Source organism: Scleropages formosus, chromosome 17 (genome assembly GCF_900964775.1).
Source record: "Scleropages formosus chromosome 17, fSclFor1.1, whole genome shotgun sequence".
Classification (NCBI taxonomy): domain Eukaryota; kingdom Metazoa; phylum Chordata; class Actinopteri; order Osteoglossiformes; family Osteoglossidae; genus Scleropages; species Scleropages formosus.
The window spans coordinates 7,374,060-7,662,417 of record NC_041822.1 but is presented as its reverse complement, the minus strand read 5'-3'; the positions used below and the strand labels follow the sequence as shown (position 1 = coordinate 7,662,417).

Here is a 288,358-nt window from a genome sequence, read left to right as displayed (position 1 = left end):
TGTTTCTATTATCATTCTGATACGAACAGCTCTAATCCTCAGTGCAGCTAAGGTCTGAATTATTGTAAGCCCTTACATTGACAGTATGTAGCTAAATAAATTAAACGAGCTTCATATACCGACGAAACTGTGTGTGCGTGTGTGTTTCTGTACGCATCTATTTAAATACAATAAAAATAACACTTTTCTTCTTGTTTCTCAGTCCAGCATCAAAGCTTTTTTAATCAAGTGGACTAATAAGACCCTAGAAAATAATCTTGCCGCAATTTCCGTCCAAAACAAGATCATATATTGGTGGGTCACCTGTCATAACCCTTTGTCAAATTACAGCTTTGTGATCCACTCTGATTGTTTCAATCAAAGCAGCAGATTTGAATATCCACTAGATTTTCCAGTAAACCCCTTACAATGTGATTTATTCCCACATTGAGGAAATTACATTCTCTCCCTGTCCTCACTGTTTGGCATCTATTATAGTTCATTATTATCTGCTCAAGCCATTCAGCTCAATAATAAAAAAGAAAAGCAGAAGTTTGTGCCTAGATTGAGACATAAATTGTCTCATCCCTGCTGTTGCAAAACACTGGGCCGTATCTGATTATCTCTCTCTCTCGCACTCTGTCACACACTCACTGTTTCTCTGTTTTATGTATTCATATGACTGAGACAAAGTCAAAGAAAGATTCTTCTTGTGCATTACTAGGGTGTACCATTCTAACATTGTTTACTTGCAGTGGTGCGGGTTTTTCAGTTAGACGAATGACAATCATGTTTTACATACTATGAATTATAATACATGTCATTTGCGGCGAAGGAATCAGAAAGAATTAGAGAAACGTGGCAGTTAATAGTACGTTAATTTGCTTAATGTGACAGTGATTTGAATTTTCTTTCTTAATGTGCCATTGTTAAGGTTTTTTTTTTTTTAACATAAAAAGAATCTAAGAATCTACGATACCCTTGCTGTCGTTATACCCTCAACACTTATTACCGATTCTGAATGCAAACTCACACGTGTTGTTCACCGATCCTGCAGGCCTTGATTAAGTGGATTACGAAGATGTTCCAGGAGTGGAACGCTGACAAACAGTGCACACAGACAGCCACATTCTTCACAGAGAGTGACAGCATATCGTCCACCCCGGAGAACCTGTGCGCCTCGGGCAGCAGGGGCCTGCCCTCCCAGCATCCCCTGATGCCAAGACAGCACAGGCCTGCTCCCTGAGCTGCCCCACATACAAACAAGGTTGCATGAGGCAGATGTCAACAGATGTCAGGCATTTCTCAGAATCACTAAACTACTTTTCTCTTGTAAGCAGGTGGCATAACTAGCTTTGCCGAACAAGGAGAGTAAAAAGCGGTAAGCTATGTTTTCGTTTCTGCATTAATACCATAAGCTGCATGCTATGTTCTAAACAGAGAACAATTGCAAGATCGAGGCTTGAAATAATTATGGGCTTTTCCGGGGGGGGGGGGTTCTGAGTATGGCCTCTGAGGGAGGAAGGACAATAAACAAATGGCCGAACTTTGCAAAAAGGACTAAGCAGCTGAAAAGAGTCAGCAGGTGATGACAGCACCATGAAGGAGACCTGACATTCGCCCCACATTAGCGCTAAAGACGAGAAGAAAGCCCCATAAATAATCTTTAAACACTCTACCTCCATCCACTATGTTATTAATTACTTTCATGGGCAAAATCTGTCACACTTTGGTGTACAAATTAATTATGCAGCTCCTCCAGTCCTGAACAATATTATGAAGCTAGGCTCCTGCTTTGTAAACAAAAGGTAGTGAAATACAAGTTGAAGCGTTGTATATGTAAGGGTAAGTCTACAGCATCCATCCATCCGTCCATCCGTCCATCCATCCATCCATCCATCCATCCATCCATCCATCCATCCATCCATCCATCCACCCATTGCCAACAACCATTTGTCCCGAGAGGGGTCGCGGCAAGTCGGAGCCTCACCCGGCAACACAGGGTGCCAGGCCAAAGGGGGAGGAGACACACTCAGGACGGGACGCAAAACGTCTCTCAAATCTAATATCTAATGCTTTAAAAATATGTTGCAGATACTTTTTTTGACCTACACTCATAAGTTTAATCAAGATCTTGATAGATCTACAAAAGAATGGGGCTTTTGTATAATTTTACGGATATATACTATTAAATGTTGAGGCTATCACGGTTATATGAAAACATTTAAATTCAGTATTCACAATGTTAATATCTGTAATTTATGCATTATTTACAGCTACGATTACTAAATTTCTCATTCAGCAACTATGAAAGCATTCATCCATTGCCAACAACCGCTTGTCCAGAACGGAGTCGCAGCCTCACCCGGCAACACAAGGTGCAAAAGGCCGAAGGGGGATTGGGCACCAGTCCGTCTCAAGGCACCCCAAGCAGGGTTCAAACCCCAGACCCACCACGCAGCAGGCACCGGCCAAACTCGCTGTGCCACCACACCTCTATGCAGGCATCAAGTAAAATATCTTGAAAAATTTTCCTTGTGAAGAACTTTCTGAAACAGGTGAAAGACCTGCCACTGTGTTTCCAGGACAAGGTACTTGGTACTCTTCAGCGAAAGTGGTGACAGAACACAGCTGTCAGCCTGTCCTCTGGACCACGGGTTCGCTGCCCTGGGGTGTGGCCTGTTCATAGGCTAACCCCTTAGAGAGAGACAGCATTTGGTACCAGTTACCAAGCAGCAGGGGCTCCATGGTACCCGCTTCCCCTGTATTTCAGGAAGAGAAGAAACTGGTGGTCTCAATGAACTCTCACTGGCTGGCAGATGCCCATGCCCCATCATCCCTCAGAGCTGAAGGGCTGGTTGACCTTCGAAAGATGTCCACTTCTCATCGTTGGTGTGTATAGAAAACCTGAACGAGGAAAGAACTGCAGGGATAAATGAGACACGGGTTTATATCAACTGTTTCATATGGTTGAAATACCATGGTGTTTTTTATCCAGCCGAGTTTTATTTCTCTAAAGTTTACATTTGCATGTGGAATTTTAAATTCATATTTACATGTACCTTTACCTTTCTTTTTTTATCATACACTTGGAGCAGATAAGAGAGAAGTGGGCCAGAAAGACAGGTATTCTGAAACACTTCTAGAAGGTTGAGATGGATTCAGCAGTTCTGAGTGAGAGGGAAGTCATTTCCACCACAATGGAGCTGGGACCAAGAATCTTCAGGCTTTTGATTTTGGGCGTTTAGATTTTAGATTATAAAAATGTAATGTTTTTCTTGTTTAGGCGTGAAATAAAGAACAGAAAGCATCTGTAAACTGAATAGCAAACAATAAACTGATTTTCTTCCGAGGTACCTTTTAAGAAAATAATTTGTTTTTGCCATCTAATAAGTATAACTATGTGACATGAGAATCAGGGATTTAGTGAGTACAAGCGGACTGAGTTAATGACGTTAAATAAAATACAGCACTTAATGAGTTTTGGCTTCCTTATTTAAGTTTTTACAGGCAAAAACACTTTTGAATTCCATCACTGACATTTTGTTATGTATTTAGAAACACAGTCTAAAATAATATAAAAATGAAATAAATTATATATCTAGTAAAACTTTTTTAAAAGCCACTGCAGTGCATAATAAATGGGTAGTATGCATGGCAGCATATATTATGACAAACAACACATGCTCCATTATGCCAGCTGTTATAATGATGTGATAATGTTGGACTCATTAACTTCAGCACACAGTTTACGGTGGACTTTTATGACAGAATGAATTGCTTTATACATACATTAAAATAAAAATAACTACAATGAAATCTAGTTTTAAGTCAAGTCTCTAATCTGGAATTAATGCTTTTTGGAGGTGGTAAAATACATTCTTAATTTAAATAAAGGAGTGTAATAGAGTACTAAACTTTTTTTTTTTCTTTTCTAAAATTGTGTATAACATTCTGAATATTTCTGTTCTTTTTGATTTTACAAATATGGAGAGAAAGTATAGCAAATGCGAAGGACTTTACTTACGTGAGCATGTATATGTTTGTGTATGTACATATAAATTTTTTCCCTTAATGGTTTTAATTTATTTATTAGTCCCAAAAGGATTTGAATCGGGAAGGGTGTTGCATAAAGAATACAATCATTTGGTTTGCTCTTTGTTCAATTCAATTAAATTCAATTCAATTCAATTTATTTTTATAGAGCGCTCTTCTCACACAGTGACACAGAACGCTTGAACAAAGGCATAAGGCAAAGAAAAACAACAAAGACAGTCGACTACAGACTAGAGTAATAAATTATCTGTGCATTTATCAAAACTATAAGTATTCCTACTGGTCATGGAGGAAAGGAACAAAAAACTCCCAATTGAAAGTTAAGGTAGGAAAAAACCTCTTGGGGTCCAAGTGCCAGTGGCTTCCCCCCCCCACCCCTTCTGGGCATCCTAGATTAAATAAGACTTCTAAATCAGATTACAGGTAGAAATGGCACTGTTGCTGTATGGAAGCTTGATTTCCCACTTCAGCAAGGTATATCTCGTCCATCATAGCAGTAGGTCATCAACTTCAGTCAGCATGGGGGTCCTTCTGTAATGGCCAGCCGGCCTTCTCAGGTCTTATTGTAGGGAAACAATGTTCAACAAGAAGAAATTGTTTGTAATTTCTAACTTAAATAAGTAAGCTTACTACGTTTTGACATAGAGAAAACTGAAGCACAGCCAAGTGGAATGACATTTGTTATGGATATGCCCAAGTGAACATATAATGCATTTCTGACAGTAACTGGTAGACTATTGTACAGTTTAGGTGCTCTATAGCTAAAGGCACCCTTCTACTAAGGTTTTAGTGATCACAGGTACTTCAGGGTATCCAATGAAGATATTGTCTTAGAACGTAAGAATCAATAATACCAGAAGGTCAGAAGTGGGATTTTAAACACACACTGGCTGAAACTGCTTGTCCCAACTTACTGACCAAGTTTAAAATCAACACTGACAATTTGTGAGGAAAATAAAAAAATTAATGACAAAAAATATTTTTGTTAGTCTTAATATTGTAAACAGCTGTAAAACATCTTAAATAAATTAGTTAAATTGGTTAATTTCATTTAAGCGATGTAATCTCAAAAAGTACATTACATCAACAAATGGAGATTTGGATGCACATGATTCTTGAGTACAGTCAATTTCTCACATTCCTCCATATGAACCAAGAGACATAACATAAATTGGCTGCATATAGTGTTTTTTAATCATTTAGCAGATCACATAGCACACATGTGTCAAGCACTTAGAAGATTAGGGGGAAGCAAGTCCAAAAGAGAATTTTGAGGCCCTTCTTGAAAAATGAGACACATTTAGAATTTCTGAGTGAGGGGGAAGTCATTCCACCACATTGGATCCAGAACTGAAAACCTCTGCGCTTTTGATATTAGACTTCTTATGCATGTGACCAAAAAGCAGTTCGATATGGAGGAGCACAGAAGTCTGGCTGGGGCATAGCAGGCAGCTACAGGAAGCCAGTGCAGAGAGACGAGGAGCTCAGATACATCTGAATGCTTCAGATGGTTAAACACAACTTGTGCCGCAGCATTATGTATCAGCTGGAGAGGTTTGATGTAAGAGGCATGAATGCCAGACAGTAGAGAGTTGCAGTAGTCCAGGCCTGGACCAGGAGTTGTGTAGAGTCCTGTGAATGTTGTGCAGGATGTATCTGCAGTACCCGGTTATGGGTTCAATATGTTGACAGAAGGACAGACTTCAGTTGATCATTACTCCCAGGCTCAGAATTTAAACTATGCCTAATAATGAACCATGCCTCTGAATTTAATGATGCCTAACTCTAAGGGCCTAATAATAGGCACACCTTCTCTGATATAAAACTGTACTGTAATCATATAATATTGAAATATGTCTCTGAAAGGTACAGGTTTTGAAATTTAATTTCACTCTGAATTACCTTCTGGCTTACAAAACATGTGGCCTATCACTAATAGGCCACACCTATCACTTTTAACGTGTGATGCAGAAGAAAAAAATCAGGGGTATTTTAGTTAGTTTCCTGTATTTATTAGGTTTGCAAAACAATTTTGCATATTAGTTTGAATTCTGTTGCTGCTCTAGTACTCTTGATAAATACACTGTGACCTGCAGCGTAAACATAAAATCATTGTAAGATGTCTAGTAATAGTGTTTGCTAATATATTTTTGTAATTAAAATTGTTTTGGGGGAAACTGTGCATCTGCATAAGGCTGTATATGAGAGTAGCTAAAATAATATGCTGATGGCAGTTATCTTTGAAAATGTTTCTCGGTATAACAATCTAAAAGCATAATTTTCATTACTAAAACCAAAGCCCTTACTGGTCATTTGCTGAAACTTTCATCAGTAGAACAAGTATCAACATTTATTTATAGTTATTAACGTGTTTCTGATTGTATAGCTGTTAGTAAAAGTATTATTTCCAGTATGATTGCCAGTTTTATATTGTCTATCTACAGTACAATTTTCATGTTCTGTTTTTCTATTCTATTTGTCCTATTGGTTTGCAACAGTTGCCACAGAAGACAATAAATTCAAAATTCAACAGAAAGATTTCAAAGACGTGTTTAACATGATCTCACCACAAAAAAATCTTCAAGAGAGAAGCAGTTTCTCCTGAGCATATGACGCAGTGAAAGTCTGACATTTAATCATGCATCTACAGAATAAAAAATGTAATCTGGTGTATTGCCCTGAATGACTTATGTTACCAAACCATTACCAGCAATTTAAGGCCATATGTTTAAGAATTTTCCATAAACCTTTGAAATTAAATCAAGAAAGGATTTAGCTTACTAACAATTTCAGACCCACAAAATGAAGGTCACTTCAAAGTAGACCAGTGTTCCATATTGAGGAAATGATTTTACCTCTTAGCTTCTGCCTCACAAGGCTGTATTTAGGATAATTGTATACAAGCTGTGCGCTGTAGAAAACTAATGAATTCTTTAATCCTGATCTGCCTGTTATAAACTATGCAATTACATCCCAGAATAAATAATCCATTTTTTGAAGCTTATATGGTATGAGTTTCACTAAAGGACAAAGCTATGTGGAATCACTACATTATGTCACTGTTACTATGACTTGTTCTGCTACCTCCTCAAAACATATCTACGTGTTTTACTGTAGAACAAAGACAAATTGAGTTTAACCTGGTGTTTTCATCCTTTACGGGAAAGACGAGGAAGTTAACCAATGTCACTGACTATGTGATTGGAGTTTCTCTTCTGAGACATGGGATTTATGTTTTCAGACTCGTGTCTACAAGTTCTACAGTGAATTATAGTGCTTCACTTCTGCTTGATACAGTGTATCAAGTATTTGGGACTGAGTCCCCAAGGTAGTGAGTCCAGAGACAACGTGGTGTATTCATTTTATTTCTTCTGAATTTCTAAGTATTCTCCTGATATTGCTTCATTTCCAAAAATGTGAATTCTGGAGACAGTTTCTACAGCTTTGTTATTACCAATGGTAACATAATCAGCAGATCTTTTGGTTTTCCATAACAAAGAACATTAACAGACATTAACAGTCTCTGTGTTCTTATTTGTGAAATATCGTGGGATGCTTTGGCATGGCGTTCTGTTACATAAGAGAGTGTTATTTTCCACTGTTAGTGGTGTGTTCTTTTGTGCTGTGTAGGCCATACCAGATTGTTGCTGTTAATCTACAGTCCATTGCCAGATGAAAGTGATTGATCAGTTTCTGCACAGCCTTACTTCCTATGTATTCTAGCCAAACACAATCAAAGCCTTAACCAGTGTGGATTGATGCAATTCATTTCAATTCAATTTATTTTCTCTCTATTTTCGCTCTATAAAAATCGAGTGAGGGCTCCTCTCACGCAGTGTCACACAGCTCTGACTGATGAAGACATGTTTCCATCCCAAACAAGCAAATGTCTTCTGTTTCCTAGTATGTACCCATGGATACTCTTAACCCGTTCTAGGGAAAAAATCTTGGCACTTCCAGCTCTGCTTAAGTGTTGATTTATGTAAATGCTGAGTAAGGTGTGCTCAGATATTTCTCAGTTAATGGAAAGATACAGTTAAAATTAATGCCAGACAATCTTGCTGATATAGCCAATGTTCACATCCTATGACCTTCTTGAAATCCACACCTGTTGGAAGTATGTCTATTAACAACTCTATCGACATCATGGGCAGCTGCCAGTGTAGTGGTTGGAGTGGTGGACTTTGGATCAAAAAGCTGCCACTTCAAATCTCACCTGCTGCTGTATTACCCTTGAGTAAGGTATTTACCCTCAATTGCTCCGGTAAAATTACCCAGCTCTATAGGGTAAATGTATTACAGGTTTCTTTGGAGAAAAGTGTTCTCTTAAAAAAATTGTAGACCCTTCCAGTAGGCAGCAACCAAGGGAGTACCTTTCCATGAGCTTGTTAATGGAAACAAGCTGGGGAGTGGTCATTTTTCACCAACTCATACTCTGTTTAGAGGCATCGGTTTTAGATGGTTTCAGAAGCAAGGAGACCTTTGGAGTAGAAAGACAGATTATTTGGATTTGGGGGTTTATCTATACTTTTCTGCTCTGGTGTTCCAGTGAAATATCAATAAGGTTTAACCATCTATCAACCATCTGGTGCATTGTTTTGTAATGTTCAATATTTTCTCTATTTAGACATATTAATTAAAATGTGTAGTTAATATTCAAATGAAATACATCTTGGCATAGTATAGCATATTTCATTTGTAAGACAGATATTAAGGATATAGTTGGTTTGAAAAGACAAAGTGCAGAATATGGAATGGCAGTAGTGTGTGTACATCGACAATCTGCCACTGTCTGCAACTGACTGCTGAGCCCATGACCAGAGATGAAGCCTTTTGAAAAGGCTACTAAACCAACATAACCCTTCCAAAGACTGATTCTGGCATATGCTAAACTAAGATAGAGCCATCAAGCATTCTTGCAGATCTCAGCTTTATGAGTGTCGGCCCCATGAAAGCCCTGCGAGGCAAAAGGTTTCGAAACTATTTAATTTTTTCCTGTTTGACACTGAAAAAATGAGAGCCTTGCATATTTACACCCGCTTCAGGCTAGCAGAGCTGCTGCTAGGTCTCTTGTCTCCAGTAAGCCCTTGACAAAGGTCACAAACAATTTGCCCATTCATATTATTAGAATAGAGACAAAAAGGAATGATGATCACTCTGCCCAGGAGCTAACTTCATCTTCTGTAGCAGTTGAAACATATGCTTGCAAGATAATAAAAATGTAGCATTAAATATGGTGGCAGATTGGATTTTGTTCCAGGGTAAATATACCAAGTCAATTTTTAGCTCTGTTCCAGGAACCTGTTTTATGCTGGGCTGTTAATGCCTTCACTGATGGTGATGTTTTTTTGCACATTGTAATTTATTGCAAATTGAGGTTCATAAATGGGGGCATTGTAAAATATTTCTATTATGTGGGGAATGTCATGGGGTAATAAATGCTTTATACCACTTTTTATGTTTCTCAATCTGTTGTTGTCTCAGGCTATTTTAAAATTCACAGAATATTTGAATGTTAAGTTGTTACATATCCAGGAACCTTTTTACTCATAGAGTCACAACAAAGTGACGGTACTCTTGTCAACAGCACAAGGACTCAAAACAAGTTAGAAGGAATAATTTCAGATGGTATTTTTCACCCTTTCTTAAGATTTAAGTTAAATGTTTTGTTAATAGGTTTGTAAAATCCACGGCCATTTAAGTACCAGTTAAGCAGATTGATGTTTATTTCCGTAACAATATACATATACAGTAACAAATTCAATCCTTGTTCTTTTTTGACACAGATGTAACTGAACTTACTTTCATTTATTGACATTGAAGACAAATTTATTAGTTTCTCTCTCTCAACAAGGAATGTAGTACAAAGGTAATTGTTCACTCCATGACCTGAGATGCTATCAGATTTGTGTCCTCTGTAGGACAATGATTACAAAAGCAAATAATAACCTTAAACAATACAGACACAGAGGTGTATGAAACAAGAAGGGTGAACAACAAGTGTGAAATAACAGAATCCTGGTTCGTAAGTCAATGTGTTATATCCAAAAAACTAGTTAAAAAACCCTTCTATATTTTTTAATTGTAAAACAAGAAACAGGATTTAGAATTTTAACAACTATTTAGAGTAACGTGAAGGTATGGACATTCCTAAGCCACTAAACTCTTGTAGCAGGACTATTGAAATCTTAAATATTCAGAACTGGTAGGGACAAAGATGGGTTGTTATATCTGAAGCCACAGATGTATATTTGTTTAGATTCTACACACTTTCAGTGAGAAAGCGGTAGGACACACTGGAACTCAGAAATATCTTATCCTTTTAAGCATTACTCACAGTATTAGGATTTTTTCAGTCCACTTAGATCACTGGACATTGAGTTTTACTTTCATTGTTTTATTTCATTGTGTACACTTGCTCTAGATAATAGTGAAGGCTTTTAATGTTTAATTAATGTTTTGTTTTCTTTTTAACATTTCTTTTACCTGTCTAGCCTTCTTAACATTTACAATCCATTTTTAAAAGAAGACCTGACTGAGAAAGTAGCATCAGAAGTGTCTGATTTACTCAACAAAGCACACATACACACACACACACACACACACTTGTCCCATATGGGGTCGTGGGGAGCCAGAGCCTAACCCAGCAACACAGGGCAAAGGGCTGGAGGGGGAGGGGGCACACCCAGGACAGGATGCCAGTCCATCGCAAGGCACCCCAAGCGGGACGCGAGCCCTAGACCCCCCGGAGAGCAGGACCCAGTCCAACCCACTGCACCACTCCGCCACTGTGCCCCACACAACAAAGCATAAAATTGCAAATGTTAAGAGTGCATTTATGCTCCATGTTCCAAGAATAACTTCATGCACATTTTCAGTTGCACATTTTTATATACGTATATAATCTAAGCACAATACAATGAGGTTATCGCACACGGTAATCTTATCAGTTACTGCCTGCAGTCTGCAGAATCTCTGAATATCCAAAATTGAATATATACATATAGAATGGGTCCAGGATTCTGTGATACACAGTTGTTCTTGCTGGTAGATGGTTAAACACACTTCACACCCCAGTGCACATTATGAAGCGTTTATTACAGTAAAGATGTTGTCTATCTGATAGGCTTACTTCTTGAGATTTTGCCTTCCTATTTGTTCTTACATTGAGATGAATTTTGCATGTAATATCACAGTGTACTGTAATTTAAAAATAGAAGACAAAGCATTTCACCAGAAAGCAGACCAGATAAGCATTTTACCGGGGGGTGGGGGTGGGAGGGTTCTCCAGCCACAATAGCCGGGTGATAGCTTAAAAGTGTCAGTTTGGATGGACTAATGCACATAGTGTATTTAATACAGAGCATCCAGCAACATCTCTTGGAGCTCCTGCCACCATATGTTGCAAAGATAATGCAGCTCCAAGATACTCCCCATCTGATTATACTTAAGTTATCTTATGGAATATGCATTACAGAGGTCCACATTATTCTCTTTGATTAATATACACATAAAATTGTATAAAACCTGCCCATACCGATCAAGAGTAATCTGCTTTTCAATGATAGCCGGAGGCCCTTCAGGGAAATCCCTCCATTATCGCCAGCCATGTGTTTCTCTGTTTATTTATACTGTAAAATATTATGCTACACAAACATCTGTCTCCCTCAAGTATAATCTCACGGATGATTTTTTTTTTTATTTTTCTTGAGCTCTTTTTCAATATGTTTCTCTTTCATCAGATTATCGGATAAGAATACAACGGTTGACCTGTAAGGACTCTGAGCTGATATTATACATACCAGCTTGAGGAACATATCAAATCTTGTTTCCCAAGATTTTCAGCACAGTCCTGTGTTATGGTGTATATGAATGAGGAACTCAGGGATCTGCCTTGATCCTATGATACCAATATATTCTCTTTTAAGATGAAATATTTTTGTTTGAGACTAAAACAAGTTTAAACAAAACTCCTGCAATAATGGGTTTTCTTTCTTACCCAAAACATATTTCCACCTTTAGCCATCCACCTTTCTATGGACAAAGCAATGAGATAAAATTAATTAGCAACATGAGGAAACAGTTACAAACTATGAAAATTTCATGCACATCCAGCTTCAGTAACATCTATATTGCTGTGAACTGTGATACCAGTCAACACACAACTCACAGAAGAATGAATAAAATTCAAATAATGAAACAGCTCACTAATGAACTGGAGTAACTATGAAAAAATTAAGACTTGTAAGTGTGATTGATTTAAATACTATAAGAATTTAAATCAAACACACAAGCACTGAAAGAACTTTTTTAAATCCACGTAATTTCATATTATGCACTATGGTACATTGCTGAAGCCTGGAACAGAAATGGAACAGATTGGTACTGTAATATGAAATGATTGGGATCCAAAGAACAGTTATTGCATGCTGCATTTTTTTCTTTTTTTGCTACAATAATGGCATGCACTACCACAAAACAGCCAAAATGAGGCTTCTGAAGCTGTCATTATTTTGCAATTGTGTTCTTGTCAATTAAAACAAAAAGCTCAAATTAAATAATAAATAGGGAAAAATTAAAAATAAATAATCTTTGGCATGAACATAAAGAGACAGACTTTCACAAGTCAGTAGGATTTAATCAGGCTGGTAAAGACCTTTGAGCCTTTGACTCTGATTGAAAAATCATAGGAACCCAAAAGATTTTTCTGTCCTTCAGTGATGCAGAGAAACTCCTCAATCAAACAAGCAATATACAGTGTGGTGGGTCTGAGGTTCAAGCCCTGCTTGGGGTGCCTTGCGACGGACTGGTGTCTCATCCTGGGAGTATCCCCTCCCCCTTCGACCTCTCACCCTGTGTTGCTGGGTAGGCTCTGGCTCCCCACAACCCTGCTTGGGACAAGCGGTTGTGGATGTTGGTATTACGTACAATATATATTGTAATGTGTGTATGTGTCCACATACTGCGGTATATATAAAGTAATGTCCACTTTTCCCCCACGTGGGATGGTATGTGTGTCTCCCTCCAGCTTGGGTCCTCTTCCAGAGGCTTTGGAGTGTGAGGGTTCTGTGCAGTATCTTAGCTGTTCCTAGGACTGCACTCTTCTGGAGAGAGACTTAATTTGTTATTTCCGGAATCTACTGGAGCCACTCTCTCAGTTTGGGGGTCACAGCCATGAATGCTCCTATTACCACTGGAACCACTCTGGACTTCACCTTCCATATCCGTTCCAGTGCTTCCTTCAGCCCTTGGTACTTCTCAATCTTCTCATGCTCCTTCTTTCTGATTTTGTTATCACTTAGGATTGCCTACCATTCCTACTTTATTCTTACCATTGAGCTGGCTTCTCAGGACCTGCCTTTCTCTCTGGAGGTATTTGCTTATGGCTGACCTCCTTACTGCCTTGTTGTGGTTCCCACGTTGTGACAATGACTGGTGGTTCATGCTGTCATCTGCTCTCAGGTCCACCAGCCACTGGACATTGACATTGTGTGATGCCTCCTTCTCCCATATGTCCTTCCACTATTGTTCAGTTTCAGCCTTGAGTGCCCTTGCAGCTGGGAGTAAACTCTACATGGTTCTTTGGAAAACTGGTCATTTATTTTCCTTGCCTCTGCTTCTATGGTGTATTTCTTCAGCCTAGCAGACAGAGCTGTGAGTCTATGTTTGGCAGTTTCCAGGGCCTCACTTATGGACATCTTGCTGCACTTCTTTCTCATCCAGGTTCTGAATTTCATCACATCCTTCTGCACCTCTGTTAGCCGGCTAACGTCTCTTCGGGTTTCCTTGACCTTGGCCTCCAGCCTTCTTCTCCAAGGAGGGCACTCTCTACACCTTGATCTTATAGCCCAGCATCTCCAGGAGTACTGTTGCAGTGGCATATACAAGATCATTGGTTTCTGTGATGATGGTAGTGGGGATAGTGAGCAGAGCTGTGTCGACATCTGCAAGCATCTGTTCTGATGGGAGTTTGTCAGTGAGTCTGGTCCAGGGATTGACTGTATTCAGTCTGGCCGTAATTCTTATAGTCAAAGTAGTGTCCGCTAAAGGCCGTTTAGGTGTAACACAACCTCCATCCCAACTCAGGTCCCATTCCCATTCTGTTTACAGAGTCTTTGATTGAGCTTCATTGGTTAGACCAGGTGTTCATTGTCTCTCACAATTTTCTCTCCAGGTGTGATCAGCACAATATAAGCATTCTACAATCTAAGAGATGTGCATGAACAAACTCTTAGTTCAGTGACTGAGCAATCTACTAACCTCTACTAACTAACTCAGAACTGAAAAAAAAAAAAGATGGTTAACTTTAAGCTACTTGGCTTAGCATACAAGTATTATTTGCATACATGGAATATTTCAGTGGCTTCATCATTTCCACTTCTTCCAAGTCTCTAGTCTGAACTACAGGATTCATGTCATTGTTTAAAAGAATTGATACCTAACTGACTAACCACCTGAATGAAACATTTAGCTGCCTCAAGTGCTAGCAATTTGCTCTGATAAATTGAATTCGGCTAATACATTTACTCGGTTAAAGTTAATGGCTGGACTAAACAAATTAAACCACTAGCTGAATTTTGTAATTGAACCCAGTTTGCAGTATCTAAAAACCCCTTTGGAATGAAATATTTTGAATGGCTGGTTGCTGGCTAATTACTGAGATTTCAAATATTTTAATACTTCTAATAAAACTGTAAAACATCCTGACTAAAATCTATAACACATTCTGACACAATTGGGTGCATATTTTTGTAAATGTGCTTTACAGATCCATTTACACTGAGTTTCCCATGATGTGACCAGTTTTTTTTTTTTCCCCCCCCCACATATGGCACTAGCTGATTAAACAGTTTTGAGTGGCTCTTGGCCTTGACCTTCCTGCCCCTAAACATTTATTTTTCCAAATGGTAAACAGTCAGCTATCTCAAGTGCTGGTAGCCCATGGTATGCTGATATTCAACAGCATTGTAATCTGAGGGTGAATGGATAAGTTTGTCATGAGTAAGTGAATTCAATGCATTTGCATTGCATAGGGATGTAGATCTAAGGTAAATTATTACAGCTGAAGCAATGGAAACCCATGATGATTATTACACAAGATTATTACACGAGCAGAAACGAATAAGGCTGTTACACAAGTGTGTAATAAATCACCCGGGTGAAACATCTTAATGTCGCTGCTCTTTTGTAATGTCCTAAAGTAAGCAGTGTGCATAAACAGCTGCTTCCATAAGTAGAGTTGTGATGGGGGACATAATACCTAGTGCCTCAGCATCAGAAAGAATTCCAGTGAGAAAATTAAAATGCCATCAAGATTTATATTTAACGAAAGTTCGAGTCTAAGTTAAGAAGTTTTGTGGATCTTGTCAGCAAAGCAGGAAGAGTGATTTCTTTGTGTAGCTATAAATGATTGGGCTAAGGGCACTCTGCCTTTTCTTTAAATGATTTAGGGTACAGTTTCCTTCACTGTGGGCCAGTATTTGCAATTAAACTTGATTCTGACTATATTTATTTATTTATATTTTCGTATTTCGCAGATGCCTATGTTCAAAGTGACTTACAGTGCAGGTTCAGAGTGAACAGATACCTGTATGGTTAGTGCAGTATACTAATGAAGAAAATTAACATACTTTTTTCTATGGATCACACAGATGCAGTGAGAAGCCAAAAATGGTAAAAGTAATGGTTACATGGTCACTGCAGCACCTTTGAGCACAGAACTTACCTTGAGTTGATACAATAGAAAATGACAGATTTTAAAAAAAAAATGAACTGCTGTAAGTAGTTCAGTATACAAACCATGAACTGCACATGGTGCAGTACATCCCTGCAACCTTCAAATTCTACAATTAAATCTTTTGAAATTCAAAGATCAAGCATACAGTTGTGTAGAAAAATTTGGGCACCCCCAGACAAATTACATCTTTTTTGATTTTGTGAGTGAAAAGAAGTAAACACAACCTTTCAAGAGTATAAACATGCCCCTGAAACAGGCAACACGGTGGTACAGTGAGTAGCGCTGCTGTCTCACAGTGCCTGTGTGATGCAAGAGAATGTGGGTTTCATCTGTGCTCAGTCTGTGTGGAGTTTGCATGTTCTCCCTGTGTCTGTCTGGATTTTGTCTGGGTGCTCTGGTTTCCTTCCACAGTCCAAAGCCATGATGTTTAGGTTCCCCTATAGTGTGTGAATGACACAGAGAAAGTGTGTTTCACTGATGTATGGATAAGTGACCCATTGTAAGTAATGTATATGGCAGTGTAAGTCACCTTTGTGAACAAGGTGCGTGGGCTGATAGTACTAGTATCCATTGTAAGCTGATTTGGAGAAAAGTGTCTGCTAAGTGAATAATTGTGCTGTACAATAACTATTTACTCAGTGAATTTAGCAGATTGAAAAAAATAAATAATTAATTGTGGCATGTGGAAAAGCTGGGGCAGCCAATCAACTACTGATATTTTTTGGCAAGGTCTCAGAATTTAGTGGACTCTTATGTCTTAATCCAAGTCGGGTTAAAACAATCACAGAGTTTAACAAATTCTCCAACCCTTCAAACCTGTCAGGGTGACAAGTTTACAATCAACAGCAATGGGAACTGGAGCATGCGGAAGAAACTCATACAGAAATGAGGAGAGCATGTGAATTCCCCACAGATTGAACCAGATTCAAACCCACCTCCAAACAACCCAGGTGCTGTGAGGTGAGAATGCAACCTGCCGCACCACCGTGCCACCCTACTTTGAATATTACTAGCCAATAACCTAAAACATACCTCAAAATCTATGATGAACTACTTCAAGAATCAAAAGATTAAGGTTTTGAATGGTCTTCATAATCCCCAGGTTTAAATATTATTGAAATTTTGTATCTTATGAAACCTTAGAATATTTCTGAACTAGAAACAGTCAGCAAGGAAGAGCAAAGGGAAAATTCCTGAAGCAGGAATAGCAGAGACTGTTAGCTGGATACAAGAAACATTTGGAGACTCTGATTTCTTCCAAAGTGGGTGTTACTAAATGCTAATTCCTGTTGTGTTCAGCAGACAAATAGAAACATGTCATGTTTTAGTTTATTCTCCCTCCAGGGATTGTGTCAGCTTGAGAGCTGCATAGCAGACAGCTCTTCATATAGTGGTTAGAACTGCTCCCTTTAGACCCAAAGGTTGCTGGTTCAAATATTATCTCTAGTTGTAGCACCCTTGAGCAAGGTACTTACTCTGAATTGCTTCAATAAAGAAGAATTGCCCAGTTCTGTAGGTGTGGGTAGGTTATCTTTGTAAGCTGATTTAGGAAATAAAAGCATTAGCTGAATGAATGTAAATCTCTTATTTAGAAAGTCAACAAAACATATAAAGCTTACCAGAGGCGTCAAAACTTTTGTGCACGATATGATACCATCAGTAGGTAACATACGTCTTATGTTTACATTATCGTGACAAATTTTTGTGTTTTAAATTGAGTGCTTTCAACAATTGTTAAAATTCTATAGTATAAATTAAACTTTAGGTATAGGTTACCCTCTGTACTTACTTAAACTTATTAAATTACTAGCATATGTAGCATACAATTGTAAAACAACTGAAAATTACACAATGCTACAGAAACAGCAAGTATAAAAGAATTTTTTTGTAAAATTGGGAAGGCACCCTTGTATTGTCATCTTGATGGAAGAGGAGTGGACACTCCAGTTGTAGGAATCGCTTTGCTTAGTAGAACAGACTGCTCTTCTCCAAAGAGACAGGAACAGCAGACTTTCCACATTAAGTGGAAGCTGAACTTAGAAGATGGCAAGTTGTAAGAATGGTGTTCATTTGTTTTAATTACATGGCAAGAGCAGCTTGGCAGCTAAACCTGTGAGGCAGGCCATACCCCGAAGATGTATCTTTCCGAGGTCTGCTTTGTCATGCTTTTTTGCTTTTGGCAATAGCTATTTTTGCTGCTTGCGCAAAATGCATTTGAGCGCTGTGATCTTTAGTTTGTCAACAATGGTTCCCATCACGCTAACATAGCTTTAAACCATCTTTAGATGTTAATTAACGGTAAAAACAAAAGACGTGAACTGCTCAGTATGACACAGTAGATATGAACAGTGGCGCACATGTCTGAGTGGAGTGCTTTGTCTTAGCTGCAAATTGTGCTTTGGGATACTTGTCAAAAATGACCGTGATATACAGAATTGCAAACAGCAGTTATTAATTCCTTTGTAAAATCTATTGTAGTGTTCTAGCACAGAAGGCTTTCTAATTAAATCAGAGACAAACAGAGCTGCAATACCCAAAAGGAGTTATTTTTTGTAGTTTTTTTTTTTTTTTTTTTTTTTACTTCATGCCCTGCTTACAGACATATCCAGCATGAGAACAGACATAGGGGTTGTGAGGCATATTTCTGAATTCAGCTTGAAGAGAGGAGCATCTCCTTGCAGTCAGGGCAAATCTGAACTGTTGTTTTCTTCCTCTGCCTGATTTGCTGTGAGGAGCGTGTGGGTACATGGCGCTGGCCAGATTTAGCCTCGGCAGTGGCATGCAGCAGAGCCGTGAGACGTGCCAGCGCTCCCCAGTGTCTCAGGTGCCAGTGACCACTCTGAGGGGGCTGTGGGAACACCATCTGCCATGTGGCACATGAGGAAGGGTAAATCAGTACAACGAGCAAGTGCTCAGACTACATGTGATCTTTTTCATAGGGGAGTGTAAATGAATACCTACTTCTCTATGGTGTTCCGAGTGTAACATTCAATATATAATAACGTAAAATGTTTTTTGAAGATGTTTCCATTTTTTAGGATGTTCTTTGTGTAATTTAAAAAAAGTAAACCATAAAAGACAAATTAAAAATTTTAAATAAATCTTTATATTTGCAATGCTTTTTTGTAGACTAAATGGTGATAACTCTGGCATTTGTAGAAATCTGTATTATTTCCATGTCATTTCATGCATTTTAATTATCCATAAATGATTTAAACTGTGTAAGTCTAACTCCCAAACACTGCAAAAAAAATGTCTCATAAAGTATGTTGCAGATTTTGAAATGTTTAAACTGGTAAGCAATATAATTTCTTTGTATTAGTTACATTCAACAGTTGCACTATAATCCAGCATTCAGAGAGAATAAAACAAAATATTCTTACCTAAGATGATATTTTATTAACAGTGTTTGAGATGCAGTCCTAACATTGTATTAAACAGCTGGAATATGTTTTTATGTAATTTCAGGTTCATCAGGCATAGATCAGGAGACTACAGAAAAATTTACTGTAATTTCTTAAACAAAAGCCAGGTTTGCTTAATTAAAATCTTCACAGACAGTTTAGGATGATCCTGTAAATGTTTTTTTTTTTAAAGGCTGTTTCATCTTTTCCTAGAATTACAGTGTTAAAAATGGTGTGTTAAATCTGATTGTATTTCCTGAATATTTGGAAAAATGTGCACTGGAATAATCCTTGGTAACACAACTAAACATAAAATGTCTATCAGCAAATATGCAGTGTGCTTCTTTGTGTTAGCAGAGCATTTCAATAATTTGTGTGGCAAGAAACTTGACGTTGAAATCACATTTCAGAATTGTGTTACTTTGTACCACACACTGCAACAGGACCCCCCATTAACCTTCTGAAAATGATCATTTTCCCGCTTTTTCCACTTTGCATGCAGAAGTAACTTGATAATCTGGCATCCTGTTCAAGGCTAGTTCCTGGCTTGCACACAGTTTCTTCGGCATGAGCTTCAGACAGGTTCAGTCTCTCTATACTGGACAAGAGGGTTTAAGACATAAGTTATGGACTTGCCTGTTCCACATCTGCTCTGCTCTACCAGTGATTTTGCTCAGTTTAACTTAGAAAGGGATTCAACTGAACCTTAGCTGCGAAACTCAATTTGAATTCAATATAACTCCTAAATGTAAATAGTTGCATTATGGGGAATACTGTGAAATGTGGATGTGCAACCACTGGGGGCACTTCTGGGGAAAATGATGGGGTGACTGTGTCCATGGGGGTGTTGAGAAAGAGCCTCGGGGTCCTAAGCAGACTAGGCAGGCTGGCTTGAGACACAGGTCCTGAAGGAAATGGGATCCTTGGATTGAGAGCATTATTTCTCTGCTGTTAGTGTTCAGATAAACTTTTTGTAATGAATACTGTCTCTGTGTCCTTCTTTGCCTAATCCAAACCCACAGGGCTGCATGCCACAATATGTTTAACTTCATTAATGTTCTTATGCTTAACTGGATTTTGACCCAACACCTTTCTATTCATTATGATTGAACTAAATACCTACATGTATAAATAGCTGATAGTTTCAACGAATCAGACTGCTAACTCTTAACAAGCCTTGTGTATGGATAGGTAGGCAGCGCATGTCATCTCATGTCCATCAGATACACCTTTAAAGAAGCAAGAATGTCAGCATTGTTTCTTCACACATAGCTAGTTTTAGGGGCCCCAGCACAATATGAAAAAGCAGCGAAAATATTCATCAGATTGAGAAACCGCTGACAAAGAGATGAATGCGAGAAGGCGTGCACCCGTGCTCTTCATCGTATCCCTTAGCAAACCTATGTGGCACCAGCCACCTCGTTTTCCAGCTGTACTTGCAGCTTCCTCTGACAGGTATGCCATCCGGCATCAGTGTATTCAGCCAGTAAACAGCCCCTTCACCAGGGTCCCAGGTTTATCTGTCCTGACAGAAATTTTCTGTTTGTTGCCCCGAGGGATTACAAAATGGACGAAACAAAGGCACAAACATAATGGTTTGTGTTACAGCTGTTTTTATCTACTGCCCATAGGAAAGCAAGTACACGGAAGGAGGTAACCTCATTAAACAAAAAAAAATTGTGATGAGCACAAAGATTCGGTCATCCATCGCCTATGTCATCACCAACACTCGAAGTTTTACATCGTTATCTTTTGCAACTTTTCTTCACTTGTCCTATGATTTGGATGAATTGTTGTCATGTGATCAAACCATTTTCAGGTGCAGGTATTTTCTGTATCCATAACCTCTTTGCATTTGTGCCTCTGACCTGCTGTTGAGCTTAACTACAGCATATATTTTACATAGTGATACATCCAGCTTTCAGGAAGACACATCAGAAGATTTAAACAGCATGATGGAATTTATATAGGGTTTTTTTTTTTCTCAACACATTACTTATTTCCTCAACTGTATCTATTACCATACAAATCTCCCTGTAGCCCTGATGAAGGCATGAATGCATGTCTCACTTCCATTTATTCACTTAGCAGACACTCTTCTCCAAAGCAACTTCCAATGAACACTATGTAGTGTTACCAGCCCACACACCTTATTCACCGTGGTGACTTACACTGCTAGATACACTACTTACACTGGGTCACTCATCCATACATCAGTGGAACACACTCCTGCTGTCTCAATCACACACTATAGGGGAACCTGAACAGCATGTCTTTGGACTGCAGGAGGAAACCCACACAGACATGGAAAGAACATGCAAACTCCACACAGGCTGAGTGGGGATCAAACCCACGTTCTCTTACGCCACTCAGGTACTGTGAGACAGCACTACTCACTGTGCCACCATGATGCCCGTTTATACCATAAAAGTTTAGTTCCCTCTTAGTAATTGCTCTTTACTTTAGCTGTGGTTATACTTTACGCACAGCAGTTCAATGTCTTTGTTTAAAGTTTTACTTTGTGTGTGTGACATAAAATAAGATGTGATGTGGTACATTTTATTTATTTTACAGATAAGCTGAAGAAACTTGTCTTCATGTCTAAACTTATGGTAACTGGTGTGCTGTCCTTCACAAGCTTCAAATAAGAATATCTCGAGCCTTGTAACAACCAAGCTTTGAAAATGCATACTGTCAAAAGTACTAAGCTCGAGCCAAATACGTCCGCGTGGATAGTATGTAGGTGTTTTTCTTCACGACACAATTGTGGCAATGCTTTCTAGCTGCCATTCTCTCTGTCTTTATCATGGCTTTCAGCTAAGTTTGCTTGGGTAAATTATGCCTTTTCTATTGTAATATCTAGATTGTGGCCATAGCTAGGTTGTAATCTGAGCGCACACACACACACATTTTCTGAACCGCTTGTCCCATACGGGGTCGCGGGGAGCCGGAGCCTAACTCGGCAACACAGGGCGTAAGGCCGGAGGGGGAGGGGACACACCCAGGACGGGACGCCAGTCCGTCGCAAGGCACCCCAAGCGGGACTTGAACCCCAGGCCCACTGGAGAGCAGGACCTGGTCCAACCCACTGCACCACCGCGCCCCCTTAATCTGAGCACAGTTTGGACAAATGAAAAATAATTAATTCAATTTGTAACCATTTCTAACTTTTTCCTGATCGCATTACGTTTTGCACTTTTTGCCATGCACTTGTCATGTGTTTGTTTTCTTTGTATTTTTCTGAGCTAAGGCGTCAGAGTACATTCACTACACTCCACCATCTGCATGCAGGCAACGTGCAGTACTCCGAGAACACGGCAGTCCAAACAGTCCAGCCCAAAGACCCTTCCCCCACATTCTGGGGGCAAGCGCCAGCCTTCTGAGACCTGAGCAGATGAAAAAGCAGATGTTGTTTCAGTCAAACTGAGACAGGCGTGTCCAGGCCCAGTGAAGTGGAGAACTGCCACCGGGCCTTGAACGCTACATATAGGCTCTCTCCTCCTCCTGAGAGACTGTTGGCATTTACAGCTGATCAAGGCTCCTGGTAGGAGGTGCTGATAAACGGTGAGAGTCACAGTCATGCTTTGGCACTCGTAAATTCCATGTTCCCTATGCATAGTAGGGCCCATCACTGTGCAATGCTCACTGGGACGGAGGGGAACAAAAGGTCAGTGGCACCATACATGACACAATTAGGGGACACACACTGTGCAGAGACTGACAACAAGTCAAATAGCTAAAGGACATTGGGGGGCTGTTCTGTGGGGGTGATCTGCTACTCATACATTCCGAGTGAGAGGCTCTTATTTTTGCATCATGTGAACACGATTTTTCTTTGTGTTTAAGACACAGTCTTATTCTTCCACCCAAAGTGGGTCATTTGGACTATATTCTACCCGCTTCCTTGCTTGTTCTTCACAGATCAGTACGAGTCCAGGAGCCCTGGTGCTGTCCTGATGATGCAATTATTTCCCAGTGGCACCTGGGAACAGTATGATTCAGAAGCATCACTCACAGCCAAGTGTACAGATGTTTCTAATTGCTTTCCATTACCAAGAATAACAGCTGTTTATATCTATCAGCAAATAATTCACAAGAGTTCCAGACTGTTAGGATAACATATCCCACCTGGTCACCATCATCAGTTGTCAACTGCTGAGGATCCTGTTGCCAGGTCCCCTGTTTATAAAACCCATGATTAGCTACAGCTAGTGTCACCTTCAGCTATCATTCCTTTCTTTCCCACCCTTTCATGCAGAGCACTAATGTTCCCACGAAGCAAGAACAAAGGTTGCGCAGTTATTACTGTCATGGGAGACATTACATGTAGTCACCGCAAATAATCTCTATTTGACATTAGTTTTTGTTAAAGGCTTTTTTCCTCTGTCTCCAGAAGAACACGCAACCTTTCACTGCGCAAAGAAGCATTTGCCGGCAAGCATTTGATGCCAGTACTTTCTGTTGTGCTGCCGGGAGGTTGGCAGAAGCCCTCTGTTGCGCTGCTCCCTGACGGATGCTTTCGTTCCGGGCTAAAACACCTGTCTAGCTGAACGTAGTATGAAAAGCCCGAAGATGTGAAGCAGTACAGCTAATCTACAGATCGTTCTGTTTTTTTCCAGTTATGTTCAGGCAAAGCATACCCTTGGTATAGAAATCCTTCAGTTGGAACAGTGTGGTGTAACCATGTGGCAGCCACATGGGGATAGAACAATACACTGGGCACCCTACCACTGTATGGCAATTTCTTCACCATGTCTCTCTCTTCTACTCCAGTCTCACCTTGTGAAACATTTGCATTTATAATATTAATTTAGCCAACACTTTTCTCCAAAGTGATTGCAATGTTAAGCTACTTAAAAAGATTTACCCTTATATGAAGCTGAGTAATTTTTCTGAAGCATTCCAGGTTATTTGAACCTGGATCCAACTCAGTACATTTAAATAGCTAAGACATCTTGCACCTTACATCAGTTTATTCTATTGTTAATTCACTGCTTATCTTACTAGCTAATCCAAAGCACTGCAGAGTATTCTCCAATTAAATGGAGGTATTTTCATGGAGCAATATTGGGGTAAGTATCATGCTTGGGGGCACTATAGCTGGAGGTGGGATGTGGATATGGCTCATTCAGTGAAAGTGAACTGCTCTCAGCATTACGCTACCTGCACTTCCGCAGCTCCAGTGTTTACCTTGCACAGCTGTTTTGGTGGAAGCAAGAGAGCAACAGAGATTCTGTCAAAAATCTGTGACTTTGGCCACTTCCATCACTACTACAACTACACTGGTAAGAGGAAAAAGAATCAAACTTCAGAGAAGGAACTCAATCTGTTCAGTTTTTGGATTGTTTTCACTTCAGTTTTGATTCAGTTCAATTTACTTGTACACAATGACACGGAGCGCTGAACAAGGTTACTAAATATAATCCAAAATTACAGTTGCAGCATATATAAATAATGGAGAATGACAACTGGCAACAGTGGAGAAGAAAGCAAAACACTTTCACAAACAAAAAGATAAAAATAAGCCTTTGGTCATCCAGTTACAAGTAGCTGCTCTTCCTTAGGCATTCTACTGTGATGACAAAGGACCTTTGTGGATATGTCTAACACAAAAAAGAGCAGTATAACTGTTACGACCCCAGGCATCTAGAGGTGACTACAGCATAACATCAGGTGAGTGGTGACAAGTGGTAACAAGGGGCCAACAAAAACACACGTACAACAAGGAAGCGCTTAAGTGCAAGTTCTTTTTACTGTGTGAATAGGTGCAGAAATTCAGGTGACTATTTACAATATTTATAGAGTACAAAGACACTGTTTGGGGGGAAAATGAACTAAGAGGGTGCCAAAGCAAAGAACTTAGAAAAACCAAACTGAACTAACTCAAGTTGGTAGACTACCCTAGCTATGAAACTAAACAAAACAAAAGGGTCTTCAGCATCTAGGATGCCCTAACTAACCTACTCTACCTACCAAAAACCAAAAGTAAAGGGTGTGGCACCCGCCTCTTCCCTAATGTGTCTAGACAGGCAGTTGAAACCTACATGCTAGATATGTAGGTCATGTGACGTGCACACAAAGTAAATAGACAATAAACCATAACAACAAACCAAAGACAGAACAACTAAACAAACACACAAAGCATCAACAAACCAAACAAGCACCATGAGACATTAGTCTGAAGCTCTTGAGAAATGGTGGGGTTTTTAAGATGGCGGAGTCTGAAGGAGATTGGTCAAGTGGAAGAACTGACAACAGGACTCATGATGGACAGGGATGGCAATCAATGAAACACAACAGACCTGTATAGAGAGCAAAAATACACAAACCCAGAATGGAATAACAAAACACTGTGAAAATATGTACAGGGACTTAACAATAATTGTCAAGACTGAGGTATAGTCTATGGAGACTATTATTCATTCACCAAGATTAAGGTTGCTGGCCCTGTCAGTCGTGTTACACTGTTGATAGCTTTCAGCACACCAAGCATCCTGGGTAGGTGGGGGCTCCCATGCCTGCACAGGGTAGCAGTAAAGGACAGAAAAGAAAAATTGACAACATATAATGCAGACAAGGTAATTATGCTAGTAAATAACAAACAAAACAGCACAGTAAACAGATCAAGAACAGTTCTACAGCAAGTTCACAAAGGAAGAAACTAAGTCTTAAATCTGGATTTAAAGGGTAAGACTAAGGGGCATTGCTGGTACTATCTACCACTATCTCTGTAAATTAAGATATCCAGCATCTAAGGAAGGAAGGCAACAAATATATAGGAAGAGATCCCAAACTAACTAGGATCAACTCCGGCAAGGCTGCTGGCCCAGAGAACATACCTGGCCATGTTCTGAAGGACTGTGCAGAACAGCTTAAAGATGTCTTCACAAACATCTTCAACATTTCAGTGAGTCAGGCAGTTATCCCCACATGTTTCAAAGCAACCACCATAACACCGGTGCCAAGAAGTTATCTGCAACCTGCCTGAATGACTACCGCCTTGTCGCACTGACCCCCATTATCATGAAGTGCTTTGAAATGCTAGTCATGCAACACATAAAATCAAACCTCCCTCCCACTCTTGACCTACTCCAGTTTGGGTATTGGGCCAACTGGTCCACAGATGATGCTGTATCCACCACCCTCCACCTGGGCCTGGCACAGCTGAACATCAAGAACACACATCTTCTGAACTGCTTGTCCCATATGGGGTTGCAGGGAACCGGAGCCTACCCGGCAACACAGGGTGTAAGGCCGGAGGGGGAGGGGACGCACCCAGGACAGGACGCCAGTCCGCTGCAAGGCACCCCAAGTGGGACTTGAACCCCAGACCCACCAGAGAGGAGGACCCGGTCCAACCCACTGCGCCACTGCGCCACCGCACCCACCCCCTACAACAAGAACACCTACATCAGAATTCTGTTCATTGACTTTAGCTCAACATTTAATACCATCATCCCTCAGCAACTCATTTACATTTACATTTACATTTATTCATTTAGCAAATGCTTTTCTCCAAAGCGACATACATCTCAGAGAACATACAATTTCTGCATTACATTAGGAGAAAGAGACACGTAGTTGCAGACATGTGATTCTTTAGGAAACCTAGCTTGTTTCCGCTTTTTGCACTGATGTTCATTGTACGAGTAACTCAGGATAGAGTAATCCTCATCACCACCAACCATCATTACCAAATTGTGGACAAACTAGACTGGTTGGACCTGAACACCTGCTTTTGTAATTGGATCTTGGATTTCCTCACTGGAAGACCTCAGTCAGTTTCTACTGGCATTCGGGCTTCAAGCACCACCACACTGAGCACAGGGTCCCCCAGATGTGTATGCTCAGTCCCCTGCTCTTCACCCTACTGAGTCATGATTTTTCCACATGATGCAGCGCCAGCCACATCATTATGTTTGCTGATGACACAACTGTGGTGGGTCTCATCAGCAACAATGATGAACCACCATACAGAGAGGAGGTAGACCAACTGGCTGTGTGGTGCAGGAACAACAAACTCCTCCTAAATGTGGGGAAAACGAAGGAGATTGTCATCGACTTCAGGAAAGTTCATACCCAGCAGCTCCCACTGACCATCAGTGGTTCTGCTATAGAGAGAGTCAGCAGCACCAATTCCTGGGGGTGCACATTACCGATGATCTCTCCTGGACCACCAACACTGTGTCACTGGCCAAGAAAGCCCAGCAACACCTATACTTCCTGCAGGGGCTGAGAAGAGCGAGCGTGCCACCACACATCGTGCACACCTATTACAGGGGCACCATTGAAAGCATCCTAAGCAGCTGTATAATTACATGGTATGGGAACTGCAATGTCTCCGACCGCAAAACCATACAGCTCACAGTGACTACAGCTAGGAAGATCATTGGTACCCCATTCCCCTCCCTACAGGACATCTACCATGCCCGCTGTGCCCATAAAGCCTCCAAAATTGTGGGCGACCCCACACACCCCTCCCATTGCTTCTTCAGCTTCCTGCCGTCTGGGAAGAGATGCAGGAGCATACAAGCCGGCTCCACCAGACTGTACAACAGCTTTTTCCCTCAAGCTGTCAGGATCCTGAACTCTCGGTACCACCCATAACCACCCAATACATGGCAGAATCCTGACCTCTGACCACTGGAATCAAATCCCCCCATCCAGCCAGGACACCAGCCATTTTCATATGGTCTGCAGCGATTGTCCTCTGAGGTCCCTGGCAGTATTTGATGAAACCTTACTTCATTTGGTGTTCATCTGAAAGTAATAGCTGCTGTATTTCTTCTGTACATTCCACATCGACCACATTAGGTCATGCAAACTAATATCTGCAGGATCAGTCCTTTCCTCACAACAGACTCTGCATAACTATTTGTCATGTTGGATGGAAAGCTGTCATTTGTATCTTGTATCTTATCATCAAATGCTCTGACTAGGTCATGCTTTGTTCCATTGAGAAATATAGCTAAATTAAGGTAATTTCTATGTAAGCAGGATGCTGAGAAACTGGTTCATGGTTTTGTTTCAAGCAGGCTGGACTATTGCAAAGCTTTACTATCAGGTTGTCCAGACCAGACTGTATCTGTAATACCTCTGTTGCACAAATATCATGTACTTGTGAATGCACTACAAATCATATTGCACTATTCCTTCTTAAATACCTCTACTGCACAGTTATTATGTAAGTACTTGTATTGTATAGTTAACTGTTTATAGTATATGTATATTTGCACTAATTTCAGATTATCGACTTAGTAAATTAGTTATGTAGGTCTAAAAGCTGTCCTTAGGTCTAGTGTTGCATGTTTATATTTATGCTTATTTTACACAGCACCGTGGTCCTGCGAGACACGACATTTCGTCCCACTGTATGTCCACACATGTAGTGGAATGACAATAAAGCTTGACTTGACTTGACTTGGTATCCAGGCTACACTTGGTACAAAATGCTGCTGTGAGAATTGTCACTAGAACTAGGAAGTACGACCACATAACACTGGTACAGAAATCAATGCATTGGCTCCCAGTTACATTTAGAGTTGATTACAAAGTCCTACTTTTGACCTATAAAGTAATACATGGCATTACTCCATCTTATCTTTGTGAGATTATTGATTCTTATATCCCAGGACAAGATCTTCGTTCACTGGATGCAGGTTACCTTAAAGTACCCTTAAGCAAAAGACCTCAGTAGGAGGTTGCGGCTTTAGCTATAGAGAGCCTAAACTGTGGAATAGTCTACCAGTTACTGTCAGAATTGCCCCCTCTGTCTCAGTCTTTAAATCCAGACTAAAGACTTACCTGTTCACTCAAGTATATCACTGCAAAATTTAATTACACTTAGCTGTGTTTCAGTTAGGGGGGTGTGGTGGCACAGTGGGTTGAACCATGGTCCTGCTCTCCAGTGGGTCTGGGGTTCAAGTCCTGCTTGGGGTGCCTTGCAACGGCCTGGCGTCCCATCCTGGGTGTGTCCCCTCCCCCATGCCCTGTGTTGCCGGGTAGGCTCTGGTTCCCCGCAACCCTGTATGGGACCAGTGGTTCTGACAGTGTGTGTGTGTGTGTGTGTGTGTGTGTGTTTCAGTTTTTCCCACCTCTATGCCAAAACGTAGTATTTCTTTAAGTTATAAACTACTAACAATTTCTTCTCTTTGAGTGTTGTCTCCCTACAATAAGACCTGAGAAGGCCGTTGCAGAAGCACCCCATGCTGACAGAAGATGATGACCAACTGCCATGATGGACCAGTTGTACCTTGCTGAACTGGGAAATCATGCTACCATAAAGTAAAAATGTCATTGCTACCTGTAATCTGACTTAGAAGTCTTATTTACATTGAAATTTACATTTGTTTATTTAGTAGACACTTTTCTCCAAATTTAATCTAGAATGCCTAGGAGGGGTGGGCAGCCACTGGCACTTGGACCCCCAGAGGTTTTTTTTCTCCCTCAACTTTCAGTTGGGAGTTTTGGTTCCTTTCCTCTGTGGTCAGTAGGCATACATATAGCTTTATAAAAGCATTTGTAGTACGCTGGTATGTAGCATCTTTGTTTCCTTGTCTGATACATTTGTTTCTTTGCTCTATGCCTCTTTTCAAGCAGTCTGTGTCACTGCATGAAAAGAGCGCTCTAGAAAAATAAATTGAATTGGACTGAATTGAACTGAACTTGTCCAGGCCATGGTGACACCTCGTCTGGACTACTGCAACCCTCTCCTGTCTGGCCTTCCTGCTCCTGCCATCAAACCTCGACAGTTAATACAGAACGCTTGCTGCCTGAGTTGTTTTTGACTTGCCAAAGGATTCCCATGTATCTCCTCTACTCATTTCTCTGCATTGGCTTCCTATAGTTGCCAGGATCAGATTTTAGACCCTGGTTATTGCCTACAAATGCATTAATACAACTGCTCCCAGCTATCTACAAGACTTGATCATCCGCTACACCCCAACCAGACTGCTACGCTCATCTACTTCTGCCCGCTTGATGGTCCTGTGCACAAAAGGTAAAGCACGGAGGTTCTCAGTTCTGCCTCTGTTGTGGTGGAAAGATCTCCCCCACTCACTCAGAACTGCTGATTATCTATCCACATTTAAAAAGGGTCTGAAAACTCACCTCTTCCAGACTCATTTTGCCCATGATCTCTTATGTTCATGTAAGGTGTAAATATTGATGCACTATAACTTTAAGATTATGCCCGGATAAACCTTTACACAGCTACTCCTGCAATGTAACGTAAATGTTTATACATATCCTCCTCCCAAAAAAAAATTACTAGAAAGGTGATCAGGAATGTGGATATTCTGATAAAGTTTCATGCAGCTACTTGTGTGAAGAACATTGGTTCATATGGTGGAAAGAAAATAACTAACTGTATTTAAAAATCACACATCTGCATCTAAGTCTCTCTTCCTGCTAATGTAATGCACACATTGTGTTTTCTATGAGATGTAAGTCACTTTGGAGAAAATTTATGCTAAATAAATAAATGTAAATGTAAATTTGAGCAGCATCTACTGCAGAAAAATATGTAATGGTGGGCTGGCTGGGATTACATTTTTTTGGAAACAAGGATTTGAAAATTATACAATACAAAATTATACAATAATTTTAAAAACAAAGCAGTGAACTGCCCCTTAAATGGAAACTAACCAGAAAGAAACAACTTCAAATGAGCCTCTGGCACAGATTTCCTTTGTCTTTGTAATCCAGATGAGTGTTATGTGCTGGGGAGAGCAATAGCACAGAAAAAAAGACTAACTTGATCCAACAGCCTGTTTTATTTCGGAGGGTCAGTTCATTTTTAAACATCATTGGCCTCGGTCCCTCTCATACTTTTCTTTTCATGGGGCATCAACCTTAATTTCCTCAACAACTGACAGCCTGATGCTTATAAAGCTGTTTTTTTTTCTCTCTGGAAGGGGAACCCTGTTCTTTCATTTCCGATTTCTGATACTCTGAGCGATGTCTTTTTCTATTACAGAGATCAGCGCAGAAATGGGAGAAACAAAACAAAAACAATATCTATATAGGGATGGAGGTGGTGTGGGGGTGGGGAGATGCAAGCATGTCTCTTTTTTAACACCTCTCCTCTTTATTCCAGCTTTTTGTCTAAGAAGCACAACACAGCATTGTGTGCGACCTGTCTGGCGAGTTGACGAAACAGGGATGAACTATCTGACGGGGAGCGCTGCCAACAAGAGCAGAATGTCATTATGAGGGGAGGCTGCTACGAGGCTGCCACCATCATGGGGAATTCATCACCAGAAGTGATGATGATAATGGACTTTGCTGCAAATGACTTTGGATAAGCAGCGTTTTTGGCAAGCACTGCAAATTCAGCAGGAATATTAAAAAAAGGGATAGTCACAGCCAACCCAGCCCAGGGAGAGAACAAATTCCCTGTTTCTCCATGTGTGGTCCTGATTTGAGAAGCAGATGACGTTGCGCTTGGGTCACCTCTGGCCAATCGCACATTATGACACAGATGACACTGTACATTGCTTCTGCTGGGGGGCATTGAACACACTGGCACCTAAGCAAATCAAAACCCACTATTATATGTCTGTCCCCATTTCAAGGTATTTGATTCTGAAGGGGAGTCTGTATCATTTATATTATATATTTTTCTGAGATTTTTTTTAACAAGCCTCCTTATTTGTCTCAAAACTATTTCAATTACTTTGAAAATGTACAGATTATTCATACCAAATACAAATTAATGGGGCAAAAAATACAGTTGGTGTGTTATACTAAATGACACATAAATTCATCCATAGCATATAAACTGTGGGCTCATAATATCATTGTTGCAACATTGCACTCACCTAATTGCTGTGAGAAGCCGTGTAAGCAACTTTCATCCTGTACCAAACAAAGGGTTAAGATGACCTTGAGAAACATGTTGAGCTTTTTTTAATTGCCCTTAAATAAACCAGCACTTGACAGTCACTTCACCACATGCTCTCTAAAAAGTTTTATGCCGCTTTGAATTAACATCATTTTACGTTTGGGAAAACCAATCTGTAAAAAGGTTTATGCTCACAATTTTGAATAAAACGTACGAAAGAACTGATGTAAGTGGTAGAAAAAGGCAACAGAATTAGTGTATGTGTAAGAATAATGATATCCAAGTTATGTTAGTCCAACAAGGTAACTGTGTTGCTGAGAATTGAATACCAAGTTAAGTAATCCAAGTTAGTGTAACAATGTTCATGTAGACCTTTCTTATATAAAGATTAAAAAACTGGTCAGGTTAGTTTTATTCATTGAGGTGAGTCTAAAAGTTGCTGCTAGTATGTTGATAAAGAATATGGAATTGTAACCTGAAGGATTTTTGTTCAATTGCAGATACTTCTTTAGTACTTTTGAGCATAATACTAACCCTTAGGAAGAGCTTTAACTGCTTATTGGTTTTTGAGATGGTTGTAAAACATTGAAAGAGTTTGGTATTCATCAATATACTGTAAGATGAACAGTGGGCAAATCAAGAAAGTGTCAGACCACAGTGATTCTACTTCTAAGTGAAAGTTCTAAAATATCCAACACAGTAACAAGAAAAAGAAATAAGGTTTGAAAGTATTCCAGGACTGCTTCCAAGGACACACTGTGGCTGATATCCATGTTCTTACGTCAACTGAAAGATGCAAGCGGAATAACCTTGAGAAAACCTTTGCTCACTGAAAACACTATGATGCTCATCTTCAGTTCGCAAATGACCACCTGGATGTTTCTGGAGGTTTTCCACTTTTCTCCAGACTGTTGAGCCTAGAAAGATCTTTTAAACTGAAAGCAGAGGCTCTACATTTGAAGAAAACATTACTACACCCACCACGAAGAAACCTTCTGCCAAATTCAGGGTCATTCAAGTGTGATGGTTTGAGGCTGTTTTCACATATGGAACCTAATATACTTATCATAACGGAATTCAGAATTATACTGAACTATTGTGAGGGAGAATACCTGACCCTTTCTTTTTCATGCCAATATTGGTATTGATGATCAAAAATCTGTTTTGTTATGGTTATATAAGCATCTGAGAACAAATGAGCATTAACACTAACACTTTCAGAAATCCTCTGGGGCCTCTTTAGCACTTGCCGTCATATGTCTACATGTTTTATTTGCAGCATACAATTTGGTTCACTTATTTTTGCACATTTACCTATTTTTTGTTCTCTTAGATTAACCAGCTCCTCTAAACACAAATCATGGATATAAACTTTTCTAAACTGTCACTACTTTGAGACTACTTTCCTTTACATAAGGACATATTAGTACTAAAGTAACATTTGCAGAACTCCACCGGGGATTTATACTTTCAAGCAGCTCTTTGTATTTGTGTGCTCTTTCACTTTTTGTCAGGCAGGCAATAATATGATATTGTTGCTGTGCAAAATAAAATATGGTTGTGGGTGTTAAGGATATGTCATCCAGATTTTAAAAAATTTCTAAATAGTTAATTCTATAATATTAGCATTCATGCTCTGAATATGCCTACCCTTGTTTGGTCTCTTTTGACACATCACAGCCAATACAAATATACTGTATACGCTAAAAAATATGTGGCAATTATGTGGAATTTTGTTTAATTTTAATGAGTAATGTCCTACAATTACCATTATTTATATGTGAAGTTTTGAGCCATGACATGTATAAGTGATTATGAAACTTTCCAGCCACGCTGGAAGCAAAAACCACAGTGTAATAAAATTAACTGCTTAACGTTGCATACATGCAAACATAGCTATGGGGAAGTAAATAATAATGATTACTCAATTATGACCCTCTAAAATGGAAATATAATAAGCATTCTGCTCATTATAAAGAGCTGGCAAATAACACTAAAAGTAACGGACTGATAAGTTTGCAACAATTTATGAATGTTTTTTGACCAAACAATTACTCCAAATGTGCAATGGCTCATTAAAACAATACACTTGAAAGCACCAGTATTGACTTCACGATCAAAACGCATGTTGCCATCATGAAGGCACAGTTTCATGTGCAAATTAAATCGAAGGTACAATAGCATAATGGCAGAATGTTGACCATATAATTAGCCATTTTTTTATCTAACATTCTGCCATGCATATTAAAAATATGCATTCCGCTCTGCCATTTTAATTGGTTAAAGAGTTCAATCAGGCGACAGAAAGTGGATCAACGTCTTTCTTCTCTCTGGACTCTACAGAAAGAGCTTGCCTTTTTTGTCATGCAAAATGTCTTTCAGCTGAGTTTATTGTGCAGCACTATGAATATCCTGTAGTTCATAATGAGTCGGTTGACTCTGGCTTTCAGATGACTGAAGCTGATGTTTTGCAAGAGAGCATAAGAGTGGTTCCCAACTTATCTGATTAGCAGTGCTGTACATCACGCGTCCAGGGCGAAACTTCAGAGGAGACAGGCGGCGCACTGCAGGATCACACCAATGGAGCGCGTGGGCCTGACGGCTAGCCACAAACAAGCCGCTGACTGACAGAGGGATGCACAACTTGTGAGGTCTAGCTGAAGACACATGCCATTGGTCGGAACACAATCAGATGCAATAACAGCATCCAGAAAGCAAACAGCCTCAGACAGCAGGCCTTCACAAGACCTTGCAAAAGGTCTAGCAAAAAATGACACGCTGCAAATCAAACACTATGGCAAATTGTCTAAGGCATATAAGGCATATACATTTACAAGTGACATACACACACTTCACAGATTATATTGCTGTTTTTATTTTGGTCTTCCATATTAAGTTACTTCATTAAGGATCTATCCATAACCTACACTGCATGGTATGCCTTTTTCTTTGAACATAGTGGATTTCTGTTTGCTACTATTCATAAAAAATATGCCATGTATGCCCTGGGCTAATGTAAAACTTTGTGTATCCAACTATCAACTGCAAATTTTACGTGTAAGGTCATACTACAGAAACATATGTCTTCTGTACCTCACCTTTTTAGTTACCATTTCCCTCAGTAGCTCAGAGATCTTTCAGCATCGTGTAGCCTTAATTTTGCCATGGCCAAAGGATACTCCAGGGGTTCTTTTGGGAATTACTCATGATATATTGCAAATTTGCAATGGATGTATTTCTAGAAAAAAGCCAACAGTTCATTCACCAAAGCTTGAAGGCAGCATGACCTGTGCAGGCACACATTAATATGCATGACTTTGCTAAAAAGCTCAGAAGTGACCTGTATGACAAGATTCAGCATGGACTCTAACTGTTGTACACTTTAAAGAGTCCACCGCCTTGATTACCTTCACTAGAACCTCATTTCCATGTTTGGAAAGGCCACCAAATTTGTTCATGCATTTATCCAAATCAGCTGTAAGTCCTGTAGTCATTCCCAATAGGTTTTTTAAACGATAGACATGTCTAGGTGGCACTGGTGCACTGGGTTTTTCAGGCACAGGTTTGAATTCAGTTCAGTCTGTGTTGAGTTTGCGCTCCCTCTGTCTGAGTGTGTTTTCTCCAGGTTTTCTGGTTTCATGCTATAGCCCATGTGTTTCAGGTTAACTTGTGCTTCTAAATTGCCCGTACTGTGTTTATGTCTGAGTGATTTAGTGCATGTGGCTACCTTGTGATGGACAGGTGTTCCATCCAGGATGTACCCCACTTTTACAGTTTTCTCCAAAGAAATTTACAATGGTAGGTAAGCTATACTAAGCAACATAGTTATTCTCCTGTTTGTTCAGCAAAGCAAGGTAACATACACATTTATACATACATAAATTAAGGTCAATTCAGTTCACCTGAAACATGCTTTTGGACAGTGGGGGTAATCCAGAGCACCTGAAGGAAAGCCACACAAATGCAGAGAGAGCATGTAGAGACTAAGCGGGATTTGAACTCACATCCAAAGCCACAGCCCAGAACTCTATTCAGCGTGTCACCATTACATTCATAAAGTGTTTTAGAACATGGAACTAGTCTTATTAAATATTAACATGCTAAACATTGGCACTCTATACTCACAGTGTATGAAGAATAAATAGGAAATTAACAATGACACTGCAGAAGCTGTAGAGGTTCAGGTCATATGTCAGAGTCTCCAAAGAAAACGCAATAAATATTCTTTGTCTCTTTTAATTTGTTTATTTTCTCTTCATTTGGATGTCTTATCTATTCAAAACAATCATTATATGATCTATGTGATCTTGTTGGTGTTGTAATTATCTGAAGTTCCAGTCTTTGCTCAAAAACCATTTACCCGCAATATAAGATTCATGTTTTCACTACTATGTAGGCTACAAGGACACCCAAAGTTTCCATTTGCTTATGTGGCCTTTGTTAGTGAGAACCCCACACATCTGCTGCTAGAGGCCAGATGTTGCCAGCAGGTTGCCAGAGTACAAACTTCTCTCACTGGCAAAGGCAGTAAGGTTTGGACGAGTACTCAGGCAGGGCTGCCATCCAGGCAGGGCTTTCTGTTTTGGAACACCCAGGGAAAACATTGCTCTGGGCCGTTTGCATATCAGTTAAGCTGAACAGATGTGGAAAGCCTTCATAGGGAGACAGGAAGAGGAGTCATTGTTCAGTCTTTCAGCATTACCAATAGACCCTGTTGCATTTGGCTGCATTTGGAGAGTTGTTTGTAAAAGTAGCATAGGAGATGACTTTTTTTTTTAAATTTCCTTGAGGCACAAGAAGTCAGAGTTGAAATTCAACCAAGTCTGAACTGCTACTGACAAGCATAAATTTAATGTTCACCATCAAAACATGAAAGCCATTGGAAGCTCTAAAATGATTTTTTTTTAAAAATTCCAATATTATTTAAAAAAAATAATCTATTTTGTGTGTTTAGTCAGCTATGGCTCTTTTCTGTTATTAATGCATATAAAGTCCATCAATAAACAAGAAACAAGAGTAAGAGATAGCAGCTTGTTTTAAGTGAATCCTCGTCATTCACAAACGTGAACATTTTTACAAAATTAGAACATTTAAGCAAAATTTGACACAAAAAACAACACTTTAATTACTACTGACAAACGCATTACATAACATATCACTGATATCACTTGTCCATAGCATTAATAACTTCTATACATGTGAACAGGTGGCCTTCTGTTCACAGTTGATTGGCAGGCTGCTAGAGCACTTTGGTTCTGATTACCCGCAGTAATTATTATTACATCACAATTAATGTATAATTAGTTTACACATTAGCGAAAATTAGTGAATTCATTCACTCCAAAATAAAATGCTTCATAATATTCAACCAGAAGGTATAAGTTTATGGATTAAAATAAAAAGCGCAGTTGGTTTAAAGTTAATATATTTATCCTGCAGCAATATAGTTTTTTTCATTTATACTGTCATTTGTCATGACTAATATTCCTGAAATGAAATTTTGGTTCAAAACAACTTTTACAGAAATGTACAAAAATAGTCAGTAAGAAATTCTGAGTATGGGAGCCAGTGTTTTTACTCATGCTGGCCCTCTGCATATAGCCAGGGCTCTTCAGGAAGACTGAGTATGAGGTCAGCATAAGGTTGCTATTCAGGTAATATTTATGCTTGTCAACTCTGAAAGGAGATGCTAAGAGGTTGTTTAAAATGCGACCAAACAAAAAAAATAAATAAAAATTACTGAAAATCAAAAATGGGACTTTTTCACCATTCTATGTGAAGCCTTTTGATTTATGGAAAAGAACATAAAAAACATTACAAATGCACAGTAATTTTCTCAAGATTTGTCTGAGCATGTGAGTTGAGGCAGATAATGAATAGAGGTCAGTTTTTTTCTAGAATTTGTTGTGATGTTAAAGTAAATAAGTTTCATATACGATAAAGACAATTCCCTTCTGCTTGAAGACAAGAATTGGTTGGCAAGAAACAACTGTCTACTAACTTTGAGGGGTTCTACCCGTAACTTAAGAATATACTGGTTTCATCATTATTATTTTGCTATTTTTTACATTTCTGACAAACATTTTTTACCTGCTTTCACAGCAGGGTATTTTAATACAGCAGCTGAGGGTAAGTACCTTCCTCAAGGGTAGTACAGCAGTGGTGGGACTAAGACTTCAACCAGCAACCTTCAGGTTACAACTCCATGTCCTTAACCTGTGTGAACTGCTGCTCTAGGTTTAGTTGACTGCATTTTGATTGTTCAGATTTTGTAAGAATTTCCCCCTTTAACCATTCACTTTCTCTGACTTTTTGAATAAGCAACTCTTGCACTGCCTCACCATCTTCGTCTGCCTCATCTTGAGGGACTAGTCTGAAGGTAATGATTAAGTGGGAAATAACAGACATCGTTGAGCACAAGCTTTATTTAAGATTATGTGGTGTGACACTACACATTACGCCAAACTAAATAGCTTCTGTTTCTATTAATTACAGAACAATTAGAAAATTCAAATCTGCTATGGTCCTCATAATTGCAGTATGCGATGATGGTGCCCTTTTTCTTCATAAACCACTAAAAGTCATATAAAAATGCATCCTTAGAATGGGGAAGCAAAAAATCGTTCTCCAAATGTGTGCTTTAATGTTGCAGAATGATTTTCTAAAAAAAAATCACTGCCAGCTACCACTTTTTTCTTCATTGAATTTAATCAGCGAGTGTTTCATAGCAGAAGGAATGAGCAGCGTGTTTCAAAATGCTAGAGATAGCATACCGGAAAGCATTCGTAGCATAATGAATTACGTTACATGTGAAGTGAACATATTAGAAATACACCCTCTGTATCAATGTTGACTTTTACCCATCATGAGACATTGTTGTTATGCTCAAATGTTCAGTATCTCTCCGTGATCAGACATGCTTTGTTGCCACTATTCTTCTGAACAATGTTGCTGCACAAGTTTTCGAAGTATAGCAGTCAGACTTTCCCAGCCCACACATGATCCAATGAACTTCAGCATGGTTTCTCCATCTGCTATAGTGTGACCGTGTCCAAAGGACCATGTTTGGAGTGTCCTAACAAGCTGGGAATTGAAACGTGTGAACTGCAAACCTGTTTTGTGAGGGTGTTGATAGAGGCTAGAAAACTTGCCACACGTGTCACTGGGAAGTTGCCGGAAGGCACTCAGAAAGGGTCGGTTGAACACAAAATGCACTGCAAAGCAATCCTGAGACGTATTTGTGAAGCAGTCCATGGAACGACGTGGAGGAAGGAAGTCGTGTTCATGCTTTGTCTCTGTGCGCCAGCTATCATATGCATTATCAAATTCCTGGCTGTTTCATGCCCCCGTGAACAAGATTGTCACTTAAATCGGTTACCTTCCACTTTGTGGACATATCTTGGATGGTTAGCCTTTCTAATTCCATCCATCAGTGCTTGTTTTGCAAACTGAATGCTGTAGACGGTGGTCAGTGTGTTGTTCAGCTGTATGCAATGCGCTGAAGCACTAAATGAATCCTGTGCCAATTGTTCAAATCCTTCATATTCAACAAAGAAATCTGTAAAGTTGAGACATACTCATACGAGGGACCATTTTCATTTGGCCTCAAAGTCTATACAGGTCTGTAAATATGTATTAAGGAATACCAAGTAGATTATTGATATATAATGGCAATTACTGATTCCCGCTTCTTAAAGTTGTGGAAAAAGACATTTGAAGAGCATGTCCTTCCCCAAATCCAACCATGGACTAATGTAATGTATTAAAGTTTATTGCTGGTGCCTTGTCTTTTTTACACTTAAACCTTTGCATTAGGGATTGATTTGATGGGATTGATCTTTCAGTGTGTTAGACCTGATCTGCTTCACTGCAAACGTAAAGTTCGTACACAAAGACACAGTACGGCTGAGGAGTTCATGGCTCCTGTCCCTTTCCCTCTGCACATCTGCCATTGTCAGCAGTGAGCAAAACAATGGCGTTTAACTAATGCAAGTGCAATATGTGGAATGCCTTTTAGTCATAGTGATTTACAATATGTCTAATGAGCTTGCAGGATGAAGAGGTTTGTTGTCTCCTATAACCAGATGGATGTAGGCAGTGATTAGGAGCAATTAACTCTCTCCCAGAACTAAATATCTTTCTGTCATTAATGTACATATTTTACACCTCATTAGAGGCCTGGTGATTGGAGGAATAAAGTAAGCCATTTGCATTTCAGATTTACAATATGTTAAAGACAGCAAAACATGGGAGAATGCAAAATGAAGATGGGAAAAGGGGAAAATCTACCAAGCAGGTTAAATAATTTTAGGCCACATCTGTGTGTGTGAATTAGCTTCAGGAGACAACAGACAAGTTCTCCTAATTAACTGTAAGTTTTTTTTTTTTTTTTTTTTGAATTTTGCTGTTGTTTTTTTGTAATGTAAATGGCTTTTGCAATCAGGTCCCTGTACCGAAATGTGCATCATGGGGTGAAATGGGCAAGATGTTAACTAATTTTATTTTTAATCTTCTCTTTGCCGCAGAGCGTGTCGTTCGGGCATCACATCTTCTGAAATTTCCTCGCCTCTTTCATAGAAGCATATTGGGGCAGCATTTGCCAGCTGTCAGCTTCCTGTGCCTTCTGCTGCCGCTATCCTCAGGCACCACCCCACCTTATGGCCGGCCAGCCTGCAAGGAGGGCCAATCCAAAATCAAAGGTGTCTTTTCAATGCAGGCCATCTTTGTGGAAGTGCTTTTTCACCCAACTCTCCCTCTGCAAACGTAATGCGTGGTCTTATTAAGCAGGAAATTCATCTTGTACAGGGACCTGGTCGTTCGACCAGAACTTGTCCTGTATGTGGATTTGGAAGAGGCCATGCTGCTTGTCACTAATCAGTCTTAAGCTGACATCAAATTAAAGGCTCCCTCCCCTCTATTGTCTAAATGATAAACTGAGTTGTGAGGACTCCTAGCTTCACATACTGCCCAAGCTTTTCGTGTGCCAAGGTAGTGGTCTCCCTGCCGGGTGCTGAAAATGCTTGAGATCTTCAAAACAGGAGGGTCGATGCGTGTGAAATGATTAACCATAGTTCATCGCTGCCCCAGCACATTTTAATGCTGAGTTATTTAACGATCAACTGCAGCCTTTTGTTTTCACTCCGTGGCTACATATGGATGTCATATGGCACTTCAGAACCATGGGGAGGATGGGAGGAGGTGTCCGTTTTTTATCCGACAAACTGCGTAAGACTGTGGTTAAACACACGGTGTGCGAAATACATACTTCTAACATACAGTTATGCTTTCCTTTTTGGAAATGCTCAGTCTCATTTAACAATACTTATTAACAAAAAAATGTGTCAAATGTATTACTATGTCGTGTACATACAATTTAAAAGGCAGTTTCCTATAGGAAATATTAATAGAAGAAATGCAAGTACTTTCACGGCTATTGTTATAACACACAAATAATGCAAAACTGTTAGAGCACATATCTGAGTTCTGGGTTGCATTGAAACCTAAGTTATTAAACTGCATCTTTCTGATTTGAGACAAGCAGCAAATGAGCAGATGATGCTGTTTCTCACACACCACTGAACCCAAACACGAAGAAGGGGTTCAGGCAAACATGAACGTGGAGATGTGCCGCGAAGGTGGCAGCTGTTTCCTGCCCTGCAAAGCAGCAGAGTGTTCCTCTCGTCTCTCAGCCCGCAATCCTTCTGACTGCAGTCTGCTCGCAGTTCCGTGCTGTCACACGCAGCACTCGCTTCAGCAGCCGCAGCAGCAGCAGCAGCAGACAGAAAAAGCCGACATCCCAGGTAGCACTGCTGAAGTCATCATCCTTGTGCGTGTGCAACTGCGCGAGAGCGTGTGTGTGTGTGTGTGTGTGTGTGTGTGTGTGTGTGTGTGTGTGTAAGTGAGTGTGCAAGTGTGCGTGCACGCATGTGTGTGGCCAACCCACACAGGCACACTTTCGCTCTGCACTTGGCTCTGGCTTTCCCTGCTTGAGCCAGCAACCCGCACAGCATTTCATTCATTTCATTTTGTAGTTGGCACTCAATCCCGTAATGTCCTCTGCACCTCAAAGATTCACTCACCCGCTTGTCCTTGCCATCTCTGAGCGTTACAGCGTGGTTAACTTTAAAATTGTTTTCCTCCATGAAATCAGGTCCTGGGAACGGAACAATAATTTTTTTTAACAGGGAAAATATTATACTGACATCTAGCAATAATAAAATGAACTTTAAACCTCTACAAAAATTATGCAGACAAGCAATGACGTGTAAGGTATCCGGCTGAAGCTATTCACCCCCAGATCTGTGCTTAGCCGCTGAGCAAACGTGACCTAAATGGACTGTCTGGGCACCCTCTCTCTACTGTGCAGCTGCTCCAAACGGTGCACCAGGCCTCAGAGGCCTGGCTAATGTGCCCGAACGCGGGAGTTATTAAATAGATTATTGCGTCGGTGGAGCGGCCCACCGCACAGATCTACTCTTTCAATGCAAATCCAGCAGGATGGATGGAGCGTGCCCAGCACATCCTCATTAGGGCATTCCTTAGCCTCATTTTGCCGCTGTCAGTGGCAATATCTGTCATTGTGTTCCAAGCGGACCCATGTTAAGCCACCGGGAGAGGGAGGTCCCAGTTGCATTTCCTCCTAAATGCACTCCTCAGAATTCGACAGGTGAACTCATTAAAGACAACCTGGGAGAGAAAATGGAGGTGGCGTAGGGTTCGGAATTATACATTTAATCGGCCGTTCCACACTTTATCTTTAAAATGTTTTTTCCGCACCTATGACACCTTTGAGCTGGGAATGCCTCCAGGTGCTATCTTTCACATTTTCCCTGAAATCCATATAGCATAATGCTACCATCAGTGTTTATATGAATGTAAATAGAATACATACAAGCAAAAGAAAAAAGTATTGGGCACATGCGGCATTACAAATATATGGCATCATATATAAATGTCACTTGTTAAAGTACCTTTGGATTTTCGCTTAACAAAACCTCCTGACATATGCGAGCCTTGCTTTGTTCAACAGTGAACAAAAAAGCGTAGCCCAGAGGTCTATGCTGTATTTCCAAACAAAAAATATTCAAAAATCGATTTTGGGGTTGAGCCCAAGCTTTCCCCTACTCCCTGCTTACGTTCTGAGGAGTCCGAGGATTGGGGGTCTTCTCCGTTACTGTTAATTCAGTCTAACGAAAGTGCTCATTAGTTCCCATAAATCCTGTGGCTGTGGTTTGTTCCACTGGAGCCTGACCTTTCCCCGTGCAGTGCCCGTAAAATCTCCTGTGAGGACTTTCACTGTTTGATGCCTCAGTTAATTGGGAGGGATTTTGGTTTTTCTTTTGCTTTCTTCATTTGTTGGATTCAGCATGGAGCTAATGGCAAATGTCACTCTGAATCGAAAGCTGCATTAGCCTGGAGTGTACTTAATTTTTATGACGATGTATAACGAACTAGACGAGAGTTGGCATTTCCTCATTAGTGGCTTTCTTGAAAGCAACAGTTGTAGGCATGATGTGGGGGAGAAAAAAGATGCGGAAAACAGTATTATTTAAACCTTAGCAGTTCTGTCATTAGCCTATGCCCTAAACATATCGCTAATGAACAACAGCAATTTGGTGCAAAATTAGCCTGGAAAAATTAGAGAGCAGCATGACTATCATATCTGATTACACTTGTGCACCTCAAACAGCATGTAATTCACTTGAAAGAAACCCCAAGCCTTAATCTGTGGAACCTGCATCTCCAAGCCCTGTGTTTACTAGTACACGACAGTTAGCAAACTCATGAATGAAAATTGCACATTTTTATGTCTTCTTTAAGAAACAGAATTCCATGTGATATCGGCTGATGTCTTTATTGAATCAACAGTGGGGTTCAGATAAACGATGGAGATGATATTGCCTTTTGGTGGTCTCTTTGTTTCCTCAGGTGCTGTGGCCTGCATGACAACCCTAAGTGAAGAGAGAACCAGCATAATTTCTGCCATTTCTATCCAAAATGCCCTAAGTGGATCAGTGCCAACTCCACCTGCTGGTTCTGCAGCTTCCAGATGTCTTCACTGGCCATAATGGTCCATACATACACAAGTTTTCATTGACGTGCTTGGAAACACAGCCACGCTACAGTGTAAAGTTGCCTCATAAGATTAAATTAATTGATTTTCTGATTTATCAAATGCACAAATCTTCTTAAATTTTTCATGAACACGAGGGTTAGCAAGTGGTATAAAATTGACAGTTATAAACATATTGCAGCCCTCCAGCTGTGTCCAACAAGTAGCCCAACTCTTCGTATGTGTTACCAATTTTCTGCTCTAATAAACATGATGAAAACGCTGCTTTTGCAAGATGGCTTTTTGAAAACTCGTCTACAAAAAAAAAGGTAGGTGTAGACTATACATTTTTTTGTTGTCCACTAAAAAATGCTTTATTTTAGGTGTCCATTCTGAAGAAAATATTCAACACAGTAGTTGACAAGAAAACAGTTAACTAGAGGAGAATCACAGGGAACATAATGACATGCATGGCATGAATGAAAAAGTAAATGAAAATCCAGTGAAGCAAATATTACTTTCAGCAAATCACTTAACTTTTTTTCTTTTTTGGTTAATCCTTAATTTAAGAGTTCCATCCAGCTGTCTTTCTCCTCAATTTGGCTAGATATGCAACATTGTCTCTTTGGCATTTACAACAAATACTTTGTTTGTGTCATGAAAAGGGCCATGCCATGCCATTTCTTTCCCTTTTCTTGAAAACAAACTCAAATAGTAGTACATTTAGAAATGGTCACAAACACTGCGAACAGTAGTAACTGTGTGAACACATTGTTTATTGAATAAATAGGAGGAGCCCATGAGGCTGATTTAAGAGGACAACATTAGACACATGCATCCCTGCACGAGCTGGGCTGAGGGGGATGGATACTGATGGTCGGCACGTCTCTGCTGCTTGTCTTCTCCAGCTCACACATCTCTTCCCTTGGTGGAAGCAGCTGCAGCAGGGGCGTAAGGCCGAACGAAGGCAACCTCACCCCTCAACTCCCCCCTCGTTCACCCCGCTGTGGGGTTGACATTTCCAGAGGTGCTAAGTCACTTGAGATCTTGTAACCTCGCGACAAGTCTGGCTGCATTACAGGAAGGTGGCATAGATTGAACTCCAGTGAGAAGTAGGTTGCTTTCTTGCAAGGAGGTGATCTTTAGAGCTGGAGGTGGTGAAATCCCAAGGTGTTTAGAGTGAATTTGGTGGGCTGTCAGTCACACACTACCATGGCACTACTGAAGAGTCAATCAGGTGTGAGAGGAGTGCAAGGTTGGGAAGTAATTTGTTAACGGAGAGAAAGGCCACTGTTTTGACATCTTTGCAGTGTCATCACTCTTGCTGCCCAAAAGCAAACTTCACTTCCTATTTTACGGTGCAAACTGGAATAGCGACTAGAAAAAATGATACAGCCACAACACCTGGATGAAATATTTTATGCATTCCCAGTGTTTTCATTTAATTATGGACCTGAAAATATTTCAGAAAATCATTAATGATATTATTGACATTTTGACATTATTGACATAATGAAATGTTTTAATAATAATTTGAATGAATAAATTTTCAAATATTTGTATTTTAGTATAAGCAAAATTTCTCAGCAGTACAAGGACAACACGACACTTCATTTGGTTTTTTAGACTGATGCTATGCAGGACTGCTCATATTTTTAATACATGAAATTGAAGTCAAGTTCTGAATACTAACTGTTTTACATTGCTGTTATTGTTATGTTATTACAATAATTTGTAGTGTCTAACAGGTACATAGTGTTTTAGCCATGATGCAGTTATTTTAAATGCAGAATCTATTGACACTGATCTGAAGTCATACATTTTACTTCTGGAACAAAATCTGAAAAATTATGAAGATAGCATTTAGTTACTTAGTTAAGAACCATTTTAAATGTATTTGGTGCAAATTTAGTGGGCAGGGGGGGCATGGTGGCATGGTTGGTTTGGCCTGTGCCTCCCCTCTGGTGGGTCTGGGGTTCAAATCCTGCTTGGAGTGTCTTGCAGTGGACTGGCGTCCCATCCTGGGTGAGTCCCCTCCCCCTCCAGCCTTGCACTCTGTGTTGCTGGGTAAGGCTCCAGTTTGCTACAACCCTACTCAGAACAAGTGGTTTCAGGCTGTGTGTGTGTGGTGCAGCTTTTTCAGATGATATTGATCTTTGATTTCATATTACAGTATAATATCAGTATAATATTGATTCTTACATTCATTGGATGCAAGTTACCTTAAAGTACCTGTGATCACTAAGGCCTCAGTAGGAGGGCACCCTTACCTATAGAGCACCTAAACTCTGGAACAGTCTACCAGTTACTGTCAGAAATGCCCCGTCTGTCTCAGCCTTTAAATCCAGACTAAAGACTTGGATGTTCACTTGAGCATATCACTAATAAATTTAACTTGACTTGGCTGTGTATCACTTTTCCTTGAAGCTATAAATTATGAACAATTTCTTCTTTTGAACGTTGATTCCCTACAATAAGACCAGAGGAGGCCGGTTGGCCGTCACACAAGCACCCATGCTGAATCTGATGACCAACTGCCACGACGGACGAGACGTACCTTGGTGAACTGGAAAATAGAGTTAACATACAACAACAATCCCACTATTATTAGTTGTAAAATGACTTAAAAGTCTTGTTTAATCTAGAATGACCAGGAGGGATGGGCAACCACTGGCTATTGAACCCCTGGAGGTTTTTTTTTCCTCCCTTGGCTTTCAGCTGGGAGTTTTTTGTTCCTTTCCTCCGTGTCCAGTAGGCAAACTTATTGTCACACCCATGACCTTGTGCCAGACAGACCCACCAGCAGCGAATCAGGGAGACAGCGCATAAAGAGGCTGCTCCGACACCCCAGTTCGCGGAACCTCATTTGAGCAGCTGCAGCCTCAGCGATCAGTCACAACGAACCTTGTCTCCCAGCTTCCCTGTTTTCCCATTTCCCTGTTCCTTTCCTGTACACCCCGCTGTGCTCTCCTGGCTCCTGAACTTTGGCTTTACTGCCTGGATCCGGTCTCTGGCTTTTTCCCTTTGTATGACATTTGTGCATCGGTGACCTCCTGCCTGTTTTTGACTACGTTTTTGCCTGCCTCTTGTTTGCGTCACGGTTACAATAAAACAGCATCTGCTACCGGGTCCGCTCTGATAATGTATTACGTTAGTCTGTAGTCAGCTGTCTCCTTTGTCACTGTCCAAATTTCAAAAAACCAGATATCATGAAGAATTAACTAATCATGCATCTTCATACTGCGATGAAATGCTATCCCATCCAAGATGTACCCTGATTAACCTGGCATCCTATACTTCTGCAATAGAAACCCCGTGTGACCCAGCACTGGACAAGCCATTAATGACAATTAATGAATTTGTCAATTATGAACAGTTTTAAAGAACAGGTGAAAAATGGGCAGTAGTATATGAAATCACCGTGTTAAAGCCAGCTGATTAAAAGCATATTATATTTTCTATATTTTATATATTTACATATTTTATTCAGTTTTTACCTTTTAGTATATTGGGTATGTTGTGCACATTGTTGCAGCAATAGGTTCCAAAGCTCTTCAAGCTATTGTGACAATAGAAAAGGCGATCGAGCGATTAAGACTTTTTTTCTGAAATTAACATGTAGTAAAGAAAAATATTTCGCTATCAGCTCTAATTGTAACATGTTCTGCAAGGCTGGAAACGGCGCACGTGGCACTGCCTACTAATTCACAGGGATGGCAGGCAGTAGGAAAATTCACAGATAACAGAGGGATGTAGTCTGCTAGAAAAAATTTACAATGGTGTGCATACTTGGGCTCCCTTTTGTTTGCCTTAAAATGGGTGCATTTTGGGGTGCAATGTGCCGAACAGCTGGGGCCCATCACTTCTCATTGCGGGCTGGGGAGAGACAAGACTGACAGAGTGATGCACAGAACCCATCCCTGCTAATGACTGTGCCATTCTCCATCATTATCTCTATCATTAGGAAATTAGGGGGACAGAAGGTATTTACTGTAAACCTGCCACCTCCCAAGGAGAGATAAATAGAAACTGATAAATGTGATCTCGTGACACTGCCTGTCTATTAACCTGCTGATTCCCAGCTCTAGCATATGCAAGCTTAACAATCATTAATATTCTGTAATTGGCTTGGATTTGCACCATATATGCACATCAGGAAGCTCTCTAAAGGTGGACTAATGTAAATCTCATAGTATGGTGAATAAGGTTAACAAAAAAGAGTTTATCACCCAACAGCTGTTCAGGTTCTGAGTATTTATTTTATTTTTTTTTTTTTTGCCACAGCATGCCAGACAAGAATAGATTATGCCTCGTGGACTGTTGTCATTTTATGCTGCCTTTGTGTGAGTATGAAGCATAACCAAAACCAGAGATTGGTTCTTCAGACCAGTAGAGTTATTGTCCAGTGACACTGAATGCATCGGTGTCTGCCTGCTCAGCATCTTCCTATCTGCTGTACACGTGCCTTTTTGTGACCTTCCAATGAGGAATGACTGGAGGCAACTGAGTTGTAACCCAACTGTGACGGACATACGACCTTGCAAGCTACATCGTTTTTGTAAAATGCCAGGTGTTTAATTCAATGAACAGTACTGATCAGCACGAATAAATAAGGAACCTCTTCAGTTTTGCAAAAATCAGCTGGTCGATTTTACTGAAGTGACATCTTCTGCCCAGTCAAGAGTCTTCTAGAAAGCTATGAGTAAAGTGAGGTCATGTTGTGTTTTATTTGGTGAACAAGGCAATAAAATCACGTTTTTATGTCACTGAAATAACCTTTGACATAAATCACAAATTACAAGAAAGTTATAGTTGTTAAATACAGCTCATTGAACATGTACAGTATATTTGGTACAGAATCAGTAGCATTTTATAACTGAAGAAATTATCAGAATAGAAGCAGGGGCAAATCAAACATTCTCCATTATTCTTTTTGGGCAATGGAAACAACATAAATGAGCCTCACCAATTTTCCAGCAAAAAAGTCTGGGATGAGTTCCTCGGACAAAATTAGATAACAGAAGTATAATTTAGTAATAATAAACAAAAATACTGATGTGTGTTTGATGCAGCAATCATGAGCCTAATGATGATAATTTAAGTTTTAATTTTGATCCCACTAGTGCCTGGCAGAGTCTATCAATTACTGCATTAAAGCAGGCACCAGCTGCAGCTGCTGCCACCCAAATTGCTGTCTAAACTGCTGTCGTCTCCCTCCCTTTCTCACTGACATAATTGCAGTTCAAGCAGTTTATTATAATCGCTGTGGACCTCCCAAAACAAAAATTAATTCCTTTCAGGGAGGGACTGTGTGTTTGTGTACCATTCCCACCACAAGGCAAGGATACAGTTGGGACTACTGAAGGCCTGTGCAGTCGAACCATTTTGGTTCATCCCTCTCTTTCACTTTGCTTTTGTAACACCTGTAAGTAAGTGTGTCCACCTTACTAGAATACGCTCAACTAGGTTAAAACGACCAAACAATATGCTTTGGACGTTATGGAAAGACATTGTTGCCCAGGAATGCCGTTATGGTTTACATTGCTGGTATGATCTGCACTGCATGACAAAAGAGAGTGCATGTAATAGACTTCTAACAAAATTACAGTGCTGCCTTACTGAAATATCATCCCAGACTTGACTCTCCAGATCAGACGAATTATATATACCAATGCACAAAGTCCATTTCATAGCGCCAGTTTCCCTGCCAGACACTGAAGGGTGTGTGCTGCCAAGCTCCATTCAACCGCAGTATCATCAGTGTGTAAAGTTTCTGCTTCTAGTTTGGACATTTTATCACTGATCTGGTGTAGCAGGGTTATCAAGTAACAGATTTTCCAGCCTAGAATGACTACAGGGCATTTCTTATCCCCTCACTTGAATGCACTGGACTGGAAAGCTCTGAGAAATTCACGTGCATCCAAAAGTTTCCAGAAGAGCAGATGAAGGAAGTCAGAGATTGGATCAGCTGGGCCTGCAATCTCTGGTGCGTGCCAAGCTGTCTGATTGGCTGCAGGGTTGGAGGGCCATCTTGCCTCCCTGGCAGGCAAGAGGCTTGAACAGTTTGGGTCAGAGAAAAATTATAATAATAAAGAGGAACTAATGTGTGGGTGTGTTTGTGAGGAAGGATATGAGCTTCTGAGGTGCAGTGAGAAAGATTGTGTGTGTGTGTGTGTGTGTGTGTGTGTGTGTGTGTGTGTGCGTGTGTGTTATGTGGAAGCATGCGGGGGTGGCAATGCAAAAAAAAAAATCACTTCATCCACTCAAATTATCACTGAGCTTCAAAATAATCTCATATATGCCCTTAAATATTTATTTTGCGTTCTTACTTCAGAATAGTGATCCATAAAACTCAGCATAATGCTCTTTAATTCTGGTATTTTTATCATATAATGTGCTTTTGGGGTCAAGGAAAACCTGATTCCTGTGGGCATTCTTTTCCGGTCAGCTGCAGTGATAAGTATTAATTTTGATACAATAAACTATTTGGTCTGTCCCCAACATTTCACATGACGGGACAGCACAACCCCAGATATGTGTGTGTTTGTATAACAAATGTTCAGTGTTACACACGAGCAGGCCCCAGCGTGTGCAGGTCGGAGTCTCAGATGGTCAAACATGGCCTGAGGATGGGACAGACATGCTGGAGAGAGCAGTACCACGCCAGGAAGCCATGAGCCTGCTGAAGAACTCAAGATAGGACACTTCTCGGAGGTAAAATGTTCAGTCAATATCCTTTATGGATTTAAATTTTTTACTCTGCTTTAGCTTTTGCTTCTGAAATGTTTTAAATGCTTTTTCCCATTTTCCTTTTCTTCTTAAGAGTCCTGACAACATGCTCAATTTAACCACTGGTGATGGTTTTGCCTTCACTCGTTCTGTTCTGCCTTTTCCAGCAGTTCCTTTGTCTATTTTTCACATGAATGCCTCACTCTTCCCAAAGAAAACGCCAGAAAGAAATGAAAGCACACTTCACACATTCACAATCAGGAAATGTGGCAGACTTTATGTGGATTAGAACAGCAAAGACTCCTTCAACGTAATATACTCTACTGAAACTACACACACACACACATTTTCAGAACCGCTTGTCCCAATACGGGGTCACGGGGAACTGGAGCCTACCCGGCAACTCAGGGCGTAAGGCCGGAGGGGGAGGGGACACACCTAGGACGGGACGCCAGTCCGCCGCTAGGCACCCCAAGCGGGACTCGAACCCCAGACCCACCGGAGAGCAGGACTGTGGTCCAACCCACTGCGCCACCGCACCCCCCACTCTACTGAAACTATTCACATTTAAAACTGCTAGTGATTATTTGCGCCACACTGGTAACATGAAACATGTTACAAAGTTTAAACTGCCAACTTATAACTACAGAACAAAAGGGGGAACAATTTTCTTGTCCTCTGTGTATTCATAAGTGCTTCTACAGAGTACCAATCCAAATGCAGCCAAACTTGCGCAGACCATACTGCAAGTAAAATAGGATTTTGTAGTCTAGTTTACCACCTTGGGACTTCCAGCACTTCCACCAAGGAAATAAGTCCAGATACAGCATGGTCACAGAATTTCCCCATGTGATATTTCATCCCTTTAGTTCAACGACAAGGGAACAAAGAAGACGCATTAACAGCAGACAACCTATTATTTACTTCTCAAGTAAAACGAAGCATCCACGATGATTGATTGAAAATTACTACCTATCACTTGCGCCACTATATACAGTAGTTTTCTGCAGGTCTATAAGTAAGAAATTGCCTCTGCACCTGGTCTACATACCATCATTGTGATCAATGAATTTGAGTACATACTCCACAGGTCTGCTGGTTCCCCACAGAAAATGCCTGGGTATACTTGGAAAAAGGATCTCGTCATCATTACATGATTACAAACATTTCGGGCAGGCTCCAATGAGCAGTACTGGAACCTGGTTATGTCTAAAAGAAGTAAATCCCAAATATAAGTATGCAGCGGTGGCTAGATGGATTTCGTAAGTACACACAACTGACACTGACATCACTTCTAATATTCGCTGCTTACAGCAACCGCGATGCCTCCTCTGCACCATCAGGCATATAACTGTCTCAATTCTGCAGGCTGTTTTCCTCCACCTCACATTCCAATTAGTCGAGCAGCTCCAGCACTGGATTAATTAGCTGCCATTGTTCTTCAGGACCAGGGCGCTGTCTTTGCTACAGAAAAATGCCCAAAGGAACTACATGGAGAAACCTCCTGTACAGACACCAGGTTAGTACCTGAATAACAAGGCAACTCAAAAATTAAAAATGCGTTCATCTACACTGAAAGAAGCCAAAACGGGTGCATAAAGATGTCTTAGTCATAACATTTTCATTTAGTGAAACATGATTATACTCACTTTTTAAGTACATAGGTGGAAGAGCAACTGAGTCCTGTAAAGTATGTAATGTAGGCATAGGCATACTATATTCCCCAGTTACATCATTGTCCAATAAATGGTTAATGAGTCTTTACCTCCTGATAATCTGAAAAAGTGATTAAACAATACCTCTGTCAAACCGGTAAATAATTTAACAAAAAGATTTCATGGTAAATTAAATTGATACAGCCCAGATCTGTCATGTACACACTTGGGTAGCAGTGAGCATCAGTGTTGCCAGGGGGACAGTGTCACTGCAGTAGACCACCACAAGTAAGAGAGACAGAAGGTCTAGGCATAACGGGTGTGACTCATTCAAAGCTCTGTATAAACTATACAATGTGCACAAGACTTTGCTCAGTATTAACTTGCCTTCACATTTTCAGGCACCAAGTTCCCTGGTTATAAGGGGTCAGCATTATCCTCCTTCTGGTTTTCACTTTCCCTTGCCCCTGTTGACTAACCTTGTGTTTCTCAACACCTGCCTATTTGACCTTCATTCAAGTCTTGACATCTTGGTGTGATTCTGTGCCTGGTTCTATCGTAGTGCTCACCTTCCTGCCCATTGCCTGAAACCCAGAGATTAAAGTGAAGGAAGTAGTACCTGTTACAGATGGAACATTAGGCATCTGTGGGTTGGTCAGTATCTTCTTGAGGATAAGGCATACATCATGGTCAGCCTAACACTGAAAACATTGATCTTCATTTCTGCAACACAGCTGTCAAAACCCCCAGTCAGATTCTTAAAGAACAAATAAATGAACTGACTCTGTAACTCTTGATTCTACATGAATTATCATGGGAGCAAAGTGCAGTAGAAATGCTCAAAGTGCTACCTTTCTCTACTGTTTCAGTAATACCTGAAGGCAGACTTTGAGAACGCTGTGGGCCTGAGACAATGTATATAGAGTGTTTAACTTTTCCATTTACCAATGCACATGCATATACACTCAACAGAAGAGAAAGACTGCTAGTCAGCCAGTAGCCCTCTGCAATCATAATGAAGCTCAAACAATTCCTTGCTCACAGGTTCCAACTCAAAACTACATGCAGATATCATTGTGCCTATTGTTGACCTTAAATATCTCCACTGCCATTCATATTTTTTGAATCAGGACCTGAAGATGACATTGATTTAGGCACTTTTGTCACAACTGAGGTATTTGGAGTTGTAGGAATAGATCTTGGCACAGAGGTGCCACAAGGTTGAAAGGTCTGCTTGTTAGAAAGTGGCACCTGTTAGCATAGTGGTTAGTGCTATTGCCTTTAGCTCCAAAGGGTGGTGGTTCAGGTCTTATCCCCAGCTCTGGCACACTTGAGCAACATCCTTACCTTGAATTATATCTATGGAGTTACCTAGCTGAGTAAATGATTGTAAGTAGCTTGACATTGTACTTTGCCTTTGAGAAAAGCATAAAGTAAATTTTGACACACTCTTCATAAGAGTTAATACCACAAACTGTGTGCCCAGCACATATGGAACTCCAAATTTCTATAACACTGAGAAATGGGGTCAACCTCTTTTAGAGGTCCTTGTTATACTTTTTGTATTCTTTATATCATAAAATACGTGTTATAAGTCAAATTCTGTCATCCTGTTCATGCCACAGAACTGCTCAGACCACAATAACTTACACGAAGTGATGAGTTATCATATTGTTAAACAGGAGCCAGGACAAGCTTCGTGGAAGGGTAACGGCCATTGTGTTGAACACTTGTAGTTTCATGGTAAGGAATGGTAAAGACGGAAGTGCATAAAGTAGCTAAACACAGTAGTCAAGTGAATGTGTTGTTACTGAAAAGTCAAAGTACTCAAAAAATTTGAGTAGAATTTTAAGAAGTATAGTAAAAAGTAAAATAAATTAACAAGTACACTTCACCCCCTCTGGTAACTTGTACTATTTTGACTGGTATATAAAGTATGCGGACAGGGTCAAGTGGCCCAGTTACTGTTCCAGTACACTTTAGAACAGACAAAACGTGTAATCTCAGTGACTTTAAAAATGTTATGATTGTGCCAGATATGGTAGTTCCAGCATCTCAGAAACAGTAACACATCTAGAATTTTCACACAGTGTTGTTTAGATTTTACGGTGAATGATACAAAGAAGCAGCATTTCTGTAGGCAAAACACCCATTGTAATCAAGTAATACAGACACTACTGGTTTTAAGGAGACAACTTCAGAATATTAAATGTGAAAAACTGAAAGCATACAAAAAAGAGTTACAGAAATCTGATGGAATAAATTTATTTTTTCTTTACAAATGTTTTCAAGGAAAAGTAAAAAATATAGATGACAAAAAGTATTCTGAAAGGTAGAATTTTTTCCAGAACATTAAATACAAGTAATGCAATGAATGTAAAGTTTACAACCCACACACAAAAAAAATGGTTTACTAATGGTTTCTTCCATACATGTCTTTAGATTAGAAACATGGGGAGAAAATGCATACTTATCATACTCAGAGTTACATTTGAACCTACAACCAAACTTTGAGGCATCAGCACTGCCACTGCACCATCAAGCCATAAAATTTTTTGTGAACAGCCCCTGTATCTAGTTATCACTCTAACTTACCACTCTAAGGCTGAAATGTGTTCAGCCCGATACTTTCTTGGCCTATTAACCTATTGCGTTTAGGGAATTCTCAGTGGAATCCAGTTTGGAATTCCAATCCACAAAAAAGCCTGCTGTGGTTGGAAAAACCCCAAAACAACAATTCAGCTATTGTTTTTGGATGATTCCAATTACAAACAGCTGCACTCTAATTTGGTTTTGTAGTCTCCCTCTCTAAATTTGAAATGACATGATGAGGGGGCCTCACTTCTTTTTGAACTAGAGCGTCCCTTATTCAATGCTGCTTTTAGCTGTTGCTGTTGCAAGTCATCCAGTACAGCTTCCACATAATCTGAATAGTTTTGAACTGTAGAGGTTAAAGACATCATATTGCCAAGATTAAACAGCAAATACAACAAACTGGAGAACGTGGTACTGGGTACATTGTCCAAACCAAAAGGTATGTATCAGAACTGTAAAAGTTCCATCCATCTATATTTATCAACCATTTGTCCCGATCAGGGTCGCGGTGGTCCAGAGCCTGTCCAGGAATCTCTGACTGAGACAAAGTACACCCTGGACAAGATTCTAGTCCATTATGGGGTAGCTATAAGCACGCACACACACACACACACACACACACACACACACACACACACACACACAGTCACACACTAAGGGTAATTTAACATAACCAGTTTACCTGAAGTGCATGCTTTTCGACTGAGAGAGGAAACCAGAGCACCCAGAGGAACCCCACAAAGACATGCAAATTCAACCCAGACTCAGCTGGATTCAAACCTAGACCCCAAACAAAACAGGTTCTATGAGGCAGCAGCACTGCTTGCTGTCCCACTGTGAAAACTCACTTTAGAAACTGTCATGGGTAAATGTGTAATGAACATTTAAGTTACATATTTTTGAAAACAGACATTTTGCTGTTTATTTTTCACTATATTTTCTTCACTGCTCTATTTTCAAGAGTTTTTGTCTTTTGTGGTGCAAAAGTGACCTGCATTTCCACGTCTAGCCCACATCTACTTGGTAGCAAAACGTCCAAACAGAATAAGAGTGTGGGGCTGCCATAATTCAACTTTCTGTCATAGTGTTTACAACTCACGTTCGTTATTTCTCGCTATTGATGATCAATAACTGGATCACAAATATTGTACACATTTCTTGGATTTGTTGGTCAACATTTGGGAATGAATAGGTGTTTAAGGAAAGAAGTTATTATTTTCAGTCATTTAAAATTTGTATTAAATTTACTGTAGCTGAAAAATAATATTTAAATGAAAGTTTTAAAAATCCGTTTTGTTACAGTTATATATAGTGGGTGTACGAAATAATAGAAACACATAATCTATTAATATAAAGGACCTAATAAGGAGTTTCCACCACCCGTCTGTCAGTTTGCCGTAGTGCAGATGCTTGCGTGTCGCTATGAGCTGGAAGCTATGCCACTGGTAGTTCCACTACCAGAAGGGTCACCCATGGTGGACGAGTTTCAACGGAGCTTCCAGACAAAGAATGGACTAGGGAGAAAGGCATGACAATCTACTCCTGAAAAAAAAACGCCAATGAAAACCCTATGAATCATAACAAAACGTTTTGCGATGTAATGCTGGAAGATAAGCCCCTCAAGCCAGAAGGCACTGAACATGCTACCGAGGAAGAGGTACATTCTCAAACCAGAGTCAACTTTTATGACGTGGATGGAGTAAAGTCTCTGGGACCTTCATTTGTTGATGTAGCACAACTCAAAATGAGAAGTAGCACGTGTAAATATCCATTCAGCATTTCACTCCATTACACACAGGGTCGCCATGAGTCATAAACGATTCGACGGCCACTAACTAATAAGGAGTTGGATCACTATTCACCTCAGAATGGCTTTAGTCCTACTTGTAATGTTGTCCAGCAAGTCCTGAACTGTGCATGGTGTGCACCACTCTTTAAGAAGAAAAAACTATTGTTTTTTGAGAGATGAAGAAGGTGGAAATGAACTTGACGCTCTGCACCCTAGAACTCTTCATAAAGCTTCGGTAGTTGGTAAATATGAGCCTTTACAGCCTCCTAAAAGTATGACGGGACTCAACAATACATGTTGTGTCTTTAACAAAAGAATCTCTTCAGAAATTAAGATGGTTCAACCAAGATTACCTTTGTAAGTTAATATCAATTCTTGTTCTTGCAACAGAGGTTTTAACCTTCCTTTACTCAGATTCATAGAGAAGTGATACATCAGTTGACTCAATAGCACATTGCACTTATTCTGAATAAGTGTTTTTTTAGGTTTAATATATTATTACATCTACACAATTCATGTGAACTCTGCAAACTTTAGACCTAACAAACCACTCCTTCACCCCCTTGTGCCAATGTCATGCTTCAGTGTTATTAACCATTGTCCCTTCTAAGATCCTGGTAACCTTGTTGCAATGATTTCTGTGTTTCTGGGCTGTGCTGTATGAAACCTTGTACTAATCTCCCTGGATTTTAATAACGCACTGTCTTCGTAATGTGGTTGTTTTTTATTTCAGTTGTCAGCAATGAATCTTACATAGTTCACTTCCGACAGCACTTGTCTCACCTGTGAGCAAGGTATATAGTAGTAACATATACATATACACATATATATATAGATAGATATATATAAAAATGTATTTAGTACATCTTGCAGTTTAAACTTGTGAGTAGTCATTTTATGTCTTCTCCATGTAAACATCTCTTAGGATGTTTGAAGTATTTTGTTTTTGCTATTTATCAAAGTGATGGCAGTACAGATATATAGTTAAAACTGAATAAGGAGATATTTTCCCATTTTTACGGAAAAATAAGTGTCTAGTGAGGTTAGTCTAAATTTCAGTGTAGAAGTAGGGAAAATCAGTGAAATCGTTTCAGTGTCATGAACCAAAAGGTTGCAATTAACAATTAACATCTTAACCCCAAAACAAAGTACACTTTACAATTACTCATGTTTTATTTTTATAGCACTCCCAATGGGATTGATGTACATCATGTTGTACATTTATTTTTCTACTTTATTTTACCTATTCATTTAAAATGTATTGTCAATATATAAGAAATACTCTTCACTATTACCATGGAAAAAAAGTTAGAAAAAGAGCAGCACTGCAGGCTTTTCAGATGCAAGCAATGGTATTTGGAGTGGGGAAAATTACTTTTTACATGTTCAAGAGTCTAATTTCTTTGTGCTGGCAGGACAAAACCTCAGTTTTGGTGGCAGTCTCCCTTGATTGACTGGCCCTGACGAGGTGGAACTATTTTAAAAATTAATCGAGACATTAAAAAGCAACGGTGGGGTCTCAGTCAGGTGCTTCTCTCTGTAAATGTGCTGATTCCGATACTAATACATGAAAGGGTGACTTCAGCCATATATCAAGGTAATTGCTATATTAGGCTGCAAATTGGAGCTAAAATAACCAGATGCAAAAGAGATAGCCCTTTCCTACTTCTGTGATGGTTATTTCAAGTTCAAGGAGAGTTCAAGCAGAGAGAGGTAATCGCACAGGGTCAAGTACACGGAGACTGATCCTGTTCTGGAAAAATTATCTTTACAAATATACGATTTCCAAGGGGGGTAATTGTCTTTGCGCTTATGGCTATTCATACCTCATTTCATTTTCCATAATTCTTTATTTTCCTTTGCCCTATTACGAGGGTATTTCCATACCTAAGGCACTAAGATAATATAGCTTCCTTTTCCTCCATTTAGAATCTATTATTTGTGCAAGATCTCTATCAATGCAAAAGCAAAGAGATGTAGAGAACCTTAAACTTTATCACCTCCATAAAGACATCCACCTACATCCTTCAACCGTGAAGTGCGAAACATGACACTGACAATTAATTGGTCATTGTCCAGTAGAACTTTTCCATCGTATATTAATCTTCAGTCTTTATTGCTAGTTTCTGCCTCTTTGCAGTGTCTTTCCTAAGTAGTTAGACTACACTGCATCTGCATTTCCTTGGTGGAAAGGTTTAAACAAATTCTTTTGGTTCCTTTAATTAATCTGGAACTGACTTCAGTACCACATACAACAGGATTTTTGAGAGACCTACAGAAAAATGTGAATATTAAAAAGTAGAATACTTAAACAATGTGAAGTTAATACAATGATGAATGGAAAGAATGGAACAACCTTACATTCAGTGGAAAATTTTTAATTGGAATGAATCTCAAATGGGTTTTAACTATGGCCTCTTCTTAACTCATTGTGGAGGTTTAAGTCTTTGCTGAAGAGAGCAGAACTGATTTGTTGTGGAGCGTTTCCAGCCTCACTTTGGTTCCGTTCTTTCACCTCTCACATATTGTCTTCCTCAAGGGCCAAGGTGCACTCTCCATAATCTGCTTTGGCGTAATTACCTGATTTTTTATTTTTTCTGCAATTCATTTGGACATTATCTGAACATTTGTGGAGCAACATTTTTGATGGATGAATCATGACCTGCTGGTGGCTCAAGGGAAGCAATATAGCACCTCTTCGTTTGGGTACTATGAAAAAAACTCACAAAATGAAATAAGAAAAACTTTAAATGTCTTGCTATATTTTGCTTCAAAATACAGTTTGTAATGTAATTACAAGTGAAACGTGAAATGCCTATGGAGAGAAAGACCAGTATCATTCTGTTATTTTTTTGTAACTAAAAAATTGTCTTTCATTCATTTAAAGGTCTTTTGAATAGGAAACAGAAAAGATGCTGATTATCACCATGAGATTAATTTATTTTCATCCCAACTCTTGGAACATGCAGAAAACATTAAATCTGGCAAGAGCACCAACATGGGAAGCCTACCTTTGAGCAATGACTAAACAAGATGAGCCTCCAATCGTGTCACGTCACTGTGCCCTTCAGCCCCACACTAATTAAAATGATACAACATCTCACAGGCCACTGCACAAATGTAATGGGCTGTGTGTGCTGTCTTGTCTCCCAGTCATGTGATCCAGGGGTGTCACACAGCAGGTTTTCCTCCAGATCCCAAGGGGAGGTCCAGACGTAGCACGGCTGCACATAGACCTAAGACTAACACTCTTTCAGTCATCATGGCGAGACCTTTTCTCACTTCATGTTAACCTCCATGTGAAGGTGCTGCAAGAGTTCTTGCACTGGATGGATTTGGGTAATTACTCCTCTGCCTGGGGTTTTTAATACTTGTTGACATTGAAAAGGTCATAGTTTTTCCATTAGACAGTTCCATGAGATGCAGCAAGGTGGAATACATTCACAGTACTATAAGATGGCCCATCTGTTTAATTAATGTCTTTCAGATCATGAGCGCACATCTATCCAGTATCACACAGCATTCGATAGGCAGTTTTGCTGTGCAAGCAAGAGAATAAAAGCACTCCTGCTTTTGATAAAAATCAAATTATCAGAACATTACATTTTAAGCTTACAGGTCCAGTTAAATGTAGTGTGCAATGTGCAGTGTGCATTGTACATATGTATGTATGGATGTCTGCATGTAGACTAATAATGTGTTGCTTTTTAAGATCACACTCAAGCAAGGCTGCTTTTATTGATTTGCAAGAAAAAAATAGGATCAAAAATACTGCCCTACCCAACAATAAAAATGAACAACATCCAAATTAGTTAATTTTATTCAATGTTAAATACAGACATTAATAAAACAAATAACAACACTTTTTCAAATAAAAATAACATGAGCAACAACACATGCGCAGTACAGAGTTCCACTACAGGCCTGATTACCCACAGCCAAGACTGGATGGAGTGGGAGAACATGAGGCACCAGCACTGCAGGCATCTCACAAGGTAAGGGTCTGTTCAAAGGTACTCATGGCTGATGCTGAAAAGACAACATACACTTTTTTCCTCACACAATTCTGTCTCACAGTTCATCTGTTCCTTTCGAAACATCAGCTTTTAAGAAGCCTGTTGTCAGCCATACTGAATTACACTCATTATTCTAGTTGCAATAGTCCCTCCTTTTATATGTGACATATATTTAACTGTGGAAGTCAGTCTGTAAAATCTCTTCAGTAAGAATAGTCTTAAATTCTTCAGTGACTCATTTTAAAGTTTATTTACTGTCATGTGTATATAAAACAATAAAATTCTTACTTGAATGTCTCACACAGTCTAATAAAAAAATAAAAACTAAAAAAAACCATAAGTTCAAACATTGACAATACAGATACAATGAAGACAACATCAAGCACTATATACAAGAAACATACATTGTTCCTCTTCATGCATTTGTCAGTGTAAATGACCACTGAGTAATCTTGTGGCCTGTGAATAAAAATGGTCTCTTGTGGTGTGAGTGCTAGTCATTCTGTACCTCTTTCCAGAAGAAAGAAAAGTATCTGCTCAGAATGGGCAAATTCTTTATTCATTTTAATTCATTCAGCTGCTGCTTTTCTCCAAAGCAACTTACAATGTTAATGTCCCTACAATTATTCACCCATTTACACAGCTGGGTAATCTTTTCTGGAGTAATTTAGGGTAAGTACCTCACTTGAGGGTACTACAGCTGGAAGTCCAGATCAAACCTGCAACCTTTGTGTCCAAAGGCAACAGCTCTAACCACTATGGTAGAAGCTGCCTAATAATAGCACTATTTGAATTTTTAAGGCAACGCGTGTTACTATTTGTCTTGTACAGCAGGGTACAGAAGGACTGGCTTCCGGTAAAATTGGTAGCTGACCTCGCCATCCTCTGCAGTGCTTCATGGTTCTGGTTTGAGCAGGTTCTATAACACAAGGTAATGCAGTGAGGATGGACTCCGCTGCACACCCTGCAGAAGCTGACAGAGATGGAAACACTGGGGCTTTCCTTAGAAGTTTGAGGAAGTGAAAATGTGCAAATGAAAGTGCTGTTACTGTGCTCTGGACTTCTCCTTTCTTTGGGAGAGTATATAATTTACATTTCTGTGTACCGCGCTTCGTGTATTGCGGGAACATCTTGAAAAAGGTGAGGAAAATGGAGGAAAAGCTGTGTTTTAGAAGCAGTGACAAATTGTAGGGCAAAAGGTGTCTTTCAGGTATCTCAGACTGTTAACATGCAACTTGAGCATGACCCCTTTTACATCATTTAACAGATCAGGTGTGATTGATTTGACAGTTTTAGGTTTTTAAGGGTGTGGTATTACAGCTGTCTGCATGAACCTATTTACCAAGCGTTACTTGCAGCAGACCCGCTTTTGTTTTTTCCCTCATGTTTGGGCAATCATCTGCAGCGATGCACAACTATGACACACGCGGAGAACAGGGGATGTTTTACATCCCACATCATCCAAGGTTCCACCACAATAGCCATGGACAAAGAGCTGTGATTTATGCCCACTAAAAGGCAGTAAGGAATTATCAGCAAAGGTCATCCTCAATTTCTGTATAGAAATGATCTTTTCCCACAATGTAATAAACATTTATCTGATCCCTTTATTGGCTTTATTGGATCTGACAGTTTAGTTAAGCCATTTCCCTCTGCTGAGTGGGGTCGTGACAGTTAGCGTTGGAAAAAGTTCCATCCCTGGGGTTTGTCTTTATTGGGATTATAGAGGCAAGGACAGCAGGTCCAGCTTGGGCCTTATTAAGAATGTGAGCCGAATGTTTTCACTTGCTCAGTCAGAGACATTCATATATATATATATATATATATATATATATATCTCAATGTCCCTGACTGATATATGACTGAATATGCCTGCAAATTCAAATCTGACACATAAATGATAAATGAACGTACAGTTAGAGGTGTGAGAAAAAGGACTTGAAAGCTTTTTGAGATGTAGAAAGAAAACATCTTTTTTCCAGTTAAGATTGAAGAAAGCATTTCAATGAGTAAATAAAATCATAAAGTCCAAAAACCTGGATGCTATCCATTTTGGGGAATATAACAGCTAAGGAGCAGCGAACTGCTTTTTGTCTGAATATCATTTTAAACTCTTGTTTTGCCTATTTCAGAGAGTCATCTGACAGTCGGTTTTAAAAGTTTATCATTATAGTTGTCGTTCTTGTTCCTCTTGTTCTTGTTAGCTTTCGTCCAAGACCATTTACAATGTTAGCTAGGAAACTTTACAATGGTTGATCCATTTTTACAACAGCGAGCAACTTTGGGTTAGTACCTTTGCCTGAGGGTCCTACATGGGGAATGGGTTTCAAATCAGGGACCTTTAGATCGTAAGGGCACAGCTGTATACACTGTATGACTATGTAATAAGTATCGTTCCGATACTATATGGTCATTTGCATTGTTACAAACAAGAAAAGAGCAAAATAACTGCAAGATGTCAAAGACTAAAAAAGTCATCACTTAGAGAAAAACTTGAATCAAGCCCTGCTCTCACATTCCTGTGTTGCCATCCAATAGCAAACTCATGTTAAGATCTGAACAATTTACGTGCATTTATCTGCAACTTACTGTTCCTTCTGAATCATTTATATTTGACACGACTCTAATAAATGTGCTGTTTTCTATGTGCCAGTGTCATGTAGCTAGATAAAGAATTAATGATGTTTTGTTCAGTTTAATAAGCTATAGTAATAGCTTTGATAGCTGCAGTACAAAATTAGGATGACTTTGTATTCAGTATCTCTCTGAGTGTGATATCATTTACCAGGAAAACAGATTAAATAAATCTTTCATCTTTTTCATGGCTGTGTCTTCAAGGATTCTCTTTAGCTGTTGATTATATCCCGTCTCCTCTTCAATCTTTTCCCTGAATAAATGACAAAACATTTAAATGGAATTCTTATTTTGTCTGTTTGAATGCCGCAGTATTTATTCAGCTGTCTGCCATTGGATATATAACAGTCACACTGTGAGATATTTCTCTCACCTGGACTGATGTAGGTAGGAATTGCTTTCAGTTCATTCCCAAACAATCAAGTGCATCATTCTTTGCATTTACATTTACATTTATTCATTTAGCAGGCACTCCTATTCAGTTATGTATAGGGCCATCATGCTGTGATAGAGTCGCTGGGCATCTCATTCATATGTGAGAGAGATTCTTCGCTGACATATTTTACTGCACCCGCTTCATCCCTACTGGAAGGCCAACGTGACAAATTTAGTTATCTCATCCCAAGGTTAATTAAGTGATCATGGCTTTAAATAGCAACCTCACATTGCGCTTTGCATTCCCTTTTTTTCCTCTTGACCTATCTAGGAGCTCTGGGAAACCCACTTGGGAACCTGTCATCTTTTTAGGGCGGCGTGGCGGGCAGCACAGGGCAAACGTGGTCGTGGTGCAGGAGTAAAGATGTCACTCAGAAGCAGCGGAGGTGCAGTGTGGGACAGGGGAGATAAGGCTTCCTGTGCCGCTATGAATCCAGACCATCTGTGGCCCCAGCTGGAGCGCCAGCAATGGTCTGGCACTAGCACAGCGCCATATTTACAGATCTAAACACAAATGGCTACTGCCTGATTGTTTCACGATTCATTAGTCAGACAAGCTCCGCTCTCCCGCCAGCCCAGCTGTTACAGAGTAAACCTTTGTCACTTAATAGAGCTGATTATTGCTTTCCATCAAATGTATTGATCTGTGTCAGGCTCCTTTAAGGTGAGCTGAGAGTTCGACTGGCCCCAACAAAATGGTGAAATATTGCTCACACAGAGTCCATCCATCATGGGTAAGGGAGAGTGGGAAAGGGTATGGGGGAAGGTGTCTACGCAATGCTCTGTGGCCCCTTGGAAGGAAACAGATATGAACACTCTCCACTAACACAACCAAAAGCCAACATTCTTATCTAGAAGTGAGTCATTTAAGGTGGGATTTGCACATTTTACTAGGGTAGTGTAAAAAATATTGAATGTGCATTCATTTGCCAGTATATAATACAGTATATATTCTATACTTCTTCACTTGTGTATGAAAAAGAAAGCATGTTAAAACGCAACATGGCTCAAATGCAGAGACATGAGCTAAAATTTCAAAATGCAGGGAAATGGAAAGTCTGTAAACGCACCTTTTGATCTCCATTTATTATTCAACATCACTGTACGTATTGCTCAATTTAAAATTACTGGCATTTATCATCATTATTTATTAATAAAGCTCACATGTTTCTTCAGCTACTGTATCGAGTTTGTGTATTAAGATACTGATAGTTATTCACCTCTTATACAGTTGGGCGATTCTATCAGTTCTGGATCAGTATCTTGCTTAAGGGTACTGAAACAGGAGCTGAGATTCAAACCTGGGTCTTTCAATTATAAAGCAACAGCTAAAGAAATTATGGAACTAGGTGCCCTGTGTACCTGTGACATTACTTACATTAAAATATGCCACATTTGACAGCCACTAGTACTGACATAGCACAGAATTAATCCAGACCTTTGGTCAATAAACACCTTTCTCACGGTTTTCAATCTGTGATTGGAAGGAATTGAATATTTGAAATTACAGTTATGTTTCTCTACAAATATATAGTTATATATAAATGATTTGTATTCGAAGCTCTGTAAAACCATAAATGGATTATATTTCCTTATGAGATGAGGCCAACTAGGAAAATGTTCCAGCAAGTGGTAAGGAGATTTCAGCCATTCGTGCAGAGGAGCTGTGATTAACTCTGACCACATGTTCAGCATGTTCCTTTGCAACATTTGTAATTCCTTGAAAATAAAAGATGTCTCACAGCTTATGGAACCATAACTACAGACAGTCGGAACAAAAAAAACGAAAACTCAGGTCAACCGTTTTACACGAGCAGGGCCTATCGATTTCCCATTAAAAGACAACGATCGCTGCACATTGCCCAAGTAATTCATTGATCTGGGACCCAAGGCATGGTCTTCTATTGGCTTTCTGCCATTCTCTATCCTGCTTGAAGCTGTGTATTCACATCCCTAAAGACAGAACAGTGACCATACGGTGGTTTAAACATCTATCTTTAGTCTGATCCAGTTGCCATTTGTTACACACCTATTTCCTCTGTTGATTGGTGGTAAGTAATAATTCAAAATGAAATTTTACTTTGCTTTCTGCATACACGGGGCAATCCAGAGTCCTCACATTCCTGAGAAATTCATTATGTATTGCAAGTACAGTAAGTACATTTGCACAGCTGTCATAGAATAGTATCTTCCAAATGGCCTCTTATAGAACTGTGTCTAAATTAAACTGTATGGTAGAATAAGCTTTACATGTCTCAGAACTTTAAATACATGATTTAATTAACAGGTTATTAGCAAATTAGTGCATGTTGATTGATGCTCTATTAATTTTCTCCAAACCCAATTGAATCTTTAATGACTATTGGACATCAAAGTGGCAATTGTATAATTAGTGGCATGGGTACTGTCTTCTTTTTGCTGCTGTGCAAAGGCCTGACGGTTTTAGAATTGATTTGTCACGCAGTCCAACAGGTTTCAAATTTTGGTCAGGGAATAAACATGACAGACAGTGGTGACAAGGCATTATTTTATGGAAAGAAATTCATGTGTAAAAATTTTATCACAATTAAAGAAATGAAGCATGAATGAATTTCATTTGTCAAACAGAGTAATACCACTATTAACTGGATTATTGTAATTTATTTCAGACTATTTATAAGGCAATGATATGACTGCAATATATCGTGCAAAAATAAAAAAGATTAAGTGACACACATCCACTAATTTTGAACAGTTGGACACATTCTGGAGATACAGCTGAAATTAGTTGAAATTAAGGAAGAAATTCAAACAGAAACAAACAACAAGGAAATGTGAAAATGGGTATAGCTGTGTGGATGAGGTACTCACACACACACACACACACACACACACACACACACACACACACACACACACACACACACACCTGTATCAGGCTGTCACTATATGAGGACAAAAGGCCTAAGTAGCAGATGTTGTTTCCCCCCCTGCTGTTAGCATGAATGGGAGCTTATGTGTGAACACGTGTGTGCGTGTGTGTGCGTGTGTGTGTGTGTGCGTGTGTGTGTCTGTGTCTGTGTTGTCCCAGGTTTCCCAGTACATCTATCATGGTGCTGACAGTCCCAACCCCCTCATAGGGCTCTGAGTGATATCTTCAGTATGTCTGCTAAGCAAATAATTGATGATGTGCTTATGAGTTTTTAAAAGAGGAGCTACTCAAAATCTAGCAAAGGACTTCAATGCGATTCAGTCATTACTGATGACATAATGTAACTAAGCTATTTCAACCCAGAGTGTGTTAGTGGCGATGTTTTGAATAGGTCTTTGTGGTTATTTGTCACAATGACAATAATCATGACAATATACAAGCAGCCTATGAAGGTGTTACCAACTAAAGAAAAGACAACAAATTCCTAGCAACACATTTTTATGTTAATATTCAAAAGGTTTTTCAAACCAAGTTTAAAAATATCCATATAATAATTATCCAAAAAAAACCTGTGGAACCAGAACAGTACAACCTTGCAATGGAAATGAACCCACTTTCCAAATATTTACTGCTTGCTTTTGACCATTAAATAGTACAAGGGTTTATCAGCACCATATGTACAACTACTCTGCTCCTGTGCATAGCCAAGAAAACCTCATTTTCTACCACGATGTACCTGAAAGTGTCTTCAAAATGGACCAGCAATTAAAACAATGATGAATAGCTGAGGTCAGTTACGGTAACAATAAGCAAAGTCAGCGGACATAACTCGGTTATAAACAAACTGTTTATGTGAGTTGTAACCTGCTTTGAATACGTTACTCTAATTTTATGGTAGCGTCTTTTAAAATGTTTTCCATATGAAGAGAAGTGTCCACTGTACTGGCCATGGTTATGACCTAGATCATTGCTATGCAGCAGTCTACTGCTGGGAACAGCAATCTTGCTTGAAAGTGACCACTTGTTTGAGTGTGATAATACTACCTTCTCAGCAGATGGACAGTAAATATGTAGACAATTTATCTGCCCAGTGACTAACTGTGAGAAATAACACTGCAGCAAATGGGTTATGTATGATGGTAATGTATTCATGAAAATGTATTCATAGAATTATATTTGTGATTAAAGCCTTAGTTAACAGATGAGTCAATAAAAATCTGAAATTGACAAGTGCTTGTTTTATGGACATTTTAGCAGCAGCAGATGGAGAAGCTTTAACAATGTATATTAATTATGAACGGCAAGTTTGGTGTTTTTTGCAGCAAAATTTATATAATAGTTCCTTTATTACATGGCCAAGAGCTCTGTAAGATAGTTGAAACACAGATGGTGAGCCGTACTACCTTGACGGAGTTTTTGACTAGTTAAGCGAACTTTGTTGGCTGAGCAGAGAGGCTGAGATGGTGGTTATGAAAAAAAGGAGGATATCTGTTTCTTTGTTCAACACGCACACTAGTCCAGCAGGCTCTGTTCCTGCTCGTAGCGTCAGGGAGTTCAGTGCACTTTCTCAGCAGCGTTCCAGCGACCAGCATCACGGTGTGACGTATGCACCGGGCCATTAAACGCCGAAATGTTGCCCTGATGGAGCCCCCCCCCCAACCTCCCTGTTACCAGGCCCATGGGGGGACAAGCAGGGGAGTGGACTGCACTCAAGCCCTTCACTAAGGTCACTACATTCGCCACACTCCACATGTCCCTAGGAGAAGCCTGCCAAGCAGAATGTACATTACATCTAATGACGCCTCGCCAAGAGTTGCTGAGTGCGAGGCCCCACGTGGCGTGGGGAGATATATGGTCAGCGCACGCGCACTGCTCAGGAAGAGCGCTCATGTAATCAGCTGCGAAGGCGGTCCACCGCATGAAGGTCAGGCGCACGCTCCTGTGGTTCGGGATTCCACTGGAGGGACACTGGAATTCTGCGTTTAAAAGGCATCTGAGAGCGTCAAACTGTACGGTTATTTAGTTCGTTCAGACATGCTAATTATTGTTCAGAAGTAATGAATACCTGCTGTTACATATTATGAATATCACCATAGTTATACACTATTATTAATGTCACAGTAATTACTGAGTACCGGGTGGTACTAAGCTTACTCTTTGTCATCTCACTTCACTTTGCACTACCTCACTTGTGTCGAAATATGTTTGCCTATTTATTTACTTTTCAACTTATCTCCTTATCTCTGTTTCATACTGCATTTACATTTGTATATGTCAAATGAGTGTATGTGCTGTATATGTATGTTGGAGGCTTTGATAATCAAGTGGAATTTCCCTCTGGGATTTATAAAGTTGTGTTTATTCATTCATTCATCACAGTGCTGTGTTATAGTACACAGTATTACAATATTACAAAGTAGAGACAGCCCTCTACTTACGTAACTCCGATTTTCATAAAAAATTCCTGGCATACACAATATTTACAGGTAACGCTTAGGCAAAACGTCTGAAATATGTTAAGCGCAAATCCGGCGTAGCCAGACAAGGCAGGAGTCTGCATCTTCCCAGTCCTTGCATGTTTTGAGCTGTGAACGAATCTCCTCGCTTTAGTGTAGTGCTTTTTTCGCATATTTTTTACCCATTTCATTATTCGCAGTATCTGGTGGTAAACGTGCACTTGAAGGATTCAATTACTGCTGAATCTCTGTCCACATTTAAAAGGGTCTTAAAACTCACCTTTTCCGGACTCACTTCGACAATCATCTACTAAGTACATATAATGTGTAAATGTTCATGCGCTATAACTTTGAGATCATGCCTGTTAAACAATAGATAAACCTTCACGCAACTACTCCTGTAATGTAACTTAAATGTTTAGGGAAAAAACTAGGAAGGAATAGTCGATATTCAGATAGTTTTATACAGCTACTCGTGTGATGTACGTTGGTTCGTATGGTGAAAAGTAACAAACTAAGTGCGCTTAAGAATCATGCATCTTCATCCAGGTCTCTCTACTAATGTAATGCACCCATTGTATTTTCTGTGAGATGTACATCGCTTTGGAGAAAAGCGTCTGCTAAATGAATAATAGCAAATGTAATGAAAACGAGAACCGTCTCGCAAGCGTACAGCAACTGATTTGAAGATGAATTTTAAAATAATGAGGAAGTATGAAGGTGGACAAAGATTATGGTCTATAGCACGGGAACCAGGTTTAGCCATATCGACTGTGGATACGATAGCGAAGGAAGCTGCACTTGAAAGTAACCGCTAGCATGAAAACAACAATAACGAAAAAAAACGTCAAGGTGCGATAACAGATGGAAAAATTATTAATGTTATTATGTTGAATGGTGGGGGGAGGAGGGGGAATCTGACGTACGTAACTTTTGAATTACGTAAGGGGTTGAAGAACGGTCAACTTGCGTAAATTGAGGAGTGTCTGTATATCGTAATAATATGTTATAATACTCAGCTGGTGCCTGAAAAATAATGGTGTTGAACAAATTGTATGTCAATAGTCAAGTGTCTGCAAATAAAGCTCTTTGGATGTAGTGAAATGTTTGTTCTTTCGAGTTGCTTTTGAGAGTCACCTAAAAGAACAAATGTCATGTATATGTCAGCTGTGTACATTATATCATCAGTATTATTCTGCACTTCTTTTTCAACAAAATAAATATTACCTATAAAAAAAGAAAGATTAATATTAAATGGAATAATAACACTCGTACATATTTGGTGTTCATTTAAACATCATGACCATTTATAGCGTTGCCTTAAATAAGGTAGTTAGTTTTCATTGTCCATCAGCATTTTTCCCCAATGTCAGTGTGAACTGATGCAGTGAAAGTTTCACTAAAATAAGGCGTGAAAATGAAATAATAATATTTAAGAGACAAGGAGATATAAAGGTGTCTTATGACGTTTGGGAGTCAAAATGTCAACTCGATGCATTACACTAAGCTAAGGCTATTGTTCTGTGGAAGAGGCAGTCCTGATCAGACTGTGGATCTTCCTGAGGACAGGCTGTGTCTCGGCGCAAACCACTATTCTCTGGAAATCTGAACATCTTTGATCTTTGGGGGAGGGGGATCATAACTGGCCACTATGCCAACACATCAACTCTTTAAAATCATATTACTTTTGCTAAGCTGAATATAAATTTTCCAGAGTCTCATCAAGCCCTCACAGTATGGCCTCCTCTGACTGATATTGGCTCATCATACTTAATCTAGGGTGAAATTTCCTAGTCTGTGCTAAATGACTTGCAGCCTTCATGAGAGAAGAGATATTTATTTTTCTCAGGGCTAATGACCTGTCCCCCGGACCCACCCACTGATGGTTATTTACTAGGGCCCAGATGCTTGGGCTCAAAATGAGTGGTAATGTCAGCAGGAGCCATCCTTCATCCGGCTTCCTGATTGAATCCGAGTGATCCCATTGACATTGACTCTGTGACTTTTAAGGCCATTACCTCCTGCAAGAGATGATCACCTCATCATAGCTCCGAGCTGACAGCTGATTAGCAACAAATTACCGGCAGGGCTATGCCGTGGCGTCGCTGGGAGAGAGACGCGGGCAAGAAGAGGTGCACAAGGGCCACCTTTTTACATAAGAAGCAACTGGTTCTTCCTTTCCATACCTCCGTTCTAAAAGCAGTGGAAGAAGGAGAAAATTAAATCATTCTTCATTCGTAGCTTAAGATAAAAACAGAGAGAAGACCACCGTACTATTTTTTCTTTTATTTTTTTATTTACTTATTTCATGGCTGATGTGTTACCCCGGGATGAACATCTCACGGCCTGCTACGTCCTACAGAGACATGCGGGATGGCCTGTCGTAGCCTCCCCCTGCTTCCAGCGGCAGACTGCGAACTCTCCCCGACAGCTGTCCAATCCACTCCTCCACGGATGAACGTGATCGCTAATGAGCAGACAAAATGCTTCATTTGCTGCACCGGATTCACTGTTAATGCTTTCGGTGATTCGAAGCTCCTTTAATTACATGTAAGTCCGTCCCTCCTCTACGGCACTTGTAATAAGGGAGGACAGTTTTTGGTGTGATTTCTCCCCTCCGAAGGTGCATCCCCTGGCTGTGGGGGGATTGTTGACGGCCACAGCTGCTGGTAGTAAGTCGACAGCTGTGTGTTGTTCATGGACTTCACCCCTGGTGGGGACGCTGCACGAGTTGAGACGGGTGACCTCGTGCTATCATGTCTTGGGGGAAGGAACAGGCTGGCGGAGCCAGTTAGAAAAATACCACTCTGTAAGTGCACTGTAAGGTGTTTTTTCTGCTTGGAAGAGCAATGTACAAAACAAGCTTGTATGAGTCCCTTTAGAAGCTAATATATGTGATGTTGTCAGTTTCACAGATTCATCATTGACCATTAAATATTTATAAAGCTTGTGTTACTGTGCAACTGTCATCCAGTAAAACCATCATGTGACAGCTAATGGATTATAGGTGAGACAGAAAAAGACGTGGAAGCTTGTAGCATTCTCTGATGTTCAGAATGCTTCTGTTTTTTCTCAGTAAAAATCTGTTGTTGAGTTTAGCACTGCAAAACTGTAATATTACTGATGGTCATAATAGTGTTTTACCATCCATCAACAATACAACACTACAGTGCATTGTATTGTCCCAAAAAGCAAATAAACCTATATTTCCCATCAGGCTTTTGTTCTTCTTTTCAAATGACATTTGGCCAGAAGACAGTATCTAAACAAATAAATGACATTGCTGTTTTACCTTGGCTGTATATTGTCTCATATACCTTGAAAAACAACCAGTGTGCTGTACACAAATGTAGGAGGCAGTGATGTAGCACAGCTGCCTGCATATGGTGAGCAGATTGAACATGGGCTATTTCTATTTCTGTTCCTGCATCTATATTATTCCCACTTACTCTGCCTCGGCAAGCACATGTTGAACACTCAGACAGAGCGGCATGGTGGTGCAGCAGGTAGCACTATTGCGCAGATGACTGTGACTCCCCATTAAGTTAATGGTTGTTAATAAAGAGCGACGATGAACAGATACACAGTAGAACAAGAAATATGCAGCAAGGGAGAGACATCCAACACATGAAGAAGAAAGTTGACTGATGTTTTATTTTGAGTCAAACAAATGCATGTCCCTCTTATTGGACCGGATGTGAAGTGCATTTGCTTCCATCCAGTGCATGAAATAGAAAGATTGCTCAGGGCCCCACAGAAAGCCAGCCGTAAAGGTTTCCTCGATCGTTCAGACACATTGGGACTGCGCTTGATCACAGCCAGCCTAGAGTGGCTGGCCGACAAAGGTTAAAGCACAGGGTCTCCATTGCAGCCCTCTGAGAGCAGTGGTGTTTAAGTCAGTGATGAACTGCCCCATGGTCTGGTAGTGCATTGGCATGTCTGTCACTTGGCCCGCTGAGGCTCTCCCCTTTAACTTTCAGCGACAGTATGGCTGCTTTGGGACTGAGTCCACATGGTGAGTCTCCATTTGGTTCTCTCCGTGGGAATCGGCGTGGCGTCACAGCTATTGTAAGAGGGCCGCAGCGCATCCGCGGCCTTCCATAAAACATCAAAACTACGGAGCACTCTAAAAACCCAAGAGCCTTGTCACTCTCTGCTCTTGCTCGACCGTTCTCTTTAAAACATCGAAAGGTTTCTCCGTACTTTGCTCTCAGAGGACGACTCAATTCGTGTAACATAATCGCATCTGGCAGTTCATATATTATGTCGTGTTGTACAATATCCTTGAAAATAAGTAACTTTGAGCCTGAAGATGCGACACCCATCATTAAAACGGCATTTCCATCAATGCCGTTACCAAAGTTTTTTTTTTTTTTTTGTCTGCTGTTATTCCAGAGAAGGACTTTCTACTCCCTGAAGTGCCCCATCAGATGTGCTCGTAGGGTCCCTTCGGTGGGCGGAACTTGTAGGCCTCCTGCATGTGCTCACCAGTGGGCCGTAAGGACCCAGAGCAGTGACCAGGCTTGCGAACATTACGTCTAGACCGACACGTCAAGAGCTAGATAAACTGCACCCTCAAGTTCCTTTTATTTCCCTGTTCCGCAGCAATACTCATTTACATAAACAGATAATACCAGATAAAAAATTTCCATTAGACAAAGGTGAAATGGATCAATTTCCTTTGCCAAGATAAATCTTACATTTTAAACCGACAGGGTCATTACACAAGCCACATTTCAGGAATAATGTATTTAAAAATCAGCCGATAGCAGCCATTTCCAGGTTTCCAATTACCTTTAAGAAAAGCTTATTCTGTGGACAATAAAGCACATTACCGCACAATATGATACAGTCCATAAAGATCACAATGTTTGATGAGAGGTTAGCGAAAGCTCAGCATATTTAGGGGAATGTCACAACCCTGTGGCTATCACTGACACGTCAGTGTGCCCACCATGCAAATGTCCTATTACGCTGAGTCCAAATAGATTAACAGTGCTGTTAAGAAATAAACAGTTTTTTTTTTTTCCCCTTCCTATCTGAAGGAGAGTTGATGAGAGGCAGTGAACTGGCAGTCTGTTGAGGTGGTGCCACCAGCATGGGGTGGGCAATGGGAATCTCATTAGTCGTCCTCCACCCACCCCAGCCCGTGGGTTCCACTCTGACCTTGAGACAGCTCCTCTCTTAGGTGGATGAGAGCAGGGAGCGGGATGCTGCACGGTGCCCGGGGTCCTTGTTGAGGGGCGCACGCCAATTCTGCTGAATTAGTGCCAGTGCCGGAGACAGCTTCGCACGAGGCACTCCCAGGGCGAGGGTTCAGGGCCAATATGCCTTCAGTGAGACAGCTTCAGCACCCCCCCCACCCCCACCCAACCCACCACGTGGTTAAGCATTACTCCTTTTATTCCACAGAGCTTGTCTACTGACCAGCAGCCTCTTGAAATCCGGTTCCATCAACCCATTCAGTACAAAATACTTGATAGTTGTGAAGAAAATATTGAGGCACCTCCAAAATATCACTAAAATGTAAACTGTTATAAAGTGTGTGACCTGGGTTGCTATTCATGACATTTTGACCTTTGCAGCGAAATCCGTTCGCTTATGTCAGCGAGGAAGAGCATTGCTCAAACCTGCTGCCGAGCGTTGTGATATCAGCGCCATGTCATTGCTATGGACTCACTCGACTTTTGCGCTTTAGGTTTTTTAAAGAAAGGCTTTAACACTGAGTAAGTGAAAATTCAAGTCAAGGATTGCTATGGAATGTACTGGCAACACATCTGGAATGCGGACACTTTTAAACGAGCGCATCGGGAAGCGGTACGTTCCGATGTGCAAAATAAAGCTTAGGTAACTCAAAAGAGAGCTGGTACTTTAAAGAAGACAGACTGTCTATTAATGAAGCACGTGTCAAACCGATCGGATCCTACTCGCGAGGCCGAAGAGGCGCCGTTAATAACGTCCACAGCAATAGCGGTGCTTCTCAATCGCAACGAGCTGCAACATCTCCATCTAGTGGTCGGCCTGAATCACTGCAGCTCCGGGGCTCTTCATCTCTACTCATTCGTTATTGATATTGATTTTAGCAGAAAAAACACAGTCAAAAAACCGTTGCGCAGCCATTGTGCATATTTTTATGTAATATATACTAAGTATTTAAAGAATATATTCCATTGTTTAACATTTTACTTTTGTTGCCGTTTAGTCTTCGTAAAATTATTTTCATAATAAAAGTCAGACGTTCAGAAGAACACGTGTTTGACTGGGTGTTCTAATTTTAAATATAATAAATAGTGCGAAGCCGGTGAGGATTTCGTCTCTGCAAGATACTGAACGCACTTTAAGATTTGTATCGACGCCATCAGTGCTGCTGCTTTCACTGTTTCTCAGCGCAAACCGCTTTGAACTGAATGCAGACATGAAAGTCCAAATTTGAAATGAACAAAATAAGGGAGGTTTCAATTGGTCTCCCGTCTAGGCTGTCCCCTAAGTCGTCCCGTGTTTCCGAGACAGGCTCCGGACCACCGCGACCCTGACAAGCGGTAATGAAAAGTGAGTGAGTGAGTGAGTGAGTGACTGAGATTTGAAAGAAAACAGCGACAAGCTACGTGATCAGTGAGTTTGGCAGTGAGAACTCTGTAGATATAGAGCGACACCTGCAGGTCAGTTTTATACTAGCAGTCGACTCATAATTGTAATAGACCAGCTGCAAATAAACAGAAATACAGTATGACACAGGAGGGAGGGACTTATTATTTCCAGAACTTAATAAATCAGGTTACGGCCCAAATATTTGCAGTACACCCATAATTTGCGTTTAAGCTTATGTGTTAGCAAATGTGCCAGTTTACTAGACAATTGGCTTTTAATTAACAACAAAAATGACTGTCAAACAAATGTCAGGTAATTTCATTACAGCAATACAGCACATTTCATAGCTGACTGCACATGAATGATTACTTAATCAATTAAGTAATTCAGAGAATCACTTAGGAGCCAATATTTTCTGCATATATGGAATTTAAAATTGAAAGCCCTTGAAAGGTCAGGCCTTCTAAAATATTTTATTCGCAAGCAGGATGTGCTATGTATCAACTTGCTCAAAGAAAATTCTGAAAAATTAGCAACAGGTCACAAAAAAGACTGGAAAATTATACACAGTTATAATAATCAGCTAAATAATCGATTTCCATCTTAGTTAAACTGATCTTATGGGAAATTATGTCATACAACATCTGTTCAGAATCCCCATAATTCACATTCCTATGTGATCTCTTATGTCACAAATAAAGTGTATACAGTATTGCGCACATCATGGGAAAACTACTGACAAACTTGCATTTAAATCACATCAAATTATTGCTTGAGTCTTGAGGTTAATGGTGGCAATGTTCAAATAAACTCAGCATTCAGTATTTAAATATAATATAGTAACGAATGTCCAGTTATTGTTTTACTGTTCATGTGCTTCACTGGTTGCAGTTCACTTTGTCCCATTACTTTCCTTAAGTCCCAATATGTATTTTTTTAGTACTTCTTAAAAGCAAAATTTATGACAATTGCAGTATATCACAATTTACTTTTTAATGATTCAATGCCTTTAATATTCATTTTGCATGCCTTGACAGTCTTTGCATTTAGGACTCTGAACACAGGTCAAACCGAGCTTTGGGCTAAACTATTCTGTCAATAACGACTGTTGAACATCCAGGAGTACGATTCCGCATAATCTGCGTCTGGAAAACTGACTAGCAACATAAAAGAAAATAAATATATTAAAAAAGTGAGAAGTGGAATAGCCAGAAAAGTTTGAAGATTTAATTTGCAGCTATACGGCAAGTTCTTAAGAACTGGAATTTTTGCCAAAAATCTACAGATTGTAGTCCCAGGAGGGGTCTGCTGGTGGACCCTTCCATAAGGGACACGAAACTGTGCCTGTAAATATTCACTTCTACACATTTGGGGAAAACAAGCTGAACAGTGTGAAGGCAAAATTGTATTGACTCAAGAGTAAAATGCACTAACGGCTGAAAGTATTTGATCAGTGAAGTTCCTCTAATATAAACTTCATCTGAATGCTTCTTTAGATAAACATGAAAACAATTTCACTTATGTGGCTGCAGGTTATGTGGTTCTCTAAGTAACAAATGACTAACAGTTTTTTGTTGCTGAGGTTTTTTCTCCCCTAACTTTCAGTTTTGAGTTTTTTGTTCTTTTTTCCATGGCCAGTAGGAATATTTATAGCTCTATAAAAGCACTGATAATGCATTATGTTAGTCTGTAGTCAACTGTCTTCTTTGTTTATTTGTCTGATGTATTTGTTTCTTTGCCTTATGCCTGTGTTCAAGCGCTCTGTGTCACTGCGTGAGAAGAGCACTCTGTAAAAATAAATTGAATTGAATTGAATTATATGGCTGAGGGGAAATGAGGACAACTGAAAAAGCACAATATGTATAAATAATCTACAATCAGTTTACAATAAAGGGCTTATTTTGGCACTGTTGAAAAAATATATTGCATTCATGCAATTCAAAAGAAAGTCTTAATATATTTGGGACTGTCTTGTTAGGCTTATGATTAAAAATGTTATCCAAAATGAAGATTTACTGAACATCAGGCTAGCAGCAAAAGTGACACACAGCAAGCAATTGTTAATATTACAATGCCCTAATCTTGTTCTCGTAGACGCTAAATATCTTAAAACAATTGTCCTCTTAATCGCTTGCTTATTGTGAAAATTGTTTTCCCTTCTTTTCTTTTCAAATTGAGTGGAATTATAGGGCTTTAAGCCAGATTTACATCTTATTGAGGGACTAACTTCAAGTATGGAAAAGTAAAAGGATGCCTTAAGATTATTGTGTAATTCTCCTATTACTATAAAGATGAAACCTTTCAGTAAGGAGAGTAAGAAACCTGGGGGAAAGGCAGAAGGAAGAAAAACAGCTCCTTCTTTTTTGTATTCAGTCAAGAGGTGGGGCCGAAACTAAGCGTTTTGAATCACCATCCTACAGCAAACGGACTTTAATATCACTGAATGGGAATTTTTTTAGGTCATTTTTCTTCAAGGCAACTTACATTGCTAGGTTTCTACACTAAGCTTACAATCACTTATTTATATAGCCGGGTAATTTTTACTGTATCAGTTCAGTAAAAGTACCTTGTTCGAGCAGCAGCAGGGATTCAAAAGCAGATCTTTTGATTGCAAGACTATGACTCTAACCCAACTACACTTCATGCACACGAAAAAGAACAACACACTTTAACCAAAAAACCGAACATCACTGAGTCCAAAGGGTGGCTTTGGCTTTGATTTAATCGCATATAACATCATACATGCTATTCATCAGGTCATGCAAATTGAAACAGCTTCTGCTGAAAACACTTTACAGCAGCAACCAGTTTGTTGACAGCCCAATTCCCATTTCGAAAATTAGTACTTCATGTTTCAACACGTTTACTCGGGAGAGTGAGCAAACATGAGAGGCTGAATAAAATAAAAACGATGCTCATTAGGGATACTGTCATATGATACAATATGTAATATTAATGACTGCTGTGCTTACGGCGGAATTTAGTGTAACATCAATATTCATGATATGTGCCCTTAATTTTTTTTTTCACCTTTAGCATAGCTGCCAAGGCCGGGTACGGCGTGAAGTCGAACTGTTCGTCTTCCTCAAGACGCCTCTGTAATTTTATCTCAAAAATAACTGTGCCGTCTCTATTGCTTCAAGAGCATCGTATGCTGCAGGAGACCTCCTGAAGTGCCTTGCTTCAGGAAAGGCCGCAACGTCAGACACATGCAACGTTCACCCATGTGTCAGGCCCAAAAATAGAACCGCGGCAGACTGCAGACAGTGCAAACAACGTGTTCAAATCGAGTAAACATCGGTCTGCCACGGACAAACTGCGAAGCATCCCCTCGGTCTTCGCGTTTCCATAATCAGGCCCAGAGAGGAGAATAAAAGAGGACAGCCATCCTATTGGAACAAACAGCAGCATCTCCCGCCAGTGACCGGGCCTCCGAACACATTGCCTGCGGAAAACTGACACGCTCCCTTCGTGTGGACACCAGGGACAGAGTCACGTCTGCAGCAGATGTCTCGTGGCGGACACTATAAATAAAGCCAGCGAGGCGGCCAAGCCGCTGCCGGGTCACGGAGGGGCCGTTGACGGGCCTGCCGTTTCCTCGCACAAGATCGCTTTTCAGGATGACACCAGGCTTGTCACTTCCGTATTGGACACATCTTCTTTGTAGGACTTTGTTTTTTCTGCTTTTTTGCATGGAAACAAAGCGGAGGCACTGGCTGGAGGAGTGTAGCTCATGAACACAGGCCTCGGTGGCAGGCGCATAAAAGAGGGGAGATGGGCTGTCGACCGCACAAAGGGAGGCAGGGGTAGGACCACGGGTCTGCTGGGCTCCTACAACCACGTCTTATGCATTCAGAAAGGTCGTATACAAAGGGTGTCTTCTCACAGATTTACAGCTCACTACTATTCCAAATGATGCCTAGCTGAAGAGAACAAATGTTTGTTCGTGCATTTTTAGTGATCCTTCGAGTTAATGCCAGTATTCTTTATTTTATGAGATCAATACATTTTAGACAAATATGGAATGCTCTAAGGAATTTTAAGCTTTCATAAAGCCTTTCACAAGGAGGGCGTGGTGACGTAGCGGGTTTGGATGGGTCCTGCTCTCTGAAGGGTCTGAGGTTCGCGTCCACCTTGGGGTGCCTTGTGATGGACTGGCATCCCGTCCTGGGCGTCCCCCCTCCCCCTCCAGCCCTGTGTCCTGTGTTGCCAAGTTAGGTCCCGGTTCGCCACGACCCCCGCTTGGGATGAGCAGCTTCAGCAAGTGTGTGTGTGTGTGTGTGTGTGTGTGTAAAGCCTTTCATTTTCATTTCCCCGTCTTACGATGGTTTAACTTACGATTTTTCAGACTTTACGATAGTGAGCTGGCGATAGCCATTCAGTAGAAAGCATACTTCAGATTTTGAATTTTGATTTTTTCTGGGCAAGCAATACACGGTCCGATAGTCTCTCGCGATGCTGGAGAGCAGCAGCGATTTCACTTCTCCCATTCTGTCACACAGAGGTGTCACGCCCAAGGGCCACGCAAGAGCATGACGCCCGCACCTGCCACCGATCAGTGAGGACGGGTGTAAAGGAACCGTGCCGGCACACCTGCTCGCGGAACTTTATCTTGAGCAACTGCATCTCCAGCGTGTCTCCGTGTGTGTGTGTGTGTACATCCAAGATTGTCGCTATTATATTTTTAAAAAATTCAATTGCGAGGCATTGAAGCGCAATGTGTCCATAAGAAAAAACCATACTTACATCTTTTTTGAAAGCAGCCTTTCTCATGAAAACACAGACACACACTGTCTGAAACCACCTGTCCCAAGTGGGGTCGTAGCAAACCAGAGTCTAGCCCGGCAACACAGGACACAAGGCCGGAGGGGGAGGGGACACACCCAGGACGGGACACCGGTCCACAGCTAGGCACCGCAAAGAGGACTCGAACCCCAAACCCACCGGCGAGCAGGCCTTGGCCAAACCCGCTGCGCCGCTATGCTGCCACACCCTGGGGCTTATAACCTATCTGTTTCAGTTGCATCCAGTGGCAGATGGCAGAGTGACTATAGTTTACCCAGAGTTCATTACCATTGACGAACACTCATCTCCCATTTTTTGGTTCATTGTCAGAAACATTTCTGTTATCCTGTCTGTTGCTGTTTCCAAAGTTTACATCTATTTTCTTGCACAAAAACTTAAGTTTTCCTGTCCAGCTTTACCATTTTTCTTACAATGAATAAGGATTGTATAGGCTGGATAGTGCTAATAAGACATAAATAAAAACAGAAAATTTTGCTGTAGTAAAAGTCTTCAAAAACAAATTAGCTACCTACTGCAACCTTTATGCTAATATTTATATACACACACACACACACACATTTTCTGAACCGCTCATCCCATACGGGGTCACGGGGAACCGGAGCCTACCCGGCAACACAGGGCGTAAGGCCAGAAGGGGAGGGGGACACACCCAGGACGGGACGCCAGTCCGCCACAAGGCACCCCAAGCGGGACTCGAACCCCAGACCCACCGGAGAGCAGGACTGCAGCCCAACCCACTGCGCCACCGCACCCCCATATTTATATATTAATATAAAATTTATATTAATATTATTTATATTATCTATGTGCCGTTTAGACACTATAACTATTCCTCTTTTTCCATGGGCTACATTTAAGATTTTAAATCTGGAATAACAACAAACAATTGTATTCTGTCCCAAGACAGTGTTTTGACATTACTAGTAACAGTTCATTAAAACAAGATGTGTTAGCTGTTAATGAAGAACACTGTTTCCACGCATATGATGAAACAATTAACTTGTACAGCATGACTGGGGAAATACTAAGTGTGATTCTAACCCTGGAGGGTTACAAGATCTCAGCCTTTAAAAATCTGTGAAAAACATGTCTCAGTGAAAATACATATTGACAGCAGTCTGCTGAACACAGTCGAGAGCTGAAAACCAAACTTATGTTATCTGGGAAAACAATTCAGAAATAAAATGAAGTTGTTGCTTTATTACAAGAGTTAAAAAAAAACTGAAAGAGTTAAAAGTCTATTTGAACATTAAGACTAAATCTTTTTGAGACAAAACATAAATGTCCTCTAATAAACAAACTCACAAACACATAAATACACCAGTAAAATAAGCAAACAACTGTTTTACATACTTTATAATCAATAGAGATAATGTGGCAGGCGAACACTGATATTACATTTTCATTTGTTTATTTAGCAGATTCTTTTTGCTTATCAGGTACAGATCTCAAAAGAAACAAAATCGTAGTTCACAGCAGTATAAAAACTTTAGATGCAGAGACAACTGTCAAAACGCAGTTCATTTTGGCAATACAATACTACAGTTTTTGCTGCACACATTGCACAAGTACCCTATGAAGTAGCCTATAGAACTGAGTCTGATATGAAATGCAAAGGAAAGTAGAATCTGGTGGTTGACAGTGTCGAATGCTGCAGATAGGTCAAGGAGGATGAGGACCGAGGAGAGGGAGGCCGCTCTAGCTGACCGGAGAGCATCAGACACTGCCAGGAGCGCTGTCTCGGTGAAGTGATCAACTTCGAATCCAGACTGATATCCATCGAGAATATGGTTCCAGGTGAGGAATTCAGATAGTTGATCACAGGCCACTCGTTCTAGAGTTTTAGACAGGAAGGAAAGGAGGAAGACTGGCCTATAGTTTTGGACTAAGTTAGGATCCATAGAGAGTTTCTTTACTAGAGGTGAAATGAGAGCAGTTTTGAAGGCAGATGGGAAGCAGCCAGAGGAGAGCGAGGAGTTGATGAGCTTAGAGATGAAGGTGGAGAGTTGAGGGGAGATGGTCTGTAGGATTGACGATGGGATCGGATCAAGCGAGGCGGTAGCTCTGGCTGATATCAGGAGATCGGAGATTTCAGATTCTGAGAGTGGTTTTGGAGAGCGTAACTTGGCAGGGAAGTCCAGCTTGAACAGGGCAGGGTGATGCTGAGAACTTGTCCGTGACTGCGTTGACTTTGTCTCTGAAAAACAAAGCAAAGTCATCGGCAGTGAGAGAAGAAGGAGGGGGTGGCGGAGGACACAGTAGCGATGAGAAGGTGGCAAAGAGGGGGCTGTCTACATGCAGGTCCATGCGAGTCTTGGATTTTCGCCATCGTCACTCTGCTGCCAGTAGTTTGGTCCTGTTAGCACGTAATGTATCAGTCAACCATGGGGTGGTACTGGGGCGTACTGGTCTAGAAGACAGTGGTCAGAGAGAGTCAAGAGAGGAAGATAAGGCAGAGAGGAAAATGTTAATGTCATTGTCTGTTGATAGATCTGAGAATTGTGCAGCAGAAGGGAGAACGGACAGTGTGGCAGAGACAAGGCAGGAAGGTGACAAAGGGTACAGAAGAAGAAGAGGGATTAGTGTTGAGGCATGCTTGGAAGGAGATGAAGAAATGATTGAAGACATGCAGCGGAGTAACAGAGAGGACAGGACGGCCACAGTTACGAGAGAAGACAAGGTTAAATGCAAATTACTATATATTTTACTGCTTTCTATTTAAAAATATATATATATTTTATTTTTTATTTTACTGCTATTTACTACAGACAGTTTACTGCTATTTTACATTTATTTGCATTTTGATGTATTGGCTCTGAAGTATGGGCTTCCTTCTTTTACTAAGGTTCTCAAATTTCTAATGGTATAGATAAATTTTAAGATATTCCTTGGGATTTTCATGGTAAGGGCGCTATAATAAGATATCACAATCGTTTTAAAGACAACTGTTCTAGTAAAGTCATCCCAAACCTCAAGAAACATAATGAATAAGATAGTTGGAAAAATGGAGCACAGAATACTGTCAAGAGGTTGTGCTCTTGCCATGGTGCATGTTTGGAATGGGTGTCAGTGTTCAGTTAGTTGCCAGAATCCATTTCTGCCACTATTTCCTCACTCCATTCTTACATTGCTGTGGTTCCTCTTATGTTAATAACACTAACTTTAGATCCTATACATAGACTAGGATGTTTTACCTATTTGATTCATTACTGGAAGTGCTGAAAAGGTGTACCTCATAGACATCTTGACTTCTGCAAAAAATAGGGTCTGTATAGTACAAATATGGTCATTGAGAATATAGCTGAAAAATACTTATTCAGGATTAAAAGTGATCAAGATTTCATTTTTTATATGTTGGAAATGCTTTTATTCAACTTTTTACTTACAAATATACCTTTTAGATTGTATCAATATAGAGAACTCAAGTGTTAGGGTATTTTAGAAAAGAGTTCCTTTCCAAAAACTCGCGAATCAAAAAAAAATTTCACTTGAGAGTATTTCGTTAAGATGCTGCTAAAATTTTAGTTTGAAATTTTGCTGTTTCAATTTCTCCTGTTCCTGCATATAACATTATGACAGCTCAAATCATGTTTTAGACCAAGGATCGTTCTATTTTGAATTCAACCTTCAATCTAGGAACAAAGTCACCTAATTCAGATAAAAGAAAGAGGACTGAGCATAATGGCTGAAGTGAGATGCTTGAGCTTCCTAAAGCAGCTTCATCAAGCCCCAGCCTCTCCCATGTGGTGCTGCCATTGGTAAATGCTGAGTTGTATTACTACTCCAGGTGGCCCTTAGCACTCTTGTATGATGACAAAGTAATCTGCAGTAGATTATCATAATAGTACACAATGATGTGAGAATTTGATGTGAGCAGGACTACTGGACACACAATAAGTGTGGGATTTTTATTTTTCAAATAAAACAATGTAAACTTCCTGTGACATTTTTTGGAACTGACAAGGGAAAATCAAGTTGCTATGGAAACAGGTCATATTAGTTCACTGTTTTTTTATTTTTGGTTGGTCATGACAGTAAAGTTGAAGGTGTCATGGCTTGGCTTTGTGAACAAAGATTTTAGGAAGGGTGCTGTTCATGTTTGCTGCAGGTTTGCTGGTGGCTGGCAAGGCCAATGCGGGACAGGTAGGTCCAGCCGCAGCGGCTGCAAGGGAAAGTCTGTTGTGAGTTTGGTGTTCCAATGTCACATTTCTTCCTCCATCTCCTTTTGTCCTCAAGACCAGCCCTGCGTGCGTTCTCAATGGAAGAGACAGCCTGGTGAATGGTATGTCTCCAGGCCTCACAGTCGGAGGCTACAGCAGACCGTTGGCGGTGGTCAATGTAACAGGCACCAAGGGATTTCTTCAGAGAGTCCATGTACCTCTTCTTCAGTGCCCCTCCATTGCGGTGGCCAGTGGTGAGTTTTCCATACAGCACAATCTTGGGCAGGCAATGATCCTCCATCCTGGAGCTGTGCCCTGCCCAGAACAGCTGTATCTTCAACAACATGGCATTGATGCTGGTGACCTCCGCCTGTTCAACTTCAGTGTTGGTGATGAATTCATTCCAGAGGAGGTTGAGGATTCTGCAGAGGCAGCTCTGGTGGAAATGCTCAAGGAGTTGCAGGTGATGACGGTAGGTGACCCACGACTCCGAGCCGTACAGGAGGGTGGTCAGTACAGCAGCTCTGTACACACTAATCTTTGTACCTTTCTTCAGATACTTGCTGTTCCAGACTCTTTTGTACAGTCTGCCGAATGCACTGTTTGCCTTTGCCAGTCTGTTGTCAATCTCTTTGTCAACCTTGGCATCCGAGGAGATGATGCACCCCAGGTATCTGAACTGGTGGACTGTATTCAGTTCTGACTCACCAATGGTGGGAGGATAGTAATCTTCCTGAGGTGTGGGCTGGTGGACAACTTCTTTTTCTTCAAGCTGACTTCTGGTCCACAGAGCTCGGAAAGCTCTGCAAAGCAGGATGTCATATGCTGCAGAGCTGTCACCATGTGGGAAACAAGTGCAGCATCATTAGTGAAGAGTAGCTCTCGGATGAGATGCTACACTGTCTTGGTGTGGGCCTTTAGTCACCTCAGGTTGAATAGGCTGCCATCAGTGCTGTACTGGATGTAGACACCATCCTCGTCATCAAGGTTTACTGTGGTCCTTTGGAGCATCATGCTGAAGAAGGTCGTGAAGAGAGTCGGTGCGAGGATGCAGCCTTGCTTTACACTGTTGCCTATTGGGAAGGGCTCTGAGAGGTTGTTGCTGTGTCTGACTTGGCCACGCTGGTCTTCATGTAGCTGGATGATCATGTTGAGGAACTTTGGGGGACATCCCAGTTGTTCCATGATTTGCCATAGACCTTTTCAGCTCACAGTGTTGAATGCTTTCATAAGGTTGACAAACGTCATGTACAGCCCCTTGTTCTGTTCCCTACGTTTCTCTTGGAGCTGTCTAAGAACAAATACCATGTCAGTGGCTCGTTCTAAATTTCTTGAAACTTGCGCAAGAGTTTGCTGCATACAAGGTGGAAGGTTGCTTACTTATCAGGACAGGACGGCTGAGCAAGGTGCACTTGATGGGCAGGTATCTTCTTCGCCAGCAATTCATGGATCTCCTGATTGTTTTCATCAAACTAGCCTTTGTTCTTTGTTGTGGAAAACTCTAGGACTTCTTCAAAGGTCTGCAGAATGGTGGTTTCAGGTGTTCCCAAAGCACTTCTGAAGAGGGGTCTGTGGGGCAACCGGGATCCTCAAGCCTCAAGTGAAGGTTCACCTGGAAGTAAGCTTTCACTTCAGTTGACTGGAGGTTGCCAACCTAAAACTTCTTCCTTGGAACGTTTCTCCTCTTTGGCTTGGGTTTGAAGTGGAGAAAAAGTTTGCAGCACACAAGATGATTGTCTGCCTGACACTCTGCACTAGGCATTACTTGGGTGAGTAAGACATCTCAAAGGTCTTTCTGGTGCACCAAGATGTAGTCTATGAAGTGCCGATGCTTGGACCGAGGATACATCCAGGTTGTCTTCAGACTGTCTTTTTGCTGGAAAATGGTGTTGGTGATGGCAAGTTGCTGCACCACGCAGAACTCTTAACATGAGGTGCCTGTTGTCATTGCAGTTTCCAACACTATGTTTGCCAAGTACTACTTTCCAGGCTTCTGAATCTTTGCCTACTCCCCGCATTAAAGTCGCCAAGGATGATGACCTTGTCATCTGCAGGGATGTTCTGTATGAGGTTGCGCAGATCAGTGTAAAACTTTTCCTTTACTGCAGGATTTGCCTGAAGAATTGGGGCGTACACGTTGTACAGTGTGGCATGCTGCTTGTTTCGAAGTGGGAGGCACATGGTGATGATTGCAGTCTGAGCAACCCGTTGGCAGGTTTTCAAGTTTGGAGGCAATGGAGTTCCTGACCATAAAGCCAATGCCAGAAAGGCGTCTCTCAGTCTCTGGCTTGCATGACCAGTAGAGGAGTAGAGGGTGTAGCCAGTGCCATGTTTTTCAAGGCTGCATTCCTCTGGGAAGCACACTTCACTGAGAGCAGCAATGTCAACATTCAACCTTGACAGTTCATGGGCAACTAGAGCGGAGCGTCGTTCTGGGCGACCGCTGTCTGCTGTATCAAGCATGGTTCTGACGTTCCAGCATGTGAGCTTTAGCCCTAGAACACCTTATAAGGCAGGTGTGTACCTTTTCTTCTTTGTTGTTGTTCAACCACACTTGAAGATGCCTGTTGACCGCGGCTAGCCAACTGGGGAAAATGGAAACGAGCTTTGGTTAGGCCACCTTTTCTAGGCCCCTCTATGTGTGGAGCAAGCAGTGCTGCCCCTAGAGAAGGCTGCTTGGTCATTCAGGGCGCTGCCCAATGATGTCGTCGTCTCCGGAGTCAGTATCAGATGACCCTTACACCTGGGCTACCTGTATGCAGGATAGGAACTGCAGCTTCCAATGTCACCTTCCACCTGCTGTTTTGCCCCTTTCCCATCATTACAGGGCTTCATGATCATGTTGGTCATAGATGGGGGTGTGCCCTTTGAGCCTATACAGGGACGGTGACAGCAAAGTCCCCAGGTCGTAGGTGTTATGTTGGACTGTCTTTCTCCTAGATGGATGACTTGGCAGGGCTAACGAGCTTTATCTGCCAGCATTTGGAGTCAGAGTTGTCCTTCTTTTAGGCTGGCAGCCAACCAAGACTAATGAGTCCAGCCTACCCATCCAGTTATACTGCCTCGACGCTCGATCGCGCCATGACATAGTGAGCCCTGTGAAAACTGGGGCACTGACAAGAAAGTGTTGCTACGGACACAGTACTGTAAGCCATTTGCAGTGACCTCCTGCATGGCAAGCCAGACAGCAGCCATGCGGCGATCACTACACCGGCAAGGAGAGGTAATGTATTGCACGTGCACTTTCCTTGGGTGAACGGGACGTCCGGCCCAGACCTCACCCCCACCGAAGATGTACAATCTGCAATTAAGTTACCAAAGTATGCTAACAGCAAAGCATGCCAATCCAATGTATTTTTGTCCCTTTCCTTTTGGCATTTGCTATTAATACATGGACCAATGAATCAATTCTGATTCATCATTTAAGGAACTTGTTCACATCTTCAGAAAATACTACCTGTATATTTATTTTACATTGAGAAGAAGGAAGCTGTACACTGGACCACAGTCGTCATGGTCAGATTCCCCAGATGTTTGTTCAAGCCTGATGTGTGTCCACGTGTCCCCTCTATCTTTTGAGTAACTCCAATGAGTACTGAACCAACACGGTCCCCCCAATATCTGTGAAAATTTGTTACACCACAAACCTCAACTATGGTTTCTCTATTTTTTCTTTGGCTTTAAGAAACTTAATTAAATTGGACTGGGTGCGTGTACCTGAAACGCGCTCACTCTAAGCACTACCCGCAGAAATAACAAACTCTGCCCGCTAAAGCAACTTCAGCGGCCGGTTTACGGGTATTTTTCTGAGCAGGCATCTTGGCGGACACACCCAGGAGGGACCTTCGTCCCCGTGCGTCGCCGTCTCGCGTAGTCACGTGTTTACCGCTGTCACAGTGCGGAGGCACGGGGCGCAGTAGAGTGTTTATCCGTATTGCAATAAGATATTAAAATGTGTTTTAACCAATGCAAATTTGGCTAGTCTGCATATGGTCACTGGAAGGTAAGATAATTGCTTTTTAATTGAACCCAGAGTCAGCTGCTTAAACACGTTGCCATTTTAGTGACAACATTCATGAACATATATTGTGCAAATATTTAATATGTACGTGGTTATCTACGTCTATTTCTGCCTCAGTCCCTATTGCTATATATATATATATATATATATGTAATATATATAGAGAGAGAGAGAGCTGTATATGTGGGGTAGCTGGATACCAGCCTGGTTGCAATGCAGAGGTGTATATTTAGCCTTACTTATCTTATGTCTCTATATAGTTGGTTCCTCCTTTTTGAGGTTTTGCTTGTAATTCCTGAGTTTCTTGAGTCCAGGCGGTGTTTCTGTTAATATCACAGAGTCTCACAGAGAATGAGTTATGCTAGATCGATGCTGATGATGATGTCCAGTTACGGAAAGTGAAAAGCAAAGAAAGTGACAGAAAACATTAATATGCACACTGTGTTGTTTTTCCGACAGCCTCCCCCCCCCCCCCGGCCCATTGTGAGACCAGATGACTTCACCATGCCTCAGAAGGTGTTAAAAAGTGCTCATTATATAGAGTTGGGAAGTTACCAGTATTGGCCAGTCCTTGTTCCCAGAGGTATTCGCTTGTACACGTATGACCAGATTCCTGGTTTTCTGAAAGAGAATCCCTACATAACTGATGGGTATAGGGCCTACTTGCCATCTAGGTTATGTATAAAAAGGTGGGTGTTAAAAGAAAATGCTGTTAATGGTCATCGTTAAAATGTTTCCATCGTGAAAGTAAACGTGGCTCTTATTTATTTCTGTGAGATGTATGTCGCTTTGGAGAAAAGCGTCTACTGAGTGATTAAAATTAAATGGGAATTTAGCAGGGGCACAGTGGCGCAGTGGGTTTGACCGGGTCCCGCTCTCTGGTGGGTCTGGGGTTCGAGTCCCGCTTAGGGTGCCTTGTGATGGACTGGCATCCCCTCCTGGGTGTGTCCCCTCCCCTTCCACCCCTGCGCCCTATGTTGCCCGGTTAGGCTGCGGTTCGCCGTTATCCCGCTCGGGGCAAGCAGTTTCGTACAGTGTGTGTGCGCGCGTGTGTAAATTTAGGAGACAGTGTGAGTCTTGTCATGTTCTCTCCTAGCATCTTCGTCCTGTCCAATGAAACAGTAAACATCTGGAGCCACCTTCTTGGCTTCTTCTTGTTCTTCTCACTGGAAGTGTATGACATGACTGCGGTGCTGCCAGCTGCAGGGGCTTCCAGAGAGGACTATGTCATCTACTCTATAGGGCTCTTTTGCTTTCAGGTGTGTCACTTTTGCTTCTGTGGAATCTGTCAACAAACAGCAGTCAATGAAATGAAATAATAATGAAACAATTTTTATCCTTCATAGGAAGGGGAAACCCTGTCCTTAGTTGTCTGTTTCATGTCTAGGCATCACCCTCAATGAGAGAGTGATTAAATAATTTATAAGCACCATATGGGTGGTTTGTACCTTTTGTGTAAGAGAGGTAGAATTCCCGTATTTTTGCACTGTAACAATCAGCATATACCTTTACATAAATTTATGCAGTGGATGCCTTTTTTCCCAAAGCAGCAGACAATGTTACATGTGTGTGCTAAACTAGTTAAAATCACTCACTCACTCACCATACATTTTACTAATTTTCACTCTGCCAGTTCACGGTAAGTACCTCGATCAAGGGTACTGTACTTGAAACTGGGATACAAATTATTTGATTATAAGATGAAGCGTAACCCCTACTTTATCTGCTGCCACTGAAAACGACTACATTCTTTCCAGTTAAAATTACTGTGATTTATATATAATGCTTTAAATGTAATCTGAATTCATTCTTTACATTTATGGTTTATGCTGTGTTTCACATATTCATTACAAAATTTTATTTATGGTTTATGCATAGACAGATGGTTTGTTTATTCCTTTATGGCACAGGTATCAGCTATATCTATGTAACGTTTCCATTCACAGTACCTCAGGTCTGAATCAGTCAATAAAATGCCCTTGTCATTATTTCTGAAGATACATATTGTATTTGCAGTGGCTCAGAGCTCTTGTTCTTAGATTTCGTGGGAAATGCGGGGTATCAGGAAACTGTTACGGACTTGTAAACTGAAGGTTGAAAATTCAGTGCCGCACTACCTGCAGTTGCTGCAGTATAGTTAGAGTACTTACCCTGATTTTCTCCTGTAAAATTACTGTATAAGTTTGAGAAAAGAAATGACTTAATAAATTATGTTTGCTCTGTTCTATACTTTGCTTTGTACCTAGGTGTGCATGCTGTGCTCTGTGGGCTATCACCTATTTTGCTGCCATCGCTCAGAGAAAACCAGTCGCCGCTGGGCAGCACTGGACTACGCAGGGATCTCCACCGGCATCCTCGGTTGCTATGTTCCGGGAGTCTTCTATGCTTTTTACTGTAACAATGTAAGTTTAAAGTCTTTCACAATATGGCTTTATGCGGTTTGATTTAAAGGACATGAAGGTTTAATCACCTGAAGTTTTGTGCAATGACTTTTTTTTAATGTATTTTGTACAAATCCCAACATTTTAACCTGATTCTGCTTGTATGCATCCTGTGCAGGCCTTGTAAAACGATACAGTGACGGTAGAAAAGCTCGTGGCTCACAGCTTTTGGTTTCTGAAGACTTATCGTTCGTGGTTCTGGAACAAAGTGACTTCAGCGAATTCAGGAAACCATGACTAGTGTGTCATATTTACTAAAGAGAGCAGGATGTGTGTTGAGGGTTTGCTCCCTGAGCGGAGCTCCTAGCAGATGGTGCGTCTGTTCCAGTTTTGGGCATATGTTACCTGTGCAGCAGAAAAAAGTGAGAGACATGAGTTCATTCCTTTTTGTTCATTTTAATTTCATTCTGAACAGTCTGAAAATTTTGTTGATATATACAGGTGGTTCCCGATTTACGATGGTTTGACTTAGGATTTTTCGACTTTATGATGGTGAGAATTTTGATTCCCCCCCCCCCCCCCCCAGGCAAGCGATGTGCGGTGTTATACTCTCTCGTGGTGCTGGGCAGCAGCAGTGATTCGCATATCCCAGCCTGTCACGCAGAGTTGTGTATTAGGTGTATTTAATGCATTTTCAATTTACGATATTTTCGACTTACGATTGGTTTTGCAGAACATAACCCCATCGTAAATCGGGGACCACCTGTAATGAGAAATAAATATTTTATTAAGAATTTAATGTCTTCAAACACTGAAGAAAAGGTAAAAACAGTTGAGTCAGTGTTAGATCAGTGCTGCTAGGGCTGTTATGCAAAATATGGAGCTAGACAAACAATGCTGAGATGTTGCTAGTTGCACAGGGAGCAGTCAAAGTGCTGGGCTAGATTCTGCGTGTTCTGCCAGTTTAAAGAATTAGTAACTAGTGAGCTCTCATAGTCTCCTGTCTTACAGGCCCCACGGTTGATGCTCTGCTGTGCTTTATCGTGTTTATCTACAGTATAAAAACGCAAAAGTTCACTTGGGTTTGGGCTGTTGTCTGCATCACCGAAGGGAACAAACATTAAGTGGAAAAAAATTTCTTAAGCTTAAAGACTAGATAAACTGAATATCATTACCACCCTCAGAGTTTGGAAAGCATAAAGGAGCCATAGTCTTTTGTCCTCACCATGTTTGAAGCAGCACTGTGTTTGGCTGCTTGGTTCCCCACAGTCCCCCGCATATTGGAAATGTTTCGTTATTGTGCCCCAGAATCTGCTAAGATCCAGTAAAACCAGATGGCCATGTTCATAGTCCATTCCGACACTCCTGTTCCCCGCCATATGACATTCACAAGTAGATGAGCTATCCCTGGTCCTCCTGCCAAAAGTTCTAACATTGCATTTGGGAGACGAGACAAATCGTCCAAATTCCTAGGGGTTTTTTTTCTTTTTCTTTTTTTTTTTTTTCTTATTTTATTAAACGTGTTCCAAACTGCATGGTTACTTTCATTACATTCATTATTATTATTATTATTATTATTATTATAATTATTATAATTTCCATGTACCCGGTCTTTTCATCGAAGAACGTATCCTTATTTCAAAATACTTTCTAAACAGTGTTAGAAATTCTCTTTCCCTAAAATCTGCGAAGCTGTAATGTTGTATAGGTAATAAAAGTTTAAAGACTTGATAATGAGATACAAGACAAGAGAGGCTTTATTGTCACTTCAGCCACTTGCAGCTGCTACAGTACAGAGTGAAACGAAACAACATTCCTCCAGGACCCTGGTGCTACATAAAACACAGATAGTACTCTATATTGTCAATACAAAGGTCAAGTATAGTGCATCAGGTGTAAATATCATTACAATACACAGTAATATTTTTCTGCCTTTATCTGCCTCCTTTATTCAGGGTGAGTTCACCCATTCTTCATGTAATGTGGCAAATTTATTCTATGAAGTCACTCTGTTGGGCAGATTCCTGTGCTGAGGGTATTGAATTACTACTGTTTGTTCTGGGGGAAAAAAGAATTTGTTTTTGAAAATAATAGGTCACCTAAAAGTAATTAAAAATGCCAAAATAAAAATGGAGCAAAAGCATTTTTGAAAAAGAACCCTTTGTATGAAAAAAGTATACGTCTTTCATAAGCCATTGTAACAGTTTTTCTCTGTCTGGGACTCCATTATTATGAGGGATAAGTATACATTAATCAAGGGTATTTGAGCAAGAGATCATTCAAACCCTGGACCCTCAGACTGTAAAACAACAGACAAACACTAGACAAGGTAATAGAAGATATATGATAAAATATTCTCCCTCATAGTGAAACTGTTCATGTCCTAAGTGGCGTCTCCCTCTCTGTTGCCCTCAGTACTGGCGGCAGGTGTACCTGGTCACTGTGCTGGCCATGATCCTGGCGGTCTTCTTTGCTCAGATTCATCCGCAGTTCCTCACCCAGCAGTGGCACCGGCTGCGCTCAGCCATCTTCTGCTCCTTGGCTGCCTACGGCCTCGTTCCCACCATCCACTGGGTTTGGCTCAACGGGGGATTTAGTACCGCCATGGTTCAGGTGAGAAATGGTTCGCCCACAGTCACGACGCTGTCCCCCCCCCTCTGCCTCGCCAGGGGACACATATAGCTGTGATCCACTGAGTGGGTGTTAAGCTGCTCCCTATGATGGTAAAGCCATACAGCTGGGTCATTTTTTGGGCAATGATGGTAAAGCCATAAAGCTGGGTAATTTTTTTTTTTTTTTTTTTTTTTTTACACTGTGTCAATTTAGGTTAAGTACTTTTTCAAGTGTGAAACAGCAGGAATGGGTATTTGAACCCGAGTCCTTTCAGCACAAAGTGCTGGCTGTCACTACTACACCACCTGCTACCCCTGTGTAAAATGCACTGTACATATGGAATTGATAAGATAGTCCTTATTCAGCGATCCATTTGAATTGTTCAGTGTGTTCTGCTTATTGGATATTCTAGATTCTCACATGTTCTTACTTCTTTGACAGGCATTTTTTCCCCGTGTTTTGGTGATGTACTTCATAGCTGCCCTTGCCTTCCTTTTCTATATCTCTAAAGTTCCAGAGCGCTACTTTCCAGGTAAGCTTTTGTTTTTCAAGACAGCATTCAAGGATTATCTGTAATGTTTTAATGACGGTTTCATGGCACTAACAATAGAGCGGCACGGTGGCGCAGCGAGTAGAGCTGTTGTCTCACAGCGCCTGGGTGGTGTTAGAGGATGTGGGTTTGATCCCCACTCAGTTTGTGTGAAGTTTGTATGTTCTCCCTGTGTCTGCTCTGGTTTCCTCCCACACTCCAAAGACAAGCTGTTCAGGTTTCAGAGTGTGTGAGTGACAGAGAGAGAGTGTGCTCCACTGATGTATGGATGAGTGACCCAGTGTAAGTAGTGTATCTAGCAGTGTAAGTCACCTTGGTGAATAAGGTGTGTGGGCTGAAAACACTACATAGAGTTTGTTGGAAGTCACTTTGGAGAAAAGCGTCTGCCAAATAAATGTAAGAGTGATTTTCTCTGTTGAGTGATTTAACATAGGTTTTTCTGTCTTTTTAAAGCACTTTTCATTATTATTTCATTGTTTTATCTAAAAACTTTTATGCATTTATTTCACATATACTGTAGAGGATAGCGGGGGGCGCGGTGGCGCAGTGGGTTTGACTGGGTCCCACTGTCTGGTGGGTCTCGGGTTCGAGTCCTGCTGGGTGCCTCCAGCCTTACGCCCTGTGTTGCCGGATTAGACTGTGGTTCACCGCGACCCCGTGTGGGATGAGTGACTTCAGCCTGTGTGAGCGTGTGTGTAGGGGACAGCTGGTAGCTTAGTGGTTAGAGTTACTGCCTTTGGATCGAAAGGTTGCAGGTTTGATCCCTCCCTCCAGCTGTAGTACCCTTGAGCAAGTTATTTACACAGCTGGGTAATTTTACTGGAGCAATCTTAGGGTAAGTAATTGTAAGATTGTAATCATTGTTAAAAGCATCAGCTAAATGATTAAATGTATACTGTTTTTCTGCTGCACAGTACAATTTGGTTTTTAGATGAAGAGAATGTTTTTAAATGAACTTTGCAATTGTGTTTTTGGTGTTCTCAGGGCAGCTGAATTACCTGGGGGCCAGCCATCAGGTATGGCACATCCTCGTGGTGCTGATGTTCTACTGGTGGCACCAGTCCGCTATTTACATCATGCATTACCGGCACAGCGAGCCTTGCCCCAATTACATGCTTCAAGCGTAGAACTCCACTGTCTCTGGACCTCAAAGCCACCCTCATAGCCCCAAAGCCTTCTGATGTGTTTCTCATATCATATTTTTTTGTTACACTATTTGTATTAGTTCAGTGCTGCTTTGTCAATCTTACACTACTGTCCGGTTTCAAATATAAATGGAAAGCTGCAGTAAAAATAGGTGCAACAGGTAATGCAAACCTACAGCTGTATGCCTGCTAAATTTGTGCCGAACAGCTAATTTACTGTAAGTGCCTTAGTGCTCACATTTAACTGGACTACCTTAATATATATTTTGGTAAGTTAGGCCTAATTCTTTGGGTATGATTGAAAATAGGTATGTTAGAAAATAAGTAGGCAAGCAGGTTCTGCGGCACTTTGCATGGTAGCTTTGCTTCTCTTTCCACAACCAGTGTGATGCAACACTTCAAAATTTACATTTAATTATTATTCTTTACTTTGCCTTTGTCAGGTTGCAGTGTTAAGCTTTTTTACATCCTTTAGGCCCACGAATACACCAGTACAAACAAATAGTGCCCCAAAATCAATTAAAATAAGGATATGAACACAATGCAGTGTTTCATATGAGCAGGAACTCATCCCAGTGTATCATCTTGCCCTCAGCATATATACGTTGCAGCTTGTGTGGTTATTCAACGCAGGACTAGTTTCACTCCAGATTTGGTACGTTTGTGTGATGAAAATGCAGGTGACCAGAGACGGAATCATCGTAGCAGGATGAATGGTGCAAATCTGGAATGTTGAACTGAATGACCTTGTCCTGGGGGTCTACAAAGTGGTGAATGGCTGCATACTATTTTTGTGCTCTTTTAAGGGACAAAGCACAAAAAAAGTTTAGACTTAAGTGTAGCATACAGATTGGATTATATATTTAAAAACTTCAGGAGAGGTTGCGTGAATAAATAGCTTTTGTGTTTTTCATGGTCAGTTATCAAAAAGTGCTAATTTATAACTGATTGAGTCATTGTGATACTTTTTGCATTATGTGCAGTAGACACAAGTTCATACCTCTAACAAACACTGACACTGAGTATGTAGCATTTTAACTATTATGTGTGTACAAATGTACATACCTGTAGGTTGATTTGTATGTATAAAATTCATACTTTGCAGTTTGTCTATTTAATGAATGCACATTATATTTTACATTTCCACTGTACAAATTGTCTTTTACCTTTCCTTTTGGGATTTGTGTGCGAGATGAGTGCTGTATTGTTTTTAAAAAAAATATATTTTGTCACAGCAAGAGTCAAGGAGGCAGTTAAATGTTTTTTCCCCCCAATACAATTGAGTTCATCCTCTGAGTTGATGTGTATATTTACTATATAGCATGTTTAACTAAAACTTCATTTGAAAACCCAAGAAGACATGCTTGAACATGCTATTAGTAGTTCATTTCACATTTACTGGCTTGTAAACAGTCTGTTAAATGAATGTAGTCCACAGCATATTGTAGATTTTCCTTCTGTGTACAATATGTATATTAAACCAGTGTTATGCCAGTATTAAGATGGATTTAAAAACAGCTGTGTATTTATATTGTGTACTTTAAATATTAATGTACATTCCTGTTTTTCAAATTGTACAATAGTTTTGTCAAATTTTAAAATGAGATCTTTTTTGTGACATTGGATGCCTTTGAATTTTGCTTAAGTTCACGCCTAAGAAAACTGAACATTGTGTTCTCATTAAATCACGTGATGTTTACTAAGATGCCATTTTATAGTAATTTGTATAGTAATTCAATTAAAGGCATGCGTTGTGAATAGTTACCATAACCACAAGACACTCATGTCATTGTTTCTTTAGCTGGCTATCCTTTTGTCTCTATTCTGAAGCTGTTCTTACACTGTTGCAGTTTATACATTGTGTTACACTAAGCTGGTCTACAGTATAATCTGCAAGAATGACACCAAGATTCACACAAACAAGGTCCAACTCCATCTGCACTTACTTTATACAGTACATGGCAAACAGTCAATGCTCTAATGTCAAGAGCTCACACATCAATTAATCCAACTCCTTTATTGCATTATTAGACAGTACAACAAAAAATGATTCAACTTTTAAACTGTAAAATAAAGATGGAAAGATTTTTCATTTTTCCAAAAAACATTACACTCTTGTATTAGTTAAGATTAATGCACTGACTGTGGGTAAAATACTTTGCCAATGATAAATCCCATTTTAAATGCCAGAACTCTAAAAATTAAACTGGCAACTATTTGTTTCAAGTATGAAAATCAAGTGGAAGTCTAAACATGGAAAGTGCACTTTATTTGTACAATTTTGGCCTTTCATCAACTTTCTATTTTTGAAAAAGATCACTTTCCCCTATATATGTGTGTGTATGTATGTGTGTGTGTGTATGTGTGTATATATATATATATATATATATATATATATATATATATATACACACACACACACATACACACACATATATGCGCATGCACACACAGATTGAGAATACTAACATCAACTGCACAATTACTAATACATCTTTACCACATCCTTATTTCTCTTTGTGACAAGAGCTTCTACAAGAGTTTTTTTTTCCCTTCCAAATCAGCATAATCCAGCACAATCCTCAACTGCATGGATATTATGTTTTTGCTGCCATGCTGTAGAACTATCACATTTCGTATGTAAGAATACTGTGATTTCATGTTTGGGGGGGAACCATCACAGCAAATTTAAAACCAGTCAGTATTCACTGAACACATTCTGAAAAATAAAACAATTGCAGTTTTAGTTAGGACTGCATTCTAGAATATAACTGGTGACAAGTCACATGTCAGAAGGAATAAAACATGAATTGGGATCCCTTTTAAATCTAATAAAGAAAATTTACCACAGCTGTATGCATTTAGGAATTTAAATACAAGATCTGATTCTCTAAATGTAAAAAATATACATAGAAAATATTAAGTCTGAGTTGGTGAACTTTTAAAGGCCTACTTTAACACACAATTCATTAGAGATATAGGAGCAATGTCAGCCTTTGCGTAATGGTTCAGAGGTACTGTGCAGCAGGGCGGAGCTTCTCCCATAAGGCTTTGCGGTGTGAAATTAATATTATTGGTAGATTACATAGGAAGCCACAATATACACGTTGAGCTTTGTAGCAACTCAAGCAGTCAGTGATGGTGCAAAAGTTGTCACACTACTGTCAAATCAAATTCATAATTTCCTTTTTTAGAACACAGAATGATGCAGCATAAAAGGCTTTTCATCAAATAAGCTAAAAGTAATGCAGATAGAATCTATAAAAGATAATCCCTTGTCCACAGATCTCAATGTCCATTTATTAAAATTTAACATCCAAAAAGTAAGTTGTTTTAGGATATCATCACCAGGTATCCCCATTTCTTTTTGCCGCAGGTTACTGCCACACTGTAAAGCTATCAACCTTGGGGATCCACTGCGAACTGTGTGGGTTGTGCACTACACAGCTGTATGTATGCTGGAAGACAGGACATTCACTGTTTTGAAGGGAAAGGTGCAGCTCCAAAGGGGTCCACCTCCACCTGGGAGGCCTGCTGCATCCCACTGTGGACAACCAGTTCTGTGAATGGTACTGCGCCAAAATCATCCGTTTTATTTGCGTCACCAAACGCACCGTGTTGAGAACCCGTTCGAGGTCTCCCATTGGTGGAATTCATATCTCCCTTGCTCTCACCAAGACTTTGATGATGGTGAGAATGCCGGCCAGCATCTTGGGGATGAAAGGGTTTAGCACCAAAGGGGTCCAGCAAGACCTCCTCAGCTGGCAGAGGTGCTCCTTTGTCTTTCACATCCATGGATACACTGATATTCTCCTTGGAGTCAGAGGTGCTGAGGAACTCATTGCTGCTTTGGGAATCCCTTCGGCCTACTTTCTTATGGCGACGCACACGTTCAGGCGTGCGGAAACTGGGCTTATTGGTCTTCCTGCTACCGGTGGGGGTTCCATGATGACGCTTGCCATTGCCACTGGAAGCCTCCTGTTTTGTGCGTCTCTGTCTCGATGAGAGTTTCTGGAGGCTCCTCTGTTTCATCTTTTGCTGTTGAGCACTGGATATCTCCTCAAAAGGTACCTGACCAAAAATGTCCTCTGCGCTCTTAGAATGTGGCACTGAATAACTCGGCTGAAACGGAGAGCAGCCAAATACATCCACGCTGTCAGGGGAAATGGGGGGCGTCTGCCCTATAGGAGCATCTATGCTCTTGTTCGTTCTGGACAAGTTTCTGTTGAATGGAGCTTTGGTAAAGACATCAAACTCATCCATAACCTGCTCCTGGCTTGCATGTCTGAAAGGTGCCCTGGCAAAAATGTCACCACTTTCCTTGTCAGCTTTGGCTTCTCCGCAGCCAAAGAAAGGCACTGCTCCAAAGACATCAAAGTTCTTCTCTGTAGGCTCTTTTGCCGTGACAATAGGTGACTCTGGAGGTGTGATGAGACTAGCTCCAGGTTCACCCCTGGTAGACCCTTTTGCCACAGCTACAGATTTTTCTTCCGTCACATTTTTTGGCAGCGCTTTGCCCTTCCTTTGATCAGAGTCAGAATCAGAACTGTGCTTGTCTTCATCTTCTTCAGCCTCCTCATCAGAATCCATGAGTAGTGGCCTTTGGCCAAGGTTCTCAGGCTCAGTATCATCATTGAACTCACCGTGCTCACTGTTCAGGCCCTCATCCTCATCTAACTCATCCTCATCACTACTCTTGGGTGAGGGTGGGTCAGATTCAAAGTCACTGTCTGACTCCTCCCCTGCCTTGGAGACCAGCTGTCCAGTGGAGCTGCTTCTCTTGTTGGGTTTGGGTTCTTTTGTTGGTGGGTTTTCTAAGGAGAGAATGGGCTCATCGACTAACTGCTCTGGAGTCTTGACACAAGCATCTAATGGGTTAAACCAAAAAAGAGATTTTAGTTAGTGTCAAACACTTGGCAATGCTGAATGTGCGTTGAGAAAAATCGCATTCCAAAAAAAAAAAAAAAAATCTGTGTGTGTATGAATGTGTGTGTGTGTGTGTAGAATAATTTCTGTAAAATTTCAGGGTTAAGATTAGAACATCAACCTTTTTGAGATGATAAAATAATGATAAAAGTTCAAATGAAAGAGTGGATTATCAGAGGAGAAGCATTTTGGAACGAAGTGATTTGAAAAATTCTTTGAATGTATAATCAATTTTAAGAAAATATTCTATATAAACTACACTTTAGACTACAGTTTTTTTCTGATTAATACTGTGGTTATTTCCAAAAGTACAGCAGAGGTACACAGATGGATGATGCCTTAATACAAAGAGGTTTTAGGCCAACAATAGAAAACTACATTGGAGGGGGGCCATCTTAAGACGAGAAATATGATTATTGCTTAGCTTCGAGTTGTGTAATGATGCTTCTTAACGCTTGTAAGTTCTGTAATATTACAATGATTTTGTATTAGTCAAATCTGGATTATTTGACTGCTCTGTTTGTATTTCCCAAGGTAAAACCTTTGTGACATGGCAGCAGTTTTTTTCTCTACAATCTCAACAGTTTGTGCAGTACTAAAACAGAAGGCACAAGGAAAAGAATGACAAATCTCATATGGTCCAAAAGCTGCTCTCTTCTGCATCCCTCAGCCTGCTCTGACCTGACCTGGCTAAGACGACAGACAGCAGGCACAAGATGTTTCAGCACAGATGATGGAAAATGTCCCCTCTTTTTATTAAAATTAATACTATGGCTACAAGCCAAAGGTACTATATTTGCACAACGTCCTTCTTAAGTACAATTTCACTAAAAATTGAAAAATATCTTATTGGAATAATTAAGCTTTAAAATTGCCTTTATGATGCTGAACACATAATCCAATATTCAGTGGTTCATTTTTTGGCTTTTAATATTTCTGAAGTTTTATAATCGTTACCCCAAATGATAGCTGTCACCTTGTCGTGGTGGTTGGGCTTGTGCACCACTGTGACCCAAAGGACTATGCTGACTGGAGTAACACTCCTTTGGGTTCAACCTTGCCAGGAAGACCAATGGTTAGCAGTCAGACAAAGAGCAGTGAACCTCATACTGGACAGTAGCAGCGTGGGTCAGTGTTGACGGCAGAGGATCACATTTCAGTGACAACGACACCACCACCACCATTAACTGGGCGGAAGAAAGGCCTGGCAATGTACTTCCGTATCCTGCCACGAAAACTCTAGGGATAGTAACCCAAGAAGCGACAGCTCGAATGGGACAAGGGGAAACTGAATAGTTCAAAATTGGTAGGCCCATAAGACAAGGCTGCATACTCTCTCTGTATCTGTTCAATTTATACGTAGAAAAGACAGTCAGGGAAGCAGGGCTATATGAAGAGAAATGGGGCACGAAAACTAGCAGAAGACAATCTTCGCTATGCTGATGATGCAACCATACTAGCTGAAAGCAAGGGCCTATCTGAGATATCTGCTCACCAAGATCAAAGAACATGGCTCGAAAATGGGCTTGCATCTCAATGTGAAGACGATGAAGCCGTTCACAACTAGCAAACTGGAAAACTTCACACTTGGAGAAGAAACAAAGATAGTAGCTAACTTCAGTCTACTCGGATCAATTATCAATAAAGTAGTGACAAGCAACCAGGAAATCCGATGACCAATTGCTCTGGGCAAAATCGCCATGACGAGCTTGGAGAAAATTCTCAAGTGCAGGGATGTGACTGTACATATGTCTGACTAGTTCAAGCCATGCTCTTGAACACCTTTGAACTATGGTGCTGGCAAAGAATCCTGTGTTTAACCTGTACAGCCCGGAAAACAAATGAGTGGGTGTTGCAGGTCAAACCAAAGATGTCAACGGAAGCTCGGACGACACGACTTCAACTCTCTGACTTGACACATTGTGCAGAGAGAACAGTCTATGGAAAAGGACATCATGCTGGGCAAAGTGGAAGGTTAACATAGAAGAGGAAGGCCAGCTATGTGGTGGATCGACACAATCACCCCAGCCATGGATGCCCCACTTTCAAGTCTTAGCCGGTTGGAAGAAGACCAGACTTTTCAGGACAACTCGCCATAGAGTCACCATGAGTCGACACCAACTCGACAGCATCTAACAACATAATCGTTACACAAGTCTGGCACGTCCACGCTAGAACCACTATGGCCAAACGCCCTCAAGTAGGCACGACACACATGTAGTGCTGCAGGTCAATTTGGAATTCTTCTTAAAAATGTGAGTAGTGTACTGGTGCATTTAAGAAGACAGTCCCCACGAACATGTCACAGTTTAGATACAGAAACACAACCCACCACTGCTGAACTTTGATACCTCTTCATTTTACCATTTCAGAAATGCAAATGTTTGACAACACATGAAAATTTCATTGTACAACCATATTATTTTCAATGAATATTTAGGAAAAAGAATGTAAAGAGGACCTGTAATGATACATTTACACAGAAAACAATGCATAATGTTCAATATAACTTAACATGTTAATTTCCTAAAGTATCATAAGTTTACCAGTATTCTACCTTACTCCTGTAAAGCATCTGAAAAAAAGCTTTTAAGAACAAAAATGTAACACCTTTGTGAGCAAAATATTTTCCCAGTGATGTCCAAGTACTGTGGTCCAAAAAAGGATAAAATTTGATATCAGTTTTTGCCTATTTTAGAGTCCCACTTTAAAAATCAATAAGTATGATAAATGAGTATGTATAACAATACAATTATCAAAGGTAAGAGCAGCAAACCAGAACAAGGCACAGGATAAGAGAATGCATGAAATCACATACATTTATATGCATGAAAGACAAAACAATGGAACATATTTAATCATACAAGAGAATTTATTCTCCAGTGTTCTTTTGAAGGGCATCCGATTAAAGCCTGATGACAGCCCTTGTAAAAGTGGCAATAACATGGAGTTTGCGGGGGTGCAGCCCTTCAGCCTCCTCTGAATAAGGAACATACTGGTGCTGTCGGTGCATGGCATTCGCCACATGCCCACCCAGCAGATTACAGAATCCTCGCTTGCCTGGATCAGCCGCTTCTCCAAGCGCAAGTGATTTCGAATGATTAAAGACTTACACATTTTCTACCCTTACACGATAAAGAACTGGGTTAAGTACCCTGTGCTTGTCAGTCACCTCAAACTGCTGCTCATTTAACTTTATCGCAGAATCAGTCATTTTATTTTCAGCATCAGGGTTGTACAATACAGTCGCCATTTCCATGTCACTTAATTCACTAAGTAATCTGTACATGGAACTGGTGGTCAGTTACTGTAGATTGTGTTCATAAAACAGAACCAACAAAACTGCTGAGGACAGAAACTGACCTTTTGTTTATGAGTGCACATTTTGTCCGAATATTACCACGGGTCAGACAATACACGATTCCAAAGACTCCTGCTTAGCCAACCTTAAATAAGAGGATTAATTCAACAGACAACTCCATCCAACAAAGAGTGATTGCAGTGACACATTAGTATCCATCCATGGTGAAGGCTTTTGTTAATATCTATATTTTAATATTACTTTAAAGAATACATAGCATTTTTCCTTTTTAAATTTACAGAGCTAGCCAAATTACCTCTTCTTTAACACTGGGTAAGGTTAATATAATCATTTCATTACATATTACCAGATTCAGAGAAAATGGAACCCCCCCCTCCCCCCAAATCTATAAAGCTGGATAGCCAGGCTGGATGGGTCTGGGCTTAACAGAACTCTTAAGGTTCATTTTTCCCCGTTGATAAGAAAATCCCATGGGGGGAAGAAAAAAAAAAAAAAGTTTACTCTTAAACAATATACAGCCAAATGAAATGTTTTGAATATTGAAGTTCTTGTTAAAGATTCTGCTTGCACTTCAGCAATAGATGATTAAATTTACATTTAACACACGAAATTGCTGTATTGCAAAAAATAAAGCAAACATCTGCCTGCAGCTTTGTTTAAAAAGCTATTTCAACATCACCTTACAGCATTGGGGGTGGATCACAGGTATATTTAAAAATATTGCATTTTGTGTGAATTTAGTTGTGATGAGAGACAGCCATGTCAGTAAAACATCATGCATTCATAATGTAGTGGTGGGCAGAGACTTGGTAAACTTTCCGCATAAGATGAAGAATCACATTTTCCTCCTAGCTTCGAAACATCAGTTTTACAATAAAATCAAGTGACGAAATGTATCTTTGCTTTTAAAATATGCTTTATTATTGTTATTTTAATGAAGCACATCATTCAGTTCTACATTATAATACAAGTTTGTAACCTTTCACAAAGTATTATGTTCAAACAGAACATCTTATACAACGTATAAACATATTGTTGTATATACACATGAGTGGTCACTATTGGAAGTCAGCTGCATCAAGCTCATAGCTGCACTAAGACATTCTTACTGTATCATTTACAGAGGCACACATCTGCAAAGGGGTTATGTAATACAAAAACAGACAACCAAAGTGCTATAGCATGCACTATGACTTATAGAAGAAAAAACTGAAGGTGGGTATATAACACTACAGTTATAAAAAAAAAAAAGTATATAAAAAGCCAAAGTAAAAAAATATGGTCACCCTAAAAAGAAAATTGCCAGAGTTTTGTTTTGTCCAGTACTCATGAATAAAAAAAGATGAAAAAATGTAAACAAAACATAATATATGGACTCAATATTTCAATGTGCAATAACCAGTAACAACAACCAGTAATAACCATTACTTAATTTACTCGACGAATGCAATATGTAAATTACTGCAAAATCCCTCAGGTTATCATGTACTTCAAACCTTTGCAAAAGTAAATTGTTCAGCTAGTTACATCACATGCATCTGTCCACCAATACAATATTAAGCTTAGATGCTTATCAACATGGCTGTCTTTTAGTAAAAAAAAGAAAAAAAAAAGAAAAAAGAAAAACACACAAAACTATTTAGTTTCCTTAAAGATACTTAATTTTTCCAAACTGGTTGTGAGATGTCTAAAGTCGGAGCACAAGTGGTTGATAAAAGTGAAACGAATGATACAACAGAAAAATCCCACTGCCAGGATTTCTTTGTCTCACAGAAACACTTACCTTTGATGAAAGAAAATGACATGCAACCAAGTCACTGATATACAGCAGAGCTTACTGTGTGTATGCATGTATACATCCACCCATACACAAAAGATCTTACTCTTCAGCGGAAGGTAAATGAATGATATTTTAAATCACTCCTCTGCAGTTTTACATCACAGCAAACAAAGCATATAGAACTTGATGTGTCAGTTCACATCTGAAAAATGTGAATCAGCAACAGATTGCCTTAGTATCCCTAAATGCTGTGTTTGCTTGGCACTGTAAATATGCACATTAATGTAGATGAAAAGGACAATGGCATACATGTCAAGTCTAAGAAAAACAAATGAAAAGCTGCAGAGCTAAGCATTCCCCCACCATTTAACCAAAAATTAATCTCCTGATTATTCACTGAACCTCACACAAAATGAATGACTTCTCGCTCTTCAGCAGAGGGGTAAAAACTAAGCTACAGAACACTCAAGCTTCAAAAACACTCTGTGAATCACTTAATGATGAACTGAAATAGCATTAACACCTAACATGACAGAGGCTTCAGAACAAACTCTGGCTCAAGTCCTGTAAAAGTTCCAATCAAAGTCTTGAACTTGACGTCATTTTTAGAATGCGTGAAACAACAATCAGTAAATTACTTTAGCCCTTTATTTCAAAATATAGGATAAAAAAGTAAGGCTGGTCAAGAATGAAGAGCCATGTTCTCAAGTTAGCCTGTGCAGAACAATCCTTGTGAGCATCAAGCCCAGTCAATCTTTGGCCACAGCAAGCAAGTTCCATCGGGTTTATGCAGAGTAAACCCAATAATGGTTTACTCACATCAATAAAAGCTCACCTCAGCTGTTACAACATCCCCTGGGGATGAGGCATGAGGACACAGACTTCCACACTGGCAGGTCTGGAAATGGGCAAATTATGTTCACAGGCTGTAACTGGAGTGTTTGCACTAGATGAGCAACTCGTAGACGTATAACACGTGCCCTTTTATATGTTAATGTTTATGAAATTGCCATGACTAAATTAGTACTGCAAAATAAAAACGTTCTTCCTAAGTAGTGCCGTGTTGAGTAACCTTTGCAGTCCATTAAAAGGAAGTCAAAGCATGCCATTGATTGAAATCCTCCACACCTGTGACAACAACCATTAGATTGAACTGTGTAAGTTTCTACTGATCAGACAAAATTCTATTGAAAACAACATTATGGGACATGGAGGTAACAATTTTCCTTTTGTTGCTTCTAGTTGAAATAAAGTAAAGAATAACCAGGAAGTAGAAGGGTCAACAATACAGATGTTTTTATCCCTTCTGCCGGAGCACAACGTTTTAAGTGGTTACAACAGTTTGAAAAAGCTTTAAGGTCTTGAAGTTACGTACCTAAAAAGTAAGTGAATACTCTCTAGTAAAGCAAACTACCTATGTGATCCCTTAAGGAACAATGAATTTCCCTTTCAGAGGATTGGGAGGCACACTGTTCCATTTGGCAGATGACAAACCCAGGACATACTGTTGTTCATTATGATTAAGTAATGTACCAAACTGAGGGAGCACAGTAAAGGCCCTTAAGTGAATATTTAACACATGCAACACCAAGCACAGTACACGATGTAGTGGTTAAGGGATTGGACCTGGGGTAAAAAAAATTCACATTGTAACCTGGCAAGCTTAAATAAACATTCGAGTGTCAGAGTGAAAGTTAAGAATGAAAAAATGAGTTCAGAATGCAAGAATAAACTGTAAATGATACAATATAAATGTGAATCTTGACTTTGACCATGTTCAATGGCTCATTTCACATTTGTGCCTTTACACTTGAAACACATATTATAGCAGCTAGCTCATATTTCTTATTACCTGGACCATTTCAGTTTGTGATAACCACAGTCTGATTATTCTAATATTAAAAATTAAATACTAAAATAATTCAGATAATATCCTGGGTTGCTATATGCAGTTTGTTACACATCATTATAATGTCTCAAATGTTTTCTGCATTCTATACATAGATTACAAATTATAAAATGCTAACTGGTAATTGTAAGAACTACTTGATCACAAAGCATGTTTTTTGCAGCTTTATATTTTAACTGAGAATGTGCAGAAAGGCAAGCTGCCATGATAAGATGAAAAAAGTTGCATCAACAACTGCCCGTTAAGTGTTACTTTAGTATATTCTCCCAACACATTCTGAAAATTGCATTTACTCAATGTTAAGTGCCTACTTGGTAAATCTTTGAGATGGGGTACAGAGAAATCCAAGTACAATTCAGACAATGTGCAGCTTTGGGGCACAGCTACAGTATCTGCACAGGTTTGGTTTCAGACCTTGTCAAGCACAAGTCAAACAGTCAAATGGCAGCAATTAAAGCAAAAGCATTAGAGTAAGCTCTGTGTGTGTTTGTGTTTTATAGAGATGTGGTTAACCATGATTTTCTACTCCAGAATCTTCAAAGATCTGAGCTGACTACAAGCAAGCCAAAGCACTGAGAAAAGAATGGGGGTTTTAGTGGTAGGTCTTCAGATAGTCCTTAAAACTTGCCTGGGTTGGACAGAAAGGGCACAGAGCCAAAAAGGTCCTCCTGGAGAGGCTTCAGGGAGGGTTGCTGTCTCTCTACACTGGAGTCTACACTGGCCGCTCTCCCCACCGGCTTCTCTGTTAGAGGATCGAGAAAGGAGCCTTTGTTAATCAGGCTGTGGGAGACACTGCTGCTATCAGGCCTCTGCACTGGTCAAGCAGCCCCAACACCCCACTACAATTACGTGGCAACTAACCAGCACATATGAAAACGCCTGTGGGCTGCAGACATCTTATTTGATTTGGTGTTTGGAACACTCATGAAACCAGCACTACAGGCAAAGCTCCTTAGGTTGACTTCTGTTAATTAAAAGACTGACTTCCTATGCATTAAACAAATACCACAGTCAATACCTACATCAGCAAAAGAGATTCTATACTGCTTATGAAAGAAGCTGACCATGAGCGAAAGTTTGTCAAAACTTATTATTTTACATCTTTGAAATTGTTCAGTATTCCTATTCCTAAAGTTTCACTTAAAATAAGTTACTAAATGCTTATTGTTCACAACTACTTAAGGTTTTGCTGTTTATTTTATGGCCTCCATCAAAGGTATATTTACTTTCTGTACGACAAATCATTTCAGAAGTCATAATAGGAAAAATGGGGGCACGGTGGCACAGTGGGTTTGACCGGGCCCTGCTCTCCGGTAGGTCCGGGGTTCAAATCCCGCTTGGGGTGCCTTGCAACAGATTGACGTCCCATCCTGGGTGTGTCCCCTCCCCTTCCAGCCTTACACCCCATGTGTTGCCAGGTTAGGCTCTGGCTCACCGCGACCCCGCTTGGGACAAGCAGTTTCAAACAGTGGTTTTGTGTGTGTGTGTGTGTGTGTGTGTGTGAGAAGTAGGAAAAATGCTTTATAAAGTGTTTTTTTTTCCTTTAAAAAAAAAAAAAAAAAACCCAAGGCTGCCCAGTGATAAAGTAAGATGTTACCACATGGTAACAGTGAAATGACAATGTGCATGTTATGAAAGCAACAAAAATCTAAAATCTCAATTTGTGAGAAGCACAAGCAGTGGTAAAATGAAGACAAAACAAATCAACACTTGCTTGCTCTCAGGAGGTCAAATTCTCTGTCCAGCAACTCCTCTTCCGTCAGCTTGGAGAAGTTATCCTCTCCAAAAGGATTCCAGCCTGACATATCGGGGGGATTACTGATGCTCTGTGAAGGAGGGGTAATCACTTCCGTATTCAACAGGGTGTTTCTACTGCAAAGAAAAACAGTGCAGAGCCCACTGTGAATCCTACTGAACAGCATAAACTAAAACGATGTCTCCCAACAAGGGGGACCTCTATCAACTAGTGTATCCACAGCTGTGCATGAACAGGAAACACATGAGTTTGGCTGGGTGGGGAGAGTGGGGGTGAGGGAGTACAGGTGTGTGAATGCTGTAATGTCATTTGTTAAGTAAACACACAGGATAGTGGTTACAGTATGGAAGTGGAGTGGTTGATGGGGGGAGCCATGTTACCTGGTGTTAGTGAATGGAGTTTCCACAGCAGCGGGTCCCACGTGACCCATCCCAGCTGGGTTAAAGGTCCCAAGGGAAGCCTGGAACTCCAGGGGGGAAGTGTGATAGGGAACCTGCTGATGATTGAGATGCTGTGGCGGCTGCAGCTGCTGTTGCGCAAAGGCCTGTTGGTACTGGTGCATCTGTTAAAGGAGGTCACAGTGACTCAACAGCACTGTGCACATCTCACACACACACACACACACACACACACACACACACAAACAGATGCAGGCACATGAGCCAAGATGACATATGGAGGGAAATTATTTGCTGGAATAAGAAGCATGACATCAAATGCTATGGAATGGTTGTTTGTGCCATAACATGTTAGTAGAGGACAGTACCACACTGCCATCCTCTGACCTGCAATATGGAACACAGTTTGGACTGGTTACTTTAACCTCAGAGACACAGACTACGCTACAGCCAATATAGAAAAACATTCTGGTGTCATAAAAAATGTCAGGTTAAATATGGCACTGGTGCATTTTTAGTGTAAGAGGCCACTTACTGTACAGACTGCTAATTAAGTTTCAAACATTACATTTGGTGTTATACTACCATCTCAAGTAACGGACTGCTATATAGCACTGACAGATAAAAACAGAAGTTATCAACTACAACAGTACTGACCATTTTTCAAGCCACACTAAGTACAAGGACAAGAAAATTGAAATGAAAAGCAGGAGTCATATTTCCCCAGTGTAACTGCTTCATATGTTGAGATTTAACACACAGAATTGGTCAATTTCACCCCATTCAGTCCCTTGAGGGCTCTGAATGAAGCAGATTGCGTCTGAAATTAAACAGATGGTAACAGTTAGGAGGAAACGAGCTAAACATTTCATTGCATTAGTGTGCTGAGTGTATAATTAGATATGTATTACCGTACTGATGAGTTCTGATAAAAATATATTTACACTACAAACAGAACAAAGAATGCCTGGAAGCATGTTAATACCTCAGAAAACTGCTTGAACGAAAACCAGATAGTTAAAATTGTGGACCAATCTGTTAAAAGTCATTTATAAAATACACTTTTAATCATGGAAACAGCCCATGGAGCAGACAATAACATTTCACACGGTGTACCTGAAAAGAAATTGCAGAGCTTCCAAGAGGCAGTAAAACAGTGAAAAGTAGCACAACTGCATCTGCAAAACATACAGCCCCCTGACATGGTTGTTTCCCAGAAGTATGCAGAGCTGACTAGGAACGTATGTACAGTTAAAAGATGTAAGCCACACACAGCAAAGGGCAAGCTCGTCTTTAAGGTTTCAGAACGTGAGAGCGTGCCATTAAACATAAAACAAAACATGAACACGTAAAAGAGTGTGAGCATGAGCGCACCTGCCAAGTTGTTTCTTTGCAGTGTGCCACGAACACCCCCTAGCCGTCAGCATTGCAAATGTACACCCCAAAGCAGTGCAGCAAATCACAGGGAAAAACAAGTCAATATGGTGTGCTGAAACTCAAGCTGTAGAGGGAAACAAAGGGAAAGGGGTGTGCATTTAGCTGTGTGGCCAGCTGCTTACCATAGCTGCATATTGTGCCTGCTGCTGATACATGGGCTGCATCATCATCTGCTGGTGGAGCACGTGCTGCTGTTGCTGCTGCATCTGCAGGGCCTGGTGGTACTGGAGAGTTTGGGAGAGCACACTGTGAGCCAACACTGGTCTGGAGCACCACAGAGGAAATGGAAACCAGCATAGTCTAAGCCATAATCCCTCTATTTCTGACATATTAGGGTCCAAAATGTATAACTATTAGATGTGGATTTGCGCATCTGGGTTTAAACTGAGAAAATTAAAAAAGCAGCTTATGAAGGGAACATAAATGAAAGAAACCCATTTCCTCTTGGTTTTCAAGACATTAAGCAAGGATCTATACAAAAAGAGAAAGTTAACTAGACCAATTCAGTTTACCAGTAATAAGTAACAGTAAAAAAATGGCTGAAATGAGACCATAGTCAATTTACTTGAAAGATGAGGGAACCATAAAAATATATTCTTTCACAAAACTACAATAAACTCATCCTATTAGAAATTCATAAATTATATTCAATAAATTATTTATTGGTCAATCACAAAACTAATAAGATCAAATGTTAAACATGTTCATTTTTCTAATACTCTTCAAGAAATTAATAGACTAGTTTTGAGAGACTGTTTCAGGTCAGATTACATTTTAAAAGTTCCAAGGCTTCCAAACAAAAAATAAAGATAACATGCACTTTACTTCTGCAGACACTCCATCATCCCACACTTATGTTATTTAGCAGACGCTTTTCTCAAAAGCAACTTCCAATGAACTCTGTGTAGTGTTACCAGCCCACACACCTTATTCACCACAGTGACTTACACTGCTAGATACACTACTTACACTGGGTCACTCATCCATACATCAGTGGAACACACTCTCTGTCACTCACACGCTATGTGGGAACCTGAACAGCATGTCTTTGGACTGTGGGAGGAAACCCACGCAGACATGGGGAGAACATACAAACTCCACAAAGACTGAGAGGGGATCAAACTCACATGCTCTCGCACCACCAAGGCGCTGAGAGACAGCAGCACTACTCGCTGTGCCACCCACACAAATTTCAACTGGAAACAGACTGTGCTCACCTGCAGGTACTGAAGCTGCTGCTGATTTGGTTGTGGTGGCTGCGGATGGAGATGCTGCTGCTGCAACTGTTGAAGCCTCAGGTCTCCTGGCTGTATCTGCTGAAGGATGCGATGCTGTTGACTACTGGCCTGTGTCTGTGCAACTGGCTGCTCATTCCCAGCAGCTGGTCCTAAGGAGGTAAACAAAAAAGATCTCTGAATCACAATACAGAGCCTCACTGCACTGAGATCAAAAACTTCATTAACACCAAATGAATGACTTCAGATGGCCATACCAAAAAGCATAACATATTAAACTTGTTTATGGCTGTTTATGACAACAGCCTATTTCCAACACTGTTTAAATGGCTGACAGGCAACCTGAGGAGCTGGAGTGGGAACACAAAGATATTCCCTCTCACTTTGCTAGAAAAGGGTTTTGCGACCACAGCCACCTCTCACCTTTTTGTCCATTGCTAACTGTTTCAGAAGGAACATTCATTTTCACAGGAGTTACAGAGTTGTGAATGGGCAGAACATTAGAGTTTGCAGCCTTTGGTCTCTGTCGTGGGGCGATTGATGTTTCTGTTGGTCCAACTGAGTCAGTTATCCTGCAATTACAATTATGGAATGTAAGCGTTAAGGTACCCCAGAATTACACTGCCTGCGGCCTAAGTAAAAATTTCAAAAAATATTTGATCTAAATGTACACTTGTGAATATAAACAAACCTATTTCCAATTAAGTCTTGAAAAAGGGAAGAAACAATGTAAGAAATTATGTAAGAACTTAGGTCTTCTACACATATACAGTATGTAGACACACCCTTGCCAAACCCCTACCTGGCTTTAGTCATACTTTTCTTAGCAGCAACTTCACTGGCAGTAAGAGGCTCCGGAAGCGATGTGGGCAGGGAAGAATTCTTCACCAGGCAGAAAAACACAAAAACAGCACTGACACCTCATTTTACAATGAAGTTCATTCACTTCTTTCCACATGATTTTGGAATAAACCACCCACTGAAAAGGCAGTCACATGAATGAACAGGGATGTAGGAGTAAAACTTACAAAGAGGTTTGGCACAGGACACTCTTTTCCAGCCAACTTGAAGGCAAAGTAGGAGACCTGGTAAATGTCAGGTCTCTTTTCTAAGTCGGGCTCAAGCATGTATCCTTTTCAGACAAAAACAGCATAAAAGTTAGAATTACATGCAAATCATTGACTTGTTTACAAACTAAATGAAAGTACAAACAAAAACTGAGCAACTGATACATTGTCTTTGGATATGTTTTGATCTATTTGTCAAAAACAGTTTTGCTTCTATGTAAGTTCTCTAAAAGTTAATCATTCTGTGATACCAGGGGTACTTGCTTCAATATTAATATGAAGCAAAAACGTATTGTGCATACCAAAGTAATGAGTAGCAGGGACATATTACACACAAGTAACCGAAAGTCATTAACCTGGACCAATGTGACATTTACTGACAGTATTAAACTTTTCACCTTTTTGCTTGGAGCCTTAGCTTCTGATTGACATATATATATATATATATGAAACAAGGTATATGAGAGGGGCCATAAAGCAGGAACAATCTGTATTGTTTCTTGGTAGATGTACAATTCAATCTTTGCCACTTGAGGGTGCTACTGCATAAGCCTCACTGACTACTCCACAGCAAGCTGCGGTCAATTAAAAACCCAAAATATACCACATTGTTCTGTACTGAATTAGGTTTTTGAATCTTTAAAACGTTTAAAATAACATTAATGATTTTTTCAGAAACAAAAACTACTTACTGATTAAGCAGTGCAACTTGGAGGAGTATTTGGAATTATCTGGAATAATAAAGTTTCCATCACATATGGCAACTTGACTCTCCCCAAATGGAAGCGAGAAGAAACACAGCTTGTACAACAAGCATCCAAGTGCCTGAAAAACAAAGAGTTCCATATTTTGAATCTCAAAAAGTACTCTGGTCCTTCAGAGCACAAGCAGTATAAGTATGCCTAACAAACACACGTTTACAAGCTTTGATCCCCCACAAACATTATTTTTGCAGTTGTTGGAAATGGCTCAGGAAGTGTGTTCACTCTCTTCTGTCTGGTGGGAGACTTAAGGAAGCGGGGGGGTGGGTTTGGGGAGGAGGAGGACCTACAACGATTCATAGGAAGTTTCTGACAGACTCAGGGTTCAGGCGAGAGCAGAATGCGTTTTCCCCTTTGCCTCCACGCTGCCAGGGTGACGGCACAATGCAAACAAAGCTGAAAGGACACGCTATTAGCTTCAGAGGACATGAACGAGAGAAGGGGAAGTATGCTTGTGGAGGCCCCCGCTTCCCTTCTCATGGCTGAGCAAGGCAGGAAACAACCTTTGTGCATTTTACTCTGCCTTCTTGAGCAGATGCCACAAATGCTGCTCTCACAGCACCCAGAGGCATCTTATTACAGCCATCAGAACCATTATACACTCTGATCATTACACATTTTACTAAGAGTCCACTGGCCTGAGGTAATACATAAGACTATTCAATTCATGAGTATTGCACCTTTATTTTCATCCTCCGCCACACAGCCTGGTATCACTAAGAATTAAGTAAACAATGAACTATAACATCACCTTACTGCTCTTGGCAGAAGCTAAAACCAGTTTTGCTTATATCCAAATGGCAGGGAGGGCTGTGAGGAGCCAAACCGGCCATACAGGATCTCACTGCAGAAGTCAACACAAACATCAAGTGTCAAGGAGAGAAACTGTGGAGTCTTTACCCAAATATCTGCCTTAGTGGTAATGGCCTTCCCTCCATAAAGATTAACCATCTCAGGGGCGCGGTATGACAGCGTGGTGTACCTGCAAAGGAAGTGGAATGAGCAAAGACTTCATTCATAACAAACGGCAATGTGTGTGGGATGACACAGCGTAACCTGTAAAATATTCTGGAAAATATTTATAGGCATTAAGACCACGTTTTGTCAATTACTTCATGGATTCTGAAAAGTTAATTCTGATCAAATATTAAAGAAAAACAAAAAGTTGCTCTGGAGTAATTCTAAGAGGGAGCTAGGGCTCAATGCACTGAGAAGCACACTCCTCTTCGCTGTAATGTAAGAAGATCGGATTCAAATAAACTCACACTATGAAAACCAAAAACATCAAAAATAGAACAAGTCCAATTACAAAATGGACTCAAGAAAAATAGGGAATATTTCCCCTATTTTGCCTATTAATTCCAACATACTTACTTTTTGATTTCATCTTCTACTGTAGTGACTCCATCTTTGTGCGGAAGCAGCACTTTGTGTGTGGCACTCCCAAAGTCACACAGGACATAGTGTCCCTGGTCATTCAGTAGGATGTTCTCCACCTGGTGGATTTAAGTAGCAGTTTGAAAATGTTTCAGTTCTTACCTATAATGCAAAACAGTACTTACAGAAGACAACCAGTCACTTGCAAAAGGTGAAATAAATCACTGCACCATCATGAATTAAAATGCAAAGCTCTTCAACATTCATGAAAAAAGCAAAATTCAGAAAGTCACCCTGTTACTCAAGTTTCTAAATTTTATTTTTCCTTCATATTTAAGATAGCTGTGTTACCAACCAACCTAGCCTTCATGAGCACTTTTCATTTTAAGTGGTTAAATCAGTAATCACTGTAATCTCTCTCAATAATGAAGCTATCAGTTTGAGGAGGGAGAGGGGGTAAAATTGCCACACTGTGTGGTCTTAGGTGATCACTGACCTAGACCAGTAAGACTGTTCTTAAACAGAGGTCTTGCAGGGCAAAACAATGAACCACCAGATTCCACTGAGGGTAATCACCACCTTTCTGAAAATCTCAGAGTTGGAGAACCTGCTGGACAACAACCCTCTAAGGCAGGAGTAAATTAGTCTTAACTATTAACATACCCCAATAAAACAGCAAACATTAAGTAAAACTTCTGATTTCAGCTACCTGCTGTTTTAATCAACATTTCCTGTACTAATTTGAGAAGCAAACTTAGCAGTATGTTCAGTTTGCTGCAAAGACAGATTAAGATCAGTCACATCAGCATTGTTTGTGTTCTCGCCATTTACAGTATTTCCAGTACCCCAGTGAAGCCAACAACCATTGCTGCTTTAGTGATTTAGCACTGCCAGTAATGCTGCATATTTCTTTTTTGCTACTTTGAGTCTAGTAACCAATGCAGTATGACTACTATTAGTGTTAAAAGTGTGAAAAACTAAAGAAAATTACTATGGAAATGAAAGAAACACTTCAAGCTGAACAGCTGAGAAAATGCTTCTGACAAGAACCATTCAACTACCGGAATAAATTACCATACTACTATATTTGCACTCTGTTTGCCAACAAGAGTAAAAAGACATCTGAGCAAATCAAACTACAAACAGATCCCCAGTTCCTGTCATGTTCATAAATCGAGGATTTACCATCGTTTTAATCTGTACTTGAGACAAATAAGCAAGTGAGACAGCCCCCGTACGATAATTCTCACATGCTTTCAGTGTGACTCCACTGTTTATGTTGTGCAAAGCAGTTTCATGGAATAAAGCCTGACAAATATGGCAAATTCCTTAGTTTATGTAATAGTGGTTTCTATTAATAACAGTAGGAGCAATAACTGCGATGTTAAATTATGGTGGAGGTCAAGATCTCTAGTAAGGGAGAAACTGAAAAACTGAACAGCAGCAAAAGATTAAATTTAGTTTGCATTTCTACCATTTAATTCCCAGGTTTCATACAAAAGATGAACCCAAAACAGATTCAGCCTTGCAGGTAACTGCAAGTTTAGTATGTGTGTCAAAATTGTTTCACAATTGCTTATTACAACATCTGGGCTGTGAATCACTTTAAATTCAGCTCTTACTTGCACACTCAGCTGCAAAAAGCCTTGCACCAATGACAGAAATACAAAACCAAGAGTCTGCGGTGTGACTACAGTTCTACTGGTTCCAATATATTGAAAGCAGCACATCCAGCAGAGCATCCTTTTCTTTGGTGCTGCTTTTTTCTCAATAATCTTCTCAAAACTCCTGAATGACTGCTATGGAAATTAATTTTTGGTACCTTTAAGTCTCGATGAATGACTGGGGTTTTGCACTGGTGTAGCCTGGCAACAGCCTCACAGGTATCACAGAAAATGGCCAGGACTTCCACCTCACTGAATCCTGTGTGGAGACGCTGGTTCATCTGTTTAACCACCTGACCAGCTGTAAAAACAGGGGAAAATAGGTAAAGTGCTCTGAAGGATAGAATTAAAACTTCATAAACAGAAAAGGCATGGATAACGCTGAAGTACAGAAAATTAGTGAGGCACTGTATACTATATGTCCATACTACGTAATGATACAGAAAAATGCTCAATATATAGCTGTGCTTTTTGTAATTTCCCAACTTTTTAGAAACACTGATACACTGCATATGAGACTGACAAGCAGTTCTATTCACGCAATATAATTCTATGCTGATAAAGCTGGGCATGTAACCGATGAATTCCTAGTTAAGGAGGTTGAACAGTTCACAACAGCACTACCCCTGGGTCGTAATCAACAGGTAAACAGGAGCTTATTAAGCAGACCGGTGGAACAGAAACATGTGCGCAAAAAGCTCTCCCCCAGGAAAGGTGTTGAGCTTGTAGGAGATGGTGCGAAAAGAATCTGGCATTGCAGTGCTTACCTTTGCAGTACTCCATGAGAATGAGGACCTCCCAGACACTGTCTGCCACCGTAGTAATGATGGAATCCAGGTAGCTTACTATGTTTTTATGATCAGAAAGCTCTTTCTGCAAATAAATAAAATAAATAAATAAAAACACTTCAGCAACGAAATCAAGCTGATTCTCCCACCATTTTATTTTTTGGCTTCTGCTTTTTTCTGGACTTTCCTGTGTTTTGTAGACTCAAATAATTGCCTTCTACTTCAATGGCTTACATGCTCCTGCTTACATTGTTTCTGATATGACAGTCTATTACAAGGGATACATCACTGTTAATAATAAAACAGTTTCCATTCACACCTGTTCGGAGATGTCTAATTGATTTAAATATGCTTAAATATTCTCGGAATAAAACATAACCCGCACAGTGTTGCATTTAAAATGTAAACAGAACCGTGTTTAATGCTTTAAGCTTCACAGGAACAGTATTCTTGCTCTTGTAGTTCATTCAATATTCAAAATATTCTGGGAATGTGACAGGGAAAAAACCTTGCGTTATCATGCTTTACTTTCTTCTTGTTAAAGGACAATTAAAACTAATTTTCACTAAGATAAGCAACACGGATTACTCTTACACACTCTGCAAGGAACTACATTGTTATAATTTACAAGTGAAGTTCCTTCTGTAAATGCAGTATATGGATGACCGAAGCATTTTACATTTTTCCCCTTGTGAATTCTGGAATGTTTGCACTCCTTTTCAGACTGTGTGCTTCTTAAGCAGTGTAATCTTTTGCCCTGGTCTTATATACATGATTATATTTGCCATTTCTTGGTGTACCGTTTGTCACTATGTTGAAACTTAAGCAAAAACAGCTGAACGAGAAATCAACACTATGTCCAACAAAACCAAAAACCTGCTTTATAGGAAGTAAAAAAGTTGATCCTCCAAAAAAACGGTTCATTTGGAAGCAATTGAGAAAAACAATGTCAAAAACTGTCACAAAAAATGGCTCAAGCTGAAAATGGCATTTGATGCTACAAAAAGCCATCTGAAGCAGCATTAAAAGGAAGTATTGAGTAACTCTGGTGCCTTTGCCATTGCTGGAGGTTTCAATACTTTGGAAGCTAAGGAAGTGAAATTAACCAATTCTTAACTTCAACAATTTCAGACACATTTCCTCATACACATCAACTCTTAGTTTCGAGACGAGACAATCCAGTCTAATTAAATACAGCTCATTTTTACAAGCATGCTGTTAAGTGCTTCACCTGACATCTTCTAGATGGAACCAAAAAGCAAGCCTGAAAATACAAAGACAATTACACATTATTCCTAAACTCCTAGTTAGAAGAGGAATGATGAAGAATGTCTTGATCACAGCTGACAGGCAGAAAACTAGCTATTTTGGTTTGTGTGTTTGGTCACTGCTTTGGAGAAACAGCAATGGTGCCTTACAAAGCAACCATGTCTCTCTCAACAGCAGAGTCACACGGTTTATGAGAAGTGTGGGAGGGGAGTACAAGTTGCAGAAGAGGACCAATTACCTGCGTGGCAACTACAAAAGGTGTTGAGAATGCCTTCAGCCTAGTGTGTAAACACTCACCATGATTGTGATTTCCCTCTTGCAGACATTGAGGTCAGGCACGTTATTCACATACATCCTCTTCAGAGCACATCGAACTCCACTGTGGGTGCGAGCAAGGAAAACCACAGAGAACCCCCCTGCAAGGCAGATAAATACATTGTGAGACACCGACAGCTGAATGCAGCTTGTGCTCCACTTGAGGTGGACAACATGTCCAGGGCAGGAGTAACAAGACTGTGCTCTATAGGAACAAGGTTACAAACATTCCAGTGGCTGCACATATCAACTTGAAGACTTCTGCAGAACAGTCAAAGAATCAGCACCCTAATAACTAGAGTCAGAGTGAACTTTGTCATTCCACCGAAACGTTGAGTTGCACGTACAGGAGAACGAAATTGTTTCTCTTTGGACCCCCATGCCACAAAGAACATAAAAGCGCAAAGACCTAATCACTCTCCGTCCCCAGCATGAATACTAAACTCCACCTCAGGCCACTTTCTGGACCCACTAATATGCGGTTCAAAATGAAAAGTAAGTTTTGGCTCCAGGGTGGTCGAACAAGCTCCTCTCGCTATCAGAATTGCTGAATGCTTTTCAACATTTGAGAAGGCTCCTCTTCTGAATCTCCTAATAGCTACACAAATTTGTATAAGTGTGCGTCACACCATCTGTCATGATCACCTTATCCGACTCAATTCAAGGGGCAGCTACTCAAATGATGTGCACCAGAGATCCATGGATAAACTGATTCAATAATTGCATGTCTGTATCTAAAGTTTCTCATCTACTGTGAAATTAAGTTCTGTATTCCCTGAATTGTGCATTGCTTCACAAAAAAAAAAAAGCATCTGCTAAATGAATTGGGGAAAAAAGCTCCAGTAGCTAGGAACAGACCAAACAAGACAGTCAAACTGCAAGCACCTTGAGCACTCTTCAGTCAAACTAGATGGTAAAATATAAACTTTTGAGACCAACAAAATCCAAATACCAGACTGTAAAACATGACATAAATCAAAAAATGTATAAATAGGTGTTTGATATGCGAGCTTGATCTACAAATTTAAAAAATTCAGTGAAATAAAAAAAAAAAAGGAACAAAGCCATATTGTACCATGTAGCAAAGGGGATACAAGAGGATTCAATTTGAATGACCAAAACATGTCAGATCACTCTCTGATATGTGCAAGCAGGGGTCAAACATAAAACGCGGTCTTTTTTTGAAAACTGTTTCATCAGCTTTCTCCAGGCCAGGAGACAGACTATACAGCTAGAACAGAACTGGACCACTGCATCTGCATTTTCACTATCTCAACCCTTCACTCCCAATATGTCCTAGGATGACCAGTGCCTTAAGACTTCATTCTGTGAGCAAAAAAAAAAAAAGTTTCCAGTTTTCAACCTTTGCGTGAACATTCAAAATAGGGAACTGAGATCTTCAGTGTATTTCACTTTGATAATGCAGCAAGGCTCCTTCCCCATATATAACTATTTGACAACTACTTAACCAGGTTTAGAGCAAACTCTTGGATGTGAAAACATTTTGGTGAACATGCATAGTATAAAGTTGCATCTTGCAGACATTTTAATTAGTGTCAGCTTTACACAGACAACCCCAGTTTTTCCCAAGCAAAAAGATGCAAAATGGATTTTCATTTGCAAGTAACACTCATGAACACACCGCACTAACTGAGCTCACCACATCAATTGTCAGGTGACTAATGACATTTTCCAGACACTCACCTAGGATTTCGCTCTCACTTCACATGTCCTCTTGAATAATACAAAGACCCATCTAGAGTATTTTTGACCATTTACTTTCAGTAATTACAATGTGCTTCTCATTTTATTATTTGCAAAGACTTGCATCAGCTCAAGCTTATGGTAGAATTTTTTTTTTTTTTTTTTTTTCTTCTAAAAGTAGCAAACCACTTGCACATGCTTAGCACTTATGCACAGATTGGGTGGGTGATATCGTGCCTAAGTTGCAACTTGACTGTATAGCTATGAGAAAAAAAGTCTTACTCAACCAGCTGAAAGGCTTTGGTGACTCCCAACAACAATTTTATATACAAAGAAACACTGCAACAAATTTCAGAGAACTCTTAGAAGGCAAAGCTAAATAGGCTCAACAAGACAGACTTTCAGTTCATGCTGTAGTGCTCTGTTCGCAGTTGCAGCAAGAGCAGAAGAGCCTGAGTGGTCAAATTTTCTGAGCCATTAATGAGGAGCAGCACCACAGTTGTAACAGCTCTCTCATTAAGGACACGCTGAGTCACAAAGCGGCCCACAGAGAGGGAAAGCACAAAAAAAGCCCCGAGGACAATGGCGCACTTGTTTTGTAACAAACACACACAACCACTCACACAGGTTTGCCTGAGCAGACGACATCTTTAGACAAATGCAGCATGAAAGAGCTTGGATGCAAACACAAAGCATCTCATTTGAGTGTTTCAATCAAGAAGCCAAACACTGACTGAGGCTCCTTAATGCAATTTCTCAAGGGCTCCATATTTACTAGTGAGGTTTAAGAACTGGTCCACCTGGTCCTGGGACAAAGTGTCCATTGCCTTCTGTGTCTTAATTCACCAGGCTTAACTGAATGGTTGCAAAAGACAGTCAAAAAAAATTTGGGTTAATTTGTGCACCTTTCATAAATGCTGAGCAGAGTTAACACTGAGTGGTAAAAGCCCTTTAAAAACAAAGGCACCAGCTTGTCAAATCCAAGCAGTATAGGAAACACTGTGGTGCATAATTCTCATTATCTGCAGGAAAGACGAGACTCGTTTCGCCTTTTCTGTAGATACACATCAAAACAGAGTAAACATGGACCCAACAAGATAAACCAATTGCATAAATCAACTGCAAGTGTTCTGATAATGGAAGGCTACAGACACACACCATTTTACAGAGCCAAACGCTAACTCAGAACATTTAAGACGACAACAAAAGCAGGCAAGAAAAAAAAAAAACCCTCTACTTTTAAGCACTGCAGATACCACTAAGATAAATATCAAATTTAGAAGGACTGTACAACTTCACATTTATAAACAGACTGGGTTATCAAAGAATGGAAATAATTTTTAAAATGAATGTGTGAATTATTCAAGGCCAATCATGTCTGATAATTTGCATAACTGAAAACCAGTAATTCTCTGACTTACTACTAATGAAAGATGAATACCAAACAAATTGCCAACATCTAAACACTTTAAAACCAAATACAGATGACATTTCCATGCTGAACCCACAATCAAACAATGCTCCTACATGCACATTTATATACATGTAGTACAGTACACATTGCGAGATGGATATTTTACAATTTAATTCATTGTGTGAATTTCAGCTCAAGTGTCCCACTCTCCAGCCCACCAAGATGGCAATAACCTAACAAAATAAATACATGCACAAACACGCACTAACCAGTTCAAAGCTACCAGTCTGGTAGCATTTTGGAGGTGATCCAGAAAATTGGTGTAGCGGTTTTGACAAGTAAAACTGTCATAGAGCCATTCTAACAACAAATATGAGTTTTTGAATTTTTTGCTTGACATGGGTTCACTGACCCTTCAACCAGCGCATGAACGACATTCTGAAGTTTCCTGTTGGGGTAGTCAGCGTTGGCCCTTGCAGGCCACTGGATGTGCTGGCTATTGTCCAAGCTGACTTCTTAATTACTCAGCCTTCATTGGAATTTCACCTGAATGCCCAGTTCAAATCACAATAAATGATGCACTGCTTGAGGACTTACTATCACTTAAGCTTAAAATTATATAACAAGGACTGAAAGATGGATGTATTATGCTCCACGAAGAGAAAATAGATCCTTTAAAGCCAACAAAGCCCTGTCAAGGCATTATGTTTACAAATGATGAATTAAAATGTGGCAAGTGGTGATGTGTGGCAAATCAACATTTTAGACAAATTATCAAAATTAATCTTACTTCTGAGGAAAAATCAAGGTTTTGCTCCCTCATCCCCTTTATCTAACGTCAGTTTGTCAAATGTTTGACTTAGTATATCGTATACATTTCTATGCATAAAAACATTAAAGAAACACTTCCGATACACTAAAACATCTTTAATACAGTAATAAATATAATACAATGTAATGATAATAAATGTAATTATAGAGACACAGAAAGAGATAAATGTTACTAATGCCATGATGACCAGAGGACACGGAGGAGGCTAGACCCAAGTGCAGCATCGTTTATCCAGAATCAAAAGGGCTAGATGTGTTCTTCTGGTCAGGGACAGGCGAAGTGAACAGAAGCGAGGATCTGAAATCGTGGTTGAGGAAAAAAGCGGCAGACGTTACCAAAGAGACATGGAGTGGGACTGGGGAATGATGAAGGACAGGACTTGGAAAAGCAAAGCGAGGTAGGTTGTCCAGAGTGAAATTCCACAACTGGGAAGAGCTTGAGAAGTGTCTTTAATAGCCAAGTGCTCCAACTGAAGCTGCTGGTTGAAGGTGCGGGGCATGGTCGTGACAAGAAAAGTATTCATAAGAAAGAGCAAGTACGTGTGTGTGTGTGCGCGCATGTCCAAAACATTAAAGTTCGCTTTTCCAATGTTCGTTGGCATTTCACCTTTTTCCGATCGCTTTATTATCTCCACTTTAGTTTCAATCGTGATTGTTTTCCTTTTCTTGAATGCATCACCATCACTTGAATCACATTTACACTTTGGTGCCATGGTTAGGAGGGTCAAAAATTAAAGCCAAATACAATAACACAACACACACTTAATAGCACCATGCTCCAACTGAAAACAAGGAAGCTTTTGTACTACCTCGGGCTCATGTGCACCGCCCACAAGCCGACGAACCGCTGTAGACGCACAACTATTTTGATGCACGTCGCAAAGTACAGCCCATTTGTTATTACAAACTATTGTATGCGACTCGAATTTTTTCTATAATAGCCTTAATTATGAAATTAGAGTGTTACCCAAGGGTGACCCCAAAAAAAAAAAAAAAAAAAAAAAAAAAAAAAAAACTTCCACTTAGTAAGGGATTCGTAACTACGGATTGTACGTAAATTGGGTGTTCGCAGCCCAGGGATCGCATGTACAAGAATTTCCAAACAGAATCTGCACAATTTGAAATGTATAAGTACTTCTCGCAATAAATATTTAGCAATACTTTCGTTTTGAAATCTAACTGTCAACACGCACCAATTACACATCACCATCCATAGAGAGAAGACAAAAAAAAAAATGTTGCAAAACAAGATCACTTCCTACCGCTGAACGCAACACATCTTTGTCAAGAGAATTTAGTCCAAGGTTAGCTTTACTTCCAAATTTATGCAAAGCTACATACTCCATCTACAGCAAAATGCTCCTTCTGTAGGCTGCACCCTACCACAAATCTTTACTTCCTGTACTGCAGGACAGGAGAATAATAGCGCTGTCACATGTGAATGTGAAGTAAACACATTCCAAGAAGTAGAATTATTCCATGAAAAATAAATTAAATGAAAAACTTAATTATTTAGCTGACATTTTTCTTCCAAGCACATTACAATGATGGGCAATTCTTACTGGAGCTATTCATAGCACCTTGATCAAAAGTATTACACTGGCAGTCAAACATCAGTCCTTTAAGCGTGAGGCAAAAGCTCTAAATTATGATCCCTGACGTCTCAGCATCTACGTACAACTTAGTACAAAATTCTCATACGACCTGTTGACTTTTTCTTCAGGACAATAACATTATAACTGTACTCTTAGTAAATTTCACATAGCTACTTTCAAAAAGCAGAACAATTTTGAATCCTGACAAACACTACTCAAAACAATTTATACTGAATTCCATACTTCACTTGCTAAACACCTGTTTTAGCAAGGAAACAATTACATTCGAGGCATTTATTTAACGTATTCCTACATACATTAAAAGTATGTATTAATACATGGGTGGGGGGTGTCTTCGCTAAAAGATATGCAAACAGCACTCATGCAGCTCCAACAGCCATTACTTTGGAATTTTCCTATCCATGTCCCAACACTAAAGATCATTACATCAAGCCAAAGTGCCCTACCGCCGAGGCTGCTGTTGAGGCACCCTACCAATTACATATCGACTTGCATTTTACACACCAAATACTACATAAGTCTACCGATTAGTGCTAACAGAAAAGTTTTAGTCAAATATTTCAAACTGTTACTGGAGTGTTAAAATGCAGTTTTGCAAAACCATGAAGTCAAAAACCACACTTCAAGAACCCCAAAGTGAGAAAGCAATGCTTTGACAGATAAAGCTGTGATCCTTGCAGATGTTCTTTGTCTGAACCATGTCGTCATCTATGACCATTATGTTATTTTAAACACCCTTTTACTCCCCACGCCCCTCCCGCCACACAGACCTACAACTGCTTGTCCCAAGCAGGGTCGCGGCGAGCCGGAGCCTAACCTGGCAACACAGGACGCAAGGCTGAGGAGGGGGGGGACACACCCCAGATGGGATGTCAGTCTGGTGAAAGGCACCCCAAACAGGACTCGAACCCCAGACCCACCACAGAATAGGGCCCAGCAAAACACGCTGCACTACCACACCCCACTCCCTCCTCCCCATGGATTCAAACTCCCATACAACACTATCTTCCACACATAAGTAAAGATGAATACTTCAAACCAATGCCCTCACAATGCATTCACCTTCAGTATGGAGTCCTCTTTTTAAATGAACACAGCAACCATCTGCAGTGGATGATTTGAAGATCTTAACCTTATTTTTTAGGATTAAAAAAAAAAGTCTGTTCACAGTGGTCAAAAATTCTTGATACTGTAACGGCATGTGTGAATGAAAATGAGCTTAAGAGCCAATGCAAAAATGGGTTTACAAGATACTGGAAAGTGCAACATTTCTGCAGCAGGTATACATATGCAATTTGAAAGTCAGAAGCTTGATCAAATGACACGAGCACACTTCATAACTTAAGGAATAAACTCCATTAAGCCAGTTTCTGTTATTAAAACGTATCACCCATTTCCATAAAGCCACTATCATGCAACAAAAACACAATGTTCCCCTGCCCTTTTTTTTTTTTTTTTTTTTTCGCACAGTAATCGCACCATTCAAGTCAAAGAGATATCCAAGGTACATTGTTTTCCTGACCTTTCTTCAAGCACTCATTTTCCTGAAGCCTAGAATTCCCCTTCATACTCTTCTGCCAGATGTTTAACGGTCATCTGAAGAAACAAAACTATACGAACGTGGCCATTTTGCTGTGTATTATTTTTTCTGTACATAGAGAATGTATTCATGTAAAACAGCAATTTATCACTTATGGGGAGGAGTTTAAGATTACAAATGTATTACAGTATACAGGAAAGTATTTTTACCCGTACAGCAGATATTCTTCACTATTTATATTTGTTAAAGAAATTTTGTCGCAGCAATACATCTGGCAGGCAAGGCAAAGAACAGCATACCAAAGGACACAAAGAATTTGAGACTGAGAAGTTTGACAAAGGAGAAGAAATGGCATTTTCTTCTACTATGTCAGAAAGAGTATATGCACCACTATCACTGGACAGAATGTGAACACGTTTACAGAAATACATGGTGCAGAATGTGCAATAAGGAAATTACCTCATCACCATGATGGCTCAAGAGCAAAATCAGCTACAATGTACAAAATATATAAATAATTTCAAACTGCATAAAATGTGGAATTGTGGAGTATATACTTTGCAAACAAATGACAAATCAGTAAATGTGTGAAATTTAGTTGCATTTCCAAAACACTATCCTGACTGGTACAAAACAAAGTGATACATTAAAAGATACACCAGTCCAAAATAGGGCAAAGCCTTATTAGCGTTTGCCTAAATGCATATGCTTCTTGGGATTTGACAACATTCTTGTTTTCTTCAGTTTGTTCATTTTGGTTTGGATGAAACATCACACACTACTGCTGACACAGTGTGAACCCCAGAAACATTCACTAAATTACCATTCTGCATTGAATGCAATGCAAAAACAAATTAAACCGACTTGCAAGTCATTCATGACGTTACAATGGAGCTGACAAACAACACAATACCTCCTAATCAAAACCTCCATTTCATAATTCTTTGCGGAAAAAATATTCAATTATTCTTACGGCAGCGAAAGAGATGAACTGACTTAATGAGGTCATTTACATGGTTCTTGTGCTGTAATGCAGCAGACCCAGTTTTCAAAGGGTCACGCTTTTCTGCCCTAATTGTACACGCACTGAGCAGTATTTCCTGCTCAAACATCATGGAGACATTCCTTTTTAACACAAGAGCCAAACACATATCTGTGAAGAACACTCCTTAATCTGTTTCCCTAGAGTCTCACAGAGTTACACTATGATGACACTCAAATTAATCTCCAGAGTAGACTGGCAGCCTAAAAATACAGGGGGAGCTTGCTTTTGGTGTGCAGCTGAGAGATTCTGCACTCAGTGGTATCTCCCCTGACAGAGCATAGCGCTGACTTGTCATTCTTCTAGAACACTCTGAGCCATAAATCTACTGAAGTACTTTGATCACAAAATACACCCAGACTGGCAGAGGGGGGGGGGGGGTAAAAAGTAAAAAAAAAAAAAAAATTAATTTTCTTTTACTCATAATGTTGCAAAACATTAACAATAATATGTAGTACAGTATCATTTTAAATAACCATGCACACAATAAACCAGAAGTTTATGAAACATGGTTTTACTCCATAACCAAAAGAAATGACTATACAAAAATATAAGTGACTCAATCACAATGTATAGTTAGCAGAATTACAATTAGCTTGCTAGTATAAATTTGTACATTATGAAATTTGGACACAAATGCAGTACTAATGTCAATTGATGCTTTTGAATTTACCCTACTGAAGTTTTTCTGAACTCTGATAAATGAGAAAAACTTCTTAACCATTGCTTTGGGGGAGTGTTTTTAGATATTACTAAAAACGTGTACATTAGGTTTGGTGAGCAACACTCAACATACACAGGACAAGACTTGTGTATAGCCACTGAGGCAAATGCATGGGGTGTAACAAGGATCCAGCCCAATCGTGAAGCTAGAGAGATAAAACATTCGGCATTGCCGTCATGCATCTCCATGACTCAAAACCAAGTGGCTTAATTCTCTCCCCCAACCACCACATCAGCCACAGGGTGCCTACATGAGGACTGCAATGACATTGTCAAGTGGGCACCTCCCTTCATTGGTGTTTAGTTGAATTAGGCCCACGACACCTCAAAGGCTCAACAGTGGAGTCTGGCATCCCTAACTTACCCTCCTCCATACATGTTAGATACCCTTCACCCTCAACAAATGCAGCGATTCCACCAACTCAACCACCCTAATTAGGCAATACCACACCTCCATACATACAATCAAATGCTGCAAATTAACCAACTTCACAAACTTAAACCACCCCAGATTACACCATACCTCCACACATGCCAACAAAAACCATAAATGCACTACTACGCAAACCAAAAGATGCCTCCCATTACTTGCCACCTGCCATTAATTTTAACAACCACTACACACCTCCCTCTCACCAGTAACCCCAACTACCCTGCTCTCTTCTCAACCATAACCACTGACTCGCCTTCTCAGCAGCCTCAGACAGGTCCTTAACAGTCACCCTTAATCAATGGTTGACGTAGCTAATTGACTAAGTTTTAGTATTGCATTTTATAGATTTATACAAACAAATACTTAAAGCTAAAAGTAAACAGAGGAAAACTGATGCAATGGCTGACAATTTTCACACATTATATAATATACCCCTCAAAATGCCCACAAAGGTGACTGACTAATTCATCATAAACTAAATCTTTCTCTTTTACAATTGGGAAACTCCCAGCTAAAGAATTTGACATGAATGATATTAACTTAAAACATGTTCTAATAAGCATTTGATTCTGTCAAATACTCATTTTGACCACACAACCATAACACAAACCCTTATAAAGAAGCCAGCACAGGACAGCAAGTACACTGATGCTCTTCTAGAGCTAAAAGGGTTAGCATTTACAGATCGATTAAGGAGCAGTGAAATCAGGAATGACCTATCCTAAACAACCGGCTAGCCCCAAGCTTCTTAACCTTTTCTACTCAACAGGCCCTTGTAGGAATCTGATGAAAGCTATGAACCTATCCTAGAAAAATGTCCATAAAGAAATTGAGAAAACACCTCACTCATTTTATTACAATGAATCTCAATCACTTTTACAGAGAATTATGTAATAAAGGGCACCACAGTAATATTCTGAGTTTTCTTTGTGTTATTTTCAATGCAGGCTTGTATTTCATGGAGCCCCTGAAGTCCATCCAAGTAACCCTAAGGGGTTCATGGTCCACAGGCCAAGAGCCCCTAGTTAAGCACAGAACTGCACATGAACCTAAAACTGTGTTGCGTTGGTATGTACCACAGCAGCCATGCAAGGAGACTATGTTGTCCTCAAAACAGGCATGGACAAAAGGGAAACAAGATCAGAATTACAGTGAAAATAGTACTTTAAAGGAAAGACAATGTTTTGACAGCGCAATATTAAGAGCTTGCTCTGAGCTGACACACAGCCAAAGAACTGCCAGCTTGCTAAAACTAGCAGAGACTTGAATGACCCATTTTCCCCCAGCTCCTCCTGGTGAGCAGCTCCAGCCTGGCCAGTGTAAACATGTTTAGATGCCCTTTTTTCTTCCCCTCCCTATTCTTTGCTCTGCCTGGTAAAGCAAGGAGATCTGGCACACTCCAGCTCGGGATCTTTCCACATTTGTTACTGTCAGCCTGACAGGCACAAGTGCCACAATACCTCAGTTGTCAACTGCTTGGGGGTAGGGGGGGGAGAAAAGCCATGAGGCCAAATAATTTAATCAGGAAGTCAGCTGTGCATAGAGGATCCTTAAACATGCATCTAGATAAACACACAAACTGCAATGCCTGCGGACATGTAGAGTAGTTGCTCAATCTTATTTTTATTTGTAGTTTTACTCTTACTTACCTGAACAGGCTTTCAAGCTCTGCTACATTGGAGTGTAAATATTGCTAAAATTACTGAACAGTGCAAATGAACTGATCAGAGGTATTTAGTAACTACTAATTTTGTCAGTGACACAGATTGTGCTGAATCCCTTATTTTAGAGAAGTCAACCAGAAGCCTGGTCATATAAAGCAGATAAGTATGAATTTTATGCTTGTCATGTTATGATTTGTCTCATTGCACTGTGCCATTTTAATTACTGAGATTGTTGTGCTCTATTTAAAAATCATTATTTCTACTATGGATTTCAGTTTTTATTTCAGAATGTAGACAACTCCAGCCGTTTCTATCTTCCTAGTTATATCACAAATCTCTAAAAACTTACATTTGTACACACACAAATAATTGTATAAACACCTTTTTCTTGCTCAGACCTGATTCGCTGACAGGGATTGGAGGGTAGACAGTTGAAAAGAATTTTGTCCTTTTTGAGTTCAAGAAAATCAGTACTATTTTTTAATGAAAACTGGTTTTACATATTGAGTATGCAGTTTTTAAAACGGGGGTGTGGTAGCGCAGCCGGTTTGGTCGGATCCTGCTCTCTGACAAGCCTGGGGTTCGAGCCCTGCTTGGGGTGCCTTGCGGCTGACTGGCGTCCCATCTGGGGTGCGTCTCCTTTCCCTCCAGCCTTATGCCCTGTGTTGCTGGGTTAGGGTCCGGGTCCTGCTCAGGACAAGCGGTTTCAGACGGTGTGTGTGTTTTTTAAAATAAAATAATAAAAAAAAAAAAAAAAAAAGAAAAGTACATGCATGTCATATAAATGTACATTTACTTCGCTGAGCCTTTTCTCCAATGCAACCCACAATGTGAAACTACATAGAATTATATACCCATTTATACAGCTGTATACTTTTCACGGGAGCAATTAAGGGTAAGTACCTTGAGCATGGTCATTTTGGAATAACCATAACATGAAAGGAAACATGGGCCTCAACTTCTTTCAGATTCATCTGCTTGACAAAATTTTTCAAGAGTCATTTTAGACAAATATCAGCAAAAGGGCATTCTAAAGCGCACAGTCGAGCTAATTAAGTAAAACCTCCGCAGCATAAGGTTGAACCTTAAGCACAATAACTTCTACAGTGGGCAAAATGGAAGTGTGATTTGCACATCAAGTACTCTGAAGCTAAATGCACCTCTCTGTGGATTACTTAAAACCTTACAAAACTGGAATGCATTTCTCACAACCTGTAGTTATGCAGCATGTGAAAGAGGAAAAGGACTGACCAGAAGTCTAAATTCTCAAGACAGTAAAATGACTGGGTCACAGGGTCTCCATGACACACCAGATATTCCGTTCTCTTCTTCCTCCCTTGGAGGCCAACTGAAAGACTGAAAGTCAGACTTTAAACTGGTCTGCATTTACAGACTCACATTTACTGCACATGTCAACAAGTTCAAGTGTTCAATGTCGACCGAACAGTGACTTATCTACATTTGTCTGAAGCGGAAAAATCTTTAATTTGCTAAGATTTTTCTAAACACATTTTCTTATAATCATCACAAACTTGTTGATCGATGACCTGAAAATGTAAAGATTATGCTTCAAATTCATTTATTACTGATGATGCAACTTGCAATGCATACAGACCACATCTAAGAAACTTAAAGAAAATTACCCTAAAATACAGACAGTGTCTGAAACCGCTTGTCCTGAGCGGGGTCGCAGCAAACCGGAGCCTAACCCGGTAACACAGGGCACAAGGCTGGAGGGGACACAACCAGGACAGGAAGCCAGTCCACCATAAAGCACCCCAAGCAGGACTCAAACCCCAGACCCACCACACAGCGGGCCCCGGACAAACCTGCTGCACCACCTAGCCTAAAATAGTTAACTTTGAATAGTTCTGAGGTTTCTTTCAGGTCACTAAAGCAAAGGCACTGCATTTATATGTGCCAACAGCACACAAGTATAACGCAACACTAAAGTCATACTTTTCTGCACTTTCCCTCCTAATGCCATCCCATCCTTAGCCAAACACTGCCCCCCAATAGATGATAATGAGAGTTCAAATATTTATGGGGAAATGCAAAACAGCAGGCCTCAATAAGCAAACACAAAGGAAGCAAGCTACACCCTGGGACTGGGTGCTGCATAGTACCAACATTCTTTATATAAATGCTAGAACAAGACAACAATGGGGGACAATCCAGCTATTCACCACTGATACAGTATGCAAATAATGGCAACGCAATACATTTCCCACTGGTCACCGCAGAAACAATCACCCTGGTCACACTCCACCCAGCGATCCCCTCACCAACTGTCACATACAGACAATATTTTGACGATCACAGAAAAATATATCATAACTTGTCATCTAAAATTTAAAAAAAAAAAAATGCAAAGAGAGAAACATGAGATTCTGGATTTTTATATTAGCTTTACAGATCCCAAAGAGAACTGAATAAAGTTGTACCGTTTATCCGATCATTGATATCATAAACCTCAAGGAAAAAACCTGGTCAAAAATAGTTTTTAAAACTTTTAGTAATTCTTTGGAGCTTTGCTCTACTCAGGTTTTAAAAGCTGTACAACCATGCAGCACTCAAGCTAAATGTCTCATCTCCACATAAAGCTGATAAATACAGAGATACAATGTTCTAAATGTCATCTTAAATACACCCTATAATATTACTTTGTAATAATTCCCAATAAACTCCGCAAATTTTATGTAAGAAATAGTGCACTTTCAGTTGCAGGATTTTTTTTTTGGTCACCTGCTATGCACAACTAACATTTTCAATTACTAAATTTCTTCCTTGGAAGAAATTCCACACAGACATACAGCTTGCTCTTTCCAAATGCTGAAGTTGTTCACTGCTTTCTACAGACCTCTCAAGCCATTATGGCCTCATAAAAAAAAAAAAAAAAAAAAAAACTCATTTCATATGGACTCACTTTGCTATAAGTAACAAGTGATTTTCCAATTATCAAATTAAGTTGTCAAAGCAGGTAACACTAGTGGCTTGAAATTCCTGGATTTTCTTTGGATGTAGGTTCAAATTCAACTTTGCTGAGTTTGCACATTCCAAAACTGTACTGGTAAATCTAAAAACACATTTTAAAAAAAATTGTCCTTTGCATGTACATGCCAAACTACGATACAACCTCATAACTATAACTGAATTACTTGTGAATTTAGAGCAGGGCAATTATTTAAGTCGCACGACTTAAAGGCATCAGGTAACCACTACTTAATTCAATTAACTTGCATAAGGTTTTGCTACACCCATTTTTAGAGATGAGTTTGCTGAAGCAACATGCCTCAACTACATAAGAGCTGTGACCTTGTGCATGTAATATTATTCAAGTGCAATTTCTTAACCATTACAAAACCTGGCTGCTTCTTCTATACTGTTTGATAGCTCAATCACTGGACAGTGTGCCAAGTTTCACTGGAAGCAGAAATGAACAAGGTCAGTAACCCCTAGATTTGTCAAAATGTGCACAAACTCACAGAAACATACAGCCAATGTTTATAATAAATATGATTATCTGTCACTACTGTGACCTGTGAATGAAATTCATGTCGGGGGAGCACCATTTATTTTATGGGTATATTTGAGCCAAGACATACCTAACTTCCATTAAGAAAATACCAGTAATTTTATGAAGTGTTCTTTTTAATAGAATGAGGTGAAAAACCTGTGATTACAGTAAACAAAGCTTTGCATTTTTGACTCAGTACCAGAATCCCACAACCCAGTACCTTCAAAGTTAAAAAAAAAAAAAAAAAAAGCTACATTTAAAATCACAATGAAATTTATACAGAACTCACATACTATGTATTTTTTTATTTTTATTTATATGGTCTGGGGTTCGAGTCCCGCTTGGGGTGCCTCGCGGCGGACTGGCGTCCCGTCCTGGGTATGTCCCCTTCCCCCTCCGGCCTAACGCCCTGTGTTGCCGGGTTGGCTCCGGTTCCCCGTGACCCCGTCAGGGACAAGCGGTTCTGAAAATGTGTGTGTGTGTGTGTGTGTGTGTGTGTGTGTGTGTATATATATATATATATGAACTCCAGGATTGTCATGGGTGTAATAATTCAGATATTGCAAGTTGCCCTCCTTCCTTTTCATTTAACAATTCATTACTTTAAAGATGTTAAGTGTCCTTATAATACACACTGGGCAGGGCCACAGAGGCAGCCATGACAATGTCAATTGTGAGAACAGAAAACACCCTTTTGGTTCTTGAAAAACTATGCTGTAGAAAGAAATGACTACACATTGTAGCGAGAAACCCATCCCGCTCAGTGCAGTACAATCTTTTCTCTGCAAGTACAAACAGTGGCTTTCAGTAGGAAGCACATCTATCAGCATGTCAGTCAAAAGAAAAGCTCACCCTATGGTTTAAATGAAGCGCATGCGATATTCTACACACACCGACTTAAACTCTCTCAAAGTAACCATGAAAAGAAACAGATGAAGTTATCTTCCAAGAAGCTGTGTAGTTTAAGCAGAAAAATGCAGGAGTGTATCTATGTTTATATTAAGAAACAGTGAATGTAGAGAACTAAAGCGATATCACCTTATCTTACTGTATCACTGACTACTTAGTAATCGCAAAATGAGAAATACTACTCCTAGATTTTGCCATAATCCAGAAATGACTCCGGCAGGGCATTTCCAGTTTCCCAGAAGTAATGGGTATTTTCAGCAGTAACAGGCAGGTGACTTCTCATCACAGCACAAACTCTGGCCGCACACACACCAATGACAACTACGACCAAGGATGAACACAGTGATTCACGTTGTACTGGAGCCAGTTTGGGAAGGAGTGACTAAGGCAGATGTATCCTGTGATGCAGCCAGGCAGTTCATGTTTGTATCCTTAGTCTCTGACAAAGGCAGCAGAGTAACTATTAGTAATATTAAAAGGAAGTGAAAGCATCTCTGTATAAGCCAACAGCCAACCTTCCTGTGTTAAGTTGCACAGAGTATCGAAACAGGCACTGCTGTCCAGTGGGGCCTACTTGGTGTGATCATGCATACCCATGACGCCATTCGCTCGTTCCATGTCTCCGAAAGCATGACAGCGACACATCAGCCAGGCTTATCACAGATGTTCTACGGTGGCACAGCGAGTAGCGGTGTTGTCTCACAGCACCTGGGTGGTGCGAGAGGACGTGGGTTCGATCCCCGCTCAGTCTGTGTGGAGTTTGCATGTTCTGCAGGTGCTCTGGTTTCCTCCCACAATCCAAAGACAAGCTGTTCAGGTTTCAGAGTGTGTGAGTGACAGAGAGAGAGTGTGCTCCACTGATGTATGGATGAGTGACCCATCGTAAGTAGTGTATCTAGCAGTGTAAGTCACCTTGGTGAATAAGGTGTGTGGGCTGATAACACTACACAGAGTTCATTGGAAGTCACTTTGGAGAAAAAGATCTGTTAAATAAATAAATGTAGATGTACTGCAACAGGGCCAGGAGGAGAGCTCTGCTAATTTCACTCACACACACACACACACACACACACACACACAGACTAAACAGGCAATTGCACAGGGACACTTCCGCTGTTAAACTGAAGCGCAGGCAAAGTTCACCCAGCTGCTGCACCTAAAACCACAGAGCAGATGTGCACGTAGTGAGTGCGAAGCCCCCCGAACAGGGCAGCAGCCATCGTAAGATACGGGCGCAGTCGTCATCTGGTAAAAAGGGACAAAACTAGCAGCAGCTGGAAGCTCAGGTACGTGAGGCGAGCCGGAGGTGAGGACTCGGCTATTTCCGGAATTCTCCATTTCCATCCCAGAAAGAGAACAAGAAGCAATGAAGATGTGCAGGATTTCAGCATGATCTGCCAGTACATAACAACTAGTTTATAACCACTTTGTTACAACAAGGCCAACTACTTTCCTACATTTAATATGCCAACACTAAGGCACTATATTATGACTGAGGTTTCGATGGATTCTAACCGGTACCAACAAAATGAACATTGATCGTTTGCAACTTTTTCCACACAGTGAGTTTTGCTGCTTTATGGATAAAAATCTGTACAAAGATGAGGCAAAGTCACTCCAACGACAAACCCAAGAAGTAGAGCTGGAGGAGGAGAGGAGACTGAGGAGATGAAGTTCAACTTGTTCACAGAGCAGACTGAGGAGGCACCCGACCCGTCCGACCACCCCGCACCCACCGACCGACGACCCCTATTATACTATAGTAACATACCCACCTTCTGCAATGAGCTCCTCCACGGTGACCTGGTACCTGCCCACGGAGAACACGCGTCCCGTGTAGCTGGTCATCCCGGAGCCGGAGCCCGAGCCGGACCCGCCGCCCAGCCCGCCGCCGCTCTCGGACTTGGGCATTCGTGAGAACTTCTTCATTCTGGATCAGTCCAGTTTTGCCACACAGCCGCGCCGCTTCTCCTTCTTCCTCCTTCCTTGCTCGCTCAATCTGGACAGTGCGATTCGCCACTCTGAGTCCACTCCACTGGCGCGCCCTATCTCTTCATCCCCGCCGGGTCCGGCTCGCGCGTGGCATTACGACGACGTGCCGCGGGCTTACTTTCTGGGCGAAGGAGCGCGACGACTAGCAGAGCTGCATTTCCCTCGACAGGAACACGACGACTTATATATACACACACACAGCCAGACCTCGGCGGGTTTTTTTTTTTTTTTTTGATTTATTTTAAATTATTGTCCATCTATCACACTAGCTACATAGCCAAGACCTCCTCTGCTGCTCCGCATCAGCCTGAGCCGAAAACAAAGGCGGTGCACAACAACGCCTCAGCGGTCGCTGCTGTGCGAGCGCGCGCTGCTGTGTGGGGTAGCGCGGTGAACGTGGGGCGGCTACGTCCGCGTTCGCTCGTCCGCTAGCGTTAGCAGCGCGGCTAACTCCGAAACTCCCGAGGACACCTCCCCTTTGCCCCAGCGGCAGCACTTCCCTTTTCTAGCTGCGAGCTAGCTAGCGACACTCAACGTGTGTCAACGGTCGACACATAAACACAGGCGCGCCGCGAAATGCACCGAATGTCCGAGGCGCATCACTGATGTCTTCCCGTCGGTCAGTAACCTCAAGAAGCATCCAAGAGCCAGTTCGTTCCGCACAGCCTCATGTGCTCCCCGTCTTCCACCCCCTTAAACTTCGAACTCTCGTGACTCTCTGCACAAACAGTGGGCGGTTTGTTTTTGCCCAATGCGCTTCGTTCACAACCTAGCAGATTTGTCCCGCCCTTCCTATTGTTGCTATTGGTGGGACGAGCCCACGCTCGGGCAGCGCTCGTCACTGATAGGATCTTATCGATGACAATCTCCACCTGTGCTCTTCTTCCGTTTGGTTGTGAGCGCGCACGAAAGTGTGACAGCCTTCAGAACGCCAAAGAACTGGAAGCGGAATGGTGGTCCACGGCTTTCTCTAAATCTTATCACGTTATCGCGCGCGGTGAGATCTGCAGTGTTCTAAGAACGCCAAACTGTCCGGTTATAAGCAACGCTTCCACGGTGCTGTTCACAAGAGCAAGAAGATGTTTCAAACGCAGCGTTTCGGTTGAAGTTGGTCCGCGGTCAGAAATGTCAAGATCTTCCAAAATATAAGTCAATTAATATTTATAAAGTAATTAATAATACATTCGAATTCCAGTGGTACAGTGCTACACAACATTGTTTTATATGTTCGTTTTGACATATGAGGGCAGGTCCAGCGTATAAGAATAAAAATTCAATTTCGTGCAGGGACCAGATTAATAATTAGGTGAATAGGCTTCGTCGCTCTTCAGGACATCAGTTGTTATGCACCCGGAAAACCAGAGAAATCGCTAGACGCTGAACTGCAGGTCTTTTCCAGCTCTTCTGCAGTTCCTCTCTCAGCCATCCGGTGGCGCTTTCCTCGTACTCTCAGAAATGGACAATAACGCAGGAGCAGTCTGTGTTACATTATAACTGACCGAATTCATGCTTCGCTGCCGTGCGACATGACGTCTGTTCGCCTGGTCAGACGGAGGAACGACCTTGACACTACTTTGGAAGCAGCTTATATTGAAATCACGAAGAAAAAAGAAAACGAGGGAGGGTCACGTGACCCTCGCAATAACTAAGCAGGGTTCCTTTTTCGTGTTTAAATGGAGCTTAATTTTCTCGGTGCTATGTGCTGCCACCTACTGGCCGCCAACCTAAAGAACGCACAGTACTGCGCTGAGATTCACTACAGTAAAGCTCATACCACGCATCAGACGCTGACCTAATTCATGATTTGTTTGTGTGTTTGTGGGCTGCTTGGGGGAGGGGGGGGCTGGTCTCCTTGGACCTGAAGGTTGTAGGCTTGAATCCCACCACCACCCCTGAGCAAAGCACATGCCCTGAATCACTCCAGTATAACCTGGTCAATAATTGCCAGTTTTCTTTGATGGAAAGCATTGAATAAACATGTGAGATGCAGGGCTGCACCTACACGCTTTGAATAACCAGCTTTTTGTACCGTAACACAATTTGATTATAAATTTAAAACGTTTTGTAAGGAGGAATACAACCATGATTTTCAAGGTTCGGGAGAAGCCTTTCCGAAAATAAAATATGTGCAAATGTGTATATGTTCAACAAGTGATTTTTGTGAACGTGGTGGAATGTGTTGCGCCACGTATGCTTGCTTTGCTACACAACTGAAAGCCCTACAGAAGAAAGTTGACAATGCGTGTATCTTTACTTTATGTATTTTCAGATTATCAATCTTCGTATATCTTTCTTTTACTGTTTACGTATGTCTTGGGGGGGCACGGTGGTGCAGTGGGTTGGACCGAGTCCTGCTCTCTGGTGGGTCTGGGGATCAAGTCCCACTTGGGGTGCCTTGTGACAGACTGGCGTCCCATCCTGGGTGTGCCCCCTCCCCCTCCAGCCTTACGCTCCCCACGACCCTGTATGGGACAAGCGGTTTCAGATGATGTGTGGGTGTGTGTGTCTTAAGGTAATCACACAGCACCAACTGCTTTTATTATTATCATCTTCTATTGTTGTTGTGCCTTTTGGTAAAAAGGATGTGCAACAAATTTATGAACCAGCTGTCTGAGGGCCATATATATATATATAACTTTTTAGTTGAAATCAAGAAGCCAGTTGGTATTTCAGAAAAAACAGGAGCTACCAGAAATTTCTTGGCAACATTTGCAATACCCCAGGACTTAAGAGCTGGTATTTCCAATGCTTGTTTGAGGATATTTTGCACATTTATAGCTAGTTCCATAGGCCATCCCATGGTGGACCTGAGTTCTAGGCAACAACGTACATAAGCATCGAGCCCCAGGCACTGCTCACCCAACATAAAAATCTTTTACTAAAGGAACGCCTTGCGCAGTATCAAAAAAACAGACAACACACATTCTCCACTATATTATGCTATACCCCATGTAGATTGCAGAGATACACTCTTTGTTATTCAGTTTATTATTATTATTTAAAAAAGATTGCAAATTCACATTTTCCAAAATGGTACATTTGTTAATATAAACAGATGGTAGAACAGCAGCAGTCTTTGTAAATTATAAAGATCAAAATGAAAACACAGTAGGTAGTGCTGGGGCCTCATAGCTCCTGGGCTGCGGTTTTGCATCTGGGTTCGAATCAGGTTCTGTCTGTGTGGAGTTTGCATGTTCTCCTAGTGTTCGTCTGGGTTCCTCCCACAGCTCAAACGTGCAGAAAAAGGCAATACCGTACCATACCGTACCGTACCATAAAGAAAGTGGTTGCCATGAGTTCACTTTGTCTCTACAACACTTGCCTTTGCCATAGTAGGTCCATAAAGTACACTGATAACTGTGTGCGTAAGTGTCTGTGTAAAACTTGATTGCAACTTGCAGAACATGTACAGTAGCTGTGTTCTTATCCATAATGATACACTAAACCTTAGTTACCTTGGTGATCCTGGACAGCCTCCTGGACTGCAGAAGTGGCATTAACAGAGATCACTTTTAAAACAAAGGCATTAAACAATTTATTAGAGACAATGGATTTTGTGTTTTATTACTCAAAAGGCACAGAATACAGGCATCATACGTACAGCATTGTGAAATTTCAAAAAGTGATACTACCAACAACATAGTGGTACTTTCCAAACTGTATTCTCTTTAGTGGTAGATATGCCCGACAGTGAACTGAAGCCTAACAACACAACCTCTAATTAATACTTTGCAGTACATTCAAGGCTTTGGAAATATTTAATTGGTTTTCCTTAATGTATTTAAATATTGCATTGATTCTTACTCAGCACCATAATACTTCCACCATTGTTTCAGGCTATGGAAAGAAAAAAAAAAACAATATACATCATACATGAGTAAAATATTTTATATAATGCAAAAAAAAGAACCGGTCTCAAGCGCAATATTTTTAGTGAAAAGATGAATATGAACAATTATAAAATGCTAGCAAAGACTTTAAGGCCCATTTAATTTGTTTTAGCAAAATGCAGATACATACCAGAGATGTGCCATGATGTACAACACTGATGTTTAAAAATTTAAAGTAAAATACCAAGTTTTCCCAAGGCTATGTCATTTTATGGTGAGTTATGTTGCACCGGTAGAGAAACAGAACCATTCTAATTTTGCTATATCCTGGATATTACAGTAAACACCAACATTTATTTTAACTTTATAAAATCACTTTGGATGATTTGTTATCCGGAAATGTGCACAATACTGAATGAAAGCTCCCTGAGGAGCCATCAGGTAAGAACAAATGTGGTAAAAACAAAGCTGATTAGATTAACTGTTTTCCTGATACTGAGTCTATACTTACATTGTACTACCATTAAGTAATTGCACTTTAATAGATACATACACAGCTCAAACAGCCACAAGCATTTTGCAGTTTACTGTGTGCTTAATACTTACATCAACTACAGTTGCTGTACAGTAATAAAAAGACTCTGCAACTGGATCAGTGAATACTTAGAATACTTTGCCATATGCCTGTGTTCAAGTGCTGTGTTGCTGGGTGAGAAGAGCGCGCAATAAAAATAAATTGAATTGAACTGAATTAGAAAACAGGCAAACACAAACCAGTGAATGAGCTACCACAATCTGTTCTGTCAATCTTAGTTGAACCTCCAGCTAAATCTGAAAAGTTGAACAAGTAGGTATTTTTGAAGCATGAGATTATGTATAAAATGTTAAACTGAAGATACCAGCCATAATGTCATCATATGGTTTGAATCAGACTAAAGTCCATTACTGTTGTGAGGTAGCTCAGTTGTGAAATGACTCATGCAGCAAAGATGACCAGCACATTTCCCTTTTCATGGTTGTATAAAAATACAATAATAATTTTTTATTACAAACAAGGGTACAAAATGTGATTTTCAAAATATACTCTTATTTATCGTCAGACCTCTGTGCCGTCGTTTAAGTTGTTTTGCAGTTTGACCTCCAAGTTAACTCGCTTTACTTTGACACTGTTGACCTTGCAGGCCTCCTGGTTCTTGTTGAGGATGTTGATGTTTGTCACGGTGCAGTGCTTACTGCTGGAGTTCTTCTCCAGCTGCTCCACATTCCTGATGCCCATGTCCACCTTAGTGTTGAGAGGGTACTCCTCAGCAACACTTTTCAAGGACCTCTTCTTCCCTTTCCGTCTGCATTTTTTGAATAGAAAGCAGGAAGCCAGCAAGACCATCAGGAGCAAGGTGATAGCAGCCACCCCACCGCCAACGGAGCCCCCCGTTTGATTGCTGAACGTGGCCGAGGGCTCCAACCTCAGCGTCTTCATATTGGTGCCATTCTTAACCTGGTCACCCTCATTATCATAGATCAGTGATTCATCCAGCGTCAGACGTCCTGTCCTGTCGACCAGGTCCCGGCGACCGCGTTTCAGTTGATACGTCAGCGAGCGTTGAATCCTTGGACCAGCAATGGACTCTGGCCCAATCACATAAATCACCTGCAAGTACCACTGATGCCCTGCTTCCACCTGTTTCACGGGAAATATTTATTTCCATCCATAATCACTCAGAGCACAGCAGGTCACAGAGTATAACAGACCATGATCTAATTTCCTCACTGACCTTATAAAGTGCATCAACCTTCATTGTGAATCCATCCACGCTAGGCATCGCTGTCATGGATTGCAGATCAAGATTATCCGATGCAAAACTGGCCTCAAAGGGGACATCATGGAAATATATGTCACAGACCTCAGGTTGTTTTCGATCCTACGGGAAAGACATTGAAGCATTGCGCGGCACGTTGAAACACTGAAATATTTGTCATTATGCCTTTAAGCATCAGACATGACAATTCCTTGAAGCATTCATGGTTAATAAAGACCTTGTAGGTACTCTTCCATCAACTGAACAGCTGTACAGCCCTTGTGGTTGAGGTCCAGTTCCTTTACCAAGCTATGTGACCCCTCACTACAGGTAATCATGGATCGAGAATAACATAAATTGAATTTTAAATGAGAAGAACTACAACAGCAAAGGACAAGATGCTCTTTTAGGAAAAAACGAACTACAGGATGTACATTAGATACACTACTTAATCGCTGAAAACATCTTCGACACTCAGTTGTTGGTCCAATACTGAAGGGTAGCAGTGTGTGGAACATACCAGTAGCAGGAACCTGTGCTTCAGGTGCTTATTTGGCTGGATGCAGCCATACTGTGGGCCCTCATTATACAGGGTGCCTGTAGGATCAAAGAAAGGCACATAGCCATCCCTGCCCGTGCACAGGTACACCTTCTCCAGTTGGAGTTTGTAGGCCCCATTCAGGTTTTGCTCAGGGTTCCAAAGCACACGACCATAAAGAGTCTGGCCTGAGGAAAAACAGGAGGAAGTTTTACTACATTAAAATATGTCAGTTGCACTAGTGAATAACAACAGCATAAGTTAAATATGTACACCTGCAATCCTTCTTTTCGGCACAAACTGATTTTGTAAAACCAGGGGTACATCCAGAAGGATTAATCCTTTTTTGTTTACATAAAGAAATACAGTCAACCTGAGATACAAGCATTCAATTTATCAGAGTCTGACTTGACTGTATAATATGTTTCTTCTAATAGTCTTACTTCGTCTTACATGGCATTTCTTTGCATTTAGAGGTGCCCAACTTGGATTTTGCTTGCCTCCCAGCGGCTGAGTGGCACAAGGCCAGAGCCACTATTTGGTCTTCTTCCCATTTATACTTTGGTTCATGCCATCACGTTTACAGTGTCCATTAAACCTTGTTTGCTACTTTAACCTATTATAATTTTTTAATCATGGATGGGACACCAGTCCATGTCATGCACTCACTCACTCACCCATTTACACACTAAGGGCAATTTAGCATTACCAGTCCACCTGAACTGCATGACTTTGGACAGTGGGAAGAAACCGGAGCAACCAGAGGAAACTCATGCAGACACAGAGAGAACATGCAAACTCCAAACTGAGTGAGCCAAATTGAAACCAATGCCCAAGCAGCCCAGGTGCTGTGAGGAAACAGTGCTACCTGCTGTGTCACTGTGCCACCCAGATGCAATTACTACTGAAGATATTTTGTCCATTTTAATGTATTTTTCAGTATATTTTAACCTAAATGGGTGTATTTTTTTAACCACTGAAGCTAGTGATAACTGTTTCTGCATTTTATGAGAATTAACCATAAAAAGGCCTTTTCAGGAATGAATTACCTCTATAAGGCAAAGGAAGACTGGACACAGAAAATGTACCCTCTAGCTTGCCTCTTTGTACTTTAACCATGTCACCGGGAATCTGAATTCAACGGTAATGACTTTTTCATTTTAAAGGCATCTGGCATGTTGGCTTGTCAGCCTCTGAAACTGGGGAAAGCTTCAAGAAATCAAGAACATGGCTGCAGTTCAGCCCTACAGCACTGCCCATTATACACTCTCCTAGCTCAATAACTTTATAATCAAGCTTGTGATATAAAACAAGCTTGGAGGAAAGACATTGGTATTCAAAAAAAAAATAATAATTCAAGATCTTGCAGCTGTTTACCCATAGAGAAGGCTCCTTTGTAATCCATCTCTGCCATGGACATGTCAGTTTTAGCAGGATCCATCATGAAAACTTTTTCGTTGTTGCAGAGCTGGAACTCGGTGTTCAAGGAATAGACAACAGGAACTGGGCGATTAGTCTGCTGGAAGGCAATAGGCACCAGGAACCTAGGGACAAAGCAGTATGAGAGCACCAAACTGTCTAGTCTCCAGAACTTCAGAAGTCATAAAAGTCCAAAAGATACATCGATAACTGCTGCCTGGTGGGAAAGTTGTGCCCGCTTTAATTACTGAGTGGTAATTCACCTTTAACTGGAATGAAGTTTATGAGAAAGTCAACTCATACTAGGCTTAGTAGATCTTTGTTGATTTCTTTACATTAGTTCTTTCTTTGTATAGGCCTGAAAGCCAAAATTGATAATCCATTTAACAATCCATAAGTAGGGATTCCCTTATACACATGTACCTCGTGTTACAGACAGCCAAGTTATGAATTGCAAAAAATACAAACATTTCCTAATTTCTTTCATGGGAGGCATAGGAAAATTAAAAAGCAGACAAGTTTAATGAGGCTTTATGTTAAAGATAATGAAAGAAACTGGCGTCAAGTGCACAGTGTGTTATCTCATATCCTAAGTTTCCAAGATAGAGGGACACTAATACACTGCACTGGATGAGAATAAATTGAATAAATTAAGTTTTAAAGCTAATTTTTTTGTTAAGTGTAGCTTTAGTTTGATGTTTTTAAATGGAACGTAACATAGGAATAAACAGGAATTAAACTGTGTTATTAAGATTTTGTTTGTGACAATGTTGGAATTATGAACTGGCTTCCGGTTCCAATTGCATTTATACATTGAGGTACAGTTGTATAATGGACCACTTGCCTTCATGTGAGGCAACAGAAAATTAAAAAGAAAGGTGCTTGGTATGGATGCAAAATTTGAAGTAAAGAATTAGGCAAGGGCCAACAAAAACTTCCATATTGCAGTGAGTCTTGCTGGTAGTAGTTTATATAGTTTTTGAAAAAAGAGGCAGAATTTTAAGAAGTCCATCAAGCTGGGAATATATTATATTTCCCCCATAAGATATAATGGAAAGAGCTTTGCTTTGGTAGAATCCTGCTTAAGAGGAGATTTACAAGAAATGCATTCCATCTGTTAAACTAAGGATGAGTATATTTACACAAAATTTGCATACAGTAGCATTTTTTAAATTCCTGAGTTAGTAGCTTCTTCTTGATATAAACAATACTTGTATACACTCTTTATACAAATGAAGAAAAAAAGAGGCATGAACTGCACCAAATGGTGACCTTATATCCTTTGCAAAAAGACATTCCTCTTTGGAAGTCAAGATTTCATACTTCTCTGGGGCATGTGCTGTGCAGGACAAGGGTTTGTCCCCTGGATCAGTCCACGACTGGGTGGGCTGCACTGTGCAGGGAATGAGGAGGGCTGTGTACTCCCCAGAGTAGTCCTTCCTGAAACACAACACACCAACAACGGCAGCACAGTGAGGTGTGGCATGGCAGTGGAGAGCGAGACATTACAAAGGTATTTGGAGCCTGGGGGGTCACTGCTGACCTGCTGTAAGAGCTGGTGGCCCTCCACAGCTGGTAAGGGGAGTCAAATGTCTGGGCACTCCACAGCAACTGCAGGTCAAAGTCAATGCCTCCCAGGTGATCAGGAGCCATGAGGTGTGACCTGTGACCGGGAAGGGTGTGGTGCTCAAGGACAAACTGACCTGAAACATGTGTTACAAAAGAGGAAAAAATGGTAAAAGACCATATTTTTTGTTTTTTTCAAGCTCACTCATAGTTCATTCTACCATTTCTAACACTAATTCATGCATGTAATCAGAGCTTCTGTGACTCACCTCTGAATTTGGCATGAGTTTTGAACTCAATCACCAGCCGTCCATCCTCTCTAATGTAGATTCTGATAATCTGCAGCCTTGCAGATAACACACTGTCTGTCTGAATGCCTGCCAACAGGAAGGAAAAGGACATTCACAAATATGTTGATATGTTTATCTGTCAGTGGTTGGTTGCTTGACAGCAGTGAATGTAAACAAAACAATTTAATCAACCTGAATAAACTTTAATTTAAACTGTTCAGACCAAAGGCTTTATAATGCTCTTTAGCATACTCTCTGCTCCCTCTGGTACATACACACCTGTCCTCCACAGCACCGTGTCGTAGAAGAAAGAGAACTCCATCTCTGTGTGGTGCTCCAGAGAAGCCCAGCCTCTGGGCGCTGTCACGTAGATGTAGGATACATAGAGTGGCACCTGCACTGTCAGGAAGGACTGTGCGGAGTCCCTCACCTGTTACCATACACAGTCATGAGATTTGTAGGGTGGAAGTCAGATTTCATACATATACCGGATCTGTCCATGCTTCCTGGTGAGCTGATTTCACCAGACAGCACCATCAAACTACAGATAAATCTATTAAGCAAGCCATTCATTTTTCTGTGGAATTACCCTCCTACGTCTTGCATTATTTTCATTCATCAATTCTGGGTGTAATGTTGACCTTTTTTAACAAAGCTACATAGTAATACCTTTTAGTACTACCAAAGTAATACCTTTTTTGACACAAAGCCACATTATTTTAAATAACATCAAATAACATTTTTGATCTTGTAATTTCTTTTGCTAGGTGCATTGAGACATTTCCACGTTATTCAATAACACTTGCATGTGGTTATACATTCCAACCTGTGTACTAGATAAGATACGATGCGGAAGTAAATGTAGGGTACCTGGAAGTCAGCGGTCACAGAGCCACCGCAAACATCAATAAGCTCGGTCATGTCATAGTATGCATCAAAGGTCCAGATGCAGCTCTTTAGGTTGAGGTGCTTGTAGAGCTGAATGGTCTTAGGATCCCTAACAGCAGGGTTAAACTGGTAAGGGCGGTCATAGCCAGGACCCAGAGCAATACTGTCATAGGGCATATCGTCCAGGAAGCCTGTCTCTGAAGTCAAAGGGGAGACAGAGACATTTAGAAGAACAGGCATATTTAGTCACTGCATTAGACATGTTTACAATGTTTGTTAAAAAAAAAAAAAAAAAAACACCATAATACTGAAAGTGCTGAATGCCTGCTGCGATGCCTGCTCACCAGAGATGCCCTGTAGTTCTCTGAAGGTGACCAGATTGGAGCAGATATGCTGGTGGCGGTAGATGGACTCAGAAAGAAGGAAGTGCAGGTTGTGCAGGGGCATGGTGGACACGAGGGGGAGCATACCATCTTGGTGAGGAATCTGAACTGAGATGTGGATCCTGCAAGAACCACCACTCCATATTAGTAATTGTTACTAACGGGTTTACTCATATACCATGAATATCTTCTGGTCATACAGTCTGCAGTAAAAGAAATCTAATATGCCATCAAGCTATGCAAATCCCCAACTTCAAGACAATAAATTAAGAATAAGGTCACATGAATCTGCCCACCTGTTGGGGTGCTCCTTATGCTTGACATCCAGGTACTTGAGGGTGGCAACGAAGGACTGGGCCTGGAATCCGCGGGCAGTTCCTGTGGTGACTGGTGTGTGGCAAATAGAACCTTCTGTGCCAATGGTAACAATGTTACTCCTCAATGGGGTGCCCAGGTGCCCAGCCTTGTCCCGGGCTTGAGCTACACAACGCACATGGAAGCGCCGGCTGAAGTAGATGCTGTCCAGGACCTGGCCCACAGGCAAGTATACAGTCAGACACATAAAGAGAGTTCACAGAAAACCTGAGTGTTACAAGGCGGCATGGTAGCACAGTAAGTGGCACTACTGTCTCACAGCGCCTGGGTGGTGTGAGAGGATGTTGGTTCAATCCCCGCTCAGTCTGTGCGGAGTCTGCATGTTCTCCCCGTGTATGCGTGGGTTTCCTCCCACAGTCCAAAGACATGCTGTTCAGGCTCCCCCATAGTGTGTGAGTGACACACAGAGTGTGTTCCACTGATGTATGGATGAGTGTCCCATTGTAAGTAGCGTACAGCACAGCACCTTCGTGAATAAGATTTGGGCTGATAACCCTACATAGAGTTCACTGGAAGCTGCTTTGGAGAAAAGTGTCTGATAAATATAAATAGAGCCTTTACCACTTGATCTCTGTGATATAAAAATATGACATGCTTATTACCAGGATTTACTGACACAGTTTGTTTTATTTTGTTATTAGAAGAAATTTACAGTAGTAATACAATTATATCCAGCTCTAACCTAGAAATTCAACATATAGCTTACCTTGTGGTTAACGCTGGTGTAAGGGGTATTGTCAGTCACCGTCTCAAATGGTGATCTTGCCCCACTGGCATCTGTTGGGGCTGCAACTTCCCAGCTGAAGTGAACAGAGCTCTGATTGATCCCTGCCTCCTCACATCGCTCCCTCATCACAGAGTACTTTGGGTAGTGAGGATCACATGGGGTCACACAGATGAGAGGGTATCCTGGAGAAGGAGACTTCTTACTGCCTTCTTTGGACACCTCTTGGACATAGTCATAGTCTGACAGAGACACCACCTGCAAAGCACATCAAGGCACAGAGGACTGAAAAAACAGTGGAAATTGTATTGCAACGGTATTGCTTCTGGTAACACAGTTATGTAATTTCTACAGTATTTTATTTAAATCACATTCTTACTATGGGTGGGGCAGGGAGGATAAGACTCCCTGCAGCCTCCTGGTCAATTATAGTCACAGTTGCCATCGTGACCTGTCCAAGCACTGTCTCTACAGGGTCATCAGGACTGAGGACTACTGAGAAAGACTCATGCCATTCACGGTCCTCGTTGGATAGAATTTCAACCTTGAAGACAGTATGGTCCATACCTTTAGAATGTAAAGAGAAAACAAAATATAGAAGTATTTGATAAACATTCTACACATTTTTATTCTTTGAAGGCACTCAACATACAAATGAATAATGCATGAAATAAACCATGAGAAAACATTGTTAATGACCACTGTCAAGAACTGACCAGGACTAAATTTTAGCACACTGCTCTTGGGGTTATAGTCCACACCAGACTGGGCTGAGCCGTCTCTTGTGCTGCAGCGGACCTTCGATGTCCGATTCTGATCACCTCGGCGTATGACTTTTATGTTCAGCACCTCAATGCCATCTGGACCTGGCGGTTCCCTCACTTGATATGTAGCCTCCTCAAATTCAATCGTAGGAGCTGTGAAGCAGAATCCATTATAGTGGAATAGTTCTTTGAGATATATAAGTTTGATTTACAGTCTGTACTTTCCAGGCTCACATTTCTGAGTTTGAATGCAGAAACAACAAGGTCTTCAATTTCAACTATACTGACCTTGTCATGTACATCACAAGGAGATTTAGATTAAATAATTTATTTTCACTCTTTAAAATCTGTAATGCTATTTGATAATACAATGTTTCTGCTTTTACAGTACGTAGAAGATATAGGACATAATAAAAGTTGGTATTCACAGCAAAAAAGAATTACCTATTCACCTTGAGAAAAATATATGTGAACCATACAAATTCCTGCTGCTTACCATCCTCATCATTAGTGATGGTCACAGTAACAATATCATTACTGCCCACCATGGCCCCACTCCAGTGGTCACCCTGGGGACTCCCTAGGTGTACCTGGAACTCCTCTTCAGGTTCAAATAGAGAGTCATCATTGACCCTGACAGTGCAATTCTTCACCTAAAATGCACCAACACATAGTCACAATCTAGTGAGTTTAGGTCAACTCAATATTTACAAACACTGACATTACAAAGTTACATTACACTGCATATTTTACTTATTTCATTTAATACTCATTATATTCCAGCTGTCTTAAGCCCATGTTCACTTCTTACCCAGAATCTCAGTGTTGTCACAACTGATAACGACACAATGTAGTACTTTGGATATTCATGTTTATTCAGATAGCTATGGACTTTTTAAAATGCATAATGTATTCATCGTTATAAAGGTAAATGGATGAAGTAATTTTATGAAGTGTTTTGGCTTATAGGGGGGTGTGGCGCAGTGGGTTGGACCGGGTCCTGCTCTCTAGTGGGTCTGGGGTTCGAGTCCTGCTTGGGGTGCCTTGCAGCGGACTGGCGTCCCGCCTTGGGTGTGTCCCCTCCCCCTCCGGCCTTACGCCCTGTGTTGCCGGGTAGGCTCCGGTTCCTCGCGACCCCGTATAGGACAAGCGGTTCAGGAAGTGTGTGTGTGTGTGTGTGTGTGTGTGTGTGTGTGTTTGTGTGTTTTGGCTTATAATATTTCAGCTTTGATGAAAAAAAGCATAAACAATTCATTGCTGCTTTGAAACGTATATTTAGCATACAGTATGCTAATCTAAATTTGCCAAAGAGAGCAGAAAAGTTATACCTTCTCCCCCTTGTGGAAGGTGATCTTTGAGTTGTCAGTGTTTGTCCTCTCCTCAAAGTCGTCCATTACCATGGCAGACATGGTCCTAGTGTAACACCTCACTGAGGATTTGAAAGTCAGATCTCCCGTTCGGATGATAGGAAGGTGAAGTATACCATCATTCTCCTTCACCGTGTATGTGTTTTTCTCAAATTGCATGCTGGGAACTGAAAGAGCATGTACACATTTTCCATCAAAGAGCAATACTGCCTTGTACTGATTATAGAAAACATACTGTAGGTTCAATGTAAAGAACCATGCAGTCCTGTTACAGAGGGCTTCATTACATACTGTCTTGGAAGGTGTCTGCAATGATGATGGAGGCTTCAAATGGTTCAACAAGCAGAGCCCCTTGAGCTGAGCTAAGGAAGACCACAAAGGACTCGGGACCTTCTATGGTTGGATTCTGAGTGTCATCCTTTATTGTCAAGCTACAGGTCTGTAAAGAGAATACAGAATGTGTGAGGTAACACAAAACTTTTAGCACGTCTCACTGATTGCAAACTCCAGTACATGGAAACGATCTCCATGTGGGCAACAACACTCCTTGAAGTGAAATGTTTTAAAGAAATCTAGGCCAGAACTGTCATACCTCCTCCATCTTTCCAGGCATAAAATCAATCTTCTTAGAACTGGGAATGTAGTCCACTCCCGGTGTGGCAGAGGGGGGGTCTGAAGGGCGAGTGGCACACCACACTGAGGTCGGAGACGAGAGGTCGCTGCCATGCCTTAGAACAGGGATCTCAATAGTCCCTACACACACACACACAAAAGAAGAGAGAATGAAATTTCATTTACATGCCTAATTAAATGGCTGTAAAAGCTATTTGTGTTGATCACTTACCTGCATCCTCACTGAATGTAAAAGAGCTGTTGCCTAGGAACACTGCGGATGCATCATTGGGCCCATCAATGACCACTTTGGATACAGTGACATATCCCAGTCGTGCATTGTCAGAGGCATCAGAGAGGATCACCTCAAACTCCTCTGAAAGTTCATATTCGCTGTCATCAATCAGTTTGACATCACAAGTGGACATGGTGACACCAGGGCCAAAGATGACTCGGTTCTCTCGGCTCATCCCACGGCTCTTGAAGTCTGAGCCAGATTCCAGTGCATAGAGACTGCTGCCCTGAGCTGACTTGGAGACGGTGTAGCACAGAGCAGACACCGTGCTGCTGGTGTCACCTAAGGGTACAAAATTTACTTTTGGAGACAAGCACTGATGGACTAGATATGGTGTAATATTCTCCAGTTGCAACGCATCAATGTTAGACATTAGTGTTTGATGGTAAGTTAAATTTGGTAATGGAAATTTTTCCGTAAAAAGTACAGTAGGATGAGATACCCACCTTTCCTCTCAATGGGAATGAAGGCAAAGCCAGAACTCTCGTTGACATGGTGGGCCTTTTTGTCAAACTGTAACGTGGGCTCATCCTCAGTATCATTAATGTGGACCTTGGCACGAGTATTCTTACCCAGCAAGGCATACACGGGCATGCTCAGCTCAACATTGAAACTCTCAATGTTCTCAAACACCTCGTCATCATTTATCACAATGGTGCAAACCTTAGTGTCCTCTCTTTCGTCAAACTGCACCTACAACGGAAACAAATTTTAAATTTACTCACATTGAAATAACACACTTGTCAGCACATATCACTGAACATTCAAATATTCAGTGCGATTCTGACTGAAAACGTACATATTCAGTACAAGTGGTGTTGATAATAGTACCAAGACTACAACCTGCACTGTTAATAAAGACCCAACTTGCTAAAACCCTAATTATGTATACTACTTCATCTTATACTTATGAGTTTTTAAAGAGAGAGTTCTTAACACCATTTTTTCCCCACGCTTCACTGTTTTGTAAAATTTCTTTAACAAAATGAGCAACCTGTATACTGCACCCTCTGTTCCAGACCAGATATGTGGAAATCCAGGCCCATTAACAGTAAGCTTGCTCACACTCATACACCGCTTATCCTAAGCAGGGTTGCGGTGAGCCAGAGCCTAACTTGGCAACACAGGGCACAAGGCAGGAGAGAGAGGGGACACACCCAGGACAGGACGCCAGTCCATCACAAGGCACCCCAAGCGGGGCTTGAACCCCAGACCCACCAGAGAATAAGCACAGGTCAAACCTGTGCGCCACCACACCCCCCTAACAGTAAGCTGTACTTAACAATTGTGGACAGGATAAGTGAAAATCCAGACATCGGGACAACGAATAACGACAGGATGTGTATAAGCATAAAGAATTACGACGGTCTTCCTGTAGCACTTGTGCATATGATCAGTGTTCTTGTCCAGTGTTACTTGTATAACTTGGTTAAGAACTATACATTTCTGTAGCTCAGTACCTGGAACCAAATAAGATTTTAAGAATAATCCTGCTCGAGGGTACAGGAGCCCTTCTCCTAATGAAGTGTGAGTCTGAAAGCTTTTGATGACCACTGCAACAAAACAGCAGGCCAGTTTTGAAGCACCCGTAGACAGCCAAGGCCCTACCTGACCAGCGTACTCCACATAGTCCTGTAGCCCAGGCCGGGACCCCATGCTGGAGGTAGATGTGGCAGTTCCCTGTTCGGTTCGGCACAGCACGATGGAGTACTGATTCAAGTTCCCCGTTCTCTTGACCGTCACAGCCACGGAGCCAGCCTTCTCACTCACATTGTAGCTGTAAACACAGAAAGCAATTTGGGAATTTTATGAACAAAGTCCTCTTAGTGAACACCTAACTGAAGTATGCAAACTGAAAAGGACCAGGGAGGCAAAGGCACAAACCTTGTGTATTCAAAACTGATCAGAGACCACTGGATGTGGAACACATTGTCACTGACCACGTTGGGTTTACTATCCTTCACTAGAAACTTGAAGTTGTCCATGGTTTGCTGGATATTCTCCTCATTAACAACGTAGCGTATTAAGCCCAAGTTTATATCAGCTGTAGGGACAAAAATGTATTAAGGACAATCAGTGTCTTCGCTGCCACAGACCTGCAACAATTCTTTGATATTTCCATCACAAGACTATACCAATACCTTGTGTGAAACTAGTGATGGGAGTGCCAGGCTTGAGTTTGGTCTCCAGGAAACCATGTTTAGGTTTAGTGGTGACTTCATACAACAACTGGTTATTATCGGTGTCTGGGTCCATTGTCAGAAGCTCCTTCTTTGAAATCAGATTTGTAGCCTGCAACCAAAGGGTAAACAAAATTTTGCTTTTCCAGCTCTGTGAGCATTTGTTTCAGATGCCTTCGTTGTCCAACAGGGGGTGCTGGAATTGCACCGATGGGGTGTGCATCTTCAGCTCACATTCAGTTTTAAGCCATTTTCAGAACTGTTTGTAGTGTTAAACCTGCTAGACATGTAATTATAAGCACTTTTAAATACACTTTTTGGGCATTTTTTCAGTCGGTGCCACATAACCCAAAATGAGAGCAACATCCAGGAGGAAAGACAAAGGAAAGTGCTCAGTCCATGTTTCCTGTTACCTTGTTGTCCATGTACTCCAGCCACTGCAGGCCGAGATTAGCGACAATGCGAGGTGTGCCATCGTCCACTGGAAGGATTTCAATCTTAAACTTCTGTGGAGCAGCGGTCACAATCTAAAGTACAGAGCAGAAATCAGTGGGTGCCCGCACTCTAAACGGCAGTCCTCACAGAAACAATTCATTTTACTGTAATTTTGTGACTGGTAATACTGCTAATGTTTCCTAATTGCCCACACACTGTCCTGTTACTGGTGTGGAGGACAGTGACTGATTGCTGATATTGACTACAAAGTCTCTGTGGCATTGTTACCAGAAAAGATGGTTTATTATATTACTGAAAAAGAAGATGTGAGTCACAGGCTATGAGGTTCACTTGATAACCGAGGCCCAAAAAAGACTACAGATAACATAAGAAATGGGTGATATTAGGACCATCCTGACAAAGAAACAAACAAATAGGTGCATTTATTCTTTCATGCATTCTGAAATTGTTCTGAAACAGAATAAGAAAAAAAAAATTAACGCCAAAATGTCATTTCTGTTGTTTTCAGTGAGTTACTAAATCTTGACAAATATACACGCAGGCACACCGCGGTACACAGACTCCTGGTTTACAGTTTTTCCGTATAATGGCCCTAGAAAAGTTGTACTCATGTTTGGTATACGGAATGGCGAACCAATATTAGAGACTTTTTTCAGGTGTTTCAGGCAGACTTTACCCGGATGATATAGTGGGAAACTTTTCAACAACATATGATATTCTTTCAATTTTACATTTTTTTTTCCAAGCTGTTCCAGTTTTGAGGAATGCGTTACTTTTTTCATGTTTTTTTTATTCATGCACCATTGTACCTTTAAGAGGTGTCTCAAAACTCACCTGCTTCACACTCACTTCTTCCCTGATCTCGTAAGGGCTCAATAAACGTTTGTCATGTTTAATAGTAATTTTAATAACAATTTGTTTAATAGTGGAAAAGCAGTGTATGCAGCTGCTCACATAAAATACACTGGTTTATGATATGGCATTTCACAAATTGATTCTACTTAAAAAATAATGTGCCTGAATTCAAATCTCTCCTTCAGTTGATGTGATTACCTTTTTGTATTGTTCTCTGAGATCTACGTTACTTTGAAGAAATCATGTGTTAAATGAATAAATGTAAATGTATCTGTCTTTCATATGTTTACATGCACTTACTGTACAACATATTAGAAAAGAATAAAACTTCAACCGTAGTCTTTGTTAGTTTCCTTTTTGATTATGTTTAACATCTTACTATCCTAATGTTTTGATTACTATTTCTTGTGACTGTTTTTAAGTTTTTGGAGATGTTTGTGAAAATATTTGAGCATGTCTAAAATCCAGGAACCAACCCTTTTCCCCATTTAAAATAATGGCAAAGAACATCCTGGTTTACAGACTCATGGTATACGTTTTCAGGAACAAGTCAGGTTGGTATAACGGCGGGTACCTGCAAAGTATATGTGGTCCCCGACTTACAATGGCTCGACTTACAATTTTTTTTACTTTATGATGGTGAGCTGGCAATAGACCTTCAGTAGAAACCATACTTCGAATTATGATTTTTTTCCCAGGCAAGCGATATGCGGTGCAATAACTCTCTGGCGATGCTGGGCAGCGGCAGCGATCTACATCTTCCAGTCTGTCACACACAGGTGTGTATTAGGTGTATTAAATGCATTTTCGACTTATGATGGGTTTTCCTGAACGTAACCCCATCCTAAGTCAGGGACCACCTGTATATGTTCTGGTATCACTTAACCATTGCCGAAATTTCACAAAAAAGACGTATTCATTTTGGTACATAGAATTACAGAGGGAGCGCATCCTTTTTACGGCCACACTCACCTCCTGACCTCCCTCCTCCACTACAAAAAAAGGGTTGAAACCATCAGCTACGGTGAAGGTAAAGCGGTCCTTCAGAGAGTTGCTGCCATCATGATTATAGCTAATGCGATTCTGGTGGATATCATCCATTGTGAACGTGTTGGTCTGCCGGTAGTTCTGTCCATTATGTGTCTTCTCGATGGTGCCATGCCGTGGAGCCTGCACGATGGTGAAGGTGATGGAGTCCACCTAAGGAGTGAGGCAGATGATCGATATACATGTTCAGGTTCACAAGCTGAGATAAGTTAGACTTCAAGTGTGGCTTGTGAATACTCACCTCTGTATCTGCATCTGTAGCCTTCAGCTCAAACTCAGTGATGGTCTTCCTCATGCCTTCCTGTACCCTCATTCCTGGAATCTTAAGTACTGGCAATGAATCATCCACAGGCTGAATGGTGATGTAAAAAGTCTGGGCCACCTGTGAAGCACATAGGGACAATATCCAAGGAGGAAAGACACAGTTTTCAAGTGGAAAAACAGTGACTGTTGTGCAAGCAAGATAACACACCTGAGGCTATCCTAAATAAAAAGGGAGACTCTATTGTGTCCATTTCTGCACTGTTTCTGTCATATTCAGGCAACAGATGCCAGAGATGCTAGAGATGGACTTGTAAGGTTCCAGTTTAGTAAAAGGGCCTGTTGCTGTAGCCTTGAAAAAGATTCAGTGCTTACTCTTAACAATAGTAATGATAAAATAGTGCCAGAACTAGTTCTTCAAAGTGCAAAAATGGTAAGAATAAGATCCATAAACCAGAGGCTGTACGCAGACTGATGTGTTAAGTCCAGCACTTTTTGTTATTTTCCATTCTAAATTGAGGGGGCATGGTGGTGCAGTGGGTTTGGCCTGTGCCTGTTCTCTGGCGGGTCTAGGGTTCAAGTCCTGCTTGGGGTGCCTTGTGATGGACTGGCGTCCCGTCCTGGGTGTATCCCCTCCCCCTCCAGCCTTACGCCCTGTGTTGCCTGACTCGCCGCAACCCGGCTTAGGACAAGCGGCTTCAGCAAGTGTGTGTGTATGAGCTCATTCTAAATTGATGCTGCAGCCTTACCTCATTAATTCCATCAGACACCGTAAAGATGAAGTCATCCATATGCTTCTCCTCCTCACTCGTGTGGACGTACTGAATGTTACGTGAAGCCAGGTCAGCCTGTGTGAATGTGCTGATCCATGTCCCTGTTATAATAACCATCATAAAGTCATGCATCGTGATGGCTTACAGAAGGTTACTAAATAATAATTAACTGTGGAACCTGGGGTGTTAAGTAGCTGAGGAGAAACACAAATTAAAATGTAGACAGGACTGCCTCTTAGCCTAGGGTCTGATCACATGATTCTGTAAGAGAGTAGCTCTCTACAGCTTAAGGGCTGCTTGATGATCAGCTCAAAATTGGAACAAAATTATTACCATGAAATTGTATCTGACTTTGTTTCAGCTCAAAGTGCAGTATTCCTGAAAAAATATGGAAATCTGAAAATAACAAATATACCAGGAGGCACTGGGAAGTCACTAATTACTGCTGCTTTTTTGTAGGAGGCCTGGTACTGCGGCTGAAATCCACATTTCATCTTTAATATACAGGGGGTCCCTGATTTACGGTGGGGTTACATTCCTCGAAACCCATCATAAGTCAAAAATATTCTAAGTCGAAAATGCATTTAATACACCTAATACACCTCTGTGTGACAGACTGGGAGATGCGGGTTGCTGTCGCTGCCCAGCATTGCGAGAGAGTATCACTCCGCGTATCGCTTGCCCAGGAAAAATCAAAATTCAAAATTCAAAATTCGAAATACGGTTTCTACTGAATGTCTACTGCCAGCTAACCATCGTAAAGTTGAAAAAATCGCAAGTCGAACCATCATAAATCAGGGACCACCTGTAATACATTTTTCAAATATTACCTGTCTTTCTCAAATTATCTCACAAATTAGATGCTATTTTTCTGCTAAAATATTCTGGACAAGCAGTGTGTTTGCAGGCATTGCCAGTTACCTGAAGTGTGACTCACCTGGTGAGGCAGCATGCTCCAGGTGTCCCAGTTGTGGAGACTTCGTGATATGGTACACCAATTCCCCTGGCTCACTGTCCTGGTCAGTGGCTGACAGCTGCAGTGTGGTGATCTTCTTTGCCGAGTTCTCATCTAGCACCAACCCCTTGTTCACCATCACCGAAGGTGGCAGTCGGTCCTCTGCAGGACCACGAGGAGTCGGGGGGTCAGCATCGCAAAAGGAATGCCCTCTTTTTTCACAGCTGGAGTTATATATTAAAAATCACACAAGCAAACATACCAAGTATGCTGATGAAGAAAGACTGGTCAATCAGTTTGTTTCCTTCTGGATCGATGAGATTAAACTTGAATTCAATGCTGCCACTTTTAGCTCCCTTTTCATGCTGGTATTCCACAAATCCTACAAAATACTATATTCAGCACACTTGAAGAACAAGTGAACCTGAAGAAAACACACTTTTAATTGCACAGTATGTATATATGTCATTATGCAGATATTCATACTTAAATTGGCAATTAGATAATTTAGTATATATTTCACATTCATTTTCATTCATCATAGACAGTAAAAATCCTACATTTACAGGGTGTATTATTGAGATGATTATTAAAAAGGAGGTTTTCTTTTTCAATGAGAATGATGTTCTCACAACTGCTACACAGTTTGAACACAGAGCTGATACAGACATTTAAACAGTGTACCGTGGGCACGTAATTTTTGGTGCTCCTAGTCTGTGAAATATTTTACTAAACATAATCTTATATTAAAAACAACAGCAAGAATAAATATAAAAACTATATCTAATAATAAAAAAACTTCTGCTATACAATTTGATATAGCTATTAATTAAAAATTAATATATCTATTAATTAGATTTATTAATTAATAATGCAGTTTCTGAAATCCCTAATCTAATATAAAGTGATATAGAATATTAGAAGAATGTAGCTTATTAATTAAACTTAAGGTAAAAATTGTGCATTGTATTTTTCTTTGGGTTATATGTCACTTTCGAAAAAAGCGCGTTAAAAAAATGCAAATGTAAAATGTATAGTGAATTCCAGTAAACTGAGAACAACTACATGAGAGGAAAGGTGGATTTTATGACAATTTTACTTAAAAAGAGATGCCGATAACATGCAATTTTGCCTTACAGTAACAAAGATTTCTTGATCACTGGGTACTGTGCTGAAAGTTGAAATAAAAAATAAATGTGGAACAAAAATAAAAAAGGAAAAACCTTTGTTGATTTCCTCCTGTATGAAGCTTTTGACAGGCCCTTTAACTGAGATTTGGATCTTATTTCCATTTCTAGACAACTGGAGCCTTCCAGCAGTAGGATCTTTGGTCATGACGTATCTAAGCTTCAGGTTGTCTGAATCCACATCTGTGCCTTTGAGATGCTGGTCTGTGATTTTAGATGCGGATCCTGAAGAAAAATGCAGCATTTTGCAGTCAGAAATTATGCTGTTTCTGAAATCCCAAGCTAGTAACTATTTCCTTTGTCCCGGTGGCACTGGCGAGTCTAAAACAGCTGACCGATAGCAAATCTCCCTGACCTGCAGCGAGCTGAAGGCCTCGGTTCACAGCCAGCCGTGGACCCTCGCTCTTTTTCACATCCATGGTAAACTCCAACTGGCCCATCTCAGTGTACTGTCCATCAGTCACGGAGAAGTGCACCTCGTCAGTGCCCCCCATCAGGCCATCGGGAGTGTACACCAGCAGTTGGTCCAGAACATCTTGGTAGGTGAAGGTAGAGCCCTGAGAGAGGACATGGCCACTATCCAGCGACTGTGAATAGAATTGCCGCCTCCGTAGCTTCCCTGTGGTTGACGCCAAAAAGATAACGCCAGCGCTTTCACGGTTAATACTGTGAACTCTCACATGGCTCCCTTTTGTTTTATTTTAAGCCCACAACCTTCTCTAGCCTCCCTTTCCCTTTGTTATCGTTGCAGAGCAGTCTCCATCCCACAGCTTCTCTCATCCTTGGCAATCTCTATTTGCCTATTTTTCTCTCTTAAATTCCAGTTCCAGCTCCCATCCCTGGGAGTCTTTAATGAACTCAAACACTTAATGTATGTAAGGAGGAAACAAAAGGATATTAAAGTTAAGGCGAACTGCTACAATGATAGCACCTTTGGTATTACCTAATGATTCAGCAACAAACCCTTATGCTTTTACAATTCCCATCAGTGTCACTGACAATAAAAAATACCATACACCCTGCAGTAAAATTATATTACACAAGCATGAGAATAAAGCAGCTGCCTTCACTGTGTCCTTTGTATTACCTCTCAGCCACAAGATATACACCTCAAGTAATCACAGTGCTGCAATATTATATACATCTATTACATAAACCAAGAGTGGGCTCAAGGCCATGTCAAACTAAAAGATGAATTTGTTGCTCTCCTGGTGATGACAGCGCAGTCAGGACGCACCGTAAGTGGGCTTCTTGAGGACGGTAAGGATAATTTTGTTCTTAGGAGTGTCGAGGTCCAAGACAGACAGGGTGGAGTTGGTGATGACCACGCCAGAATTCTCCTCCACGTGGATGCTGCTCACCGAAATTATTGGAACTTTGTCCTCTTTACTTTGCTGAAAGGGTATGTTGTTTTGTTAAACAAAAATTTAAATCACCATTATAGATTTGAATGCTGAGAAAATTATCTGAAAGGGTCAGTTTGTTTTTTCCTTCTTTTTTATATCACTGCCATCAACTTACAATATTCTGCACATCTGGTAATGAGACTGCATCGAAGCCTGATTTAATAAGGTAATGACCCAAAGCATGCAGTCACAACTTGCACCTACATTTTTATACTACTGTTTGATTTAATGTTTTTTGACACCACCAAAATATGGATGGATCTATCATTCATGATTAAGGGAGGAAGTGGAGAATACAGAAAGGAAGTGAGCTGGTTCCAACCTGGATGTCAATGTAAATGTTGAAAGCTTCCGTCTCGCTTGTTCCATCACTTATGTAGAAGCTAAACGTATCTTGATAATGCTTCTGCTTCTGGAGGACATTCTGAACGTACACGATGTGGCCTGACATGAGGTCCTCCACAGAAAAGGGAACCGCATGTGTGATGACCCGAGAGCCACCAGTCTCCCCACCTACACGGACCAAGAACAAAGAAGTATATTTCATTCACTCATTTTCACGCTGCACAACTACTAGAGGGAAATTCAAAAAAAAAAAAAAAAAATTCTCCCAGTGGCTAAAATATCAGTCAGGTTGTTTTGAGTTCATAAATACTGTTTACTAGGATAGCTACTTTTTTGCAAGGCTAACATTAATACTGCAAAAACACTCTAAAATTCATAATTCATCTCCTATTTAAAAATAGATGCTACTTAAATCTGTAGACAGGGATACATTCCTTGTTGCCATTTAACAAAAATACAGCAGACATCAAAATCCCAATTCATTCTAACCTCTGTAAATGATGACAATTTCAAGGCCACAAAGTTTTCAGAAAAAAATAACAAATGTGCAGATATCTCCTAAAGAATGTATGCAGGGACAAGAGCAATGCCTGACTACTTCATGGTTATTATTTGGTGAGAATACCTTAACAGTTACAACATGAGTACAACAAGAAAAACAATCTCAAAACTTACAGGGACTCATAAATTTCAGAAAGCGCTCCGTGATGTTTCTGAAGAAACAACCAACTTCTGCTGTACAATATAACAGACAAAATCAGCCTACTGAATGAATCTAGTTTCACTTAAGGCCTTCAGTGCTCATGATAAAACATTTCCAGTCTTCAAGTCAATTAATATGGTAACATGTTATTGTATAGGTAACACGCACAGCTGTATTTTGTGTTCCTAATTCCCTATTGGTACATTTACACTTGGTTAGTCTGTTTTATAAAGGACAGTGTCATATAACGCAGAAGACTTCGGTAGGCTTTTTGAGATTTTTAATGTGAATTTATTTAGCTTCGGCTATATTGTTCACACCCGCACCGCAACGAACAGCAACTGACGCCAATCAGGCATCTGACAACAATCAGAGCACTAGGCTTTAAAAGACCCTCCTCAGCCCCTTCGCACTTGTGGAATCTCTTTGAGACAACTGCCCCCTTTGCGCTCTCTCCATCGCTTAATGTCTGTGTTCTTTTTCCCATTTTCACCTTTTCTTTTTATTTGCCAGTTTCAGATATGGTTTTTTTTCTTTGAAACTGTCTCTAAGGCCAGCCTTTCAGTCGTCTTTTTACTGCAGATTTCTGGGTGATTCCAAACTTTTCAATACCAGTGACTATACTGCAGTTTTATCCCTCACCAACACTAACAACTTATTTCTAAGTCTTTTAAAATGGAAATATTTTATAAAACAATTTTGATGGAACAACGGTTAACTGATATATTCATAAATAAGACGTTTAGGAATCAGCAATAAAAAAAATAATGAGTTTCTCAATCAACCACACCGAAAAATTTGTTTTCATTCCACTTATTCATGCATGAGATTGCCCATCATCTTGCATGTGAACTAGGGCTTCAGAATATTAAAAACAGATAATGACTATGTGTCCCACTGTATTGCCTGACTTGCTGATCAGTGCTCTGTAAACAGAGATACGGGAGAACGGAAAACACATAATGCCTCTGTACTTGGCAGTGTCACGCAAAAGTTGGCTGCGTAATATACTGGATGGTATTGTGAGATTTTTGGAGAACTGGAGCAGGCAAACATGCTTCAATAAGGCTCACTGGACAGCCATGTAATACCACACAAATGGCACATAACTGTACTTAAGCTGTTTGAATGTGCACCACTGTACACCATAAAAAGCAACTGCAAGTCTCCTCACTCACCTTGGTTTGTGTTTTCAATGAAGCCATATTTAGGGGTGCTGATCAGCCACACCAGAAGGTCTTTTTTAGGTGTGTCTGGGTCTGTCACTATGATGTGATTAGCAGATAGCTGCACCTTGCCTCCTTCTTCCACCTAGACATTCATTGCAGAGTGGTAGAAAAGTTAGTACAAAGGATATACCAGCAACAAGCAATACAATATATGCAATTTGCTTTGTAAAATGTGAATGAAAACAAAGACAAAAATGTACTTTTTACTTTAGCTCTCTGGACAAATTTATGTAGAACAGAATCTAGCTCAGAGAATCTCCATGCAGGGTACCACCAAATTTAACTAATCAGCTTAAGTTTTGAATATACGTAGAGCATGTAACCTAAATAGTTAAATTCGATTGTTCTGGGCACAGCTGATAAAGAATCTTTGACACATCCACAGCGATAGCTAAAAATATTCGGAGTGCACTGCCCTTTAACATGCACATCAACACATCAACTTTCAGTCTTAAGCTAATTTTTTAAAATTCACTGGTAGAATGTCTATTTTTAAAAGAATTTAATATTTGGAGCAAAAATCCAAGGAGATGTCAGTCACTCTTCTGGACAGCGGTTAAAGGTATCCCTTCAAACCTGCCAAGAGAGACAGGATGCCATACACACCTGGATGCCGCTGCGGAATGTGACCACAGGTGGCTGCTTCTGTGCAGTTGTTATGGTTATGGTGCACATCTGATTGTCGAGACGATTGTTCTCCTTATCGTAAACGGTGAATAGAAAAATGTCTGTGACAGGATGATTTCCAGTTTCATAGGATGTAACATACCTGCACAGAAAGATGTCGAAAAACAAAAACGTAGATTCATTTAGACATAATAAAAAACAAGTGTATGATACTGCAGAGAATGCATACAGGTTTTTATCAGATTGACGGACTGTATGTGCTTCATTGTCTAAAACATGATCAGCCCTAACAATGAAAACCCTGAGTTTAAAGCAGAGACACATAAACCATCAAAGTCAACCAGACTGTGAAAGCATGGCTCCTCACTGGAAGAGGTCTTCAAAGAACTTTTTATAAAAAATTAACTTCACATGTTTAATTTTACAGGATAATGTTGCTAGTTGCTAGAAACAATAGACTAACAAGAGGATGGTACTGTCATTTTTAATTACACTCCAGATGGCAGTAATGCTGACGTATTGTTTAAAACTTGAATAGCTATCACTGACTTTAGTTTAAAACACATTTCACTGTAGCAGTTTATCACTTTATTGCAATTTTACATAATTAAATGACTTAATTAACTGAACATCACCTTTTCCTATAGCCCTCAAAAATCAAAACAAGAGCAGTTAGTAAAATTATTATGGATTGAACAGGAATGTCCAATATACAGCTTTTTTAAGAAAATTAATGAGAAAGACTAATTATGTGGAGAAAATCTTCCAGGACAAATTGGGAGGGAAAAAAAAAGAACTAACTGGCGACCGTACCGTATCTGCTTTTGATTGATATCCTCCATAGTAAAGAAAGAGTCCTTCATCAGTTCTTTGTGATGTGATGGAGAATCAGCTAGGGTCAAGATGCCATACATGGGAACAGAGACTAATTGGATACGGATCTGCTCATCTGAGGAGCTGTTATCCTGAAAAGAAAATAAGAAGGCTTAACAAAAGCTACCAAAAAAACTGCAAAATGGACCTGCAGCATTCACTGTGTTTTGTGCTCTGTGGATGAGTTTAATGTACTAACCACGTAAGCCAGGTGGGCACGAGTGATGACGGTGCTGCTCTTCTTAGGGACCTCCATAGAGAGCAGCGCCCCAGGATCTCGCTGGGGCCCGTCGTCCCTCACCCCCATTACAAGCACCCGCACCGTCGCTTCTGCTTCAGATAGACCATCTGTCACTGTGAATGTCATCCTGTCCTCCTCCATTGTCAGACCTGTATGTTTGTACTGCAGAATGTTGCGTGTCATGTCACTGAAGGAGAACTGGTCACCTGCGGAAAACAACCATGTTGTCTTTTATTAAGAGATTACACGGAAAACTGTGTGCATTTATCCTGCAACAGATCAGACAGCAAAAGGAATAGATGCACAACAGCTGCTCACCATTCAACATTTCAATGTGGACACCCTGGTCTACTTTCAGGAGAGATCCATGCTGAGGAGCTTCCAGCAATATGAACTCCAGCTCATCTGGAGCAGTGTCCGCATCAGCCACAGCCAGCTGTTGAACACCTACGTGATAGCAGGACACTCAAACCACTCAAAATAGAAGCCGATACCCACAATTTGTTAAATTGTGGACATTTGTGTAGGGTACACAATAACTTGGAACTGTTGAGGAAAATCTCATGGAGACTTAGGACTACACAGCATGACTAGTGTGTAGACAAGGGACAGTAAAGCAGAATTTGTTGGTGAGATAAGACACACAATCAAGAGGAAATTACTTAGTGGATGTAAGGCTCAGAAAACCATTTTGACCATAAAGATGAGCAATTGTTATTCCCTTCTTTAACCGAACTCCTCAGTCCACAGGTAACCCCACAGTACGGATGTTTCTTACCCACAGGGGCTCTTCCACCCAGACTGACTCTCAGCACTGGATCCAGGATCTGGAAGGTGGGAGGCTGTTGATGACTGGACAACAGGCGGATAGCAAACTGTATCTCCGGAGTGGTGTGTTCCCCATCTGACACTGTAAGGCCATAGCACTTTGTTTAATCATACTTCTATGTCTTCAATTCCAGCAACCTCAATAGGGTGAAATAAAAATGCTCACAGTGTGAAAGTGTTTCTGAATGAAGTGACCCTAGAGGACTTGCAAAAACAGTGCAATGAAAGTTTTTCAAAAATGACTAGTTTAAATAATTTAACAATACAATTTGTGCAGAAGAGTAAGGAAATACATTATTCATTAAATGGTCATTACTATAGATTGTCAGAAGCCTACATAACAGAAATTCTTGGTGACTTGTCTCTCTTTCGTTAACCATACCGAGAAACATTTACATCTATTCATTAGGCAGACTTTTTTTTCCAACTAGTATTTAGCTGATGCCTTTCTCCAAGACAACTCTACAATGCAAGATATGCTTGTATTCATCTATCTATAGAGGACAACAATATGCACACAATAACACACTAAGGGTAATTTGGGGTAACCAATTCACCTGAAAATGTCTTTGTACTGCGGAAGCAAATCCATACAAACGCATGGATAACATGCAAACTTCACACTGACAAAAGCCAGATTTAAACCCACATCTGAACACCCAGCACAGGTGCTGAAAGGCACCAGCACAACCCACTGTACAACTGTGCCACACAGAAACATGTCTTTCAGCATTCTGAAACTAGACCACTGTGGTTAACATTAAACTGGCAGCGAAAGTTCATGTTAGTCAGGCTCATTAGTTCATTTTGCAGTGTGCACTGCCTTTTAAGTTCATTACTCTCTCCCAGATAGGAGAAAAATATTTCAGGTTAAGAGGCCACAGAACAATTCCATAACATATCAAGCCAGCTATCACCAAATGAAATGTCAAAAACAGCAATGGCACCATTAGCAAAAACAATCAAATGCACTGCTAAATCATTTGTAAGATATTCCATCATTCAAGAAATACAGCCTAACTAGTCCCATAGGTACATATTCTGGCTTATGGCTGCCAGAGTTTTGATGCATGGTGAACAAGATGTGAAAAACAGTATTTCATTCACTCTTCAACAATATAAAGAAAAAAAGTTTGTCCTAAGTCCCTTAAATGACACATTGTACCATGTAATGACTGAAATGACAGTAGAGTCAAAAGGGAATTTAGTTATGTGGGAAGAAGATAAATTGAGAGAGGTGAGGACTATTAAGGCCAGAAACGGTACACTAGAGGCTACATGACTCCATTATGTACCTGTGAAATTGAAGATCACAGACTCAGGTAGACCTGCAGGAACAAAACACTGTTAGTGAAATTTTCTGTTGTTAGTGTTGACAAGTAATTTCCTAAGGGCCATTTACGGTTTCAGTCACTCAGAGTGATTTGTACATCAGTGATTGCATTGCTCACCTAGGAAGGAGTACGGGTAGAGTTCTTGCAGATGGGGCGGGGTTGAGGGGGGGCGATAGATAATCTTGCCACTATTGATGTCTGCTTGTGTGAATGTAGTTACAGGCTTATAAGGCCTGTCCTTGTGCTCAATGGTACCTGAGGTAAACACAGCTATATGTTCACCTCATATTCTACAAAATCAGAATCCATCGTGAAAAAAGTCTTTTTTACATATCAGATGTACTGTCACTATATACAGCTTAAAATGACATAGAAGATTTTTATTTAAAGGTTAGTTATTGTTTCCTACTACTTGTCTGGTTAAGTATTACAATATCAGTGGTAGTAGCTGCCTTTTAAGAGTTACAAAAATGTTGCCGTCTAACACATATTAATTAATACTAAAGATTTACTTCACCTTGATCCCTAGACAGCAGTTTGGTGATGTTGTAGACTAGCTTCTCACTCGGTGTCTCCTCATCCACAAAGGAGAGAGCAGAGGGGGTTAGTAATGTCACACGGTCTTCGAGAGCCTGCCATGGGAAACAAAATAGGACAAGAATGCAAAGAGCCTCAATAAAGACAACACATGTCAATCCTCTGTGTGTATTGCCACTGCACCAAATTTGCCACTTACTGTGATCTGCAGGTCAGACCCCTTGGCTAGTCGGGGGAAGCCAGGGATCTCAGGCACCACACCAATAAAGAAGGTCTGAATGTCACTGAGCATGTCTGGCTGGTCCTCACTTGATACCTAAAACATCGCAAACCCACCAAGAGAATAACCAGCACAGCTACAAATACCAAGTGTCTCTGCTGGATACAACACATGGAAATCATATGTTAAGAATTGAATCCTGAAACCAGAGGGACAGCTATTTTGTAATGACTGATTTAAGTAATAAATCACTTGAAATCCTCTGTAGCGGTATGAGTGGGTGAAATGCTCTGTAGTACTGGTATAATGCTGTATTCACTGTTCTCAAAGACCAAAGAAATTTGAGAAGTTACACATTTTAACCATTCAGACAATTTAGAAATTTATAAGGATATCTCAGGATCACTGCTAAATAACGTGGGAGTACTTGGGCACATTATCAATATTATAAAGCAGAATTAATATGAAACATCTGAAGCACAGTCTTAAAAAGTGTAAAGAAATATAAACACTTCTACTTTGGCTGATAGTAAACATATTTCTGCCAACTGTAACTGGAGGTGGTTCAGTGCCGCATGTAACTCAGCCATTTGTCGGGGAATGAATGTGATGTGCACTGTGTGCCAATAACCTTGATTGATGCATTAATTTGATCCTGAATTGATATAGTGAGAGTGAGACAGAATGAGACTGTTGGTGGAAGTAACATCAAGCGTGACCAACATCAGCGCTTTGCTTCCATCCATTAGGCACCATAGAATTTGAACCCTTCCCATCAGACAAATATTGAGCAATCAGCAACCGGAAGAAAAACAGACATACGCTTTGAGGAGTCTTTTGGTGGATGAGAAGAAAATAAAGGCTTGTTATAACATCCAAAAGAATTCTTTTCTTTTGGAGCCTTTGATGTGTGTGGTTTAAAGTTATGAGCTCACCTGAAACTCAAAGGTGTCCCTGTTGGCCCCGGGACCAAAGTGCCGATACCATACGATGCCCTCATTAACATCCTGCTGAGTGAAGGAGATGGTGGGGACAGAGGCCCGGCCATCGGGTAAGCGCTGCCACCCATCTGCAGGCCCGTCAGCTGGCATGGGCACCAGTAGCACCAGCTCACCTGCAGCAGAGGAATAGGGTTTTCTTGCTATCAAGTGCAACTACAGTTGTTCAACAGATTTTTTTTGTATCCAAAGGTGACTTATAAAACTCACTGTTTTACATTTCACCCCGTACATAAAGCTGGATATTTTAACGGTAGCAATTGAAGGTGCTCAAGGGTTTAAAACCACATGCAACTTCAAATGATTACATATGTCCATCTCCTTAACTCCTGCAACACCTGTAACATCTCAGTCCACATTGTTTATCGCAATGCTTTTTCCTTCCTCTACATAACATTACTTATGTTTTTTGTAGCTCTTTCTATGAAAGCTTATACACAAGAGCAAAATATTTGACTTGAATCAGCCTGTTAGAGAGCCTCTCAGTGCAAAGGTCCAAAACAACTAACACAAATGAGCAAACACACTTGTATGGCAGATACTTGGAGTCTGTACCATATCTAAGGCTTTCTTTGGAAGGGGTGATGGTGTAGAGCAACGGGGGGTCACCGGAGCCCATAATCTTGGGTCTCAGGTGGTTTCTGGTGATCTGAACCATCCCACCCTCTCTGACCCAGGCAGTAGGGTGGTACATCCTCTCAGCAGAGTGACCAGTCTGTGAAAGTGCAGCACACAAAACATCCTTTACATTCCAGATGAGGACATAATTATTGGGCGGCATAAAACAATGTCACAGGTTTTACGGAAAAAGAGTCCAGCCAGATTTTATCCATCTAGCAGTTATTGAAACTGCTGTTGGAACACAGCCCCTCACTTTCCTCCTCAAGACTATTGAAGTACACAAAGAAAAAGTCCCAGAAGATCTCAGTACTATCTCTGTTCCCAGGGCATCAAACACGCAGAAGAACAGTCACATGAGCACATCTCCGGTCCTTGAGTGTGGAGCATTTCAAGGGATTTTATCAGCAGAGACTGGTATTCAGATCTCCACGTGCAGGCAGCTTAAAAAAAATTTCTCCTCCTGGTCTCACTCTTCCACTGTTACTGGAACCCTTGAGTAATAACTTAGGACTGGAAATTTGTACAGTCTAGACATAAGATATTCCCCATACTTCCATTAAAAATGCAAAATACAAAGAGGAGTTTGAATTAGTAATTACTGTATAATGCCTGAAACTGAGATATTTCAGTTGGAAAATTAGAGGACATATAATGACTTGAACTAAACTAAAAGTCTGGCTCAGATGTTTGTTAGAAAGATGATAATCCTGTGTAATAAGGAGTTTTAAGGCAAGGTTGTGGTGCCAGTAGTGGTGGTGGGGGAATGTTGGTGTTCAGATAACCCAAGCTGTTTTCTGCCTCACTCTCACATCAAAGTGTCAACGTGAGTAAATGGGCACGTTTGCCTGGGTGCCAATCTACATCTTAGATTAATTATTACTGCCATGGAATAAAGAAGTCAGCTATTGTTTGAAAGCTGAATAGTGCAACGATTTCATACAAAGACTAACTGAACACAGGAGCTTTTTCCTGTGGAGCGTTCGAGATGACCTACATGTTTCCCAGGGGAAGGGGAAAAAAAAAATCAATCACTGCATGATTAAACCCTCTGTGCTGCACAGGCCTTTCAATAATCCATCATTCCAGACTTCTTTCATCAGAGGCAGGTCTTGGCACCACTGCACCTCTGTTGCTGTGACGAGTTAACCACCGTAAAGGCGATCCTGTGCTGAACCCTTTTAACATTCAGTTTGTGTTCCGCCATGTGCACACTACAATGTATCTCCCCAAGTTCTGCACACACTCGTCCTCCAGAGGTGTGAGGCTGCTTGATGGGGACTTGAGAGAAAGCATGACTGATAAACAGTTTGACATTTAGCTTAAAAAAAATAAGAAATGTAATGTTTGCATTGACATTAGACATAAAATCTGAGAACAGCTGGTTTGCAGATAGTTTTAAAGCATTGTCATAATACAGAATGGAATTTTTTTTCAAACTACTCTATAGAGACCTGATTTCCTCAAATAAAGCTATTTCTATACACACACACACACACACACTTTCTGAACTGCTCGCCCCATACGGGGTCGTGGGGAACCAGAGCCTAACCCGGCAACACAGGGCGTAAGGCCGGAGGGGGAGGGGACAGACCCAGGACGGGACGCCAGTCTGTCGCAAGGCACCCCAAGCGGGACTTGAACCCCAGACCCACCAGAGAGCAGGACCCGGTCCAACCCACCGCGCCACCGCGCCCCGCGCCCCCGCTATTTCTATACTTCAGATGCAAAAGGAAGCTATATTAATTATTCCATCAATACCATGGCAAACCCCATCTGTAAGGAAATTCACATACAGGATTTGCCATGCTAAACTCAAAATGAAGTAAAACAAAAAGTAAACTCACATTGTTTCACTCTGTTGGACAGAAAGGTGAACTCAAAATGAACTTCTTCAAAACCACAACAATCCGCGAGAATTACAGTCTCCTGCAGAACCTGCATGCCTTTCGGTACTTGAGGAAAGAAACCTGAGAGCGGGCCTTTAAAAATCCCACAACTGCTATTGAGGCTAATCCGAAAAGCTGTTAGGACTGCTGAAGCACTAATTTGACAGATGCTTCTAGAAGCCCGCAGGGCCAAACATGGTGAAGGTGCTGGAGGTGGTGGGCGGTTTTGGGGGTTGGGGGCAAAGCAGCCCAGAAGTCCTGGCCGGGATCTGATGTGACTCCAACAGATGCTCACAATCTGTCTAGACATTACCTCTGTGACAGCATGTATTGCTTTGTTCCAGTTCCCCTAGGCGCTGTGCAAAAGTGATCATCACATAAGATGTATTGGTGCTTTGCCAGTTGTGTTACAGCATGAAGACCAGGGTCCTAATCTCATATTGCTTGTCTTGAACCACACAACAGCTTCTGCAGAACACACCTGTTGTCAGGTATTATACAGCAAACAGAATACATTGCAGTCTTCCTTGTACTGTACCGTGTCCGCCACGTGAACATGAACCAGCAGATTCTGGTAACTGTAGCCATCGGTGATCTGCAGTAGTAGCCTATCCTGTGGCTGGTCTGATCCATCGTGGACATACTGTAGCTGTTCGCGGACTAGCTCCTCCAGGCGGAAGTGTTGCAGTGACCGGTTACTATGGAGATGTACGAGCCAGCCATGTCGGGGTGGATCCTGCACTGAGATCAGCACATCCTGAGGGTTGTCGTCATCCTCAATTTGCAGCACCGAACTTGTAATGAGTATCTTCTCTCCCCTGTTCACCAACACGGGCTGGTTGATCACCACATGCGGGGCCTGTGAACCATAGAGAGCTAAATGAACTGCTGCACAGACAGCATATGAAGGACTGAACTTGTTCTCCACAGTCTTCACCGCTGGGGACTAAATATTTGCACTGTCAAGTATGGCCCATCATCTGTGGCCCCATGCTTTATGGTGTGCTGATGCAAGAGGAATTTGTTAAGCCAAGCTTCCATAAGTGAGCAGCATTTGAGCCGTACCATGTCGATCAGGAGTATAAACACAGACTACCCTGTTGTAGTGAGCCTGCTTTTTTTCAGCCCAGTCTTGAAACAGAGGCAGACCACCTACTCTGCAAGTGCAGTTCTTTGTCAGACATGAAGGAAAGTACAAAAAGGACATTGTTACTATATTCAAATGATTGAAATCATATTTAAAAGTGCATTCTGAATAAGAACAGCCCTGAGACTAGGGATACAATCATCCCAACATGGAATCTGAGCACTTCACACACTGAATGAAACTCATCCTCACAAATGCTTCAGTTCAGTACAAGACCACCAGTACAGAACCGCCCACACCACTGTCCTCCAACACAGTGGGCTGAGAATGCCTTTGTGTTCCTTATCGTTCCAGTCAAACGTGACCAGCTGGAGGAGAACTTCTGTAGTGCTGCCAGACTGCTCACCTCAAGCAGAAAAGCCTAGAGACTATGCCAGGCTGGCATGTTGTGACAGGAAATGCACACCGCTGCTGCGGTTTAGAAGGAGGCTGAGACTAACACACTGCCCTGCTGCATGCCCTGACATGACTGCTACTTGATAAAGGTCTGTCTTTCATGTTTCCCAGTTCCACCGAGACCAGGGGGGTTGTGTATGGTGAGGTCTGTCATGACATGGATCTCAGAAATGCAGAAACCTTTGGGGAAAGGAAAACATTTATTGTTTTATTCTGTTTCATTGTGAGTTTGATTTCCAGATCAGAGAAGCAGAACATTTAGGTTTACACCTATTCCCTTATGACACTGAACACCTTGCCATAAAATAAGCTTTTTCAAAAATCCTAGGTTGTAAGAAACTGACAAAATATAAGACAAAATGACAAATACGTGATCACAGCTTTTTGTGAGTACCTCCATTGTCCTGAGAGCATGGAGGAGGAAAAGGACATAAAGGAAAATACTAGTAATTCCTTACATCCTTACATAAAATCTGAATCTTATTATAGGTCTGTGTGAACAAGTATCAAATTAGAATTTACCGTAAAGCTATGCATTTCTTGCTCAGATAATCTTAGGTGTGAAGGCTTAGCTGTAGTTTAAACATCATTTTACGCACAAAGAAAAGCCTCATTTCTGACAGAAAAAAAAGATGCCACGTGATATCACATATGTGATGACATATGGTATCAGTAGTAATCAAACCACATAATGACATGCATCGCAAGACCCTGTACTGTATGTGCCCCGGTAACCTCCATCCCACTAGGTTAACACATCAGATAAGGGGAGCTGCATCTTTATATTATAAAACTTGTCTCTCCAACAAACTTAAAAAGGCCCCTTTTCTTCCTGCCAGACATCCGGTTGTGAAGGTGCTAAGACGTTGTCCTACTGGGCATTGCTATCTGAGGAAGTACAGATAAAAACTAAAGCTATCGTGTGTTACCTGGATGAGAGGCGGTCTGGGCACATTTACCTGCAGTGAAACTGCCTGGACATTGATGGTTTTCGGCTCAGAGGAAAGATGTGGGTCGGCTGCCCGCAATACAAAGTGTCCACGCCTGCAGAAACACGGGACTGCCTGTCAATCAGCGGCACATTAAAGAAAAAGGAAGAATAAAATGCTGAGACCGTGGCTGATTGTGACCTGTGAGAACCATGGAGAACAGCAATGTCCATGAGCAAATGGACCTTGGACAGGATTGTTAGGTTTGATCAGCTCTCTCAAGGTGCTGAGGTAATGGACAGAGGACTAGTTCCTCTCTACTAAACACATAAGCATCAAAGGCTTCACCTGAACTCTGAAAACCAAACACAAATCCTGTTTACAGAAAAAGAAAACCACTGGACCCAGGCAGCCGACTAAAATGTATAGCTGTAACAATGGGCACAGTGTTAAATATTATCATTTTAAAATATGGCCAAAGGCAAACGTTACTATGTTAAGAATGTTAAAATGAAAACTATCCCTCCAAATTACTGCACACAGTTTTTGGGCATTACAGACTGTAACTAACAAGTAGAGATTTAAGTCATTTGCAGCAGCAATCTGAACCCAAATGAAAACCTGTTCACAGTCTAAATGAATCTATTGATTAAAACTTAAAGTAGCAGACAGTACATCCTTTAAATGTATGCACAGGCTTCCTAAATGGCATAGAGCAAGTTGTACAGGGCATACCATGCTTTGAGATGTAGATCACCTGTAGGGAAATGTGTGGCTATGTCCATGCATAGAGCTGCATAATCTGCAATGTGTGAAATGGCCATTAGCTGAATGGATGCTGAACTGGAGGAGCACTACCATCAGTGCTTGCCACTAGAAATGGCAAGTGTAGAGGGGGGTAAACTGCTTATAGTACATTTACATTTACTCAGTTAGCTAATGCTTTCCTCCAAAGCAACTTACACAGTTAATCTACCTATAGTTACTCACCCATTTATACAGCTGGATAATTTTACTAGAGCAATTTAATGTAAGTCAAGGGTACTACAGCCAGAGGTGGGGCTCAAACCTGCAACCTTTGGGTCCAAAGGGAGAAGCCCTAACTACTCCTACTACAGCTGTACACTAGTAAAAGATAAACTAAAATATGTTACGAATCATAGAATCAAGCCTGTTTTTATCAATTCCCAGGACAAGCTTGCAGTCATGCTGAAGTAGGGGCACCCACAAATGTAATTTGACTACCAGTAATCACAAACAAAGAAATCTCATCCTTGTGCAGTGACTGAAACATGATAGTCAAAGAGATCATTTGAGAAAGAAAAAAGGGATGTTCAAGATGACTCACTGTGACTTATCCCTGTTATGGGAAAAGCGAACGGCACCATTCTTGAGCTCCATGTAGGTGAAGGTGTCCTCCTTGTACAAGCTTGCCTCTTTCCCATCCACAAGGTAGAAAAGACGTCCGTTAGTAGGAGTCTGGATAAGCTTGAAAATCAAGCTCTCTGTACCACCATCTGGGTCCTGAGCCGTCATCAAGGATAGGTCCAGAGGCCTGGTTCCGCCAATCCCTACCAGCAGGGAGTTCTTCACGTGCAGTACTGGTGCATAGCGGTTCACTGTAAGGACATTAATAGACAACATGCATGAAGAAAGTGAAATAAGTTAAAAGTGATTTTTTCAAGTAACCATTGTGCAATGATAATCTTAGGGATAACTCTGGGGAATCAATCAGCTGAAACACAGAAGATCTGACGATTTTTCCAGTAGTAAAATCTCTTGTATATTTCTACTTTTATTTGTATTAGTAATTTTAAACATGGCATTTTAAACCAATTCTACAAACGTTTTGAGTGCAGCACATTTTGTTTCAATAGAGAATCAGTTGAGAAATCTGCAGATAGATCGGATGAAAAAAAAATGCTCCCATTTGCAGCTTTTTGGGAATTTCACAGCCCCTCTGAAGCCACTGTCTTAAACAATCACACTTGAATTAAAAGTTCTGAGATACTATTCAAGTTCAATTGTTACATACTAAAGTTCACTTTCCAAACATTATCGAATAAAGTCTCTACTGACTGTTGATAACTGCTTTTCGTAATGCAATTTCATGACTATTTGCAGCCTGTCCTGATAGCATAAGGCATAAAATGGGGTACAGCCTGAATGGGACACCAGTCTATTGACAGGCAATCACACGCACTCATTCATTCTCACATGCTCACACACACTGTCTGAAACTACTTGTCTCCAGCAGGGTCGCAGCGCACCAGAGCCTAACCCGGTAACACAGGGCGCAAGGCTGGAGGTGGAGGGGACACACCCAGGATGGGATGCCAGTCCATCACAAGGTACCCCAAGCAGGACTCAAACCCCAGACCCGGAGTCAACCAAGCCCGCTGAGCCAACACGCCCCCTGCAAACACCCTCACATGCTCACAGTAAGGGCACTTCAGTGAAAAGGTCATCTGAAATGCATGTCTTTGGACTGCTAGAGGAAGCAAGAGCAATCGGAAGAACCCATATAGAACCTCACACAGACTGAGCCAGAGTTGAACACATGGCACTTGTGCTCTAAATATATATTTGCTATTTCTGTATTAGCTTCTCTTGCAGAGCATTGTAAGAGGTATGCTACCAGGGGCAGCTGTTACAGGTTTGAACCCCAGCTACAGTACTTCTGAATAAGGCACTTACCCTAATTTGCTCCAGAAAAATTACCAAGCTGTATAAACGGGTTGATAATAATTGCAAGTAGCTTAATATTGTAAGTTGCTTTGGAGAAAAGTGTCAAATGCAAGAGATGGTTCATAGTGTCATAGATAAGCTCATCGGGGGGAAGACTGAGAAAGAAATCCCTAAAGCAAAAGGTGCACTGTACCTCGACAGATTCTATTCACTGCATCGGCATAAAAGTCACGTCCGCAGTCCGCAGCACACAGCCCATCCTTGAGGAAGGTGTTCTCACCACACGCTTTGCATCGCTGAATCCCCTCACATACCATACAGTCTGCTGGGCAAGCTGGGAAAGAGAAACACTTGTTGAGGAAACAGTATAAGAGGAGAATTATTGGTTTGCAAGCCGAGTCACATTAAATCACAAATACAATATAAATGATAGTGACACTCAGACTTCTGCAGTGTTTTACCATGTGATTGTCCTGATATCACCATTCCAACAGAGGGTGAGAGGTCAATCAGAAAGATTATTGTTCCCAAGTTAATTCACTCACCCAAATCTTTGCTGCTGTAATAATCTATCACAAGGCTAATTCCCCATTCAGCTCACATAATTGGACACATTTGTCAGCTTTCTGCCAGACAGTATCAGCCATGTCTAACCATGGGAATGTGAACTCACCAGTACACTGTTGCAGAGCGGAATCCAGAAAGAAGCCCCTCCCACACTCCCGAAGGCACCTCCCTCTCAGTGTCACAAAGGACCTTTGGCATCTCCTGCACCGGCCTGGACCCTGACAGTCCTCGCAGTGCTCATCACATCCTGACACACAGAGAGATGAGGAAATCAGCAAAAGCTGTAGGTTTCCCACAGACCCCAAGGCTACACCAAGAACAGACAGACCCACAATGTGCCGGAGTTGTGAAGCTCTTTGGTGAGGCTGGATTAGCAGTGTCCAGTTCAAATGTTGTATTGTAAAACCTGCTGGAAAGCCAGTGGCTCTGACTTAATTGTAGTATTTAGAAGTGGATAACTGAACACGTTTTTAATTACTGTTATGACATGAAAGCAAGAGAGAACAGTCATACCCCGCATAATGTCCTATCGAACTACATCCGTTAGCTTATACGTCCATGGTCCCATAAGAAAAGAATAGAAATTAAAGAAGAATTTCAGACAGAGGGAGGTAGCGGATGCAAGCGGCTTTTAAGCAGCCATACGCACACACGTGATTGCCCAGAGAGGTGACTGTGCTGCCGGGCGTACGACGTTAAATTACCTATAGTCTATAATACACTATACATATGTTTTGAGTCATAATAAACACCTGTGTAACTGGTTTACGTTTGAAGGTTATTGTAATGTACTTTGAATCATTATTACCTTATTAACAAAATAAAAAGTTTACTGTACAGTACAGTACTGTACAACAATACGTGTGTGATCACGCATTAGCAGCATCGCTGCAGCAGGGCAGCATCCCGTTCATTCAAGTTTACTCTGCGTATCTTGTTCCATTATCCTGTCTCCATATTCAGGTTTTTATAAGTCATCCACACTTAAGTTCATAACGGGTCCAAAACGGAGCTCAACCAGCCACAGTGATAGCAACAGCAAGGAGATATGGAAGAGGATTGATTTGGATGAGGAGGCAAAGATTATTAGACAGTATGAAGGTGGAAAATTGGTCAACGCTATCGCACGTGATTTCCAGAAGTCACACTAGACCATCACGACGATCCTGAAAAGCAAAGAAAAAAAATTCTTCACGCGGTGAAGGGGTCTGCTTTCACGAAGGCTACGAGATTGACGAAGATGAGGGAGGGCCCAGTATCGGGAAAGTTGCTGAGTACGTGGATCGAAGATCAAACACAAAAGTGAATCCCTCTCAGCACCATGACCATCACGACTAAGGCAAAAAAGTTTATTTGAGATGCTGAAAGAGAAGGCAGGACCCGAATATGATGCAGAATTTACCGCTAGCTCTGGATAGTTTAAGAATACTTTAAGAATTGCTATGTGCTACATAATGTTAAAGTCAGCGGCGAGTCGGCGAGTGCTGATACCAAGGCAGCGTACCGAGTACTGTACAGTAATGTAAAGTTGTACAGGTATTGACTGAACTTACTGTTCCCATACAACAACAACAACAACAAAAGGGTTGTTTGAACAACGTCCAAATCGTACAACGTCATATTTCTCAGAACGTATCTAGGACATTATACAAGGCATGACTGTAATACAAATACATTTCTATTCATAGGAAATTGTGATCAACCCACAGTCATAGTTTCTACACCTTTGCTGCCTCATTTATCCTGGGCTGTGGATTCAGACATCAGTTCAAATCTAGCACTTTGTGTAGAGCTTGCAGGTACTCCCTGTGTTTTTGAGTGGGTTTCTTGAAGGTGCTTTGGTTTCCTCCCACAGTCTAAAGATGTGTTGCAAATGTATGGGTAAGTCTAATCATCTTTATGTGACTGAGTATCTGTGTTACATTGTTGTATGGTGTGTAGATCACAGAGACTCTAAGTAGCTTAGTGTAGTGTATCTGGCATTGTGAGTCACTTTGGACAGAGGTGTCAACTAAATACAAATTAATAACACAGTCTTTAAACGTTTTAAGAAGTGCTCAGAATCCCTGATAATAACGACCAACAAAACAGATAGCTAAAAAACCCAAAATGGGCAGTACAGTACTGACTTAGACAGGTATCCCCCTCCTGGTAGGAGCCTTCTGCACAGTCCTGGATGCACACGCCATCCTGTAGAACATGTCCCTCCATGCACTGAAGGCAGTCAGTGTGCAGTGGGCCTTTGCAGGCATTGCAGCTCCAGTCGCACTCTGCAATACACCCAGACATGTGTGTTCCAATGATTTGCTCTTGACAAAATGTAGTTACCGCCCGTTTTTCATGGTGCAGCTGGAAAAAGGCAGAGGTGACCACCTCCTTGGGGGTCAACCCAGCAATGATGACAGCTGGTGAACATACACGGCTGAAGTACTGCAAAATTCCAAAAAAGCACAAATAACCCTTCTCCAAAGCATATTTAAAGGGGTGTGCTGCTGAAGACTGCGCAGCTCAAGGTCACGAAATTCTGGTGACATTTAATATGTTGCTATGTTATTATGTTAATATGTTATTTGTTCCAGTAAAAAGTGCAATATAAGCACAGAAGCACTGCAAACTTTAAGACTGGAGTTGTATGAATTACTTTTATTCAATTTCTGTTCCATATCCTCTTTCCCAGAGCTGACAAGGCAACAGCTCAATCTCATTTCATTTTTGCTCAGCTCCTGAAAGCTGCAGTTTTGTCCAGCGCGTGAACAATGTGCTTTAAGCACCTGGTCGACCACCTGCTGGAATCACTCTCAGGAAATGAAACTTTCCTACATTACCTTTCTAAAGCTTGTAATGAAGGTATTGTGTGTTTTGTTCCTTGGCTACCATGGTGGTTTATGCCTCCCAACCAAAGCAAATCTCTTTAAATCCGCTTTTTCTTGGAAAACAAGAAGAGTACAGGGGAACAGGACCACATCTGTGTTCACATCTCCGTAATTAGAATCTAAACACTGAACTGCACAATTAACTGTTTCCTTTCATAAGCATACATTATGGAGAATTGCATGACACAAAGATCGATGCCTGTGGTGAATCAAAGGGTACTTAGATAAGGACTGGGTAAGTACTAAATAAACAGAAAAATTCCACAATGCCTTCAATCTTGGTTTATCATTTTCTGTGTTTTTTTCTCCTGCAACGCAACTGTCCGGCACCACACAATACCAATATAAAGCTTTTAAGAAATTCCAAAAACAAAAAAATGACTGAATATGCAAAAAATACATATTTAATTTAGTGTACATTGCTGTACAGAACATTAATACATTCGGTTTAAAGTTTTTATTTGCCATTCCAACATAATCTCAAAATCTCCAACGAAGAGAAGAGCTTCAGCAATAACATGGATCCATTGACAAAATAATAGAGAATAAATCCAATGGAGTCTGAAACACACTAATCCATGTACGGTGGGTCCCCTATTTATGAACTTAATTGGTTCCAAGAGCTGGTTTGTTAATTGAAATAAACTCAAATGAGACGCGAAGCATGTGAGGGGCTCCTCATCAACTCTACGCACTGCTGCAAGTTTAATATGCGCCAGCAAAAATGATGGGATTGGACAAATTGACCGTGCTTTGAGAATCATCTGTGCATCTGCAACTGTTGGTGTGTTGTGAAATGCACTTTGTTTACTCTGAGTTCTGTGTTGTTTTGGAGAAAAGAATCTGAAAAATGAATAACTGTAAATGTAAATATGAGCAGGGGGTGCAGTGGCGCAGTGGGTTGGACCGGGTCCTGCTCTCTGGTGGGTCTGGGGTTCGAGTCCCACTTGGGGTGCCTTGCGACGGACTGGCGTCCCATCCTGGGTGTGTCCCCTCCAGCCTTACGCCGAGTTGCCAGGTTAGGCTCCGGTTCCCCGCGACCCCGTATGGGACAGGCGGTTCCGAAAATGTGTGTGTGTGTGTGTGTGTGTGTGTGTAAATATGAGCAACATGACTGCTGGATGGGCTGGGAGGCAGTAGCGTTGTTTTTTTTGGACTTTCTCTATCCCACTGGGAAAAACAGCCTTGTGCACATGCCTGCCTCTTCTAGGGCTCTTACTTGGGAATTTATGACCCAGAGAAAGAACAGAGTGCTGACAAACTTAAGATTGGCCATCACTATCTGTCATCCGGGGGGGGCAGTGGCGCAGTGGGTTGGACCGGGTCCTGCTCTCCAGTGGGTCTGGGGTTCGAGTCCCACTTGGGGTGCCTTGCGGTGGACTGGCGTCCCGTCCTGGGTGTGTCCCCTCCCCCTCCGGCCTTACGCCCTGTGTTACCGGGTAGGCTCTGGTTCCCCATAACCCCGTATGGGACAAGCGGTTCAGAAAGTGTGTGTGTGTGTGTGTGTATCCGTCATCCAAATGGGTTAAGCTTTTGTGTGAAATTTGAATTGGTATGCTAGCTCTATTTAACAAAAGTACTCTCAAATACCTCTCAAATAAGTTTTAACAGTGAAAAGTTTATTACTTGGAAATTCGTAACTCAGGGACCCAGTGTACAGCACTAAAAAGTAACATTTGTTTCAGTCCTTGAAATAAATTTGAGACTGAAGAAATGCATTCTCAGACAGACAAAGAGATCACAGCGTACCCGCTGGCTACAGCAGAAACGAAGCACTGCGCTGTGACAACGTTACCTCTGCATGTGCGAGTGGTGGAATTGAGGTAGTACTGGTGAGCGCAGCTCTCGTACTGACACTCTCCAAAGAGCAGAACTTTTGCTGGGTTCCTGCAGGACGTGCACACTCCTGCCATTTCACATGTCAGACACTGGCTGTCACAAGCTGCAAATAACACACAGTTGATACGATTTACATTTTGAGTGAATGAAACAGGATAGATGTTCCAGCATGAAAATAATCACGGCAAAGTCTCTCATTGGATTTATTGAGATATGCGCTGCTCGGCACCCACCCTGACACACTCGGTCCATGTTGGCAAAGTATCCTGAAGGACACATAGGTGCACAGATGCCAGAGGGGCTTAGGAACATAGGGGGAGGACAAGAAGTACAGGAGGAGGGGTCCTCGCCATTGCAGCTCTCACAGGAGAAGTGGCACTCTTACAAAGGCAGAAACACCTCCACGTTAGGCAACATTACTTCCCAATAAAGACTGAAACATATAGAGAAAGCATTATACTCTTTTGTCTTGTAGCCCTATTGTTAGCGTTATCTACATAACATCTGCAGCACAGGTTGGCGTAGCATGGGGCATCGTGATAGAGTTGCTGCCTTATACTCAAAGGACACAGGTTCAGATCCCACTCCTGCTGTAGTACCCTTGAACAAGGTACTTATCCAGAATTACTCAAGTAAAAATTTTCCAGCTATATAAATGGATAAATCACTATAGGTTAACTTTCTGAGCTGCTTTGGACAAAGGCATCATGCAAATAAATATCAATTTAAGTGCTTGTGAATTTTAAAAGTACTGCTTATTTTGCTAAAAAGTTATTACATCCTAGTGGGAAAAGTCTGTATTAAAAATTTGCCCTAAAACAAAAAGGCGCACAAAACAGCTTTATTTAACGGCTGTATAAGAAAGATATGTATCTGTCTGCATCCCTTTTAGGTACAGTACAGTGTAATCCAGTGATTTAGATTCGAGTCACACTTACTTTTACAGGCTCCATGGCTCTCATAGTACCCTGCAGGGCAGCGAGGGACACACCGATCCCTCAGCAGCAAGTTCTGCGGACTCTTACACCAGAGACAAACGCTGCTGTCACTGCTCACATCAGCTACACAGTGCTGGCAGCTCATATGGCATTCTGACAGGGAGAAAGGAGGAGGAAGCAGGGAAAGGTGAACAATAATCTTATCTGTGCTGCCTGCATCTGATTGTCAAGGACCAGGGTAGAAACTGAGCGATAAACACCTACAGATAAAAGTCTGAATGAAAATAAAAGACAATGCCAAGGATTCAGCCTGCAGAAAGAAGGAGATTAAGTAGGTACAGGAGCTATATTTGTATTCAACCCTGCTTCTACCCAACATAAAGGTACTCTCTCGCAGGACTAATAGCGCAGCCTCTCATGTTATCGGCATAAAATATAGGAGCTTTGGGTTTTAGACAATGCTCTTATTTTTCACATTCTTATTTGCTGAAAGGAATGAATCGTGAAAACCTGGATTACTGTCCAAAAAAAACACAGACAAAAAGAAATTGCTACCACAAGTATGCAAGTTCCACTGCAAGTACCAAAGCAAAAATGCATGTTCTCTTTAATGCAACAAGACATGTTTTGTGACACAAAGTTCATGTAGCACAGCTCCGGGGAACTGCTACGGAGCAGCCAGAGACACAGAGCCAGGGAAAGAGACAAACCCAGAATGCAAGGCATTCTGTGATGTGATTGTACATGGCAGACACCTATCATTTCAGCACTATCTTCCAATGGTGTTATTTTGGGAGAGAAGAGAGTAGACCCAAGGCCTGGCTAATGCCATAAAACTTGCCTTTTACGTTCCTGGATCTTATTTTACTAACCTTTCCGCACTGCTCACCAGAGGATCACAGTAATCAAAATTTCAATTAAACCTGATAATTTAATTCACCTCCCTAACATTCCTAACCATCTGATGTTTAGGGATGGTATCTGGTATTGCTCGAGTTGTCCTGAGCAAAAATGGATATGACAGAACAGTTTGAAGCACAATACCTTTAAGGTATGTGCAACAGCATACATACAAACATATCTAGCGTAAAGATATTTTTTCCATTCAAACGACAACGAGATACCGATTCCTAACTTCAGCTCTGCAGTGACAGCAGCGATTCAGAGCAGATCTTATTCCATTTACCCAAACCCTCTGGTGCAGGCAGAGTCAGTATGCAGATTTTGCGACTTCCCGTCAACCTGTTAAACTAATGACTGTCATAAGAGTTATCATTCATCTGTATCACAATGTGTCATTTCTGCAACATAAAGTCTCCTCCTGACGAGTCCTACTCTACCAGCGTAGAAAATATAGTAGCAACAGATTAAACTCAATCAATACTCATTTATATCAGAAATGATACATTATAGCATCAAACTCTCCAACATATTAACATCATTCATCAAACTGATAGAGCAGAAGAAGGTGGTAAGAGCATTGCAACAGTATATTTTTTTTTAGCTGAGAGAAGTATTTTAGCAGATATCCTTTTTACATCGTTTTAGCTGGGCACTCCTGTAGGTTGATGCTCTACGGAATAACCCAGGGCTCGATCACATGACTACAGGATTATAAATTCACCCCACACCCACCAGACCCACAGACAGTGGACCTGTTTGACATAATTTTACACACCAGCACAGTATTCCACAGTTCTGAGGTACTGTCCCTTGGGGCAGCTGGTCCTGCAGTGGCCATTGGACAGCTGGGACTGGGACAGGCAGGCTGTGCAGTCTGCTTCAGAAGAGCCAAAGCAGTCTTTACAGGATGGGTGGCAGGCTGGAGGAAGAACGGGGGGCAGAATTCCATTAAAAGTGACCAAAGAACTTATAAATGACCAGCGCAATATCAAAAAAACTAGGCAAACAAATCAAGATTGTTTTGCAACAACTGCTGCAAAATGTCTTCAGACGCTTCGAAATAAGTTTTCTATAACCAGAAAACAGCAACCTCCAACCCTAGTAACAGATGGCAACAGATACAGTAAGGTATACCTGCGAGAAAACAAACTAAACACTTCATACAACAGAAACATATAAACGTAGTTCCTTCAATGTTCATGTTTCAGACCTTCACTCTCTATATGAAGAGACCAGGACATAACATTCCAGAAGGTTCTTCTGTGTTGACCACAGAGGCTACTGGTTGTCAGCAGCTGAGGAACAATGAAGGCCCTCACCATAGCAGACTCCATCCTGGCTGTAGAAGCCCTGGGGACAACTCTCGAGACACTGGCCCTGGTGCAGGTGAAGTGGGGGGATGCAGGCAGTGCAGTTCTGATGACTTCCATATGTGCATTGCAAGCACGTACCATGACACTCTGTGAGGAACAAGAGAAGCAAATAATCACTGTTTGATATGCATCATTGCTGCTGTTTTTCCCTCCAGGGTGAAAACCAAATGCACACAGTATGTTCAAAGTAAACAGGGTAGAGATATAGACAGCAGTTATGGGAATTGATTGCTCTCTCACACTCTCTTCCCAAATGAGAGCTGTCTAACTTCAGCCACGGCTCTTAATTGTCTTAATATACACCATCAAGGTGACTCATTAAATCGATTAAGAAAACAGAATGCTCAGACTGAATGAAAGCCAGGTGTGCCATATTTCTGCATGAAAGGAGCTGACAATTTAGTTCTAAATAAGAAAAACAAGCACACAAACTTAAGATTATTCCTCTTGGAGGAAGGCTGTCCGTGGTGTTCTCTCCAGCATCTGTGGGCATGGTAGCAACTAAAAAGCATGGGGGATGCTGCCAATATTTTAACCAGGAGAGATGTCACAGCTCAAGCTGTGCTCTAAACTCCCACAGCAGCACAGAGGACTCAAGGCAATGACACCAACACCGTCTCCATAACAGAATGAAGCAGACCATTAATAAATCATTCTCATTTCTTTTTCTGCTTATTATAGATTATCTTTTTCAAGGACAGAGAACAGTAGTGATTTCAGAGTTTTCTAGCCCTTCTTTTAAGTCATATTTTCACCAGTACTGTTTTCTTGTGCTTCAGCACTGGGGTAAAAGTCAGATTTGTTTTCTTGATTTAAATTCTCTAAGGTTACAGGGTCTGCATATTAAATTATTTACATGCTTCTAGCAGGCATTCCAAAGTACTTTCTCGAAGGACAGCCAAGACTTGAAAAAATCACAGTCAGGTACTGTGACCTTCTAGAAAGACACTTTCCAACCGATGATTCACCGACTCATTAGCCAGGTCCTTATGTGCCCCGTTTCCAACCAAGAAGAACTGGTACAGCATTTTTTCTCCTCTTTCCTGTTGCGGTCGACAGGCTACTTGATCACAGTCAAGCAACAGAATCCTGTATTCTGTCTCCAGTGATCAGGGGACTCCTCCTCAAGCCTTTACATAAACTGTCAACAGGGGGATGGTGGGGGAGTTGGAAATTCTGCACTGCCATGCGCCCCACACAGAGGAGCCAGGAGGAAGCCACGCATCTGTCTGAGCTTGCTCTCTCCACACAATGAACACCATTGTATCTTCAAGCCCCTGTGTTGTTCCAGGCTGCACTGTAATATTATGAAACTAATTTTACCTGGCAAGTGATGATATACAAAATTATGTTATATAAAGATTACAAATTTAATTAGCATGTCTATGACTTTAAAGTCTACATTAAATTACAGTTGAAAAGAAAAGGCAAAGCATTAAAAACTATTATTCTGGCACAAAATATATAAACCTACTTTTAAACATATACACATACCACTACACTACAATTATGTAATTATATACACTATAATTATAACTCTATATATATAAAATGCAAAGTACATTGAACACTGATAAAAAGAAATAACCATCAGATATAATGCCCACTGAGTGCAATAAGGAAAAACCTGTTTTCAGACTGAGCAGTTGTGTAACCTATTCGGATGTTCGATTTTGCGCTGCTGTGGTATACTCTCAGACACCTGCCTCTGCACACACGGTCCATGTCCAGGTAGAACTGGGCCTTGCAGGTGGAGAAACAGGTGCCATGGTCAACCTGGACATGCTTGGGCTGTAGCACCTCCTCTGGCTTCAAGCAACGCGTGCAGTCTGAGTCCCTGGGCCCCACACAGGATCGGCAGGATAAGTGACAGCCTGCGAAACACAAGCCTTTGATGACTTTGAGTCTACAGGTTACCTGCTGTACCCTCTACAGTGAAATACGGATTCGAGAGCATGATTCCCGACTGAGGATGCCCTTACTTTGGCAGATGCCATCCTGTGAGAACATGCCTTCTCCACAGGTGTCCAGGCACTGCCCCAGGTGCAGGGCCAGAGCATCACGACAACGGGTGCACTGGAGCGCGGCTGGACCGGAGCAGGCTACACAGGAGCTGTGGCATGCTGGGGAAAAAAAAAAAGCATGACTCTCATAGAACAAAGCCGTCCATTTGCAGCTCTGCTTGTTCACTGTGTTATCAGCATCTCTTTACAGCCATACCACTGGGCGATCATTACACTCACTACATCTTTCATTACAAAACTGGGGCAAGAATTGTGTAGCATGCCAGCAGTTTAGAATAATGATACATTGCACTGTACTAAAATTACACAAGGAAGGATGAAACATGAGACACGATCCAAGGATCCTAAGAACCATTTCATCAGTCTTTCATTAGAGTTTTCAGTGTTTTAAATAAAAAAGCTATGAATAATTTGTGTGATTTATACTATATGATGTGAATAATATTGTATATACAATATAACATGAATCAGTTTCACAGCAATGAAGAGATGCTCACCTTGGCACCTGCCATAGAGATCCCTGAAATATTGCTGTGGACAATGGGAAACGCACTTCCCATGATGGAGAGCCGAGTCTGGGGGGCAGCTAATACAACTTGGGTTGTCAGGGTAACAGGTCAAACAGGAGGGGTCACACGCTAGAGCAGTAAAAACACAGCAAAGAATTTTTCACACAAAGATACTGCTGTAGAATTGTCAATCATAAATCTGGAATTTAAGAAAACAGCTTATACATTTACACAGACATGAGTGAATTCAGCAGAAAGAAACTTAATTCAAGCATATTAACAGTTTTGCTAATAATACTAAAAACAAAAATGGAAATGTCTTATTGCTAGGGGGCACCCAAAGTACCAGCATGTTTGAACAAGAGAATGATTTCAGCTATCAACAAAGGGAGGTATTTAATAAGCTAGACGGGACAGAAAGACTCCAGTAATCATGAAAATACAAACCAAGAACAACAGAAAGAGAACAATGGACAACCAGACTACATTGCATACGATTACAGATGTTCAAACTGGCAAACTATTACACTTGAAATATAATTAGAATTTTAAATGCAAATCCCACTCAATACTTCCAGTGCAAAACCTACTTCAGTCTGTTTTCAGTACCTTTATAGAAAGACAAAATTGGAACTCATGGGAGCACGATTCTGAAAATAACTGAAGATGCAAACATCATAGGAAAGATAAGGTTTCTGTTCCTTGTGAACACTGTGCAAATTTAGAAACATTGCATATTCATGGGGTTTTCTTCACATATGAGTAAACCTCATTAAAAGAAAATATGTCCCAACTTTAAAGGTTTCCAAAGTTTTTTTTTTTTTAAAACAAGTTTCACTTAATTGAATCTCATGAAGAGCAATATAGGATATGTGAAATTACTGTAATTCGTATTCTTCATACCCCCCCTTACCATAACAGGTCCCTTTAGAGCTGTAGAAACCTGGGCCGCAGTCTCTGACACACAGCCCATCTTTCAGCAGGTGAGAAGGATCAGAACACGACAGGCAGTCCCTTGGTCCAGGCCCATGACATTGGGAGCAGGAGCTGTGGCAACCTGCGGGACGGTCGAGAGAAGTCATTCATGCCCTGCTATTTTGCTCAGTGGACCACGGATTCTGAGTGAGCTCTAAAGCCAGCCGTCCACCAGGAAATGCACGCGATGTCAAGTTTTCAGTGTCGGATTACAAGTGCTGGCTGCCATTTACAATTTATTTGCAGTGCGGGATACTGATGCACTTTTGCCCAAATGCTTCTGAGAAACTGAGGATGGCATGAGACAGAACAAAAGGTCATCTTTTATGAGGTCCAGTAAACCGGCAGGCTCAGAGGAAATTTAATAAATGAGGTTGTCAAGAGGCAGCTCGAGCGGCATGAGGAGACCTGACTGGAGCCACTACCCAACGTTCCCAAGGAACACTACAGTGCTTTAGGGGGCCCCAATTGCCACACTCCCTCAGACATCACTGAGCAGCAGTGCAAGGACACCAGAAACTGCACTGCACCTGACTCCCCCTGAAAGTAGCCCGGATATTGCTTTCCAGCAATAATGATCTACCTGGAATGGAAGTTGTTAGGTTTGAGTTTGTAAAGGAACCATGGTTTTTTTTGTTGTTATTTTCTCATTGGTATTTGCCCTTTGCTGTATAGATGCATAGTTCTTAGAGAGAGGCATAGTTTTTACATGGGATTCTTAAGTGTACAGTACACATAGAAAGTACAGAAATGTACATGATCTGTATGGCAGCACAAGGAGGGCACTGTTTGCTAGCAATGCACTGATTTTATGAAGCACATCTTCATTTAACTTATATTGTAACTTCATTTCTGGTAAACTGCCAAATAACAGTTTCTTTTTTACAACAAAATACTAATTTTACTTTCATAATTGTAAACTATATTAACAAGAAAAGTAAATGGCTCTGCAGCCAGTTACTGCAGCAGTAATCTCTCTAGTATTTATAGTTATTTCATTGCTTTACAGTTAATAAATCTTACATAAAAGAACAAAACCAACAGATTCAAAATTAAAGATTAAATCCCTGGAGGCAATACCAAATGGAAAAAAGCAAAACATACTGAAGTAATATCGATAAAATAGCTCTAGTTAATAAGGTGAAGATGTGATGCAAGTCATTGCCTTGATGTAACAGTACAACACAAAAGAGCAAAGTAACCTAGAAAATGTCTCCTGACTTGTATTTTTGTCTATCTTGAAGTTATCTGAAGCTGTTAAAACTGACAAGAGATTCTCTTATACCATATTTATGAGCATCTAACAAAAAGATGCTCTGTGAAAAGCATAATGACTCCAGGTTCAAAGTTAGTGGAAATGGCAAAACGAACTATGAGAGAGAACTGTAGGTGCTTAAAACTGAATGGAAGATCCGATGGAATGACTGGAATTCTCTGAATAAATACATTTTCTACCTTGTTGCACATAGTATTGATGCTTCAGTCACATATTGATGAAGTTCCTTGATTCCTTGACATTCAGTCTTCAGAGTCAGATTATGAGATGTTACATCCAATGAATGAAAACTGTTCAAAAACTCAGCTGGATATTAGACAACTTCATCGCTGTGAACAACTCTATCGATAGTTTGGTTCTTTTTGCATCTCCAGACATCTTCTGCAACATTCTGCGGGGTACCATCAGGTTGCGGATCACTAAAAAGCATTACGCTGCCTTCAGCAAAAGATCCTTGTTTATGTGCCTGTTCTCTCAAAGTCCCATTCTCCATGCGTTTCTGTCCCTGTCCCGTCTGCACCAGTCCTCCGTGCCCCTATCCTCATCTCATGTTCAATCCCTGTCTCCGTCAGTCCTCTGTGTTCCCGCTCCAGTCCCGTCCACCTCTTCCATTTATTGTCGAGGTAACACTGTGTGCATCTCTTTGTCCCATATTTATTGTATCACTCGAGCACTTCACTTATTCTTTTATTTACACTCTACGCTTCAATTCTCACCACTTTCGTCCATGTCCAGACGTTACAGTAAAATACGTTCGTGTTCGTGTCACATCCAGAAGTTACATATTGGAACTGCAGATCTATCAATATCTAAGATAGTAAGTGAACTGTGGCTTGAAAAACAAAGTTTTTCAATAATATACAAACTGACAAATCATACTGAACTTTAAACTTCAAGTCGGTAGCTTGTGTTGCAAAGATTTTGATTAAAAAAAAAAAAACAGCAACAGAGCTTTACAGATACATTTATAGATAGAAATATTAAAAAAAGATTTCATATAAAGCCAATTTATTTGTTGTTTGGCCAAGAGCAACAAGCTATTAAATGCTATACAAATTGTACCTGCCTACAGGAAAAGATTTAATAAATAATTAATATATTATTATTGTTTATAATAGGGGGGTGCGGTGGCACAGTGGGTTGGACCAGGTCCTGCTCTCCAGTGGGTCTAGGGTTCGAGTCCCGCTTGGGGTGCCTTGTGACGGACTGGCGTCCCGTCCTGGGTGTGTCCCCTCCCCCTCTGGCCTTACGCCCTGTGTTGCCGGGTAGGCTCCGGTTCCCTGTGACCCCGTATGGGACAAGCGGTTCGGAAAATGTGTGTGTGTATTGTTTATAATTTATTTTTATTATTTTATTATTTCTTTCAAATGCAAAAAGCTATAAATACACAGCCTTTTGCATTTCTGATGAGGCAGCAATAATGCTCCAGTAAATATACATTGTATCCATGGATATGTACATAAGCCACCAAACTTATAAAGAAAGAAAGTGTTTATGCATTTTTGGCAGTCAAAAGCTTAGCATTCCTAAGTGAACTCAAATCTCTCTCCGGACGTTAACCTGACGGATGACACCAAGTGCAGGCCCTGGCACATTTCCCTGCACGGGATCGACACGGTAGCGCGCCACCTTCCCCGTGACTCATCCCTCAGGCATCTGCAGCCCCTTCAGCATAAATTCACTCTAAACAATATGGTGTACTGCCAGGAGATGTGCTGTAACCCCACACACAGACACACACAGACACACACACACACACAGAGACACACACAGACCCTCCCACTGCAATTCAGGGGCTGTTCATGTTCATCACGAACTGTTCCATTTTAGACAGAAAGAAAAATATTGAACTTGTGCAAATTACTTACAGTGCATCACTGGCACCAGCTTAGCCACTGTTTAATGTCTTGGGAAAAGTTTATGATGGTCGTAAGCGTGAATGATGACTCATAAATAATCACAAGAGCTATTGAAATTTGCAGAAAGGAGCAATATGTCACTTACGTGCACACTGGCTGTGATCCTGGTAGAAGCCCACCTCGCAGGCTGACACACATCGCTGGCCACTCATCAGCAGGGAGCCCCCACAGGATGTGCACTCGAAGTCATTCACACAGGTGGCACATGCATCCCGGCAAGCTGCAGGAAGAAACACAGCCAGGAGGTTCCAGGAGGTTGCTGTGGTCAGGTCAGGTCCACAGAGTCTGGCAGCACAAGGACTCTTTCTTTGCCCTTGGTGGTGTTGGCATGTGATCCCCAAAGACAGGGTACCCACTATCAGCTGGCTGCACTTCTTAAAGCATCTGTGCTATATGACTTCATGTGTAATTATAGGCTTTTATTTTCTCTCTGTGGTTTTCACACATAAAACATGGAAATCACTAAGACAAGTGAATGGATCTGCATTGCGTGGTTAAAGGCAGCCCGGCGCATCGTCAAGATGGAGCTCCCCAACTCGGACACTACGTAGGTTAGTTGATTGAGGAAGAAGGCTGGCAGTATCAAGGACACCACACATCCCGGTCACTCCCTATTTGAACCTGGCATCTGGCAAACGGTTCGGGACAATAAAATCCCGCACCAACAGACTAAGGAACGGCTTCTTTCCCAGAGCTGTGGCCTCCATCACACCCTCCCTGCCCAACCAGAAAACCGATCATAAAAGCCAGCTGCTGCCTCCATTACTCCCCCACATCCACCCCACCAAAGCTGCTGAGGACTTCAAAGTTTTAATCAAATTTCTTTCTTTCTTTCTTTCTTTCTTTACTCTACTTGTTTTTTCTGTTGCTGTTGTTCTAAGGGCTGTCACATAAAATTTCACTGTATTGCATACTGTCACGTTGCTCACAGGGATTCTGCTGACGGATCCAAACGCCGGTGCGTGTTCATGTAATGGGGCAGGCAATAGAACAGTGAGGGACAGGCAGGGGTCAATCGATGGTCGTACGCTGTTCCGAGGAGCAGACAACACTAGAGCCTAGGTTAAGGTGAGAGTCGAGGAAACGGGAAACCAAACCGAGGGAACACAGGACGGGTAAAGAGCGAGAACAAGAGGGGAAACAGGGAAAGAGGCTTTCTTGCGAGTGTCGAAAGTTGCGTCTTCTCTAGATGAGGTTCCGCAGTGTGGAGCATTCGGGCACCCTCTTTATACCCTGCCTCCCTGAGTATTCATAGGTGCGGTCATTGGGCATGCGGTTGGGGGTATGACACATACAATGACAATAAAGCTATCTTCTTCTCATCATATTTTAAAAACAGAAGTCAGTGATAAAAAGAAATAACGGAAATGAGATAGGAAAAAACAGACCTCTTGAGTATTACTACATTAAATCCACTCATGGGTGAATTAGACAGATATTAAGTGATAACCTAATCCTCTGAAAATGACATTTCACCCTACATATTGAAATTCCACTGCTGGTTCCGGTTCCTGTTTTGACATGTTACCAGCAGAATTCAGCACAGAGGCAGCTCTACACAAGACAAACATGCGTGCAGTCTGCCACTTTCATCCCAGCCACAAAAAGAGTGTTGTTATCCCTGCCCCAGCGAGCAGCATTCATGTTTATAAATAACCAAGTAAACGCTTTCAGCTGAAAGAATGATGAACTGCATATTCTTACAAAATTAACACTCTTATCCCTTGCAGGTCATTTTAAGTCTTCTGGGGAGCTAAAACATCACTGCAGCACTTTGCATAAGACTGGTGCCTCACCGTGCCTGAGCTCCATGCACAGGTATAGATTTGAATCTGGATGAGGGTTTGTGCAGTTTGCATGTTGTCCCTGTACTACCAATCCACAGGGTTGTGTAGGAGAAGGCAACAGTAAACAGCGTCCAAACACACCCCTAGCATGAAACCCACGAGCAGTTGCTTGGAATTTGGTTGGACTGCACTTACCCTTACCCACAGAGAGCTAAAGCAGAAACAACATAGAAGCTCTTAACCATAAGGTGGCAATTGCTGTATGCAGCCAAAGGACAGGAGTAAATTGGGGGATGGGGTGTCAGCAGGGATATGCGTCTCACCTGCACAGATCCTGCCAATTCGGTAGAACCCCCTGGGACAGTGCTGCAGGCAGTGGCCTTCGTGAAGCACGGAGTTTGGATCCTTACAGCTGTCACAGTGCTCTGGGGTCTGGGAGCATGTCAGACACTCAGCATGACACGGAACTGGAACACATAACAGGCAAACACTCAGTACGAAAAGCAGAAACAACTGGTAGTACTTCTAAGAGCCCTCAGCATTCAATCGTCAACTCATGGGCAACATAGGGGAGCAGTGGGTAGTGCTGGTGCATCACAGCACCTGTGCTCTTTTTGGATGTGGGTTTAAATCTGGCTCAGTCTGTGTGGAGTTTGCATGTTCTCCCTGAGTTTGTGTGGGTTTCTTCAGCTGGTAGCATAGTGGTTAGAACAACTGCCTTTAGACCCAAAGGTTGCAGGTTTGAGCCTCACCTCCAGCTGTAGTACCCTTGAGCAAGGTACTTACCCTGAATTGCTCCAGTAAAATTACCCAGCTGTATAAATGGGTAAATAATTGTAACCTTAATGTTGTAAGTTGCTTTGGAGGAAAGTGTCAGCTAAATGAATAAATGTAATATAAATGTTTCCACTCAATGGCATGATTTCAGGTGAACTGGTGACTCCAAAGAGGGGGTGCAGTGGCGCAGTGGGTTGGACCGGGTCCTGCTCTTCCGTGGGTCTGTGGTTCGAGTCCCGCTTGGGGTGCCTTGCGACGGACTGGCATCCCGTCCTAGGTGTGTCCCCTCCCCCTCTGGCCTTACGCCCTGTGTTGCCGGGTAGGCTCCGGTTCCCTGCCACCCCGTATGGGACAAGCGGTTCCGAAAATGTGTGTGTGTGGTGACTCCAAAGTGTCCTTAGTGTGTATGTCTGACTCACTGCTCTGCTATATAAATGAATGAATCATTGTAGGGAATTTAGTGTAGTGTATCTAGCATTGGAAGTAACTTTGGACAAAGCCGTCAGCTAAATACTAATCATATAAAAATAATCCTCATTTGTGTGCCTCATGTGCCTATAGATTTAAGACATTTACTTCTACTTAAACAACTTTAAATTTTTCTATATAAAAATATAACCTAAAGATGGCTCAAGCTGACTAATTGCCAAGAAAAAAACAGAAGGAAACACTCACAGTACAACTGAATAATTACAAGTTCTTTCAAAAAATCTGTGGTAAACAAGCCTTTCAGCAATAGGATAGAAATTGGTTCTTGGCTGCAAAACTTGATGCAACACTTGCTAGGAGAAATGTGGGGTATATTGAGATGCAGAGAGTGTTCACCACTACTGAAAGCCTAATTGGATTGTAGTTGCTGCCTGATTATCTGTGAAGTTTTCATTACCTGTGGAGGACAGGGCAGTTTTAAGATGGTTTTTTCCCACAAACAAAAGGAACCTAAGTGAACACATCTGATAAATGTGTTCTGTCCTCAATTTACACAGGCTCATTAATTCCAAAATTAATTAACATATGATCTGCAACATCGACTCATTCTCTTGTACATGATTTTAAATCATTTGAGTCTAAAAATGTATTTATTTGGCTGGTGATAACATATGGAATCTTCAAAAATCATTTAGTTTTGTGCAGAGAGCAAGGAGAGCAGCAACAAAATACAGAAAAAAAAGGTGAGGAATGAAAAATTTGATGACTGGTTCTCTATTTCATCATTTCAATCAGTCCAAGGTATTAATTTAATGACTGGCAACAATGTTTCCTTGAACCTTGTGTGAACTATTACTAATGAAGTAAAACAAATACAGTCTGTATGCTGTTATCTGCTTTCCTCTACGAGCTGACACTATAAACATGACACACGGAAACAGAGGCACAGATTCATATAAGTAGCAACTCATTGTTCAGGACAGCCACACACCAAACCTGGGTTCCTTCTTCATAATCGGGCTTTGCTGGAAGCCCCTTCATACGAAGCTATCAAGTTTCAGGGCTGTCAGAGTCTCCAGAGTGTAAGGCAGGTGCTGTCAGTGTGTTTCCTTGACTAATGCTAGATAATGTCGCAAGATGAAACGGAGGAGTTGGACAGTCTCTGACTGCAGGGAAGGGGAAAACTAAGTATTCATGCTCTTTAACCAGAAGGAAATCTTAAACCATGGTTTAAATTCAGAAAGAAGAAGGGGGATTAAAAGACTTCACAGGCTGCATAGCATTTTCTAACTTCTCAGATATATTTGTGGGAGAGTTTAGGACTTGCTTAGAATTTATAAATGCAAAGCTACATTTATAGAAATCAGCTAAATGACACCATTTATACACTAAGGGAAAATCAAAAGGAAATCTGAAGCCAGGAAGGACAAGCCTCCTTAAGACTGTGAGTAAGTAAACACCAGGTAATTATTTTAATGAATATCTAAATTGTTTTGAAAACAATGGCACCAGACTGCTAACTCGTCATTTGCAGTATTCCTTAACACAAGTAAACCAGAGCTGATGGAGGTAGGCTGTCTGTTTTGTCGTCCCCAGGGTACTCACAGCTGACACAAGAGATCCACTCACCCTTGTGGCACTGTGGGCAGCATCTGTCATCCTTAGTCACTGCCAATGTGCCCGCGGGACATGTAGTGCAGGATCTCTGGTAGCAGGTCACCTGAGAGTCTCTGCACTCGCACTCCCTGCAAGGCCCATCTTGCCACTTCTCCAGATTCTGGCAGAGGCAAAACCATGAGCAACAGATGCCTCAAAGCAAGCCACAGATAATACAATCACAGTGATAAGTGAGCCAGGGTTCTACTCACTGCAAGATGCTTCTCTACCCTCACATCAGACTGCAAATTCTGAAGAAACACAAGACTTTGTTAGGTCAAAGACTTGATTTGTGCAGAATCTACTGTAAGCCTGTTTAAACTTTTATCATGGAGGACCCAGCTCTGAACACATTCCAGATCCCCTGGTACCACCACATCCTCTGAATTGGAGCTGGTAGCATAGTGGTTAGAGCTGCTGCCTTTGGACCCAAATGTTGCCAGTTTAAATCTCCCTCTGGCTATAGTACCCTTGAGCAAGGTACTTACCCTAAATTACTCCAGTAAGAGTTACCAAGCTGTGTGAATAAGTAGATTAACATTCTAAGTCACTTTTGAGAAAAGCATCAGCTAAATGCACAGTAATCAAGAGATGCCCCCAACATAAAGAGTCTAATGATTTAATGGACTTTCCAGTAAAGCAAGCACTGTATCAGCATGACTTAAAATGAGGTACTGTATATAAATCTGTGAAATGCTCTAGAGTAAAGGAAGTGAAATTTCATCTGGTACTTAGCCACAAAAAGGCTGGGAAGCAGAAAAAAACCTACTGAAGATTTATAGTGTAAAAATTGTGCTGGATTAACAAAATTGAAAAAAATTAAGTATGAAATATATAAATATTTATTGCTCTTTGTGTTTAACTGCAAACAGAAAAGTAGAGCATATATTAGTAGAGTCATTCATTTAGCTGATGCCTTTGTCTAAGGCAACTAACAGCATCAGATCTGCAAACTAAGCTGCTACAATAATTTCTTTGTTTATACAAGTGAGTAATTTTTACTGTAACAATTCAAAGAAAATACCTTGCTCAATGGTAGTGCATTGCAGGGTGGGATTTGAACTTAGCCCACTCCAACAACAAAGCAGCAGGTCTAACTACTACGCTACTTGCTGCCTCATTACAGATGCCCTATAATACTAAATATTATCAGGTATTTAGTAATCATCACATATTTCAATCTTAAAGTTTAAAGAAACTATGTGTGTGCAACAACAATACTGTAGTTCAAAGGATTAATTAAGCCATATTAAAACTGAATGTCAGCAAGATCCTTGAAAAGAAACCTCTGGGTCTGTCAGGGAGTCACAAAGTCTCACTAAAACAGATATGTCAGGCTAAGCCAAGCTCCTCACCTGGTTTGCCTGCTCCTTGTACACACAGAAAGTGCTCACAGATTTGCATTCTGGGCAGCACTTTCCTGGGAAGTGAATCAGTTCTTCTCCCTGTTGAACAGCATTAATTATGTGCACTCAATTCCTGTCAGCCATATGAACTATAGAAATGCTCCAATGTCCTGGGAAGTCCCATGAAATTACACTCTGATTGACAAGTTTAATTTTTAAAAAACTACTGAATCCACCATTAATAGCACAATTTACAGTCTGGGAAAAGTCTTTATTGCATGTAGTGACCACTGTGGTATATACTAGCTATGATGTGCTTCTTGACTCCAGCAGATAAAACAATGGCACAGTTCTACTACAGTAAAGTTCAGATACAGCTCTGCAGCTTCTACTCTTCGATATCTGACTTACCCATGAGCACTCCAGGATGCTGCACTCAGCCTTTTGACAGAGCACCTGCCCCCTTTCACACAGGCAGAACTCGCAGCTCGTGCTGTTCCACATGTCTCCGTGATAACGGACTGTTCCCTCATACTGACAGCTTCCTTTGGACGAGACACAGTCCTCGCAGCACTGCCCTGCTCGCTTCACCTTAACCTGGCCCTGAGCACAGGCACAGAAGCCAGCATTCAGTTACATTCAGCCACATGCTTCTAATACACACACACACACACACATTTTCAGAACCGCTTGTCCCGTACGGGGTCACGGGGAACCGGAGCCTACCCGGCAACACAGGGCGTAAGGCCTGAGGGGGAAGGGGACACACCCAGGACGGGACGCCAGTCCGTCGCAAGGTACCCCAAGCGGGACTCGAACCCCAGACCCACCGGAGAGCAGGACTGCGGCCCAACCCACTGCGCCACCGCACCCCTCTGCTTCTAATACGTTTTATTTAAGTAAAAAAAGTACAACTACATATTTAATCAAGCACATCAGGTTCAGTTCCTTGAGTTCCCATTTATGTTGTTATTGGTATAATGCAGGTAGAGGATATTGTGGCGCGCAGCGCCGTGGGTTTGGATGGGGCGAAGGAGGACGCGGAGGCAGCGTTCATAACGAACGGTTTATTTGAACACCAACACAAAGGGAATAATGCTCTCGGGCCGAGGACCCCTTTTCCTCCAGGACCTGCGCTTACAGCCAGCCAGCCTGCCTTAGCACCCCTACGCTCTTCCAACACACCCGGAGACACGGTCACCCCACCATTTTCCCCCGACGTAACCCCAGCGGTTACGGACATTATTTACAAATTTCCCATAATGCAACTATTTACATTTAAACAGTAACGCGGGTCGTTACAATATATATGCAGAAGAAATGAGTGACTTTTAAAAATAGCAGACAACTATTAAATGTGAAGGTTAGGGAACATTTTGACTGACACGTGTACACTGGAATGTGCTTCAGTGCAGAGAATGACACTAAAGTCCCTGTTTGTGAGTTAGTGAATTCATTCCACATTCCATTTGAAATAATGAATAATAATCTCTTAGTTTTGAAGATTAAGAGTCTCAGTATTCAGCATGGATATCGACTGATCCATCCATCCATCCATCCATCCATCCATCACTAATAAGTGCTTTTTCGGTGCAGGCTAGTCTGCAGGCTGTTTCGGAGGCATAAAGCATATAGCAGTGTACACTCTGAATCAGTGACTCTGGACTGAAGATAAACATTTTATTTGAAACTGCAGATGTGCATCATATTGCTCTGTCTGAGACAACTGACCTTGTTACAGGTGCGAGGTGGACAGGTCTGGGTGCGGCAGCGAGCCTGACCCTGGTGACATCGGCAAGTAGTGCAGCTGTCCTTCTGCCACTGCTCCCCATGCTGAGGGCACAATGCATTCAGGATCAGAGAACCGCCAACAAGAACTGGGCAGTCAAAAACATGGCCAATGGCTCTATCCATTACTACTGAGTAACTTTATCAAATAAAGAGTGACTATTTACAAAGGTAAGGAGGAATGCAAAGTCATGGGACAAGAAACCACAGATGCCTACGGATAACACTTTCAGCAATGAATACTTGTAGATTGGTGTGGAATACAAAAATATAGGGGGCCTCAAAACAACTATACCTTTTTCCAGCTTAGCCACAAAGTACTGTAAGACTATGTTAATGAACAACTGCAAGAAGTTGTGTTTTACCTGCAAGCAATAAGCACATACTACTTTTCAATTCTTTTTGTTATATTCATATTGCAGATTAGGAAGGAATCAAAAGACAAGTTAATATGAGAAAGACCTGGAGCACCAAACTGACATGCAAGTAGCTTCTTCTGTGGCTGAGAGATGAATAAAGAGCTTAGATAGTAAAGAGACAATGTACTGGGTTAAGAAAACCTTGTGCTAGATTATGCATGAGGCAGGCTTGCTGCTCTGAGAGAAAGTGTTATCAGCACTCTCTTCCCTATGTCCCAGAGAGGAGGTTGGCCACTGGTGTTCCCACTGGAGAAGCCCATCGGATCTTCGGGCCCCCTGCCAGTAGTAGCTGGCGAGCTCCGGGCTTTGTCCCTTACATTCACTTCTCTAAGGAGTCTTTACTCTGCTTCTCATCCACCTTCAAAGCCTTGTTATCTCAGTGTGCTTGTAGCTTATGGCACTGCTTTCTTCCTAACAAAAGCAAAATGCAGCCATCTCTCTGAACCCATGTGACTGAAGGTTACCTTGAAGGCCTGTCCAGCCACCAAGCAAGAGTTTGGCACGCACTGAGGGCAGCACTTTCCTGGCGGGATCTCCAGGTTCTCGTGCTGTCCAATGACATGGAAACATCGCAGGTATGGAGTGCACAGAGAGACCAACTGACTTTGACCTCTTTGCACTAATCTCAGCCATTCACGTCTACATTGCAATTTATCTTTCCCTTATGAAGCTGATGTACACGGAATGCTCATATCTGCTGAATATCCAGGTAAGAAAATACTTCCCAAATTAATAATTAATACACTGATCAATGAACTTGTGTTTTAACAAAGTACATTAAGTAACTACAGTACAACACCAACACCAGCAAATAAATCCATTTGCTCAAAACTATAAAGTCCTACTACACTTTACAAAAATGTTGTAAAGTGATAGGTACAGTATATAATCTAGTTTGTAAATGCTGCTGCTGATGGTTTCTGTGCCAGTGACTGTGCATTGGCAGTACTGACCGGCTTGCACACAACGGGTTGACACTCCACTACCGAGCACTGTGTCACTCCCATGTTGCAGACACACTTAGTGCACGGTGTTGGCTGCCACTCCTCCCCGTCCCTGAGCTCCTGCCCTTCCAACAAGCAGGATGCTGCAGAAAAAACAAAAGGAGCACAGCAGTGTTACAAGGTCTTAAAAGAAGAATACAGATTGAACTGTTACACACTTTCTTCTCACAGTGGAAAGCCCAGATAAGGTCTCCACAGAAGTTTTCTGAACACACACAGGCGAGGGCATGTGCAGGAAGCTGTTTTTCTACAATCAGAAAATTCAAGGCATGTCACCCACAGCAGGTGGAACCTCGAGTGACAGGTGACTGCTGCATTTCCACTGTATGCTTCTGTTCTAACACATCTCACCCTCTCAGTGTAATGGGCTCTGTTTTCTGTTTTGTTCAGAACAATGTTTTAAAAATTTGCTGGCCACAATGCATCACTTGGAGAGATCCGTGAGAAAATCTTGCACATTTGTATCATTTTAGTTAACCTCTACGTCTATTCTCGTAATTCTGCGTGCACAAGAAGAAGATTCCCCATACTTGATAATCCAAAATAACACTGATGCTTTGTTTCCCTTCACATTTAAGTGAATTTCCTGGCAAAAAGACATTACACTCCTGAGTACTCCCGGTGAATTCCTTAAGTGTGAGCGCTGACCTCCTTTGCGCAGGCACTTGGGGCAGCATTGTCCAGGGGTGGTGGAGAGGGTCTCGTCCCTCCCGCAGCTGAGTGGGGGGCAGGGCACGGGGCCACAGGACACTTTCCCTTGAGAACAGGCACAGAGCGAGCACTTGGAGCCGCTCCATTGACTGCCATTCTGTAGTCAACGGTCAGAGCAGAAGGAGGGGAATCGGGGTGGGAGATGTTTAACTTCAAGCAGACAAGGTCGCCTACACTCCCAGGACTTCTTATAGCAATGAATCCAGAGCCATTGAGAAGAAAAGATGCTATGTTTCATTAATGCTATGTTTCACGCACCAGCGAAACTGAATCACTCAGCTCTAATTAGAGGGCTATTTCTCTTCAGCATACCAGTGTATGTGAAGTTAATCTGTAAGACTTGGCTGTAACAAGGGAGCCCTCTGTCACATCAAGCTGAGTCATTCAGTACAAGATACTGAATGGTGGTTTGTTAGAAAATGGACAAAACCAACATAGGGTTCGTCATGTGAGCAAAAGTGGCAGTGAGCATAAGAAACTGTATCAGCAGGTGCGACTGGAGTGTTGCTCCTGGATACGGCGGGCAGCTGCTGGTTGATGCCGATGCATCGTTCTTTCAGTGGTCCTTGAAAAATATGGTGTCACTTACCCCATAGACAGCTCCTTCATGCTGACAAGAGCCTTGGGATTGAGGAAAACATTCTGGACAACATTTGTTGGGAGGTATTCTTAAGCGTTCTCCCTAGGAACACATTGAATAAGAATACTTATTTATGGGCGCTATCTTATTCAAAAGTTTTTATGAATACAATACGAAACACAAAAAGTAGAGGGTTTTTTTATATAAACGTGTGACATAAAAATCCAGTACATTACAGTAAAACAGCTACAGAAGCCAAATCATGCCAGCAGCCTGTTTGACTGAATCATTGCATTATTTATAAAATGACAAAACATGGCACAGAGCAGTGTGACTAGAGCACCCAGACTATACACAGAATGTGACACCACGTGAAGAAGAGAAAACATCACATCACATCATTGATTCTCATGTTCTCTTTCCAGCTCACCTTCTGAAAATCACAATGGGGGTTCTGGCACAGAGAGGCCTGGCAGATCACAATATCACTGAAGCAGGTGCACTCTTGGCAAGAGTCTGGCTTCCAGGAAGAGTTGTTCTGCAGATGAAAAGAAAGGAGTGAGTGTATATGGAACATATTGAGAATTTTTGTCTTCAGAACTCATTTATAGCTACAACAGATATTCACTCTACTGCCATAGAGCTGATGTTAGTTTGATACACTCATAAAATGGTTCATAAAAAATTGACAATGTGCACAAAGTGATACCTATTGGGTGAGTGTGTAGATTTAGGAGATTGGAGATAGACACTGGAGGTCCATCCATTGTCAACAACTGCTTGTCCTGTGCAGGGTTGCGGCGAACTCAAAATTAACTTATCCTAATTTCTTACTTTATTATAGACAATGGCTTATTTAAATCTTCCACTTGGACCAATGCATATCCTGTGAAGATTGTTCCTGAAACTCTTATGGGGAAAAATCCATGGATGTCAGAATATGGTATAGATGTAGATGATCAAAATGCCATGTTGATGTAGTAACTTGGAATCGGATACACATTCTTCTTAGACCAGAACTAACTTTATCAGTGCAAACATCAAACAACTCATGACTCTTAGCAACTGAAAGTATGAGTTGGTAAAAGATACAATTTTTCTAATAAAACCACTTTAATGCACAGAGATGTTTGAGCTCTAACACGTCACACGTGGTAATCTTCGGCAAGAGGAGAACAGGACACATAATGGGGGAATCGCCAATGCGAGAGAATGCTTACATCATCCAAAGTGTGAGGCAGCCGTGAGCAAACCCAAAAGAGGAGGTCTGTTTTACTGATCGTGTCCCATCTGTGAGGGAAGCCCCCTCCACCATGCATTTATTTCCTCTGATAAGCAGCCAAGTTAAAGAATAGGTCCTTTGAGGTGCAGGTGGCCTTTTCACCCCCCAGTCCCACCCATTAAGCGTTCGAAGAAAAACCCCCCAGGTCAGGCAGGCCACTCTACAAGGCATACCAGCAGCTCAGCTCACGTAGCTCAGTCTATAAAACAGCAGATTACTGGATGTGGGCCCTAATTATAGTCATATAATGTCTCACTAGCTTCAGGAGCAATTAAATTCTTCTGATGCTCAGTGACTGTTAATTATATATAAATATGGGCAAATTGTAAATCACTGTGACTGGAAAACATCCAAGGTTCCAAATATTTGAATAACACTTTTTAAAAGAATTTTAAAATGTTACTTCAAATACGCGGGGGGGGGGGGGGGGGGGGGGGGGGGGGCATGGTAGTGTGGCGGGTTTGGCCGGTGCCCACTGTGTGGTGGGTCTCGGGTTTGAGCTCTGTTTGGGGTGCCTTGCAAGGGACTGTCGTCCCGTCCTGAGTGTGTTCCCTCCCCCTTTGGCCTTGCACCCTGCGTTAGGCTCTGGCTCCTCGCGACCCTGCTCGGGACAAGCGGTTGTAGCCGTTGGTTGGTATTTTAAATACTTTAATTCATACTGTACATTACAATCTTGTATCTTTCTGCTTGCAGGATTAAAATTCAACAAAAAAAGTGATGCACACTTATAGGGATTAAAAAAGCTGTCAACACAGCAAAGAAAACAACTCCAGTCAGGAATATTGTAAATTACTAATACTATTTAATGTATACTGTATATGACATTAGGTCATAAGGTCACGCCCACGGCCTCCACACCTGCTCGCGGAACCTCATCCAGAGCAACCCTGTGTCCAGTGCGTCTACAGACAAGCAACCTCCTTCCCACCTTTCCCTCATTCCTGTCTCTCTGATCCTAACCCTCGCTGTTCTTGTTTAACAACGTCTCTCGTCTCGCCCTTCAGAATGACATCTGCGAATCACCTGTCCCCGACAACGGCTTTTGCCTTTCCCCTTTGGTTTGTACCAAATAAATCCACCCACATTTGAGTTCTCTGCAACACTGCCTCACTTTCGCCTCTTTCATGATGACACATAAGCAGCCAGATTAGCCTTTAAAAATTCACTGTGCTTAGGTCTTAATTTGGCAAAATATATTGATGATTTTATCCTCCTGATAATCTGAATAAGTATGAGACAATTGGGGGATGATGGTGGTGCGGCAAGTTTGACCAATCTCTTGCTGTGTGGTGGGTCTGGGGTTCAAGCCCTACTTGAGGTACGTGGCGGCTTTGTGTTTCTCCCTACGCTTGCCTCCCTGAACATACAGACATGGTAACCCACCTCTGTTCCTCCCTTGACTTGCCTTGAACACCACATGAGTGGTTGCTATTGGTCAGGTTCCACTCGGCACCTTACATGCATGCATGAGATAACTATGAGGGTACAGCTACAGAGAACATAAAATGCTAATCATATATTTGCTACAATTTTGGGCCTGAATAAAAGCTTTGTTGGATTTGCATAACTTCACACACTGGCAGGCTTTAATAAGTGAGGAGCCTCTACATCTCTTGTCAAAATGACTTAGTTAAGGCTGTTGAAGATGGACAAATGGTGCACGTTAAGAGAACGGAAATGGAACAAAACATAGAATGCCTGTAGGTTCCATGAATATTTCTTTTTAATGTACTCTCAAAACTGTACATACTAAACATTTTTAGTAATGTGAGGAGAAACTGAACAAACTGAGCTGTAAAGTGAAATTAAGCACCTCTAACTGAAACTGAATTGAAATGAACTAATTCTTCACTTATGACAGTTTAGATGCATCAAAAGATAAATATTCATGATAATTCTCATTCTCACAGTAAATACCGTCATTGCTTCTGGTGCATAAATAATTTACCTTAAATGACTGCAAGCTTTCCTATTTTTCATAACTAATTGTATTTGAAGAGTAAGGCATAGAAGGTCACCATAAAAGCAAGACTCGTGCTTAATGGTATTTGACATAAAAAAACCACTCTCGGCAAAGCCTACACTTTGATAAGGAAATAAGTCAGTGAGCCTGCAGGGTTAGAAAAGAACATTAAGAGTCAGGAAACAGTGGTGAGACAATGAGAGACTTGGAGGCAACCTGAGTGATGCAAAGTGCAGCATCAACATGAAAACTTAACATTTCTGTATTGATGCATGCCTTTTTTGGACTATGCTCACATGACGGGTGTAGTGATGGATGCAATACTGACCTTTAGATATAAACATTCTACACACCGGTACAGTACTACAAGTGCCGTATAACGTAAATAATCAGTTTTCTAAATAAAAAAGAACACACATAGTTGTGTGCTGTAAAGGGCAGGTATTGGCATTTTGTGCACGTGCATCTGCACACACAGATCACCAAAAGAGCATCTAAATAACAATGAATCCACTATTTAAGTTCAAATGACTAAGTCTGAGTCTAATTTTATGTGGATAAACTACACATGCCTTTACAGTGAGAGAGATGAGCTGAGTTCCTACACATAAAGAGTAGTGCTTAAAAAAGGCTCACGCTGGTGGGCTCCTTTTAGTCATATGCATGAGCAGACTTTCTGACCTTACTGGGAGATTACAGTGAAATTTGGGGCACACTTACCAGGGCGACTACTCTCTTCAGCCTCTTTGTTATGGAAACAAGGCTGGTCATTATTTTTTCAAAGCAACCATGTTGGATTCAAACCGTTTTATGAGAGCGCAGAAAGAAAAAAAACCCAAGGGCTCAGACTTAAAATCAGGAGGAGTGTTATGTGACCTTGAAACTTGCACAGAATGTAACGTAGTCTGGCTCTGGTTGTTCACAAACCAGGGAAACAGTATTGTAGCTAGGTTTAAATGTTAAAACTATAAAAAAAGTCATCAATGAAAATTTCCACTATTGACAGAAAAAATGCTAATCTACATTCTAGTGGTTTACAGTTAAGAGTTTAGAGTTTGTGGTCCCCAAGCATGGACGTTCACTTTATCTTTACCCAACGGTTCTGCTGCAGGACACTTGAACTTATGTATTTTACCCAACTTCCTTTATTGAAGTATAAAAAGGCTGTGTATGTTTAAGTATAGAAAACAATAAAGGAGATTAATCCCTTTAACAGTGATTTAGTTTTTTTAAGTCTTTTCTGTATATATATTAAAAAAAAAAATCTGAATATGAATCTTGCATAATCGGACGTTCACAATTTGTATTCAGTGACTTGAATGACAAAATGCTTGACGTGTATGCTGCTTAAGTTTCATTATTAAGGTAAAGTAGATCCTTTCGATCAAAGATAAAATCGGCCTGTTACAATGTGAACTGGAAGATGATGGATATAGTCATAACAACAATAACTGACAGCAATTTTAAATTGTATTATGTTGTAATAGAACCAGTTATTGTTACTATAATAATATTAGAGCATAATGAAACATTTAAAAATAGATGTTAGTTAATAACCAACGCATAACTGGCTAAACAGCACATGTACTGCTTGTTCGTACTGAAATGAGATTTTGTTAAATTATAGAAGGATGCATATAGTAGAACTGAAGCAAAGTCTACTAAAAGACAGGAACACACTTCTGAATCACCCAACATGACATTTCCCTGTGGAGACACAGTGCACAACACTGCCATTCATGTATTGTGTCAATACTCTCTGTGTCTGTCATGGATTGTATGTCACATTAAACAAATTGTTTCTTTACATCTCTAATTATATGCATTTGTGGATTATTTAAAGCTGGATTCCTGTTGATGAACATTTTATCTCAGGATTGCTAAATAGTAACGATGACAGCAGACAGCACACTGAAAAAAAAATTAGTTTTCTGTAAGGAAAACTTTATAAGTGCTAGTTGAGTATTGTTACAGCCTATGGACATCATGAAGCGAGATTAAATACAAATACAGCTAGCTCTGCCTTCAGCACTACAATATTTTATTGTTTTCCTTTACTTCATTTTTTCTCCTTATTTCCAAGCTGTTGGAAGATAGGATTGACTTACAGTAATAACGACTTTGAAAATAATGTTTGTACCCACTTAAACATATTTTGCCTGAAGCTGAACACTATTCTTTAGGAAGGTTTGCAGTGATTTACATTGTGACACATATGACCTCTCACCCTGGAGTAATGAATTACCTTGCTGTGCCCTACCGAGCATGGGCCCCACACCACCCAGCCTATTTACACAATTCCCATTCTGGATTCAGACCAGAACTCTGAACTCTTATAAGACAGAAGTTATACTATTGGTTTTACTTGTGCTTATTTCACATCTGAATGTGTTCATTTACAAATTATTTTAAAGTCACACACCAAACAATGAGTTACTTGGTTACTCTACACACACACACACATTTTCAGAACCGCTTGTCCCATACGGGGTCACGGGGAACCGGAGCCAACCCGGTAACACAGGGCGTAAGGCCGGAGGGGGAGGGGACACACCCAGGACGGGACGCCAGTCCGTCGCAAGGCACCCCAAGCGGGATTCGAACCCCAGACCCACCGGAGAGGAGGACTGTGGTCCAACCCACTGCGCCACCGCACCCCCGGTGGTTACTCTACATTTACATGTATTTATATGCATTTACTCATAGCATTTTTATTACTTTTCAAAGAAATACTGCTCTGTACTGGCATGTACCATTAATCCATGTAGTGAGAGCTCTTCAAGAACATTTTGAGGAAAAACACTGAGATGCGGTATGCAACAAAAAAGCTACATGAAAGAGGAACATTTACATACTCTGTAAGGGAAGACAGAAACACTAGAACATGCTGTTCTGATATTCCAAGGGAGTCGCTGAGCACTGATGCCATCTATACAGGACTCAGTGTTTTTCCACTTCAGTACAGGACTTGCTTGCGATAGTCTTCATTAACAGGCTGTTCCGAAACCAACTCAGGTTCTCAGGGCTATCTCATTCATTCATTCTTTCAACGTACACAGGATAAGATGCTATATTTCCTGCACATACATCAACGGCTGTAAACAAGGCCCAATCCCACTGACCTCACCACCTTGCACATAAAGCCCCAGAGAAAAATTGGGCAATGCCATCATAAATCTGCATGACTCAGCACTCAGACACTTAATCTCCTCCCCAACCACCACAGCTACTCATAGGGTGCCAACATGGGTATTTCACTGAGGTTATCAAGTGGGCACCTCCCTTCATTGGTGTTTTGTTGAGTTAGACCAACAACACCTCAGGAAGGCTCAACAGTGAAGTCTGGTGTCCCACACCCACCCAGCTCCACACACGTTAGATGCCCTTCACCCACAGCAAACACAGCTGCGCAAACTCCAAACATCCTGATCAACAACAACACCACACCTCCATACGTAGTACCAAAAAGCTGCCCCCTCTGCAAGACACCTCCTACCCACCTTACCAAAACATTACGCACCAGCCTCCGACCTACAACCCCAACTATCCTGCTCTCTTCTCATCCATAGCCACTGATTCGCCTTCTCAACAGCCTCAGAGAGCTCCTTTACTGTCAGCCTTGGCGAGTGGCCTCTGACACCAAATTCCACCAGCAGCAATGCTGCTGATTTAGCCAAAAACATCCCGAATATGTTGTTCAAATTCTGGCCTGAGACATCATTCCCAAAAACAAACACTCTCTGGGACACTCCCTGTCATCTTTGCAGAATTAACACTAAAGGCAGAAGGAAGTTAAATTTACCAAAAAAGGTTGATTTTCTGTAATGGAGATAAGAGATAAATAGTTTAAAAACATACCTTTCTCAGTAATAATTAAAATTAACATACTGGTCTATGCTTGAATTTCAGAAGAAATATTCAAACAGAATTTCATTTTGTTCTAACAAAATTTATCGCAAAAAAATGATCTGTGCATGAAACAACGTTTTTTTATATTTACACAACTATTAATAACTGAGGGGGGGCGTGGTGGCGCAGCGGGTTGGACCACAGTCCTGCTCTTCGGTGGGTCTGGGGTTCGAGTCCCGCTTGGGGGTGCCTTGCGACGGACTGGCGTCCCGTCCTGGGTGTGTCCCCTCCCCCTCCGGCCTTACGCCCTGCGTTACCGGGTAGGCTCCGGTTCCCCGCGACCCCGTATGGGACAAGCGGTTCTGAAAATGTGTGTGTGTGTATTAATAACTGAAGTTACTACCTCTTTCCATAACTTGTCTACTGAAACAGGAGAACGTTTTGATGTTTTATTTTTATTATGTTGCACATTTTTTGCTTTTGTTCTGCTGTTTATCAAAAGAAACTGACATATTTAGCACTTCTCTACATTTATACAACTTGGCATTCTTTCAAAGCAATTGAGCTTTAGTATTATTCAGAGTGATACAACAGGAGTCCAAAAAGTGACACTTCTATTCAGAAAATGAATTTGAGTACAAGTCATATGAGTCATGAGGGGGAGGCGGTGGCACAGTGAGTTTGGCCGGGTCCTGCTCTCTGGCGGGTCTGGGGTCTGCATCCCGCTTGGGGTGCCTTGCGACGGACTAGCATCCCGTCCTGGATGCGTACCCTCCCCCTCCGGCCTTGCGCCCTGTGTTTCCGGGTTAGGACAGCTTGCCGTAACCCCGCTTGAGAGAAGTGGTTTTAGTCAATATGTGTGTGTATGTGTGTCATATTACTCACACAAGAGAAATAACAACAACAGAGAGTGTAAGACTGATTCATGGTTGCCTGCCTGCTTGGCACTGAAACAGACCTGGACTGGTGTTTGCTTCTCCCTGCTTCATACAACATTCATACTCATCTCTGGTATATGCTAATATATATTATTTTAAATGTAAAACCTAAAGATAAATAATAAAATAAAAATCACTGAAGATTTATGGGTAATGTGAAACATTAGATCTGGTTTACCACATAGCTCATCTAAGGCACAATTTCTTTCCAGGCTGATAAACAGAATTATAAGCCACATTAAACTACATTAAACCCCATGCCAATTAACCATAATCTGTTACTTCCACAAATATGGGCATATCATATGATAGTCAGATTCCAAAATGCTTATACTGGACCGACATCTATCTATTGCATTAAAAGTTGAATTAATACATAAACAGTCAGTATCATATAAATGTATGTCATGTTTGTAAGTGTTTTTGTGTGGTACTAATAGCTTGAAAAGAGCTGAATATCACGGGAAAATGGCAATACAGAGTAATGAAAACGTCTTGTTATGTCAGTGGGATTTGCTGATATCATATCATAAATTGATGTCCATTTTGAGACTCAGGAACACACAGATTTTTAGCATTGGAACGAATGGTAATTACATCTAGACGTTATCAGAATCAACCTTACAAAAGGTTTCCCAGGAACGCATTACCTTTGCAAGGCACGGGAAGACTCTGTTATGACGTTCTTGTACTGTCCTATTTGTTACTTTACGTCATAGGTCTTATACATTGTTCTACACGCGTTTCTTCACATTGTTGTGATATAAACAAAACGCCCAGTTCACGACAAAAAAGCAAGCCTTTTTCAGTTCAAAATCAAATATGTATACAAGAACCTCAAATACTACATACATGACTTGTCAGGAAGATGCACAGCAATGGACAGTGTGTTGGTGATGAAATGAAAAACAAAGGCTGACGGTCCACTAGATGCCAATATTCAAACTCACAGTTTAGGCTTATTGGCCAGTGAGATGGTTGTAGGGACACTGATGGCCTCCTGAAAAGAGCACAAGTGCGCAGATTACAAGCAGCACATCACTGTGGCAGCTTTGACAATGCTGTAAAACCCAATAGGAGGAGCAGCAAACATGAGCACAGGAGGTGGTGGAACTGCAGCAGGTGGTTAGCTGAATGGGGCTGTAAACTTGCGAAGCCTCGACAAATGGTCGAGCAGTCGTATGGCACCTGGAGGTCTGGCGTGACTCGTCAAGCATGGCTGCCGAAATGGAAACAAGTGGGGCCATTACCTTTTCATTGTCCCCCTGCTCTCTGTGTCTGTGTGTACATTGGTCATGCTATTGATGGCAAGTGTTGAGCTTGAAGAAAATATCAATACTGCCTTCTTCCACCTTTCAAAGGTAATGTGTTCCTGAAATACCCTTCATAATGTGAATTCTCGTATATCAAACAAGTAAAAAGAATTTGCTTCAACTGAACTTTTTCTTATGTGCTCCTGAGCCCCAAAACTGATACTTATTGTCATGGGGACAGGGGCGAGAGACCAAGGAGATGGCGTGGACCCAGTCGCGGGTTCATTTATTGCGGCACAGACAAGGAGCAATCCGGGACCATAGGGAGGGACAGGCGTGGGTCATTTAAGGCGCAGACGTTGTTCTTGGGACGAGACAGGATTCTAAGTTGATCAGGTGAGGCAGGACATCTGAAACTAGGAAGGCAGCAAACAGGGAAAGAAGGACAAAGGGCAAAGAGGAACTGGAAGGACAAGGAGGTAAGTGGGGTTCTTCTGGCTTTTGCAGGAGAACCAGTTTGACTCAAAGAGGTTTCACAGCCAGGTGAACCAGGACAGCATCTTTAATACTCTGTGGATGTGATTCGAGGGAGTGGGCATTACACTTATGTCTCACACACACACACACACACACACACACACACACATTTTCTGAAACTGTCTGCCCCATGTGGGGTCACGGGGACCCGGAGCCTAACCCGGCAACACAGGGCGTAAGACTGGAGGGGGAGGGGACACACCCAGGACGGGACGCCAGTCCATCGCAAGGCACCCCAAGCGGGACTCGAACCCCAGACCCACCAGAGAGCAGGACTGTGGTCCAACCCACTGCACCACCGCACCCCCCTAAAAGTTAACATAATAAGACAATTTCCCTTTATTCACCACTTTTTAATACTCAGTGTAATACTCAGTTCAGGACAGTTTTTCAGGTGTAGTTAATTTCAGTTAATGGTACACTGTACAGTACCTGCTAATTTATAAATAGCATATTTTGAACCTATTTATGTACATTTACTCATTTTAGCTCATGCTATTCTCCAAAGTGACTTACAATGCTAAGATACTTTTTTTAGCAATTATTTGCCACGGGAAATTTCCTTGTTTATTCTGGTGAGTGTTTATATTCCTCCTCAAGCTTGTGTGAGTGCAGTGTTGCAACAGCTGACTGATGAGATCACACACACACGGAGCAACTATACCCGGACTCTTATCATCATCCTGAGAGATTTTAACAGCGCAAACGTCGCCCGTGAGCTGCCCAAATACAGACAGCACATCACATACCCCAGGAGAGAGGGTAACATACTGGACCATTGCTACACCACATTAAAGGACTCATGTCGTTCTGCCCCCCGTACATCTTTGGCCTCTCTGATCGCTGTCCGGTTCACCTTCTCCTGACCTACAGGCTGAAACTTAAACTAGCTAAGCCTATAGTAAGGACTATAAAGAGAAGGACCAAGGAAACAGAATTGGAACTACAGGCTTGTTTCGACTGTACTGGTTGCAGTGTCTTTGAAGATGCAGCCATTGACTTGGATGAGCTCAATGATACTGTGACATTTTAAATCAGTTTCTGTGAGGATATGTGTGTTCCCACCGGGACTCGCTTAACATATAATAATGACAACCATAGTTCGCAGCAAAACTCAGACAGCTCCGTCAGGCAAAGGAGGAGGCCTACAAAAGTGGGGACAGAGTCTTGTACAATCAGGCTTGAAACACACTAAAAAAAGCAGACAGGCGTAGCTAAGAAAAGCTACTGTGATAAGCTGGAAAAGAAGTTCTCAGCTGGTGACCCTGAATCAGTGTGGAATGGCCTGATGACATCATCACCTACAAGACACCATCACCCCACTCTGTGGGCAATCAACAACTGGCTAATGAGCTGAATGTGTTTTACCCCAGGTTTCAAAAGGCCGGTCTCACATCCCACACCCAGTCCAATCTTCTCTCCACATGACCATCAACACTCCCCCCGTTACTCAAACTACTCGAAGGACCTGCAAAGAGGATGTGTGCTGGGTCTTCCAGAAAGAGAAGACAAAAAAAGCACTAGGCCCTCATGGCGTCTCACCTGCCTATCTGAAAGTCTGTGCTGATCAGCTGTCACCCATCTCCACCCAGAACTCAACAGATTACTGGAGCAATGTGAAATCCCCTCCTGCTTCAAACACTCCACCATCATCTCAGTCCCAAAGAAACCCAAAATCACATGGCTAAATGACTACAGACCTGTTGCTTTGACAACTGTAGTCATGAAGTCATTCGAAAGACTGGTGTTGGCCTACCTGAAGGACATGACCGGACCCCTGCTGGATCCTGTCTACGTCAGTGGATGATGCAGTCAACAGAGGATTGCATTTCATCCTGCAACACCTTGACAGACCAGAGACTGATGCAAAGGTCTTATTTGTGGACTTCAGTTTAGAGTTTAACACCATCATCCCAGACTTCCTTCAGATCAAACTAATGCAGTTTTCTGTGCCCACCACCACCTGTCAGTGGATCAACTTCCTGACAGGCAGACAGCAACTGGTGAGGCTGGGAAATCCACTTCCAGCACCTGCACAGTCAGCACTGGTGCTCCTCAGGGATGTGTGCTCTCCCCACTACTCTTCTTCTGGTACACAAATGACTGCAACTCCAAGGACCCCTTTGTGAAGCTCCTGAAGTTTGCAGATGACACTACAGTTATCGGCCTCATCCAGGACAGCGATGAGTCTGCATACAGGAGGGAGGTTGAACAGTGGAGATGACTGTGGACTTTAGGAGGAACTCCCCAGCATCGCACCCCCCCTTACAACCCCCCTACCCTCTCAACAGCACCGTGTCAGCCACGGAGCCCTTCGGGTTCCTGGATCTCACCATCTCCCAGGACCTGAAGGGGGACACCTATATTGACTCCATCCTTAAAAAGGCCCAACAGCAGATGTACTTCCTTTGCCAACTGAAGAAATTCAACCTGTCACAGGAACCGCTAATCCTGTTCTACTCGGCTGTCATTGAGTCTGTCCTGTGCGTTGCCATAACTGTCCGGTTTGGCTCAGCTACCAAATCGGACAGAAACAGGCTACAAAGGACAGTGAAGACGGCTGAGAGGATCACTGGCGCACCCCTGCCTACCCGTCAGGTCCGGTACAAGTCCACAATGAGGAAGCAGGCGAGCAAATTGTCACTGATCCCACACACCCCGGGCACAAACTCTTTAGACTTCTCCCCTCTGGCAGGTGTTACACAGCACTGTCCACCACAACGACCCAGATATAAGAACAGTTTTTTCTCTCAGGCCATCACTCTCATAAAGTTAACACTCCTCTATAGGTCTCCTGTCAGTGCAACAAAATCCTATCACTTTTGTAATTTACTTCTTATTCACTTACATTTTATGTATTTATACTACTATTTATACTCTCGTATAAATATGCTATTTTTTTATTTATTCTGTAATTTTGTGTCAGCTGTTTGTTGTCTGTAAATACTGCAAGCATCAAGAACCACAGCAAATTCCCTGTGTGCATCAGCACACTTGGCCAATAAAACTGATTCTCATATTTACAGTTGGGTAACTTTCTTACGAGAGCAATTCAGAGTAAGTACCTTGCTCAAGGGTATTAGAGCTGCATGTGAGACTCAAACCTGCAACCTTTGGGTCCAAAGGCAGCAGATCTAAACACCAGACTACCAACTGCCACAAAATTTGTATTGTGCATCTTGTGTACCTTGTCGTGAGTCTGATCAATGTTTGTACAGTGTCTATATATCTCTGTTTCAGCTGCTGTATACAACCGAATATCTGCCGGAGATCAATAAAGTATTTATCTATCAATCTATCTAATACTGTATGACCGTCTACCGGTTCTTGTTCTGCTCTTTCATAGCTATTTCATACCAAACACTTAATAAATGCTTACCAATAAAGTACATGTGCATACTGTGACTATTTACAGGAACAAAGCTGTAAATTTCCTTGAGGCACCTTGTGTTATAACTGCGATTTTGTACCGAGTAGAATGAGTTTACCATTTCCTTAATATTCGCACAAATGTTTATTCAAAGTTGGCCTTGCTGTGCATTGCGGGATGTCTGGTCGGGGCAGGTAACTGAGGATAGGGGTTGTATGGTTGGGATTGACCTGCAGAAGGTTCATTCACGTTTTGTGTTGGTTCCAATGCTGTCTATTGCTTCTTCTTGAAGACTGCAACTCAGATATGGAGAGAGTAAATAAAGAGAATTTCTGTAGGTTCTTGTCTGCAGAAACAATTAGCATCAGCATCCTGGGTGTGCACAACAATACAGATACACACGCTGGCTGGAGTCACTTGTACCAAGCAGGGTCGCAGCAAGCTGGATCCTAACCTGGCAACACAGGGTGCAAGGGTGGAGGGGGAGGGGACACACCCAGGACGGGACGCCAGTCCATCACAAGGCACCCTCAGCGGGACTCGAACCCCTCACCCACCACAGAGCAGGACCTGGCCAAACCCACTGCAGCACCATGCCCCCTATACAACAATACATGTGATACTCAATTTTTAAGTTAACATCCAAATTTAAGACTTGAAAATGTGAAGGAATGACTTGTAAACAGAAGCGGGGGAAAGAAATGAAATTCGTTGTCAAAGGTCGAATTCGTTTTACTGAAATGGGCCTGTATTACCAAGATGAAATGCAACTCACACTGAATCAACTGCTATATACACTTGTGCCCATCAACACAGATAAACTCTCCAGTGAGCCTAATAAAATTTAGTTCTACCATTATTTTCCAGTCTTTTTACTGTTGATTAAAGTGACTAATTTCCACAACTATTTCAATTCAGTTTTTCTCACGCAGTGACACAGAGTGCTTAGACACAGGCATAGAGCAAAGAAACAAATACATATTTCTTACCACATGCACCAGATAGAACAAAGGGGCTAAAAAAATATAGAGACAATATGTTTAATCACATGTTAAAACAGTCAAAATACTATTTAGATTTTAATATGCTGAACAAGCCAAAGATCATGCAGGTAGTAGTAGCCCCACGTGATGGGCTGTCAGCTGAATGAATGTGGACTTAAAGATGTGCAAAACAAGTAAAGCACAGAGGGTCAAGGTATGCAGGTAGGCTATGTCACTGAAGTATGACAGGTGATATACAGCTGCCAGTCTAACAGTTTGAAATGTGTTGCTATTACAAGGGATGATGCAGAGAAAATCAGAAGAAGGAATTCAAGAGGACTGATCCTTTTACACACATATTATGCAGTGTGTCAAAGGGTCAAACTACATAAATAACTGCATAAATTCTTCAAACAGTTTGAAGCATTACCATCCAGGGTCTACATCCCCCCCACCACCACACCCCCAGCCTTGTGCCCAGTGATTCTGGGATAGGCTCTGGACTGCTCTGACCCTGGCCAGGACAGCAGCGAGTGACAGGATCATCTTAGGAGAGATAATAACATTTTCATTTCTTTATAATTTTATCTGAGTAAAAAAACATCTGTATTTCAGGCATCTAAACAAGAGGCTCAAAAATGCAATCGTACAACACTGCATATTTAAACTGACGCATAAGTCAACAGTAAAAGCAATGCCGCGCTGCTCCTTCGAAAAACAATTAAGCATAACAATATTTACATTTATTTATTTAGCAGATGTTTTTCTCCAAAGCAACTTCCAATGAGCTCTATGTAGCGTTATCAGCCCACACACCTTATTCACCAAGGTGACTTACACTGCTAGATACACTACTTACACTGGGTCACTCATCCATACATCAGTGAAACACACTCTCTCGGTCTGTCACTCACACACTCTGGGGGAACCTGAACAGCTTGTCTTTGGACTGTGCGAGGAAACCAGAGCACCCGGAGGAAACCCATACAGACACGGGGAAAACATGCAAACTCCACACAGAGTGACCAGGGGATCTAACCCATGTCCTCTCACACCACCCAGGTGCTGTGAGACAGAAGCGCTACGCAATGTGCCACCGTGCCACCATATTTGCGAAAGTAAATGATTTGTTACAACTGGCAGTAATATAGTCACTTAGTTACTGTATAATTTCCCTTTTGATGGACTGTCAATAACTCAGATTTACTACTGTATTCCGGGATCAGCTATTTAAAAGCTTTTGTACATATATTTAAGCCTGATTTATATTATAGCAGAGACTTCTGTTGCTAATCATATACATCTTTACATTTCCATATACACACACACACACACACACACACACACACACACACACACACACGTCTACAACCGCTTGTCCAAAGCGGGGTTTTGGTGAGCCGGAGCCTAACCTGGGAACACAGGGCGCAAGGCCGAGGGGGGAAGGGAATACACCCCGGGACAGGATGCCAGTCCATCGCAAGACACTCCAAGCGGGGCTTGAGCCCCAGACCCGCGACAAATAATCAGCAGTAAACAGTCAAAAGAACAGTTTCACATTTTGACACAACAGCAATCATCACGTAGGTGGAATCCTGTTAAGACTTAAAACTTCATGAAAATATAACTATAACCGTGACTCTGAACATAGATCATCTTGCTAAGACTTTTTACAAGCCCTTCATATTCCTCTTGATCACATATGTAAAAAATTTATTTTTGGCCTGATTATAGCAGGTGTTTCTGTATGTTTAATTCAGTGCTCTTCTATATTTAGCAATCCTTCCGTTCCCTCGCTTTACTTTAATTTATTCCGGTAACATAGATTATATCAGTGTTTAGGCTTTCATGGCATCGAAAACAGCTGCTGTTGGCGCCAAGCTGAAAATGCAAAGTCTATTTTAACTTTGTTGAAACTGAATATTGAAAGAAAACATCGTGCATATAAACCCTGGACATAGTCAAGTTGTCTCGGCTTCATGATATAACCTACACACACAGATACACACACACACACACACACACATATGCACATACACAAATACCTATACAGAACAATGGAAAATTGCACCACATTCCTTTTGCTGACCCAGACACCAGAGCTATGCAGCTCTGCTCAAGTAATGAATGAGGTGATATCTTCTAACAGATGGCCCATATTTGCACAGCCAACATGATACTGTAAGGCAACCATGAGTGACCCCATAAAGAAAACTGGCGACATATTTATAAACTTAATAACTGCTTTACACTGCAACATGTTTCCTCCATTCAATATAAATATTCTTGTTGCATGCCAACTGTAAAGCGTACAACAGTAAACACGGATATATGATGATGATCTTTGCAAGAGCTGAACATTTGCAGTGTTAGTCAAATTTACAGGCAAACATTCTTAAAAAGTTTGTCCGATCACGTGAAACCTGTCTTGATATGTGTAACACCATTCGCCAAACAGCCCGGGGCTTAAGCATTCTGAGACCTGTCAACATGTGTGAATCTTTTGTTATTCACTTTAATTTTTGGCCAAAAATAAACAATTAACAGGATTACTATGCCTTCTTCCTGCTGTGAGTCAAAACAGACATGTGTGCCATGGGCTTCGTCTCGTGTAGGCTGATGTCTTCTTACACTCACTGAGATGTCACGCGGTAGCTCTGAAATAACTCCTGAGTTATTTTGCTTTTGGCAAAGTCTGTTAGATTTAGCCAAGTTCTTAGGGGCCTGAATAAGAAATATTTGCAGTTCTAAAAATGTAAACAACCATGCAAAGCTCCAGGAGTCATGAAGATGCTACATAAGTGTAGTCCGTTCTGAAAGCATCCTAAGAATTGTGAAGATGTGAATGTATAGAGAAGATATAAATATTGTACATTTGAAAAAATACATTAACAATAACAAATCTATGAAGGCAAGTACCCACAATTTTATATACTGTACTTATGAACATTACAAATACTTTGATTTATTTGAACCATTTCTTTTGAAAAACAAGACCAATAAAAAAAGTTAACACCAATTGCCAGTAGTGCTCCCAAAACAGATGCAATATTAATACTTTTTGCTTTCTCCAAAAACCATTTGTGCTTTATTAACTTAATACCCAGTGCTTGGTTGCTTTAAAAACTTAGAGGAAAGAAAATGCTAATCAGTACAGAACCATGACACTGAACAACAATGCAATTCTTGGAGGGGCTTAAAACAGCAACATTCTTTGTCTGTGAAGTATGTATCAGCATCATGATCATGAAAACTCTTCATACAGAGGGCTCGGTCTGATTTTTATGAATAACAGGTAGGAAGGGCCCCTTGCTAGTCAGTGGTTCTTTTCCAAGATAGTGGTGCCCAAAATGTAATGATCCTCCAAAAAAATAATGTTCTGAACAACATGTTGTTCTTTTTACCCACTGAACTCATGTTACTTCATAAATGTTCTTAACATTAGATTATTTTACATTCATTTAACAGATGCTTTTCTCCAAAGCAACTTCCCATGAACTCTATGTAGTGTTATCAGCCCACACACCTTAATCACAGGGAGATACACTACTTACACTGGGTCACTCATCCATAAATCAGTGGAACGCACTCTCTCTCTGTCACTCACACACTATGGGTGAACCTGAACAGCATGTCTTTAGACTGTGAGAGGAAACCCACATGGACACGGAAAGAACATGCAAACACTCTACAGAGTGAGTGGGGACCAAACCCTCATCCTCTCATACCTCCTGAGGTGCTGTGAGACAGCAGCGCTACTCACTGTGCTACTATGCCACCCACTTACTTTAACAAAAAAACAACAAAAATATGAATAACAGCACAGATCTGCGTTAGTAACCTTTACTTTGAAAATGTTACAGACACACACTTTCTGAACCGCTTGTCCCATACAGGGTCGCAGGGAACCGGAGCCTAACCCAGCAACTCAGGGCATAAGCCTGGAGGGGGAGGGGGACACACTCAGGACGGGACGCCAGCCCGTCGCAAGGCACCCCAAGCTGGACTCGAACCCCAGACCCACCGGAGAGCAGGATCCGGTCCAACCCACTGTGCCACTGCGCCACTGTGCCACTGCGCCCCCCTGAAAATATTATAAATATTTTAAAACGAAACCTAGTGCAACAAGATTAATTTACATATTTTACAAAAAATATTAATCCCAGCATGATGACAAACAATATACTACGTATTTGGAGACACAATATGTGAACAGAGGCACAGCAGTCAAATACTGGAATATGAGTAAAATGGTGCCGATGGGATGCAGGGACTTAGCGTTGCCTCATCGGATTCGCCAGTATGTGTCTCTGGAGTTACGGCAGAAACGAGATAAGGTACAGAGTCCGATAAACAGTATTGTGCTTGTTGTACTTTCAGTTCACATCTATTAAAAATTTGTCAAATATCCCAAATTCACAGCAATAACCACTGTGAAACTACGATAAGTAATATACACATGTACGGATGTATACAAAATAAATGGAAGAAATTTCTGCTTTAATCTGATTTCATTCCTTCACTCACCTGCACTCAGCGGAACTTCAATTTATGTAGCCTCTCAGCAAGCCTCACTAAGACTGAGGCTGTGAGTAATCCACTTAACGGTAAAGAACAAGATGCGGTTTTTAAGAACATTCACGTCTTTAAAAGCAAGACAGTGTTCTGGGAGAATGGTGCTTTTAATTTCTTCAAAAATTGAGACAATATTTTGGAAGCTGGTAAAGCCCACTGAAAAAGAGACGAATTCCTGGATAAAATTTGAAAAGGAGGCAAATCCCTGCTGCACTAATGTGGTTCATCTGAGCCCCTCAGCAGAGGCTTTAATTAGCCATTGTTGTGTGTTCAGCAATTCGGCAACAGATGAGAACTCCTGACCTCTCCTCCCTACTCCTCCCTTTGACCAAGCCCAAGAGTTAAGTGCACACTCCTGTACTGGGAATGGTAAACAGTGGCATATTTCGCCAGGGAGACGGACCTCAGCTGGTTCTTGCGAGCCCAGCACTGACGGGCCAGACCGCGCTTTTTCGGCAATGACATCGCTCATTAGCAGAGCACACGTCAAGAAAAACCACCTGCTTCACCGGTTTCCCAAAAATGCACACCTGTTAAGGGATTTGGAGACGAGTAAATACGTTAATACTGCTCAGAAACAGAATGAAAGATTTTCGTCTGAAATGGACACACTTTAAAAAAGCAAATGTAAAAAAGTTTCCAAAGACACTGTACTTACAACAGCAGTTTTTCTAAAACCCTTTGCAGTACAATTATTTGACAGATCTGTATAAAGTCCATTTTCATGAATTCTACACGTCTTGATTCTCCGTTTCACTTTCCTGTGTACCATACGACAATTTTTCATAAACAGGCACGAGTAATTACTTTCAATGTTTCTGAAGAAATATGAGTAGCCTCCATTTACAGGGTGAGGTTTTTTGAGCGGAAGAGAAAGGGCCGTGTGTCTATTTGCGTCGGCTCTGAAAACGTGCTAGCTGGCATGTGGTCCACACTGCTAAGGTCCCCAGGGTCCATCCAGGCCCCAGTGGATGCCCCTCAAAGAACCCCAGGCATCTATTCGAGCTGGCAACACAAAAGGGCTGCTAGTATCAAGCTGGCAGAAGTTCACAGCAATGCCGGTCGAGGTGTCAGGGTGCGTCTGACTCCCAACTGCACAAAACTGTTCATACTGAGGAATGTGGGCGCCACAGTACAGCCTTCTGAGGATCCCGGAGCAGAGGGCAGCAGGGCATGACCGGAATACATGCATAACTTTGGTTGCTTTTATTTATATCTGAGCCAACTCACTGATCCGTACAAATAAGGACAAAAATATGGATGACACTGTGGAGCTCAGCCAGATTTTCCACCACAGCGAAACATTCATGGAGACAGGGAAGCAAATTTAAAATAGAGAATGCTGAGGAGGGGGAGTCCCATCACGATTCTATATCTGTATTTCAGCCCTTAAATTAGATGTGGAGAACATTTCAGTAGGTTTGTAATGGAGAAAATAAGATGCAAGGCCTTTTTCAACTAAATCTGTTTTTTCATATGTGTTGCACTATTGTATTTTGTAGTTGTTTCATTCACTAGGCCAAATTAGGTAAAGTCTTAAATGTCTGGTTGTGTGACGTTTTGATGTATGGAAAGTTAATTTGCATCGTTAATAGGATTTTCTCATTGCATTGTGTTTAACACCCAGTCACCTAAAAACCTCTAGATGTTCAAACCATTACACCTGCTGTACTTGCAAACAACAATGGGAAATTTACAGTAATGAACTGCATGCCAAAATATCTGTAGCAGAATTCCAAGTAACACAATAATAATTCCTCTGCCCTGTATAACTTCAAGCTTATGAGATGACTTAAGGCAGCATGAATTAAGAAATAAAATCACAGCAGTAAAAACACTCTTTCAGCTTCTATTAAAAGTCCAAAGGTTTTCTATCTTGTTCTGCAAGATCCGTTCTACGCCTGAAGGTGCCTATTTTCTATTTTTCCTCCATCCCTTTTCTGATCCATCAATAGAAAGTATAAACTAGAAAGAAAATTCCTCCCCCCCAGATCAGTGCAAGTTCAAAGCTTCCACACGAATGCGATGTGAAGTTCAGAATCTCATTATACAGATAGGAACAGGTACTGGATCTCTTGCCATGCTGCGATTGGCTGACACTTCAAGAATGCTCTGATACTTTAAACCTTTACAGGAGGCATCAGAGTCACTTTAAAAGCAGCAGAGAACAATTGGAAGCAACAAAAGCCCATTTTGTACTTTGTCATTTCTTTGCACCATCATAAGGGCTTTAACAATGACTTCATTCATGCCATTCAAGCCACGCCAGCATAGTTTCTGGTCATAATTCATCTTCAAGATGTTTTTGTAGACGATATATAGAGGAGCTGCAGAAACAAAATGATTCTTTTGTTCTGTTTCTCAACTGTGCTCACCACTACACCCACTCTGCATTACCTATTCACAGTGAACATCAGCATAATGTTTGGCAGTACATCTCAATAGCTGCAGCAGGTGGTTGGCGCACACCATCATGTTGTAGTACCGCTGATCAAGGCACTTAATCTGAAATGCTCCAGTAAAAATTACCCTACTGCATAAATGGATAAGTTGTAAATAGTTAGACCACTATGGTGAAGAGCATCAGCTAAACAAAGACAAAATATAACAACTAAATCAAAATATTTTTAGCAATGATTTTATAACTTAATGGAAGTTAAATTAACAGAAAAATCCAAAAAGGTGGACAGCCTCCTGTTATTTTCTTTTCTTATTTTTACATATTAAATACAAACAACCAAGAAAAAGCATTTACAATTTATAACGTATGAAAGAAATTTCTTCTTTTCAAATGAATTGAAGCGTTTCAATGTCAACCCCCTGCCAAATTATCTTACTTAAAAACATTATCTGATTCTCTCCAGACATGAAAGCTGTGTCTCTTCTAATCCTAATGTTAATCCACTTGATCCTTTGAGGGAATTTAAACATGACTTCTCTTTGGAATGTTGTCTTAGACCATGTAACACTGAATTTGAAACAGCAAAATTTTTTCAAATAAGCTTTCACAGTAAGTGGTCTAACCAACCGCAACATCTTTGCAGGTAAAATAAAATACTCTGCTCATACATTCCTGTATATGTGTCTCACTGACAGCTAGTTTCTCATTTTGATACTATTTGTTTAAGGCACCAGAGCCTTGTTCGCACGTTGCAGCATTACGTTTTGCCCCGATAAATTATGTTTAATGAAGCAACGCAAGTCCTTACTCAGGGCCATCTCCAGCTACTTGGTCATTCCATCCAGTTCCTCATTACATATTTCTGTAGGTCAGAATAAGTTTAAGAAAAACAGATGAGCATACATGCTTTCAGTAAGGAATACAGCAACTGTTTACTATAACACAGTACAGAATCGGTGAAATAACTAGTAGATCTTACACAAGAACGGGTGAAAACAGCAACAAAAATGAGCACCTACTGTTCATAGTAAAATCCACAGTGCTTCACTTGTACAGTCTTGGAAAACTCTGATTCCTCAACATACTTCTAAACATGGATGCTCTCCTGAAAGGAATAGATTTTTCACTTCTATTTCTTTTTTTGTCACAACAAGTTAGTCTCTGTTTTTTGCCACTGGGCAGGCAGGCAAAGAAAAGAAATTTATCACAGAAGTGCATTTCTGCAGGAGATCTGTATGGAAGGCGAGGGAAGCCAGGTCTCCTGAGGCTGCGCTGAACTCCTGTCACTGAAAAGAGCTCGAAAAATCACACAGCAAGTGGCCTTCCTAGCCTACTGCACAATCCCGCCTTTCACATGGACAGCAAAGAGAGATGGTCTGCTTTTTTTTCCATTCCCTGCTGAATGCCAGCAAGGCTCATCTCCAAAATCTCCAACACCGCTTGTGGCCAGTGAACCAGCACTGGATGCCTCCTCGTACTGCAAGAATCACTTCTTTTCCTTTGCTTGTCACAACGATACCTACACCTCAGCCAGCAGCATCTGGCTCCGATTAAGCACCTAGCTTCAGTCGGAGCACTCAGTTATAAAAGACACTTCTCAGCCTCTTCCCAGTTGCAGAATCTTATTTGAGACAACCGTCCCGTTTGTGTTCTCCAACCTACCTCGCCTTGCCATCCCATGCCCTGTTCCTCATTGTTCCTCAGTCCCGCTCCACGTCTCTTCGGTAACGACCGCAACTTCTGATCCTCGCCTCTGTCCAGTTCGCCCATCGACCGACCTTTTACCCGTCCCCGACCACGACAACAAGTCTAATCCCTTACTTCCGAATAAACGATCCTGCACTTGGGTCCAGCCTCCTCCGTGTCCTCTGTTCCCCCTGACATCAGAGTCTTCCCACAATCCTTTTTTTGTTTATTCAAAGCAGATCATCACCATGAACAAAGTATTCAAATGTTATCATGGGCTGAAAGGCAAGGCACATATTTAGAATGTAACAGTCTGTGATGGTTAAGTGTAGACCAGGTGCCTCGATCATGTCTGAGATGCTATATTTTTTTTGACCTACATGAATGATGTCTACCATGTATTTATATGAATTGCAATGAAACACCACTGCACAGAACAAATATCAGCTACTGTATATCAAGTTTTATTCACTGCATTAACAGAATGTAGCATACTCTTCAAGCTGTAAGCCACTTTGCAACATAAAACTAAATGTTCATTGCTCTCTGTTCAAAGAGCATCCAAAGGACAAAGACATATCATCTTCATTACTGCTCAGGTACTCTAAGAAATGTGAGAAGAGACAAGATTTTCAAACACAGCACTGTTTGCAGAGACGAATTCCACAACTGCACGCATGTCACCTTTTGGCTCTCTTCCTACACCCCCAGATGAATGTGCTAGACAAGAACCTGCTTTTGTTGTAGACTGTGACCAAAGACAACCCTGAGATGTTCCTTTATCTATTTACTCTAAACACATGCAACTTACAGCTCTTTCAGCAAAGCTATTAAGCCAGTTTAATATTTCCCCTGGGATAATGTAAGACTTCACTAAGGAAGTCAAACAATAAAAAAAGAACATAAATACCCTGACTGCAAACAGCCCACAGCAATCTGTACTTCTGTTAGAAAGCCCGCTGAAAACGGCACCTTTTCACAAACTGCCAGCCTGCCCATGGTAATTTGCACCTTTTGGAGCACTGAATCTTGTAAAAAGTTTTTAGCACTCAAGGCCACAGCTGATTCTCTGACACACATGCCCCTGAAATGAATGAGTGTATGGTGTAATAACAGATCAGACTTCAGCTGAGAACTGCTTGAGGAGGCCAGATCCTGCTCTCAGGAAGCTCTTCTCTCTTTTCATTGCTTTTCTTCAGAAAATTACAGTTGTGCCACCAAAGGGTCCTTCCAGGTGTTGTCCCACAGCAACAATGTCTGTCATTATGTCTGTAATGACTCCTGTTATAGGAGAGCTAATTGTGGCGCCCTTTTCAAGTCTACCTGGCTGTGGCATGTGAGAAAATGTCCACTTCAAAGGAACACATTGAATTCACCTCAGTTAGAGCAACATGGAGAGATCAAGTAGTCCCTGGCAGTGACACCCCCCCCAGAGGCACAAGGGGACATCATCAATTTGCTGCAGAGGAATGATGCTCTCCCACCCTTTTCCAGTGTAGACATGGGTCATAAAGAAAAAAAATTCAAAGAACAGGGACATTCTTTCCTACATAGGCTGACCCTAAGGTGCTTGTGCTGTGTGTGGGAAAATAGGGAGGCTTATTTTTGCACCTGAACAAGTCATGCTTTAAAAAAACGAAACCAAACATTGCTTAAAGCGACCAATACACTTTTAATTTATTAGTAACTTGAGCATGAGCACTTTCATAGAATTTTTTCACGTGCATTACTGCATGGGGAGTCCACTGAAAGGTAGAAAATCAGTGTCCACAATGTGCTATTGCTGATAAAGATGGCCTGAGAAAATAGGGACAGAATATTTTTCCCTTTGCAGTAAATGAACAAAAAAAATTCCCAGGTAAAATAGCTGCTATGCACAGGAAACTACTATTAAAATTAACCACTTTAATGCAATATCTTTTATGGCAATATACTGCCCTTAATAAAGTTCTTCCAACTGTACATTTATCATTTTCTCTGAATTGTGCTCTGTTGCAAATTTAGGAGATAAATGTGAGCTGCCTCTCAAGGCATTTTTTAGCTGATGCTTTTCTCCAAAGCAACCAATAACATTCAGCTACTTACAATGATTTACTAATTCATACAGCTGTGTTTTACTGGAGCAGTTTTTAGGTAAGTAGCCCCTTGCTCAAAAGCTTGCTTTAGGTCTAATGCAATGCTATTATCCAATGACAAATCTTTTCAAGTTCAAGTCTCCTGAGTAGGGAATACACCAGAAATGGAAATGAATAGAATTATGATTTCACATCCGTGACAACCTATTACAGAAAACTGAAAGATCTGTGCTGTTGTCACTTTTAGACTTGTAGGTATATAAATACAGAATTGGCAAAGTTTTTAACTTCAACTGAAAACTCTCTTCAGCACCTGTATCATGTAACCCATATCAAGCAACTTAAACATGTGATGTAACATGTAATACAAATGTTTAAATATAGTGTGCAAGTTTACAGGTTCTGTATAAACTGTAAACACTACATAAAAAGGAACTTGAATTCTGAGTACATAAATCCCAATTGTAAATCAGCTATACAAGTGTCATATTAGAATCCCTTTAAAATGTCCAGGAGGAGTTGGCAGCTGCTGGCATTGGGTTTACCAAAGATTTAGTTTTCTCCCCTTCTCTATGGCTGGGAGTTTTTTTTTTCCATCTCCACAACTGTCAGCTGGCTTAGTCATCAATCTTTGCAACACATTATTACTTTTTCTCCAAATTTTTCTGTTTGTATTAATTGTTCAGTCTTCTACATCAATTCTACATCTGAGATGGACCGAAAGGTGATGACCGCTCTGTCATCACCTTTCACAGATTCTCCTACCACTGCTATGCCAATGATACCCAGCTTCCTCTCCTTACAGGCATTTTTCACATCGCCACCTACCTCTCAGACATCTCTGCCTGGATGTCCGATCACCACCTACAGCTCAACCTCTCCAAAATTGACATCCCTCATCTCCCAGCTGGTCCATCTTCCTGTCAAGAACTCTATCAAACAGGACAACTCACTCATTTCACCTACCTCTTCACCTAAAAGCCTGGGAAAAATGAGTCTGTCTTTCACTCAACATACTGAAGGCACAACCCTGTCCTGCAGATAGTCTTACATAACAAGATCCGTCACTATATCACAACAAACTCTACGCAATTCCTGGTCCAGGCAATGCTGATATCCTGCTTGGACTGCTACAACTCTCAACTCTACTACAATTCTGTCCTCTCTGGTCTTCCAGTCTCTGCCATCAAAACTCTCCAGTTGATAAATAATGCTGCTGCATAAGTTGTGTTCGACCTACCAATGTGTCCCCATGTGTCGCTCCTTCTAGTCTTTCTGCATTGACTTCATATACCTGCCTGAATTAAGTTCAAGACTCTGCTTATGGCCTAAAAGACCATTAATGGATCTGCTCCCTGATGACTACAAACCCTGATCCAGATGTTCAACAATTTTGGCATTCAGACTGTAAATGTTTCATCACTAGTCAAGGTGACATCAACAGTGCTCAAGGTGTGTAACGCAGGTTTGAATGCCAATCTTTATATTGGGTCAGGAAGGTGGGACAGCTGGTAGTGTAGTGGTTAAAGTGACTGCCTTTAGACCTAAAAGTCACACATTTGAATCTCACCTCTGGCTATAGTACCCTTGAGCAAGGTACTTACCCTGAATTGCTCCAGTAAAATTACCCAGCTGTATAAATGGGTAAATAATTGTAACCTTAACATTGTAAGTCCCTTTGGAAAAAAGCATCAGCCAAATGTATAAATGTAAGGTGGAAGCTTCCTTGGCTTTGATTTTATTGGCTGATTTAAGATGACCTTGAGCGTTGGATCCCATTCTACTTTCTGGTTGGCTGATCACTACGACTGTAACCGGTTCTAAACCTGATAAACCCTAATTAACCTGATTAATTATCCTGATTGATTAATTAACACAATTAAACCCTACCTGGACATCTGGATCAACAACCCAAGCTACAAACACCATCAATCTTCTCTACCATTTCCAAGACCTGATCACTCGCTACACCCCATGCAGACTGCTACACTCCTCTACCTCTGCCTGCTTGGTGGTCCCATGCATAAAAGATTCAAAATCAAAAGCACAAAAATTCTTGGTTCTGGCTCCGGTGTGGCAAAATGCCCTCTCCTTTCACTCAGAACTGATGAATCTCCTCTACATTTAAGGGTCTTAAAACTCACCTCTTTTGGACTCACTTCTCCCCTGATCTCTTGAATTGAATTAAATTGAATTGAATTGAATTGAATAATTCAGTTCAATTCAATTCAATTCAATTGAACTGAATTGAAGACTTTATTGTCATTGTACTGCTGTGCAATACAATAAAATTATAGTGGTATTTGCTGAGTTCTTTAGACAACAATGTAAAACACAAACACTAAAGTACAAAAATAGAAAATTAAACAGTTAAAACAGATAATACAGCAAATAAGAAGATACACACACGTTGGCTGAAGCCAATCATCTCAAGCGGGGTCGCAGTAAATCACAGCCAAACCCAGCAATACAGGGCACAAGGCCGGAGGGGGAAGGAGACACACCCAGGATGGGACACCAGTCTATCACAAGGCACCCTAAGCAGGACTCGAACCCCAGACCCGCCAGAGAGCAGGAGCCCACCCAGCCCACTGTGCCACCACGCCCCATGATATCTAGAAAATAGAGCATAATACAATAAAAGTCAGGCAGTGTTCAACTGTTTCACAGCTCCGGGGAAGAAGCTGTTTTTCATTCTTGTGGTGTGTGAGTGAATTGTCCTGTGTCCAATATCCTGTATTGTCCATGTCCTCTTTAGGGCATGATAAGTACGTACATGTTCATGTTTAATAATTATTTGATTAAAAATTGTTGAATCTTCATGGTAAATCTTCATGAAGCTACTCGTGATGTACACTGGTTCATATGGTGTATTGTGACTGATTGACTGTACTCTAGAATCATGTGTCTGGATCCAACTCTCTCCTTCTGTTGATGTAATGTACTCATTGTATTTTTCTCTGAGACATACATCACGTTGGAGAAAAGTGTAAATGTAGATGCAAATATCCATCTCATCATTCTTCAAATATTTGGAGGCTTTTGTTCCTGAACAGTGGTCTTATATCCAAATATTGTAGTGCCCTGCGCTCTGGGTTCGGATGGGGCAAAAAAACGTTTGTTAGGAACGTTTATAGATAGTCCCCGGAATACAAATGAGTTCTGTTCCTAAGTCTGTCTTTAAGGCGAATTTGTACATAAGTTGGAACAGTTAGGTACGGTTCATACCTAACGTCAGTTTGTCAAATGTTTGTCTTATATATTATATAGTGTACCTGTCTATGCATAAAAAACATTAAAGAAACACTTCCAGATATACTAAAACATCTTTAACATAATAATACAGTATTATTATTATTTATAATAATAATAATAATAATAATAATAATAATAATAAATGTTACTAAAGTATTTATAATAGAGACAGTGAGAGAGAGAGAGAGAGAGAGAGAGAGAGAGAGGAGGAGAGAAAGAGAATGTGTGTGTGTGTGTGTGTGTGTGTGTGTGTGTGTGTGTGTAAGTATAAAAAACATTAAAAAAACTTTAATGTTTGCTTTTCCAGTGTTCATTGGTGTTTCACCTTTTTCCGATCGCTTTATCACTTTCCACTTTAGTTTCAATCACGATCGTTTTCTTTTCTTGGATGCATCAGCATCACTTACATCACACGTACACTTTGGTGTCATAGGTAGGAGGGTAAAAACAAAAAAAAATTAAAGCCAAATTTACAGGGGTGGGGTGGGCTCGTAACTACGGGTTTTACGTACGTCGGACATTCGTAACCCGGGAACTCACCCCCTCATAATCCCCAACAGTGGTTGAACAACTACTTCACATTTTACTCACAATTCGCAACTATTTACAATAAACATCTTTCCCATGCAAACATGCACTCCCCAGTAATACAGGTTGTTACAATATTTTGCTCAGGACTTGAATGATAGCATTCCAAAGAAGGACTGAAATAAAAATGATACACAAAGATAACTGAAACTTTATTTCTCAAAATCAACATAAGCAACCCAAGACTCACATCAACCAAAGCTTATAATTTTGTAACTAACAAGAATTTAGTTCATATTCAAAACATTACTACATATTGCCATTCATAAAGTACAATGGAGATAATTCAGATGACCTTAAAGCTGCATGAACCACACAGTAAGTGTGCCAATTTGCAGATCTTGACCTTCTCTGTGTGACTTCAGAAAGTTTATGTTGTTTACTGACTAATGATACACTTGCATGTTATCTCCCCCAGTGAAGACTAGAGGCTTTGTGTCTGTTTACCTTTCTAGCTGTCATACATGCAGGCATAGCTTTCTGATTCATAACATCACAACTACTTGAATTTTCATCCTTTTTACAGTAAGCTAAAGTTCAGTCACAAAGCAGGCATTATTGCTGTAATGTGGTAACATTTTCTGACTTTATTGCCCACTATATGCACAGTGTATGGGGGGGTCTTCTTGTAGGGTAAATAACCTAGGAGCTCTTGATTTGAACATGGGTTTCCAAAGCTTTGCCCTGCTCTCTTCCCAGTTTGGACACATATCTCTCCTGTTTCTCTTAGATAAAGCATTCTCTCACCACACTGAAAAAGGAAAAAAGGACAGTCAGCTGGAAATGGTGGAATACAGCTGCCAATGCACAGATTTTCTGAGCAGTGAAGTTACCAAAAAGTGTTTCTGATGCAACGTTACCATCTGGTTTTATTGACAAAGTACCAGTATTAATAATAACAAAAAGAATAATTTTCTTATTCGTCTTAAAAAACAAATAAACCGTGCTACTGATCTTAACATGCTGTGCAATATTTTAAGTTTTTACATGTTTTTATTACCTACACATGATAATTGTATCAAGTCATATTTAGGTGAATCAGCAAGCTGCTTATTCAGAAAAAACCCTACTGCAAAGACCAAACAAGTAAATATTGACTATGAAGTTTTGCACATTTCACAGTTTGCTATTACTTGCTTCACAAGATTCTCAAATTAATTTCAATGTGTCACTTTCTTCTGCTTCTTTCAAGCAAAAACAGGCCATTGATGCAAAATGAGCAATGAATCCAAAATAATTCTCCAGACATGTACATGAATTTGTGCAGTACAGTAGATATTGTTGACACCTTACAGTGCTTGGGCTGTGTGATTAGAAGTGGCTCCAGTCCCCTCCCACTCTCTATGATGTTTGAGTGGGTTTCCTCCCAGAGTCTAAAGACACATGTTTCAGGTGACTCTAAATTGCCCACAGTACATATGTGTGTACTTATGTTACATTGCTGTGGTGTACACACACACATTTTCAGAACCGCTTGTCCCACACAGGGTCACGGGGAACTGGAGCCTACCCGGTAACACAGGGCGTAAGGCCGGAGGGGGAGGGGACACACCCAGGACGGGACCCCAGTCTGTCGCAAGGCACCCCAAGCGGGACTCAAACCCCAGACCCACCGGAGAGCAGGACTGCGGTCCAACCCACTGCGCCACCGCACCCCCGTTGCTGTGGTGTATAGATGAGATAATGATTGTCGGAAGCTCAGTGAAGTGTATCAAGCATTGTAAGTCACCTTGGTTAAAGATGTCAGCTAGTTACCACATGATAATTATTATATGTTGCTTGGAGAAAAGTGTCTGCTTAAAGGAGTAAATCACAAGTAAAGTTGCTGGCTAAATAATCACAAAACCAGGTCTGGGAGACACTGAAAGACCTAAGTCTCCTTTGTTGTTTTAATACTGGCAGGCTGGTAATAAAATGAGTAGCAGCAAGTTCTTCAGGTAACTAGAGGGCAAAGAGCACTCAAAGGGTTCAGACTGTGTGCAAAGCTTTGCAGTTTTCTTTGTTGGGCTGGTTGCTGATTGGCTATGCATAAGGGAACAACTCAAACGGTCTTTCCCAGCCATTCACTATATGCACCCCAACATAACAAAGAGAAACACAAGCATACATTGTGCAGGCAAAAATGATTAATGATCAGACTTTCTGTTTTCTCACAAACATCTTTTACTTGTCATCTCAAAAGACAACACGTGTGTAAACAACTATATGAGGTTCAAGTTGCAGTGACTTTTCAATGTGCTACAGAGTAAAAAATTCTGTGGGTCTAAAGATTGATTCATAGTTCCCATGAGCCCCATGTGAGTCAGATTACAACAAAATGTCAGCATGACAACAAAAATGTTGATCCAGATGGGGTTTTTATTCCATGAAGTCTAAAATGACCCACATGACCTGTATGTATGATCTAGGGCGTTATGTGCACAAAGGAGTAGTTAACGCATCCTCTACATGAAGGCCAAGAAATGAGTGTTCTGTCTTTGCTATGGGCTGGGAGAAATGCCAGGTCTTGTATGTTTGATGTGGGGGACCATTTTGCTATCAGAGGTACCTGCACAAACTTAACACAAGCATCTTGTGAGGTAGGCCACAGTGAGGTGGCTTTGTTTTGCCTCAAACAATGCATAGATATGATGGAGCCCCACTGCTGTGGGTGCAACACTTCAGACAGGCCTAGTCTGGCTCAATCCCTCCTCAGGCAAACATCCATCTCTCTTGTCAGCTGTCATCAATGCAACAGCTTGCAGCCTGTATAGGCTGCTCTGCATACTGTGGAAGGAGAATTGAACGCTCCAGTGGCGGCAGATAATGTGGTTAAGTAACCGACACTGTGACCACGTGTTGAGGGTTGCAAATCCAGACTGTAAACTTTTGTTGTAGCCTGAACGGGTACACAAAATATGATTATGACAGAATAATTTTAGTGCTTGTTGTGAATTCTCTTCAAAAACTTTATACTGCTGGAAGGAAGACCCAGTTATTTACAATTGTCATCAAACAAGTCCATAGAAAGCCAATATAAACCCAAATGCTGGAATATAGTAATTATATTTTTATATAGTACAGAGCTTTTGCAATAAAGACTCCTTTAAAAACTCAAGACTGTTGAGAGTCATCTGAAAATTGTTTTATCTAGTTTTGTTAAATAGCTAAAGACGAAACAAAAATATTTGGGGGAGGATCAAGCTTATTTTTTTAATAAATTAATAACCCAGAATCAACCCAGAATAAATTAATGACCCTTAGCATAGAGCCCTCATCAGCAAACTGAAAAAAAAATAGAAAAAGAATAAAAGGATAATTTTGTAATCATATGTAAGTAAAGTAACAAAATGAGTAACTCATTTTATGATTAACTTCCAGGTAAGTGTTTGACCAAGGTGAAACAAAGTGACCAAGGACAGCAACTAGACTTTAAAGCATAAAGTTTAACTTGAGCTTCCAAATGCTGTGAGATTAAAGGTTTACCACCAGTCCATACCAGCCAAACACTATGTGTTACATATGTGGAGGCACAAGCAAAAATGAATTCAGTTTGACAAATCTAGGTGAGAACTACACAAAGAGCTAGGTCAATCTTAAAAAGTGATGAAAAGAGGTAATTTCCTTACAAACACATTGTTGTGCACATAGCACATTCTTTACATAGTGTGTTATGCACCTCCGAGTATCCACTGTTGGTCTTAGCATGATGGTGTGCCTAGAGTTCCTCAAGGCTAAAGGACTGAGAGGCATTAGTGCAACCCTGCTGATATCTGCAAATTCTGTTCAGCCAACAAAGACGGCACACCAGAATAGGCGAAGAAAAGGAAAGGTCTCCTCTCAACTGTCTTCCCTGAGAACAACAGAGCCACAGCAGCGTGAAATCGGGCCTTTCACCCTTCCTGGCCGCCCAAGGAGCCATACTCCCTTTAAAGGTTGGAGAGCCTTGGACCTAGCAGACAATACTGAGGCTGGCTAACTGTGATTTCTAAAACAAACTGTTTTTACAACCTGTGTTGCTGAAGTGGCAATGAGGATGAAAAAGAAAAAAAGAACAATTTAGTAATCATAAGTAAGTAGTGGTAAAATACTTTCAATAAAATCTGGTAGGACTTGAATAGAGAAATTGGAGAGAGGAATATCACAACACATGACAACTGTGTGGCCTGACTGGGATTAGCACCCGTATTTGCTCTTGCCCTTCTGCTGAAAGGGCTGTTTGCCAAAGGCTGCACCACTCCATGATGGCTACGGTACATGTGGTGATACCGAGGCTAGCGCTGATCCAAACTTCTCCACAAACACTCATCACAACCTGTTTGCAGCTGACAGAACCAGCATTGCTGGTCAACAGATCCACAGACAGGCAAGCACATTGATGCAGGGAAAACACAAAAATCTGTCAGTTTTACTTCTGTTCTTTCAAGGTCTAAAATGTCATCTGATTTTAAAATAAAAAACTTTCCTGAGTCTGTTTCTCAAGAGTAGTTCAAGTGTTGTGCTGTGAAAATGGAAAAGCGATTTCAGGTTAATGAGTAATAAAGAATGACCGGGAAGGAAACATTCCCTTAGGCTGTCAAGCTAAAGTAATCTGATCACCTCCATGTCAGTAAGTTACTGGCAGCTGTTAAAAAATAGGGATACAATGGAAACCCACTGGAGTCAGCTATACTATGTATTGAAAAATAAGAGAAATAACATCAAATGTTTAATTCAGAACAGGGTCTCCACTGCAGGTTTTCACTCTTTAAAGGGAAAAAAAAATAAATGCAAGTTTTGGCAGGAGTATGTTAAGGAAATCATGAAACCAAAGAACCACAATTATTATTCTGCACATAAGAAAGAAGAAGGCAAACTTCAATAAAAAGAATAATTGCAGAGATCCGGTTTTTATAGTGACTCCTTTCAGGAACTTCCATTTCAAGCTTAGTCAAATTTCGTGGTATAGCCAGAATGCTTGCAGTTGCACAAAATACCTTTCTGTTTCTTAAGCATGAAAAATATACATCTTATCATTTCTTTTACATCTTCTGCAAGATTCTACTATTAAGCACTGAAACATGAAGCACAAGCCCTAGGGACTGCTGACATACATACATGCCATTAAATTACTGTCAGGACATTAGAAGAACTCCACAACAGCACAGAAAATTGAGTTTCCTTTTAACAACACAGCCAGATAAATTGCAAATAATACACAATGTTATAAGTAATAGTTACACCTTATAACTACAGAATTTACAGGTCTAAGAATATATCTTTTCTTATTGCAACTTCAACCTGGTATTCAATGAAAGCATCTAAAAGCATAAAAACTGACAGAATATCTCAACATTAATGTCAAGTGTCAAACAAAAGGTGTCTGAAGACAAAACTATTTTCATTGTTTTCTCATCAAAATAGCTATGTTGTTAAAAGTGCAAAATAGATTTAGCTGTCACTTTTCTCCAAAGCGACTTACAATGTGAGTCTACCTACAATTATTTACATATTGTATTTACATATTGCTCCAGTATTGTTACTGGAGCAATTTTAGAGTAAGTACCTTGTCCAAGGGTACTACAGTACTACAAAAATTTAATTCATGAAAGGTTTACTGCAGGGGGTGCGGTGGCGCAGTGGGTTGGACCGCAGTCCTGCTCTCCAGTGGGTCTGGGGTTCAAGTCCCGCTTGGGGTGCCTTGCGGCGGACTGGCGTCCCGTCCTGGGTGTGTCCCCTTCCCCCTCCGGCCTTCCGCCCTGTGTTGCCGGGTAGGCTCCGGTTCCCCGTGACCCCGTAAGGGACAAGCGGTTCTGAAAATGTGTGTGTGTGTGTGTTTACTGCATACAAAATTAATTTTTAAAAAATTACAATTTCAAACAGTAAAATTACTGTGATAGCATGCGTGGATGGGCTTCAGGAAGAAAAAGGCTACATGCCACATTTAAATGAATGAATAATAAAATTAAAGCACAGTGATATTAATAATATTAGAAAAGATATGTGAAACATCCAGATATCGGGAAGATGAGTATATATGTACATATAACATTGTGCCCACGAGCTTACAGTAAAAATTTAATTGTTTTCCTTTGAAAAACACCGAATAACATCCCTGCCAGTTCCCTTCCCCTTTTACAATGAAAATCACACAGCAGTGAGCCTGACAGGTCAGCACAGCTTCCAGCCCAGAGGTCAGCCACTACTCGCCGTTGTACATACCACCCCTGCCAAAACCTTTTCTACACAACAGTGCCAGTGTGTCCAATACTGTGGTACTCTTGCTCACAGTTGGCCAGTGAAAAAGCTCAGATGCGAACAACAGTCTGAGTTGGAGGCCCCATGCTCTGCTTTTGCCACCAATTTGGAAATTGCTTATAATTATGAACAACTATTCTGACTCTGCTCATCAAAGCAAGACAGTCAGCTTATCTTTTGCTGAAAAAAGCCTTGTGAAAGTTTCCTCAAGGCATGTGTAACCATCTCAGCTTCCCTCATGCCTCCTTTGGTGCAGGCAAATTCCTTTACACTCTCATTCATTCATATTCCATTTCCTAAATTGTAAATACACATGAGCATATGACATATATTAGTCATGGTATTTGGGTTAAGGTTACGGTATTCCAGAAGTCTGAGAAGTGAGGAACTGTAACTGTCATAGGATCAGATTCAAGTGTCTTCACTTGGGCGTACCAAATTCGTCCTGTAGCACTAACTGGAATTCCTCTGGGTATAAGCAAAGCTTTTTAAGAACAAACTGATGTTGAACAGCCAAACGAAATTTGTTTTCGTAGACTAGATTTATGATGCATTTGGAATCCTTGCTGTGAGAAGATGAAACAGAACATGGCTGATAATGAACAGCCAAAAGAATATTTAAAAGCCCCATAAATAACCTAAAATGCATTTCCCAGATTTGTTTTGCTTCTCCACTGACATATAAGCTAAGAACTATTTGTAACTAAGAGGTGAGGGATTTTTATTCTCCATCTTAAATTTTCAAAGGCAGACAATGAGACTGCTGCTCCATTTCCCACCCGCATTCACAACCATTACAAGTGCTACCCCAGTCCTGCTTACTCTTCAGTATCTTCAGTATGTGTTTTGATTTCCACTCAAGTGTTCAGAGACTTCCACCAAATGTGAAGAGTGCAGAGCTCCTATTGTTAGTTGGTTTAACTGCCCCACCCCCATCTTCAACCCCCAACCGGTAGCGTGCTTCTTCCACACCAGGTGCCAGTATATATTCCCTTTGAAGACCAAAGGAGTCTGGCCTCTTCCTGGCTGTGTTTTGACATGTTTTGGCATCTACCTGCCCTTGTCTGTGCCCCAATTCTCAGCACAGCATTTACCGTAAGAAGGGGCGACACAACTACAAGAATGGAGGATACCACTAATTTTTTAACAGCATCTGGTTCTTAAGTCAATAAACAGGGACAAATCCACATCTACACTTAGACTCACAGTAATTAAGGCCATTGTGAAGAGCTGAACCAAACATTTGTTATTATCCACATTGACATTTCTGTGTAAACTTGTGTAAAATGCTATACTGCACTTAAAAGTAACATTTAATTGCTTCAATATATTATTTGTGGTTCTAATATAACTAAAAACTCCCCATAGTCATGGTTCCCATTATAGACAGTATTCTGAACTGGAATTACAGATAAAGTAATTTCAGTTAAATCTACCAGAAAGAAGACACTGTTCGTTATGCGTACAACATACACAAGGTATCACTTATACAATGTACATTGAGAGTTTAGCTTTGTTGATATATGTTTGACTAATTAAATTAGTTATTCAAAATAGCCTAAAAGAATTGCTACAACAGTGTGCACAGAAATCAATAGAGACCAAAAGTACAATATTGCTGTAGCATGCACTAACATTCCTGTTTATAAGTTTAACTAGTGTACATGTTCTTTATCCATTGCGATCAATATTATCAATATCCTCACACCCATATAAATATTGACAGAGAACAGGTGTCCATAACAGGCAGTCCCCAGGTTACGAATGTCCGGCTTACGTACAACACGTAATCAAGAACTAATCCCAGTATAGCCTATTATAGTAAAAATTACGAAAAACTGTTTGTAATAACAATCGGGCGCTACTTTGCAACATGCATCAAAACACTGCGCATCTACAGCGGTTCGTTGATTTGTGGGTGCATGGGCCCAAGGTAAGACAAAGACTTTGTTCTGTCACGCCCACGACCTCGCTCCAAATGCCTGCACCTGCCCGAAATCAAACTCAGTCATTGCGTCCTCGACCACGACTCCAGATTCACCCAAAGATCAATGTTTGTGCAACCGACCCACACCTGTCCCCGCCTCTTGCCTGCTCCCTTGTGTATCAACAATAAAGATCCCGCAACTAGGGCCACACACATAGCTCAGTCTCCTGCCCACTTCACTGACACATTCTTTTCAGTCAGACCACGTTGCTGTTAAGTGTGTTACTATATTTGGCTTTAATTTTTTTGTTGTCTCTCTCCATTAGAAATATTGTAGTAACATTTATTATTATTATCTCTTTCTATGTTGATTGAAACTAAAGTGGAAATAATAATAATAATAATAATAATAATAAAAGCAATTGGAAAAAGGTGAAACGGCAACAAACACTGAAAAAGTATTAGGCTACAGTCGGTCAACAATCGGGACAATTTCACAGGACAAAGCGAAAATAAAGGAGCATATAAACGGCTTTGTTCCTATGTCTCTCTATTATAAATACTGTAGTAACATTTATTATTATTATTATTATTATTATTATTATTATGTCTTTCTGTGTCTCTATTATAAATACTGTAGTCATGTTTATTATTACTATTACTGTATTATTATTTTAAAGATGTTTTAGTGTATATGAAAGTGTTCATTCAATGTCTTTTATGCTGACGTTAGATATGAACGTACCTAACTGTTCCGACTTACGTACAAATTCAACTTAAATACAGACTTAGGAACGGAACTCGTTCGTAATCCGGGGACTGCCTGTATTTACAATCCACATCCACTGCCATAAATATTAAGCGATGGCTATGTCTAGTACTTCTGACAGTGTATTGAAATCATCATTCCAAAGTGCACCATGACTCCCCATTAATTATGACACACGGCCTCAGATTCATCTTCAAAAGAGCCACCAGACACTGAGAATCTGCAAGATGATCATTATAACATAATAAATCTGCAGACGACGTACCGCAAACAGGGATCCCTGAAAAAGACATGTTCCTGTAAAAAAAAAAAAGAGAAAAATATCCTTAGACAGGCAGATATAAAACAACGGTACATTAAGCCAGAAAGGCTTGTTTCATCAATATTTTAAAACAACAAATAGGACAAGGCATTCTCTTCTGAACGAAACGGACGGATCTTAACAGGCACCAATTGAAATTGACTGAAAAATGATGGTACCTAACGAAAACTGGGCTTTGAATTACACTTGTGCCAGACTCTAAAGCTGGATGTGGCCGGATTCGCAGCTGTCTAATTAAACACAAGGTACACGGGCACTAAACTGTTTTCTGCGCAAAAAGCTTCTTTACTTTACACTCGGATGTAGGAGATTCGCTGCTGGAAAAAACACACGACTTGACACGTACACCACAAAACTGCGGCCTGGATTAAAACACAGGTTTCCGAGGGGGCATTTTAAATTCATTGTCCGGCAAAACATTAGGCCTAAAAATTAGTTTTGAACAGTTTTTTGTTGGTTTATAACATCCCGTCACACACCTCTCGTGTGGAAAAGAGAAGCAGAGAGTATCGACGACACATGAGTGCGGCTGACCCAGTCCTACCGCGGAATTCGAATTGACAAAACACTTATTGGATGGATTTCGGTGCAAACGACTAAAAAGTATCAGCTACAGTAAAAACTGGACGCTAGTAAAAACACGTTGGGACGAGAAGAGAAGATCTTGCGCTCGGTAACGCACACCTGCGCTCGCGGGCTCCGCTGAGGCGCCGCGTCGGCTTTTACCTCAGTGACACCGGCGCGCGCGCGCGCCCGAGCTCCATTTTCGCCGCGAACAATTTTCGTTATCGACACGAGTGTGTGAAACGAATTTTAGTAGAGTTCGGCACACGGTAGAATATCAATATGTAAGATAACTTTTTAAAATGAAATTACTTTTGTTGAAATCTGGAGCCATTTGTGGCATTACAAAATCAAAATGCATGCGACAATGAATGAAGTGAGAAACCTAATCCAGTGTGTAAGATTTCAAGTCAACAGTTACTACTAATGTTATTAATATAAAATAGTGCAGCAGAAGGGCACACTGACTTAAGAGTTTCACTTCGCGAAAATGTATGACTGCTTGAGCGCTGTACAGTGTACTTTCACGACATATTTTAGTTAAATTAATAGGAACCTAGCTGGAGTGAGTGCAAGATATATATTAAAAAAAAACAAATAAAAACAATGACCTAGTAGTGTAAGTGTGCTTCAAATGCGTAACCGTGTGTTCCGCGCGCGCGTGTGTCAATCAGTGTGTTTATTTTTGCGCGTTAACTTAAACGCGGCCGTGGCGTCCAGAGGCGATACGCACCGTGCGCGCTCCCGACGGCGACCGCGGCTCCGAGAAGCACCGCCGCGAGCGCCCGCACTCCACCGGCTCGCATGGCCACTGAGCGGAACCCGGCAAATCCTGCAGGAGAACTTTCCTCTCGATCGTTCCCTGTTTACTGCAGTTGGCACTTCCAGTTCGCAGCAGCCATTCTCAAGTCGCGGCAGTGGTAAAAGAGCGTGTTGAGGTTGAAGTTGGCGAGCGGGGTGGGCGGCACGTAGGTCCGCGGTGACGAGCGGCGCTTTCCACAATCACAATGTCACCAGGGAAAGAAACCCCCCGCCGCGCTCGTCCCCCCTCCGTTTTCTCCCCGCCTGGGGCTGTATGCAGGTGGAAGGTGGACGCTGGTGTCCGGTGCAGAGTTGAGGTTTTTGCCGTGCTCAGCGCAGTCCGGAAAAGGGTTCACCTGATAAATAAAGCAGCTTCGTGCATGAAAATGGAAATGTGACAAAAATATTGCGGAGAGAAGCCTCGCGCCCGGAGCACGCCCCCCCCCCCCCCCAACCCTCCTCCTCCCTGCGGGCTCGCGACGCCACGCTGGGCTTCGCAGCCGAACACGTGTGTCCAGCGAATAGAGGAGAGCAGCGCGTTCAGTGCGGGAGCTGCGCGTGTGTATCCTATAATAGTACAGGGTATGAGGTCCAGGAAGAAGAGCAAAGAGTGTCGGATGATGGAAACACTGCGGTCACACACCAAGTACTAACATAGTGTAAACATGTGCGATTGTCACCTGGAGCGCTGGTCCACATTCATGAGTCTTGTGGCGGCCATGAAGGAGGGAGCGGGGGGGGGGGACCCGATCCCCAGGCGAAGCTTTTGTCCCGAGAGAGCAAAAATAACCGATCAGAAAGAACCCAGATATTCAAGGCACGCACATGCTGAATTTTCTGTTTCTGCTTGTCCACAGACTTAAATAACTTTGAATAGCTCATGTAAATTATTGCAGATTTTTATCATTTGTACAGATCAGTGGATCAATCAGCTGGAAGGCACGGCGGCACAGCGAGTAGCGCGGCTGTCTCACAGCGCCTGGGTGGGAGGTGGGTTCGATCCCCGCTCAGTCTGCATGTTCAGTTCTCCCCGTGTCTGTGTGGGTTTTCTCCCACAGTCCAAAGACATGCTGCTCAGGTTCACCCATAGTGTGCGAGTGACAGACAGAGAGAGTGTGTGTTCCACTGATGTATGGATGAGTGACCCAGCGTAAGTAGTGTATCTAGCAGTGTAAGTCACCGCGGTGAATAAGGTGTGTGGGCTGATTACACTACAGAGTATCTATTAGAAGTCGCTTTGGAAAAAAGTGTCTGCTAATCAAATAAATGTAAATATGTTTACTTTACCTGTTATAATAGTGTGCAGCCTCTTGTTTGGGATACTACCTCGCAGAAAGTACATTTTACCCGTTTCCTTTGCGCAAGATGACATACAAATGTCTCTAACGTCATTTAATACATTACATTAATACATTTAATAACCTATTGTGATCCTATTCAGCCAATGGTCTTCACGTTTATCTGCACAATTGTTGTAATGTTCCCATTTCCTGAGACACCTTGTTCTCAAGGGGTCTAAAGCACTGTCGCAGCACGGTGCTTAAAAAACTGGTTTTTCGGAGAAGTTTGTCTCGACAAATTTTTTTATTTATCTGAAGGAGTTAAAAAATAATTTAAAGATGACACATAGGGGTACATTTTGATTTTAATGGCTGTAGGTTGTAGTCAGTCTGTACGCGTTGCATTTACTGCCACCTAGTGTCGCACACACGTCCTGCAAGCAATCGAGCAATAAGACCGAGCGCTGATGGGGTGGGTGCGCGCTCCTCCTCGGAGAATCGAACCTATGACCTCATGTAAGTGCCAGACAAAAGTAATTACTGTACCGAAAAGCAAAATGTCGCAAGCATGAATTAAAGTGTAAAATACTACATATCCAAATCAGTGGAGAACAAAAGGAATTGATACTGTTTTATTATAACGGACAGACCATGCTCATGCTCACACCACATCATCATCATCTGCTTTGGGTAAAAATGGTCCACTGTCAAAATGCAGGGCTTCACTTGTACTGGCGGTAATCAAAGCTCTCTCAATGAAAGGTCCTGTGTAAAAAAAAAAAAAGTACATATATATGAAAGACCAGGTAAGATTATGTGTAATCTGTAAAAAAAAATTCAAAAAATTCCACCTGCATGGTATCCCACAGTATATGCACTTCATCTAAGAGCAAATGTGATTCAAGAACTTAATTGCAAGGACTTCATATATTATGATCATTTACATTTATGGTATAATATTCTAAGGAATATTTTCTGTAGCACAACCCATTTGCATATCTTAACTTCTAATTAATTCAAGACTATGTATGAATAAAGAAGGGAAATGTATTATTTCAATGTGTGAAGTCTACCTGTTTATTGAACAGCTCAAAACATTTTTGGACATGACTGGGTTATTTAGATTTTGCAGATAACTTGGAATTTCTATTATATTTGAAAATTGACAAATGCAGAATAAGTGTTGCATTATATGCTGAAAGAATATTAATAAATCTGTAACACCATTTATTTTACGGATGATGGCACAGGCTTTTGTCTATACAAATTATGCGGGAGACTTTCACTTTAGGAGTTTTCAAGGGATACTAGGGTGACAAAGCAGCTTTCATGTAAGGTGCTGCATACCAAAGCTGGCTGGCTTGTGGGAGCACACATCCTTGATGACGGTTTCAATGTTTGCGAGAATCTGCTCCTTTGGCATGTCCAGCTGAAATAGAATGAAAAAGATACATTTTAAATTTACATTTTATCATTTTGCAGCTTGCAACATTAAGCTTTTTACAATGACTTACCCATTTAAACAGCTGGGCAATTTTGCTGGAGCAAATTAGGGTAACTATCACAGCAGCATCAAACAGTCAAGTGCAAACTAAAATTTCCAATATAAAGTGTTTAGGTTAAACGGGCTTTATACAGTTAATTTAATATTGGTTACATATGAAGTGGTCAATTTAATGGAAACTTACCCCATTTACTGTATTTCAAATAGCCTACAACACTAGAAAAGGACCGCTTGTAGTGTAGTGGTTAGAGCTGCTGCCCTTGGACCCAAACATTACAGGTTCAATTCTTACCTCCAGCTGTAGCACCTTTGAGCAAGGTACTTACCCTAAATTGCTCCAGTTAAGAGAAAAAAGAAAAAGAAAAAAACAGCTGTATAAATGGGTAAATGATTTCAAGTAGCTTAACACTGCAAGTTGATTTGGAGAAAAGCATCAGCTAAATGAATAAATGTAAAAACCAAAATGACTAACGAAAAGGTCTAGAAAAGAAGGATTAGCAGCAGAAAGCAAAGATGTGCAACAGAGCCTTTGTGGTGGCTGCTTAAGTTGAATACAAGTGTCATGAAAATTAATAGAGCTGGATATTTGTTTCTGCCATCGCATGAAAATACGCACCGTAGCAACGATCGTCCTGACATAGCATTCGTGCTCCACCAGATACTCGTGGCCATTCTTAAAAATGTGAAGCATTTTGGGAATGTCTGCTCCAACTGTCCCTATAATGTAAGGAGCACAATTGTATCAGATATGCAAACGTTTTTTCTTAATACTGTTTAAAAATTTAAAAAAAAAAAAAATGCAGCTCAGTTGCAAATGTTGCTAGGAAACACAAGCTGTTGAAATACTGAAAATTATGAATATACTAGAAACAAATTTATAAAATATATTTAAAACTTATTCATAAAAGGGTGTTGCTATTCGTTTACAGGGTGTTTCCACATAAAGACACAAAGAATTCATTCGAATTGAACACATCCACAGACAAATCCCGTGCTGACAGAGGATGATGTCCATCTGCCATGATAAACGAGACGTTCCATGCTGAGCTGGGGATCCAAGATGCCATTTAGTGCACACACACACTTTCTGAACTGCTTGTCCCATAGGGGGTCGCGGAGCTTAACCCGGCAACTCAGGGCGTAAGGCCAGAGGGGGAGGGGACACACCCAGGACGGGATGCCAGTCCATTATAAGGCACCCCAAGCGGGACTCGAACCCCAGACCACCGGAGAGCAGGACCCGGTCCAACCCACTGCGCCACTGCACCACCGCACCCCCTGCCATTTAGCAACATAATCATTATTACTTGTTACACTGGCTTACAATTGTTACTTTCTAGAATACCCAGGAGGGGTGGACAACCCCGGCCCGTGGACCACTAGAGGTTTTTTCTCCCTCAAACTTCAGTTGGAAGTTTTTGTTCCTTTCCCCGGTGGCCAGTAAGTATACCTATAGCTCTATAAAAAGGTACTTCATTATGGTAGCCATTAGTCGACTGTCTTCCTTGTTTGTATCTGTTTTTCTTGCCTTATGCCTGTGTTAAAGTGCTCTGTGTCACTGCATGAGAAGAGCACTCTATAAAAATAAATTGAATTGAACACATCTGTTTCTGTTTTGCACTTTGAAAAGAAATGTGTGGAATGAGACACAACCTCGCTTGCTCTTGGGAAATTTCTTGCGGAGTTTGCTTTTCAATGGCAACAAATGGGCGGTGATTCCTGGCACAGCCACATAAAAATCAGCCTGGATTTTGTCCTCCAAGATCTAAAAATGATTCAAAAGCAGACATTTACAAAACGGATGTGGAAACATCATGAAATCACAAAGATCATCGAGAATAGTTGGCTTCGAGAGGAATGGAAGCTTTCAAAGGGAAGAGAGCCATGATTGCACACAAGTGGGGGTTTTCTTGGGAAGGTTCTGTTCGCTGAGGTATGCTTTCTTATCGTATACATCTGCCCCTCCACCAGTGCCATTTTCACCCTTTGCTGAAGAGACCGGTCTGAGCCATATCTGGTATGTTTTCTTTCTATGGCACAGCATGGTACCTCCAGATGGAAGACACACAGGTCAGGAGGAGCAGAAGGACTGGGAAGTATGTGAGCGACAGGCAGGACAGCCTAAAGTTGTGAGATTGTGAGAAGTTCTTCTCCGAAAACCACAACATGAGAACTTACATCCTCAATGAGCTCCATCCCACCTACAAATGCTGCCCCATTGGCCCGTGCCACTTCTGCTTGACTGGGGTTCTGTACAAGACACAGTTATTAACATCCAAGACGACCGGGAGCAAAAGGAACGCATGTAGTCTTTACCGTTCCTTACAAGCATAACGAATATGGATTACAAATAGAAAAAAATACAATAATGATAAATCCCTGTTACAGACCTCTGTGAAAACCAAAACTTTATTATCTTCTGCCTTTATTCGAAATGGCAACTGAACTGTGCTGATAAATGCTTCCACTTTTTTCTGCAAAGGAAAAAACATAAGTATTGCATAATAACACAAAGTTATTCCTTCAACCACCAAAGATGTCTACCACATTATACTGTATAGTTACTCTACAAAAAGGTAAAAAAAGTGGACTTTTGAACTAACCTTAGGTAAGCGTTCCTTGAATTCTCTGGCAGTGGTAATGTAATGGGAATACAGAATAACTTTCTATCATTCCTACAGCTGCATTTGTAATCTAAAATACGAGTTCACATCTTAATATTTAATCAAGAACTACCACCATCTCCACATCCTTTCACAGCTTTCAAGTTTTTCAGTCAGTAATGTAATTCAACAAGATCTGTATGTGTAGTAATAATGCTACTACCACTGAAATCTTCCCTTAAGATATTTTTTCTTTTCTTTTTTAATACGGTTTGCAATCCACTATGCTTGACACTGCAGGACGCAGCAAGACAATTAACAATTGTTTGAACAAGATTTGGAGCTCAGAATCCAGATTTATATAATAAATCATGCTACATTCAATGATATACCCATTTATATAGCTTGGTACATTTACATTTATTCATTTACCAGATGCTTTTCTCCAAAGTGACGGACATCTCAGGGCACAATAAAATTATTGCTTTACATCGACAGAAAGAGAACTGGATGCAGACATGTGATTGCAGAGTCACATTAAACAGCAAACATTATTTAACCTAATTTCTGATATGGCCTTAAGTAGTAAATATCTGCACTCAGTATCAGTTGAGGGTGAGAAACATGTACGCAGTCGTTACCTTCTTCTCGAGCTTCATGTCAAGTTTGAGATCTATATAGACATTCTGTTGGGGGTTGGTGTAGTCCAGTTGCTGAAACATCTTCAGCATGTCGACTGCCACGCCAACATCGTAGACTGGTCTGGGGTAGTGCTTTACTACGTACACGTCATCCACTGGTTCCCAAGCAGTGAGTCCATATGGTTTGTGGCGATTCGTATTGTCGATCTTCCTTTCAACCTTTTCCACTTTTGCCTCCTTCTCCTCCTTTGCACGTTGTAAAAACCGTGGTACTTTTTCTTTTTCCTTTTCTCTTTTTTCTGTCCTGAAGCGAAGTGACAAGAGAGCAGTACAACAACGTTTTCGGAAGCTTGGCTAATAAAAAGCAAGTAAAATTGCATCAGATATTATAGCTTGGTCAAGTAACTACATAATAAGTACATACAAATGTCATTGATAAAACTGCGAGATTGAAAAACAAGAAACATTTGTCTCTCCATGGTCTGTTGTAGAAACATGATGAGCATTAGCAGCGACATGTGTACTTTGTATGTAGATATTTTAAGCAATTGAATCATGTCACTTAGAGTAAACAAAAAAGACGAGGGACCTTCTTGTAGCAAAAGCTCTGACGGGCAGGAGTCTGGTTACAGTCTGTGAAAAACTTGTCAGCAAGAGACCATTGGTGACCAGAAGATGTCCATGACTTCCACCTACAGCTGCAAAAAAAAAAAAAAAAGAAAAAAAATTCATTTGAAACTGCAGTGCAGCCAAATCATTCCCATTTAACTTTTTAAACAGATTTTATGAAGAGCACAGGGTCATAAGAGCAAACAGACACAGTACACTGAGAAATTGCAAATATGTCCACATAGATAGAGCTAGGGCTCAGGGTCAAAAGGGAACAATACCTCGCAGAAGTGATCAGAGCTCTAATTCTAATAACTCTAGGAAGAGTGTCCAGATATCCCAGAATTCATTACAGTTGTCATGTAAATCATTGTCAGTTTTTCAAGTGGGAGAAATGTAACCAGTTTAGTCATTCACATATTTACTGAGGGAACTTCTAGACTTTACCACAGCATTAAAATCCTATACATTTCTTTGCCAAGTATGTAAAATTAGTTACTCTACATACCATAACATCACCAAAAAATACATTTGGGTTGTGATTTTAAAAAGGAAACAGACTGAGAGAATCAAACTTTTTGCTAAAGATTTTTCGATGGTTGTGAGAACGCCAGTACGGTAAACTTGTACCTTACCGCGTTCCCAGAGTAAATGTGTCAAAGTGCCCGCAGAGGCTTTGCATGGGAAGCACAACCGAGACGCCCCTGGGAATATTCTGTGTGAAGCACATTCTGTGAATGGACTTGAAGTTTTGTTCCTAGATGCATAGGCAGTGCAGTCAAGGAAGACTTTGGCACACATACATGACCATGCATGGTCACTAAAAGACACGTCAAGATCCTGTTCCCATGTCTCCCCCAACGCATAAAAAGAACCACAACCAACACTTCATAGAATGGTATATAACGGTACTTTACCTTGAGTGGATGTCGGAATTTCTCACGAGTTTTCTATTTTTTTGTGCAGACAATATTACAAAAGTTTTTCAAACATTATCTTTGTGGGGAAGTGCAAAACGCTCCATAAATCGCAAATAGCTCTACTACCTAAAAAAGGCATTAATAAGTTAAAAACAAAAATTCAGTTAAGCCCTTGTTTGTTTGAAGTAGGTCAAGAACGTAATTTGCCGGTGAGGACTATTTTCCTGCAACTCTATAGTCTCATGTCTGAATCCCACTCCTGCTGTTTTTACCCTTAATCAGGGTACCCTAAACTGATACAGAAAGAACACCATGGTGTAAAATGGGTGAATCACTGTGAAGTCAATTATGTGACACTAAGTTACACTAGACAGAGGTGAAAGATACAAAGGGGAATAATACTGTTGGAATTAATAATGATACAAGAGCGGCTGGTGTCTCCTGCTTGGGTGGAACCGACCATTCAGGGCTGTACCAGTGTAAAGCTGCGGGTGATATTTACATGTTATGTACGGAACACACATCATCTACATACATGTTCACATACCAAGTAACAGCTCAATGCCTAATGGCGACTCCGGTAATGAAAGATAAGCTTAAAACTCATCTACGTTATTTTCTCTGCTTAGTGAGCCTACTGTAACCGTTTCAAAAGTCATGGCAGACGAGACCAGCCCATGCAGACCAGGACATAAACTTATTGGTGTATGGCAACCATTGTGATGTAATAAATACACGTTTAAGTTGATTTAAAAGTTTTATTTCTATCTACAAAGCCCAGGAGGGTTGGGCAGCTACTAGCACTTGGACCCCCAGAAATATTTCCCCTCCTTGGCCAGTTGGCTTACATTTATATTTATTCATTTAGCAGACACTTCTTTTTTTAATAATGTTAAGCTACCAACAGTTATTGACCAGTTTACACAGCTGGGTAATTTTACTGAAGGAATTTAAAGGAAGTACCCTGGTCAAGGGAACTACAGTAGGAGGTGGGATCCAAACCTGCAACCCTTGGGCCAAAGACAGCAGCTCTAACCACTACGCAACCAGCTGAATTGCTTACAGTTGTAATAATTAATAGTAATAAAAATAACAACATTAAATTAGTGCATAGGCAACCGTTTATTTGTATTATACCACTGATCCTGTGTTCAGCTCTGTCACTATGTGAGAAGGGCACCCTATACAAATAAATTAAACTCAGTTTACATTTATTTAGCAGATCCTTTTTTTTTTCTCCCCCCAAATGACTTCCAATGAACTCTGTGTAGTGTTATCAGCCCACACACCTTATTCACCGCGGTGACTTACACTGCTAGATACACTACTTACAGTGGGTCACTCATCCATACATCAGTGGAACACACTTTCTCTGTTACTCACACACTATGGGGGACCTGAATAGCATGTCTTTGGAGTGTGGGAGGAAACCAGAGCACCACAAGATTTACACTGCTAGATACACTACTTACAATGGGTCACTCATCCATACATCAGTGGAGCACACTTTCTCTGTTACTCACACACTATGGGGGACCTGAACAGCATGTCTTTGGAGTGTGGGAGGAAACCAGAGCACCACAAGATTTACACTGCTAGATACACTACTTACAATGGGTCACTCATCCATACATCAGTGGAGCACACTCTCTCTGTCACTCGCACACTATGTGACTATGGGGGAAAACTTGAACAGCATGTCTTTGGACTGTAGGAGGAAACCAGAGCACCCGGAGCAGAGGAAACCCACACAGACACGAGGAGAATATCATATGCAAACTCCACACAGACTGACAGCAGGGATCGAACCCCCTTCTTATCTCAGACTGAGCTATTCGCTGTGCCCACACGTGCCACCCCAACTGAATCAATGATCATGACATAGGCTAGCAGCCACCGCTTGTGCGAAAAGTAATGTCCTAGTGTGTAGGGGGAAAGGAACAGGACAGCGAAACAAATGAAGAACCTGGACAATAATAATAAATTACTGTTACGAGTGTGACAGTCAGTCACAGTGACAGCGCCGTGTTAACTAATGCCGGCCGCATGAAGGACGCTAGGCGAGTGACAAAGACTAAGGCGCTTCGTTCAACGCTCTGAGACCCGCGAGCGAAGCTTCTAGCGTGAGGAACGCGTGTGAAACCTGCGAAACGACCCGTCCGTTCCATACTGACCTTTCACTAGGCTCCTCGCGCAAGCGGCCATGTCTGATAAACAGGGTGCTACAAAAAAAATCCGTCCGAGGGGATTCTGAAGTAGGCACGTTTCAGTTCCTATGCTATGGCGGCGCGCGAGCACTGACGTCACTGCAGAGCCCGAACGAGAAATAATGGGTAGCGGGGATATCTAAAACGTGACGGAAACCGTCATTAATATCAACCGATGCGATATAAGTGACTGAAAAAGCATACAGAACCATCCAGCCTTTCTTTTTCTTTATTAATGAATTAGATTCCGTTTGGTCAACTTGAATGGGTAAGCTGAAGAAATAGAAAACTTTGAATCCTAGTGTATGAATCTATATTTTGTGAAAAAAAAGTACGAAGCGGGAGGAGTCGGATTGTTCATCTTGATCGTCATCATCATGCATCATGCCCTAGGCATGTTCACACCAATGTTCCGAAAGAAAGGTAAATGCAAACTAAATTACCTCGACTGTCATAATGCACATTAATCAATTATGGTGGTACACCACACACATTTATTCATTTAGCTGACACTTTTTTTTTCCCAAAGTGACTTACACACACACACAATGAATGTCTACAACCGTTTGTCCCGAGCGGGTCGCGGCGAACCGGAGCCTAAACCGGGAACACCGGGCGCAAAAGGCCGGAAGGGGAGGGGACACACCCCGGATGGGACGCCAGTCAAGTGACTTCCAGTCTTGAGCTAATTACAATTATTCGACCGTTATTCGAAAATTTTCACTGTTAATGTAAACACCTTGCTCAAAGGTACTACAGCTACATCAGTTATCACATGACTGTTGGAAAAGCCAAAGAAAGAAACTTTATTAGAAAATGTCTAGAAGTTCTGAAACTATGTTTTTGAATTGTTCTTTTCAGTTCCCGTTGAATTCAGTTTCTATTTTTTCAGTATTTTCCATTTTTTAACTTTGCTTTTTATTTTTACTTTTCCCTCCTTCCTTGTAATCTTTAAAAATTTTGAAGGCCCTATGTCCACAACTGTCAAAGTGACAGGCAGCAGACAACATGGAATGTGGCCAGCAAAATAAATGCTTTATCATTTACATTTCAGATTTTTCACACCCTTTTTTAAAAGTCACATTATTACTGTATTTGATTCGTTTCCACCCTTATTCTTATTTATTTAATGATGTAATAAGTTACTTAATTCCCGTCGTTTCTGGTGCATCTTTATGTGCAAGATTGAATGCGGCAGCCGGAGGAGGAAACAAAAACATTGCAGGTCTAGTGACATATCTGTAATCTGCAATACTCTGTCACAAATAATTAGTGAGATCTCTAAAACAACTTATGGGGAGAGCATGTACCTTAAATAAATTAAGGAAATAAAAGTCTGTAATTTTGGAAAACAGCACACAAGTAGCTTGAATCCAGCAGTTCCGAGGGAGAGAGGGACCTTGTTCCACAACATCAAGGTCAAAACTAAAACCCAGCAGGCAGTCTGTTTTGGTCTCTTGTGAGTGGGACAAGCAAGTGATCAGAGGTGGAGGAGTACAGGATGTACTCATTGGGATGTAGGGAATGATTAAATCCTTTTACACTCTTGTAGGCTGCAACCAGGGTCCTGCTCTTGATTCAGTCTTACACAGGAAGCTAATGGAGACAAACATGGAGGGGGTCATGTGGAAACCTTTTGGAAAACTAGCACAACCTCTGCTAAAGGATTCCGTAGTGGTTAGAGAGGTTTGATGGCAAAGGAGTTGCAGTATTCCAGAGATATTACCATAGCCTGAACCACGAGTGAGATGTCATGTCCAGGTGAATAAGTGCTGCAAAGATAGTATGTGCAAGATCAGGTTTTGGATGCAGTGTGCTGGGAGAAGCAGAAGCTTGAGTACTTCTGGGCTTTTGACTGATGAGGTGATGAGGATGAGATCAGTCTGATAGAGAACTCTTGACAGGTGGAATAACCAGCATGAAGATGGGAAATTTGAGTTTTAGACAGTGATTGGTCATCTAGATGGAGTTGTCAGAAGAATGTGTCTCTTTGTCTGTTGCAGGAAAAGATGCAAAGAGCTGTGAATCAGTGCAAAGCATTGATAGGAGGTCCTGTGAGAGGTAATGGCTGAGCCAAGTAGTGTACAATGCTTTTTATATCACATTACATTTGATCCAACATTTTGTTCATTCTAGTAGTACACAAAAGGAGGCTGAGAGAGAAAAAATATGCCAGTATTGTTTTTATGCCTTGTACTTGATGTGGAAGACAATGAAGTGCCCAGTAATAGGAGTTAAAAAAGGAATTGCTTTAACTTTAATCATTCTAATAAATTAATGATCTGTTTACATCTGAACAGGCCTAATTTGAGACACACACACACACACATACAGCCCTGTCCAAATAATTTAGCTGCCCATATCCATGCATTTTTGAACAACTTAAACCCTTACCAGTAGACAGTCAAGTTGGCAAAAAAACAGAGATTCATAGAGGCACATTGCTCTACATTTAAAGGAAATATCAGAAGACCTTTGGTGAAAAGTTCCTGCAGTCTATTAGTCTCTGCAAGGTTACACAGCCATTTCTAAGGCTTCAAACCTCAACTAAACTATAATCAGAGCATGCTTCTGAAACGGAGGAAGTGTGGATCAGTGGTGAGTCTACCTAGAAACAACTGTCTTATTAAATTCCCTATATGAGCAAGGTCTAAAATCATTAATGAGCTCAGAAAGACAAACATCCAGTGAAGTACAGCCCTTTGTTGCCTCAACTCATGTCAGTTTTGATGATTGCACAGTAAAAAAGGCATTGTGCAAAAAAAAGGGATGAGTGGGACAGTGCCATGGTGGTAATCGCTGCTCATTGAAAGGAACATGAAAGCTCATCTACTGATCTGAGATGAGCTTGCAAGATCTGAAAAGAGCTGTTCATGTTTGAGATCATGCAGGTGTTGCAGAACTACATGGAGGAGTGGGCCAAAATTCTTCTACAGCAATATGAGATGGTGGTCAACAGCTACAAGACACATTTAGTTGCAGTCATTGCAGCTAAAGGTGGCAAAACTAGTTATTAATTGTGAACATCAATATCATATTCTGGTCTGATAATGATGTTTTTTCTTATCTTCCAAATTAATAAAATGACACTTCACATGTCAGTTTTCTCTCTCAGGCTTCACTGATATCCCACTAGAAATGATAAAAAAAAAATCTGGTCACATTTAAAGTAAAACACCTTCAAAAACAGAAAAAAAAAATCGAATTCTTTTTTCACAGCAGAGTAGACTGAGAAGATTAAGGAACCCAGTACCAAGCCCTGTGGAACACCTATTCAGTGGGACAGAGACGCCCTCACTAACTAACCTGGTAACATAAAAACTTAAAATACTCAATAACATGTAACAGTCAATTTGGAAAGAGACTTTAAGTAAATGTTAATCAAATTTTTCTAAAATGCAAGTGTTAATATGTGACTGAATTTGAAACCTCAAATGAGATGTAACACTTTGAATATAAAAAGAATTTACTTGATAATATGAAAATCTTAGGTAATGAAACATTTTCATATGAGAGCACCGTGTAATCTCTTATGGTAAGATGAAGAGCTTGGACAAAGCATTTATAGAATTTTAAAGATTTACAATTGTCATCTTAAGTGTGATCTTGATCATTCAGACTTCTTTAACTTGTTATAACTAAGCAGCAGAGTAATAAAAATGTATTATTATTATCATTATTTCAAAGGTCTTGAAAACAGAATTAAGTAGTTACTGATTCATCACTTCAGAGTCTAGTCATCTAGTACAAACGTCAATGAACAAGTTTAGGTTAAATTTAACAGGAAACAAAACCAATTCTGATGAAGATCCTCAGCAAAACTAACATGAGGTGCATTTGTCACCTTTGATTTTCTGAAAAGCAGCACAGTTAAAAATATCACCCCCTCCCAGTTTAACAACAGGAAATAGGAAATCAAGCTTTCAGTTTTACAGTAGGTATCTCTTGCATTTAAAGCTAATTATCCATCAGCAATATTCCTCACTTGATTATACATAAATTAATAAATCAATAACGATTACATAATTATTAGGGGGGCGCGGTGGCGTAGCGGGTTTGGCCTGTGCCTGCTCTCTGGTGGGTCTGAGCGTGATTATTACGAATTAATAATCAATAAGAGCTCATAAAAACTTAAACTCCATAATAATTTTGGAAACTAATAATGAGATACAGTAATGCATTTTCTTGAGGAGATACATTTTTGTGCATTTTTAAGGGAGAAACCTTCTCGTAAGCAATTACTCAGGTGAGTCATAAAACACAACCGCGTTTACCAATATGTATCAGATCCCTGTGCAATTAATGTTTATTTTTATATTTCTTTGAAAAAGCCACAACCTGAACCTGCAGATACATCCTGCATAAGACCCGCAGGAACTATCCTTACCTCACAACAGACTCTGTGCAATTACATGTCCAGGCCATGGTGACATCCCATCTGGACTACTGCATCTCTCTCTTGTCTGGCCTTCCCGCTACTGCCATCAAACCTCTACAACTGATACAGAATGCTGCTGCCCGAGTTGTTTCACTTGCCGAAGGGTTCCCATGTATCTCCTCTACTCGTTTCTCTGCACTAGCTTCGTATAGCTGCCAGGATCAAATTTAAGACCCTGGTTATAGCCTACAAATGCATCAATAGAACTGCTCCCAGCTATTTACAAGACTTGATAATCACCTACACCCCAACCAGACTGCTACGCTCTTCCGCATCTACCCACTTGGTGGTCCCACGCATGAGAGGTAAAGCACGGATGTTCTCGGTTCTGGCTCCATTGTGGTGGAACAACCTCCCGCTCTCACTCAGAACCGCCGAAACTCTGTCCACATTTAAAAAGGGTCTTAAAACTCACCTCTTCCAGACTCACTTTGCCCATGATCTCTTAAGTTCATGTAAGGTATAAATGTTCATCTACTTTAACTTTAAGATGATGCCCAGATCAATCCTTTACACAGCTACTCCTGCAATGTAACGTAAATGTATATGTATCTCAAAAGAAAACTACGAGGAATGTGATTAGGAATCACTGATATTCTGGTAAAGATTTATGCAGCTACATCGGTGCATATGGTAAAAGTAACTAACTGTACTTAAGAATCACACATCTGCAACTATGTCTCTTTCTCCTGATATAATGCACAAATAGTATTTTCTTTGAGACGTACGTTGCTTTGGAGAAAAGCGTCTGCTAAATTAATAAAAGCAAATTATTATTATTATTATTATTATTATTATTATTATTATTATTAGAGGTAACATTTATGCATTCAAGCACCTCAAAAAAAACCGCTGGATGAAATTATGGACATGTTGATAGTCCACTAAGAGCAGGATTTGAACGGGTAACCTGAAATAATCAGACTGGAACGTGCTGCTGCTGCAATGACTGCTGCTGCCACAACCCCCATAATCTGTATAATCTGGTCATGATTTTGCCTTATATTAAAGTCTTGGCATAGAATATGACACTAGAGTTTGCCCTTTTTATTTCTCTATAAGTAACAACTGTTTTTAAAAACGTGACTGTGATGATCAATAAAATTGCTGAAAAACATACTTTGTCAAATTCACATGAAGGATTTTATTAAAAACTTCTCCAGAAAAAGATCTAGTTTCAAAAACATGTGCAAAAAATTTTGTTTAACTTGTATGTTATTTTATCTTGATGTTTAGCTGTCATCAGAATCCTTGATCCTCTGTGGAAAAACACAAATTTAAAAAATTAATTAAAATGATCACAGTGACTACATGAAAATTATTACATAAGAGAAAACCTAAAGGCCTGTTAGTTTTATGTGAACATTCAGGCTGAAAGCTTGGTAAGTCATCAGTTCTGTACATTTTACTACTAGGCAATTGCTTTTTGACTACATGGTTGATTCGCTTTGCAAAAGAACTGTTAAGTGAACTTACCATTTTACAAATTTTTCAATGGCCTTTTTGATGCATGGTGCATTCGGGTGCAGGCAAATGGTTGTGTTGTTCTTCCGGGTAATCCTAAAGCAACAAACATAAAAAAGACTTTTATTTGAGTCGCGGAATTGAAATTAACACACCTGAGTAGAAGTATTTAAGGTTGTTATGATTAGGCCTGTGTCTAATAAGCTGAAGATAGACGTACATAATTTAAATATGTGTTGTCCTCTACCGCCCACAAGGTAGGAAATGTAAAGCAGGTTTGTGGGGAAGTCCCTGGGTGGGCGTTGAGCCCTTTGGATGACAGTTGATGAGCAATCTCTTCCCCAGACTTTCCTAGCCTTTGTGTTGAAGAAGCCTTTAATCAGTGCTGTCTGACAAACCACATCACCCACTCACAAGATCTCAGTGCGGTGGCATAGGGCCGTCTTCGGGATGATCTGGACTTCCTTCACAGCTTTCGGGTTGATATTCACACAGTTGGTTGCCATGCTCTGACAACGGCATTTATTATAAGGCAGATCTCTGTGCAATGCTGCAAATGAGAAAGAAGGAAAGGAATCAAGTACTCTAGTTTGAAATCAGATCTTTGCATTTGTTATACGTATATATAAAAAGAAAGCAGTTACAGTTTAGCCCTTTCACTTTGGTTTCTTAAGTTAACCCAAGAGAGAAAATACAGTAATGCGTGATAACTTGACAGTTTCGGTTGTTTCAATTTCAGGTCCAAGTAGGTTTTTGTTTTGACTCAACTCCAGGTCATGATTAATGATTTGTAAGAACAAGAAAAAGAGACCTGCATTCTCTATTTCATCTATTAGCTGCCCCATTTGTCAAAGTTTAGTATGCTCTGCTAAACTATTTACAATCATTTACCCAGTTACCCAGTTGGGTGATATTTACTGCGTCAGTTCAGCCTAAGTACCTTGTTCAAAGGTACCAAAGCAGAAGCTCAATTTGGACCTGTGATTTTCCTATTCCAAGGCAAATGTTTGGCCACAAAGCTACCTGTCGCCCTTTTTTCTGTAAGTTTGTCATTATGTTTTTTGCTAATTTATGACTTATCGTAAAATTTTTTTGTCATTGTTATAAATTGTTAACAGCAATCCTAAAATTCTTATTGTATTTTGGGATTTTTTTTTGTTGTAATTTTAATTTTTGTATGGTTCTCTATCTTAGTTAATGAGAGCTTTCCTGTAAATATCTTGTCATTCAAGACTTTGTTAAAACTATGATTACTGCCCTACATTTTCTATTACTAATAATGATTAAGCTTCATATTCGCAGATTTATTTTAGAATGTGTCACTAAAGTCATTAAATACCAATAAAGTGAATGTAATAAGAAACCTGCTCAAAGCTTTAATGCTTTTTCATGCATTGTCAAGTTCACTTTTCTGGTAGGTATCATTTTGTGGTTGTTTTTACCATTTTGTGTGATTTTTCTAATGAATAATAAAAAAAAAAATAAAATGAATAAAAATAAATTAAAAAATAAAAGAAAACTAAGTTCGTAAAATTAATATACATTTTTATTGAAAGTAACTGCACAAAACTGCTTAGGGTAAAAGCTTACCTTGAAATACAGCGATCCAGGAAAAAAGCACAACGGTCAGGAGAAAGTATTTCATTGTCGCTGTGGCTGTGGTTGGCTGTTAGCAGGTGGATGGATCTCTCCACCACTGATGCCCAGCCAAGCCCTTATATTGGCTGAAAAGTGGAAGTGGTGGAAACTTTCAAAGTTTGGCTCAGCTTTTTTTCCACATCGAAAGTTAACCGCAATTTCATCATTCAGGTTCTATTTTGCATACTATTACAATCACCAACAGTTTGCTTACCATTCATTTTCAAGATTTTCAACCAACCAACTAATGTCTACAATCACTTGTCTCAAGCAGGGCAAGCTAGAGCCTAACCTGGCAACACAGGGCAGAAGGCTGAGGGGGAGGGGACACACCCAGGACGGGAGGCCGGTCCGCCACGAGGCACCCCAAACAGGTCTCGAACCCCAGACCCGCCACACAGCAGGCACTAGCCAAACCCACCAATACTTCTCAATGCATAAGTAATGTTAGCTGTCCAAAATTAATTTTGTGTGTCAATACTACTTTCATAAAATCAGCTTTTACACTGATTTACTCATTTACACTGCTTCATAATCCGGGGGAATCCAGGTCCTTTTACTCTAAGGTGATGGTTTGAACTATTATGCTGCACAAATGTTGGGGGGACACATTAAGACAGCTTGAACATTAAGGGAGATAATACCCCTCCCGCAGGTAAAGCCTGTGTCGTACTGTAAATTTGCTATTTGTGCATCTTGTCAGACATTTGATTATTTTATTGTTATTGAGAAATTTCAAATGCTTACTACACATTTTTGCTTTAGGGAACCTTCTTGAATAGATCACATGCCAAAGGGTTTAATCACATGAAAAAAAAATTCATTGCACAATTGCACTAAACACACACACACACACATTGTTGGAAGCCACTTATCCCATGCAGGGTTGCGGCGAATCAGAGCCTAGCCCAGGCGACACACAGGGCGCAAGGCTGGATGGGGAGGGGACACACCCAGGACAGGACGCTAGTCCATCGCAAGGCACCCCAAGCAGGACTCGAACCTCAGACCCGCCAGAAAGCAGGACCCACCCAAGCCCGCTGTGCTACCACACCCCCCCTGAGCTAAACAAATGGGTTTAAATGTTTTTGATTCATAAGAAGGACTTTCACATTAAAGTTCAGTCGGGGTGCTGTTTCAATGAAATGAAGTCCTTGCCAGATTTTGGAATATAATTGTACTCCTTGTAAAATAAGGAACTGAATTATTGTACAGAACCTGAGCAATGGCCATCAGAGTTCAGGTGCACATTATACAAATTCTGAAATTTTGAGATATAATGGCAAAATAAATGAATGATAAATAAAGATAAAGATCATACTGCAGTTAGATAAACAGATATGCAGCAAGATAACTCCTCCTTTTAAACGCAGTGGTACAACAGTACCAAAATTGGCAAGTATAATTTATAAAAAAAAAAAACAATGTGTGAGATTACATACAAAAGGGTAACCAAGTAGTACTTTTTTTTGGAAAATTTTACAAAACTTACATTAAGAATGGGGGGGTGCGGTGGCACAGTGAGTTTGACTGGGTCCTGCTTTCTGGTGGCTCTGGGGTTTGAGTCCCGCTTGGGGTGCCTTGCAATGGACTGGCATCCCATCCTGGGTGTTTCCCCTTCGCCCTTTGTTGCTCGGTTTGGCTCCGGCTCACCGCAGCCCCGCTTGGAACCAGCTGTTTTTGTGTGTATGCTTTCCTACTTGCTGTGCAATCTGGAGGTTGTTGCTTGCCATTTGCACTCTGTGGAGTCAGGTTTCTCCCTGCTGCTGTTGTGCCGCTTTAGAGGATACCTACCTCAAATTATGCATGTGTTAAGAATGTAAGTGTCACGAACACGGACAGGAGGTAGAGGTTTGGACCCAAGTAGGGATACATTTATTCTGGGGCAGTCACGGGATGAGACAGAGAACGGAGGTCGGGGACAGGAGTAGATCCTCCGGGGCGCAGACGTCATTATCCAGAGCCAAGCATATCTCAGCAACCGAGTGAGGAAGCAGGGGTCAGAAGCTAGGAGGAGCACTAACGTTAACAGGGAATGGGGAACTGGGAGTAGATCGCTGAATCACAAGCCAGGCAGGTCGGCGCTGTAAGATTCCGCAACCCGGAGCGGTGACGGCGCTCCTTTTATACCTGGTCATGCTGATCAGCGGCAGGTGCGGTCATTTGCCGATGAGGGAGTGGCGTGACAGTAAGAGGTGGACAATATTGTTTTTATGTACAGGAAATCAATCACAATATAAGAAATATAATAAAATATTATATAATTATATTAAATTCACAATATAATAAAAAAGTTTTTTAAGTGAGTGTTATTGTGAGTTTCTTATCTCCTTATTAAAAACACATACTTGGCTCCTTTACACTGCTGTCACACAACACTGCAGTGTGATAGCTAGGAGATAAATTATCTTGCAATAATTATTCATTTAATTTCAGACATATTCAAAAATAAGTAATTCAAGCGTACGATGAACACTGGTTTTTTGCTATTTGTTAACTAATGTTGCTCCATGGTGTGCTTAATTAACATTTTATTTCTTCCTTTTTTTTTTTTTTTTTTTTTAACCGAAAACCAGATGTTTCCATGGAATAGGAACATAATGCGCAAGGTGTAGTTGAGGGAGTGCGTTGGTTTCACTTGTGGAGTATTATTGTCAGATTCAGGAACAGAAAATGCAAGGTTGCAAGCTTCCCGCTTGTTTTCAGACAGACTATTTTGGCTCCACTTGTGTTGCAGGTCCCGTAAATAAGGAGCACATGGTGCTCTGGTGTTTACTGTATTTCAAGCTGTGGTGAACAACATCTGCATATCCTCCAGACAAAATTTACTTAAAAATTCCCCTACAATAGCACTGAGAGAAGTTTACAAAGGGTTTCCTCCAGATGTCCACTTTAGTTATTATTAAACCACAAAAACTTACAGTAATTTGCAGACAACAGGAAATATATTACTGACTTCCAGTATATGTTCCACATATACTGTAATTAAAGCCCAAATACGTGTATTACACATGAATCCCATGTCATTGCTTTTGTTTTTAAAAGGAATAATTTTGTCAGAGTTTTGTCATCACAAATTTAAGTGTGATTAATAAAAATATGCTGTTTTAGTTAATTGTCACAGAATGAGGGGATGTGATTCATGACCTGATGACCACGATTGCCTCTGGTCTTCGTGGTTCACACACGTACCTCAGTGCTTTTTCAGAACTGCTGTTGTCCTCCTTTTCCTCTTCTCCACTGGCTGAAGATGGGAGACCAGCCTCTAAGCTACACCAAGATCTTCGAGGCCTACTCCGTACATACGTTGTTCTTTTACTTAAATGACGCGCTCATTTCTCTATGAAGTCTTTCATGCTGAAATACATTTCAGCTCACAGCCCCAAACAAATCATCATCATATTGTTTAAAGGTTTCATTATTCCTCATACAACCCTCCACCCCAGTTATGATTTTGTGGTAACTGTCGTATATTCACGTACCGTATAATAAAAACAGAAACAGTGGTTCTCACTGCTGGCAGAGAGAGAGAATGGAGGCGACGGAGAGGCTGAACTGATTCATACAGACATCTTTGCATCTGTTTCAGTAAACTTGTTTAGTAATCATACCGGGTTATTCTGTGTTCGGTTAGATTTAAACGCAGCCTTAAATTTCAGTTTATGCATGAAGTAACATTTGCTTGCTTTCCTATTTGCCGTGTAATCTGGAGGTCGTTGCTCGCCATTTGCTCAACAGATATAAAAAAAGGTATGAGGAGATCAGCAGGTAATGTGAGTGATAGGAGGCACCATGCTGTACTCTATGGACTGAGATTTCTCCCTGCTGATGTTGTGTCTCTTTACAGGATACACACACACACACATTTTCAGAACCGCTTGTCCCATACGGGGTCACGGGGAACCGGAGCCAACCCGGTAACACAGGGCGTAAGGCCGGAAGGGGAGGGGACACACCCAGGACGGGACGCCAGTCCGTCACAAGGCACCCCAAGCGGGACTCGAACCCCAGACCCACCGGAAAGCAGGACTGTGGTCCAACCCACTGCACCGCCGCACCCCCTTCTTTACAGGATACTTACCTCAAATTGAGCCACCAAAAATTACCCAGGTGTGTAAATGGATAAATTTCTGTAAGCAGTTGAACACTGGGAGGTGAGGTGGTGAAGTGGGTTTGACTGGGTTCTGCTCTCTGGTGGGTCTGGGGTTCGAGCCCTGCTTGGGGTGCCCTGTGACAGACTGGTGTCCCATCCTGGGTGTCCCCCCTCCAGCCTTTTTCCCTGTGTTGCTGGGTTAGGCTCCGGTTCGCCATGACCCTGTTTGGGACAAGCAGTTTCAGACAATGTGTGAGTTTAAGACGGCAGGTCACTCTTGAGAAAGGCATTAGCTAAATGAATAATAAAACTGATAAACCACAGAATTTACAGCTGCTGGATTCAAAGTTTTTAGGGCTCTATTATGAACTACAGTTTCATTCAGGAAACAGGCTATAAGGTCAACACTCCCTATTCCTATAAAATGTTTGGACCATCAAACTAAAAATGCTGAAATGCACGATTGCGAAACATTGATTCGTGTTCAATTTGCAGCACTCATGCTTTTTTCTCCGCTTAAACAGTTTGGTCATACTCATACATTGAAACTGTAAAAAAGAGCAACAAATTATTATCTTTCATATTAAGTCATTACAGTCCCGCATTGTATGTAAATGTTTGTGTACCTTTTTAAAAAAAAAAAAATGTAGGAAGGTGATCAGGATTCGTCTATTCTGAGTTTTATGCACCTACTGGTGAGATGAACATCGGTGCATAAAGTGGAAAGAAACAAACTAGGTTTACTTAAGAATCACACGTCTCCATCCAAGTGTCTCTTTCTGCAAATGTAATGTACAAATTGTATTTTCTCTGAGATGTACATCGCTTTGGAGAAAAGCGTCTGCTAAATGAATAAACATAAATGTAATGTAAAAGTATCTCTAGACATATGATGAAAAATCTTCACGGTGTTTGTAAATGTCAGTAATTTGCCTGAAACAAAATCACAAATCCAAACACAGATCCATAGCATACAGTGGGCCCAAACTTGCTGTAATTTGTTCCATTTTCCATTTTATAAGTGAATGCTGCACCTCGCTATTTAAGCCCCCGAACCCGTTCGCTCACATACTTTCCACCAACACGCACCACACAGCTTTGCCTTGGAAAGGTCACACCGCGCTTTTCTGGCTTACCACACATCAAGTTCTTCTGCTTCAGAACTGGGAGGGGAATTCTTCTCTCTCATTGTGCACTGGAATAGTTAGACTCATCTAATATTTTTCGACAGATATTAAAATTTTCTGTTCTCGCTCTGAGAATGCCTGTGAAGCTCAGAGATGTATGTTTCCACTGCGTGCTCATGAATGCAATGTATTGACAGCGTTCACCGATACTGTTGCAGTAATCTGACATTTATATTACGTTAACATTTAGTCATTTTAACAGATGTGTTTATCCAAACCGATGTGCATCTCAGAGAACAACACAATGACTGATCACATCATCATCAGAAACCACTTGTCCCATAAGGGGTCACAGGAGCCTAACCCAGCAGCACAGGACGTAAGGCTGGAGGGGGAGGGGACACACCCAGGACGGGACACCAGTCCATTGCAAGGCACCCCAAGCAGGACTCGAACCCCAGACCCACCAGAGAGCAGGACCCGGTCAAACCTGCTGTGCCACCACGCTCTCAGTATCACTACAAATATCGTAAAATGTCATTATTTAATAGTGAACAAGTTACACCACTGATTTCATTTAAGTTTTATATAATTTAGCCTTTTTAATAATAAATGAAATCACTGACTTTTGGCACAAATTACAGGGCATTAAACACTACTTGAAAATGTAAGAATTTTTGTAATGGGAATTCTTCAATAGAAACATATCTAAAATAATACTGATGCATATTTTTTTTTTTAAATTTTTATCACATCAGTGGATTACATATTTATGGAATCATCACAGAATTAAGTGAATCTTCGCACACCTAACTGTATCACAGTTTTTCAGTGCGTTGCCCTAAAACAAAAGAAGTGTCTTTTCCAAGAAGAAAAATGACATCTGCAGTATTAGTTAGAAACTGAAGTCACTAAAACTGGTGAAAGGCAGATTACCAAATCTTTTTCTGTAAATTTAGTAAAACAAATAATTGCTGAATAAGTGAAAGTAATTTTAAATTTTCTTTTGGGGTTCTTCAGAAATTTCTAGCTGATACCTTCGTACAAAGGAAGCTACAATTTTATATATTTAGCTTTATAATGATTTACCCACTTATACGTCAGGGGAGTCGTACCGTATCAATTCAGGGTAAGTACCTCTATGAAGGGGATTATAGCTGGAGGGAGACCTGAACCAGGGACCTTCCTATCATAAGGCACAAGCCCCGACCCCTGTACTATTTGTTGTCATGGTATCAAAACAACTTGCCAGTCTGCCACACTTTGGACACATCATGGAGCGCCTGCATCGTTTTAAAAACTCTGTGGTTCTTGGAAAGTGGGCGGAAAAAGAAGGGGAGGATGACCAGCAACCAGATGGAAAGACTCAACCACAGTGGCAAAGGACACACAGTGCACATTTTAAGCCTAAGAACACAAGTAAGGAAGAGAACATTCTGGAAGCACACTCCATGTGGTCACCAACGGCAACATTTTCTGATCTTGTCCTTATCAAAGACAAAAACCATAATTAAACGACTGTAGGTAAATGAGGATGTAGGCATCATCCTGCAGTGAGTGTGTGAGAGGGCACTCCACTGACATCCTCTCACTTCCACAGGGTGCTGTTTGTGCTCCAATTCTCCATAACTTTGCAGCGGCAGTTAATTATCTGTCTTATTACTGTATATCAATCTGTTTTCTGTCTGGCTGTCAATCAATGTATATATTTCTTTGTAGATGAAGGGAGTGCTCCTGTATGTGTATCCAGGATGACTTTTTCTGTCTGCTTTTCAGATTTTTTATTTTCGCACAGTACTGCAAGACATCAGGACATATACAAAGTACAAGGTGCGTTTTTAGCTCAATTAAAATTCACTTAGATACTACAAATGGCACAGAAAGCATTTATATTTCTACCCTTTGGTAGAACACATCCACCCACCCACACACACTGGCTTCGGAAACAGCTTCTTCCCACAGGTCATCAGAATACTGAACCCCCCATGATCTCACTGACCCCACACTCAGCTTACATTGCTTATACCTCATATTATTTATTCAGTCCTGTTTGGGGTTGCTGGGGTCCCACTCCAGAATCGCTGATCATAAAGCAGAAGGGTGAGCCAGTCCATCACAGGGACAGCAAGAAATATGCACTTAAGGTAGTTTTGTGTCGCCAATCTAATGTCTCTGGACTATTGGAGGAAACAGGAGCACCCAAAGGAAACCCATGCAGACATAGGGGGAACATCCAAACAGCACGCACACTGAGCCTGTTGTGAACCTACATCTGAACAGCCCAGAAGATAAAGGGTGGCAGCTTGGTGTGCCACCATGCCACCCTTTATCTTTTGTACCATTACTGCCAAGTTGTTCTGCCATTTGAGCTATAATAGTCATTACTTGCTATTATTTTGCCATCTTTCACATTTTATTTATGCAAATTTGTAACTATTCATTCCTTATATCCCCATGTAGTGTAAATTGCACTACTGTATTGTACTGTACTCACACATTCACATCATCTGAACCACTTGTCCCATACAGGGAGCCAAAGTCTAACCCAGTAGCACAGGGCACAAGGCTGGAGGGGGAGGGGACACACCCAGGACGGGACACCAATCCAGCACAAGGCACCCCAAGCAGGACTCGAACCCCAGACCCACCAGAGAGCAGGACCCGGTCCAACCCACTGAACTGTACTGTCCTGTACTATTTTTCCAGAGAAAACAGAATAAAATAATACATTTTAACTGATCGCCATTACGGTCGTATACATATCATGGCCATATAGAAAAAATGAAATAATTCTTAGTTTGAGAGTTTCAGTTGACAGCTAATATTTAGTGAGGAGAAGAGAGGAGCCCTTGCAAAGTTGCACAACATGCTCCACAAGATTCTCCTGACCTTGAGAAGGGCAGATGGGCATCGGAGTCGAAGAAGAGAGAGGACAAGAAAGCGGGTTCCCATGTAGCAAACCCATTTGGGTTCCATAAACAGCTGCTCAGAGAGAAGCACAGTGGAAGCCTTCCTTGCACCAAAGCCGAAGTCGCTGAACACCTCAGAACCACTTTTAGTGACATGCACAGAGAGCAAGCCCTTGGCTACTGCAAATCGGTGATAAGCCTTCCTCTTCCAATCCATGAGTTTAATGTGAAGGGGCCCAACTTCAAAGTAGTCTAAGAATTGGTGAAGAGAGCCAGAGCAAACTCTGCCCTAGGCCCCAGTGGTGTCCCCTACAAGCACTGCCCAAGGCTCCTGAAGAGACTCCTGAGGATTCTGAGAGCCATCTAGAGAAGAGGCAAGGTAGCCAACCAGTGGAGGTGTGAAGAAGAGGCATGAATTCCAAAGGAGGAGGGGGCAACAAGCATCAACGAGTTCAGAATGATTTCGCTGCTCATTGTTGAAGGAAAGATTTTCTTTAGCATACTTGCCAGGTGTCTGACTGACTACCTCCTCAGTAAGACCTACATCAATACTGCTGTCCAGAAAGGAGGGATTCCCAAGGTTCCAGGGTGTTTGGAGAACAGAGAACACAGCCATCGTAACTCAGCTGATGAGGGAAGCTAGGGAGAATATGGGGGACCTGGTAGTGGTGTTGTCATTGTCCCAAAGGACACCAAAGGAAACTGGACTCAAGTGCAGGTGCTTGTTTATTGAAGGGCGAGGCAAAATACAGGTCGAGATTCAAGCGAGGGTCAGACAAGGCACAAACGTCATCCAGGGGGTTTAAGCAGAAATCAGAAGTCGAAGGGACGACCGGAGGTCAGGAAGCCAGAGGCGCGTACTAGGGACTGGGAACAGGGAGTAGAGAAAACAACAGGCAAGCAACAGAGCGAGAGGGCTGGGAAAGCTGTGCACAAATGAGGTTCCACGGTCAGTCTTCCATTGAGCTGCTCCTCTTACTGCCTGTTAGTTGTCGTCAGCCGATGCAGAGGCGGGTCGTGCCTGTCTGAGGCGTGACGGGTCTGGCTATCAAAGTGGGCTGCAGAGGGTTTGCAGGCCAATCTCACTGCAGAATGGTTACCTCTCTGGGCATCAATGTTGCAAAACAGCGGAGGGCTGTAAGAAAGAGACTCCTGAAACGGCCTCAAGGTGGCAGTGGATTTGAAGATCAGTTCAGTTTGGAAGTAGCGCTAACATGACACAAGCTGGAGACTGATCAACCCTGGCTGGGTCGCCTGAGAGAGGGTGTCTGATGTTGAAAGACCCAAAGCACCTGATAACCGATGATGTGTCCAGGTCCATTGCAAGATGTGTCAAAAAAGCTGTGTTTCATAAATATGAATAAGTTAACAAAATAATGAATATACTAATTGAAAGATGAAACGGTTCTTGGAAAGTACGTATCATTAAAAATGCAAGAATTGTTTATAACTGACTGATGTTAAAGTACACTTTCTAAAGTATATAAAATGAATGGAATTTTCTACAGTCACAGCAGAATGGAACTTGTCTACAGATATGAGGTTTTGCATTATATGTAAGCCACTATGGTTTTGCTGAGTAAATTAACAAATTTTTCTGTTGGTTGTTCTAGGATTTTCTCCCACACAACAAAGATACACAAAATATAATAGATTGGCCTTATTGCCTTATGCCTGACATCCCATACAGGGTAGGATCCTGCCCTGTGGTCAGTGTTTCTGGAACAGTCTGTGATCTCCGTGATCTTGTATTGGACGGGGTTTAGAAAATAGGACTGACAGGACAAGGGGCAGATTCCTGTTCCAGTCATGCTGGTGTCGGGAGGTGAGGACGGAGAGCTTTGTGGTGAGCATGCAGCTGAAACACTCCACCAGACCATTGCTCTGTGGGTGGAGAGATGTGGTGCACGTCTTCCGCACCCCCAGAAGGTCACACTCCTCTCTCAAGACCTGCGACTCGAAGTTCCCATCCTGGTCGCTGTGCAGCTCCTCCGGTCCCCCGAGTGGCAGAATATCTCCTCCACCAACCGCTCCGCCATAGTAGCTGCGCTCTCGTGCGATACCGCGTAAACCTCGGGCCACTTGGTGAAGTCATCCATTGCCACAAGCGCATAGCAGTTTCTCCGCTCACTAAAGAAGAGGGTCCCAGGATGTTCACGTCCACGTGCTCCATCGAAGTGCCCGACTGGAGCCGTTGCAAGGGGGTGTGTGATAGGCCGCTGGGGCCCTTACGTGTCGTGCAGTGGAATCGCTGGCATAGCCGGTGCAGAGTCTTTGCCGAGGTGAAGTGCCTGATGCCAGGGGATCCAGGTACCGCCGCAACATGTATTCCCTGAAGCTATGAGAGATGAAGAGCTACCACAGGATTTGGCTGTGCACTGGCCCTTTCTATTGCCGATACAATAGTCCTCCTCGTAGGGCGAGGCTGTCCCACTGAGAGCATTAGGACTTGATGGTGGGTCCGTACGGGGTCGCAGCAGTCCAAGGTAGACGTTGCCCCAACTGTAGGAAGCCCGTCACCACTGCCAGCTGTGCATCAGCTTCCTGGGCCTGGCGGAACAGTTCCGCGTCATCAGCGGATGCGTCATCAGCGGACACCCCATCTCTTGCCATGTCCTTCACCAGTGCAGCGCAGGTCTCTGCCGTAGTCCCCTGCTGCTCTTCTGGCCAGGTCCAGTGTCTGCAGGCGTCTGCCCTGCAGGGGCCCTGAGGGAGTGCATCAGCGTTGGTGTGCAAGTGTCCCAGTTAGTGTGGGACCTTGAAGTTGTACCCCGGCAGCAGTTTCAACTACCGTACTATCTGCCCCTCTGACTCCTTGAAGTTCAGAAGCCACGTGAGCAAAGTTGAATACCCGCCACCACAGCTAGTTGCTATCGTTGGGTGATACAGCAGTTCCTCTCGGGGGGCTCAGCCAGCAACTGTAAAACGCTACCTCTTTGTTGCCCCTATCTCCTGCCTGCGACAACACAGCTCCGATGCACCAACCTTAGCAACTGTGTCTACGATGAAGGTCTTCCCCGGGATCGGCAGAGCCAGGATGGGGGCAGACTCCAGAGCTTCCCTCAGGTGGTGCAAGGCAGTGGCACACTTGGAGGTCCAAAAGGTCCCCTTAGTGGTGAGGTGGTGCAGCGGTGCAGTGATGTCAACGAAACTGCATACGAAGCGGAAGCAGTAGGACACCAGCCCCAGGAAACTCTGCAACTCAGTCACATTCCGTGGGATGGGCTAGTCTTGCACTTGCTGTACTTTGTCAGGGTCTGAGGACACTCTGTCTGTGTCTACGACGTGGCCCAGGAACTTCACCTGCCATTGGAGGAGGTTTCAAAGTGATGCAGTGGCACAGTGGGTTGGACCAGGTCCTACTCTCCAGCGGGTCTGGGGTTCAAGTCTTTCCTGGGGTGCTTTCTGACAGACTGGTGTCCTGTCCTGGGTGTGTCCCCTCCCCCTCCAGCCTTACGCCGTGTGATGCTGAGTTAGGCTCTGGTTCCCTGTGGCCTTGTATGGGACAAGTGGTTCAGTGCCCATGGGTAACTTGCATATCTGTGAGGGCACCGCTAATGCAGAAAGATTTGTACAAATGTTGCTGCCATTCAGATGAAGGTTTAAGAAAAATTAAGAAGCTTTATGTTTTCTTCATGTCCACTGTTTTGACACGTCATTGCCACGCCCACGCCGACAAGCCAATGTGGAACACCAGGAGTGCGGCACAGACTGACGCATATAAGACAGCGTGAGAGCAGGAGATGACGCGGAACCTTGTTCATCCTTGTTACTTGTGACCTCCTTACGACTCCTTTACTCCTTCTTGATCCCTTAGTCCTGAGACTCTACTCCTTTGTCCTAGTGCCTCCTTATGATTATCGACCTCTTGCCTGTGTACCGACCTTGCTTTTTGGATTGCCCCTTTAACAACGTTTGCGCCTCGAAGACCTTTTGCCTGTCCTGTGACAAAGTCTCTTAGATTTCCTATAATAAAGCTCATATTCCGCTCTGTTCTTGGGTCCGCCACTTCCTTTCGGGACCGACCATGACAGTAACTTCATGATCATGCCCAGGTAAGCCTTTACACAGCCGCTACTCCTCTTTTGTATGTAAATGTTTGTGTACCTTTTAAAAAAAAAAAAAAAAAACTGTAGGAAGGTGATCAGGATTCATCCATCCTGCGTTTTATGCACCTTCTCATCAGATGAACATCGGTGCATAAAGTGGAAAGAAAGAAATTAAGTTCGCTTAGGAATCACATCTGCAGCCATGTCTCTCTCTCCTAATGCAATGCACAAATTGTATTTTTGCTGAGATGTACATTGCTTTGGAGAAAAGCATCTGCTAAATGAATAAATGTAAATGTAATATTTCACATGTATTAAATTTTGAGGCACACTTGCCCATTCAATACAATACAGAGTGAAATTTCCAGCAAGTTCCCCCGAATGAAAAAAACCCCAGAGATTAATCCCCGGAACCTTTCAGTTTCAGAGAAACTTTCAGTGTGAGGAAAGGGGGAGGACGGAGCAAGGAGGGGGATTGAGAAGTGTCCTATTTGTCAGCTGTTTCTCGACATTACACTGCAGCTTAATGTCCTTTCTCTAACCCACTGTAGTGCTTGGTGAAGTAACACCCCCTCACTCTTATATTCAGAGCACTGAATATGAGGTCACAGAGACAACTTATTGTAATGTCCCACCATGGAGCTACTGGAGACAGGTTCAGGAGACAGGGTTCTGGAAACATGCTCTTTATTGAACACCTTGCCCTAATTGTTTCTTGGCCTGTTGACTGAAAAGAAAGTGTAGTAGTGCAAACACTTTTCCAGCCCTTTTAAGGACTATTCAGCATTCACAACCCTGCTCAGGGTTGCACCGTGGGATGAAGACATCCCAGATGTTGACAGGGGAGGTCGACAACGGTGGCAGCGATGAAGACGATGACAACAATGAGCGAGAAGACAGCAGCAAAGGCAAAGACTGTTGGGGGGCAGATGAGGCCGTCTCTTCCAAGGAAGCAGCTACACACTGCTCTCCTCATGGGGTTGCCCGCCTGGAGGAGCTCCCTGAAGGAAGAAGGATGACCGGGGATGCAGGAGTCGCTCGTCGAGGAAGCCATAACATTGTCGCCTGCTGGAAGATGACCAGCAGTAAAGGTTGCAGTCACGGCAACAACAAGGACTGCTGTGGAGACAATGAAAGCCTCACCTGCAGATGAGGCGGCCAGGTCCAAGAAGAGGAGCTCTGCTGCCCCAGCAGGATCTCCAGAAGATGAGGAGCAGTCCATCAGTGGCTTGGGGCCTAAACTGAAGCACACCACTAGCTTAAAATGGAGAAACACGGAAAGAGCGGAGGACTTCCTAGATTGCACTGGCTTCATTTGGGAAGTAAAATTCCAGAAGCTGGTCATTGGACAAGTCGTTTGTGTCCAAAGGAATGCACCCCAGCAGTTTGTCGATATCACTGTCCTAGCTGAAGACACCTACCAGAAGGTAGTAGAAACATGTAAAAAAGGAAAAGGACAGGGGACTGAAACACTACAAGACTGAGCATCTACCAGGACCAGCAGGATGTGGCATTCTTCTCTCTAGAATGAAGGAAGGGTGAGTCCTACTGGAACATAGGTGGCGTCCACTCCACAGGCTTGGGGATTCTTTTTTGCGGACAGTGCCTTTGAAAAGGTCAGTAGAACTCTTTTACTGTTCATTCTGGCCAGGTTTTGGGGATGGACGTCATGCGGAAAAGTCAGCATACCTACATTCTATGCATCTACACTCCGGTGGAAGTCAAGTCCTGCATTATTCTGTTGGATGAGCTGGTCCCTTACTGGGTGGCTGATAGACATTTACTAATAGGAGGAGACTTTAACATTTTTCTTGAGAGCAAGGATGGCACCAGTATTAAGCATTTTTAAAGTTTTACACACAGTTTTTTCCCCAGATGGCTTTAGAAAATGTAACCTCACCTTCAACAAGAGAGAGGTGAGCAGAGTCAAAGGCAACAACATCATTGTGGATGAAGTGAAAAAGAGATGATGGAGGTGACTAGGACATGCAAGCAAGACCAGGCATCCACATATTGCCCTTATATGGACACCACCAGGACAGAGAAAGAGAGGCAGATTCCTGGGCACATGGACGAGAACTATTGAGAAGGAGATGCAAGTGACTGGCAAGACCTGAAACAAAGTCACACGTCCCGCTCAAGACCGAGATGGATGGTGAAAACTAGTCGGCGCCTTATGCTCCAGCCAGAGTGATGAGGATTTACTAACTAACCCTACCGATTTGGGTGGTAGCTGGCACAATAGCTAACAGTTCACATAACAGTGAATATAGGGAAAAGAGCAGAAGAAACAGACCATGAGCCGTCTGAGAGCTTTGTAAAGCGATGCTGTGTGACGAGTGTGTATGAAGAAAACATAATAGCAGAGAAATAAGGTGGTTGTTTACCAAGATCAGGAGAAATTATTAAATCTTTTGTTATCGCACAAGAGATTCATTTAGAGTGTCTGTAAGGACAAGAGAAAGAACACAGAAGAAATATCACTCTCTGCACAAACTAAGCCTTTTATTAGGATAATGTCTCTACTGGGAGTTCCTCATTCAAGGAGGATATGAGCTATTTCATGGATCACATCACACAAACACACTTAGAGTGTTCTTCAGTCAGTCATTCTCAGCACTAAACACACACACACACACACACTTTCAGAACCGCTTGTCCCATACGGGGTCACGGGGAACCGGAGCCTACCCGGCAACACAGGGCGTAAGGCCGGAGGGGGAAGGGGACACACCCAGGACGGGACGCCAGTCCGCCACAAGGCACCCCAAGCAGGACTTGAACCCCAGACCCACCGGAGAGCAGGACTGCGGCCCAACCCACTGCGCCACCGCATCCCCCCAGCACTAAACACTAAAGAACAATTTCTTCTCAGTTTAGTGAAGACTGTTGATGTTTTCAGGACCTGCTACAAACAAGCATGAAAGGTTTATGATGTTATACAATGTAAGCCTGCATCTTTTCTAAAAGCTAAATCCAGAACAATGTAAATGGGAAACACACAGAAGAGGTGTGAACGGTGCTCTTCAGAATGAGAATTTCCTGCAGGTTCTCCAACAACAATATTTAATTTGAAAATTGACCCCTTCCCTGTCTACATCCCTCCATACCTGTTTTCCCTTCTCTTTCCACCTCTCTCTTCCCATTCATGTCTCTCCATCCCTCCATTTGCACTCCTCTTTCTGTTCATATGGTTTTTTTCTTTCTATTGCTATGCCTTCAACACTGAAGTCATTATAAGCAACCAAGTATTAGCAAACCAGAAACACACTGATTTGCAGCTCTGCAGGGTATGTGAACTACAAAGGGAAGCACTAATCCCCTTTAGCTGAACTCAGCTCCTATGACCTTGTCCCCCAACAAGATAAAGAGTGAAAGAGTCCCCAGAAGAGAAGCCTGACTGGTATTTGTACTCAGGAGAGCGCCAAGCCTGGGGCAGCCACCAGCACAGCGGTTAAGGTTATGGACTTGTAGTCGGAATGTTTCCTGCTCAATGCACGTTCCCTGCTACTGGTATAGCACCTGTGGTGAAGATGCTAAACATGAATTGCCGTAGTAAAACTATCTAGCTGTATAAATGAGCCATAATAAGTCATCGTGGATAAAAGCAGAAGAAGTGGATGTTGTGGAACAAGTGGAACAGCTACAATATGCTTAGCAAAGTGAACACCTGGTGAAACTCAACTATGCCACACTTGTTAAAGTGTTAAACTGTGAAGGCAACTGACCTGGGATGTCATCCCATGACATGTGTACAGAATAGGAACATTGTCTGCATTCGGTCCCTGGTCCAGACACATGTCACGCCATAGAGAGTTCTTCAGCTATAAGTAAAGTGGCAAAAGAGTTATGGTGGATAGAGAAATCAAAGAAAGAAAGTCCCTGTTTATGTACATCACAACACTCATAGCTGAAGCAGATGCTCACCACCCCATAGGCCACAGTGTTGGTGTACATTCTCATCTCTGTGTAGATGTGTGTCAAGTACCAGCAAAATGTTTTACGCTGCAGCTCCCTCCACAGAGCCTTCTTCTCAGAGACATCTCTGATGTCAATCCCCGAGTCCTACAGCTACATGAAAGTAAAATTCATATGTCACAGAGGAAGTGGGTAGAAGTACAGGGTTAAGAGAACAGGTCAAGTGGGTAGATTAGCTGGTGACCCACTTGTGGAAGCTCACTTCTTGTGGAATGTTTCAGGCCATATACACACAATCCTTGAACTCATCCATCCATACCTCTGCCCCTCTCAGAGCATTCCTACACACATCGGTGGTCCTCCGTGTAGGATTTGTGGGCTCGCTCAATATGGGCAATCTGAGCACAGGGCAGAACCTCAGTGCTGCCCCCAAACTGCCACATCTGGTATTGTACAAAGTACAAGAAAGGTCCTCTTCATCATTGTCAGAAATATGCTTCATTCATATACGAAATCTATGCTATAAAGTTCTTACTGACAGGACACAATCGGTTCACACTAGGTGTACAGCTTTGGGATGTTTAAAGTGCTTGTGAGCGGTGACCCGGGAGGCGTGTGTTGCTGTACTAGTACAGAACTCACTCTGATGCTCAGCTCCACATTTTCACCCGCATAAACCTCCATCCCTTCATCCAGGAGGCCAATTTCTTCAAAGTACTGCCTGTCCATCACAAAGCAATCAGTCAAATCTGGGCTTCTGTGGAAGGAAAGGTATAAAAACCAGGACAGACTAAAGGAGCCATTGCTAAAGTATACAGTTTCTCCTGTTTTGATGTTCTAGATTTTTCCGCTGTACTGTTATCTACTTTACAGGAGCCGGTTCCAAATCTCCTGCCTTCCTTGTTTCTAAAAGCATAGTCCAAATAAGCTCATGGGTAACCTTATTTGCATTCTGATGTTTAATCTTTCACAACCTCTTCATCCACATTTTATCCTAAATTCAGTAAATGAAAAAGAATGAATTAAAAATCAGTGAAGAGACCAGAAATATTTTCTACAAGACACTGAATGCAGTAAATCTTCCTTTTGTGAGCTATGTAGAACAATGTGTGAACAACTGAATGGGGTTGTGAGGGTTGAGTGAACAGCCAGAGGAAAGTGGGGAAATGTATATGTAGAAAAACAGTGCTGATTCTGGACACACGCTGCAAATACAAGGCCCGGTACCGGACTGGAGCTGAATTGTTGGACAGGTTCCACCAGGACTTGGGTGGGCTCAGGTATCGACACCACATCCCCCAGTCAAAACCCCTGCGGACAGCGGGTATTCCTCAACTTCAAACATGTCATGCTTGATGTTATCAAATGACGGCGAAACGATTCGGGTTCCGTCATCTTTAATTCTCAGCAGGATGGTTCTGTCCTGAAAAGGCCACAGGATGACAGAGACATGCTATCTCTTATGCTCTGTGAGGACTACAGATAAATCAAAAACTACAGCTTTTTAAAAACATACTCATGACCATATGCAAAGACTTTAAAATTACATTCAGATGGCTGGCCTGGGTAAGATCACACTTATAGCAACACACAATTATGAAATGCATTCTTTATTAAACTTTTAGTGATGGTAAAGTTTAAAATCACAACAAATCTAACATTACTACAATAGTAAGTTTCAAATGTGTTTAAACTGAGAATGGTGTGAATACCACTTAAAAAGTCAAACCTTTGGACTAAAAAAGTACATTTAGCATTCATCACATGGTATTTTGAGCCTTTGCTGTGATAACAAAAAGTGAATTAAACTTAGTAGAGAACAAAGCATCTGTCTGGAAATCTTCAGAGATTATCAATTGGTGGCATGTAAATAAAGCTGAGTTTGTTTTCTGCCGGTTGATAACATGTTGCAGGCCATGATGGGATTAATATGGGATGAGCTCCTTTCCGAGAGCTCACCGAGTCCTGAGTCTAACCATGAGCAAGATTACAGAGCAGATGGCAGTCTTATGGCATTCAAATAAAAGCTAGATGGTAATGGATGAAAAATAAACTTCTACAATTGCAACGAGGGTCTCATGTAGGATATATCATATATCCTGCACAATGTATGAACATCAGAGTCAGTGAAGGTATTTAGTAGAAGCTCTCTTCATTTTTGGGCCTTGTTTGCGCTACAAAGTCTTAATGCTGATGTTCACTTTTAGTTAAGGTTAATTGTGACATTAAAGTGGAACTGATTTAGTAGTACTGCTAAGATTAAGCGGGGTATAAATATTGGTGACAATGATCCGCTCCTTCACAGTTGAGGGTGGTAGGAGATGATATATCCCCTCTTCCACAATCTTCCCACAGACAGCCAGCAAAGTGAAGATCATAGATGGTCTTGTAGCTCACCAGTCTGTGTTGAACTCTACGTGAGCATCAAACAGCACCACCACAGAGGCTGTGGAGGCCCGCCAGCCGCTCACCCGTGAGCGGATCAGCCCTTCCTGTCAGGCATGACATATCACTTTGATAACACCTGACCTCTGGCTGTTGGTTTCCTCCACAAAGTTCTGCAGCTTCCCCTTTAGCTCCTCTGTGGTGACAGGAGGACAGGAGTTGAGAACACAGGGAGGATTGAAGAGTCAAGCTACCCAATCCCATGTGGTGCCCACTGACCTCCTCTCATGAGTGAGCATGACAGCTTCTCACCACAGAGACCAAGTAACACCTCAAGATCAGCAAACTTCACTTTTCAGCATCATCTGTGGAACATGATGATGCTGGCAGTCGCCCTCCAGTGGCATCTTAAATCCCACTGTACTCCCAAAAGGCTTGAAGAAGTGTGCCAGTTATGCCCATAGTCCAGTTAAAAGAAAGAACCCCTCTAGCCTAACCCTAACCTAACACATGGGTTTTTACATGTGGGGTTTTTAATAGTTTGTACATCTGCAAGTGTAACCTGCATGTACCTAAGCAGGTCTAGTTCGGTGGCTGAATATTATATCTGTGAATCTAATCAGCTTTTAGATTTCAGTAGCAACTTTCCATTTCTTTCAAAACATAAGATTGGATTGTGAAGTTTACCTGTTTCTCGGAGGTGGGGGAGTAGCACTGGCTCCACTGAGTAGGGATTAACGGCTGGTTTGCGAAGCATAAACTGATTCATTCTTGGCAACATTGCCATTTCTTCTTTCCTTACATCCTTATCTTATAGCAACAGGATTTTTTACAGTGATTTAAGTCCTGATAAGTTTGGCAGAAAAAAAAAACCTCTGAAAGCCCATAAATTTTCTATTTATTCCATTTTCCATTAATAAAAAGAACACAAAAAAAGTATACTTTTATTTGTTTGTATATGTTGCAGATAATTTTCAAAGCCTGGTCTTACAAGGAAAAAAGTATACTGTTGACAAGTTCAACATCCTAAAAATGCAACCACAAATGTTGAGAGTAGTTGTAGAAGAATTAAACATAATTCACATTCGACAAAACATTTTGACTTTTGCAGAACTTGGAGAAGAATTAAAGTCAGCAGGGAAAATGTAATCAAGTTTTATAGGAGATGGTAGACACTTGTGTAACTGTATACTGCTGCAAACACATTCAGACCTGCGCCTGCATCTTAGGTTTGGAGTTTAACTGCAAAATATGCCAGTTAAGTATTCAGAAAAGGTGACTGCTGGTAGAGGCAGTGACAAATGGGCATGAACATTTTGGCTGTACACAAGTTAAATGAAACAAGAATTTAAAAGAAATTGAATAAATGTAATACATAACCCTACACTAGGAAAATCAGGAGAACAGCAGGATTTAAAAGAAAGTCAGAGATACAGCATATGAACCTGCCAGCAGACTGATGCAAAAACAGTCTCAAAGTCAGTGAGAGAAAAACCCTATATGGCTGTCATTATTAGTGTGTTGAGACCAGGAATAGAAAATGTATTGATGTTTGCGTTGTTAGTTGTAGTGAAGAGTGCAACTCAACAAAACACGTAGTAAAGGGATTGTCTTGGTATAGCACCTTGTGATGGGGCTGTGTAGTCTTCAGGGATAATGACAGTATCCAGAGACACAACTGGATGCATCGTACAAAGTGGAAGCAAAAAGACTTCTCGTTATTTAGGTTTAACTTCCAACACTGAAGGTTATACACAAGTCTCTCTAATCCTACCCTTGAGTAATACGGCTGCCGTGTGACCCTTTCTGTGGGCACACAGCCATCAGCGGAACCTTCTAATCTTTCTCCGTAAACAAAATTCCTTTACAGGCACACCCTTTATTAAAACAATGATGTTTCGCAGTTTGACAAACTCCATGTCCATTAAATTATTGTTTATTGTCTTTATAGGGAGAATAGCAGATGCCTTTTCCATCCTCTTTTTGAATGTGTCATTATTCCTTTTACTCCTGTCAGTGGAGGGCAGACACAACATGTATGGCCTCTTGCTTCCACTGCTCTCAATTACTTTGAAATGTCAAGTGTAGCTAAAATGATAAGTCACCCTCCTTGCCACCTGCAGCACATTTGCCAATAGAGCAAGAGATATGTTCCTTATGATTTAAGAACTTCAACAGGGAGTAGTTTAATTTTGTTATTTAAATTGGAGATTCAAGTCACTGAACTCCTTCGGTGACTGATGCATTCATATTGCCACACCCAGGCCATCGACAATCAGACACACCTGGGACCTGGCAGGATATAAGGCAGAAGCAAACGTAGAAGGCCGCGGAACCTTGTTCGCCAACAGCTCACTCGTTTTGAGTCAGCCTACTTATCGCTTCTGCTCCCACCGCCCAAGTCCGTCTCCCGAGACCTCTTCCCTTCCTGTGATCTGATCCCTGTTTGACCTGTTGCCTGTGTTCACCGACCTCGATTCTGGATTTTCTGATAAACGACGTTTGCAGTCCGAAGACCCAAGCCTGTCCCTGACTACGGTTTTTGTCCAGTCCGTAAATAAACTCCCGTGTACTCTGCAATTGAGTCCACCTTCTCCTTCCGGACGAAACCATGGCACATATAATTATTAGTTTTTAAAATTAATTTTAGAATTTAAAGTAATTGTTAGTATACACCTTCACAAATGTAAAACATGTAGCTCACAGAATAAGTTGCTGTTATTCAGTGTTGCTATTTGGTTATTATGAATAAGCTACTGAATAGAATATTCTACATGTTGTAATTTTATTTATATTCAGTCTTAGATTTCTACTATGATTAAAACTGGAGTGTCTACGCTTCAAAAACCTGTTAAACATACTTCAATAATAGCGAAACATTTGCTGAAATAATACATGAATACCTACCTTATAGCTAAAAACTAAAAATAACTACGGAAACAAATGAAAGAGAATGCCTAAATTCACTTCTATCGTTTGCATTCCTTTGTATTCATAGCATTTAGTGATTTTTCATTCTTCTCCGCTGCTTTTGTTTTGATTTCATCACTGGTCTCCATTTTCTGAAAACAGATGCAAGGTCATATTTGATAAATATGTTTAGAGATATGAAGTTTTAAACCTTGCAATAAAAAAAAAAACTGTACTTACCCAAGTTTTTGAAGAATGATTTTCCCTTGCTTGGCATTTGGATTAAGGCATAATTTTTCACCAGTTTTTTTGTCAGTAACACTGTCATAAAATAAAGATATTTTTAAACAAAAGTATCAGATGAAACAATGAATTCACCCAGCAGGAACAGCACTGTAAGCAAAACAGAATATAACTACAATTCTCTATACTGTATTTAACAGTATGCTATATTGAATTTTTTTTAATGTATAAATACTTAAACATATGTGACAGTAATGTACTTACACAATCTCAATTCTTAAACAATACACAGTTTCCGTAAAGACTTTAAGATCCTGGATACGTTTCAGCCTTATTTCTTTAAATAGTTTTCCATTGCATAGACAAGTCTGTGATCTTCCACCAGTCATGACTGGAAATAAAAACAAATATATGCCAAATATTTAACTGCCAATTTGGTTGCACCAAATACAAATACTCGTTCGTTACATATAGTTAGACAAAATCATAGAAAGTTTGTGTCATATTCAGAAATTGTAAACTTTATTGAATGACAATGTCAAGAAATACTGAACCATACTAAAGCTTAAATTTAACCTTAATCAAGCATAATATAAATTACAGGCATTATACTACAAATGAGCTCATAACTGACTTCATAATGTTAAGGGATTCTAACAATTTTTTTCTTCTAGTTTACTAACCTTTTACTTGCATTACATTAACATTGTTGATATGATGCATACTTCCAAACAATAAAATGGGTGCTTCTTAGAATTCCACTTTTAAATATAAAAACTGAAAAAATACATAAATCATACCTGAACTTTGAATCATCTCCATGCCAAAAATTATGACACAAAGCAAAATAATTTCAGCCTTCATGGTTTTCCTCTGAGAGCTGAACAAAACTGATTTGCACTATTCTCTCCAGTGTATCTTATTTAAAGGCCCATTGCTTTACTTTCACTTTCAATAGCAGTAAAATCCATATACAGGAAAGGAAGAGTCTAACAAAAGTAGAACTTCCTTCATCATAGCCAACATAAAAACTGTTTTAAAATGACCTTCAGGGATAAGTGCATTTAGTGGAATTAAAAAAAATATACAAATAATCTAATACTTCTGAGTTACTGGGTAGGGTTCAAGATTAAAATTTCCACAGGCATAATCTGATGGTAAGCTTCTTAGACCAGAAAATTCAGTATCCACGGCTGTTTCATTTGGGAGAAAACAACAACAACTAATACAAACCAAAAACATTTTAAAAAATTGGCTAATTCTTTTTGGTACAATTAATTTTATCTTAGTAATGAATGCAGTTATAGGCTTTTACTCAAACTTTTTTGAAAAATAACTCACAGCTGAAATTGTCACAAAAACTTTCATGACTGGAATTATTTTAAAAAATTTCAGTGTTTTGTTTTATATATGACCCTTGAAGAGTAATGCAATAAGCACAGCAACTATTTGTGTAATTACTGAATTAATGTACAGAAACTTAGGACATTTCATAAGGAATGTTCCAGTGAAGGGCCTTTCAGCCCTCAGTTTGAAACAGGAACATTCATTCAACATACACAGGACAAGATGCAATATACACACGGGATGCAACAACGGCTGTACACAAAGATCCAGTCCAACTGACTTCACCATGAAGCCACAGAGAAAAACATCCAGCATTGCCATCAAACATCTCCATGAATGAAGACTAAGTGGCTTAACTTCCTCCCCTGACCACCACATCAGCCACAGGGTACCAACATGGTATTTCATTGAGGTTGTCAAATGAGCACCTCCCTTTGTTGGTGTTTTGCTGAATTAGGCCCACAACACTTCAGGAAGGCTCAACAGTGCAGTCTGGCATTCCAGACCGACCCCAGACCTCCCCACATGTTAGATACTCTTCACCCTCAACAAATACAGAAACTCCACAAAATCAACAACCCCAATTATACAGGATTTCTATAAATACCATCAAACTCCACAAACTTAAACCATCCCAGATAATGCCATACATACCTATAAAAGCTGCAAACACCCCACTTCACAAACTTAAACCAACCCAATAAACAAGGTCATGCCTTCTTACAAACCAACAGATGCCTCCCATTACTTGCCACTTGCCACTAATTTTAACAACCACTACACACCTCCCTCTCACCAGTAACCCCAACTACCCTGCTTTCTTCTCAATCATAACCACTGACTCGCCTTCTCAGGAGTCTGAGACAGGTCCTTCACCTCCACCCTTAACGAATGGCCTCTAACATCAAATTCCCCCAACAACGACGTAGCCGATTTAGACATGAACCCCCAGACACCTAACTGTACCAGTCTCACGTGAGCCCGTCACCAGATCTGCATACTTTAACAATTTCTGTTCATATACCTCCCCAATAGCATCCTCAAATAGCACAGTTAACTCTACAAAGTACTTGATCCACTCACATTTCAAACATCACACCATGTCTGGATGAAATTAAGTAACGACAATAACCTGTGGCAGCTCCGTGATGCTGGCCCCTCTACAAACAGCACAAATTTAAAAAAAAAAAACAGATTTCTTAATGCTACATTTCTGCCATTTTGTGCCGTGAAAATTAGAATTTGTGCCATTGCTGTTGTAAAGATATTTACATTTACTTTTTCCAGGATGTGACGTCACTCAGCGCCCCCTACAACGCCACGGACACTCGAATTTGGGCTCATTCATTAGCGCTACATTTGTGCTGTTCAAACTGCGGGTTTATCTCTTTTACTTTTTAAAATATCAAGGATATTACATGTGATGTCACCTCAATACATGAAGCTACTCCTCTACGAACAGCACAAATCAAGGAAAACACACTGATATTTAGCAGACACTTTTCTCCCAAGCAACTTTCAGTCAACTCTATGTAGTGTTACCAGCCCACACACCTTATTCACCGCGGTGACTTACACTGCTAGATACACTACTTACACTGGGTCACTCATCCATACAGCAGTAGAACACACACACTCTCTGTCACTCACACACTATGGGGAAGCCTGAACGGCATGTCTATGTCAGAGGAAACCCACACAGACACAGGGAGAACATGCAAACTCCACACAGAGTGAGCAGGAATCAAACCCATCTCACCACCCAATTTTTCTTTTTTTCCCCCTCTCCAGGAACAGACCCATTACTAGTATTACATTTATTCATTTTAGCTGACACTTTTCTCCAAAGCAGCTTACAACATTAAGGTCACAATTATTTATCCATTTATGCAGCTGGAGGATTTAGGGGAAGTACCTTGTTCAAGGGTACTACAGCCAGAGGTGGGGAATTGAACCTGCAACCTTTGGGATCCAAAGGCAGCAGTGCTAACCACTACACTACCAGCTGTTCTCGTTTTGCCTTCCATTTCTCGTTAGTGGTACATTTTTGTTGTTTTGTGCCATTCAAACAGCAGTTCCATCGCTTTTACTTTTTTAAATGTATAAGATAATATTATATGTCATCTCACTCTGATATTTCAGATATTACTGATTATGTGGCATGTTATTTCTGGCAATATTCATAGTATGGATACGATTATTTCCAGTTTGCACGACACTAACGCCTTTTTCCTGTCCCACTTCACCTAATGGTCCATGCTGAGGTCGAACACGATCGAAGAACTGGTGCAGTTCGATGAACAGTATTGCTTCACCCAGGTCAACACAACCAGTGAAAAAACACTGTACAGTTTACATCAAGATTTTTTTATGAACAATAAAACCTTAAACATGTACAAATTCACTGCAATGTTTCCAGAGTGCTGTGTGCACAACAAATGTATTTTTTTGTAAAACAATGCAAACTTAACAAGAAACATAACGAAATAAATAATGTGCTGGAAAATTGCTTAAAACTAATTATATATAGTACATTTTGTGTATGGTATAAAACAAAATGAAAGTGCAAGGTCTTACATGACTGGGAAGCTTCAAAGTTACAGTAAACTTCAGCAGACATGATACATACGATCAATAACAGTGAGCTACTCTTTTGTGTAAATAACAGTGTGTGGACAAACCTTGATACGAGCATTCATCACAGTCATAGCCTTTGACAAGTCGGCATATTTCTCCTAGGTGAAATCAAAATTTTTTGCAACATGTCATGTAATGACCAAGGGAATATTTAGTTGGTGGTTACTAAAATGCTATGACACCTCTTTTAGAGTTCCCCAATTTACATTTACATTTATTCATTTAGCAGATGCTTTTCTCCAAAGCGAAGTACATCTCAGCGAAAATACAATTTGTGCATTACATTAAGAGACAGTGCAAACATGTGATTCTTAAGTAAACCTAGTTTGTTACTTTCCACTTGATGCACCGATGTTCATCACTCAAGAAGGTGCATAAAACGCAGGAGAGATGAATCCTGATCACCTTCCTACAATTTTTTTTCTTTTAAAAAGGTACACAAACAATACAGGAGAAGCGGCTATGTAAAGACTTTTCTGGGGATGAAGTTACAGTGCATGAATATTTACACCATACATGACTTTGAGAGATCTTGGGTGAAGTGAATCCGGAAAAGGTGAGTTTTCAGACCCTTCTTGAATGTAACGCTGCTGTCTCACAGCGTCTGGGTGGTGTGACAGAACATGGGTTTGATCCCTTCTCAGTCTGTGTAGAGTTTACATGTTCTCCCAGTGTCTGCGTCGGTTTCCTCCAGCTGCTCTGGTTTTCTCCCACAGTCCAAAGACATGCTGTTCAGGTTCCCCCATAGTGTGTGAGTGACAGAGCAAGTGTGTTCCACTGATGTATGGACGAGTGACCCATTAAGTAGTGTATCTAGCAGTGTAAGTCACCTTGGTGAATGAGGTGTATGGGCTAGTAACACTACATAGTGTTCATTGGAATATTGCTTTGGAGAAAAGAATCTGCTAAGTGAATAAATGTAAATGTAATGTAGACAGAGTTTCTGCAGTTCTGGGTGAGAAGGGGTGGTCATTCCACCACAACGGAGCCAGAACTGAGAAAATCCACGCTTTACTTTTCGTGCGGGGGACCACCAATTTGAATGAAGGTGGTGAGGAAACTGGCCAACTGGACAAATACAAGGCTCTGACTGTGACTCTGGAAACACCTTCCTGGAAGATCAGCTGTCCCAAACACCAATGTCAGTGTCAACACAGAGGTGCTGTCCTGTAGTCAGGGTGTTCGGGGTCACGGGGAGCCAGAGCCTAACCTGGCAACACAGGGCGTAAGGCTGGAGGGGGAGGAGACACACCCAGGACAGGATGCCAGTCTGTCGCAAGGCAACCCAAGCGGGACTCGAATCCCAGACCCACCGGAGAGCAGGACTCGGTCCAACCCACTGCACCACTGCGCCCCCCTTAACAGAGATATACCTATGGTTTAAATGGCACAGATAAAAGAGCCCAAATTTGAGCGTCTATGCCGCTGTAGGGGGGCTGAGTGACGTCACATCCAGAAAAGAATAAATGCCAATATCTCAAAAACAACAACGACGCAAATTCTAATTTTTATGGCACAAATGTAGCACTGACTACTCATGGGTTTTTTTCCCCACTTGTGCTGTGTGTAGGGGGGCCAGCTTCACAAAGTTACCTGAGGTACTTGGAACTGTTTGCCCACAATAGCCAGCAGCTTCCAGTCCCGTGCGTTACCCCATCTACCAAGACACGACCGCTCTTGCACAGTGTTACTTTCTCCTGCCTGGACAAATACAATTCTTACAACAACCATCACCACCTGCCCACTGCTTAACATTCTGGAGCGTCGGCAATGCGTTGTAAGTCCCTCCAACAATGAATTTAATGCCACTCGCCTCCATCGCCCACACATCTTGTCAGCGTAGCTTCTGTTTCACAACGTCTTCCCAGTTCATTCACTGACCCTGCTTTACCAACGTGACTGCCTTTGCACGCCTTGCCTTCTAATCCTGCTCCTGGACATGCTCAACAACTAGCAAACAACAAATAATAATCAAATAATGTAGCATTTTCCTTGTGTTCACTGGACTTTCAATACATAGTTGTACTACCTGCAAAGAAGGCAAGTGACAGCACTTGTTACACCTCTTTTTGTCAGCTGTATAGAAAGCATTTTCTCTGTATCTTCTCTTCTTTAATCCTCTTTGCTCCAGTCGGAGCATAGGGCCTTCACTGGATGTCTCCATCGGTCTCTGTCTTGGGCTGCCCGCTTTGCCTCTCCCCAGAACATCTTGATCTTCTGTAGCTCTGACTGTAGGGTTCGCCTCTATGTGAGGAGTGGCCTTCCTCTTCTCCGCTTACCCTGTGGGTTCCAATCCAAGGCTTGCCTTGGAATGCTCATCTCTTGTCTGTGGAAGGTGTGCCCAACCCAAGGTATGTCAGACCCATTTCCATTTCCTTCTCCGCATTGTATTAACTATGGGCTGCTGCTTTGTCCTCTGCCAGAACTCCTGGTTAGAAATTCATTCTGGCCACTTGATGTGCAGGATCTGGCGAAGGCAATTGTTTAGAAAAACTTGTAGCTTATGGTCCAGGCTTTTTGTGTGTCTCCAGGTTTCTTCCTCATATAGCAGCACAGACTTCACATTTGCGTTGAACACTCTCAGCCTGGAGCGCAGACTGAGGCTCCTGATCCTTCACGCTGGTCTGAGGGAAACAAAGGCACGGCGTGCTTTGTTGATCCTGGCTTTGACATCTTCATCCGTCCCTCCTGTCTTACTGATAACACTGCCAAGGTAGGTGAAGTGATCAACATCCTCGATAGTCTGCCCATCAATGGTGATGAGAGTTTCCTGTGAGGAGTTTATTCGCAGGGTCTTGGTCTTTGTTGTACTGATCTCTAACCCTGCAGTCCTTGCAACATTTTTGAACGTCACCACCTTTGTCTGTATGTGTTCAAAACTGTGTGACATCAGGCCAATGTCATTTGCAAAATCCAGATCTTCAAGCTTCTGGGTCAGGGTCCACTGTACACCCCTTGGCTTGTCTAGCGCTGTCTTTATCACCCAGTCAGTAATCAGAAGGAAGCTAATAGGAGACAGGAGGCAGCCTTGCCTGACTCCGGTGTTGACTGTGAAAATTAGCATTCGCTGATAAAGCCTTTGCTTGTATTTACTGATGGTTCGGTAACTAAACTAACAGTAAATAGCAGGGCTAAACCACTGACTTTCTTCTGCCTTTCAAAATTTATCATGAGGACATTCACTGGAGTTTAATGTAATGAATGAGCTTTATTGTCACTGTATGCAATACAATGAAATTCTGCATGACAGTTGCTGTACCGGACTGTAGTGGTGAAAGGGGAGCTGGGCCATAAGGCAAAGCTCCCTATTTACAGTTTGGTCTACGTCCCTACCCTCACCTACGGTCAAGAACTCTGGGTAATGACCAAAAGAATAAGATCGCGGATACAAGCAGTTGAAATGAGTTTTCTCCGCAGGGTGATGGGACTCACTCTCCATGACAGGGTGAGGAGTACGGTCATCCAGGAGGAACTCAGAGTAAAGCCGCTACTCCTTCCCATTGAGAGGAGCCGGTCGAGATGGTTCAGGCATCTGGTAAGGATGCCCCCTGAGTGCCTTCCTTTGGAGGTATACCAGGCACGGCCAATTGGGATGAGGCCCCGAGGTCACCCCAGGAACCCCCGGAGAGATTGTATCTTCCAGTTGGCCTGGGAGCAGCTGGGGATCCCCCCGGGTTGAGCTGGAGGAAGCTGCAAAGAACAGGGATGTCTAGGCTTCTCTGCTTTGCCTATTGCCACCACAACCCTAGAAGGACAAACAGTCAAGAAAATGGATGGATGGATGGAGTACAGACAAGGAAGGCTGAGAGTGACTTCTAAAATGCCACATGAACTCCACATTCCTTTAATATGTCTTTCCCACATGACTGGAATCA

General features: G+C 41.2%; 5 protein-coding genes across 10 annotated transcripts; 1 reads left to right on the top strand and 4 right to left on the bottom strand.

Moving 5' to 3' along the window:
* Positions 1 to 89,337: 89,337 nt before the first annotated feature.
* Positions 89,338 to 97,066, top strand: paqr3a (progestin and adipoQ receptor family member IIIa). Of its 5 annotated transcripts, none has more exons than XM_029259424.1 (6): positions 89,339 to 89,556; positions 89,964 to 90,126; positions 91,114 to 91,269; positions 93,664 to 93,861; positions 94,303 to 94,393; positions 95,396 to 97,066. In XM_029259424.1, exons 1-6 carry the CDS (start codon positions 89,372 to 89,374, stop codon positions 95,536 to 95,538), a joined length of 936 nt encoding a protein of 311 aa, XP_029115257.1. In that variant the 5' UTR covers positions 89,339 to 89,371; the 3' UTR covers positions 95,539 to 97,066. The 5 variants fall into 5 exon arrangements, with proteins under 5 accessions (XP_029115259.1, XP_029115257.1, XP_029115258.1 ...); XM_029259425.1 differs by having other exon boundaries at positions 89,357 to 89,383; positions 95,396 to 97,065; XM_018759275.1 differs by having other exon boundaries at positions 89,404 to 89,450; positions 95,396 to 97,065.
* Positions 97,067 to 97,943: 877 nt separating this feature from the next.
* bmp2k (BMP2 inducible kinase) lies at positions 97,944 to 137,670 on the bottom strand. Of its 2 annotated transcripts, XM_018759271.2 has the most exons (16): positions 136,729 to 137,670; positions 119,543 to 119,661; positions 117,956 to 118,061; positions 117,347 to 117,489; positions 115,522 to 115,643; positions 115,048 to 115,129; positions 114,079 to 114,211; positions 113,348 to 113,451; positions 113,122 to 113,201; positions 112,743 to 112,891; positions 112,302 to 112,471; positions 111,207 to 111,308; positions 109,630 to 109,811; positions 109,208 to 109,365; positions 108,122 to 108,235; positions 97,944 to 100,424 (listed from the first exon to the last, which is right to left on the bottom strand). In XM_018759271.2, the coding sequence occupies exons 1-16, from the start codon at positions 136,880 to 136,882 to the stop codon at positions 99,031 to 99,033; spliced, it is 3,312 nt and encodes a 1,103-aa protein (XP_018614787.1). In that variant the 5' UTR covers positions 136,883 to 137,670; the 3' UTR covers positions 97,944 to 99,030. The 2 variants fall into 2 exon arrangements, with proteins under 2 accessions (XP_018614787.1, XP_018614788.1); XM_018759272.2 differs by lacking the exon at positions 108,122 to 108,235.
* Positions 137,671 to 140,492: 2,822 nt separating this feature from the next.
* On the bottom strand, positions 140,493 to 241,943 carry fras1 (Fraser extracellular matrix complex subunit 1). Its single transcript, XM_029259455.1, has 74 exons — positions 241,494 to 241,943; positions 240,140 to 240,171; positions 202,638 to 202,745; positions 202,217 to 202,309; positions 201,565 to 201,724; positions 200,866 to 200,999; positions 200,377 to 200,460; positions 199,437 to 199,538; positions 198,117 to 198,308; positions 197,715 to 197,804; positions 196,572 to 196,610; positions 196,333 to 196,480; positions 193,821 to 193,964; positions 191,796 to 191,930; positions 188,454 to 188,597; positions 187,529 to 187,669; positions 186,990 to 187,130; positions 186,714 to 186,881; positions 184,954 to 185,094; positions 184,410 to 184,553; positions 182,732 to 182,884; positions 182,027 to 182,173; positions 181,750 to 181,896; positions 179,211 to 179,351; positions 177,188 to 177,328; positions 176,708 to 176,848; positions 175,175 to 175,445; positions 173,857 to 173,941; positions 171,893 to 172,213; positions 169,403 to 169,562; positions 168,785 to 168,963; positions 167,829 to 167,945; positions 167,610 to 167,724; positions 167,210 to 167,347; positions 167,054 to 167,086; positions 165,709 to 165,840; positions 165,249 to 165,377; positions 164,889 to 165,136; positions 164,630 to 164,781; positions 163,796 to 163,958; positions 163,139 to 163,271; positions 161,235 to 161,425; positions 160,744 to 160,900; positions 159,862 to 160,125; positions 159,543 to 159,731; positions 158,582 to 158,701; positions 158,302 to 158,481; positions 157,341 to 157,465; positions 156,572 to 156,712; positions 156,256 to 156,483; positions 154,386 to 154,499; positions 153,934 to 154,084; positions 153,677 to 153,836; positions 153,401 to 153,569; positions 152,239 to 152,485; positions 151,730 to 152,074; positions 151,478 to 151,638; positions 151,177 to 151,324; positions 150,847 to 151,052; positions 150,015 to 150,171; positions 149,471 to 149,671; positions 149,134 to 149,321; positions 148,737 to 149,012; positions 147,952 to 148,184; positions 147,617 to 147,777; positions 147,255 to 147,469; positions 146,664 to 146,814; positions 146,364 to 146,471; positions 146,072 to 146,231; positions 145,852 to 145,968; positions 144,487 to 144,653; positions 143,092 to 143,297; positions 142,548 to 142,694; positions 140,493 to 142,453 (listed from the first exon to the last, which is right to left on the bottom strand). Exons 1-74 carry the CDS (start codon positions 241,564 to 241,566, stop codon positions 141,872 to 141,874), a joined length of 12,024 nt encoding a protein of 4,007 aa, XP_029115288.1. The 5' UTR covers positions 241,567 to 241,943; the 3' UTR covers positions 140,493 to 141,871.
* A 1,515-nt stretch (positions 241,944 to 243,458) lies between these two features.
* On the bottom strand, positions 243,459 to 251,874 carry mrpl1 (mitochondrial ribosomal protein L1). The gene is made up of 9 exons (XM_018758933.2): positions 251,293 to 251,874; positions 248,179 to 248,287; positions 247,590 to 247,893; positions 246,736 to 246,819; positions 246,524 to 246,595; positions 245,999 to 246,110; positions 244,962 to 245,062; positions 244,189 to 244,270; positions 243,459 to 243,606 (listed from the first exon to the last, which is right to left on the bottom strand). Exons 1-9 carry the CDS (start codon positions 251,321 to 251,323, stop codon positions 243,503 to 243,505), a joined length of 999 nt encoding a protein of 332 aa, XP_018614449.2. The 5' UTR covers positions 251,324 to 251,874; the 3' UTR covers positions 243,459 to 243,502.
* A 5,080-nt stretch (positions 251,875 to 256,954) lies between these two features.
* cxcl13 (chemokine (C-X-C motif) ligand 13) lies at positions 256,955 to 258,900 on the bottom strand. The gene is made up of 4 exons (XM_018759123.2): positions 258,818 to 258,900; positions 257,642 to 257,777; positions 257,240 to 257,323; positions 256,955 to 257,022 (listed from the first exon to the last, which is right to left on the bottom strand). Coding segments are annotated over exons 1-4 (276 nt in total). The 5' UTR covers positions 258,873 to 258,900; the 3' UTR covers positions 256,955 to 257,021.
* Positions 258,901 to 288,358: the final 29,458 nt, after the last annotated feature.

What these genes read in the sequence shown, in the direction of transcription:
- paqr3a (XM_029259424.1), top strand. Translation starts at nt 89,372, where the DNA reads ATGCCTCAGAAGGTGTTAAAAAGTGCTCATTATATAGAGTTGGGAAGT. An exon ending in TTAGTACCGCCATGGTTCAG is followed by an intron (nt 93,862 to 94,302) that starts GTGAGAAATGGT and finishes CTTCTTTGACAG; the next exon opens with GCATTTTTTCCCCGTGTTTT. An exon ending in TCCAGAGCGCTACTTTCCAG is followed by an intron (nt 94,394 to 95,395) that starts GTAAGCTTTTGT and finishes TGGTGTTCTCAG; the next exon opens with GGCAGCTGAATTACCTGGGG.
- bmp2k (XM_018759271.2), bottom strand. Translation starts at nt 136,882, where the DNA reads ATGAAGAAGTTCTCACGAATGCCCAAGTCCGAGAGCGGCGGCGGGCTG. An exon ending in GTAGAAGATGAAATCAAAAA is followed by an intron (nt 115,130 to 115,521) that starts GTAAGTATGTTG and finishes CTTCCTTTGCAG; the next exon opens with GTACACCACGCTGTCATACC. An exon ending in AGGCACAATATGCAGCTATG is followed by an intron (nt 109,812 to 111,206) that starts GTAAGCAGCTGG and finishes CTCCTTTAACAG; the next exon opens with ATGCACCAGTACCAACAGGC.
- fras1 (XM_029259455.1), bottom strand. Translation starts at nt 241,566, where the DNA reads ATGCGAGCCGGTGGAGTGCGGGCGCTCGCGGCGGTGCTTCTCGGAGCC. An exon ending in AACTGTGGAATACTGTGCTG is followed by an intron (nt 182,885 to 184,409) that starts GTGTGTAAAATT and finishes TCTCCCTGTCAG; the next exon opens with AATGCCATATGAGCTGCCAG. An exon ending in ACTGCTGTCTAGGGATCAAG is followed by an intron (nt 167,348 to 167,609) that starts GTGAAGTAAATC and finishes TGTTTACCTCAG; the next exon opens with GTACCATTGAGCACAAGGAC.
- mrpl1 (XM_018758933.2), bottom strand. Translation starts at nt 251,323, where the DNA reads ATGGCCGCTTGCGCGAGGAGCCTAGTGAAAG. An exon ending in ACATGAAGCTCGAGAAGAAG is followed by an intron (nt 246,820 to 247,589) that starts GTAACGACTGCG and finishes TTTCCTTTGCAG; the next exon opens with AAAAAAGTGGAAGCATTTAT. An exon ending in ATTTCCCAAGAGCAAGCGAG is followed by an intron (nt 245,063 to 245,998) that starts GTTGTGTCTCAT and finishes CTTACATTATAG; the next exon opens with GGACAGTTGGAGCAGACATT.
- cxcl13 (XM_018759123.2), bottom strand. Translation starts at nt 258,872, where the DNA reads ATGAAATACTTTCTCCTGACCGTTGTGCTTTTTTCCTGGATCGCTGTA. An exon ending in CTGGATCGCTGTATTTCAAG is followed by an intron (nt 257,778 to 258,817) that starts GTAAGCTTTTAC and finishes TCTCATTTGCAG; the next exon opens with CATTGCACAGAGATCTGCCT. An exon ending in TGCCACCGCACTGAGATCTT is followed by an intron (nt 257,324 to 257,641) that starts GTGAGTGGGTGA and finishes TTGTTGCTTTAG; the next exon opens with GATTACCCGGAAGAACAACA.